At 40.6% G+C, this 253,159-nt stretch overlaps 4 protein-coding genes and 2 long non-coding RNA genes across 12 annotated transcripts in view; 4 read left to right on the top strand and 2 right to left on the bottom strand.

Annotated features, from left to right (window-relative positions):
• The window catches only part of PDK4 (pyruvate dehydrogenase kinase 4), a 10,439-nt gene extending 6,329 nt beyond the window's left edge, over window positions 1-4,110 (top strand). Inside the window, exons 10-11 of the mRNA XM_069859689.1 lie at window positions 361-474; window positions 1,520-4,110. Coding sequence (XP_069715790.1) covers window positions 361-474; window positions 1,520-1,663 — 258 coding nt within the window. The 3' untranslated portion in view covers window positions 1,664-4,110. The remainder of the gene's footprint in view (window positions 1-360; window positions 475-1,519) is intronic.
• Window positions 4,111-10,171: 6,061 nt separating this feature from the next.
• ASB4 (ankyrin repeat and SOCS box containing 4) lies at window positions 10,172-31,617 on the bottom strand. 4 transcript variants are annotated; one of them, XR_011337646.1, is made up of 7 exons: window positions 31,072-31,615; window positions 27,148-27,447; window positions 23,900-24,390; window positions 22,257-22,370; window positions 19,544-20,680; window positions 17,623-17,684; window positions 16,985-17,002 (listed from the first exon to the last, which is right to left on the bottom strand). XR_011337646.1 is itself a non-coding variant. In XM_069859663.1 (6 exons), exons 1-6 carry the CDS (start codon window positions 31,283-31,285, stop codon window positions 10,216-10,218), a joined length of 1,194 nt encoding a protein of 397 aa, XP_069715764.1. In that variant the 5' UTR covers window positions 31,286-31,617; the 3' UTR covers window positions 10,172-10,215. The 4 variants fall into 4 exon arrangements, 3 of the variants coding, with proteins under 3 accessions (XP_069715764.1, XP_069715763.1, XP_069715762.1); XM_069859663.1 differs by lacking the exons at window positions 16,985-17,002; window positions 19,544-20,680 and adding an exon at window positions 10,172-10,228 and having other exon boundaries at window positions 31,072-31,617; XM_069859662.1 differs by lacking the exon at window positions 19,544-20,680 and having other exon boundaries at window positions 13,924-17,002; window positions 31,072-31,617.
• LOC138721998 (uncharacterized) lies at window positions 15,430-23,271 on the top strand. Its single transcript, XR_011337648.1, has 3 exons — window positions 15,430-15,511; window positions 22,196-22,273; window positions 22,965-23,271. It is a non-coding gene; the product is annotated as an uncharacterized lncRNA (long non-coding RNA).
• LOC138721997 (uncharacterized) lies at window positions 30,004-37,552 on the top strand. The gene is made up of 3 exons (XR_011337647.1): window positions 30,004-30,624; window positions 31,280-31,373; window positions 37,363-37,552. It is a non-coding gene; the product is annotated as an uncharacterized lncRNA (long non-coding RNA).
• Window positions 37,553-50,071: 12,519 nt separating this feature from the next.
• LOC138721996 (serum paraoxonase/arylesterase 2) lies at window positions 50,072-69,951 on the top strand. Its single transcript, XM_069859664.1, has 10 exons — window positions 50,072-50,166; window positions 54,278-54,348; window positions 59,023-59,078; window positions 60,305-60,470; window positions 61,553-61,679; window positions 62,460-62,660; window positions 63,305-63,386; window positions 63,909-64,037; window positions 64,943-65,113; window positions 69,470-69,951. Exons 1-9 carry the CDS (start codon window positions 50,093-50,095, stop codon window positions 65,099-65,101), a joined length of 1,065 nt encoding a protein of 354 aa, XP_069715765.1. The 5' UTR covers window positions 50,072-50,092; the 3' UTR covers window positions 65,102-65,113; window positions 69,470-69,951.
• A 1,796-nt stretch (window positions 69,952-71,747) lies between these two features.
• PPP1R9A (protein phosphatase 1 regulatory subunit 9A) lies at window positions 71,748-225,180 on the bottom strand. Of its 4 annotated transcripts, XM_069859648.1 has the most exons (20): window positions 225,044-225,180; window positions 222,538-224,223; window positions 140,638-140,770; window positions 140,038-140,158; window positions 134,174-134,278; window positions 117,937-118,072; window positions 108,939-109,094; window positions 103,126-103,179; window positions 100,495-100,724; window positions 98,973-99,069; window positions 98,696-98,867; window positions 92,357-92,514; window positions 91,504-91,804; window positions 87,182-87,269; window positions 87,006-87,083; window positions 83,065-83,263; window positions 80,363-80,482; window positions 78,548-78,571; window positions 77,228-77,410; window positions 71,748-76,241 (listed from the first exon to the last, which is right to left on the bottom strand). In XM_069859648.1, exons 2-20 carry the CDS (start codon window positions 223,999-224,001, stop codon window positions 76,029-76,031), a joined length of 4,032 nt encoding a protein of 1,343 aa, XP_069715749.1. In that variant the 5' UTR covers window positions 224,002-224,223; window positions 225,044-225,180; the 3' UTR covers window positions 71,748-76,028. The 4 variants fall into 4 exon arrangements, with proteins under 4 accessions (XP_069715749.1, XP_069715750.1, XP_069715751.1 ...); XM_069859649.1 differs by lacking the exon at window positions 78,548-78,571; XM_069859650.1 differs by lacking the exons at window positions 83,065-83,263; window positions 87,006-87,083; window positions 87,182-87,269; window positions 91,504-91,804 and having other exon boundaries at window positions 225,044-225,179.
• Between the last annotated feature and the right edge of the window lie 27,979 nt (window positions 225,181-253,159).

Below are 253,159 nucleotides of genomic sequence, written 5' to 3'. Positions count from 1 at the left end.
CCCAACTGGAATGGGCTTGGACTTTTGTTTGTGTACTAGTAGCAAACTCTGTTTACTAATTAGGCTGTAGCAGCAAAAATAGGGCACTCAAAATACAGAAACATAAAGCGTGAAATTAAGATGTGTATACATAAACCTTCCCTTTTCCATGGAGGTTTGTTTTTTTTTAATTTTCTTTTGGTTTTGGTCTTTAATGGTCATTTTCAATATTCTGTATGAAACTGATCAGACGTTTGTTTTCTTTAAGAGAAGAGGAAATGCAAAGGACTTTAACAGTTTAAAACCTCTGAAGACATTCTAGCTATTTAATGTTAAGTCATGAGAGCTAATAAAATATTTTGTTTTGTGCTTTATTTTTAGGCTGGCTTTGGGTATGGCTTGCCAATTTCTCGTCTGTACGCTAAATACTTCCAAGGAGATCTAAATCTCTACTCCATATGTGGTTATGGAACAGATGCTATTATCTACTTGAAGGTATGTATTTTGATTTGGTTAAATAAAAGATAACTACCATTAATGCAGTGAGGTAACTACTCAGTATCACTTTAAGGTAAACATTCTGTGCTCATCAGTAGAAAAGTTTTCGTTTTTATTGAGAAATACCAGTAAGAATCTGAACTGGTATCTAGAATTAGAAAGGCCAGTTGGCTTTAAGCAGTCTACTTGAATGACTAGTGAAAGCCTCATTAGTTTCTAGATTGAATGAAGACTGGTTATCTACTGGTTCATGGAATAAAAAGTGCTGGGAGAAAATGAAGTAGCAAAGGTGTGTGCAACAGATCTGGTTTCTTTACTGCTGTGTTTTTATTCTTACAACCGAAAAGCCTGTGTAAACTAATCTTTTTTGAAGAGTCTAATACCTGGTCCTGTTCCATCTCTTCCATATGGCCCATATATCGGATTTCCATATCAGTAATCTTGAATACCTGGCATACAACATGCAGTGCTGTTTCCATAAGTAACCTGGAAAAAAGGACTAGGCATTCTTTTCTACTTTTTGCACTTAGCAATGAACCAAAACTACAGTTCCAAGCATGCTGAAGCACAACCAGAGAAGCAGTACAAAAGGAAGGGATGGTTCAGCCATCTACACATACCTGTTGCATTTTTATTTGTTTCCCAATAGAATATATATATAGGGGGGTTTTGTTTGGTTGGGGTTTCTTTCTGCAAAGCATAGAAATAGGAAAGGAATGTTCCTTTGGAATTTTATAAATGGAAGTTCTTTTCCATGGCTTTCAGGACTATCTCAAAAAGAGGTTATGAAGTAACTCTTACAGCCTATAAAAATGTATAAATATGATTTGATGTTATTGCATTTGTCCTGTCAAATTATCCAAAGCAAACATAGATGCTGAAGATCATGAACTACTGCATCTGTTACAGAAAATTTTGTGTAAATAACTTTGTTTTGTAGTGTCACTGGATTATCACTTGAAATATTTTTGCATGAATTTTTGGGAGCTGGCATTATTGAGAGATAGAAACAAAGTAACTTGTTTTCTTTCTTGATTCTTAGGCTCTATCAACAGACTCAGTAGAAAAACTTCCAGTTTTTAACAAATCTGCTTCCAAGCATTACCAGGCTACCTCAGAGGCGGATGACTGGTGTGTCCCAAGTAAAGGCCCAAAGGATGTATCAAAGCAGAGTGCAGCTCTCTGAAGAGAAGCTGGTATCCAGGCACCCCAGGGGATCAAGCTGGCTTCTCAAAGGACTAGTGTTTGGAAGTATTCATCTACCTCCAAACAAGCAAATTCTCCAGTTTCAGGACTGTCAGAAGAGAAAGAAGATAAGGATGTTATATCCTAGGCTGTATGCACTGAAGGTGAAATCTTGCTGTGGACTTCAGAATGAGGAAAATAGGAGCACATATGTCTTTAAAGAAGAGATGTGTATAGAGGAAAATAAGACTTATTTTCTTATGATCAAAGACTTGATGTGGTAGAGGTGTGCAATTTAAGTCCTGTTTAATGCTTGAATTCTGAATACTGATAAAAATCAGTTATGCTGGTGTACATTTTTCTCCTAGAATAGTTATCAGTGGATCATCTTATTGCGGAACTTCTCAGGTAGATAGTTAACACCTGTATTTTAAAGCTGTGTTTATTACATTTGGAAAAGATCCACCTGACATGGCAGTCTTATAGCAAGATACTAACAGCATTCAAATACGGCCTGACTGGGAGGCAGGGAGGCTTGAGAGGTAGGGAGAAAGTCTTTTCCATATATAAGGAAGTCTTGTTTGTTTTTTAAAAAAACCCACCTATTTCAGTAATAATTCCTGTGATGCCTTGCTCTGTGGGTTATATGGCTAGATTTTTTTTTAAGTTGAGCTGTTCATGTAAAAACTAGCCAAGTAAGGCTCCTATTAATAAGGCAACTAAGAAGGAAATTGGAATATTTTAGAAAGTTACTGGAAAGGAATTTAAAGCTACTTGTTTATAGTAGTTGCAAGGTTAGGTTCCATCTAACCTACATCCTTGCAATCCAGAAAGCACACGCCAAGTAGTAGGTTAGAATTTTCCAAGAACTGAAGTCAGACATGCAAGTTGAACAGAAAGATTTTGGTGATCTGTATTATGTAAGCATGATGTGGGAAACAACAGCATGTTTAAAATGTGGTCTTTGGTTTCCTTTTTGTCCATGCTCTTAGAAGATTAGTGGCTCAGTGCACTAAACCAAAATCTGCCTATCATCTTTGTCAAATCTGTATTGGGCCACACTAGTTCAAAGAGGTACATTGGGGTTCTACACCTTGAAAGCTGTGATGAGCACTGATGGTCTGTTTGAAAGGTTTGCAGGAAGAGTAGTGTTGGAACTAGAATTTTATTCTAAGAACTGTTAATTGCAATGGAAAAGACTTCATATTTTGAAACTTCTAACTTCCTAACAGCACTGAAAACTATGGAATAACTTCTGTCAACAGTAAAATAATGGGGAACTGTCACAGGAACGGTGCCAGTGTGAGAGAGAGTTTTTGGGAAAGTATTTCATTCTCAATAAGCTTCTTCCTTTCCCATCATCTTTGTGCATTTTCCCCCTTGTAAGCAAGGCAAACTTAATGACAGAGTTGAAGTTAAACTATTGAATACTGCCAGACTGGCCAGTCAAAGTTCATCAGGGCTGTATAATATGACTTGATTTTTTTTTTTTTCCATATGAGCCTTTGCAAGAAGCTGCAGGTACAGTATTTAAAGCACCTTTCTCAGTTGTATGACAGTTTTCTAAAACAGATTTGTATTTGTTGTTGGACAGAAAGCCACTCCATACTTTACTGTGAACACCAAGTATTTTTTTTTTAATAGGAAGGAGAGAAAGCTGGAATTACCTTTGTGTTCTAGAAGTCTTGTTGGGACAGATTTCTCAATCAAAAATAAAATAGTATTCTGATATGCATAATTTCTTTTAAAAACTAAATATAGAGTTATTGGTGATAACTGTTGAGCATAATGACTTCAGTACTGCATCAAGGCTGTTTTAATGCCAGTGAATAAGCTGCAGCCACCAAAGCTCATCAGGCCATATATCTGAGCATAGCTCAATGAATTAAATGGATAATAAAAATATACTATATTGGCATAGAATATACAGGTGTGAAAAAGCTGCCTTCACTGCCATAATATACTTGAATATTTGTTGGCTTTTTTTGTACTAAATACAAGATCACAAAAACATACCTAGGTATAGTCATTGTTGTCAAGTAAACGTTAATTACACTTCTCTGTCTGCACCTGGTAATGCTTGAACATGAGTCATGATCTCATGGTATATTGTGCAGCTGCAACATAGCTGCAGCTACTCCAGGTAGGAGCTTTAGCTTTGCTTCAAAGCAGCTGAAACACGTGGATGCTGTGAACAACTGTAATGTTGCTTGCAGAGAGAAGCTGCAGAACATGTTCATGATACAGACAGAGTTGTGTATAGCACTTAAGGAACCCATGTGGAACCTCTGTAGTATTAACAGTTACTGAAGGGCTATCTACCTAGATAATGCAGTACCTCTTTTAACATTTACTGAATTTTTATTCCTCAAAGCAGAGCTGTAGTTTTAAGCCTTTTCCTTGGATTTAGATGTTGAAATAGTTTTATAATAAAATCTTCCAAATTATTGTCTAGTATCTTTATTTTCTTTTTTTTCTATGAAGTCTAGTGCAAGCTGTTGCCTTTTGCAAGGGCAATGGAACGACTGGCTTTCAATAGCTGGTTTGTGAGAGAATGGTGATTATGAGACAGAAGAGCCTATGCCATGCTAAAACAGTCCTGTACAACTGGTGCTTTAGTGGACTCATGTTCCTGTTGGCAATGTCCTGCGTCTCCCTTAAGAAGAGAAAGCAACTGTGAAAGTGCATGTACATACTTTACCTGGAAGAGAAGAAGTAAAAACCAGCCAGACGCAGAGTGTCTGGCAGTAAATCTACCAGTGACAGCCTTACATGCTGACTTTCCCCTTCTTAACAGTGTTTTTTTCACCTGTAATGCCAGGGAAGCAGGTTGGATGGTATAAATTGGAAGTGTTCTGCACTTGCAGAAATGTATTGCTCTGACATACTTCAGTATGTCATGTGTGTTGGGAGAAATAACCCAGAACTAAAGTACACTAGGCCCTCTAATAAGCTGCTACAGAAAACAAAAGAAAACCAACAGCAATAGCACCCCTGGTTTTCTTTTCCCTATCCACCTTCACTGTCTTGCAGGCCCTAGATACAGGACTAGCCCATTTCCTCTCAGGTTTTCCAAGCAGAAATACATACAAATACATTCTGTACCTTGTCCATAGCAGGCCTGGGAGACATACATGCTGCCTGTGAGAGCCAAGCATGCTGTGGATGCATCGGGGGCTTAATCCCCTTGCTGTGCAGCTCCATGCAGAGCGCAAGGTTCCAGCATGTAACATGCAGTCTCCCCCCAGCAGGGAGATGGCTCACAGGCCATCGGTTCCAGCCAACCTCCTGCATCCCAGAAGGTGCCAGAGGTTGAATTTTCTTTATTATTTTTCCTTCTCTCACACAAACCCAGTGACTGACAGAGGCTGTGCACCAGGGTCCTGATTCAGCAAAGCACTGGCGGTACTGGGCCAGGCTTGCTTCTAGCACGTCAGAGGTTCAGATATCAGACATCAGCAAGTTTACTCATGGCTGCAGGGTGTACTCATTTCACAGGAGATAAGCAGATGTTGCACTTCCCCCTTTTGCCCTACTGATCAGGACTTTACAAAGCCAGGTTCCTGATGTCAACAGAAACCATGCCAAGCACTCTGTTTTCTCTTCCAGATCGTTAGCTAAAACGCCTACACTGATCTTGTTACTACTGCCCACATCCAGATTAATCTCCTTGGAACCTTGATGAGTGGTTGTTCATTATCATCTTTTTCCTATCACTTAACCAAGCTTTCAAATCCACCAGACTTTGCCCTTAGCGTGCAATAATGTTCTTCCCATAGCATTATTACAAAACAAGCTTTGCTACCTTTGATAAGAAACACTACACAACTGGAAAAATAGATTGGTTATTTTTCCCCTTGCAGTAATGATGATGATTTGAGAGGATCAAGTTCTAACCCACAAGAACTGTCTGCCTTTAAGTTCTTGAGTAATATTGGCAAACAGCAGGTAGAGGTTGGCTGTTTATGATCCCTCAGCTCAGCTGATTTGGGGGATTGGAGATGATGAAGAGGAAGGGGCACACTTCTAGGTGAACGTTTTGGATTTGCATTCCTCAAAAGCTGACAATGTAATTTTAGGTGCTTGTATCCCAATACTGTATTACAGGCCGTAATGTGGCTTTGCAAGTCTGTATTGGCAAGCACATTCAAGACAGAATGACTGACTCAGTACCTGGCCAGATGCTGTTCCTCCTCGCAGTTAGAAAAAAAGAATGCAGGGCACACTGGTGGGCAGTCTCAGTCGGTCCTGCTCCACTCCACTTACCTCATAGGGTGGAAAGGGCAGAAAATCCCCACAGGCAGTCTGAATTCTTCCTTGCTGTCTCAAACAGTGGGTGGCATGGCAAGAGGCTAGAATGCAACCCTGTGCCTTCAGAATATTTTGAGGCCTCTTAATAATGTAATTTTTTAATGTAAATAGAAAAACATGTATGGGTTATCAGGAGCCACTCCTCACCAACCCTCCTCAAAATTCCTTCTGCGGAGCTGAAAGAAAACCAAAACAGAGTGCAACAAGTTGGCCTGCATAGAATTAGCACAGATTTTCCCGTATCACTCCCTTGCTTTGCAGTTCATAGCAGGAAAAGGCAAGAAAAGAAAGGACTTACCTGATTTCCTGCTGTGTGAGGGAGACAGCCTCGAGGAACAAGCCTCAAGCTGCCTTCCTGGAGTCATGTCCAGTGGAAAACCTGGACCTGCAATGTGGGAAACACAGCAAGAGCAATGTCCACCATTCCCACCATTTGGACCTGCAGAGGATCCTCCTGGAAGGAGACTGACAATTTCTAGTTTAGAATGGCCATACTTTGAGTTACATTAATATGATACAACCAGATATGCCCTGTCTGAAAGGCTCAAGTAAGAAAATCAAGTAAAAAAATTGTTTTCGCTGTTGTTTATAGGTTGGGCTTTCTGTATTATGTCACCTTAGGGGTCTGGGTCTGAAAACTGAGAATCTTGGCATGGGATTTGGCACACCAGGTACAAGACATTACCATGACACTACGTATATATCTTTATGTATGTGCCAAGGTGTGAGTTGGATATCTAAGCTCCCTCTCTAGTGACCAGAGTCAATATACCCAGAGGACCTCTGGAAGGCTATCTGCTCCTTCTGAATCAGACACCAACTTCTGGCCAGCTGAATAGCTCCCGTGTCTTCAGTGGCAGAGTTCAACTGACTCTAATGGGACCCTAGACACCTGGGGCACAAGTAAGCACAGGCATTTGGACAGTTTCAGCTGTGAGCTGGCTCCCAGCTAAATCACAAGTGTCTAAAAATAGACACTTGATGCTGTACGAGGAATCCTGGAGTACTCTGCCAGTCTCTCATCTGTCATTCCAGAAGAACAGAGATCTTTCACAGGTCCTTTGTCACATCTGTCAGTCCCTTGCAAATACCTTGTATGGATGCCCTTGGCTTTCTCAAGTATCAGTGAAGGTTTATGTTTAGGCAAATGACTCAGGTGCGCATACTAATTCTGGGTGGTTGTGGGAGGCTGGAGATGCACAGCTCAGAACATCACCACTCTGTCATTGCTGGACAGGGAGGGTGGGGGGTGGTGGGGAGGGTGCACGGGTAGGATAGGTAATGGAAAATCCCAGACAGTATTTGTCCTGCAACAGCCACCAATGTGATCATAGCAAAGGAACCCCCTTGGTTGCTGGCACAAGCTGTATCAGGCTGGAGCTGCCCCTGTGCATCTCGTCACCACTGGCTGCATTGCCCAGCATTGCAGGCAGGGCTGACTGGGCTTGGGGCTTGCCACGGTGCCACACAACTGCAGGAGACACTATGGGCCTTATCACTTGGGGCTTCACACCTCACAGGGCAGCACAAGCACCCGAGTTCTGTCTGAGCCATGCTTACTCCTCCTAGGATGCCCAAATACCACTTTCCTTGCTTCAAAGGGCAGACCTTTAACAGAAAATTAGGAGCTAACTGTAAGTGTTGCTGATCGTTAAATACCATGAGGTGTATTGAGAAACCAGGCATATTGAAAACTCTTTTCTGATTGTTTGTGTTTGTGGCTTTCTCTTTTCTATTGGCTTTGCTATCCACAACACTCCTGGTTGATTTTTAACAAATTAGCTGGGAAACAGGGTAGAATACCTGGCAGGTATACTTGTCCTTTCCTCCAATCACTGTAGTGTGAAGCCCAACAAGTAACAAGCATTGCAAAGCCTATTGGTGAGCCAGAGTCACTCCCCTGCTTACAAAGGATATTACTGGAGGAATTCAACCTTCATGAAGGGGTGGATCAGACGGTTTATACCACTCTGGATATTAATAGGTATGTGTTGTTGCTTCACAGACCATAAGAAGCTGTTTGCTCAGGCATAAAACTTCATTTGTGTTGACACAAGCACTTTTTTGTGCTTAGTTAGGGCTGGTTGTGAGCCCCTCAGAACTCACTGGACAAGCCTCCTTTGTTTCTAATCAACTTCGCCTCAGATTTTACATAAATACATGATGAAGAAAGCTTCATTTTCAAACTCTGACTGAGGATGCTCTTAAGTTTTCATTGTTCGTGTCTTTTGTGGAAATGTCCAGAAACCTTCTGCTGGTCCAGTTCACTTCATGACCTTTGTCTCTGTGGCCTTGCCCTTCTGTTCCTCTGTTTTTTCTACCTTTGCTGCTGGTGCCAGGCTGTGCATACCCTGAGCATATTTTCTGTAGTTCAAGGATGTCTCATTTTATGTTCAGAGGCATGTCTCACTTCCAAAAGCTTTTGATGTTTTCTTTCAAGGCCACTGGATGATCAGTTCACTTGAGGGGGGGGAAAAAATCATAGCACCTGCTCCATATTCCCAGACTTCTGTCTCTTGAATGATAATATCCATGTTAGAACAGCTGGAGAAATGATAAAACTACTCACTGGAGTACCATAAATTGATGTAGGCAGATCTTCGAAATAATGTTACAGAGATTAAAATTCTGGGCTGACCTAAAGTAATGTTTTTGTCCTTATCCAAAAAGTTGTCCTTGCCTTCTCCTTTGCTCTGCAGCAGAATGATATTCTCCACCTGAGATTATTGATGTTAAAGGAGAGGATGTGTCTTGACTTTAAATCTGCACCATTGCAGTCAAAAAGAACAAGAGAAGGACTGCAGACCCTCCCATTTTTTCCCAGGGACAAACACACTCACTCCTATAGAAAATGAGAGTTTTGGGGGAGGTGAGTCCTCAAAAGCATGTTCTTGCAGAAAGGAGATTCCAGCAAAACTATTGACAACGAATGGCTAAAATAAATGCTATTCAACATTTCCTTGAAGTGTATTAACAGTGGAAGGTTTGTTTTGGGTTGTTTTTTTTTTTTTAAATGCAAACATTTTTAGCAGAATTAGACTGCTGCACATTATCATAGAATTATAGAATAGTTAGGTTTGGAAGGGACCTTAAAGATCATCCAGTTCCAAACCCCCTGCCATAGGCAGAGACATGCAGTTAGATCAGGTTACCCAAGGCCCATCCAACCTGGCCTTGAACACCTCCAGGGTTGGGGCAGCCACAACTTCCCTTGGCAAACCTGTTCCAGTGTCTCACCACTCTCATGGTGAAGAAATTCTTCCTAATGTCTAGTTTAAATCTACCCTTCTCCAGTTTATATCTATTCCCCCTAGTCCTATTACCACAAGCCTTTACGAATAGTCCCTCTCCAGCTTTCTTGTAGGCTCCTTTCAGGTACTGGAAGGTTGCTATAAGATCTCCTCATAGCCTTCTCTTCTCCAGGCTGAACAAGCCTAACTCTCTCAGCCTGTCCTCATATGAAAAGTGCTCCAGGCCTCGCACCATTCTTCTAGCTTACCTGTGGACCCACTCCAACAGCTCCATATCCTTCTTATACTGAGGATTCCAGAACAGGACACAATAGTCCAGATGATGTCTCACAAGAGAGGAACAGAGGGGCAGAATCACCTTCCTTGACCTGCTGGCCACATTTCTTTTGATGCAGCCCAGGATATGGTTGGCATTCTGGGCTGCAAGTGCTCATGTTGCCAGCTCATATATTAAGCTTTCACTTATAAAAGCTTTTTAAGATAATAGTTCTCCAGAAGGAGTTACTCAAATGTTCTAATTTTAATAGAATGTGGATATAGAATGCAGAATATAAGTAATGAATCAATATACTGTCCGTAAGCTTGTCTGAGAACTTCTGCCGATGCTCTTTTCTGTAACATGGTTCTAACATATACTGACCCTTTATTTTCTTTTTCAAGCAATTAAAAAGTGTATTATAGTGTGTGATCAACATATTAATCAATGTAAATTATAAATATTAGAGTAGTAAGAATTCATTTTTAGACCTCACACAATGCTCACTGAAATTTATGACAAGTTTCCTGTTGACACCAGTGTACTGTGGACAAAGCCAAAATGTTTTTTGCTGCTGGTCAGTAGAAGTGACAGATACACTCCTGAAGGTCTCTGGAAGATAAGTAAATTAATTATTCACCTCTGCAGAGTGCAAGACCAGGCAAGAGGATGTCCTTACTGTGCTACCTGCCACGCAGCCTCAAGATGGCATGTGTTGTGCTGGAGGAATTACGATCAAGTGACGCACCTAGGGAAGGAAGAGGAGTATGTGATATATATTTAGACACTGAAAATATGTTGAACAGAAACATGTACATATGCACTTAAGATCAATTTAAAAGTACTGAACTGGCTGGCAGCTCTTGCTTCAGCCCCATCGCCCTTATCCAAAGCAGGGCAACCGGTATAGCAGAATATTTTGAGCTCTAAACACCACAGACCAGAGGGAGATCAGCTCTCAGCCTCGGTGAGACCAAAAGCCCAGGTCCATGCTGAGTAAGCCTGAGTGCAGAACTGCTGTTGGTTTTGAGGAGCAAGACTCTCCCTGTCCAGCAAAGAGAGCAGTTTGTCCTTGTGTCCCCGGCCACTGAGAGTTTGGCTGTGATAAAGAGGCTTTGCCCATACCTGGAGACAGAAGGACGGGACTTTTAAATGGCACACAACAGTGACCAGCCACTGCTTGTGCTCATTTCACAAAGCTGAGGCTTTTTAAGAAACAGGATTAAGAGTGTCCAAACCTTGAACAATGTGAGGACCTGCTTCAATACAGCTGGAAGATTATTCCAGCTGTTTGGGGCTGGGAGCTTAAAAAAGCTAAGCTTGCCTCCCGTAGTCAGTGGAGCTCCAGACACTTGGATGTGAATAGCTTGGTTTAAGCAGAGGGCAGACTGGCAGGTAGTGCCAGATAAAAGGACATAAAACAGCACTGTAATTAAGGAGCGAACGATTATAAACCTCAAAAATACCCTTCAAGAAATGCATGGCTGCTGTTCAGTTGCTAGCTTTTTTTTTCTTTTGTTCTGCTTACAGCTTTCCATCATTTTCCAATTTTTTTAAGGGCAAACACTGGCTCACTATACAGAACAGTCCTCTCCAGTCAGGGCTGGGGGCACGGGAAGCAGCAATGCCTCGTAGCGTTGATCTGGCAGCCTCCCAGGCAAGAGGCAGGGAACCCACGGGGACAGCATGTTCCCCGCTGGCTGCACCAGGAGCTTAAAAACATGTTTATTTTGAGTCAGCAAGAGCTGCCTAGGCTGGTCACATCACTGCTCTCTCTCCCTTTCAAGGCTGCTGCAAGAAGCAGTGTCAAAGTTCAAGCCCACATTCAAGTCTGTTCCAGGCGCTGCCTGCAGTTTGCTCCTGCTCGCGCAGAACCGCTTACCCCCAGTGTCACCACTGCACCTAGGTCACCTGAAAAATGAAGGGGAACCAGCATTGCCTGTCTCCTTGTCTTCGTGCCCTGTGTCAGAAACGGCAGCTCTCCCTGTGCTTCATAGGGTGCTACCTGACACCAAACACTCCCACACTCACGGCCCAGCCAGGTGACAGCAGACTCTGTGTCCCAGTCAGCTGAAAAAGCAGTCCTCCATCTTTGTCTTCTCCAAGCAGAACCAACCTTTCATTGGAGCTCTTGAAAGGATGGAAAAGGGACAAGGACATTAAGGGGACAGCGAGTGTGCAGTTCGGGTACGCCCCTGAGGCACAGAAGTGTGTGGGTGCTGTGTGAGATGCTGCGAGAGGGGACCGCGCTGCAGCACAGCACAACAGGTATTGGTGGAGTTCCAGTCAGCTGGAAATAAAAGCAGGAGAGTTGGTTTGCAGAGGTATCCGGCTCCCCACAGCCGTTTCCAGGTGTCTGTCTAAGGCTTGCTAAAGGCCATGTGTCTGCCTGGGATAAGGTTGTGTATTTGCCTGTTTGTTTGCCAGTTGTTAAGTTCCCTCTGAAAGTCAGCAGCCCCTGGGGACAAGTACGGGAGAAACTGTTCAGGTTTGCCTTGAACTTGCAGCTGCTTTTCGTTGAAGGGGCTGCAGCCTCCATCTCACGAGTCCTTTATGCAAGGAATAAGCCTGTGGGTGTGCCTGGGTGGGGGAGGAGCACACAGAAATGTTGGCTGTGACTAAGTGGAGAATCTTGTGTTCAAAATTAACATTGTCACCTTCAAGTATTACAAGTCACAATTCACAGATCTTAAAATGCTGATCCTCTTTGTTAAATAAACAATGATTAATTTTTTTCTTTCATTTGATTTATTTTTTTCTTCTTCTAGTTTGCTGTTGGACTTGTCTCTGTGAGCGTGACCACTCTGCCTTGTTTATTGATACATTTAGTTTTCACCATGTGAAAATCCACATCACTTCTAATGTCAACTTTCCCCTTCCACTCTCAGTTCTCCACCCGCTCACCCACCCTCACCCCCCTCAGATCATCTGAGTTCCTCCATCTTGCCTGCTCTGCTCCCTGCCGTATCTGCTCATTTCTACCCACCCAGACTGAAGTGGCTGGGCCAGGGCAGGATGCAACCACCGCTCCAGTGGTGCGGAAAGTAGCTGCCAGAGGTAAATAGCTTCATGAACAGGGGATTTGCTGATAAATCTCAGATCTCTAGAGGGTCCTGGTGTCATCAGAAGACAAGGTAGCTGGTCTGTACTTGTTTCCACACCATTGGAGGATGCAACATTCAATTTTGAGTAAAGCTGGCAGCATGAAGAATCTCTATCACGTTTCTGATTCTAGGGTAGGAACCTCCCACTGCGTTAGCAGATGAAATGTGTGAGTACAGCTTACCTCAGCTGGTGCTGAGCCAAGCAAAGCACTCTGCCTGCTCCCCAAAACCCATCCAGCATTTGGGTTTCATCCACCTGCCATATGAGCTAGGGGCATTTGACTGAAGACTTTGTTTCAGCAGGCTGGGTAAACAGATTCCTGTGGGTTAGGAAATACAGAGTCCATGAAGAGAGGCACAAACCCACAGGATTACAGGGGAGCAGAAAGGGGCAGCAACTCTGTATCCCAGCAGGGCCTTCCCACTGCACTTGCTAGAAGAGGCTGCAGTGATGGGGTAGCACTGGTGATCAGGCACCGTCTCACGTGCCAGAGGCTACATGGCCAGAGAGGGGAGGGCACACAACTCTATCCTATCCATATCCTTGGGATAATCCAGCTGCCCAAGCGCCGCAGCTGGTGCTTGCCAACTTTGCCGCCTACTGTACCCACACTTCAAAATGAGCACCAGAGCACACGGTCAGAGAAACACTGCAATAATATACAATTATTATAAATTATTGCAGGAATGAAAGATTCCTGTGTTAAATTCTCCAAATAATTTCTAAAGTAATCCAACAAAAATAGTAAGGCAATTGGATCTCAATTTTAGGCTGGAATGCTGCATATTCTGCAGGTCACACTGGGCTTGACTGCATTAGAGAGCTTTAAGATCAAAGTAATGTTGTGGTACATACTGTGCTCCATCTACCCAACAACTGCAAATTACACCATCAGTGTATTGACATATAAAATCCCAAAAGTTACAGATAAAAATGTATTGCATCTTTTCTTTCCAGCTGGCTGCAGCTCCCTTAGCTGAGCATAATTTGGCTTTGTTCATGTCTTGTTGCAACACATGGGAACAAACTCCCTTCACAGTGTCATGAAAACTGTCCCAAAGAAAAGCTATGAAAACTTGCTAGAAGGTGGGAAAAGAAGAAATAAATCACTGAAATTCTATGGGTTTATGGTGAAGGAAAGGGCACAACTATGGGAGAAATGGATCTAGATGACAGTCTGGGGTCCAGATTTCCAGCAAGGTCTGGTTCAGAGCTGCTGGCACCAATAGGTGTGCTCACCATGGACACAGGCAGACAGTGTGCCCTTGAGTTCAGGGCACTTTTCCCCCCAGCAATGAACCTGGAAACAGCAGGATAAACTCACCAAAGGTCTGGCTCAGCTTTGGGAGATAGATGTAATTCATTGGACTTCACTGCAACTTGGTCTTTAGGGTCACTTTTACTTTGAATGGATGTTAAAATACCTGTATTGTTTTTTGTCATGAAATAACTTTGCCCTCACTGCAGTGATGTCTCCTCACCTGTGTTCTCCAGCATGCGATGTGCTTGTAGTCAGTCCAGGCACTGCCTTGCCCTTCGGCAATGCCTGCATTTTCATACTGTGTGAACCAGTGCCTATGTATTTATAGGGCATAAAATTCTGCCCCCTCCTTTATAGTGCATTATTACAAAGTGGACTTTCTGTGAGTGTTGCTGGTCTTTTGTTCCTGTACCTTCTTCCTCAGATCTTAGCAGTTATTTATTCTTAGTTCCTGACCAACTAGTGGGATTTTTTTTTTAGGGTTATCAGGAATAGGTCACCAGAGGAGGTCTAGATTGGATATTAGAAAAAAGTTCTTTACTGAAAAGGTGGTGAAGCATTGGAATAGTCTGCTCAGGGAAGCAGTTGGGTCTCCTTCCCTAGAGGTGTTTGAAAAACATGTAGATGTGGCCCTTTGGGATATGGTTTAGCAGGCAGGGTGATGTTGGGCTGGTAGTTGGACTTGATGATCTTAGAGGTCTTTTCCAAGCTAAACGATTCTATGATTCTAGGCAAAGTTCCCTATTCTTACCAAAGTCTGGAATAATTCCTCTTTTTTCCCTAGCAAATAGCCAGTAAGTTTATGGCTATACACAGGCAGTACAATTCCCCACTGACAGTTAATATTGACTTAAATTAACGCAGTGCTAATTGCAATACAAATAGCCTAAGCAGCCATATCAATTGCACTGTTACAGAGCTAAAATACGGTGTGATTATGGAACTAGGCAAAAGGCTGATACAAGCATCCCTAGCCCCAGTTTGAAAGAACAGAACTGAATGGTTCATCAGTGGTGTAAAAATCATCATGTCCCCTACTGTCCTTGTTTCAAACCCCTTAATTGTAATTTAGCAGCACTCCATAGGGTGCCAATGCAACATAAAGGGCAACACACAGCTGCCATGTGATAAGAAAATGTTAACAGCGTATTAAAATCAGACAGATCATTGGAATGCATAATATCCATAGTCACTTTTCCACATGGTGTCTCATGAAGCTTAAGATATATTTGGAGAAATAGTCAGAAACAAATTTCTGAGCAGCCAACCAATTTTATCTGACAGTTGCTGTATATAGCAATCTTTTCTGACCCACTCATGTGCTGTACCAGAGGTCCCTGCCGTTCTACAAATAGAGACTGTGGTAGATCTTTCCACTACTTTAATATAATTCTTGGGGAGGTCAAGGTGTCAGACGCTAGGTAGGCTTTGGCATCTCTCCTAATAGTACATTCTGCACTGTCATTTAGTAGAAGAGAAAACCCTAGGGAGTACAGGGAAATTCTACTGCCATATCCTGAAAGTAAATGGAAATATTGCTGTGTTCGACCCATCTGTATCTTGTAGCATTTCAGAAAAGCAGCAGCAGCCCTTCAAAAGCCCTGCAAATCCTCCAGTGCACTGAAAAGCTGGTATGCCTTTTTGGCGTCTGAGAGTTTAATAAAGGTATGTAATAGCATAGGCTACCCCAGACCGTTTCAATTTTCCTTTTAATCTTAAAGACTGATCTCTTGTACGTTTAATTTAAAGGCACTTGTCCCATGAGCAAAATCTGCTGCCAAAAACATTAGCACACTTTCAAAGGACGTTCCTCAAATACGAATGAGCCAAGCCTCTGTGATCATTTTAAATGGTCCAGCGGTGCTTGTTGCTAAAAGTAAAGCTGCCACCTTTGATGACAGACCATACCTTTTCCACTATCCCCTAATATTTGTGTTTCTGACATTTTACAAAAGTAGTTGTCAGTCTTACTCAGTCTGGGAGATTTATATAAATTCACAATCACAGCAGTTAACTTAATTCTGTCAAATCTGATGTATAGGCTGTAGGATACTGCACCATGGAAAGAAGAGGAAGCATTTCAAGATGCTTAGTGGTTTTGAAGAAGTAAAATTTCCTTGATGCCAAAACATTTATAGCAACTTACAGGCTTCAGCTCTGATATCTTGATTTGGGTTGAATTTTGACGGGGATCTCTCTGCAAGTCTCCTTATCCATGCCCATGCACACACATAGTGATGCACACACAGACCTGTGCAGAGCTGCCAGAATTCAAATGGACATTTCAACACTATTCTCCTTTCAAGTAGTCAGAAGTTTTGTTCTGAAATCTTTCAAGACATACCACAGCCTCACCATCCTCCATATATCCTTGAGCGACAATGCCAAGTAAGAGCATGAAAAGGGGTACAGACAACCTGTTCCCTTCCCCTGCTAGCTTTTCAAATGCTAAGGGTAAAAAGACCTGGAGATCCTAACTGCCTGTGCCAGGTAGCCCTGAGGGGCCATATCTGTGGTCTGGGCTTCGAGTCTTTTCTGCTTTATAATGCAAATTCTTCTTAGTGCGGTCATTATGACAGGAGTGAAGGATGTGGAACCTACACCCTTTGTGCAGAAGGTCCTGAGGCTGAGTATTGCTGCCATTTGGCCAAACAATAGGCTCCCATTAGGTAGCTTGGTTTTGAGTACAGGTATGTGACATTGACTCTTGAGTATGGTCTTAAAGTACCAGTAAGGAGCACATGAACAAAATATGTATCAACTCTGGGACCAGCCTGTAGGCACACAGTTGTCAATACATGTCTGAAACCACCTTTCTGGAGAAAAGACATGCTTATCACTTCTTTAGGCTTTGTGCAACCAGTGTGGTCTTGATACCACTGCACACATTAAAATGCAGCTGAAGACACGTCCTTCCCCTCCTGCCACCAGCAGCACTGGAAAAGTAGCCTGTCTCAGGGAGGAATGGTGAAGGTTTTAAGAACATGTTGGCTGAACGCTGAGCAGGAACTGGTCAAGATTACTGCTTCCACTTCTGATGTCCTGAGTTTCTGTTTTGCAGTCTCTGTCTTCTCTTCTTGGCATTAGGCTAGCAGGAAAGCAGCAGTGTTTGAGAGGTGACCCAGCTATGCTGTTCTGGGCTCATTGTTCTTGTACCTAAAGACCAAATATGAACTGACTTTAAAGTTCTTGAAGGAAAATACATTCCTGAGCACTATTAGCTTGACTCAGATTTGTGTTTCACCTACATGCTCTCCATGGAGAAACCAGTGGAGGTGTGAGCCAAGCTAGATCCAATCGGACATCAGGGGCTAGATTTAAAATTATTGCAGGAGCAGTTTACAAAGAAGGTGCCTGTATTTCCTTGAACAGCTGAATGGTAGCTTTGCACTGACCCACAAAAACATATCTAGTGCCTCTGTGTTTATAGATGGAATAACTTTCTTTGTTAACTGTGCATGTGGCTTAAGAACATCTCTTCATGTACACCTCTTAAAAAGCATGAGGATCAAAAAATGTAATCTCATTGCTGTCCATTGAGAAATCATTAAGGGAGCTGTGGGAAAGGCTTGCCAATGGGAAAGGATAGTTTATTCTTTGTGCCAATCTGTGCTTTAAATATTCTAATAGGCTGTGAAATGCAGTAGAAATGTCTCAAACATGGCTGCATCTCTACGAAAAGCCAAAGGGCAAAAAGATACTCATTTCACAGAAGACATCAAACAACCCTGAAAACACTTTCTGTTGTTTTACGTCATGACTAGATTCAAACTTACAGCATAGGGGTGACAACTTGGTCTCTTATCCTTTCCACCTGCAGCCATCCAATCTGTTGCAGCTTTGAAAACACAAAAGCATGATCAGGAATTAAACAACAGTACAAAATTTAAAAGCATCGGCACTAAGTGAGAATAAGGAGACTCTGTATCCAATAAATCTAATAAATGATGGGCTTATTATCAGGTACCCCCATGCCTCGCATGAGCAATTCCATCCTTTATGTGGGGATAGAGTACAGAAAGGGTAAAAAAAGAAAGAAATGCTGAAAAGATAACAAACAATAAGGTTTGCTTACTGTTGGTCTTTCTAACTCTAACAACAGAAGCAATTAAAGTGCATGAATCAGGTCTTTTTTATGTGATAAGGATGTTCTCCAGTGTTTTTAACAGCTTGCAAATTCCTATGACTATAATCAGCCTGATCCCACTGTGCTCCCTGTCAGACACGACAATGGCTATAATCTGGCACCTGCTTGGTACAAAGCTTGGAAGTGAGGCTGGGTGCCCACAGAATAAAAATTAAGTGTGTTCACTGCAGAGGGGGAGGATCAGAGGGAATTTAGTAACACTGATGACAGCCTTTTTTCTTCTTTCTCAGCAAGAGAGACCTGACTACGACAGGTCAAAAAATATTGCTATTGTTCTGACTTAAACCTCGCTCTTCCAGATGCAGAATTTCACTTCCAGAAACAGCCAGCACGGGGATGTGTTCCAAATAAAATCAACTACCTCGATCTGTCTCTTCTGAACTACTCAGCTTGCCCCAATGTCAGACTGTTCAGGAAACAACATTTTCTTGCCTTGACCAGTTTGCAAATCTTCTTCCTCATGCCTGACTTACACACATTGCCTGGAAAAACATTGGGTTTAGATAACCTAAGCTTTCTCCATCGTTCCAAATTCACAGGTTTCCCTCAGTGCAAAAGTCAGTAAGTGGATTTTTCTACCAACAATCTAACCCAGACTCTGATCGTTCTTCCCTGTAAATGACTGTAGTGTCTCTGATAGAGAGGCCAGGTTGGATGGAGCCTGGGGGCTTGGAACTAGGTGATCTTTAAGGTCCTTTCCAACCCAAATCATTCTATGATAACTCTGCAAATCTGTAGAGATATTTCATTGGTTTATTAAACTGCAGGGATATGTATTACAACTTCAGATGAGAGAGCATTTTCTCATGGTGTTGTCTTTGAAATTCTCTATTGGAACTGGAAACTATTAAATAGGAATCTAATTTGTTGTCTATCTAAACATAAACAGACTAATGAATTAGATTCTCTACTAACACAGTGAACAAGCTTTGATTTACGAAAACTGAGATGAAAAGAAAGAGAAGTGATTCATAACACCAAATAATCTGTACATTTTTCAAGTGCTGTTATTGTCAGTTTGTGAGACACAGAAACAGCAAACAGCCTGAGTGCTCCTGTCCAGCTGGGAAGAGCCCAACATGTTGTGGGTTCTCTTGCAAAGAGATAATAATAATGATAAGGATCGACAGCTTCGCTGTCAGAGATGCAATGAGAAGTCAGGAGTTACTGGCTCCCAGCGGTGGTCACAACTCACCTCCCTTTCAGCAGAACATGGAATTGTCAGTGTCTTAAAAAAGTGGAACAGCCCAAATAGATTGCATCAAACTCAAAAAAAGGAAGAAAAATGTTTGGTTTTTTTTCTGTAGGTCAGATCACACACTTGCTGTGGGACACTTGGGATCTGAACTGCCTCTTCCCTGCTTTTCATCCTGCTGAACTGGAGTCAACAGCTTGGTCAGGATAAAGGTTTCCTGCAAGCAGGGAAACCAGCACTGACAGATCCAAAAGCACAGGGTCTGCAAATCAGAGGGATGGGCAGGTCTGTAACAGCACAGCCAACACATCATCATCTTGGAAACGCCTTTCAATTAAGGTGAGAATCCTCTCACCTGCACTTAGCTGCCAAAAAATGAGATGTATAGTCCATGTTAGCAGACTAGGTTCCAAGCATAATCAATGAAAAGAAGGCCTCTTATTCTTCCCAGATCCCACTCAACATCATCCTGAGGGATGTATGTATGAGTGTAAGTCCAGTTGTGAAGGTTACAGGGGCAAGTCCATTCTACCTGCATTTCTCATCATGGGGACGTGAAATTATTGTCAGTCACAGTGAAAGCAGAAACAGAGACATTTGCTAAAAGCTACCTGGGCATGAATAGCAATGTACAGAAATATAGGTGCTGTAAATTTCAATGCTGTGATTGGTAATAGAAAAAATTCTTACAATTAAAAAGGACAAAGCTTTATAAGATACAGACAGGTGTAGTGAACAGCAAACTAATGTTGAATTGAGAGTCAGTCCACAGGAAACTATGGAAAATACTGAAATCCTGTCTGTGGTCATGATTCAAAGCAGTTTGCCCATTTCTTTCTGGGAAAGCATTTCTATGACACTAATAAATGTCCTATTTTTTGATGGTATCCTTTCTTTTACTCTCAAAGTGACAGCTGAAGAAAATTACAGTGAAACAGTATTGAAGGCTGTTCAGGTTGAATCTAATCCTATTTAGCAAGCACCAAAATAAATACCAGAGGCAGCAGAAGCATCGTTTAAACTGGGAGAACAAAGCACGGAATTATGTGCTTCTGTGTTTGTTTGCTGGGGGCTGTGTGTCCAGATCTGCCTCCCCAAGTGGGACCTGTAGCCTGCAGCTGCGATTCCTCAGTGCAGGGAAAAACAGCGGCTCAGAGGAGATGGTAAATCCCAGCCAAGCTTCAGGCTGGCCCGATACTGTACACAAGAGAAGGGCTATATCAGAATTGTGCCTGGATCTCTAGCACCGCACAGAGGCACGCGAATCCAGGAAGGGAGACTCCAGTGCCGGCGCTACTGTTGCTCAGTAGATGATTCCTTCTGGTTGCAGCAGCAAGTACTTCTTCATGGACAGGGGGATGGATAGCAAGGGGACACCTCGGTGGCACCTTTCTGACAGTATCGCTCGAATAGCACATCTGCATAAATGCATGAGTGAGCGGGGTGAATTGCTGCACACAGTGAACAAAGAGTCATAGAAATCCTGGTGCCGCTGGAAAAAAACACAGTCATGTTTAAGGGCAATAAGGTTGTTTTCCCTCCCTCCCACACCCAGCACCAGGTTTAGTGAAATGCCTGCACAAAATTCATATGCCTGCCTCAAATATTTAGCATTAAGCAAAAGACTATGATGAAATCTTTAGGATTGGCATGTCTTATATGCATCAGTTTGAGGTGGGAGTTCTGTGGTATTAACCTTGATCTGAATAGATGCTGCAGCCAGCTCAGGGCCGGTGAACGTGGGTGAGCTGATTCCCTAAACTTCACCACGGGGCAGCGAGGCTGCTTGGCTGGGGCTGCAAATGGCAAAGTACATTTGCTCTTGCTCATTGCCCCAGTGGCCTTTTAGAATAAATAAAATTGCATCCCCACAAGAAGAAAGTGCAAATGCTTACAAATGATTTTGAAATAAAAGAAGCAAATGGTAAATACGTGCTACAGCGCATGACTTGATCTTGCTTTATATTCTTGCTACTTGACAGATCTGGTTACACTTCTTTTCAGGCACACTTTATGTATTAAAAAGTACAGATTTGTGTCAACAAAATTTTTTTCCTTTGATTTCATGTCAGATTTGGCAAAGAGCTTTAACAACAAAAATGGCAATCTCAACAAAGAAACAGAACAACTTTAGAGTTTTCCAAATAAGAATGTTTCAAGGTTTCAGATTAAATTATTTGTTTGGAGAAAAAAATTACTTATTACCTTTCTAAATACACTCGTAGCACAGCAAAGTTGCTATTATTACTATTGCTATTACTATTATTACTACTATTATATTTAGGTGAAAAAGGCCTTTTAACATTTCGTCTTATGTTCATCTAAAATGGTTTGTTAGATTTTTTTTTCTGAACAAAGCTGATGTGAAAAAAGCAATTAGTTTCACAGTTCCTTTGGCTGTATAACTGCATTATAATATAGATGGGGTTCCTTAAACAGCATTGATAATGCATAGCAGCTATTGCTGCACTTAACTCCAGCACTGATTTGAAAATACTGAAAAATTCCAGGATTAATGAAAATCTAGTTTGAAGTGGAATATTGGGACTATGCAGATTTATGAAGTAAAGTCAAAGCATGTAGTTTGTGCTGCTATTTTGCCTTTTGACATCTTTTCCCTCTTTGATCTCTTATTTTTCATTTAAATTCTCCTGTATATTTGCAACTAAACAGTCCTGCTCACAGAAACCCAACCTGTGCAACAGAACCTAAAAATGTAGTTATTCACATGTAACACAGTTCTTTTAAAACATTTGCTGACCTAAAAAAAATATAAATATACCCATTGACAGATCTGACGAGACACTGATCACAGCCAGAAACTTTGCACTTGCTGAGTGCAGGGACATCTGAGCTCCTGCAGCATCCCTGACAGGGAGTGCTTCAAAGGATAGAGTTGCAATGAAAATTTCTCAAAATATGTCAGTGAGCAATATGCTTTTGTCACAACAGTGGTATAAATGAGGAAGCCCCAAATCCTCTGAGATTCTCACTTTTCTTTGCTCAGATATAGAAAATGCAAATAATGAGCTTGGATTTTTGGCAGTTGCAACTCATGAAGAGCTTACCTCGAAGACATCATCAGGTATGGCTGCTTTCCACTTAGATGTTGATTTGATGTGTTGATAGGTATTGACAACAACCTCCACAGCTCTGGGGTGGGAATGACAGGCTTGTAGCACCTGCATGCAGGATGCATAGAGACAATGAGTACCACCAAAAAGCTGGGGCTAACCTAGATGCTTGGCCCTGGGCAGTAGCATACTGAGACAGACACAGCCAAAGCATTATGAGAGGATAAAGTTGGAAGTGCAAAAGACAAGCCCTGTACACATTGCTCAGCGTGAGTAGAGCAAGAAGCCCCAGGCCAGCTCCCAGTGGAGCTGTGCACACCGAAGCCTAACACCATACAGAAACACTGTCCTACATCTCCAGAGCAGCAGAGCTTGCTGACAGGGTAGCTTTTTTACCTGAACCTGGAAATAACTTGTTCATAGCTAGGTTGAGTGTCTTGACACCAGGCAAAGCCATGCACAAAGTCCTTGCTCCAGTTCATGTAGCACAGGAACAGAAACAATGCCCCGGAAACAATTGGCCTACCCAGTAACTTAAGCTCAGTAGGAAAAAACCCAGTCAGCTGTCACTCTCACTCATGGAATAACACTTTGCATTCACACCGTCTGATGCACAATTCTGTCCCACACATTAGACAGGCTTTCACAAACAAAACAGCAGGACATCCCTCTGGGATGAATATCATCTTGCATATTTTACAGATGGTAAATGATGGTTTGGAAGGAAAACCCACTTCAAGCAACAGTGGAGGCAGGAAGAGGAGAACCCAGATCTGGCTCTCAAGCATGCTCTAATGGACTAACTGTTGTTCTGTTACAGACAGAGCCAGCTCATCCTCAGCCTGAGAGGGCAAAGTCAAAACTTTGTCATTTTATTTAAAGACTTCTGGTTGCTTGGCATGTTCAAACTTTTTTTATACAGTGGAAGACCTGCAAAATGTTGCCCAGGGCACTGGGTGAGACAGTAGAAGTCCTGACTGCAGCAAGCTTACTTAGTTGACTGATATAATAAGCTAGTGCCCTGGGCTTTGCAGACCTAGAAAGGCATCCTGCAATTTTATTTATTTTTTTTTTCTCATCAACTATGAACCCAGGACCACCATTTCCCCTTAATTTCTCACATTTACTAGGAAGGAGCCAAAGTTTTACTGAGATCCACTTCACTTGGAATAGATTTGAATAGTGTTTTAAAGGTGTTTAAAAGAAGTGACAAATTGAATCAACTCGTCTGATTTCCAGTCTTTGGTAGATGCCATGAAATATGCATTTCGCAGAAGCAAGCTAAGCCTGTATGGAGATAGGTTTGACAAAGGCATGTAGGTTTTCTGAAAAGGGAAAGTGAAACGGCTCAGAAAAAATAGGCTTGAACTAGCATTTAGAGTCTGGGATTTCAAGCTGGTTAAGAACAAAAATGGGATCTGGGTCTGGTTTCTGGCATTAACAACCATAATTTCACTTCAGTTGAATGATACCATTCTTACAGCAGGTTGGCTCACAAGGATTTGGGCATTCTGGGTCTATACCTTACAAGACACCAAAAAAAGATACTGCCAAACCCCAACGTTTGGATCTCTCACCCCATTCCTGTTCAAGCCACCACCTCTCTCCATTCCCCTACTGTAGAAACCACTCTTAACCTTGTGGAACTGCAGTGGATATATCCTAGCTGCTCCGTGGTTCAGTAGCAGCTGGTAGCAGATGTCAGGCTGGGCAGCCGGTCGCACAGACGTCACTTTTATGATGTACTGTAGGGGTGCACAGCCATTGACATCCATGATGTTTGCTTCTGCTCCTGCCTCCAGCAGCATGTGCAGCAGGACATGATCACAGTTCCATGCAGCTTTGTGGAGAGGTGTTTTGAAATCCTCATCACGTGCATTCACTTCGGCTTTATAGTCTAAGAGCATCCGACAGATGAGGTGGTGATCTGGGCTGTATATCTGATCCTTATAGTGGAGGGCCCAATAAGCTGCACAGGCCAGGGGAGTCTCCATGTAGGCATTGAGAGCATCAACGTGTGCTCCTTGTTCCACATAAAAGGCCACAAGCTCAGGGACACCCAAACGTGCAACGGTGTGCAGAGGAGTCTCTTCGTCTTGGTTGTTTGTTTTTATGTTCACATTTGCTCCTGCCAAAAAAAAGTGATGAGAAAACATGAAGGTGATGAAATTCTGGTTTGCCCATCTCTCTGCTTGAGCTGTGCTGCCCAAGGGGAAGGTAAGGGTGGCACAAAAGACATGCAGAGAAATGCAAATAAAAAGGGACATGGATTCGGCATTTCTTAAGCCTCCAGGAAACTGCTGGAAAATGCCGGTTCTGAGATCCAGCTGCAGAAGCGATAGCTTGGCCCAAGCTAGCAGAAGAGTGTAGCTGAATGCTCTGTTTTGGAGAGGCGGGCAGGTCCAATCTCTGTGTAAAATGCTTTTTTCTATAGATTAAGAACTGAAGGAAAAAGGAGAGCTTTACCGTCACTTGGGAGAATAGCTCTGCTCTAAACTATGTCCTGGGAACGCTTCCTGCAGCTCCTCATTAATAGGGAGCCGGGAAGAAAGGACATTTTATGACAGATCCGTAGGTGATATATATAAAAAAATACAAAACAAAAACCACCGCCAAAGTGCCCAGCCGAGGGTCTGGATCTGTATCCAAGGGGCTGGGGGTGGGACTGCTCTGCGCCGAGCGGCTGCTCCGCTGGAGCAACAGCTCCACCTGTCGAGGCTGCGGGGCTCGAGACCCACCCGCTCCTGCCCCTGTCCGTGCCCCCGTCCCTGTTCCTGTCCGTGTGCCATTCCCTGTCTCTGCCTCTGTCCCTGTCCCAGTCCCAGTCCCAGTCCCAGTCCCAGTCCCAGTCCCTGCCCCTGTCCCTGTCCCTGTCCCTGTCCGTGTCCCTGCCCCAGTCCCTGCCCCTCTCCCTGTCACTGACCTTGCCCCTCTCCCTGTCCCTGCCTCAGTCCCTGCCCCTGCCCCAGCCCCTGTCCCAGTCCCTGTCCCTGTCCCTGTCCCTGTCCCTGTCCCTGTCCCTGTCCCTGTCCCTGTCTGTCTCCCTCTCCCTCTCCCTCTCCCTCTCCCTCTCCCTGCCTCTGCCCCTGCCCCTGCCCCAGCTCCTTGAACCTGGGGTGATGGAAAACTTTCAATGAAGTACTTGTGCAAGGGTAGGCTTACACTGCGTGGCCACCTCCCTCTTCTCTCCCATCTCATGAAAGCCTTTACGTGGCCAAACATTCACTAACACTGAGGTGTCAGTACAGGGAGGGAGGAAGAGGAGTCAGAAATTACCTCTGGGCTGGAAAACCTGGGTGCTGAAGCCAGTAAGCCAAGTTGAGTGTTAGTCACGTTAGATGTCGATGAGAGTATCAGCAATCTAACCTTGAAAGCGGCAAATGAACATGGGATCAGTTTTGCTCAGCTGGCTAGTTGCCCAAACCAGGAGTGGTTAAACTGCATTTACCCGAATTGACCCGGTGTGATCCCACTGAGTAGAGATGGCAGGGTAGGAGATGAGTCTTGGAAACCTTGGTACGAGGGCATGAACCAAACTCCTGGCTTCAGCTGCCCAGTGGTGCTGTGATGTGCATATGCACACCTGCTACGCTTTGCTTCAGACCTTTCCATTTTGTTTGGAGCCTTGACATTTAGTTCATACAGAGATTTGAGTTTACCAGGTCCTTTGGGATGAAGGGTGGCTTGTAAATTATTATTATTTTGTTGCTGATGAGTGGGTGGAGAAACCCTACAGAATACATCCTTTCATTTGCATTCATCCTCTGCTACATTTCACAAGACTACATTTGACTTTTAAGCTTTTCCACGTTAGCAAATTCAACTCCTGCTGTCAGGACTGTTTTCTTTGGGCAGGATACAACTGGCAGCATTTATTTTCCTTTCTACCAAACAAAATAATAAGTATCTTTTCAGCAGAAGAAAAGTGATGTGGTTATCCATTCAGGGCTGCAGCTTACCTTGCCCACAAAGCATACTTCGGCTCTGCACCTCAGGAAAAGCCTCCCATAACATCAAAAATATATGTAGCAAAAAGAAAAAAAACAACAACCAAACCCTAAAAGCATTAGTATTTGCCATGGCACAGAATGATAAATAGGGGAAATCTGTCTGTAACTTAAGACTTGAACTGCCTGACTTTGCTATACCTTTTATGGCTGTCTTTTACTGTGCCCTGAGTCAGCATCCTTGTGTTAAGGAAACAGTGTGTGACAACAATATCTTGATCCAGAATTACATCTATTCATAGCTTCACTTTTTACAGATGACTAGCAGCGTTACATGATTATCTTACTTCGTGAAAACAGATATCTTATATCAAGAGCCTCTTTTTTCCCCCAAGTATCTACATGGATGCAGGAGTTTGACTGCTGACAAATGAAGAGACGGTATGAAAAACTGCATCCAATTTTTCAAAACCAAGTCTCAAAAAACAAATGATTGGAAGAATTTTCCTGAGATCAAGGAAATATGAACAAGGAAGAAGAGGAAGGGGGTGCACTTTCATGTGAGAACATCACAATGGGAAACATGGAGGAAGAAGATAGGGAATAACAGAAGAAATAGGAACTCTCTGTTTCAGAGGAGCCCATCTGCTGAGGGACAGACTGGGCAGTGGGATGGAGGCACTGAAATGGAAAATGACTCTGGAGTAAGGGTGGGTGGCCAGGGAGAGAGGAGCAGGTGGGGTGAGGAATTAGGATGAGAGAAACTTCCTCTGTTCAAAGAGATCGGAAAAATGTGTTTAAGATGAAGATATGAGTTGGCTCTGCATAGAAGGGATAAATACACCCGTACTTTGACAAATTGACTCCTAAGAGAAAACACAAACCATACCCTCTATCCCCAAGCATGTCATGAGTGACCCTCCAGAGCTTTACCTTACCTCTCCAAATCAGCTGCTGGGCACAAGGCATGGAGGTTCGTGTCGTGCAGAAGTGCAAAGGTGCTTGCCCACTCATTGAAAAGCAGTTCAGCTTGGCTCCATGGTTACAAAGGATCTTTAGGCACTCAACATTTGCCATTTCACATGCTATATGGATTGCTGCTTTTCCATTGGGCCGACAGTTGATAGTAGCCTTGTGATTGAGCAAGACTGAAAGACTCTCCAGATGTCCATACATAACAGCTAGATGAAGTCCAGTTGCCCAGGATATTTTTAATTTGTAGCTAGGCAGCCAGTACCCTGTACAAAGTGAAAATGTGTTACCATGTTTGACAAAGACTTTTCTTAAGCTGTCCACCTACTGAGAATAATTGACGGGGAAAGAAGGGTTAGAGTTTTGATTTAATTTACTATAATTTCACCAGATACAGCTTAGTGGGTATAACTTCATTTTCATTAAGCGCTTTTACAATGTGTGCTGAATAGCCTGACTTTTGGAGGCATATTTCCTACGTAGATGTACTCTAAAGGCAGCTTTTGTTTTTCTTGTGACCTGTGTAGACTAAATAAAATAATATGCTTAGAGCCATCAGCTCTAAGCTACCAGCTAAAAAATAAGGGGGAAATGGGATCTTCAGCCCACTAGTAGCTGAAGAAAGGTGGCATTGGAATAAGCAGGCAGCGTTTACTTAGGCCAGTGACTCAAGAAATAGCTCAAACTGCTGTCCCTGTGTAGGAGATCACATGTTCTCACACGTCAGGAGCTGGATTCAGACCTCCAGTGATGCATTGCACACACATAACCACTGGCAATGTGGCTGCAGCTGTATTACAGACCTCCTGCCAACTACAGCTCCTGATGAAGATGGATTGAGGAGTTAATTAATGATGTAAATTAAGTGAAAAATAGAAGCAGTAAGACTTTAGCATGAATTTTGTCTATAAAATGCTTGTATTTTTCTCTGAAAATTTCACAATGGTTTGTGAGTTGGGGGTTTTTTTGGTTTTTTTTTTACTTACAAACAGGTGTAAAACCAAATAGCACTTAAATATTTGTTCCCAAAATAGGAAAATAGGAGGACTACATTCTTAATGGCTGCACAGAGACAATCTCACAAATAATTACTATAATCATTTGTTTAAAAAAAGTAAAATGCAATAATAACATCTAGAGGGGCAGAAGAGGTCTGAAACTTCTTTTGTCTCTCCTTTTAGACACCGCAGCTGCATCTTAGCTAGATTGTGCCTATAAAATTTTCTAGGTTTGATTTATCTGTTTCTCCTTGGATGAATGCCTGGTTGAATGCTGTTATCATGTAAAAGACATAAAAAATACTAAAGATGTATAATGAGGTCAAATTAATTCAAACTTTTGGTTTTTAATCTCTAGTTGTATATAGTTTTTCAAACTTAATGTCATATTGATACAGTTTTCCCATCATGTGTGTTGTATTAGACAGAAAGAAAATGGAGAGGAAGGAGAGAGGTAGAAACAAAGTGCTGGTGGCAGGGTAAACCTTGAAATAAAGTTTTTCTTCCCTCCTTGTAAAATTGCAAGGATATTCTGAGGTGCCCGTAATGCAGTTCTCGTATGCCTCTGAAAAATGCTAATTTCCACTGAAAGGTTATAGAATGGGCAGTCATGACAGAGGTTGCATCTCTTGCTCTGGCATGGCTGTAGTGACTTGTTTCTGGCCAATATAAGCATTTATTAGTGAGAGTGTATGAGAATGGGAGTGAGAAGCAGTCTACAAGGTCTGTGAGAAAATGTCTACAGACCATGGCACCCACTCTAGGACTAAATTGTGGAAACTACTAAACCCAGTCCTGAAGGAACCCACACAGCAAATGGCAACAGCAGGGAGCCCAAGGGCAGCTGAGTGCCCAAGCAGGGCAACAGTCTCCTCTGCAGCTACTCAACCCTCTCACAACCCACTGACTTTCCAGGTTCTGTTAGCAGCTTTGGTAAGACAATCTTTTCATCAGATATCCCCAGACTGGGTACATAGTAGGTGGGCTATACCCCGAAGTCTATGTATATAATAGCAGAGCAGATTTCTTACATCAGGTCCGTATTTGAATTCACATGAAGTATCCCCCCGCCTTCTTACCAGCAAGATGTGGAGCACTGCTGAACACCACATGGGGATGGGCCTCATGTCTGTGGCTAGACGTGAGCCATAAATGATACATAATAGCAAGAAAATAGTCGTTAAAGCCAGGATATCACTTTATATAGCCACAATTTCCCTGAGATCACCACCTATTTTGTTTGCCTGTGCTGCTGTGGGTGAGCATCTCCCACATCCTCTGATCAAACTTGCAAATGTGTCTAAGACCAGAGGGATGGGGACTGGGCACTGCACAGAAAGCAGACGTGGGCCCCAGGGCAGGCCTTGTTCATTTTGTCTGTTTGGTTGATTGGTTAAAAGCATTAAAAAGTCATGATGCGTGCAAGGTCAGTGTCCTTGTGCAGTCTCAGCCTCTTTGGAAGAGAGGAAGCAAAGCCACTCTGACACTCATAGCATCTCCTTTCCACTTCATTGCTTAGGGCTTTGGCAGAGCTCAGGCTGTCTGAGTGATGGGATGGTGGAGCTCAGTTCTTCTCCCCTCTCCCTCTTCAAGAAGATCCTTCTCTCATATCTCAGTTACATGGGACTCAGAATAAAAGTAAATTTTGCATGAGAGTTGATAGAGTGCCTCCTGCCTTTCACACAAATGAATACACCACTGTGATTTAGGCCATATGGTGCTTTTATCTCTTTACTTTTGGAGAAAGGAGAGACTTCTCTACAAGGAACAGGTTAATGTTTGCAGTCAAATTATCTACAACTGAAAATCTATGCTTTAATGCATTAATCCTGTAGTCTGAAAGCACAATCAGAATGCATCTCAGCCTACCGAGGACAGAAGAAAAGATATTTTAAGATACATTCATCATCATGTAGGTTAGTTTAGACACTGTCCCCAAGGGAAGGATGTCATGATTGCATCATCCTCCCTAATGAAATCAAAAGAACAGAATGATCATTAAATTGGAGGTAAACACAGAAAAGTATAGTAAGTGGGATGTCCCCTCTTTATGTCTCAGAAAAAAAAGAGCATTTGCTGTGTTGCTAGGACTGGATGTGTTTATCTCCACACATGATGAACTTCTGGCAAAGGCTAGTCATTACTGTTTTGTAGATACACACACAGAGTCTGTTAGCAAGTAGGTAATGAAATATGTTGATTTTAGCAGAGAGCAAACTTGTTTTATTGCTTTAAGCTATGAGTTTTTGGAAACTCAGTGTCTGGCTGAGAACTGGTTTGGGTTTTCTACACTCCAAAGTAGATGTCTTTCCTGCTTGTGTTTTTCCAGATGATTTTTTCTGTTCTGATAAACTAGCACATCCTGACTTCCTGTCTGTTTGAAAAAGAAATCTCCTCCCATCCAGCAATGTCCAAGGTCTGCAGTATTTCCTTAGCTCTCATGAGGTAGGGAGAATTCACTGTACTTCTACTGTAAATTTTAAATGAAAGAGATATAATATTTTATGTTTCTAAATGATCTGTATATGTGACTGAGTACGTGCAAGGACTGTATACATCACACTTAGTCTGCACGTGTCTATTCTGGGCTTTGCACCCAAAATCTCTGTGAGGAAATGGCAAAGGATTCCTCTTTCTGGACTTGCCTGAAGCTGCAGCAGCTGCCTCAGCAGCACAGAGGCTCAGGCTGATCTCTGGCTTGCCCTCCACCAAGCCCAGTGGGTACAGCTGATAAGCTCCCCTCCTATAGTGGCTGGGGCTCTCTGAACTACTGAGGTGTTACTGCCTATGAATCACCTTACACTACAGCTTCAGAAGAGACAGAAGGCCACAGTTTCTTGAAAATCACTCAAGCCCATCTACTACCTGGCTGGTGAATGCTGCCACATTTACCTTGTTTGTAGGATGCCAGAATCAGATTTTCATCTTCCACTTCGAACACGGTGTCCACATCTATTTTCTTTTGGTTCAATAGCTCTTCCAGTGTTTCAAAGTCATTGGACTTCAGAGCTTCAAGAAAATTCCTTTTCACCAACTTGGCAGCTACAGCTCGAGTCATTTTCCCCTCCATATTCTCTCCTTCTTTGTATGTCTCTTCCAGATCCATTTCCAAATGTATTTGTTTCTGCTGTGAAGAGGGGTACACTGAGGTCCCTATAGCACAGTTGCATGCTGAAGTTCCTGAAGACCAGAAGGTAATTTTATCACGTAGTCATGCTGATCTGCTTGTTCTATTTATATGATGAGCATTTCAGGCATTGAAATGCCACTCTTAGATATCACCACACTCTTTTTATGGAAGTAAGGATAGACACACTAGCGATTATACCGAAGTAAAAGATATGTTCATGGACTTTATAAACATTAAGCTTCATTAACTACATGGTTACCCTCTGCTTCTGCCGTACATTCACATTAAAAGACACTAGTCCCAGGTGCTGTTTCTCAGTTGGAGAAGCGCTCACATTTCCTTTCATAGTTACCATTGCTGATTTCTTGACTGCAATGGGATACGATGCTCTGCCTGTAGATGCCTTTTAATGAATGCGTTTCAGAAAAAAAAAGATAAACATCTTTAAGGAACTGTTGCTGTGGGAGGTAGTTCACTCTTCCTCAGGAAAGCATTCAGCATGTTGGTCCTGGTTTCATTCCTCCAGGCCACACAAGAGCCCCCAGATGTGCAGGTTTCATAGGTACCTTGATCTATAAAGCCCCAAGGGATCATTGTGTTGGTTTAGCTCAGTCTCCTGTGCAATACCCTGAGAAGCAGGATTTCCAGAGCTTGCTCAGGGGCCACAAGTAGTCCTTCTAGGAAGGAAAAATGCTGGGATGAGGTGGCTGCAGAACTGTACGGCCGTGTTATGGGGTAGGGAGATCTCACACACTGTAGGGGGCTTACATGTGAATTAACTCATTTGCAATCACAGGAGGCTGCATGAGTCCATAGGCGCTTCTCCTTTCCCTGCCTACCCTTCATCTAAATTCAGGTCTTCTTCCTCACCACCTTGTCACCCACTGAACACTTCCCCCTCCCTCCCTTTTTGTCCTGTCCCTGTGTTGACAGCAGTCTGTGAAGAGGCAAACTCTGACAAACATGGCTAGCATGAGCTCCTGCCATGTATCACCCATTTGGGCTACTGGTTGAGACTATAGCTAGAAGGAGACTATCCATCCTTGATTCAAATCACCCAGCAAAACTGACTCCACCACAACCATTAGGAAGAACTTTTCATGTCGATTCTTCCTGGGAGTTTGGCTGCCAGGTGGGCTGATAGGGAAATGTGAACCAGGTGATACTGGAAATCAGAGCAGCCAGGGGGATTTCCAGGGGTCAGGTTCCTCAAGCAGTCCCATGAGGACCTGCAGGACCCCAGTCCATGGGAGCACTTACTAGCTCTCTCCTAGAGCCAGTGCTCAGCAAAGATGTTACAGGACAGCAGTTCACGGAGAACTGTGAAATTTGTGAGTTTCTTCTACCCATATACTTTTGGATGAAGAATACTTTATAAAAACTGCTTTCCTTAGGTACTGCGCTTTGTACTAGACACAATGAGAAGGAAAATGGCTTGCTCTGGTGCTGTAGGTCCCAGGCAGCTCACCTAGGTCTTTCAAGACTGACTTAAGAGAAGACTCAGCATCAGACTCTTGATACTTCTATACTGCCTCCTTCTAACTTTGTTACTTTCAGTAGTGGATTACTCCATTTCACACTTTAAAAAAAGTGTTAATGGTTGTCTGGCACAAGCAGAGGGACAAGATGTGAACTTAACTTCTTACGGACTTCTTGTTACCCACACATTTTTTTTTAAACCACCATATTCCTGATAAGTCACAAATGCACAAAGCACTGGTATGTGGCTGCAATCAGTTGTTCATCTCAGCTACCCTTTTTGATTTGAAATGGACTAGCTTTTCATCTGTCATCTTTCATAAATAATATTAGATGACACAAGGACATTCAATCTAGCTGAAAGGATTGTGCCAGTGCAACTCCAAGTTGGTCTGCTCCTCGAAGGCTGACACACACGAGTATGTTGCTGTAACAGATTACTGCACATCTGCTGATCCATTGTGCTTCCTCATGGTTGACAAGCAAGGCTAAGTAATTTGTGATGGCTTGGCCCACAGTGAAAGAGAAAGCCGATTAAAATTACCTTACATCCATCATGGTCCAAGAGCACGCGTAGGAACAGCAGCTGAAACCAGATGATGCATTATGATTTGTTCACCTTCAGCACTTTGTGTGGCCCTGCTCTGACTCTCATAAAAATTTTTCTTAACATTAATGATCTTAAAAGAGGAAAGGAAACAATTATAGAAACCTATAGCCTTCATAGTTAGTGTTTCCCTGTAAGTTATGTTTGGGTCTAATCTTGAAAAACCTTCTCATATGAGTGCACTGGTGGTTTTGGTATAATTACATACAAGAGCGAGGATATGATTTTATGTTTTTCATTAACAAAAAACCACAAAAAGTTAAATTGACTTTTTAAAGTATGATATAAGAATATTTATTAATTTAGCTGAAGTATAGTCAAGATATATTTAAGAATACATAAATACTGAAAATCATTAGTGGGGCAAAGGGACTATTTTTTACTACTTATCTACATTTTTTTCTGTGTGATTTCCTACAGCCATCTACCCCACCATACCACAAGGTGGCAGTTTGATTTTGAAAGTCAAAATTGATGTCATCCAAGCTCCGAGGCTGCCAAATACTCTGAACACCTCACAGTGAAACAATAGCCCATCCCTTGTTTAATATAAATAACAGCACTAGTATTTACAATATTGATAGGCTAGACTGTGATGAGCACTGTGCATTCACAGACTGTATCCCCTAAGAAAGTCTGGTTTCCACACTTAGGAACAACTGTCTAAATTACACTGATAATACAAGGGTATATTTTCACTGGGGAGAGAACCCCTGCCCCTAAGCTTTCCTTTTGCTCCACACAGTGCCACACAACATGATGCTCCTGTTCACAGGACAAGCTGCAGGCATGCAGACACCTGTACTTCATGGGGACAGGCTGGATTTGCTCCTCTGAAGTGCTTACAGCAGGTCAGAAGAACCAGGCATAAAGGGATGTAGCAAGAAAGAGAAGAGCAGACAACATCTTGGGTGCACACTGCTTTCCACTTCACATGCTGGGACTGTTGTCACTGCCTTCAGATGGGATGCTGAGGACCCTCTTTATCGGTGTTATCACAGGCGTGTTCCAAAGCCCACTGAAGTCAAGAGAAGTATTTCCACCGATTTCAGTGGGTTGTGTCCTTTATTAGGTCAGGCACCAAGCAGCATAGCTGAGCCAGTGAAAGCTGCCTGAAGCTGTCATGAACACCACTGGGGTGGTATGATGAGAAGGGTGATTGGTATCACAGGCATGAGTATGAAAATCAGAGTTGTGAATCCTCACAGATGACAAAGAAAGCCTTAAGCTTCAGCAGAGTTTTGAAGGTGAAAACCAACATCCTGAACTCTAGACTGGGGCAGGCAGAAAGCCAGCAAAAGGCGAAATGTTGTAAAAGAATGGCGGTGATGCAACTGGAGTAGGTGTGGGAATGGGTATGGAGAGCAGTAACAGATGCAGGGTCGCCTACCTGCAGCTTTAGCAGGGTTCCTAGCAGTTTTCTCCCACACTCACTGACAGAGGGGACCTTGAAACATTGCCTGCAACCTCCAGTTCTGAGCCTTGCAGCAGTGTATTGGCACACTTAGCTAGTGAGTTTTCAACTCTGCCCTTTCCTTCCCTCAGCAGCTGCTGGCTGAGGGCTGCTTAAGCAGTAGTAACAGCCTCTGCAAGGAGCAGTCTGCCCTGTTCTGAAGCTTTATGGGTGAAGGAGGAAAATGCACTGAATATCAGATCTGTGGGCCTGAAGCAAAAACCAGATCCTTAAGTTCATCCCATTCTTTCACCTCTTCTGAACAGCACATGTTTAGAAAAATATTGTTACTCTAGTGCACACAATCCCCTAGCTTTGCTGTGGCCCTTACAGCATCTTGCAGCATGAGGCCAGGTCTGCCATGCTGCTGCCCACACTGTGTATTGCCTCGTATATCCTTTGTGTTGCCAGGTATATCCCTTGTTTTCTTTTGACAGCTCTCAGTTCCCAAGCTGGGTTCAGCACAACCTTCTTGCTTATTCATATCACACATCCTTTTGCTAATATTGAAATTGATTTTTTTTTCCACTGTTGTACATCTTTCTGCCTGCTTTAGCCATTGCTATATTTTATCTGATTTTCTTCTTCCAGGATGCTGACTCTGAGTGTGAAGATTACATAAATCTTTTCCATGCATCTTGCTTTATTCCTTAGTAGGAAAAAAGCTCTTTAGCTGTGCCAGGTGCAAAATACTTTCCTCCAGGTGCTCAACTGTAAATCATCTTCTGAGAGAAGTTCTCTCTGTGAATGCATCCATGTGACTGGTTAACCGAAACCTTCATAGTACCAGGAGTTTGGAATTCTCCTCTTGTTCTTTGTTGTATTACTTCAGTTTTGTGCTCATTTTGTAGGGATGGGGCAGATAAATGCTAGAGGCTTAAAGGAATTTCGACATAAAACTCCCAACTCCCTGGACATCAAATTTCTGGAAGCTGGGAACCTATGTATGTTTGAGAGTCTTGGTCTTCTCTTTTTGTTTTCAGTAAAGCAAGTATAAATCAGAAATGTGGATCAAGTGAGGTGCTTGAGCCTTAAGGTGCAAGCATGTTACAAAACCAAAGATTGATGCCAACAATGCTGAATTTTGTTCTCAAGGGACTTTATATCTGAAAACTTCAGGGCAAAACCTTCCATGGTTTTTATCAGCTCCAGGGATCTATTTCCTTTGTTTCTCCACATTGTTTCAACTTCTGCTATCACTGTATTTATTAGGACATCCAGAAGCTCAGGGCTGGATTAGCTGTTGATGTTAGGGTGTTAGCTATTGAATTTAGAATGTTTTAAAATGCAGAATGATCTCTCAAAAATTACTACTAAGAACATATAATTAATAGTTTGTTGTCCTATAAAAGTGTACAAAAAATGCACTTATCTTGAAAAAAAGTTGAAAAAATACTATCTTTACCCAGATAGAATACTTGTAGGTTCTCTTTGATATGAAGTGTATGTGTTGTAAACAGGATGCATGGATGCAGACAGAAATTAAAATCAGGTGGACAGTACTTTCAAGGCATTGGAAAAATGAATCTTCCCTATTTATGCTTAGTGCAAAATCCTTTTCATATTTAATGCAGCTTGATTTTGAAGTGTCTGACAGTATTTAAAACAGTGGGATTTTGCAAACAGACTTAAAATATTAATCTCTTCCACTTCTTCCGTCTTGAGGAAGTGAGGCACAGACTTTGGGTTTAAACAAAGCATGTGGAAAGCAGTTCTTGGAAGACAAGTGTTCCTTCACAACAGTGAGACAAAAATAATTCATTGCCCAGAGAAGGAGCCCTGCAGGTGGCTGTGTCTCTCCTACCCTGTCTCATGCCTGGCTGCCTGGTGCTTGGCCATGCTCCCTGGCAAGGCTGGCTGGGGCTGAACTCCAATAGTGGTTCTCCAGTTTTGCAACTGCTCTAAAGTGCCAGTCTTTGGGGATCAAAATACCAATGCATGAAAGAATATGAACACATTCTGCTGAAGCTGCACTGGTATTATTTCAACAGCCATCAAGCAGCCTAGAAGTAAGATCACTCCTGCTCTGAAGGACTAAATTTGAAGCAATGCCGAAACAAAGCATGTGGAAAAATCTGCTGAAAGGGTGGAACATGTGGAGAGGGAAGATGAGCTATCACGAGACAAGCAGGACATCACAAACAAGGCTGGGTGCAGCGGTGAGGCAGACAGGGACAGGGACAGTCTGTGGTGGCTTCACAGTCACCCTGTGCTTGCCAGCGATTTTGATGCATGTTTTCAATCTCTGCTGTTGCCTGTGCTTCCTGCCCTTTCCTGATAAATCAGCCACTAAAACACAGTGGCTGTTTGTTACATTTCTAAGCAACATAAATTGCTAAGGTTACTCCTTCAGAGTATTGCCGTCTCCCTCCCCCAAATGCAACAGACCAACTTCTTAGTGACAATGTGGTTGTTTTAGACTAAATCAGAATGTGCATATTAGATGCTGGTTTTATTGGTGCGATACTGGATAAATCTTCCCCTGACAGCAGAAATTCCATTTCTTATTGACAGATATCCAAAATTTGTGTGAATGATGCAAGTCTGTCTTGGCCTTGATGCATTTGTGATGGCTGCAAAGCAAACCAGGTGAGGAGGGAATTGCCTGTCAGAGTGGAGGCTGTATGAGCAACTTCTCATGTTGTGGAATAAAGCTCAGTATGTTAATTGACTAACTTGAGCCCATTCGTATAAAAACCAAGAAAATAAAAGCAAATATTTCTCATTTAAGCTTACAGTTGCCTAAATTTACACCTAATATTAAAAGACTTCCTGAGGGAAGGAAATAACTAATGTTACAACTTAACTCCTGAACCTCTGAATGACTGAAGCAATAATATGGTAAAAACATGCACATCTTATAGCTATTTATATTTTGATTCTCTGTGCTGTGGTGTTTCTAACACCATATAGAATATTTATTGTAAAATTGCACTCACTTCAATGAGGTGTGAGTTCATTTAGTAGAACCATGTAGAAAAATGTGCAGTATTAAAAATATTTTATTTCAAGTTAAAAATCTGTTGCCACAGTGACCAATCACAACTTTCTCAGAAGCTTTGTCTAGGATTTGGATGTAGGATTTATTTTTGCTCTATTTTTTTTATTCCTTCTGTGTTCTCTAGGCCAAGTCCTCTTTTAACTCATTTTTATTCTTTTTATAGTCTGTCCTTTTCCAACAACATCCTCAATTAAGTCAGTAAGAGTTCTGACTGAATTTAAAACAAAGATCATGACCTGGGCTTTTCCTTTTAAATAATTATGTAAGAAACAGGAAAATACCATTCTGCACACTGTGGGCTTCCTCCATCATCAACAGTTCACCCAGAGAGAGTCCTGAAGGATTTAAAGCCCTGAGAGTCTGATACATTTTAGTATCAATATAATAGTCATATCAAATATATGGTGAATCACATCTAATCCTGAAAAGCTCTTGGAGAAATGCCTTGATATTTCAAGATGATTCTTTATAACCAAACCTTTAGAAAAGTTAACTCAGTTATCACTCTGTTGCTCCCCAAATCTTGTAAAAACCGTACATCCTTCTGAGAAATGGGAACCTCAAGTGGTGTTTTAATTCTTGCTTGAAATATAGATCTTCTCCAAGAGAAGAACAGGCTAAAAAGCCTGCACACCACTCTATCCTCTACTCCTGAGGATGGTGGAAGATTTTAGCATGAGGAAAGGCAGTGAGAACATTTCTGAAGCAAGGCTAAGTACATACGGCAATATCCAGTTGTTCATTTTTGCCATCCCCTTACTCAAGACTGAACTCCTGTTTCCTTGATAGGCACAGAGAAGCCAAAAAAACCTGTGCAAAGATAGATACCAGCTGGAGTGAGACAGCTGGAAGGTTTATGTGGCTCTTGCAGGGTGACAATGCTCAGATTAGGCAAGAAAACTTTCTTCCTCCTTTATCCAAACATGGATACCTACAGTGTAGACATCTGACCCTTGAGCTTGTCAGATCATCTCCTGAGAGAGTCTACGAAGACAGCTGTAAAGTGCAACTTCAGTTATCTGGAGATGGAAATTGAAAACAGATCAGACGTACTCTAGAAATATAAATTTTCCTCCATTAAGTACCAAGTAAGACAAATATAATCTGGTTCTGTAGGAGGATACTTTAAAAATTAAGGTATAGATGTTTGTGAAAGGTGGTAGTTTATTCAATATTTAGTTTAGCTGGTTGATTTTTGGAATGTGTTTAGTAAACCTATGCAGAAATAAAAGTTGATTAATTAATAAGGTATGTGCCATGGTGATACTAGAAACTGCTTCCAAATACTACAAATAAATAGCACATAATTGTTTTTTTATTATTTTAATTTATTATTTAGCTAACATTCAAATCAAATGCGTGATACAAGCTTCAATTGTGCTATTCAACAGAGGAAAATGTTTTTCTTAATCTATCTAAATGCTCATCACTGAGTGAATAGAAAGTGCTCTGAAGGAATTACTCATCTTGCAAATATGCCTGATTCTTGGAGGACAGGGCTGCAGAAGAAATCAGAGAACTCCTTTTTAAAAAAAAATATGGCCGCTTTTCTTTCTAAGGACATTTATTTTTTTTGTCCCTTTTAAAATGTCACAGTAAGTGGCAAATTTACCCAAACTCTAATGATATGAGTCTGAATTATTATTTCCCTATAACAGTTATTTACTGTTCACTTGTTAACAACACTGAGAAACATTTGCTCCCTGCAAAAACTGGAAATAAAAAAACAAAGTTCTTGCAATTTAATTAATTCCAGAGAAAATATTTTGGGGAAGATTTCTGTGATAACGCATAGTTCTGGGAATGCTGCTGTGTAACTGAAGCAGAGTAGTTCAATGAGCAAAAACTAAACTGGGGTGGAGGGGCCCAAATGTTTGTTTTTTCCCTCAGTTTGACCATTGATGCCCATGGGACTGAGTACAGGGGATCTCTGGGGTGGGTGAGGGATGGAAGGAGGCTTGAGCAATGAACCCCCTGCCCAAATCCTTCCTTTCTAGCACTCAAAGCCTACCTAAGACCAGCACCTCAGATGACATACATAGCACTGTGTTGGCAGTCTAGTGGCATCTGCATCAAAAAGTGCTCAGTGTACTCCTAGAGTAAGAAGATCAGTAGGAACGGAGCCCGGTTTTCCTGAGACAAATCCCTGAAGCACCTCCGTAAAGCACAAGAGACTTTATGACTCAGAACAAAATCAGATTCTTGACACAAAATTTCCAGGAAACAGCAAGCAAGAGCGAGTTGGGTGCATCTCCAACTCAGGGTGTCAGAGATGATAGGTCTCCTTTTCTGTGCTATGGCTGAGACAGCCTAAGTGTCTATTGTTGCATCTGACCTGAGAAGCCCCATGACCAGCCTGATGCCAGAAGATTCATCTGTGCTTGTTTTCTTTTAAGCTTTGCAAAACACTTACTGTTATCAGTGAAGACACTTTACGTAACTCTTGAAGCCCCAGTCCCACCTAGGCTTTAAGGAAAACTCCTGGAAGTTTCAACCACGTGCAATTTTATCAGATTACAAAATTGTGGCACTGGGTTATAAGAAAACATTAAATCAACAAATTTTGAAGCTACTAGTATGAAAGAAACTCCTCTATTTCTATGGATAATATGATTTTAAAAAATCAGAATGTACATATCAGGATAAGACCTTAGTAGTAGACCACAAGAAGATTTTAACAGGTGGTACTGGAGTCCTCTACAGCCTTCTGATCATAGTATGTAAGGTTTCTGAAAGATGAGGGTAAACAAACTGATTTCTTGTTCATTGTGCTGAAATTTATAGGTCAAACTAACACAGTCAAAACCTAGAATGCACCATGGTCTGCATTGTGTATGCCTCCACACAATGATCAGAAAGTTTAAGTTTTCCTCATAGATGCTAATTGAAGATTTAAAATATAATCATTGCTCCTTTCTTATTATAATAGAAAAATTTGCCTTTGCTTTTAGAGTTCAAATGTATGTTCTTGTTAGAACAAAAGGTGAACCACAGCTGTTGGCAGCCTAATTCTAATATTTTTGATACCACATAGCTCAAGCTATCTACTGGCTGGAGGGCCGCTGGGACCAGCCCCTCCCAGGGTATGACAAGAAGATGAAGAAAAATATCAATGTTTCTGGGTGTCAAGTGTGGTATGTTCCCCTCTGCACCTTTTAGCCCTTCTTTGTGTTTTTGTTGTGATTATTTGAGTGAGAAAAGACAAAATCTATCTTTTCTAGAAGACCCATTGACCTAATGGTATTCATAGGCAACCTGTTCTTGGGTTGAGAGTATGGTGGATGTCCAAATCTGTTAGTTCTCTATAGCATCCCATGGCAGCATTCTTTATCTGCCACTCGCATGCCACCTCCTCCACAAAAACAGAGTGCTTAAGGGGTGGTTTGGATGCTATAAAGGCTCTGACTCAACCAAAGCCACATTCTTTGCTCCTTGGCACATATTTGCAGAAGAGAGGCTATGATGTAGCAACCCTCAATTATTGCAGCGAGTGTCGGATTAGGTCTTAGAGTCTTTTTCCTATTATATGTTCACAGTTTATGCTCAAAAAAAAAAGAAAGTAAAATAGCTTATTAAGCCACATCAATTATACCTTTATATGGTCATATACTGTTGTAACAGTGTACATCCATATGCACACATCTACTTTTATACTTGAAGGAAAGTACTCTTTAAAGCTAAACATTAAGAATTCAACTGCAAAAATGTAAACTCTCTGTATTTAACTGTGTAACTGCAGGGGTTTTTTTGCTTTTTCACACTTCATCAAGTATAATTTAGACGTCCTCAATCTTAAGATCTTACCTGGAAGATTTTACACTTTATTTTAATCTTAATTTCAGAATCACAGAATCACAGAATCACAGAATCACAGAATAACCAGGTTGGAAGAGACCCACCGGATCACCGAGTCCAACCGTGGAGAATGTGTAATCATACTCTGTGTAGGAAACAGACATTAGGTGCATACTCTATATTTTTTAGTAGTCTGTCCCACCCTATATACCTAGGTGAGTATTCTATAATTTTATGTTAAAAAATAAAGTTATGTCATAATTTCATTTTCACATAATTTTACCAGAAGGGTTTGAATATTCAGAAAACAAATCCAGACACAGACAAAAGCAATCAGCAATACCTATGTGAAGTTCTTTCCACTGAAAATAATGATAAGGCTATGCCGTTCCTCTTTCTTGTGCTTAGCGCAGGCTCACGGTCTGGGTTTGCAATAACCCAGTCTAACTGCCAAATATTTTTTTTTAAGACTGCAATTACTCAAAGCTGCTGAAAACTCTAAGCATAGTTGATTCTGTTACTTCTCATGCACTGACTCTTGCTGTCTCGGCCTCTAAACTACCTCTCCTGCTGGGTTACTTCGTGTGCTAAAGGAAATGGCTGCTAGGTGCAAGACTGTTCTCAGGTTTGTGAACACTTTTGCTCTGTATCCTGGTACTAGGATGTGTGTGTTTTTATCAATGTGTATAATCTCCCACCCATAGCAGCTCTGGCTTTTCTCTGCATCTGTGATTCCCTTGCTGGTAAGGGAGAGACCTCAGTTCATCCTCCCTGAGCCCCGGCACACTGTCCCTTCTTGTCGTGGCTGCACCTGAACATGAAGCTGAACATGAAGTAACCGAGATAGTAAGAGTGTGGCTCAGTGCACAGAGGGCAATCAGGCCAACAAGATCCACCAAACTCCCAATGACATCTTACCTAGGGGCGAGGAAGTTAATTCGTGTCTTTCTGCTGCTTCTGGTTGTCTGAAACCCCAAGTCTCCTAGCCAGATATTATATATAGTCCAAATCCACTTGTACAGCCATTGTGCCCACCATCCCTCCGATCAAGAAGCACAAAGTGCTTTCCACAGCATTAGAACTGATCGCTCAACTAGAACAGTCTGGTTTGAAGGTTTCCTTACGAGAGCCTCTACAGCAAACATCTACGCTAGTGTATTTGAAGCAACTCCACTAATGCCAGTGCCAGGACCTAGAGCTGTGAGATAATGTGAAATTATTTTTGGTGGTGTTATACTGGATTTATGCTGATGTAAATCTGAAAGTAAGCTGGGGTGTATGTGCAGGGTAGTCCAGAACACAAGAAATCATATTTAGGAATCATAGTTCATGAAGAAATGTGCACTTCTGTGCTCATTCAACACTTCTATTTCTTCCTGTTTTCTTTATGCTTCATGGTGCCAACACAACTTAGAATAAAAATCCTGCATTTTATAAATAGACTTTGTATACTGAAACTCGTAATCATGCTTGTATTTTGGTGTAGCACAAAACGTCATAACATACTGTGTATGGTAATTTTCCTTGTTTGATACCATACTCATAGTCAAGGCTATTTCTCCCTTTCTTTGTGTTAAAGTATTTTGGAAGCTGTTAAATTTCTAAATCTCGCTTTCAATCTTTTTACTGAGGTATTGTATCCTGAATATTCAGCTTTTGCGGTCTCATCTCTGAGAAAATTCCCTGACGTTTACAATACATAAACGAATAGAGGTAGCATGGAATTAATGCTTAATTAGGCATTTCCCCTGTCATTCATCTTCTGTTTCTTTGGGTTGTTATACTTTAGTGAGAGGCTGCAATGGCATTAGTGCATCATTCCCAACACAGCACCCAGCAGTGAGCTTCATGTGCTGTGAAACTAATGCTACAATTGAAAACCAGTGTTGGATGCTTGCTTGCAAGGTTGCGTTGGTCTGTACTTCACCTTCTACCCAAGAAGAACACAACTATGTGCAACACTTTGCCTGATACATGCATCAATGCTCACGCCAGTGTAGCTAAGCCCACAAGAGTCTTTGGCAGCGGTTAATATTTGACAGTGGTCCAAATCTCAGTGTATGGGATGCTGTCATTCTTACTTTTTATCTCCAAAGGCATGAAAGTAAACTCGGGTGAGACTCGAGGCAATTGTTGCGTACTGCCTGGGAGTCCTGCTGTACACGAGGATGATGATGACAGGAACATGTCTCTCCTTTACTTGTGTTTGGAGTCAGGAGCCTCTTTCATTTCACATACAGCTTTAATCTTTCAAAAACCACATGGGCCTCTCCCTCCTTTTCACAACTGTTATCAGTGATGGCGCTTGGGAAGCTTGCTGCCAAGATAGCAGAATCTCACCTGCAAGACTTAAGCATCGTATTGCCGAGACACATTACTGACTCGGCATGCTTCTGCCTGGAAAAAGACAGCATTATTTGCTTTATGCTTGTGACAAGGCTGAGCCATGGCAGTGCTGTCAAAGACATCAGTAATATTCTGCACACCTAGCGCACTGTCAGCAGCAAAGAGCAGATTGCCCAGGAGGACCTCTCTGACTTTTGATTTAGCCTGGCACATCTCCAGTTTAGCAGTTTTGCCACCTATAAAATAACTCCCTTTGCTGCTGTTTCCAGATCCAGCAAGAAGCACTGCTGCATAAAAGACAGTAAACAAGAGTTGGGCTAGGACATAGCCTTGCTCGGGGCTGGTTTTGACAGTGACATGTTCTGACATCTTGTCATCATTGAGAACCTTCGCATTACCTCACACCATCATGAAACAGAAAAATATGCTCACAAACTTATTTGGACATCTAAATTTATGCAGATGCCTCTGGGCTGCTTGTGGCTGACAGTGCTGGAGTCTTTGGTTAGAAGCCAGGTAGAGACCGTTGCTCGCTTTGAAGAAGGACATGGCTGAATGCCAGGTTGTTTCTGCGAGAGACTTTTCAGCACCCTCACCGACAAATACACTGATGTCATTCTGACATAAATTTTATTCAGCAGTTGAGAAAACCAATATACATTCATGTCACTGCAGGTATGTTTTTACCTTTTTCTTTGCAAAAGGCATTATGCATTTGTATTCTTGAACCCCTTAGGATACCATCTCTTTCTTAGGTAATTACAGTGGACTCCAGAGTTCTAACTAGCTGGTGACACTGTATTTATGTATAGCGGTAGGGTGTGAGCAGGGAATTTGCCTAGCCCTGTGGCAGCTGCTCAGCAGCTGTAGGAATCTCTGCTCCCAACTTTGGAATGGGGAGCTGAGAGTTCTTTAACTCTAACAGAACTGAAGCACGCCGGGTTTAAGAAATTGCTGAGATCTTTGAGCACGCCATCTGCCATTTCCCCTTGATCAGCAAACATGGTTAAAGTGATTTTAGGCTATAGCCTTTGTAGAGAACCTTGTAAATTCTATGATCGGCAGCTTTTGAATCTTTTCCCTTCATCTTTCAGCAAGCTTTGCTCATGATTGCTGCCCATTTTGGGGGTAAGCATCTTTCTTGCCTGCCAGTTTATATTTTTACCTGAAGCTGGTGCAGCACCTGCAGTGATCTGATGGATGTGCCGTTTTCATTAACCTGCCCCTAAGATCTGCATTCAGCAGAACTGATAAGTTCAGTTTGAGTTCTCATTAGTCTCTCCTTGAAGCTTTCCATGGCATCGACATCTGCTTTTTTCTGCAGTTAAATGACTGCAACACTGAGGTTGGTCTCTAGCTGCTTCTTCCTATCTGCCTTGTCTTCATGCCATGCGTTATTTTCTTAATGTGATTCAGTATTTGTAAACCAGATCCGGGTCATTGAGTGCTGTCTGACTCCTCACTAGCTGTCAGTCAGAATTACCCTCAAAGACCTCCATAGCTTGGGGCCCTCACAGCCCTCCATACTCTGAAGGGTCTAGTTAATACTATCATGGCTACATTGCAGGCTTCTATACTTAGTCAGATTAGCCCCCCAAAAGTGCTCCAGAATGATAATTTAATCTTTAATCTTTAGTGTAAATTCATTGTAAATGTTTTGGCAATGCAGATATCAGTGAATTTCCTTTAGATTAACGTCAGTATAAGAGAGAATGAAATCTGGATAAAAGAGAGCTTCTTTAAACATCATTTGGCAACACACATTGCATTTCATTAATGACTCAAGCATGATGCATTTTGAAATAGTTTGTTGTGAAATCCAGATCTGTTTGTGCATAGTTTCTGTACCTTATCTCTTAAAAGATAATGATATGTAATAGAGAAGCACATGTAAGGGGCATATCTGTAATAAGTCAAAATTCTGAGATTTCTGAAGTGTTTGATAGAAATTATTCCCTTTATCTTCAGCCTTGTAAATGCTACCTTTTATTTTCTTAGCAAGTGGTGAGACCGCACCTCGAATACTGTGTTCAGTTCTGGGTCCCTCACCACAAGAAGCATGTTGAGGCTCTGGAGCAAGTCCAGAGAAGAGTGATGAAGCTGGCGAAGGGGCTGGAGAACAAGTCTTATGAGGAGCAGCAGAGAGAGTTGGGGTTGTTTAGCCTGGAGAAGAGGAGGCTGAGTGGAGACCTCATTGCTCTCTACAACTACCTGAAGAGGAGCTGGCCTCTTCTCCCAAGTGACAGAGGACAGGACAAGAGGGAATGGCCTCAAGCTCCAACAGGGGAGGCTCAGGCTGCACATTAGGAAAAAAATTTTCATGGAAAAGGTCATTGGGCATTGGCAAAGGCTGCCCAGGGAGGTGATTGAGTCACCTTCCCTGGAGATGTTTAAAAGACGGGTGGATGAGGTGCTGAGGGGCATGGTTTAGTGATTGATGGGAATGGTTGGACTTGATGATCTAGTGGGTCCTTTCCAACCTCCTGATTCTATGATTCTGTGATTCTGTGATTCTATGATTCTGGTGGTAAAAGATCATCAAGCTCAACTGTCAGCCCAACACCACACTGTGTACTATGTCTACAAGCTTTTTGAACACGTCAAGGAATGGTGACTCTATCACTTTCCCCGGCAGCGTATTCCAATGCTTTCAGTAAAGAAACTTTTTGTAAAAAAACTCTTACCCCTTCAGTAAAGAAACTTTTCCTTATATCTAATCTGACCACCACCGCTTCTCACCACTTCCCCCCACCCTCCCACCCCAGTGCAGCTCGAGGCCATTTCCTCTTGTCTTAACACTGAGAAGAAGAGACCAACACCCACCTCTTTACGACCTCCTGTCAGGTAGTTGTAGAGGGCAGTAAGGTCTCCTTTCAGCCTCTTCTTCTCCAGACTAAACAATCCCATTTCAATCAGCTGCTTCTCATAAAACTTGTGCTCCAGACCCTTAACTTTGCTGCCTTTCTTTGCATGTGTTCCAGCACCTCAGTGTCTTTCTTGCAGTGAGAGGGACCAAACTCAACACAATGTTCGAAATGCAGTCTCACCTGTGCCGAGTACAGGGGGATGATCACTCCCCTAGTCCTGCTGGCCGCACTATTTCTGATACAAGCCAGGATGCTTTTAGCGTTCTTGGACACTTGAGCTTACTGCTGGCTCATGTCCAGCTGCCTGCTCACCAGCACCCCCAGGTCCTTTTCTGCCAGGTAGTTTTCCAGCCACATTTCCCCAAGCCTGAAACATTGCATGAGGTTGTTGTGACCAAAGCGCAGGACCTGGCACTTGGCCTTGTTGAACCTCATCAGTTTCCCTGGGGCCATTGATCCAGCCTGTCCAGATCCTTCTGTAGAGCATTCCTACCCTCAAAGCAGATCAACATTCCCAACACTCCCACCTTTGGTTTCATCTGCAAACTTACTCAATCCTCCCATCCAGATCATTGATAAAGATAATAAGCAGAACCAGCCCCAACACTGAGCCCTGGGGAACACCCCTTGTGACCAATTGGATTTATCTCCATTCACAACAACTCTCTGGACTCAGCCATCCAGCCAGTGTTTTACCCAGCAAAGAGTACATCTGTCTAAGCCATGAGCAGCCAGCTTCTCTAGGAGAATGCTGTGGGAAACAATGTCAAAGGCTTTACTGAAGTTGAGGTAAACAATATCCACAGCCTTTCATGAGCCCATGCTGGCTGCCCCTGAAACCTTAGGTGTCGTGCACATGCCTGGTGAGCTCACTCAAGATGATTCACTCCACAATTTTCTCCATGCTTTCCCAGCTACACTTATGCCTCCCCCAGTGGGATAAATACACGCTTGGACAAGTTTACAGAGGAATATTTTTCTTTCCTTGTCTGTTAAGGAGCCTAAATGAGTAAAAGAGAATAAGACTTATCCTGCCTCCCTGCTCTGCTCACATCCTCCATTCCTAGACTTGGTACATATCCTTCTTCAGCTGATCACACAAGCACTCATTCCTGCTTTTAGTGATTATACTATGTGGCAGGAGATCACTCCAGGTGTCTCCTAAGTGCCACAGACGCAAAGAGCTCAGGGGAATTTGTAACAGACTGAATTACAGCCATATATTTTCTAGCATTGCTGCAGCCACTAGCCCAGTTGGTGGGGTGCTGGGGCAGGGAAGCTGCCACAGATGCTGATAGCGCCAGTGTAGAGACTCCAGGCTGGCTGGGATCATGCTGAAGAGCTAAAGCTGCTGAGAAAACCAGGATTTTTCTTCAATCAAGAGTGACTTGATGAATAGAAACTTCAAGGGAGATTCAGTCCATCCGCCTTCAGGCATATACAGAGCAGATTTCTGCACTTGAGTTAGTCACTGTAGCTGCCTTTTGTAAGGAGTGCAGAGAAATGTCCACTTCTTAGGGAATATTTCTTGATCTGTTTTACACACCCTTCACATAAATTGCTACCTGAAAGCAACGGTTTTCCTGCCCTGATTATACAGGTTGCCTAGATGGCTTGACAGGAATTGGGGAATACATTGTTCTATTAGTGCATGTGTATTAACATGTACATAGAATCATAGAATAGTTTGGGTTGTAAGGGACCTTAAAGATCACCCAGTTCCAACCCCTCTGCCAAGGGCAGGGATACCTTCCACTGGATCAGGCTGCCCAAGGCCCCGTGCAGCCTGGCCTTGAACACCTCCAGGGACAGGGCAGCCACAGCTTCCCTGGGCAACCTGTGCCAGTGCCTCACCGCTCTCATAGTGAAGAAATTCCTCCTTATGTCTAGCCTAAATCTGCCCCTCTCCAGTTTATATCCATTGCTCCTAGTCCTAACACTACAAGCCTCTGTGAACAGTCCCTCCCCAGCTTTCTTGTAGACTCCTTTCAGAAGCTTGACATGAGCTGGCAACATGTGCTCACAGCCCAGAAGGCCAACTGTATCTTGGGCTGCATCAAAAGAAGCATGGCCAGCAGGGTGAGGGACGGGATTCTGCCCCTCTATTTGTCTCTTGTGAGACCTCATCTGGTGTATTGTGTCCAGTTCTGGAATCCTCAACGTAAGAAGAATATGGAACTGTTGGAATGGGCCCAGAGGAGGGCTACAAGGATGATAAGAAGGCTGGAGCACCTCTGCTATGAGGACAGGCTGAGAGAGTTGGGATTGTTTAGACTGGAAAAGAGAAGGCTCCAAGGAGACCTTATAGCAACATTCCAGTACCTGAAGGGGCTACAAGAAATCTGGGGAGGGACCGTTTACAGAGGCTTGTTGTGGTAGGACGAGGGGCAACCCAAACTATTCTATGATTCTATCATTCTATGATTCTATCATTCTATGATTCTATCATTCTATCATGCTATTGTTCTATCATTCTGTGATTCTCACCAATGATCACCCCTTCTCCACAGGGCAGCTCTCAATCACATCATCCTCCATCCTTTACTGAAACCACGGATCGCCCCAACCTGGATGTAGGACCTTGCACTTGGCCTTGTAGAACCTCCTGAGACTCACACAGACCCACTTCTCCAGTTTGCCTAGGTCCCTCTGGATGACACCTCATCTCAGAACAGAGGTCTACACATACATTCCGCATCATCCAGTCTTTGCCTAACAGATGCATTTTCTTATCTGTACAACAGAACGTGGTGCCCATTGCTCTCTGCAGGGATGCTGTGACCCATCCCACCCCACAGGGATAATGTGACCCATCGCACTTGGCAGGGATGCTGTGACCCTCGCACCCATAGGGATGCTGTGAGCCCTCCGACATCGCAGGGATGCTGTGAGCCTTGCACTCATAGGGATGCTGTGACCCTCACAACCCACAGGTATGCTGTGACCCTCGCCCCTGTGGGGATGCTGTGCCACTCGCAGGGATGCTGTGACCCTCGTACCACAGGGATGCTATGACTCTTGCACCCGCACGGATGCTGCGCCCCCCGCAGGGATGCTGTACCCCTCGCGGGGATGCTGTGTCCCTCGGATGCTGTGCCCCCCTCAGAGATGCTGTGTCCCTCTTACCCACAGGGATGCTGGGCCCCCCCGCCCCGCCGGGCGCTCCCCGCCGCTCTCCCCGCCCCGTCCCTCGCTGTGCGGACTCCCGGGGGCGGGCCGGGATCGCGGAGCGGCCATGGGGAAGGTCCTCGCGGCGGTTGTGGTCGGGGTGGCGGCAGCCTTGGCGGCGGAGCGGCTGCTGGCCTTTCGGTGAGACCCGGGAGCGGAGGGGCTGGGGGGCAGCCGGTCCCCATCCATCCTCATCTCCGCCGTCGGGAACCGGCTTTGCGCGGGGGAAAACTGGGCGCCGGCTTGGTCCGTGGCGTTCGCCCCGTCCTGGGGCAGAGGAGCTGCCGTCGAGAGCGATTCTGCCCTCGGCAGGGAGGCGAGAGGGAGCCCTGGGGCGGGGGTGGGGGGTGGGGGTTGCTGCCTTTGGTTTTCCAGGGACTGCGGTGCACAGGGACGCGCTAGAACTAGGCCCCTCACCACAAGAAGGATGTTGAGGCTCTGGAGCGAGTCCAGAGAAGAGCAATGAAGCTGGTGAAGGGGCTGGAGAACAGGTCTTACGAGGAGCGGCTGAAAGAGCTGGGGTTGTTTAGCCTGGAGAAGAGGAGGCTGAGGGGAGACCTCATTGCTCTCTACAACTACCTGAAAAGAGGTGGTGGAGAGGAGGGTGCTGGCCTCTTCTTCCAAGTGACAGGGGACAGGACAAGAGGGAATGGCCTCAAGCTCCAACATGGTAGGCTCAGGCTGCACATTAGGAAAAAATTTTTCATGGAAAGGGTCATTGGGCACTGGAACAGGCTGCCCAGAGAGGTGGTTGATTCACCATCACTGGAGGTGTTTAAGGGACGGGTGGATGAGGTGTTGAGGGGCATAGTTTAGTGTTTGATAGGAATGGTTGGACTCAATGATCTGGTGGGTCTTTTCCTACCCGATGCGTCTATGATTCTATGATTATCTGTGAATTTGCCTCAGCTCCTGTTTATCAGCCGAACAGCAAGTGGAAATGCTTTGCCAGAAACTTGTGTTATTTTCTACCAAAGCCTCTGGGTACCAATTACCCTCTGTGTACATGAGGTTTGCGGTCGTCTGTGATCGTAAGTTGGGAGCTTGCTCGCTGTGAGCTAAACTACCCACTCCATATCGTACACCTCATATTGCGAGGTGTGAATGTACCAAACCCATAACTGGCTGTTTCAGGCCAGAAAAGTGATGGTGAATTACTGTGCTGCAAAGCAGTTATGTCATTATAATTTTGCTGACATCCACAAGGACTCCAAATGCCAGACTTTAAAGCAATGACATCCAGGTAGTTCATCTTTGCATAAATAGTAATTGCAGCTAATTACAGGAGGGCTATACTCCGTGTACCTCTCATGGATGTATTCACGCATTGTATCAAATCCACTGCAAGCTTTAGTTACAACCACGGTTGTAACAGGAGTCTCCTTCCCTGAAGTTGCATGAGCTAGATGGCAGAGCTGGAAAACATTCTGGGCTTTAGTGTGGTGAGATGTTTCAAAACACTCCCCCACGTCCTGTCCAAATTGAATGAACAAGTGCAGTATTCGGCATCTGGTGAAGCAGAATCTCCTGGTGGAAGCAGGATCCCCCCAATCTCTGTAGTTCTCTGTGCTCCAGCAAGCTGCAGCGTAGCAATGGTCTTAAGGGAGTTGCAAAGTTTGGTAAGACACAACTTCAGATAACAAAATACTCTAAAATCATTTAACACAGCCTTGATAGGAGAAACTGGGAGCAGTGTTAACTCTTTCCAAGCCTCTCTGTTATACACTCCCCATCCAGAAGGTAGGAATACAGCAAAGACTTTTTGCAGTTCTGGATATGGTATATTTTGTCTAGCTATTGTGACACAGGAATCCACAAAATACTTAAAGGCTTGTAGAGTTATTACAAATCTCTTACGAACTTAATTCTTCTTAAATCAGTTTTTTATGCATCTGTTACACTATTGATAGCTACCAAATGGAGTTGGGTAGGGCTTGTGCATCAGAAAACCAGCAGTCTTGTGTTACCACCTGAAATTATACCAGTTCCCCTATTAACCTCTTAAATTGTGAATTCTTCCCTGAAGAAGGGCCTGACCTACTTTGTAAAACTTGAATGTGAATTATACTTTTACTGTTTTTCTTAGAACAATCTGTGTATGTTATTGTTCATGTATAAATTCATGTGTACACACACACAATGTTATAATTTCATAACACTCTGTACTGGTATCATCCTCAGCTTGCATACTGAATTGAAAACAGCAATGTGCTTCCAGAAAGATGCTGACAGTTTGAAGAGAATTGGGAACAAAAACAAAAAAGAGAAGTGATTTTCAGTTCTGTGAGGAAACAAACAAACCAATAAACAAACCAACCAACAAAGATCTAGGTCTGGTTAGTCTAGAGAAGAGGAAAATTGAAAGAGAGAGAGAGGTCTTTGAATATGCAGCAGGTTACTGCTGAAGTTAATGGGATGCCTGGGGTCTGTATCCGTGAAGTGGGGCAAGGGGTGCAGGACTGAAACTGGAAAGAGGAACTGGGTGGGAAACATGCTGGGCACTGGGATTGCACCAAGTAGCAGAATTCCTCTGTTTTTTTATTGCATCCTGCACAGTTTGCAGGTTCACTGTGTAAGGCCAGTTAGTTATCTAGGCCATCTGGCTCAGTACCCAAGGCTGGCTGAGTTAAATAAACTGTCACATTTTGGAAAAGACACTATATATCCTGCAGGCTTCTGACCAGTGTCTTTTTGAATTACTCTCATCCTAGCCCATGAAGTGTTTCCCTGGGAATGCTGTCGGGATATCATCATCCCTCACTGGCTGCTGACTGAGTTCCTGCTGTACTTTCGGCACTGGGTGGCTTGCAGTCTGCTTAGAAAAAGCTGATGCAAATAGGAAAGGGAAAGCGCTAAGCTGGCAGCAGTGCAAACTTTGGGCATGATGGCCCCACGCCAGCCTCGGGCGCCCAGAGGGCTTGGCCATGCAGGGGCCTGAGGGAGAAGCTGATACTCCTCCTGTGCTGCTTGTGGGCTTGTAGCTGCTCTAATTTGCTCGCAGGACCCTTGAGATAGGGAGAGGGCTTGGGAGAGTTTAGTTTGGCTCCTTTCCCTTGCTGTCCTCTGCTGGTTTTGATCTTTTTTCTTTTTCTTTTTTTTCTGGCCTTATGTTAACAAGCTGTGTCAATGATACAACATTGAAGAAATATGAAGAAATCATGATTAAGTGATTAAACAAAATAAAGGACTGACTTACCACACAGTCTTCAGCTGTATTGCATACATTTCATTCCGCAGACTGATAGTGATGTTTAGTTTACGCTTAAAACTATAGCATAAACATAGCTAGGTTTTGCTATGGGATCTTTGCATTCAGAATTTCCTTTGGTTGGAGCAATTACAGCCTCAACATGTGTATAATAGGCATGCAAAGGAGTAACTATGTTAGTTTAAAAGCTTTATTTTGGGAAAAAAAAGATAAAAAGAACATTCCAGTACATTATCTTGACACTTCTACATAGAAACGCAGCATATTTGCTTATGGCACTGTGGACCAGCAAGGTCAAACAGCAGTCGAGTTAGTGAGTTGCCTTTCATATAGATCTGTTAACGATTTGAAGTGGACGAGATGGAGAAATAGAAACTCAAATGTAGGTACCTGTGTGTGTCTGCTTGTCCAATAACATGTGAGCCGGAAACTGAATTTTGTGGGTATTCAAGAATGAAATAAGCAGTGCTGAAGGGTAATGCCATGGGTGGAGGCACAGGGTGATTGATGAAAATTGTACTACCAAGTCCTACATTTTGTTAGGAAGTGGGTAGTCCTGCCTTGCAATAACTTTATTGCTACTTTGGGATGTGGACTAAGAAATGAAGAAAGTGTGACTGCTGGTGGTCAAAAATAGCCAGTGGGTTGGGGTAGAAGGTCGCCCTCTCCTTACCTGAACCGCTGGTCCTAAGGGTACAGTGCTACTATATTTAGGTGGCTGAAACCTGAAGAAAGTGTGGGGATGTTATTTTGTTGTTTGAGCTGTGGTGGGTTATGAAAGCTTATTCCTGAAGCTCATGAACAAAATCAGGTTCCTAAGATACTCAGCGTAGGAGAATCACTTAAGCCCTAGATGTGTGTAACACATCACAGTGATTTGGAGCAATTGCTGTTGTCAGTTCTGAGTTTCACTTATTCAGTATTTTATCACTGATCTGTTGCTGTGATATGGCAGACAATAAAACCAAGATGAAGCTATGCTAGGAATTTTTGCCTGTTTTAAAACTGGCTGTATGCTGTTAACCCTCATCTTTCCTCTTGCAGGAACAGACTCAATGCTTCACGGGAAATAGCCCCAGTAACACTCCCGAACTGCCATCTCATTAAAGGGATTGGTAAGTGCTGGATAGAGCTGAGAGCATTGCTTCTGTCCAGCCTTATCTTGCAACTGCTTCTTAAAGCCAGCTTCCAAGCCTGCACCTAAAAACAAAGTGCTAATTTGATTTTCATTTATTACTTGCATTTCAAGGTAGGGAGAAGCTGCAGGAAGTAAATTATACTGGAAAACTAGCTATTTTGATGTAATACTTTGGTATTTTGCATTCCTGTTCCTTTCTTGAAAATGAGTACATTGCAAGCACTGCACCTGTTCCCTGCCACTAAGGAAATTACGTGGCTTTCAGGTGATGGTGTGCTGGCTCTTCAGGCAGGCACCTACAGGTGGCTGTCACCTGGTGGCAGATGAAGAGAGGACATGCTGCAAGGGTGGAAGCTTTGGGAAAAGTGCACAGGCATGTGGTGAAGGAGGCTGCTGAATGCCAGCCAGGATCATCCACCTTAGTGCCTCATTCTGTGGAGATTTAGGTGCAGGCTGGTACTGCCATGCATAGAGCGGGCAGGAGCTCAATGCGGTTGCACAATTCATCTGTATGGTTTCAAAGAGCAAGGGGTCATATTTGTCATCCTGGTCTGGTTTCAGCCACAGAGTGGCTGAAATGTTGACTTTGTACTTTGGGTCATGTGTTTAGCACATGGCAATGTTTCTCTTGCTTTTTGTCTCCCTTTAGGATAAGTGGAGTATAAAATGAATTATTTTATAATTGATTGCTTATTTTGTATCTCACTTTCTCCCAATTTACAATTTTTAAACTTAATTCAGGCTTAATGATTGGGGGTTTTATCCTCCACAGTATTTTCAGAAATGCCTTCTGTACAAATTTGCCTGGATTTTCCGTGTGTAAGAAGTAATTGAATGAACTTTGACAGTGTAGTCTTTGAGCTTGCTGAGTCACTGCGTTGTTTTCATGAATCTCGCTTCTTCTTGTGTGAGCAATCAAACATCGTTGTCAAGTCAGGTTAATGCCATGAATGAGTGAGTGCAGAGTTCCTCTGCCTGAGGTTATGTGCAGAAGAAATTGTGTTTGAAAAAACTTTCCAGGTCTTCTAGATTGAGCTGTAATTTACTCATACAAGACTCTGAATAATGCTTGTTTGATGCTGATTAATATAAAGTAATTTCTGAGTAATTCTTTTAAGCATGTCACGATTGCAATCTTTACAAGTCTTTCTGCAACCTGATTGCTCTGGTGAGGAAGAAGAGCTGGGAATCACAAATACAGTGGTGTTTAATTTCCAAATGAAATCTCATTTTTGGTGCCTGACATTTACATGGAGATTAGGTGAATTCTGAGAACCCGGCTGTGCTCAGTGGTGGCAGCAGATTAATTTACAGAGCTTCATTTCAGCTTCTCCTCTCCTCCTATAACACTCCCTTCACATGGAGCTTTGCACCTTGCCTTGCCTTTGCTTTGTCGTTTGCTGCTCTTTAGAAAAATTAAAATGCCAAATTTAATTCAGCAGGTTCATTGTGGCAGTTATAGAAGTAGCAAAGGATTTGCGAAAACTTAAAAGTTGGTGTGTTCATGCAAAAGTCTTCAAAAATTCATTTAATAGGGCTAGGGAGGTTATCTTTCTTGGGGAGACCAATGAGCCCTAACATCTAGATGCTGCCTAGGTTGCACTGTTCAGACTGGGGGTTTTGCTGTACTCAGATCTGTAAGGTTGCTTCTGTATGAGACTTTATGTAAAGCTACCTTTCTACATGGACTTCTTGTTCCTCCTGGGCTTTTTTCCTTTACAATGCTATGATAAATTTGAATAAACAGTCTGTCTTTATTTTAGTCTTTAAAACAGTCCCTCTGATATCTTAAGTGGGGCATGGGTAATAAGCTGGATCATCTCTGAAGAAGATCTTAAACTAGCCATTCTACACACAGAAGAACAGGCACCTGGTACAGCCTATTGTAATTATGCTCAAAGCAATACATCCATAGTTAAGGAAGCAAACCCATAGTAAATGGAAAAATTCTCTAGTGGACCTTTTTCTTTCTACAGAGTTTCATCCTTTTTCAATCTCTCTCTTTTTTTTTAAAGACTTTGATCTTTTCTGCTTTTCTAATATTGTGCAATGTGAGCACATATGCAAATATTGAACAAACCAACAAAAAAACGCACCTTGTCCTAAAGGTCATTCGCAGATATGTAGAAAAGGCTGCATTTGTAGAATAAACAGTGTCTTCTGATATATAGGTGTGTCCATGTTATTGGTTTGTAGAAAACTAATCATATGTCCTGAACTAATTCCTGAAGTTCAAGAAGCTGCTATTCAAGAAATTGCTAGAAATACCTTGGGAAAATTCAGGGGATATGGGTGAAATAGTCACTTGCTTTTGGACATGAAATCCAGGTGGGTTTCTTTTTTTTTTGTTGGATGCATCTGCAGAAGGTATCATAATAAGATAAAATAAAGAAAAAACCACATAACATATTTAGGCTACATATAATTTTTCTCGGTTTGTAATTTTTTTTAAACACTACTTATTCAGATAATTCCACAGGCAAGCTAGGCTCAGTGACACAATTAACTCATGTAGTGGATGCATCTGATACCCAATAAATCATTTCCTGACTCTCCTGCCCCATTCAGCGCCTGCAATAGCAGTCCAGAGTCCTCCAAAAAAGGGGTCCCACAGGAGAACCTGGGGCCTCCCTGCATGCAGCTGTGTGTCTCCATCCCCTCCTCACCGTCTTGGCGGTGCCAGCTTGGCAGGATAGTGCGGAATCAGCATTTTGCTGCTCATCCAGCAGCGCTCACTCTCTTCCACGCATATCAGGACCTGGCCGAGAAACAGCCAAAATGTGCTTTGCTTTGCTTTTGAGGTGTTTATTATGCTCTTCCCACCAGAAACTTTTTTGCTTCCAATTAGCCTGCCTGCTTGGCAGCCTCACTAATTCAGTAGCAATAAGTGATTATATCTCTGTTTATTCACTCACCGATATGCTCTGGCAGTAGAAGCTGTCTGTCCAGCTCGTGTCACCATTGTAATTGTGCCTCTCAGCATTTATTTATGTTGTTATCTTTGCAGCAGTCCTTGGGAACCGTGGAATCACTGCTAACCCCATCTTATAAATTAACCCAGACTTGGAGAGCTGGAACAAAGAAAATAAGTTTGTTGCTTAAACCAGGGCATGAGCCAAGCTGAAAAACCACCCAAAATTAGAAGTTGTAATTGGAAGATACAGGCTTTAAATGTGCTCTCATGCACATCAGTGCAGATGTCTGCCTCCTACCTGAGCTCAGTCAAAATTCAGAAACAAAACCCAGGAAGTGAGTTAACAGGCTGGCTCCCCACAAAATGCATCCTCAGACTTTTGCTCTTCAGAAGGTAGGGATGCTCTTCTCATTACTGCGGTCAGGTGGAGCAGGGGTTTGCTGAGGCTGAGGAGGAGCTGGCCTTGTCCATCTCCCCTGTCCCTCCTAGCGAATTCATACTACCACATCTCCCCAGGGCTGAGCTAGAGAGGAACTTGCCTAGACAGGTAGTTTGGGGATTTGGTTGATCCTGACAAGAGCTGGTCAGCAGCCCCAGGATAAATTACAGCCTGGCCAAATGAGTGCCAGGATAAACAGGAGTCATATCAAAGTAAACAATAATCACAGCTTGAATTTTTAGGCTTGTCCTCAGGAGGAGTTGCTGGGGTGCCAAGGATGGTGTGACCCACACAGGGTCACACAGGTGGTCTACAGCCAAGCAGGATGGAGTGTGGAGAGATGAGCTGGGTGGGAAACCTTTATGTTGGTGGCTCTGTTAAAGAAAACCTGTGAACCCATTTCCTCATTTAAGCAATTGCTCCTGAGTGGATTTAATCCAGCCATCGTGTGGAAAGTACTGTTTGTGCTGGTGATCTGGAGAAGAGAGGGGAGGCTTCTCAGGGGAGCAGTGAAAATGTGGGATGAAATGTGCTTCAGCATTGGATTAAAAACTCTGTGGAGAGTGCTTGATCAAAGCTTGAAATTGCTCTAGTGTTCTTAGAAAAGGAATTTTATTTTATTTTATTTTATTTTATTTTATTTTATTTTATTTTATTTTATTTTATTTTATTTTATTTTATTTTATTTTATTTTATATTTTTCCTAGCAGGGAAAAATACTACAGGAACTAGCAGTATTGGAAATGATTACCCACAGTTAAAAGTCTGGTCTAACTATTAAAGCTCTTAACTGTTAGAGATACAGTAGGTTCTCTGTCACTTGAGAACTTTAACTAAATATTTGGCAATCCATTTTAGTGAGGTGTCCCAGCTTAACCAGAAGAATTAGTGTGCATAATTCCCTAAGATGCCTTATGTAGCTGTGTGTGCTGAGTGATGGTGTGGGCCTGCCCCAAAAAGCTTGGGTTCTGTGCTAATTGCTTGCCCTAGGACATTAAGTGAGATTCATCCTGCTTGACCCAGGGCACACAGAACTGGACCAGAGACTGCCTGGCCACTGCAGGGGCACCTCTAAGCTATCAGAAATAGGTGAAATCCAGTGCCATTTTCTAACTTGTGTGCTGCTGCCTTCTGCTGCCCCTTTTATTGCAATGTGAACTTTTCCGCTGAATTTTATCTCTTGTGCAGTCATATCAGAAAGTGAAATTCATGAGAGCTGGAATTGTACTGAAAAGGAGCTTTTTTCCATGGGAAATATTTAGTATTATCTGAAAAAAACATTTATCTCTGTCTTGCAGAAACTGGTTCAGAAGACATTGACATCCTTCCCAATGGATTGGCTTTCATCAGCTCAGTAAGTGCCCACGCCTCCTCCCTGTGCAGGGCCTCGCCTGCTTCCTTATCTACAGAAGTCATAGGTGAAAATTGCAGTATAGACTTTTTTTCTAGAACTAGGGCTGACTAGGAATGGCCCAGGCCTGTGTCGATTCACCTGGTGTTTCCTTCTGCATGAGCAAGTGCACTTCTTGCTGATGATGTGGTGGTGGTGGCTCTGACACATGTATCGCATTGTGCTGCCTTATCTGCTCAGTTAACCTTGACCTTCGTTCTTGGTGTTTCCTTGAAATGTTGAAATGTCAAACCACTCACTTGTGTTAATTCCCTGCCTTTTTAAAAAAAAAAATCATATTTGTATGTTGATTTTGTTGCTTTTTTTTTTTCAGCCCTTAGGACATAGATTTCTAAGCTTTTCCTTGCTATTTCAGTTTTCTAAAACAAAAGCTGGTGCTTTCATCTGCATGCTCTAGGGACACCCAGGGAATGATAATGTTGCAAAATTCATGCCAGAATCATAGAATCATAGAATAGTTTGAGTTGGAAGGGACCTTAAAGATCATCTAGTTCCAACCCCGCTGCCATGGGCAGGGACGCTTCCCACTAGATCAGGCTGTCCAAGGCTCCATCCAACCTGGCCTTGAGCACCTCCAGGGATGGGGCAGCCACAGCTTCCCTGGACAACCTGTGCCAATGCCTCACCACCCTCATAGTAAAGAAATTCTTCTTTATGTCTAGCCTAAATCTACCCCTCTCAATTTTATACCCATTGCCCCCAGGCCTATCACACAAGCCTTTGTGAATGGCCCCTCCCCAGCTTTCTTGTAGCCCCTTCAAGTATTGGAAGGTCGCTAGAAGATCTTCTCAGAGCCTTCTCTTCTCCAGGCTGAAATTGTGAACTGTTGCACTGCTACTGTTCCCTGTGGCTTCACTCCATGGGATGCATTAGGTGGTGCCGTACTTCTAGTTTGTCTCCCCCAGCATGTCTGAAATACCTGAAGCACCCACCCAGGTGATGGCTGCAGTGGGTAGTAGTAGTGCCACTGCCTTGCCTTGGGCATTGCTCCTCGTGGCCTCCGCACAGCATGCACTGCGATTAAGGGTTCACTAGGGAGAGCAGAGCTGGTCAGAGGGGCATCTTGATGTGTGCTCGCAAGTCTGAACGAGGTTGCCACATTTTCAGCCCTGTGATGCTTCCCTTTACCATTTATCCAAAAATGATTTCCATATGTTTTGATTTTACAGGGCTTGAAATATCCAGGAATAAAGAGCCTCGCACCAGAGAAGCCAGGTGAAATATTTTTGATGGATTTGAATGAAGACAATCCCAGAGCAGTGGAACTGAGAATCAGACGAGGGTTTGATCTGTCATCATTTAACCCGCATGGAATCAGCACCTATATAGACAGAGGTAATGAGACCTTTAACCTAAGGTGGTGGCAAATCCCAGCCTAAAGACCACAAATGGAAATCTCTTTGTGGACTTGCATTGCAACGCCAATAGCTTGCACTTGCTGGGAGAGAAAAAGGTTTTCAGACTTCTTATCTTTGTTGGTCCCTTTTCTAGATCTTCGCTGCTAAAGCAAACACATAACCTGAGGCTCTCTGACATAGAAAGGTGTCCTGTATATTGAAAGGAAAGAAATCATGTGGATGTTCAAGTTGAAAATTAGAAAGCTTATTTTACCATTTTACATCTGTCTTACTCCAAGGTCAAGGGTTTTGAGGAGACACATGCTTCACCTACTAGCAGTGACCAGAAGTAAGACTTCTGCAGCTAAACACTAAATTATCAAATTGCTGTAAATTACCGAAATCCCTAGTACTCTGTGGCCGAGGCATGTTCTCCTATGGCAGTGTTTGACTACCAATAAAATAGCCTCCATGCTCCCTTCCTGTCTTTTTCCCTGTCCTTTCACTGGTGACTTTAGCAGGGCAATTGGAAGTCTGCAGATACTAAGAGAAGGAGAACCACTGCTGTGGCTTGACCTGCATCCCCATCCCGTCACCCTTTAAGGGTGTTAGGGAAATCTGTGGTGGCTGATTTGCAGTCTCACTGGGCAGGACTTTAGCCTTACACAGAGTACAGGAGGAGGAGGAAAGGATGCAGTAAATAAAGCAAAGAGCCCAAGCTGGCTGGTTACAAGCCTTTCTTCCCATCTGACTGTGGCAATAGAGCATCACATTGCAAAACCCAGTGGCTTGGGCACAAGGGTGAAGCCATGGTCTCTTCCTTGGTAGAAATAGTAAAGATGTAGTTTACACAGCAGTTCCCTGCAGACCGACCTCAGGAGAACAGTAGCTGGAGACCTGGATCCTGTTGCAGTGGCATCTTGCATTACTTTGGCACTTGTCCTTCTGCCTCTGAGGAGTCGTGAGACAAATGCTCCAAAACCAACATGTATTCTGTACTAGAGGCCACATCAGAGCTGTGGGTGCTCAGCCACACAAACTGTTGCAGAGAATTCAGCTATTGCCATTTCTTTTTTCAAGATGACACCGTGTACCTCTTTGTTGTGAACCATCCCCATCAGAAGAGCACAGTAGAATTGTTTAAATTTGTAGAAGATGACAATTCTCTTGTACACCTGAAAACCATTCAACACGACCTTCTGACAAGGTATTGGAGACAAATACTGTCTTCCTCCAGAAGAACAGGCTACTTCGGTAAAATCCAAAGTAGGATGATTGGGGGGTTAGGTTATTATTAATACAAGATACTTTCTCTTTAACCAGCTTTCCTCTTTTTCTTATTGATTACTTCTTATCTGTGTAATCAAAACCTGTGTTTCTCCAGTCTCTTCTGTAAATGAGATATTTAGTAGTTGTATCACTAAAGCACTTCAGCATCACTGTGACTGATGGCAATGAATTAGTTTAGCATCCATTTTCCTCTCATGTCACCCACTCTCAGGTCATTGCAGTTCTGATTCTTCAGCTAATCTATTATTCTGAATTTGCTGCACTGCAAAAATAAACCTACTTTCAGCTTTTTCTTTTTCTTAGTTGCATACAAAATTTGGTCTGTCCTACGGCAAAATGATTGTAAGATAGTAACAGCCTGATAGATAAAGTTGTCACAACTCCTGCCTGTTCTCTGGCTTCCAGTTGAATGTAATCAAAAGAGAAAGAAACATTCCCATAGACCTGTGGACAGATAGCCCCATCCCAAGCTGATGCCCTATGGTCCTGCTCACGTCTCAGCACTGTACAGTCCTGGCTCATGTGAAAAAAAAAAAATAGAAGGAAAAAGGATCTGAATAATTCAGTGTCTATCTGAAGCCTCTTAATGTCTATGAGATGACCATGTCCTAGTTGGATTCTGAGTAGTCCAAAAATGCTCCTTCATACCTCTCATTTAATTCTTTCATTTTTCTTCCTCTCTTTTTATTTTCTTTAGTGTGAATGATATAGTAGCTATGGGACCAGACAGCTTCTATGCTACGAATGACCACTACTTCTCTGACTTCATCTTGATGTTCTTGGAGATGTTCTTGGGTTTGACTTGGTCAAATGTTGTTTACTACAGTCCAAAAGAAGTTAAAGAAGTAGCAGCTGGGTTTTATTCAGCCAATGGAATTAACATTTCCCCTGACAGAAAGTAAGTTTCTCCTTGCCTTAGATTTTGTTTGATCACACGAAAGACTCCCCAGATCCTAATTGGTGCATGTGGTTAAGTGTCTGAACTGGCTTATGTAAGGCAAGGTGCTGCCTGTACAGTGTAAGTGATAGAGGGATTGTAGGACAGAATTCTTTCTAGAATGGAAGTCGTGTGTTTCAGTGTTAACTAGAGGCAATGTTTGCTGCGTTTTGTGGTAGTTTATATGCAATAAGATCAAAGGTTGCTGCATTTTAACCAGCCGATGCAGAAGTTTATATGTATTACTTGCAAGGATTTGTACAAGAGGAGAATGCTCTATAGTCTTAAAGTCTGTCTGACTGAATGAATCAGCCTTGTGGTGTGGGCAGATGATCTTAAATTTAAATTAAAACCGAAAAAAGCATATTTGTGTTTGTTACAATCCAAGGCCTGACTCAGTGTTGCAATGGAAGATCTGGCTACATTAGTGTTTCAGCAGGTTGGCTTCCATTCAGTGCCCTGTGGCCTGCTTGCAACGTCTGTTGCTGTGTGAGAACTGTGAGCTGGTGTTCCTCACGGGAAAAGCTGGGCTTGCACAGGAGGAACTGGCTTTTTTTGGTGTCTGCTTATTCATACACACTGCTGAGAGGTGCTTTCTTTTGAAGGTACGTCTATGTCGCAGATGTACTTGATCATAATGTCCATGTTATGGAAAAACATGCTAATTGGAGTTTAACCCATGTGAAGGTAAGGTGCTGCTGTTCCATAAAAAAAAAGAGGTGTATATGGATGTTGGACTGATTTCTCCCCGTGAGTGCTTGTTGAGATTTCAGCCTGATCACGTGTGAAGCTGCTGCGGCTTTGCAGAGCTGCTGTGTGCCCTGTTACAGAGCAGGTCTTCCACGCTCACACCAGCAGACAGAGAGGGATGCTCAGGTGTGCTGTGGAGCCTCAGAGGAAGATCTGCCTCAGTTGATGTGAGTCAGTCCACAAAGCTCTGAAGTAATCAGTGTGACCGTGGGTGTGAATGCAGCCGATGGGGCAAGCTTAGCGCAGCAAGGATGTTTCTCACAGCACAGAGGAAGGGATGAAGCATACTGGAGGAAAGGAAAAACAGCACAAGGGGAAAAAAAATTTTTTTAAAAATCAGTCTAAGTTATGTCAGATGAGAGTCTTGGACAGGTCTGTTGATTGTGTTATAGTTTGCACCCAGGACTTCCAATTGCTTTAACTTCTCTCCTTTTCTTTATTTTCCTTTGTGATGGACAGATGCTACAGCTGGACACTCTGGTTGATAATTTGTCTATTGACCCCCACACTGGAGACATCTGGACAGGATGTCATCCTAATGGGATGAAGCTGTTCCTCCATGATCCTGAAAATCTGCCTGCCTCTGAGGTGCCTTTTGGGAAACATAACTGGTCTCTTGGCTATGTCTGTGCTCTGGTATAACTTAACTCTGCATTACACAGAGAAGAGATTGGCCAGCCTCTGTGAAAACAAAGACGGAGCTGGCCTCCGGCTTACCACCTTCTTCTCCCATGTGGAAAGCCTCAACAGTGTATGCTCACTAACAAACACCTATTCAGATCCTTAGGAGTAATTTCCACCTAGTAGCTCAGTCATTCTGCTCTCCTCAGACTGCTTTCTGTGTAGCTGTGCAATCAGATTTTGATGAACTGTCTTAATTACTGAGCCAGCACCTCTTTGCCAAACAGAAAATAATTGCCTGAGTGCAAAGCATGACCAGAAACATTCACACTGGAATGATTTATCCGTGCAAGTGTGGATCATCAGTAGGTGACACTGCAATTCTTCTTTCCATCTGAGATCAATGAGGCACTGGCACCAGCATGCTAGCAGCCGGGAGTGAAGATGGCTGGTTTGATTTCAGCCTTGTCTGAAGCTTCCCATATGACACCTTTCATAATTATCATGTTCAATAGCAGTAGATTTCTGATACTAGGCAGTTGTTTACTCTGTCAGGATAAAGTAAGAAAATAAGATAGTAAGTAACTCTTAGGCTAGAAAGCTATGCACCTGCCTGGTGCTGGGGATGGCTGCCTGCTTACTCATTGAGGTGATGTCTCTTTTACACACCCACTTAACAAAAATCAGTCTTCAGGGACTGTGCTTCACAGAAGCAGAAATCGTGGCCCTATCACAGGAATCACTTGGTTGCAGTTACCAGCAGCTGATAAACGTGACTAATTTGTTTATATTAACATACTGATGTTCCCTCCATCCATGGAGGATTTTCACCCATGACCATTTCAGCAGATGTATCCCCACTCCTCTGGTAGGTCCTGCACATCCAGAACATCCTCTCCGAGAAGCCTGTGGTGACACGTGTCTACGCTGACGATGGCTCTGTGCTGCAGGGAAGCTCGGTGGCATCCATCTATGAGGGAAAACTGCTCATTGGCACAGTCTTCCATAGAGCTCTCTACTGTGAGCTCTAGCTCATCTTGTGGGTAAGCTCTGCTGCTGTGGAAAGGATTTAATTCTGCTAGATTTGCTAACAAGACCATTCCAAAAAGGTTAACTGAAGTCACAGAAATGTATTCTAGCCTTCCTCTCCAAATTGAGAGGTTTATGTAATAGTAAAGGAAGCAGAATTGGAAGTAAGCAATTGGAGTTTACTTGTATAATGGGGAGGACCCCATGTCAGTACAAAGGGTAACCTCGAAGTTCAGATTCAAATTACAAGTGACTAAAATGTCAGACATAGAATTATCTGTCGTGACTGGATTTCTGTGTTCTCCCCCAGAGAAAACTGATTTGTAAATGGGAATTGCTAACTACCAGACTTGTGTGTTTTCTTGTCACCAACCCTTGGGCTTTCCCAGGGACTGTGCTAATGGTTCTTCTTCTGAAGCATCCTGTTCACATTCCCTAGTGCTTCTGAAATAACTGGAAGGAGAATAAATGTTATTTCAGTTTCATTTCTTCCTTCTTCCCTTTAAGCCATTTCCTAGCATTACTTCACTTTCATAAATTTGTCTTAATCCTACTGAGAAAAGAGGGGGACATCGGAGTGGTTTCTTAATAAGTCTTCCAAAGGGAGTTTCAAAAAAAACCTTTTTTTTTTCCCCCCCCTAAAGAGTGAGGAACATCTCCCACTCACCTTCAGTGAATCACTCTTGTCTGTCACAGCAAAGGGAGCCTTTCTGGGTGCTTTGCCACAGCGAGTGCCTGCAGCTGTGGTTCCTGCATGGTCTGTGTTTAACTTGCAGTCTGTATGGAGCCGATTCCCGCTGTGCTGCTGTGCAGCAGGCACCCGCTTCACTTCACATTTATCCAGCAGCAGTTACTGATAACATTTTGCACTGCTACAAGACCTCTCTAGGTTTCTATTGAATGATATTTTTAGAAGGGTGTTAGTTAGCAATCACTTGGAATGAACTGAATTGAGGGCCCTTTGAAGTTGGGAATCAACTTCACAGTGTGCACAGTGTACGTGTGCGAGCCTCGCAGAAGCCCCTGTTTGAACCACCATTTGGTTTCCTGCCTGTGGTGCGACCTCTTCTTTCATTAGCATAAATGTCCCAACTCACAGAGCAGCTCCTGCTGCTCTATTTGTCCTATAAGTTCCCACTTCTGATCACCACTCTGATTTTGTGAGAGATGCTGACATCCAGCTAAAGGCTCTGTTACTGGTGGCAGCTCCCCGTGGAGGTCGGGGTCGCTGCTGTGCTGCCTGTGCCTGCCCGGCTGTCGCGTCTCAGTGGTTTGATTGAGTGGTATCACCAGGCAGACCTGCCCAGGGTCACCAGCTACTCGGCGTCCTTTAGCTGTTGCGGTAGCATTTCCTCGCTACTGTCCTTCCACCACGGTGTGAAGAAAAAAAGGCAGGCAGCTCGTGAAGTGTGAACTTAGGAGGAGAAAAAAGCCAGTTCCTGGGCGCTATCTGCTATTCTGGCATTGCTGTTTCCTGCTGCAATTTGTTTCACCACCAGCCACAACTCCCTCTAATCTGGAGAGTGGAATGCTCAGTACCTTGAAAACACAGGAGTGCTTCTTACTACAAGATAGAGCACATAACCCTCTTTGTAGCGCCTTGAACACTGAGACAGGGACCAGAGGAATTGCAAACCTTCATCTGTCTTTGGGCTTTGCAGTTCTGGCTGAGAGGAATCATTACTGCGGGCCAAGGTTTGGATGAGCAGAGGCCCTGAAGAGCAAATGTGTGCTAGCACCTCTTGGCTCCTCTGCCTTTCCATTCTAAACCAAATAAGCCTAATGGCTTTCATCCACTGGTGTAAAGGAGTTACTGCTCTGAGGGAAGAGGGGCAGTTCTAACTAGAGTGAGGAGGAGGTGCCAGGGCTCGCAGCTGGGGCTGCATCCATGCACAGGAGGGATGGTGCTATCCCCCTTCCTTTGCCCAGCTGCATGGGCTGTGGGTCTTGCCACGTCACCTCTTGCCTCCTGAGAGCATCTGCTCCATCCTGAGCCTCCCTGCTCCAGCTGGCAGACCGTGTGGTGTGAAGCCCCTCCCTGGGCACAAGTAGTTGTGGAAGGGTTGAGAACTGAGGTGGCAGCGTGCTGGCTCCAGTGCCAGCTGTTTCCCACTGCTGCTGTGCCAGACAACTCTTTCATCCCAGTGTAGCAATAGTGGATGCTGGTATTTGAATACAAATAGCACAGGCTGCAGGGGTGCAACAACACTAGAGGGGGAGACTTGAGCTTTAGGCTTTAACCATGTGGTTAATTGACCTTGTCTCTTGGGCACAGACCTGCACGAGTCCGTCTGTGCACACACTGTGTTCATAGCTTCTCTCCAAAATGCCCACAGTTGGTCTGGGGACTTGAGTGCTGCCCAGGGTTTATAGTTTGCTATGAAGGACTCGGTCACTGGGGACTCATTCATTTGTATCACGGTTTCAAGTCTTTTGCTGACCACAGGATGAGAATGTCCTTCCACAGAGCAGAGCCAGCCCTGAATGAGGGTGGCTTTTGTGTTATCCCTTTGCTGGACTTGCCTTTGGCATCAGGTGACTGCACCAAGCACTCAGGAACATAATTTATGCTAACTCTGGCTTTGCTGCTCCTTACTTAGCGAGTTCTCTGTGTACAGGACATTTTCAGCTTCCTTGGGATGTAGGATGCTTTCCTACAGGAACTCAAACCCAATTTCAGCCTTGAGGAAGAGGCGTTATTCCCAGAGCCCAGGCAGATGAAACTGCTCTGAAGGAAGTTCTCATGATATGGAGAGGCCAGAGTATTAATTTGTTCATACTTGGCCATCAACGTCCTGCACTAGCATTTTAAAATGATTATGTTAGCCTTGAGCCACCATTTTTTCTCAAGTAAATTAAGTGCCATTTTTGGAAGAGTTAATTGTTTGGCAGCAGTGGAATTAACACAGCTGAGATACTGACCAGTCACTCTGCTGCTCCTGGATTTACTCTGAGGTTGCAGAAGTGTAACAGCCAGGATTTCCCTCAGTTGAAGTAACCTATCAAACATTAATTTCCCATTTTCCACTAGCGTAGAACATTTTCAAATGAGTAGATGTACAAGTTGTTGATCTTTCTAACAACAACTATGTTTTTGGTTGGTTTTGGGCCTTTCAGAAAATAAAGAATGTGTTCACTTGTCACTGGATTTTTTTTTCTCTTTAACTACTCCTATAGTAAAGGTTCCCCAGCATCTGCCTGCAGCCAGGAGCACATACAAGTGACAGGCCTTAGCTTTTCCTAAAGGGTCTGAGAGGAGAGAGATCATAGATAGGATTTAGTACCTGCTGTTAATAATAGTAAAATTTGGAGTTTTAACCCAAGGCAAGACGGGTTGGGAGCCCGTTGCCAAGCTCCCCTGAGGGTGCCCTGGCATCCTAGGGTGGAGGTAGGAATTGAAGCTGGGGCCACCATGCATTGAAGTGGTGCTGGGCAGGACAGATACAGCCAGCACGTGTTCTGCAGCAGCAGTGCTGGGTTGCAGCTTCGGCCCCTCATGAAACCACCACTTGACAGGACATACTGACAGCTTCTGTGCAGAAGCAGCAATGGGAGAAGATGCACCTCAAGCCTGGCCTCCCCATTACAAGGTAAACTGCATAGGGAAAATCCGGGCTTGTGACCCAGAGGAGGGCATAGTCCATCATCTTTTTCAAGCTGTAGCGTGCAGCAGTTCTGGGCATTTCAGAAACCAAACTGCAGGCATCTGTCTAGCTGAGACAACTTGCACGAACAACAAGTACATACATATAGATGGCTCCAGGCACAGGAAGCTGTCGAGCAGACATTTTCCATGTCAGTCGTGGACTTACGACCCTTTAAATATACCTATTTTAATTAAGATAATAATTTTATGGATTGAGGAGTCTTTTACCTTCTCACAGGCGGTGGGCACATTAGTGGTGAATGAGCTTTACAACTCAGCCGCTGGGAAGCACAAGCTGGGCTGGACAGATTTAAGTACAGACCATTTGGCCTAGATTATGCCAGATGCAAATCCACTTAAATGACGACACAGATTGGTCAGTCTGTGCCCTCTGCCTTTCTCTAATGTCTTACTAACAGTGAATAAATAAAGACATATTAAACATGTTCAGCAGAAGAACTGCTGTACATGAACATATAAAATGCCCATTATAATTAACCTACACTTGAGTATAAAATGGTAAAAATTTTATGTACCAAAACTATCCAGGTCTTTCAATCACTGATCAGCATCAGCGTGAAGGCAGCTTATTTTACATGAACCTGCAGCAAAACACTGCAGGCTACGTTTCATCTGAATATGAAGAAAAAAGGCCATTCTCCTTCCTTATTTCATTTGGGTTTTTTGTTGTTTTTTTTTTTAACTTCTTTTTACATAATTGCAGACTGTAGATGAGATCCACTTGGAGACCTGTCAATCATCCCAATCTGACCAACAGCTGGGATTAAAATTATCTTTAGCCCTGAGCAGAAGGAAAGAGAGAACAAGCAGGGGAAGGTTCATGCCACCGGCCCCCAAGTCTAACCCACATAGCAACAGCTGTCCAGCTGTGCTCACCATTTATTATTTTTTCTGGAATGAGCAACAAATGGGCAGGAAAGGGAGGACTCGATACAAATTCTAATAAAGATTCAGGATTTCTCATTTTATTGCATTCGTTGTCTAACAACAATAATACTCATCGGCAATAAATTTATTTACACTAACAAATTAACTTTAAACCACAAGGCTTTGTTGTTTGTATTTAAACTGTAAGAAAACAAAGGGCCACCATGATGTTTTCTTTCGATGTCTCCCAATAACTAAATATTAACCAAAGTTATTTTGGGGAAAACTCAACAATCTAGAGAAGTTCATATCAACCAAGCACAAGAGAACAAGCTCAGACATGGCACTACTGTGTCTTTCATGCAGATGATCAGACATCAAGATGTACGAACAAAAAGTTCAGGATTACATGCACTTCATATACATTTGATCTCTTTAAAAAAAAAAAAGAAAAGGAAAAGAAAAAACTCTGAAGCGCAAACAACTCTTCAACCATATAAAAAGAAACAATGTAAGAAGCCAATTTTTACAGTGACCACAGTGCATTTTAGTCTTTTAGCTGCCTGGTCTTCTAGCAATGTGTCTAACACTTGTCAGTGACCAGTGAGTTATGGTTGCAATGTGACTGAAAATACAAAAGCAGTTGTTCGACAGTCAATGTGTAGGGGAAAGTATAGAGGCAGGAGGTTCACTGTACACTCTCCACTTCCAAATGGGCTGGTTACTCCTTATGACTGGTGCTCTGGGATCCCCCTTTCCTCTGGATGCTTCTACACCAGGCCCTGAACCCACTTCCACTGATGACAAAACTCCAACTGAAAACCCTGCTTAGGCTCTGGGGTTCTGCAGGTTGGACACGATCTCACAAGCTGCAAGCCCACCTCGCTGGGAGAAGAAACCCACCCAAGTCAGCACACCAGGTTTCAGAAACCCTAGAGCTCATTCCTAATACAGTCCAAACTTGCCAAAGAAACAGACAGCTCAAGGCTCTACTGCCAAACCTTCCAGTTCTTACTGTTCGTGCATCTTTTAAGTCAATACTTAATGCTGACAGCAAAAGTACCACAGTTTGTATTGCCAGTTAGTAGCAGAAATCTCATTTTATCATGAGGAACCAGAAGGCTCAAAGTCATGACTAAGGCATCACAGCTTCAAAAAGCCAGTTCTACAGGTGAAATAAACATAGTAAAATCCACACAAGGCTAACTAAAGGGACTGCACAGTCTGCAGATGATCCACACTCCACTGTGGTGAGTGGGTAAGCCACCGCAGGTGTCACAATCCTGCTCAAAAACAAGCTGCTGAGAGCACTCCAACAGATATCAAAGGGTCAAAATATAAAAAAAGGTTTCCTTTCTGGAATACTGACACTCTGAAAAAAGCAATCCTGCCAACCTTCCATCCCCCCAAAACCAACCTGAGGACAATATGTGCATGTTCTACAGAGGACCATTCTGTAGATGAGTTTAACAAAACATTAAAATCTTCTGATCTGCAAAAATCAATTAAACCCCAAAAGGAAAGACTGAGCAAAGTCACCAGCGCAACCAAAGGTGAACATGCTGGTGAGAACAAGGTGTAGCAGGTTGCTGCGCTGAGCTTGCAGGCTGTCCTGGGGCTCTCTGCCTACTGCGCACCCTGCAACACATGGTCACCTGTGTGCTGACTGCTGCTAGTGCTCTGCAAATCTCAATGGAGATGCATGTATGTATGTGCAAAACCATACACATTTATTTATAGAGCAATCGAGCCACAAATCACTTAAAAATGACTGATTTAATTATTTTCAACCATTAATTCAACAAACCTAAACCTAAACCATATAGCAGTTCTGTGTGCTCTGCCCATTTTGACTGTTAAAGACTTAGAACTTAATTAACTATGTGCTGCTATTTTCAAACATTTTTTTTCAGTGTTTTGGACCACAACATAGATTTACTAATGTTTTTAAGTGAGGGAGAGCATGGAACGACAGAGGTGTTACTAAAAAAGGTCTGGCTCCGCTATCACTTAGTTTGATGATAGTGCAAAGGACAAGACCACACCTAAAAAGAGCAAGAACGGGTTTGCTTTTGCCTTGAAAATATTTTCTCTCTGTAATCATTCCACTAAATCAATGTTCCCCTAAATTTCAGCACCAAGAAACAGTACAGACTGCACTGCAGAGTCTGTAAAGAACTATAGCTGAATCTGTGCAAACCCTTCCTTTTGATTTTCAGTACTATGATGGTACTTGGAATGGTCCTTCTTGGTCAGACACAACTAAATGATGATCCTCTTCCTTCCTACTGTGGAACTGGATTCTGTGCTATTAACAAGAGTGGCATTTCTTTCTCTGACTTAAAAGCGTAACACAATTTGTTCTCAAATATCACACCCTTTCTCACCAGCGCATGAGCCAGGAGGTAAAGGTGGAGCAGCTGAGGAGGACAGGAGGCTTTGATGGAAGCAATGAAGTATGATAAAACAATGCTCAGTGTCAAGTACCTCTGAATGTCAATGAGAGCTGATGACGGGCAAGCTTCAAAGGAAAGCTGCTCAGCGATTCCAGTAAGAGCTCGATTCTTGTGGTATCCCTGCAGAATCACAACAGATGCCTTTGCAAAAAAATTTTAAAAGTTAAAAGAATGCAGAAGCATTTGCATAAACTGCAATAGAAACATCCCCTAGCTCTGTTCAGCTTTTTATTACTGGCTTCTGTTCCGCTGTGCAATCCGAACTGACAACAAAGAACAGGCTCTACTTCTAGTCACCACCACCAGACCTGCTCCGAGCGGTGGGTGAAATACGAACAGCAGGGGGCAATCTCTGTGCGTTACAACAAACAAGTTGGGCAATTCTTGCCTCACCTCCTGGTCCTGATCCGCCTGGACAGACTGAAACTGATTTGGGAGTTTTATCATTAAGTCACGTAGGTGCAGCACCCCACACGGGAAAATACTACCTGAAAGTGAGTAACATCACTATGTCTGGCTGATTTGCACAGAGCAAGGAGGCACCACTCTCTCCACAATCTCAGTATAAACACTAGGCTTTTTTGGACCAAAGTAACCTGTAGCATTGTATCTTTTATCTTCTGTTTTCCAGAGTTCCATGGTTTTAGTTGAGACTCCCTTCTCAGCCTTTCAGAGGCTCAATATATTCACAACCTGGCAATACCGCAGCAATAAGCAGAACTAGCATTTACCAAATTGGCCTACATCATAATCAGGGAGAAGTTAACTTCACCAGCTTGCGGTGGTCATCTAGGTGTAAAGATGACACAGCCTCAGGGCTAGTGGAAACATCGTGCTTCCTGCATAGCTATTTACAGGTGGCCAGGCAACTCAGCATAATCAAAATTGCTTTAGTTCCACAAATCAATATGCAAAAGTAAGTGACAGTTACATTTACGGGTGAACCAAAAGAGAAAGTCTTTCCAGCCATTTAGCATGGAATATTTGTTTCATCTTATTACACAAAACCCCACATTAGTCTGACTTAGCATTGGTTTATAGGACGTTTTCAGTAAGAATTATGAGACACCCATATCTCGTTTTATACATATGTCATTATGCAGTACAAGTGGAAAAAATGCAACACAACTTTAAAGGTCTTATAGAACAGTAACAAAAGTTTCAGACTGCACTGGTCTTTACACCAGTTGTCAGTGACATTTCTGCACACCCCAAAAATGAGTTACCATATTTAATAAAATGATAAATCTCTTTTATCACAGAAAGAGGAGCAAAACTCTTGACATTGCTTGGTTTGCTTAGACTTCATGTGTTGATCAAAATCCATTTTATGGTATTAATTTCAATTTAAGCTACTGTGTTTTTTTTTAAGCTAGTTTTTTGTTGGTTTGGTAATTTTTTTGTAGTCCCAAGAATAGCAAAATCATATTACTGCAAAGCAATAAAAAAAATCTGAATACTTAAAGGTCTTAAGTTGCACTGGTTATTCTGTAGAATAAGAATCTGATTTACAAAGAGATTAATGAGGCACTGTTCTAAGCGGGGGAATGAAAACTCAATGTATAATGCCAAGCAGTCTGCTCAGGTTTCTAAGAAAACAAAGAACATAAAACACGGACACCACCTTAAATTACCATCTAAAACCACTTAAATGTTACTACAATGTAAACATAATTTAAAAGGAAAATAATCATTGAATGCATTTATCAACATTGTACTTAAAATATTAATTTTCCAGTTTCTTCCAGACTACTTCTTATTCAAATTGATAACCTCCTAAGTAACAGAACACTAGGTAACAGAACGCTAGGTTTATGAGGCTGTTAAAGACTTGGATAATTTTTCTCCTACAAAGAGCACAGAAGGACTCATTGCAATGTGGGATTCTTGTTAGCAGGCGCATTTTTTGCTGGTGGTCTATCTGAAGAAAAAATATTGCAAGCAAATATCAGGAAGTATCTTTTACGGCAATTTCATTTTTAGATCTGAATAAAGTATACAGCAGAAAATTGCAGAAATTGGATTTGGAAGGAAAAATAAAACTAAGTAGATCTGTTGTGTATTACTTTTGGATGAACTATTTTATCATTTTAGAGACCATTTCACATGTCAAAGAAATTATTAGGATCAAAAGTAATTTAACTACAAACATTGCACCCCAACTGTTTCAAATATGATCTTCAGAGAACTTTACAGACGCAAATCTGAATGCCATAAAGTACAGAGCAGAAAAGAAGCCAAGCCTAACTAAAACAAACATTTTCTTCAAAAGAATTCAATATTTCTATTTTTTAGGCTGGCAGATTTTTAAGTTCAAGATTCTAAATTCTCATCCACATGTTAATTATGGGTTGGCATCACCAGATGACAACTGCAACTTCCAGGATGCATGAATGGGAAGTGTAGTTTCTCAATTATAAACACTGCTACATAGTTAACTTTGACTATAAGGCAGTAAGCTAATACCTCCAGCTTCTCTTTGTGGGTATTTGCCAGTTGTCTGTCCATTCTTTTGAAGAAATACCACACACGTTAACACTGCTCTTAAGAGCCAGTAACACTGTGCAAGCTGTGCACTGCTTCTGACATAGTAAAACTACACAAAGAGCTTTGCTGATGGCTTCATATACCAGGAAAACAGAAATCTCTGAAGGATGTAATACAGCCTCTGCTAAGCCATAAAAACATTCTACAGCCTATGCCCAAAAATTCAGGTTTTGGTGGGAAAATTCCTTAAATACATCAATCAAAACAGTTAATATATGGCAGCCTTGGATTTAGTAACCGACACCTCCATGGCAGCATTGATCTTAACAGCAATGTACTGAATTTAATTGTAACCAGAATCCCTCATCTTCCTCTTCTTAAAGTGCACTTCTGCAAAAACTGAAAATCTTCAGCAGACTCGTTTGATAATCCTTTCCACCAACAGCTTCACTAACGGCACAGCACAAAGCTTATTCTCCCAATGCTTGTTGGAGAATGAATCTGAAGATGTGGTGTTTTTCTTGGAACAAAAACCCCAAAGAAAACAAAATAAACTCAGATTTCTGGTCAAAACACATGAAAAAGAAAGTGGAGTGTGCTATTAAGAAAGTTGCCTACACACTGGGAGCACAATGAAATTTATACAGATCTATACTCTGTGCTCTAGTTAGAAATTCATCCTTGCTCAGATATCTAAAGGATAAATGTTATCCTCAGATTTCTGTGTAAACCCACATAATCATTTAAGGCTTTGCCTCCTTCCTTGATTAACTATTGTACAGTTAAAAGAAAGAGTTTCACCTCCTGTCTTTCACCCAGGGAGAGTATTGACTCTCCTGTCTTTATCTCCAGTGTATAATAAGAAGTCATTGAACGGTTGTGTTTCCAGAGCAGTGTCGCTTCAAACACTGACACAAGATGAAACTTACTCCAGTAGACAGATATCCAAACACCAAAAAGAAGCTGAACTTCCAGTTAGAAAGTTAAGTCAACTCTCATTGGGTAGAGCACAAGTCCTTTTACCCATCTGAAGAAATGTCCACCAACTGTTTTAACTGGCCATCCTATTCAGAAGAGGTGAAGCAGTGGACCATGCTCCTCAGCATCATGCTGGTTACTGAAGTGACCAAACACATAGAGCTCAATAGAGAAGAGTAGTTTGGAAGGAAACACCGCCACAGAAATATGAAATCTGTTAGCTGTCAACAACAACAAAACAAACTGAGGAGCTGGGGTTGTTTCATATGGCAACAACAACGAGCGTGAACTGGATATGCAGGAAAATAAAACTACACAATACAAATTTTCCTAGTCATTCTATGTATAGCCCCATTTCTCTGTACACATTCTTGTGTAATGAATGCAAGAAAGCTGAAGGGGCACCAGGGTGAATATGAGTTTCTCTTCCCTTGAAGTGCCTCCACTTTCCTAACACAGCAGCACTTCTGCTTATCACTGCTCATGAGTGCCCTCTGTTGCATCTGATGAAAACTTGTCTGTTTTCTTCGATTTTCTCTGTAGTTGCTCTTGTTCCTTCTTCCGAAGCTTTTCCCTTTGCTTCTCCATTTTCTCTTGAGCTTTGCGAGCTTTCTCCAAAGATGCTTTCATTTCCTTTAGCTTTTTTTTAATGATTGCTCTGTCCTGGGAAGATGTCATACCAAGAGCCTGAGGTGGTGAAAATAAAATTAAAAAGAAATTCATATGTTTTAACCTATCACCATATTTTTTGTATTCTAGTAATAACTCTTCATAGTTAGAAGACCACCACAACTCAGCAAATCTGAGACAAGCTCAGATATACTACTTACAGCTTAAGTAATAACGTTTTATGCTTCTACTTTTCATGCTTTCCTCTTCTAGAATATTAAAAAATTAGATCTCATTGCAACCATTGTTTGACTATGTTGATTTCATTGATCAAATGAGCCAAAGAAAGATTAAACTATTTGCCTGAAGTCATCTAAGTCTGCACAGAGCAAGACTTCCCAATTCTCACTGCTATGCCTTAGTCAGAGGTTCCCTTGCTCTCTTCTACACCCCCAAAAGTCAGTGAAATGCCAGCAAATAAATTCAGAAAGGAAACACCAAACTTTGACTTTCAGATACGCAGAGCCTCCTGCAACTCCCTCCGGCAATTATTTTTCACAAAAGTGGGCTCATATCTTCGCTACAAGAAACAATGCATACTTTATACATCAAATTGTATTTAGTAGTAAGATAGTACAGTTCGTGTACAGCTTATGCCTCCAGTATCCCAGTAATCCATTTTTCAGTTGCTACTTCTAATGTGTTTCTATTTAATGTCCCCTCTGAATCACTGTTTTGCAAAACAAGCTGGATGAGAAATATGCGCATGCAAATACCACTTATACAGATTCCTATATGATTCACGCATGCAAATATGGGTACATTATATACACCCAGAGCTTTCACAAAGCAAATGCTCTCTATTTCTGAAGCTTCTGAGTACAAGACGGTATGGGAACCTCTTACTGCATTGTTGTAGCTTTATACTCTATGCTTATTATTTTTGCCTATGACCTCTCCCCACAGAGGGATTCACTGCTTTCTAGCCTAATTCTTACTTCCTTTAAGATCACCTAAAGTGACAATAAACACTACAGTTAGTCTTGAAGCCATCAGTGAATTACCTTGAGCTTACTCCCATCGAGCTGAAGGAGATGCTCCCCATTAATATTTTGGGCACTGAATTCGGAAACATACTGTTCAAGGTTCAGGCTCATTAACCAGTGGGAAACCTGCTGCACGCTCCACTCCTGAACAGCACGACTCTGACACTGACTGTGTTTAGGAGACTGTCCGTCGTCAAGGATCTGTGACAAAAGCATGCTGCGTTATTATTAAAAGGGTAACACGGATGAGTAGTAACAACATTTTTCTGTTCAAACTGCCAGCATCAGAGCAGAGGTATCAGTACTATCTTTACACTACAATGATAACAATTTCACACTTCTATATTACATCTATATCTAACCAGATATCTCAGAATTGATACAAGGTACTCAAAAAGTCTTCTATCTATAAAGAGAAGAAGGAACTGGCATTCCTTTTAATCCAAAGAGGGACTGAAAAGGACAGGTGGCATAATTTAAAGCAGGCATACTCCCACTCTCTCGCAAGACTTTTATCCTTCTAATTAGAATGTTTCTAAAGGATGCAATGAATTCTGCATTCCACTTCCCAGGCTCATTCACATATCTTTATGATGTTTTTAAGGTACAAACCAAGAAATTCAGGGGGGGAAACCCTCAGAAAACCACTCTAAATTTCAAAGTAATGACATCAAACAGCCAGTGAGAGTAATACTGTCTATGGAGGACTATGAGATGACACAGGTATGGTAACGAACACACAGCAACCCCACATCCCTGGCCCAGCTCTCATCATGTTGTGCTGCTGTGGAGGAGAGCACAAACACAGCACCAGGAGGGGCAGGTGGAGAGTCAGCTGTTGAGGGCAGCCCCATGTCTCCGCTCTGCCACTTTATTCCACCCAGGGGTACACCAGTAGGGCCTGAAACAAAAGCTACTCAGTCCCAGCTCTGGTCAGCAAAGCAGCTGCTACAGTCTGCAGCAGCTGTCTGACATTAGAGCAGCTCTTACACTGGGTTAGCCAGGAGCTCTCCCAGCTTCTGGGAAGGGGAAAAGACAGATTAAGCACTATCTTTTCCTTCTTCTATCGCCAGCAGGAGCTCAGTGCAGCTGATGCTTGGCCTGGTGAATTTGCTCTGACACCTACCCTCCTCCCCCTTCCAGCATACTGCAAAAACTGCCTTGAAAACTGTTAGCAGAAAGGAGAGGAGAATGGAAGACAAAGAGAGAGAAGCCAGTGACATCTGTGTGTTCTGCTCAAACAACACCATAAAACAAGAAATGTGAATCTGCAAATGAGACAATACATTGCCACATAATGGCCACACAGTTCACCACAACAGCAGGCTAGTATCTCACCTCATCATCAATCATATCCAGGCTCTGAGTGAGGGAGCAACAAAGAAATGGGAAAGAAAAGCATTATAGAAACAAAATACAGAACATGTAACAGCATGTAAAAGTTCGAGCAAAGGCAGCACCAAGATTTGCAAACACATATCGCTACTCAAAACCAAAGGGATTTCATTTAAAAAAATTATTTCCAGAAGCAGAGAGATTATGTTGAAAGCTCAGCACACACATGATTTGGCAGCTAAACCTGAGACTATGTCAATGAAACCCCCTTGGAGTTCCTGGTCTTGAAACCCTAGAGCTCATGGGAACCTTTCTGATGGCTCCAATTGCAAGAGCAAAAGCTCCTCAATTAGAGGAACAATCTGCAGGAACTGGGTTCCCTCCCCGACCATTTCATTTTTCTAATCTTCAAATAGTCATTTCAGATGTGCCAGAGAAGCCTAAGGAATGGAGCGCTTGCAGCAATATGCAGTGGAAGACTGAAGAGCAACACTGGCCTAAATCAACTGCCAGAGTAGCTGTGAAGGTTTCCACTGCAGCTCTTGCTGAACACAGTGCCCGATTCGGAGGTTGCAATTTGGCACACAGCAGCGGTTGGAGAAAACACATTCATTTTTATAGATCTGTTCAGGCTTGATATTTTAGAAGAGCTAAAGTAGAGAGCTGAACAAGCAAAATGAAAGCATTTTCAAGCTTTTAATTCAATACCACTGGGAACGGGGCATTGTCACAATAAAATACATAATATAAAGAGAATGAAACATAGTAAGAGAATGAAAGGTACTTTCATGAGACTATTAATATTAAATAAAGTATAAAAGATTACTTTGTTGTTTTCAGCAATGGACAGAATATAGGCTCCTTTCTACACTGTCTTACTAATTTTTGCCCTTTACTACCTCTAGTAAGTAGCCTCTAAAGAACAGCTAGTTTTGTAGACTTGTATGGAATGGCTCTCATTAGTTAAACCCATACAATGTATGCAAACAGTAACAGTACAAACCTAACTATCATTAAAACAAAAAAAGACATAAATACTTCAAGTTCCTCCTCTCTAGGAAAAAACCTGTCCCACACCTCACACAAAAAATGTGACATTCTTACTGAGTGTATTTCGGAGAACAAAGGCATGGGTTTCTTGAGTTCACAGGACACGTTGTCAGCTACTGTCAAATTGTCCAGCTTCACTGACAATTGAGTTACAAAATCAGTATCTTAAGAAATATATTTTCAATATATTTACTCAATTATGTCACCAATTTACAGGGTTAGGAAAGCTTTTTTGCATTATCATTTTTCAAAAAATCTCTGGTTTGAGGTAACTGAATTCAAATCCAGCACAAAGAGAACGCAAAGTGGTGTAACACATACCTTCTAATCAATTTATATATTCTCAGGTACAGCAATACATAACTACTGCATGCACAGGTCCTACCATTTTAATGTATTAGGGCAAAATTAGTCCAGGTGAAGATGCCGTACATCTCAACTATATTTATCAAACAATGCTGTATTTTTTTAATCTCAAAATTGTCTCAATTATGTCTAGTTTACTGTATATGTGTGTATATATACATACTGGCCCACACGTATACACTTAGAATGTAGGAAAAATGAATTGAAATGTGTGAGAATACAGCCACTCTTAGGAAACCAACTGAAAACAAGAAAAAATATAATCTAGAAACTGAGATTAACTTTCTTCTCCCAGTCTACTGCCTAAAAAATATCCCTTTGTTACCTGAGCAGTTATCAAGCAAAATGACATGGGAGAAAGAAAACAGCTATTTCCCACCTTAAACAATTTCATCAGCGTACCTCATCTGATGACAGTGCTAAGGTGTGCGAGAAACCTGGGGTTTTAGGTTCCACTCCTAAACCACTCAAATCAGCTGAGCTTGTGCTGCTGGGACTGAAATCATCGTTGAACGTGAAGTTCTATGAAGAAAAAGATAAGTCAGAATGAATAAATGATCTCACATGTGCATCTGAAAGGGAAATTGGCTTTTTGTCTTCCAGGCTGGCATAGTTCAGGAGTGATTTCAACAATTTACAAAACCAGTTGCAATACACACGAAGAAGCCTAATTTTCGGTATTGCTAATACTGAATACACAGTATTTGTACCACTGTGTACTTCAAGAGACAGCTTTGCCATCTTAATGCCTCAGTGAATAGCAAAGGGGTCTGAAAACAATTTCCAGACTCCCCCTTTAAGATGCTCTCTCTCATCCTGGATCTAAATTACAGGTTCCGCAGGTTAATCACTAGCATATTACTGTCCTCCAGATATTTAGGACAAGCGTAGCACAGGCAGTAGCACAAAGAATAGGACACAGGATTAATGAACACAGAGAAGTGAAAACTGCTATTGAAAGAACAAGGAGAATATCCTGTGAATCCATCTCTGAGTCCCAAATAATATCCTAGAAAAGCAAAAGGATCTTCCCTCTTTCCCTATACCTTTAGAAAAAAACTAAAATTGAACATAAAAGAGATCTTTGGATATTGAATGTTATTTACTGAAATAATAACCATTAAACAAACACTGTTTTTTCTTAATAATGTAATGACAGACATCACACTGTAGAACAAGGAACAGCAAAAGCGGGCACATATTTTCCAGGAATACAGCAAAATTACCATCAGAAGAAGACAAAAATTAACAACTATTTCATATTAGAGTGAGAACCATAAAAAAAAAGCTAAGAAAAATTAAAGACACCGTGATATTCCATTTAAATTGAATGTGTAGTTGATATAGAGACCACAAATTTCTAATCTAGCATCTAAATGAATATCAAATTAAAATGAATTTCAATTCAATTTACATTCAATTGAACAAAACGGATCCAAATATGAAAATAACACTAAAAAAAGTTATCCTTTTATTCCCTCCCAAAGATATTTGACCCATTTCTCCTTAAAATGTGAAGTCCTCAAAAAACATTAAGTGTTAGTCCTCTAAGTTTTGTTGGATTGTTGGTACTGTGCTGTGCTTTAAAATCCTGAATAGCGGTATAGGAACTGTTAATTTAAGAGCTTGCAAACTTTGCAGAAAACATTAAAATGTTTTTGTGATCAGTTTTCTCACACCTACATTTAGAATTCTGTTCTGCTTTTCCTATCTCTTTATAGAGAAGAAAATTCGAGCAGCTTCCTTAATATGCAAACTTTTAGCCCTCCTAGTGTTCTAGGCCAGGAGTTCAATGGCTCTACCTTCTGTTGTGTGAAGAACATTTTCCTTTTTTAAGTACTCTGATTTTTTTCCCACCTCTATCTTGTGCAAGCTTTTGCCTTACTATGAATTTAACTCTTTAAAATTTAATTTTCTATAGGAATACCACAACATAGTCAAGGCCTGCTAATAATTACGATAGCAGGACAAAAAAAAACCCAACAACCCCAAATCTCAACCTAATACTAACTGTAAATGGCGGAGCTTTTTTCCCCATTTGAAAATTATTTTCACACAGTGTTGTTTAAAGGCACAAATACGATTTACATGTCTAACCCTTATTTTTCTTTTCAAAATAAACCAGGTAACTGATTAGTTTCTTTTTTGTCTTCAGAGATTTCATCTGTGGCCTTCTCTACCAATCTGATTTGGACTGGTCAGTCTGATGTCGCTGCCCCTACTCACAACTAGCACCTGGCATAGCTTGGTCCACAGCAGAAGCAAGATACCACCAGCTTTGGCACCAGAAGAGTAAGCAATGCCTGTGGGAACTGCTATTATGTACACGTACATGTTTGTAGAAGACAAAGACATCAAATTTCTGATTTATTCTTGTAGATAAAGTCAAAAACTGTATCTGTTTCTTTTTACCAGATCAATATAAGAAGTAAACTCCTACAAGTTATAAGAAATTCCAGCAGAGGAATATTTTTCAGAAGTGAAAATAAACATACAAAAGTTATGTATAATACTATAGATAAGGGTTACTTAAGGAGCTATCATGCTGAAACATTCATGCACATAGAAATCACACAGACGTATTAAATTGCAATAGTTCATATTTACAGTTCAAGCATCTTCACATATAGAATTAAATCCAACATCCAGCATGCATGACAAACAGATTTCATTACTAGGGGGGAAAAAAGGCAGATGGCTGATGGCATATAGTATCTCTTCACTTGCATACACTGCATTTGAACATGGTAGGTATTCCCACAACCAGTCCTGAAGAATGCAGAAATTATCTATAATTGAATACACAAATCTAGCATTTGTTTAGTGGATCCAAATGCTAATTTCTGCTGGCACCATTTGTTTTTGTAACAGTACAGCACACTACAGTTGGTTTACTGAATTCATGTACATTGAGACAGAGTATAAAGGCAGAGTCTGGGATGGCACAATGACAGAGATGTTCTGTTGGTATGAACTTTTACTGTACAATGAACACCATGCACTGTTTATTGTAGTATTAACATATTGGCCTGTTCTTTTTTGAGGAACATGAAGCCAATTATGCCACTCAACACAGTGGGAATAAGGTAGTTTTTATTTTCTACCTTTGACCCTTTTTTAGCTGGACTTATATTTTCAGAGGAAGGTTCAGTTGAGCTGGTAGGCGATGGCAGGTTGCTAGAAGAATTGGATCCCTTGCCACTCTCTCCATACCATGTGAATGGTACACAGTGTGGGAGAGAGGAGGATCGCTCTGCTAAAGATTTAGTATTTGCTGATCTCTGCAGTGTCTCCCTGGCAGTCCTGTTTAAGAGAAAGGAGCAGGAGCACGTGTTAGTTTCTAAAATAAGACAAAACTAAATGCTACACAGGCAGTAAAGAGTGACATTCCCAGTAACAGTGACTAAAGAACTGAGTGGCATGCAGCTGGTAGGAGCATGCCTGAAACCTGTCTTTTGTCAAGAGAAAAAAATGGGTTGTTATGATTCTTCTTCTAACTCAAGCTCTCTTAGACAACATACACCCAGCAGAGACAGACACTCACTGAAAATGCCTGTACTGCCGCCATTCAGATGAGAACCAGCTTCAGTCAAGAAGCCACATGTTGTGTTGGTGCACTTCTGAGCACCAGTGGCATCTCAGCATGATTAAATACATTAGACTCAGCACTGACTCAAGCATGTTCTGGTTCCTAAAGATGGTCTAGCTTAGACTTCAAGCACAGGCAAAATGCTTCAGGTGTGTCAGTATCTGTCTATGGAGACGTGCCTTTGTTACAACAGCTAAACGTTACTAGAGTATTATTATGTTGAATTTAAAGTTACTAAATATTAACAATATTAATACAGGAAAAGTGAAGAATCACCTGTAAGATATTGTCAGCTTCTTTCTTTGTAGTAACAAAGATTGCAGGAGATAATGTGATCAAGCTGCCCAGGTGGCCAAGAAGGCCAATGGCATCTTGGCTTGGATCAGAAACGGCGTGACCAGCAGGTCCAGGGAGGTTATTCTCCCTCTGTACTCGGCACTGGTGAGACCGCTCCTCGAATACTGTGTTCACTTCTGGGCCCCTCACCACAGGAAGGATGTTGAGGCTCTGGAGCGAGTCCAGAGAAGAGCAACGAAGCTGGTGAAGGGGCTGGAGAACAGGCCTTATGAGGAGCAGCTGAGAGAGCTGGGGTTGTTTAGCCTGGAGAAGAGGAGGCTGAGGGGAGACCTCATTGCTCTCTACAACTACCTAAAAGGAAGTTGTGGAGAGGAGGGTGCTGGCCTCTTCTCCCAAGTGACAGAGCACAGGACGAGAGGGAATGGCCTCAAGCTCCACCAGGGGAGGTTCATGCTGGACATTAGGAAAAAATTTTTCACGGAAGGGGTCACTAGGCACTGGCAGAGGCTGCCCAGGGAGATGGTTGTGTCACGTTCCCTGGAGATGTTTAAGGGAGGGGTGGACGAGGTGCTGAGGGGCATGATTTAGTATTTGATAGGAATGGTTGGACTCAATGATCTGGTGGGTCTCTTCCAACCTGGTTATTCTATGAGTCTATGATTCTAAAATAAAATGCTTAAATTATTGGCTAAATATATCATTTGTCAACAGTATAGTATGTAAACTAAAAATAACAATGCAAAGTGTCTGCCTCAAAGAACCTATGCATATTTGTATGCATATGCCACAATCTCATATTATTTCTATCAATGTACACATCATTGTTTCAGAGCATTAAACATCTGCTGCTCCTAGCAGACTTAGAATTTGCACGTATGTAAATTTCCCCTCAAATTCTACATCCTGGACAGCTTCTACATTATTATTAACATAATCACTAGAGCTTTGTATATTGTGAAGCCTCTTCTCTGTATGGCTGATACTGAGGTTGTAAAATTATGCCCACCCATGGAAGTAGAAGAATCCTCTTCCTTCCCTTTGGTTACAGAGAGAAAGGCGGATATACCTGTCCCAGTCCTGTACTTCTCCCTCGTCCTCTAATCTTGCTTGAAAGTAGAAGGAAAAAATGAATGATTCTGCCCGGACTACCTAGCTTCAGGCAGAAGGGATATATGCTGCTAACTTAAATGGGGAATTTTTTATATATGTTACATTAGTGGTAGTCTTAGGAAGTAATTCAGGATTTTATTTACACATCCTGAGTGCAATTTTTTGGCAGTGGCAAAATAATGCATGCAACATCGACCTGACAGCATTAATTCTACACTAATAAGTTGCTGTAATGGACATAATTATAACAGGATGCTGTCTTTTGATGACCATCTTCCTTTTTTCAAAGACTTTATACAGCTTTGGACTGTAGAGAAAACCTTCTCACATTTTTTCTGAGGCAAATTCTTTGCAGTTAGTAACAAGGAAGTGACAAGAAGTATTTAAAAAGTTATACTGAAATAATTACATCCCGGTTTACAGAGGCTCATTACAAATGCTTATGAATTTTGACTTTGAAAGTAGCATTAAACTTTTAGTAACTGTATCCAAACTCAGATACATTGACAAACAAGACAAATAACTGATTTGTCAAATGGTCTAGTAAGCACTGATCTCTCTACGCTGAGATCTCCTTTCTCTAAGGAAGATACCTATGGGATCTCACAAACATTTGTAACATATTATGTTGGTATACAGAACGTATCAAGTTCTTACAAACAAGTATACCTTCATCCCAACCACCCTACAGTTTAGTATTTAAATGCTAGGTTATGTTTAATACCCCGCTGAGGGCACTTAGCTGTCTTACAGCCATACAGAGGTGCAGAGAACTCACTTTAACAAATCTCTTACCTGTCACTAGGGGAATTTAGCAGTGACTATGACTAACTCCAAGGCACACCGCAAGCAGGTATACCAGTGGAACCAACTGGAACAGGTTTCCTGACACCAATGTAGAGGTGATGACTGCTGCCTCAGATCTCTCAAGATCCTGTCAGATATTTGCAGGATACAAAGATACAAATGTATCCTGAGACAGAACATCGCATTTTAGTGCAGGGTGCCTGAAAGAGTAAGTCAGAAGTCTAAGGTTTCTTTTGCTTTTCTGATGTTACAGAATTACACAATATGCTTGTCCCTGGGGCTCTGTATATTAGACTGTCAGCAAAACTCCATGAACAGTTACATACTGTTTTTCCACCACAAAGATCTTCTGAGCAGCATTGAAAGTTGGCTTCCTTTAGATAGATCTTTTATCACGTGACATTCTTTTGCATCACTTTATGTGCAGAGAGGTTTTGAGTTGCTATGTCCTTTCTAGACTTTTGGAATGTTTTAGCTTAGCACTCCTGACATAAAACTGAATGCATGTCTTCCACACCTGGAATCAGGAATAAACCCCTTTAGCCGGGGGCTTGTCAGACTCATCAGTATGAGAGGCCTTCAGTAAAAACCTACACTAGCTTCTGCAGAGAAGATTGTTTCCTGCTGTTTTGAACATCTATTTATTTATTCTGAATCCAGATGCTGGCGATGTGGTCAGACCTCATTAGGAATTCATGACTCCTTCCCAAACAGTTTGTGATGTGACCAATGCAATCAGCATTTTATGTGACCAACACAGTTAGCATTTTTCCTATCTGCTTTCAACATATGTCCATCTTCAGAAACAAACCCTTCTGAAGGCATTCCTGACATGAGTGTTGTGAAGCTGCAGTGAACAGCTACTGCTCATCCTCACTCTGGGTGCTTTTTCAAAAAAAATATGTGGAATTGTGTCAAGATTTCTGGATCACAGTAACGGACTATGTGTGCCTCTTGTAGGCCAGTCTGTTAACCTGTTAACCTATTTTTGCAAACTCCGTGAGTGGATGCAACAGTGGAAATGATGCCACAATATTATAAACCTCCAAGTATTTTTAGATTATTTGCTAGTCTTTAATTAGTTAAGAAATCTAGGTTTGTAAGCTCAGAGGGTCAACTCAAAGCTTAACACTTATTCATATGAAATCAGCGGGACTGTTAATCTTCCCATCTGCTGGGATGATTAAGTTTTTCCAATGTTTCTGGCATATCATTTCTTGCATCATCAATCTTTACCCATACCTACTGCCACAGGTCACCCTAAGAGCTTCTTTCTCTTTCCGCTTCTTGCCCTTGTTTGAACTCCTCCTCAAGGGAGCCCTACAACAATATTAGAAAAGTTCAGGAAACATCTTTGAAATTTTACTTTTCATTATTTTAATTAGAAGAATAAGTATTTTAAATAACAAAATGCTTACCCAAGATCTGCAAGTTTTCGCTTTAGTTTTTCTGCATGCCCTATCGTAGGGCTAGTTGTTCTTGCTGCCTGAGCACATGTGGCACCATCTAGGATACATTTGTACATGGAAGAATGTACATTATTATTATTATTATTATTTGTAATTGTTACTGATGGCTATTCCACTTTCCATTCAGAACAGTTTGTATATCTTTTCATAATTAGATACCCATATGTGTACATGTGTGTGAGCATACACTTTAATTAGGTGATTTTTTTCTCATTTCCAAGAAGACAGTGTGAAAAGGAATAAAAATAGATACATACTTTCAGAATTTGAAAATACACATGGAGAAAACTTATTTTAATTGAAGGAAATGAAAAGTTAATTTTGGTTGAGTTTTAATGAATATGTAGTAAGTCGAACACAACAAGAGATTCAAAAGTAAACACTACAGCGAATCCTTTTTTAAACTCAGCAGTGGCTGCTTAAGTTTCCTTTTACAGAATTAATTTGGCATGTATGCTTTACTTCTAAAATGACCCCTGAAAATACATTCTTGAACTCTAGAGCCAAAGGTATTTTTTATGATGGGCATGCTAGCTAATAACTATGTTTAGCTTTAACATCTTTGTTAAAATAAACATTTAACTTCATATTCAACCATTCCAAATTAAAAGCCAAAAAAAAAGAATTAAAAGTAGTTTAATTAATAAATTTGCTCTGAGATTTCTACCAGTTTTTGATCTCTTCTACAAACACTGTTGAAGCCTGAAGAGGAAATAGCCTGCGGTACCTATAAAGCCAAAACAATAAATCTGAGTCTGCCAAACATCCTGTGAAATCTATATGGAAACAAAAAGAAAACACAAAGCAGATGAAAAAATCAGACACAGTTTCTGTGATGCTTAAACATAAAGAATGTCCTCAAATACTCTAGAGGAAGCAAATGAAGGTCAGTCATTTGTGTCACTTGTGGTTTGGCGACTTTTACAATGTGACCTTAGCCGTACAGTGACTTTTAACTGAAAGCACTGCTGGATTTGTGGATTTCTCCTACATAAATTAACTAAAAAAACCACAGCCCTATTACAGGACAGTCCACTGTGGGTATAGAAGAACTTTGTATGTTTCTTTGTGGATAATATTCGGCCAGGTTTTATTCAAGCATAGAGTTCAGTGTTCAAGTGGTTCACAAATCCTGGAAAAAGTAGGAAAACAAGTCTTTTGTAATATACCCCTCTAAAATCTGTATTTTTTGTTCTAAAATAAGTCTGTATGTTGAAAAAAAAACTCATGAACCAGGAACAAGTAACCTCGTGCCAAAAAAAAGAAAACAAAGACCAGCAACAGGAAGAACAACAAAACAAAGTCTCCTGTGAAGAAATCCATCCCCCAGGGATGCCAAGGAGAACTTTAGGCAGCCCACACTTTGCATCAGCCCTACAGTGTGCATACTCCTCTCTGTTCTCTTATGGTTCCTCTTTTAGCTTTAATGCATTCTTCTCATGCAACATCTGTCAAAATTGCCACTGTAAAGAATAAAAGACTGTAATGTTTTATTTTCACACCAGCTATTTGCAGGCAAGTGGGGCTTGGGTCCTGGGGGGTGGTGGGCTTTTTTGAGAAACTTCTTAATAAATGTAAATGAAACAGCAAGATGCGCTACTTTTGAGGTGAGCAAATAATTAAAAGTATTAGTAACTAAAGGTTTTGCTGGTATAGTAGAAAAAAAATCGGAGAGCCCAGCAGGGAGACACAGCAGCTACCTGGTATGGCTAATTTCTGTTCAGACTCTTATCTGTGTGCTCCCACTCCCATGCAGCTAGACCCAGCCAGAGCCCTCCTAATAATGACAGTTTGCTGGGGGAAGCATTCACACTGGCTATAGGACACAGTGCAAGATGGATGGGCTAGGTCCTTAAACCAGCTTCAGTAGTGGACCGGATTTGGAGGGTGCTGGCCTCTTCTCCCAAGTGACAGGGGACACGATGAGAGAGAATGGCCTCAAGCTCCGCCAGGGGAGGTTTAGTCTGGACATTAGGAAAAAAATTTTCACAGAAAGGGTCATCGGGCACTGGAACAGGCTGCCCAGGTAGGTGGCTGAGTCACCTTCCCTGGAGGTGTTTAAGGGATGGGTGGACGAGGTGCTGAGGGGCATGGTTTAGTATTTGATAGGAATGGTCGGACTCGATGATCCGATGGGTCTTTTCCAACCTGGTGATTCTATGATTCTATGATTCTAATTCATCACTTTCAGCCTCAAGGAGCTGGTGCAAGTAATCTGCGGCTGATGGATGTGAAAGGAGACTAGACCAAACTTTCTTCCTCAAGGTCACAACACAGTTGCAGCCAGCCTCTTACATCAATGGAGGATTGCCCACAGGGGTCACCTCAGCTGCCTTGTCAAAGAATGCTGCTGCATGAAATGGCAGAACTGAAGAAAAGCAATTAATTGTACACATACACAAAAACGATGCGCTTAAAAGACAAACAAGGAAAATGCCTCATCATCTTGCAACAATGAGGAGACCGATCTCATGCCACTGCAGGCTCATAATAAAGGAAAAAAAAGACAAGTGTGAACTTGCTAATGCTCACTTTTGTTAATCATGGACTAATCAATAGATACACACATCCATAAATGCGTTTTCTTTCCATCTCTAAAAAAATCCCACGTGAACAAACAGAACAAATACAACGGCCTTTATTGTCTGACCTGTAAGAGTTTGACATGCAAATTAATATTCAATTCAAACAGTATCGCTACACTTCCTGCCAAACAACAACTGCTTTAGGATATTTCTTTTTCATACAACTGATTAAGAGGAAATTTTCCATCTGAAACTAAATTGCTCTGGTTTAATTTTCATGTACTCATCAAAATCTGGATACACCCGAAAGAAAGCACACCTGAAAGAAAGCAGTTTGCTTAACAGACGCAGTAAGGAAAGCATGACACCAATATTTATACAGATTATTTTTCAAACCTAAACTAGGAAGGAAAGTGCAACACAGTGAGTGGAATAGACTACCCTATTCCTTACACTACAAGGCCAGTCTGCACCAAATTTTTATCAAGATATTTTTCATGCACTGGATGAAAACGCAGTATCTATGACTTCACTGATAAACCAGTCAAACATACAAGCTGAAGTAAGAGTCTAAAGTCACATTCTTATGTCCACACCCTTATTTCTACTTGCCAAACTCAAGCTTTGAATTTAACTTTGGATGAATAACAATTACACAAGCAGCAACTATACAATTAGACTAGCAATTTTAGAACCTATGTAAAAATGGTAGCGTACAGTAGCTGAGCCTAAATTAAAAAAAACTTCATTAATCTGTCTTTCAAGAATATATGAAGGTCCTGTGTGAAGATTAAGAAAAAACAGATTGTGAATGAATGGCAAGTCTTTCCAGCTACACAGGCAAACAAAAATACTCAAGAAATTTTTTTTTCCATTAATTTAAGCAAGCTAAACTTTGTTATGAACCTGCCCCCACCTGTTCCTGCAGTCCTCACTTACTAACAATTTTATAATGTATTTTAGCTTATCTCACAGGTAAAGAATGCAAGATGCACAGCTAAGAATGCTAAAGTTGTGTAAAATGCTAATTTTGACAAGGTATCTGAATAAGAGGATTCTGAATTCTGTGACATATTATACTGTTAATGCACTGAAAAAATTAGTATCTGAGAAATGTACCCGAGCTAGGTATGACTGCATCATGTTTTATCCAGCTTACATTTAAAGAATCTGAATTAAATAAATAACAATCTGGCCCACTCCCTCATCAAATTACTTGATTTTTTATCTGTAAATGAAGACTCCCCAGACATTGACTTCCTGTTAAATCTAGACTATGCTGCCTCTCAGCAATTAAAAGCTACAATCTGTTATTCTTGCTTTACACTCCTGTCCACACCCTCCAAAAAAGCATCTATCAGTGCCAAAATCACATAATTTGACTAAGTACACTGTGTTAAGCATGTTTCTAATAAAGAAATGTCCTAAGGTCCATTAATTTGGTGTTTTTTAAAACAAAGGATAAGATTTTCTTAAAGGCAACTTCCCCATGTCTTTTTCACAGAGCTCTAAGAACGGAGAAAAAGAAAGCAAGCAGTTCCTGATCTCAGTTTAAACTTTGCCCTTGTCTTATAACATCACACAAGGCCAGCTGCATTTTTTTTTACTTCCAAGTAGACAAAAGAAGTTATGAGATGATGGCCTTCTAGCTGCTAAGGGCTAAGGTCCTACTGTACAACAGAATGTTATAAAGTAGATGTAAGTGAGCAAAATGATGCATCAATTTATAGTAAAAAATTGTAATACCTTTATCTTGTAAAATACTCCTGCCAGCTGGATGATGCAAAGGAGATGCTTCAGAGCTGTGCCCAGATTTTGAAGGAGAGGAAAGTGGAGTGTCTCCCTGAGCATGTGGGGAAAGGACACCTCCTTTGTGGTGCTGTCCTTCTTCTTGGTTTTCAGTTAGGTTGTCAAGTGAGATTGCTGCACTGCTAGCCACAGGGGAGAGGGAGGAAGCACCAGAATCTGATGCTGGTGAGGATACTCTCATGCATAAGGGCAGTGGTGATTTTGAAATGTGCATGGGACTACTGTAACTGTTTGACGGCTGTTGGTATAAGAGATTATAAAGCAGGTTATACCATTTAGAAACCAATCAGAGCAAGGTTTACTTTGAACATGCAATTATTTTATTCATTATTTAGCCTTCTATTTGTAAGAAACACTTTAGCAATTCATGCCATTATCTTCTGATACCACACACAGTGTTGTTTATTGATATCTGCTTTCAGATGGAATTCAGAATCAGACAAAACAAGTAAGCATCATATCAATTGTGTTAACAGAAATGCAAGATTCAAGTTCCTTTCACCTCCTGCATAAATGAAAGGACTCACTGTGCATTATAAAGCACACATGTATCAGAAAGCCCAGGATTCCTGTTAAAAAAAAACGAACAACAAAACCAAAAAAATAGGTGTGCTGACTCAAAGGAGACCGGACTCGCACATCAGTCAAGGCCATTCACAGCATACTGGACACAGAGGAATAAATACTGCCTGTGCTACAATGAAAGGACAAAGACAGAGAGTGGAATGACTTAAATGGGCAATCTAATACTCCATAGGAAGCCTGAGAGAGAGGGTAGAGTCCTTCTCACCTTTCGTTCTAGGCTGTCCTCCCCATCAGTTGAACTGATGCTATCGTACAGCCTTGTTCTGGAAGGCCTCTGCCGCTTGTTCTTCACTGAAAGCTGAGCTCGAGTCTTCAGAGCTTTGGAGTCCAGTCTGTCTGTTTCTGGCACTGCTTCATTGAAATCTGTATGGAAATATGATTTGAAGTTATTTAGCAGAAGAATCTTTCATTCTTTTCCTCAGACAGAACCTGTGATTGTGGGCATATGAACTTTGCATGTTTTACATGTACTTGTATCTTATTCACTGTTAAAGTACACATGCAAAAAAATGGTTATTTGCATAAACCATTAAAAAGTTTATCTGCACTCATCCAGTAGCTGCATAATGACACATCAACTGCAAATATTTAAAAATTCAGTGGATGATTCACACTGTTACATCAAGGACCACACACACACGCGCGCACGCGCACACACACAAAACCCTGGCAAACATAGCTGTATTATCCCAGAGAGCTGGTCCACTTAGACTCCCTCAAAAGGACTTGCATGTGCTTGGCCTACAAAGAGTTCTCCATCAGGACACAAAGGATTCGTCACCTCACTGCTTATCGACAGATATTTCCTAGAATCTGCATGAATATGCCAATTTAGACCCAGGGAACCAATTCATTTATCCTAAATCCTGCCCTTTAAAGGCACTTGAGAAGGCGGTACTGGACTGCCATTTTTTCCCATAGCTGACCCATTACATGCTATTTCATCAGTTTTGCAGGCTGCTCATCAATTTACAGAATGATCTCAAGCAGTCCTCAGGCTGCTCTGTTTTTGATGATAACCAGAATGGCTTGTGAGTGTAAACAACATGAGTTGTTCTCTCCTGTACTGAGCGTCCCCAAAACAACCTTGTAAAATATGTACAAATTATGCACAAGTGATGTGTGTAGTCACACCAAGAGCGATACAGGTACTATCCAAATAATCAGATAACCCTGTGTGATTGAATTACCTGACAAGCAGTCTTTCAAATGACTATGAAACAAGCATTAGACTCATTCCTCTGGGCTTACAGTGAAACAAACTGCTTGCTTTGTAATATTATCCCCTTGGGGGGACAGCAGAGTGGAATCCCAAACCCCCTCCAGATTATGAGGTCATCTGTTTGAAGTTATATGTGACAATACAAATATGATGCCTTGGTTGTTTGCCCCAATCCTTCTGCAAGTAAAAACATCTTTTTATTAGTACTTGGCAATCTTGCCAAAACATGTTACTGCTTCCCTTGCTGCACAGTCAGAACAACTACCTCCTCTTGTAGGTCCTTCTTTCTTTTATTCAGAGCTCCTTCAAACCCCAAAAGCTTATATAAACTCACTAAGACTTCACTAAAACATCCCTGTCTTCACCAACCATTGTGATCCCTCATACAAACAGATAAATATGAGCAGCCTAACTCTAATACAGCCTTGCCTCACTTGCACTTGGATCACATCAGAAGACACTCTGCCAAGCCCCCTTCCTTAAACAGGAGTCTAAAGGACATGACTGTTACTGTGATTATCACCATCAACTGCAGTTGTCTGGTTTCAGCTTTCCAACAGCAACTTGTTTGGGCAGAAACATTACAATGGTGGTCTGCAGGAAGAACGCAAGAGTGCTGAAATAAATTTTCACTGCAACCTTCAGTGATGTTGTATAAAGTTTAGCATGACAGAAGAAACCCAGAAGGTCCATGAAAGGCATCCAGTATGACAGCCATTCAAAGCAGGAATGGGAAAGCCATGATCTGCACAAGACAGAAAGAACTCTAATTGTCCTTGATTAATTGGAGAAACAACTATACTGGGTGGAGCAGGACATGGACTGTTAGATCAGTCATTATAGGCTGATCAAACAGCTCAAAAACTCCCTGAGACATTTACAAGACACCATTAATTATCGCAACAGTACCCATCAAAGAGTCACAAGAAGACCTGTTTGAAAGTTGGGAGATGTACTCTACTCTCCCACTTCTTCGCTCTTTACAAAGTTGCTGTACTTCTCAGTATTTCAGCAAATTTAACATTTGCAAAGCAGCAGTAAGACCAAACAGAGTTTAAAAGGTGTTTTCACGTCTTACACCAGAAAAGAAATAAATATTCTTTACAGTTTCTATTTTTTTTTTGAGTCCTCACAGCAAATGATTGACCCTGCAAAAACTATCCGGTTTTAGTCTGACACTCCAGTCTTCCTCTCTTAGGCCATTCTTCTGTTATTTCACTGAATCAGTGTGTACACAGAAACGTCAAAGTGCTAGCACAGGGCAATGGAAGAAGCAGAATGATGGAATCTGGACAAAGGCAGGGATGGCATGGAGTCTTCCATTTCAGCAGCAACTGTGCCAGTGCAGCTCAAACTGCTTCTCAAAACTATGGCCACATGTTGAGTTTGGATGCCAGCAGATAACTGAGGGCGAAGACTCACTCAAACTAATTTTTTTTTTTTGCAGATCTGTGTTTTCTTAAAGCACTGCTAAGACTTTCATACCATGTTTTGCTTCTGTAAGAGTTAAACTACATTCTGGTGACACTATGAAATCATTAGCATTTTCTGACCTGTAATTATGCTTGTGCTGTAAGAAGTCAGGATAACTGCATGTTGTCACTCCTTGAACTGCTTATATTTATTCTTACAGGTGCACACACTTCCATATATCACTTCCTTTCACAGGTCATATTATGCAAACTATCGACACAGCACTGCAAACGCCTTTTCACAGAAGTGTTCATACTGGTCATGTTTAAGCAAAATACCACCTGGTCCTGGAGCTTACTGCTCCCTCCACTGCAGAGCGGGGCTGTTCACACTCAAATGGCAGCTCTCTGTTGTGCACAGGTTCAGCACGCTGCAAAGAAAGAGCTCAGGTAGCATCAGTGGGGGCTCATTCCTCTACAGAAGCTGCCTTTAAGCTGGGCTCTTGCCCTCAAGCCATGGAGACTGTGGATTTGGATCTGAGCCACAGTCCACAGACATACCTCCCGGCTCGTCCTTGGACCTGCCTCACCACCATGAACTTGCCTGGGCTCCTGGCTGACTTCTGTTTCCATCACCTGCCCTGCCTGCCACCCTTGTGTGCAGTGGGACTGGGCTGTTGTTGGGTGGTATCTACCCTGGCCACACACATGCTGTCACCCTCAGTCCCTTCCCTCTTCTGCAGAGAGCCACTGGCCCTCGCTGCTCCCTGGCACAAATATGCACCCCACCTGTTTGTCTAGGAAGCTCCCAGCCCACGAGGGAGCTCGAGAAATAAAAGTCATATAAAAGTCATAACAGATTTTATTTTGTTCTTGGACACGATGTAATTAGAGTGTCTTTCAGCAGGCGTTGAATCTCTTGACTCCAGTCGGCTTCCTTCTGAATTATTTCAGTACCACTGCAGAGCAGGAAAGAGCTCGCCTGTCCTCCCACTGTTTTTCATTATACAGGCTGATAGATTTCAAAATCTCCTTCTGTGAACGAAGGCATCCCTGGGTATCCAATGGCACCCAGAAAGTACAGCCATCAAAGTAGCTTGAACAGGCATTTGCACAGAGATGAGCAAATACTGTCAAAGTCGGCATTGGCACTGAACTGTTTAGATTTCAAATCACTGACTCCTTCCAATAAATAGCTTGATTCTCTACTGCAGACACAGTTCACGACCACTAAACCTGAAAGTTACAATGCACTTCTTCTATTTTCCTGGACTTTAAGAATAAATCATATTATTTGTAAGAGAAACACAATCCTCAGGGTTTTAATATTGCTCGGCAATAATATATATATAAAAATAAATATATATATATATAAAAATATATAAATATAAATAACTGGATTTTTTTGAGGGAAGCCAGACCTGCAAACTTCAGAGTCAAAATTACAGTATGTGGCTGTGTACATGCAGTGCTCCTATAAACTTGATGCCGAGGCTTCATAAAGAAGCATGTGCTATGCCCACCAAAAAAAAGCCAGAAAAGAGACTGGAGCGCTTGCAGGAATGTCACAAATATGGCATGCACAACACTGCACCTGCAGGAACTCTGCTCACCCTCCAGAGACATCATAGACATCTAGTGGGACGTGTCCTTGCCCATTGCAGGGGGGTTGGAACTGGATGATCTTTAAGGTCCCTTCCAACCCAAACTATTCTATGATTCTATGATCTCCCCTATCCTTTATTACTCCTCTGCAACATCCACACGTTGATCAGTAAATACACTAATTATTAGCAATTACTATTACTCGACAATGGCAAGTCCTTTCCTTAAAAGGAACATTTACACAATCGTGATATGGACACATAGGCTCTTTATCTGCAGAGCAAGTATCACAACATTACCACCTGATACAGACTTCAGAGACTCTGATACAGGATTTAGTAGAAAAGTATATGGAAGGCAAACACAGTTACAGTATGTTTAGAGTACTCTTAATTTAAAATCAGGACTTTTCTTTTTCTGTTGTCAAAAACACAAACTCAGCCCAGATTCAAGGTCTAACTATGATTTTTTTTGCTTTCAAAAAAAATCACTGCTGTCTGTCTATTTTTCCTAGCAAATAATTTGTATTTAAATTCAGTGGTTAAATTCAGGCACTGACCACTGGTACCATTTCTCCAGGGGAGCATTTTTGCAACGACAAACAGCAGTTCTTGGAAAATGAAAAATTTCATGCAAATATATCAATTGAAAAATATGATTTGAAAATATCGACAGGCTGAGTTTTAATGCCATACCAAGAATTTTCAGTTTTCTAGAAGTAATTTGACGAAGAACTCTTTTCTTAAATGTAAAATTCCTGGATTTCAAGACAGATGGATTTTTGATCATAGATGTGTGTTAACACTGTTACAACATTAAGTATAAACATCAATTGTGAGTCAGGTAATGAAAACACACTTTGTTGATGCAAACTGCCAAAAGGGTTTCTGTTAACAGAGTGGCTAAGTATTAAATATTTTGTAACACTTACTGAGTCTCTCTGAAAGAAATACAGACTTGTCATCCTGAGTGCTTTTTTGTACTTCAGAGATTTCAGTAGAAATTATTCTGTACTTCAGAGATTTCCGTCTCACTTGCTAGGAAGAAACTGCTCTGGGAAGATTTGTGGAAATTAATTCCACAAGGTCTGCATATCACCTAAATACCATTTCAGCAGGACTAGCTCTTTTTTCACACATACTATGTTAAAAATGAAATTCCTATTGATTTGTTTGTGGGTCCACATATGAAGTAACTGCTAAAAATACCAATTCTAATAAAACATCCATGTGCCTGCTAGAAATGAATTCATTTGGTAATGTAATGCATCCTTCTTTTCATCAGAGAAATAAATAATATTATAGCTCATTTAATATGGCAACCTATGTAGGAACAGAGTCTGGTGCTCCCTTGTCAGAATCCCAACACCTCAGATACCTGATTTCAGAGATGTAACTAATAAGTATTGCTCCTGCACCAAACAGTTTTGCTCCAAGGCCTTGGACCTAAAATTGGCTTTAATTCTGCATATAATTCACCAGTGAGGAGCCACGTGCAATTACAGAAATTTAAAGTTGTGGAAATTATCTCTACATTTGTGCTGGCGTAAACTTAAAAATGTGAATTATCTTCTCTATGCAAAACAAGGAAAGGTTACAGTCATCCTGCTTACAGCACCTATCCAGGTCTAAGTGTTGCCACAAATAATTTTGGCTTTTTGGTAATGTAGAACAAACTCTTACAAGTCTTATATTGCAAATCAGGCTGTGCTACAGCTGAATAAGATTTTTAATTAACGTGTCAGTAAAGAATTTACATTTTATTCACAAAAGACTACATCCTGAGAAACTGTAAGTGCCACCTGCATGGTTCCTTTTGATGTCTGTATTAATGTGGGATCAGAACCTACAGAGATCCATTCAATGGCAGACTTAGCATTTTTTTTTCCTCTTTCTGGTAACTTGTTCTTGTCTGATCTTTGGTGGTTGGGTAATTAAGGGCAGATTTAGGAACACAGAGAAACCACAATTTTCTCCTAATTTATTAAAATAACAGAAGCATCACATTAAACCTAAATGATTATGGCATCCCACTGAAAGCTTTAAGAATTCAATAATGATCTTTGCTTTATTAGCACATAGTCACTTCCATTTCTTTAAGAGTATACATTGTATAACTATTCTGGGAGTCTATGCTGGCATTATTTGGTTTTGGCATACCTGATACAGTTGTCATTAGATACTGAATATCAGAAAAACAGCAACATCCCTGTATTGCTGTTTCTTTTAAATCCTAAATCATAACCATGGTTTTTTTGCATAAATATTACTAGGGTAATAGGAGTTTTGGTTTGGTTCAAACAAACCTTTACTTAAGCCATCCAGACAAGACACTTGCTTAGTATCTAGGTTTTCCACTGGATCTCCTCTAGAAACTTCTCCAAAAGATGTCTGCCTTTCAAAAATGTTGTTGTTATTGTTAACCTGGCTCCCATTTTGTTTCATTAGCCTGAAAACTTCAGCTTCCAAGTCTCGTATCTGAAAGAGATACAGCACAGTGTTACCCATAACACACACACATATCTATTTCATATGAAGACAGAATTGTGTCATTCTTCAAATACGAAAGTAAATACTACTCACACGAGCTTGTAAGCCTTGAACTTCTACGAGGTGTGCTTTCTCCAAATCTTCTATTTTCTTTCGTTCAGCTTCCTGACGTTTGATGAAGTCAAGTTCTCTTAGGAAAAAAAAAAGGATGCATTTGATGTCATCAAAGCAATCAAATTCAAATAGAAAATAAAATGTTCTGATATATCTTAATCTACACATCAGAAAAATCTGTCCTTAACCAATATTTTATTACTAACCTAGTAAGAAGTATGAAATTGCAATTAGAACAAAACCCTAAACACATAGTCAGTCTAAGTGAGTATGCTGGGGAAAGATACAAAAATAGTAAGAGGAATTTATCTGAAAAAAACCCCCCAAAACCTCAGTTGTTCTAACTGATAATAAAAGAAGTTAAATCAAGCTGGTTTTTGAATAATCCATTTTTACAACAAAAATAACATTAGCTTAGTTTATACTGTGTTCTGTTGTAGGAAACCGAGAAAAATATCTGTTTTATTAGAGTACGGCTGCACTCCATCACAGAAAGGACGTCCCTAAGTTTCCAGGCACAAATCTAGTTTTCCAGTTAAACTACAAGGAGACCTGTTAGACGATTTAAGGGGGCTGAGACAGTTAGAACCAACTGACTAGACCTTCTACTAATATAATGCAGAACAACAACAGAAAGGCTATCCAGGCTTATTCTAGCAATTTTCCCTATTTCTTTTTATTTTGAAAAACCAAGATATTTGTGACAGAAAGCACACAAGATGCTAGCTAGTTCTGGAATAATAACAGAATTCCAAGATGGGTACTGACAATTTGACTAGCTAACCCCCTTTTTAATGTGACAGGATATTCACTTCTGTACTTCCAGTTGTCATTTGACATTGCTGTATGGTTTTGACTTTTCTTCTTTAAGTGACTATATTTCGCTAGGAAATGAAAACGTTGCTGCAGAAAAAGAAATCTGGGGGAAAGGAAGCTGTTATAGAAATGTAAGATGTTATTATTCTTGCTAGCCATCAGGGAGAGGGGACCACATGATACAGAGGGGGCCAGGTAATCATCAGTTAGCTCAACTCAGCTCAAACATTCTTGGCATCTACGAGAAGAAGAAAAATAAAATGTAAAATGTAACAAAACCATTTTCCTTTTGATGTTACATTAGTATGCAGCAGGAGTGAATCCAGTCGACACAATACTAATACAAATTGCTGTAAACCTTGCTAATCAAATGCTTTATTATGATTATACTTGGTTGTTTGCAATCATATTGAGTTACCTAGTAATTCTGGAACATTCCAACCTGGAATACTACAGATCAAATCTTTATTTTGTTATAGTATTATTTATCAACAATATCGAATTAATACTTGAATATTACTAACAGTTTTCCATAATAAAGAGCTTGTGTTTTTCATGAAAAAAAGTGAAAAACAGTGTTTACCTTACAGGTTCTTAATAGTGGGTTTCATATTTCAAAATATATCACATATATGTTTCCTATCTGGCCACTAATTCATTTGCTGAGCCTGGTGTAGCTGCTTACTTTTGTTGAAAATCCTTGATTAATTTCTTTGCCTTGTTATATTTCTTCTCCAGAGCCTGATACTGGCTTTGCGTCTCCTTGAGGTGCTCATTCACTGTGTGACACAGGGTTTGTGCCTCAATCCAATAACTCTCTAATTTCATCATCCTTTCCTTATTCTCCTCAATGTTCTGCTGGAGTTGGGTCTTCTCCAATTCCCACCTCACCTTCTCATTCTCAGCAGCCTGCAGCTGAAAAAGAGTGGAGATGTAGTCAGTAAAAAGCTGCAAGGTGAAGCCTAATTGTTCAGGATTAATTCCAACAACAGGGCTAGTGAAAATCAGTGAATTATAACTATTTTAGTAATACACTGGCAGTGAAAAGAGCATTCCAGGACAAAGAAAATAGGCTGATACATATATTGTTCTTCCTCATAAAAAACAGAGGCTTTGTTCTGTGTTCCAGAGCAGGCTGTATGCGTCTCTGGGTTACAATAAACACGCTTTAAAAATGTTAATAGTCGAGTATTCGGGCAAAGTGCAGGGTTAATCAGCACTGGGGATGAATTTTGCTCCATACATGTGGCTCAGGGGTTACAAAGCATTCATACACTTTCATAAAACAAGGAAATTTCTTATTTTGGGGAGGAATATGATTTCTGGGTTCTATATGATTTCTGGGTTCTATAGTTGATTTAAGAACAATTTAGAAAACAACAGGAGAAAAGCCATTTGCATCCTATCTGTCTGGTTTTTTACCTAAATTAGAAATTCTACAGAATTCTTACAAGGAATGCTTTCATGTCATGCTCTTGCTTAATCTAGAAAGCCAAAGAAAAGAGGCTAGAGCATAATTCAACCTGTAGCATTAGGTCATAACCTAGAATCTTTTTTAATGGAAGCAAGCACAGAGTTTTGCATCCAATATTGAAATACTGCCAGAACTATTAAAAGGATAAAGAGAACCTGTTAGAAATAAATTACTATTGTTCTCTTTAAAATTGTTAACCAAGTTGAAAGAATATAGCATGAAAAGGAAAATATGCCAATGCCGTGGAAGATTTCAGGTGCTAATTCTGCCAAACACATCAGTGCTGCTTAGCTCCATGACCAGTGCAAGTTCCACTGCTAGCTCTACTTTTTGGCACCAATGAAGTCCAATGACTTTTTCCAGGTGTCCTCAAAGAAGTCTGAATTTTACTGCTGAATTTTACTGCTGAATTTATAATAAACCTTAGCTCTTCTGCTCCTTTTTTTAAGATACGTGTTAGTGTGTGTGTGTGTTATGCTTCTCATTTCCCAGCTGAAGACAGCTGCAGGTTTGAATGTGTGGTGCTGGGTAAGGGCAGGATTGTTCAGCAGCTTGTATATTTTAGCTCCCAGAATTTACAGAAAACAAATGCGTTAACATCCCTGTTTACTTATCAAGATAATTTAATTTGCTCCATACAGTTCTGCTAGCATCAAGTATGATGAACACAAAAAGAAAATAATTTGTTTGCAGTTTTAGTAGTAATATACCTAACCCTGCAACGTTTTCTCCATCTCTATTCAAAATACTAGGTAAAGGAGTCCAACACAAAAAGACACATTAATCCTCATATCGTAAATAGATTTGCACTGACGAGTGTTTACACCCACGCATCATTGCCATGAAGTCAGTGGGGCTCGGCACAGTCCCAAGGGATTGACTGTGCAGCTCTGACTCCTAGATTGGAACTGGAAAGCAAAGGAAGAAAAAGATTTCTCTTTCTGAACTAGAACAGTACAACAGACACTGTCGTTACATAAAATAGTTGCATTCTGAATTTCTTTTTAACAATGATTTATGCATATTTTATAAGCATTATACAAAATACATAACGAGTGCAAATGGTTGCTAGAAATAATCTAAAATCTTTTTCTGAAGTAAAATTTTCTCATTTTTAATTTCCTTCATAATGTAGTCAAGGAGAAGGACATCATTATAAAACCTAATATTATTCAACAACTGAATTATCAGTTGCCTTCCCATCAAGGTTATCTTAGCACAAAAAATACAATTTCTTTTTATTGCTACAGCATTTTAAATCTAATAACTAGCAACCAATTGTAAGATTATGTTTTCTGTTAAACTAATAAGCTTTTTCCTTTCTAAAGTATCTTTTAAAGAAAACTGCAACAGTACAAACCAGCTTATTTTCTTCTATATATAAAAACTAATTTCTATTCAATATCTTTAAATAAATTAAGTTTTTTACAATGTCAAGAAAAGAAACTAGCATATGCAGGATACTTTAACATCACCAGTAAATAAAAAACTTACTAACTTAGACTTGAATATTCAATACAAATACATTTAAAAACCTGAGAAAATGCATTAGAACTGTAAAACTAGCAAACTGCCATTTAGTCATTATGGTACCCCTTAAAATGTATGTTTAATTGAAGCTACACAAGTTGGCAATTTCTCTTAATAGCAGTACTTAAGATTTTACTAGAAACTTTGAATAGAAAATATATACCAAGACAAGATTTAGCTGAGCCACTGTGCTTCTTAATCAGGCTTTAATTTAAAGAAGGTTGACTTCTCCACCCACATAAAGATACATGTCTTCAGATGCGCATGAGAGAGGAAAAAACCAGCGTGTATTAACCTTATATTGAATCTTACCTTCGTCTTCAGCTTCTGAATTTCAGCTTCTGTAACTGCATGTTTGATTTGCAACTAAAATTGAAAATATAAAATAAACAAGTGAAGTCACACAGAGTAGTCCAGTATTTTTAAAGCCTGTGCTGCAAGTTGAATATCTTATTGCATAGCAGAAGGCCTTGAAGAGTGCTGCAGTGCAGTAGATTGTAAATTAAAATGTCTAGCTTGCAAAATGACTCAGTCTATGCAACCTAATTAAAGATAGGATGCCGCCTAACCACTCATAATTTTAAATCAGAACATCCAATCTGTTTAGCAAAACCAAATGTCTTATGCTTTAAGAAAAAAAGATGTTATCCTGCTGGGCTTTGCTCTCCTTTGATGTGAATATGAAATATGTCCCAGTGCTGTCAGAAAGTCCTACTGCATTGATTACAGCAGGCATGTTACAAAAAATATATGGAAGCAAGTGCCTGATTTAACAACTTGAGAAGTCAGGAAAACCTTGAGGGAAGACTCCACACATTTATTTCATGCAAGAAAAAAGGTAAACAGATGCTCTCCTTCTCCACTATTAGCTGGAGTTACTCTGCTTAAACTATCAAATCTCAGTTGAGAGCAGTTAGACGGGAAAACTGTAAAAACCAGGAAATTGCACGCAAGCACACAAAATGATTGCAAGTAGATTAACAGCCTGAGCAGTGTGTTAAAGGTTGTAGCAACATTACGAAACAGCGTGCCACAATAACAGCGGATCTGTACAGTGAAAGGGTTGGCACTGAGAACTTGGCATCCACCTGCACACTTTCTGGGGCAATTTCTTTTCGACTAACCTCCATTAGTCTAATCCTGTGGAGTGAATACTCATTAGCTCTTTGAGTGTATTAGGCAATGTCTTGAAATATCTTTAGTTTCACCCAAAAGTTCTCACACTTACAGACTCCAAGAACACCCTGAAGTATGAACTGAACCACAGCTTCAACAGCACTGTCCTAATGCAAATGGAAATGATCACCCAATACTGTTCGGCACCTGAATCCCTGCCACTTTGTTATTTAGAGCAGGCAACATGGACAAACTTCTGACAAGCCCCAAAACCTTAAATCTAAAGCAGTGCTTAATTTGAATTAATGATGTGTATTGAGCTGAGGGCACGGGCAAAACCTGAACTACAGCTTGAGCTGGCACTGGAGTGGAGACAAAGACCTCGTCCATTATTTATGAATACCAGGAATAGTTACGGAAAAGCATGTTTTACATAGGGGTTAGTTCTCTTACAAGAATAACAGAAGCCTTTGGGAATAGCTTATGTTGAGCTAATGGAGTGTGTGAGGCCATGGTACTGAACCAGAAGTTATCATTTTTGGTAAAGCAACAGCTACATTCTTGAAGACCAGGCTGCTAGCAAAAAATGTACAAATAATTCAAAAGAGAAGTTCTTCTGGAGGAGAGGAGTAATTTTGAAAATAACAGGAGCCATCACAAAGCTGATTGGTACAATTAACTTTGAAAAAAGGCTTAGCTACTTTTGAAATTCAATTTAGGCTGGGAGGAATAAAGGAAACATTGATGCAAGCAATTCCACCTGAGGAATAGTTTAGGAAACTTCTTTCCTTTGCTTGTGGCTTGGTCACTGTCTCCAGCGAAGATTCTATGAACTCCTCTTCCTGTCATTTGTGCTCACTTTTGGACTTTGCACTAAATCTTCCTGTGCTCAGTGAAAGCAGACATAAGATCTCATTTCGAATGAAAGCAGTCACTGACCATAACTGCCTGCAGAAACATGTGAAATGTAGAGGCACAGCAGGTGCACTAGCAGGTGGAACGCCCATGGGTCCAGACCAAACCTGCTCTGAGCACACAGCTAACCTGCAGATCACACGAGGTTCCTGAGGCAGTGCCAGAGAGCAGGTCTAATGGTTCAGGATGGAGGGTTGCCAGTGCATCCTGGCATCCCTGGAGCTGGTGCTAGCAGCAAGAATGAGTAGTGATGCTACTCCACCCAGTAGACCAGGAAACCGACATGGATGTGTATCTTTCTGTAATCTTTCATAGCAGAGGCAACTAAGGAAATATTTCAATTACTATTTGCAAGAGGTTTCTTACACGCTTTGAGCCCACTCAATCCAACTTGTGATCTGCAGTTTTCAGAGACCTAAAACTGCTTTATCTCATCATTCAATTACTGTTGGTAGTGAAAAATTGTGGAAGAACCACCTCAAAATGTCATGGTGTTTACGAAGTACCCAGGCCTTTGCTTAGTTCTGATACCTCATTTTTTTGGAGTGAGATAAAATCAGTGGGAGGATGGATGAGTTATGCTTTGCCCTTTGCAGAGTTAACAATGAAATCCAAAGGCCAAGACTCAAAGCCCTAGGCTACCTGCTTAACGTTCACTGCTATCTCTTCTAAAAACCCACATACCAATAAGCAGTACTTAAACAGCTTATTACTACATACAAATAAACTCGAAATTGTTGCATAAAGGACAATCTGCTCAGGTACAGATGGATTTAACAGTTATTTTTATACTCTGTTATTAAGTTAACAAAAATGAATATTGAGCACCCGGTCAGATCATTGAATCAGTACATGGTACAGTAGATCCCACCGAGGCAGAAGAAAAAAGACACTTTCCTACTAACAGACTCTGTACTCTGCACTGGTGAGACTGCTCCTCGAATACTGTATTCAGTTCTGGGCCCCTCACCACAAGAAGGATGTTGAGGCTCTGGAGCGAGTCCAGGGAAGAGCAACAAAGCTGGTGAAGGGGCTGGAGAACAAGTCTTACAAGGAGCGACTGAGAGAGCTGGGGTTGTTTAGCCTGGAGAAGAGGAGGCTGAGGGGAGACCTCATTGCTCTCTACAACTACCTGAAAGGAGCCTCAAGCTCCGCCAGGGGAGGTTCAGGCTGGACATAAGGAAAAAATTTTTCACAGAAAGGGTCATTAGGCAATGGAACGGTCTGCCCAGGGAGGTGGTTGACTCGCCTTCCCTGGAGGTGTTTAAGGTGCGGGTGGATGAGGTACTGAGGGGCATGGTTTAGAGACTGGTGGGAATGGTTGGACTCGATGATCCAGTGGGTCTCTTCCAACCTGGTGATTCTATGATTCTAAATGTGTAGCTGGACATCGACTTTTTTCTGTTTTTTCTAACAGTCCTAATTATGCTTGCAGACTAGACGAGTAACACTAACATATTTATGGGTTAGACTGAACAACAGGCAAGGTCAATTCTTTGGCAAGCAAATCTGGCCTCCATAGTTAAAAACTTTAAAGCAAGTTTTCTAATAGGGGAACAGAAATACCTTATTCCAAGTCCCACATAATGCCAGACAAATTCTTGGCAGATAATATTATGTATTTTCTAAGTCAATATAAAACTGTTCAGGCTTCATTTAAACAAAAGATATTTTGAATAATTTTTTGGCACATTTCCTTTCAAAGATGTCTCGGAGAACTGATTAATTTTCTTCAAAACTATAAAACTTTTTTTAAAAAATAAGGTTTATAGAGAAAGTACTTCGAATTCATCGAAGACTGCAAAAGGCAGAATGGGATGAAAAGCTGGTAAATGTTAAATACCTAGAGTACAGTAGGAAAGAAAGTATGCAATGTAATCTTGTAATCTCTATGAAATTTTTGTAGAAACATTATATTTCTTGCATATAATAATAATAATCCATTTTTCATAGATTTCATTAAGATGTGAAATATAATAGCTAATTCTTACATAAGATATCCCTTCTCCCTATAGATCTTGTCTCTCTACAACCATCACAGCTAAAATAAAGTTTATAGTTCTCTCTCAAAGCAGTTAAGGAAAATCAGTCTCATTTTTCCTGTTTTACAGCCAGGGAAAGAACACTGGCAGAATGACACTGATTCACCCAGGAATGCCCATCTCTCTTCTAATTTCCATTCCAAAACCAAGGCATTTCAAATGAAATTGCTCTCAAAGTACTTGAGTACAGTTTTCATTGCAAACACTGAATTCAACTAATTAGGTCAACCTATTATGCTTAAAGATTATGCCCAACCTACTTGTTTAATACTTTCATTAATCTCTGCAGTAAGATCAAGAAAGAACAGTTATTCTTTAAATACAATTCCAGAAAACACTGTGTGGGCTTGTGCAGCATGATCATGAACAAGTCGTCTAGTGTTGAAAGAATTCAAGGCAAATACCAAGAAAAGTACATGTACTCACACTGCAGCAGCTAATAAAATGCAGCTGTGTACTGTTAAATACAACCAGTGAAAGAAAAGTGGCATGCTCGTAACAGCAGTCAACTGTGTGGGTTAGTGAAAAAGAGTCCTCTCATGCAGCAGCATTTAATATTTTCTTCTCAGGCTCTCATCTGCACCTAAACTGTAGGATCCCGAAGTCCCTTAATCTGATCTCCTCTACAGCAGTATTTTGAGGGCATTAGATCAGAAAGGACTGCAAACAGCCTCAAAAGAGTACAGCAACAGACTGAGTTGATGGAAACTGTATTCAAGCATAGTTTTCTGGGTAATTTACTCAAAGGCCAGTGTGTTGCCCATCACTGCATCTGTGCTTTACATAGCCTTGGTACACCAGCACCACTCCGTGAAAGTTCGATGCAAAGGATTAAAAAATGAAGTAAACTGTTCTGCTAATTTGCATAAGAGCCCGGAACTTGAAATATGGAGGAAATTATCATCTGAGTAAACAAAAAAACTTTTGGGAAACAATGAGGACTACTGGTAGGCCTTCAGAGGCTGAAAATGGTAACAGCAGAAAAGGGAAAGACAGGTTGCTCAGTGACTGATTACTTTCCCTACATTATTCTCAGTAGAGAGTAATAACATATATTTATAGAAGATTAAATATCTACCTCGCGTGGAGGGAAAGGCAGGGGAGAGGACAGGGGAAGAAGGATAAAAAGGGAGCCTCTCTATTTTAAAATTCCGCTCTGGGCCTGGAATGGATCAGCTGCTTGAATCTCCAATGAGGTTCTGGCTACTTTCACCTCTTCCATCTTCACAGCATTTAAAAAGAACAATGTTCTTTGTTGTCATCACTCAGCACATTACTGTGGCTTAGATAAAACCAATTGTTTCACATCTTTATTTGCAGCAGAATTTATTAAAGTTCAGAAATACAACATAACAAAGGACAGTCTAAAGCAGAAATTTTTCTCAGTAGTTTGGTAAGTGAAGTTACATGAATTCAACGACCCCAAAAAGTATCACTGATTCAATCCTCAGTACCAGTAGATGCTACACAAACTCCACAACCACAGAGGTTTGGAAATCATCAGTTTGAAATGTGTCTACTTCCCTGATAGAGCATCTTTCTGTACACATGGCCAAACATATGATACCACTGTACACTGATGAGTCACTGTGTAATGCTATAGGAAGAGCTCCACATATCCCTTTTCACTGAAGTTTAGTATTTGCTTTTTCATTTTCCTGATTACTTTTGACTGGAAACATACAAAAACAAAAGAAAAAAGAGGAAAAAAAAAGGGAAAAAAGAGAAAAAAAGAAAAAGTAATCTGCTAGTAATGAATTAACTTGTACCTGGTCAACAACGGAAACTAAGTACCACCAACTTCCGTGCTGAAAACTTGCACATCACTCTCCGTCAATGTAACAGACACCTAAAAGCTGACGTTAAAACAATTCTGAAGAATAGTTCTACTTGTCCTAAGCAGAATCTTTTGAGTCATTCAACAATACCAAGTATAAAAACAGCTAGATATCACCTCTAGTATTCAAGAGAAAACAAGCACTGAGCAACAAGATGACTAGAAATCTAATTCCAGTGGTATTTTTCAGAAGTATTTTCTGAGCTATAACTTACCTCTTTGAATTTGTGAGCAAGCTTGCTGGTGTCCACATCACCGGGGGAGAACATATCATCATTTTCAGGGAGATCAAATACTTCAATAGCTATGTCACCTCCTGGAAGGGCAGGTCCCATGTCTTCATCATCTTCATCTGTGGCATATTCCCCTGTCTTAATTTTACAGCATTTAAAAAATTCGAGTTATCCTCTTATGAACCAGAAGCTGTTCAAAGTGTAATTAAGCTACTATGCAAATAGAGCATACTGCACACAAAAAAGCCTATCTTTTTCTATAGCTATAATTCTAGCAGTTACGAATTCTACTAGAAGAAGAAAAATACAATTCTAGCATTGCATTTCAGAACATTAAGAGAGAGGAGAAAACAGTAACTAAGAATTTTGTGGTTAAGCACTACTGGCTGTAAAGTTCAATGGTTTTCATCCTTTTCCAAATGAGGCCCTCTTTTCCATAGGAAGATGTCTCCAATATCTCAAATTTAACAAGAAATCTCTTCCAAATTGAAACAAAAGCATAATAGGACTGACAAGACCTTGATTAATCTTTTGTAAGCCATCTGGATGTTGTAATACTCCAGTGATATTCCATGCTGAATTTGAAATTACACTGGTTTGTTCTTTATTAACGACAGAAAAGTTATACCCACACAGAAAGAAAACAGCAGGAAAAAGAAACTAAGTGTCAGAGACAAGTTCAGAGACTGAAGTCAGAGTTTACTCAATTTTAACCTTGACAAAGGAGCTGCTTCTAGCTAGTTTTAAAGAGAAAAATGCAGGTGTTTCTTGGGCTGGTAAGTCGTGAGATGTGAACAATTTGCTGTCAAAACAAAATTTAAAAGAATCATAAGCTACAATCAGTATCTCAAGGTTTAACAAAATAAACCAATAATATTATAAGGAAGAACTTGCAATATTAAACCCCAAGTTGCCTAGAAAATCATTTGCATGTACACTCGTGCTCACTTCTCTCCATCCCTGAGGTGGCTGGGTACCACTTTGCTTCAGCAGGACTCCCTCTAGAAGCTGGAGTACATTGCATACAGATCACCAGCAGCCTTCAGGCTATGCAAACGACTATGCAACAAATTCCCTCAGGGCCACATCTGGCTTTTTAAAGCTTGGGACTCAATAAATACATTGAAAAGGAAGGGTGAGCAAAGGGGGTGCAGTCCTTCTCACATTAATACAGTAATAACACCAAAATCTTGACAGAACTACTCAAAGTTTTGTTCATGAGCTTTCAGTTCCTGAGATGAAGACCCATAATTATTACCAGAAGTATATTCCCTGTAGTGCTAGGATTATCTATTCATGTCACTTTTTGTCAAAAGAACTTCTCAAAACAAGATGTAAAGACTCAGATGTCCGAAGAACAGCAGCTTGAATCCCAACTTTGTACTTTAAATCAGTTTCCCAGCTGTTGTTTAGGCTTATGTAAATCTCTCTCAATTAAAAAGCAGTGCATGGAAGAATGTTAAGTCTAAGCGCACAAGTACATACAGACAGAAAAGATTTACATATGCATCCAAAACTAAGGTGATATAATTGCAATAAAACACCACCATTTCCTGGATATAGAACACATAGAATCATAAAATGGTTTGGGTTGGAAGGGGCTTTTAAGGATCATGTAAAATTTACTTTCTCCTTTTTTAAAACCACTGACATTTTAAAAAACAAAATCCAAACACACAGAAAGCACAGAACAATTTGGTAAAATATTTTCATATTATAGGCACTATCAAAAAAAAAAGGAAAGTCACCAATGTGCATGACCCACCCCTATTTAAAATGTCACTGTTAACACAAGTCACTTCTTAGAAGAGCTATCTCTGTCTCTAAAAACAGTTACATATTCCTCAATGAAATAAACAGTAACCATTTTTAAACATATTTTATATGTACTAAGACTAAGAATCTCAGTAGTCTTAAACAAACAAAAAAACCTTAACAGCTAATTTTGCTTATTTTTTTCCTTATTTAAAACAAAAGCAAAATACACAGCATTCACCTCACTGGAGTTTTCAGGCATGTCAGCATTACAGCTAAAAAAACCCCAACACTCAAAATTAAATTTACCAGTCTGTTATGCTATCCTTGTAGTAACGTCTCTTTTTATTTTGTTCCCCACGGCTATGTGCAGTTACTACCTAAACAGAAAATTAGGCTGCTAACTCTCCTGGCTTTCCCAGGAGCCTGTAATGCTACCTTCACACACCATGAGAGTGGTGAGAAGCAGAACAACTAACTCTAAACTCCCAGCAAGATTTCAATGAAATTAACTATTATGGGTACAAATTACTAACGCAATCCTGGTACTGTCCATTTTGCAGTCATTATCCCTGAAAAATCTATAAGGTGATACGCAACTTTAATTTCTACATGAAAAAAACTCATCTTGGCAGGTCCATCAGAAGGTGTACAGAACTGTATGAAGCATGTTAAGAGGAGGCAGAAATGGGGTCATTAACTACCAAAGTCATGTCCAGTTCAAGTAAAAAAGTAGATCTGTCTCAGCTACACGTGCTTTTTAAAGGAATCCATTAAATTAATGCAAAATCCTAATTATATTGACCAATTTTAGTAAAAGAATAAAACAGACTAGTTTAGTTAAAACTGATTCTGCCAAAGACTTAAACTAAACAGAAATACTTCACACAAAAAGAAAAGCAAATGCATATAAAAGACTAAGTTATATTAGGGAAAAATTCAAAAGGAGGCAGTATTCTAGAAGCCTCAGGAGTCAGAGTGTTTGAAGACAGACATCAGGTAGCTTAAAAGGAACACAAAGGAAAACTTTCTTTCAAACTATATATAGTGAGTGTCGGTGGGCACAGTCACTTTGGATCCAATTAATGCAAAAATGTAGTTATCAAAGCAAAGCACAGCAGTTTGCTTGTGTAAACAAGACAGTAGGATGACACAAACACATTACAGACCACTGAAATAAATGGGACTTTGGCTTTCCTCTTCAAAAAGCAAGTGATCCAACCTTAGAATCACATGAAACACAAATTACTGGTTCAAAAGAACCAACGCGTGCTTTAAGGAAACGTGTATCATAAACTACATGAAACATACTTTCCCTAAAAAACATTCTTTCTGCTGACTTTTACTTCACATGACTACCAGAAGGCTGTTCTGACCCTGCACCAGTAGAACAGCAAATGCCATTTTCTACTAGCATCAGCAAGGCACAGACAAAAGTTATTTTACTTCAAAATACCAAAGGCTTGTAAGGTAACAGTTGTTATTGTAGCTGCCTGAGGTTCCCTGCAATTCATTTCACATTCTTAGTTGACAACACAATATTACTTTACTCAATAGCCAATGAAAACTTACATAGTCTAGACAGAAAATCTCAAGTCTCTTCAATCTGTATTGGTGATTAAAACTGATCCATGCAAAAGACCTATTTCTCATTTCTGTAGCACCTACAGTTTAAGCCTATTCTACTGACAGTAACAGTTTCTGATATTAGCCACTCAGTTTTGCTATAGGGTATCAGAGCTATTAGCATGAAATTATCTTTAGAAACATGAACTGCAATTTCCCCTTTCAGAAGGGAAAATTCGTTAACTCACATTGCTTAACTGCCTTGCAAAATCTTGAAATGGGCCTAATAATCCCAAGAAGAAAGAAGAAGCAGCAGCACCAGCCAGGATAATGCAGACAGACCTTCCCCAAATCACCATAACAAAGGCTGCATCAAGCTAAATCTTTCGTTTGTGCTGAAACTTTCCCACAATCAGGGAATGTGATTTGAAGAACTACAGAAATAACTCAAACCCACCTCTTCATCTGACTTTTTGATAGTTTATACTTAAGTCTTTCAAAAGAGTAAAGACAAATATAATGGTATAGTGTCAATCATTGCTTTTACAGGAATGCTTTATATTAACAATCCTGGTAAAAACTGTACACTCAGTCTGAAAGATCTTTAACAAATGTATTCTTTGGGTGTTACACACTCAAGTACACTGCAGCATTTTTCTTTTTGTGTGTCCTAGGCTTTTCTTGAATGGTTCTAATGTTGCTTTGCTCTCAGAATGTCCTAATAAATGAGAATTAAAACCAAAAAAATATTCAAATTACTACTCGTGATATTAGAATACATTAAAACATTACATGCATATAACTATTTGTCTGTGGCCACAGAAGAAATAGAATTCTGCAATACACGATCAGTTGCTCATCCTGCATCACTACATGCAGCCTTCACGGGAACAGGCCATCTGCTCTATGTCACTTTTGACAATCACTGTAGAACATGAAGAAGTTAGTATCACATTCAAATAAAAATTCTGAGAAATGGCAGAATTTGACTAAAATGTGTACAGTACGTTGTGTTAACATAGCAAAATCAAAAGATTTCAGTCAAGGATACAGATTCAGGTCGTATTTAAGACACTAAATAGGAAATATAAGCACAATGCCTACTTCAAAGCCTTTGCGTTTTGTTTTCTGTGGATACAACAAATTAAAAGGATGTGGAATTTTTAGGAAGCTAGACAAACTGAAGATGAGTAAACAACTTCCTACATAAAAGGAAGTTGTGGAGAGGAAGGTGCTGGTCTCTTCTCCCAAGTGACAGGGGACTGGACGAGAGGGAATGGCCTCAAGCTCTGCCAGGGGAGGTTTAGGCTGAACATTAGGAAAAAAATTTTTTACAGAAATGGTCATTGGGCACTGGAACAGGCTGCCCAGGTAGGTGGTTGAGTCACCTTCCCTGGAGGTGTTTAAGGCACGGGTGGACGAGGTGCTGAGGGGCATGGTTTGATAGGAATGGTTGGACTCGATGATCCGGTGGGTCTTTTCCAACCTGGTGATTCTATGATTCTATGATTCAGACTAGACATCAGAAAGAAATTTTTCACAGAAAGGGTCACCGGGCACTGGCAGAGGCTGCTCAGGGAGGTGCTTGAGTCATCACCCCTGGAGGTGTTTAAAAGAGGAGTAGATGAGGTGCTCAGGGACATGGTTTAGTGGGAGACAGAAATGGTTGGACTCGATGATCCAAGAGGTCTTTTCCAACCTAGTGATTCTATGATTCTATAAAACTCTGCAGCAGCCTATCTAGAGGCAGTACCTGAAACAATATACTCTCCCAGCTTTACTGTAGCTAGCACAGGATGATCAGGAAATGCTAACACTGGATATTGTTAAATAGTAGTTGAGAAATAACTGATTCTGCTGGCTCTGCTGGGTTCATCAGAGCTTAAGGTTGCGAGCTGATGCATTTGTATCCTAGTTGTCTTCACTGTGGGCATCCTTCTTCTAAAGACTTAAATGAAGGGGCATCTGAAAGCATCCCGCAACCCTGGGATAAACTACAGCCCATGATAACAGCAAATTTTGAAGTGCAGGGATGCAGGGCATTTATACAGAAAACGATGTTTCTTTTTGGATTACTTACATAGTAAATGATGTGTCTTTTGGAAACATGCATTAGCTTGAACCTTCACCAACAAGTTACCTGTCATGTAACACTCTTGCAAGGCAATGGAATGAGAAGGTACAGCAGGCTAACAAGTGTCTCTCTAATTTAGCATTTGATTGAAGTCCAGTGCACACTGGCTGTCAGAAGTCAAAGCTGTCTCAATAATAGTGCTACTCCAATGAATTCAGATCTTCTAAAATAGCTGGATGCTGCTTGGGCTATGATGAAGACTGTCCAAAGTTTCAAAACAGAGGAAATCCAGCCAGCTGGTGTCACAGCAAGATAAACCACTGGGACCTGCACATGCCTGGCATGCATTCTCTTCCTGTGCTTTGACCAGTTTTACCAAGCACAGCAACGTGCAGTGAATCCAGGACTCAAACACAGACCACTGATTTCCTGCTCCAGAAACCTGATATGTTATTGCTGTCTCTGTGGTAAAGTCTCTGAGGCCCAGAATTGACAGCTTCAATGGACGGTTGAATAAAGATAATTTTCTTGTTTATTTATGCAGCACTGTAGCTGGATATCCATGTTACCATATTTTAAGATCTGAATGAAAATAAATAGGACAGTTTGACAGCTCTGAGACATAGCAACACCAGTATAATTCAATGCCACTTCAGCTTTAAAAGCCTTCAGGAATCCAAATATTCCTGAATTTCTTACAGACAGAATCACTATAATTTTGAGGAAGTGGACTTGAAATGGGTAGGGTTTTTGTACTTCTGTGGATATTCATTCAGAAAGAGTAAATCTTCTCACCTGAAAGATGCCCTGCTTACCAGAGCCAAAGAATGCAGGCTGGCGGTGGTGTTTGGTGTATAGCTACATAAACCCAGCCACATTTGCCCTTAGAAAGTAAGGTGAGTCTGAAGTAGTAATGCTCATATTTGATAGTAAATGGAGCAGAAGCGCTTGTGGTGACCAACAATGTCTCTGAACCATGTCTAATGTGCATTAGATCACAGCTTCCATCATGTCAACTGCCTGAGAATGGTGTAAGTTACATGAGTTTACGTGGATGGCAGTCAGGTGCCAAAAAAAATAATATCAGGATTGCTGCTGGCTCCCAATGAGGTTCCAAATAAAATCTACTTCCGATAAGTCTGTTACGTAAGAAAGGAAACATGCCAAACGCATACTTCGGTAACTGTACCCCAGACATGTATTCTAAGAATAAAGTTTACCACCCCCTCCCACATGTAAGTATGGCATCATACAGGAGATGGGTATGATCTTCAGTGACCTCCATGGTTTTGAGAACTGAAGTACTGCATTTGTTCTGAAGCCTAATACCTTCTCCTTCCACAAAGAGATCTTCAGTGATACTCTGGATGTCCCCTGGTAGATGCCTTTCCTTTCTTCTTTTTCCTCTCACATATTACATCAAAGTCCCCTTTGCACTGCTGATGATCAAAGCACGTGCCATTGTCAGAGAGTTGGCCATCATCCTCAACGTAGTGGTGCAATAAGAAAGAACACCTTTAAATCTGTTCTTTACTTGCCCTACCTTAACTTCTCAATATCATTCAAAGGTACTACCGATAGAAAATGCTTTCTGCTTTTAGTATTTTTTGTGTTAAAAATTTATGTGGGGGCTTAAGAGTTTGTAACCACTGAATTGCACATAGAACAAGAAGACACATGACAAAAAGCATCCGATATCTACTCATCCCTGTCCTCTTTCATTATTGTGCTAAGAAACACTTGCATGGTCAGCAGTACAAAAGTGTCACTATCAGCATCAACACAGGAACAATCCCTACTGAAGGCTGAGGTACTACTGGGATCAGTATTGATCTATGTGGTTCAAACGTTTTCTTTACTGTCAGATCTTGAGTTATGACATCTGTGTGGTGCATGCACAAACCTCTGAGAGTTTTTGCAGGTGCATGCGCCCTCTTGGTAAAGGCTGTAATGCACCAATTACTCACACAGGTCTGCCTTCAGCCACATATTCCTCTGTGTGACAGTACACAGTGAGAAGGATTTGAACATCAGGCATTTAAGACACACCCTCCTGCCAATATGGAAGTTATTGGACTATGTTTACTACAAAATGATGTCATAAGTCTTGAAGCCCTGATGTCTACAGCACACTGTGAAGAGTAATGAGAGGGAGTGTTTCTTTTTTTTGTTTTGGATAGAGTTCCTTCAAGAAATTAGTCAAGATTTTGAATTTTAATTCTAGACTAAACAGCAGTTAGAAGACTTACATTTTCTAGAGTGTGAGGAGAGAACAAAGAAGATAGGGATTATCTAGCTTTCAAGGTCTCACACAGGCACAAATACATACGCATCCCCAGTACAGACAAGAACAACTTGAATCAGTTAAAAATGCACCTATGATAGGATTTATTCTAAAACTTGTTAAAATATTCTTATTTTGAATATTAGCAGAAATTACAGTGAAGTTTCACTGGGGCTAGATAGGATTTTTACTTAGGCTTCTGGACATTTATGATTGTTCTGATGCACTGCTGGTTAAACAGTGTGTTTCTAAATCTGAGTGTATCCTGATTTTACCTCAGGGTATTTTTTTTCCCTACTCCACTGTTTAGAAGCCTTGTCTTCGTTCCTAAAGAAACCATAACTGAAATAAATGCATAGCATGAATTCTGCATCTCCCTCTTTCTATTGCCTCTTTCTGCAAATGAAAGAAAAAGTCTGGCCTGGGATGAGAACATACTAATACGTGGAGTCTAGCATTTCAAACAATACTATTCAAGACAATGTGAGATGATGGTGGCATCTTTGGACTATGTGGAGGCGGTTTGTTACAGCACTTGCCTTTTCCCCTAACCCAGCAGCTAATCAGTAGAGACAGACAGCAGTCTCTTTAAAAGCTCTCTCATTAATTTTTCTAGGTTTCATGGTATTAAGGCATATTAGGAATTCTAAAACAATGGGGAAAAAATGTGGTAAATTTACTGCATAAAGCTAATAGTTTCAAAATGTTCATGTAGGGACACCAGGCACTATTTACAAACATTAAAATGTGCTTCAGACAAGGTAGATCAATTCTCCATCCCATGGAATATCTGTTCATACAGAAACAAAAAGCAATGTGTGGAAAGAGGAGTCTTACCTGCAATTTTCAGAAAATTTCTTAATGTTCTGAATTAAGAAGAACATCAGCTCTTCTAGGAGAAAAAAAAGTCTAAAACTACCTCAACCTCCTAAAAGTTAGAAAGTGACTTTTACCAGTTTTAACAAAAAACTAATCTTTCAGTGCACAAGTAAACCAATTACATTCTTTTGTTTCAGATACAGATTACACCTTCACAAAACCAGCAGTGATTACAGAAGTAGTTACTTATTTGAAATTTTACTCTTCTGGAATAAAACAAATATTTTAAATCCATGCTGAGAAGCTTTTCAGTAACTTTGTTCTTCAAGTAAGTTTCATGACCAAAACATGTAAAAATCAGGAGCAGAGGTAATGGAGAGGGCCAGAAGTTGACCTCTGAGTGACTATTAAAAACCAGGAACTGGGAATACAAAACCAGAACATTAAAAAACATCCAACAGTGAAATGCTAGACAGTGTTACCTCATCATCATCTGCATCGTACTGTGCATAATGCTGCTCCAGCAGCTCTCTCTGGCGGCGTTCTTGTTCTAGAGTTTGGCTAATCAGCTGTGCAACCTCACTCACTTGTCCTGGTTTTTCTCGCCCAATTACAAACCTATACAAAACATTAGTGAAACAATATTACTCCTATTGTTTTATACATTTTCATTATTTTTAACTGTGTCTTTTATAGAGGGTAGACTCCTTCTCCAGTGTGATCACTAAAGCCTTCACTCCAATGTTCAATAAAAAAGATTCTCTGAGTTTCAACTTTACGGACAGAGACATGGAGCAGGGTAATTGTTGAAAAATGTATCATCACTTCCATTCCCTTTAGAGCAATGTATTCCGAGAAGCTACAGAAGACCAGATGCACAGTAACAGCATAGACACACTTCTGGCAGCTCACAATAAAAGGAACATGGACCAGAGTAACTTCTTTCTCCATCTCAACTTATAAGATATTTCTGACCTTTTATATTTGCCTTCCTCCTGTCTATAAGAGAGGATCTATTTCCACATTTTTAAATTTGACAGACACTATTTCCCTAATTTTAAGCCGCATTTATATCATCCTTTCATTACATGAACTTCTGTTACTAAGGAGTATTTTTCTCCACTGCTAGCTACTGCTGAAGACTGGTAGCACATTTCTTTGGCTTAACAAAAGACAAGGGAAGTACTTCTTTCTTGGTTGAGACTTACAAGACTTCTTCCCAATCTCGCTGTCAGCAACTGAAATTCAGAATTGGCTTGGATTGTAACACTTCTTTTCATCACAATGGCATAACCACAATTAAATATTTTGCTATTAGTATTAATGATAAACATCCATTATACGCTATGAAAACACTGTAAACTACTGAACAAAAGCACAATTTAAAGATGTCAAATGAAAGGAGTATTTTCTTAGCAGGCTAGAAAGACAATTTGGTAATTAGAGGTGAAAAATTATTACCCAGAGACGAAAAACACAATCAGGTGACACAGATACTGCATATGATAAATTATTTGTTTCCACAACATTTGGCTCAAATGATGAATTTAACTTATTTTTGGAATGAGTGGTAGAGATGTGTGTTATAACCCTTGTAAGGAAATTATTTTGATTGCTACTACCTATCACTGTTATAGTCATTTAGGAGTATATCCAGCTTCCCATAAGTGGATGGACCTTACTCCATTGCCTATGCCCAAAAATTTGTCAGACTCCATGAAGTCAGGCCCTACAGAGAGGAATATAATTTTGAGATGATTTCCACATCACCAAAAAATCCAAGTCAGTTACTTCCAAAAAGATAAGAAAAGTGAGCATGACTGACTCCACTTGAAATAATGACACAAGACGCTCTAAAAATTATTTGCAAGCAAGTCTCTTAGTTTAAAAACATGTATAGAAAATACAGCAACTAGAACAAAATCAAGGAACAAAATCAGCATTTTAATCCTGATCAAAACAGATCACAGTCTGGCACTCCTATCCTACTATTACAAAATATGACACTGGTTCTCAGTAATGATAAAGACCTTGGACTGAAAGAAAAAGAATGTTTCTTCATGACCCCTGTACTTCATCTGTTCTCCATACTGACTCATAGTGGGATTCTGTTTCCTATGAATTTAAATTTTGCTGCCAAGTATTACAAAGACTAAACTAGTCATGTTTTCAGTCTCAACTGGGAGGAACAATGAAGTTTTGATATTACAACATGAAGTAAAAAACGATTCAAACCATATTTGCTAAGTACGTCTCCTCTAAAGTAAAAACAAATAGAAGAAAATACAAAAAACCCCCTTCATTTTAACCAAACATTTTAGTGACATTATGCATGAGTCTATTACTTAGACACCGTAGAAAGCATCACATTTGTAAACACATGAGGGAGATCACTAATGAGGTAAATTACAGAACCACACGAAGGGATGTAAATATCATACTCCTTCCTGTCCTCTGCCTGGAATTCATCTCACTTGGAAAATAAGACTCAAAATACTTCATACAATCATTTTTTGTACACTGAAAACCTAGAACAGACAATACCTAATGTATCTGAAGTCTGGTAACTCTTGATTATTTAGGAATGGTTTTGATGCATTAGGCTGTAATGCAATAATATTTTCAAACAGGCAAATAAGTTTAGGTAGCACATAAAAATGTAAAAGCTTATTAATTGAATTTTTCTTCTCATGCCAAAGTCACCCAGTTTACAGTCATGTGATTTTTAAGGCTTGAATCATGTCAAAATGAAGTTCCTCAATGATACCTGAAGCTGTTAGGCATGAATAAAAGCCTCAAAGCAATGACAAATTTTAAAGCAAATTATTTGCCAAACAGAAACATGTAAGGAATATATAATTCCCTTAAAATTTACTGCTTTAAAGTGAGACACGTGCAAAGTGTCTGAAATTAAATATTCAGAAGTATTCAATCTGTGACTGATGTCATTTCTAGATAAAGAACTGTAAATCTGAAAAATGGAATACTACATTGCCAACAATTACAGATTTTACCAACTAAACCAAACATTTGTCGTGTGACATTCCATGACCTTAAGAATACCATGCTGCATATAACTGTTTAACTTGTAACTACAATAAACCATAATTTATAAATTTTTAATTTAAAGATGAATAAATATTTCTCTCTAATGAAACTGTAAAGCAGAAGCAGTTATTAAAATGCTAAGCATTAAATAGATCTTTATGCCTAGAATGGCTTTCAATACAAGCACTATCATAATCTGAAGTGTTTAAATATGAAAAAGAGACATAAGGTTGTGATTCAATGACCATAAAATTAGTCACTGAACCATAATATGCACACTTCAACAAAGTGGCTAATTATGTATTTCACATCATTCTAGCTCACCAAAATTAAGCATATGCATTTCAGACTTGATTAGTTAGTCTTAAGGGCCAAAAGTATTACAACAAAGAACTATAAATTCTATCAGTAATAATATATTTAAGAAACTTCTTATGCTTCTGGATACAAGACAAATGAAGGTTTTAAAGCCTTTAAACCTCCTCATGATAATGTTCCCCTTAATTATTAAAGCCAGAAACTGTAAAATAAAACCCAGTGAATCTGTGATGCTGTATTACAAGTCATCACTAAATCTCAGCCCCATTACTTATTATTTTGGATGTCCATAAAAGAAGGAAAAGAAAGGAGGTTCACTGGAGTGAATTGGGACTAAATTGTGACAACATCACCAGAGTAGCAGGGCATGAACTGACCTTGATATTCAGAGTAACGTACATTCAAGCTGAATTATCAGATGTGAAATATTCTCTTTGGTTTTGGTTAAAATAAGCAAAGACAGCTAGGAATACAATTAATATTTGACTCTATCTTAGATTCAAGAAGATCTAAAAGAATAGTCTATCTCGAGAAATCAAAAATTAAACTACAGCAATGCTGGTTAAGAATTCTACTGAATTCCGCTGAAATAGGTAGCGACTCCTAGATCTCCTACAGTGCAGTCATGATTTAATGATTTTAAAGCACATCTGATATAGGGCTTTCTGCCCATTTCAAGCTTTTATTAAATGAAGATCTGCAGACTTGTGCTTCTTGAAATTACAAAAAATAATTTATCGAGGTTTTTTAACAAACATAGGAACCAGGAACATTATAATAAGAATTGATTAAACCTAAAAATATTTCCATTTTGAAAAGAACTTTGTTAGTAGAAAAAAGGGTGAAGGCATCAACTCTGTGACACAGAACTGAAGTTCTGCAGCATGGAGTTTTAGTGACATGAGCTGATGATTCTTCCTAAAAATACTTCAGTCATTAAGTGCTCAGTTAAAAATAATTTAACATGGATTCCTTAAACCTCAACAAAATTCAAGTAAGAATATAGCAAACACATTCTCAGAAACAAAAAAAGGGGGGTTTGCTGCAATAGGATTCATAATTTTTGCTTCTAGCCTTCTCTAAAGTATAGTTTGGCCAATAAAAATGTACAGTATATTTTATTGTATTCGAGGAAGTTTTACAGCTGGATTTCAAAAATGTTTTTCCTCTGAGCTTTAAATCACAAAGCTGCTTCTGCTACCATTTATCTCATTTATTTCAAGATGTCTTCATTTACCCACTCTGGCTGCTTCCATTAGGATAATAGTCATATAATTAATTCAAAGTGCGAAAAATTGTGTGAATGCTTTAAGAACACAGTTTTATTAAGCTGCAGCAGTGTGAGCTGGAACTTTTCAGGTTTTTATGAACAAAATCAAGCTCTCTTCAAAGACAGCAGCCTCAAATGGAAAGGTCACTGACAATAGATAAGGAATTCACAAACTATGAGCTTCCATTACACTTTTTTAGATGAAATTATCTGAAACTTAAAGAGTCATAAAGAATGAATCATTGAATACTTTAGGCTGGAAAGGAGTTCTGGTCCACCTCAAAGACAGGCCAATTTTGTCATGGCCTTGATCAGATTTGAATCTCTTTAATGATGGAATGCAACCTGTTGCAGTGTTTGGGAAACCTCATAGCACCTTTTTTATGGTGAAAATAGGTAGTCAGTATTTCCATTTCTGCATTTTCTGTTCATTGCCTGTTAACCTTGTCCCTGTACAGAGAGTACAAAGAATCTGGGTTCACCCTTTCTACCTCCTGGGAGGTACCTGACATAGCGGTAAGATGCCTGACACTCCATTCTTTTCTTCAGACTGAAGATTTTCTTTCCACCTCTTCCCAGGCTGTATCCAGCACAGCTTCTGTCTAGTTCAGTGTAACACAGGGAAATGCTGCTTCAGATTGAGGTCTCCTATTTCCCCTTGTTTCATAAGGTTTCTGCCAGCGCATTTCTCCAGTTTGCTGAGGTCCCTCTTAATAGCAGACACATCTGTTAGCCTATGGGACCTCAACTGCAAACTTGCTAACAGCGCCTTCTGTCTTGTGCCTGTAAACCCACACAGCCCTTGCACCAGAGACAAGCACGTGCATAGCAATCTTTAAAGCTATTAGCTGTGACTAAGAGAAACTGAGGGTGATTGGTAAAAAGAAGTAAAGAAGGTTTGCCTGGAGATTAGTGATGGTAGTGACCCAAAACTAACAAAACCAAGTGAACAACTCTGCCTGGAGACTAGCACCCAAAGTAACATGAGGAAGTAACCACCACTAGAAGATGCAAAGGGCAATAAGTGCATGAAGGTATCTAAGGTCACGTAAGAAACATTTGACGTGGCAACCCCTACAATGTTTAGTGCAGGATGGTTGCTATGTAAAGCTACAACAGAAAAGCAAACTTTGGGAAGTACCTCCAAAGACCCCAGAGACAGAGTTGCAAGTAAACTGAACTATTGTGCAGAACTTCTGCAGCCTCCGTCCTTTGTCCCCAAACCCAGGATGAAGTAACACAAGTGTTGTACTTTGAATTTGACCACAGACGGCAGGACTCCAGCTTTTCATTGATTTGAGCCAACATGGGTATCATTTTGCCCAGTCAGCAGCCAGGATGGATGTACAGGAATGTGACTTCCATGATGTGGCTGTGGCATGAGCTGTGGGTAACATGTAACAGTAATGTGCCAAAAATGAAACGCATGCTCAGTGTGTGCTGTGTGATTTGTTGTTGTTGAAATAGCAGTTTGGTAAGTATTATTTTTTAATGAATCTTAAATTTAATAATTAAGTCTTTGAATTAAACAAGGGCTCATCTACTTCACTTGTATAACCATACTCATACTGAATGAACTCTTTCAGCACACTTTGATAAAGTCTGGCATACGGTGCATGGGCATCAGGCACAGGTATCGAGAGCCATAAATGAAGCCTTGCACTCCAGTGCCATTTCTGCCCTGAGGCAAATGGCTAGAGAATGCAGGAAACATGAAGATGTCCTCGCAAAAATATCCAAGACAATAGCAAATCTGTGGAAAAACTGAGGCAAAGACTTTTCCCTATCCTTTGCAACAAGGTCTCTCACTCCACTGAGCAGCAAGTGGCTCCATGGAGGAGCTCCGTGGAGCAGCAGCTCCATGGAGGAGAGGAAAGCAGTAGATGTTGCTTAAACTAACTTATGCAAGGCTTTTGGTATGGTCTACTATGTATCCTTACATCCTCAAAGATCAGCAGATCTTCTATCCTTCAGGGTGGTCGTTCCATAGTATCTTGTCAAGCAGACCCCTGAAAGCCAAAATTTGCTCACCTGAAGTCCAGGGTTGTAGTTCTAATGTTGATCTTCATCACCATCTCTCTCCAGTTCTTAAACTCCACCATTTCATGGTTAATTGTTCTAAAGCTGCCATCAACATTCACTAAAGAACTGAACAGCTCCCAAGTGGTTTGTGAGTAACAGATTTAGCAGACTGCCTCCTTTTTAGTTGGCTCACTGAATACTTGGGTCAGTAAGATATTTTTGACACATACCAGAAATCTCCTGGATTACTTGCACCAAACCATACTACCCTTTCAGTAGATGCTTGAGTGGTGTAAGCCCTCTCTAAGGCCTTAACCACAACCTCTGAACTTGCTTGTCACTTGTTCCAAATAAAAGGCAAGGTTACCTTCCCTCCCAACTAGATTATGAGACCTGTTGGTAAACATGCTCTTGTCCTACTTTGTCAGGTGGATCCCTTCTCTCCTCAACAATTTTCATTCCTCCAAGAAGGTCTATAAAAAAACCAGTGATCCCCTTTGCAACATCAGGTGCATAACGAGGGGTTGTTCTGCTTCAAACCCTACCTGACTGGCATGACCAAGAAGTTACCCCTTATGCCCCCCAAGTCCCATAACACAGAATCACAGAGCCACAGAATCACAGATTAATTTGGGTTGGAAGGGACCTTTAAAGGTCATCTAGTCCAACAACCATGCAGTAATTAAGGAAATCTTCAACTGGATCAGGTTGCTCAGAGCCCCATCCAACTTGACCTTGAATGTCTCCTCTTCTCCAGGCTGAATAATCAGCCTTTCTTCACAAGAGAGGCGCTCTACCCCTCTGATCATTTTTGTGGTCCTCCTCTGGACCTGCTCTAACAGGCCCATGTCTTCTTTCCTGTGCTGATGGCTCCAGAGCCACAGTGCTCCACGTGGGATCTCACCAGAGTTAAGTAGAAAGGCAATCAAAAGTTTTAGGCTCCCCTTGATCAGGCGGCCTGTAGTAGACCGCAACCACAAGATTCCCTTTGTTGCCTCAGTCTCTAATTCTTACCCATAAGCTTTCAACCTGCTTATTGTTAATCCTCAGAGACATACTCAAGGTCTCCCTCAGCAGCATCAATGGTGCTGACAGACAAGCAGCTAAGTATAACTTAAGCACCAGAAAAGCCTCAGCAGTCCCTCCACAGCATCTTGGATACAAGCCCTGACAAGTGATGCTACTATCAACACTAAATGGATATAGAGCCAGACAATTAGGAAGTCACATAAAAAAGTACACACCAATATTAATGCACTTAGATTAATTATTCTCACTGAAATAAATTGTAGTCTAGGGCCTCACTGACACATTAGCTTTATTCAAGAGTACTTCAAAATAAGCCAAGGGTTTCAATGCTCTGGCATCTCTCCATGTTCTGGTCCTTACATTACTCTGCTCTTCTGAGAGTGCAGGTAAAGAATGTCCTCCATCTCTTCCAGACAGACCGACAGTACCCTATCACTACGCTTGCATAAAAGGTTTCATTGAATACACAACGGTCATTTAATCAGCATTCCCTGTAGTACCACACAATTCTTATGGAAATGGCCAACTCAAAGAAACACATTTGTAAATCTATGTTTTAACATATCTGGATGCAAGTGAAGTACATACATCAGCTCTGTTCAAAAGGTACAAGTGCTACCTGGGAATGTTTCTAAAACGTTAAGGTATTTTGAGGTGTGATCTGCATTCCCTCATCCCTGCTGGTATCCATGGGAAAGAAATCCAGGAAGGAAATATAGATGGGTCACAAGTAAACTGCTCAGTTCATGTCCTTAATCTGGATGATGAAATGATCCAGATTCTAGGCAAGCTGGACCACCCTTATAGCACAGCCCAGGGGTAGCTAGAAGTTCCTACAACATCATCCCTGTGGCTTGGTGAGTTATGCCACAAGAATTTGTGGCGGTTATTGTTGCACAGCTGACACAATTGTAGTATCACATTAATCAAGATGCACCAAAACTGGGTGGGAGCTTCCACAACATAGTATCTTGGACTTTGAAAGAATAAAAAGATTAGCTACATAAACGTTTATTATGATATTGCAGTTGCAGGTGTAGGAATTTATGTCTAGAACCAACCACCTTGAGGATGAAGCAACTCTAAACCTGTCAAGTTGTTCCTTTTTCCAAGGAAAGTAAAGAAAAGCCATTCCTAATGAAACCCAGCCCTGTTGTATCTTACTAATTCATGTTACACTTAATTTTAAAAATATTGCCCTACATATCTAGTAAAATGGTTTCTAATTCAGCCAAAGTCTTTTAAATGAACATGTCTTTATATATTTCACACTGAAACTTATAATTACTTGCCCAACTGTGCAAATACTTCAAGAAATAACATGCTATAAAATTCAGATTAGCAAGGGGCTATGCTTATGCCAGTAAATTAAACAGTACCAGGTAACGCTCCCAAGCACCAGTAATTGATCATCTACACTATTAAACCATTGAAATGGTATCTGGATGGTTTGACCCAAGTTAACTAATATTCTACCAAATAATGCCCAGAAACTGCCCAGCATTTAGCTTGGATGCTTCTAATGGAGAATTTGGATACAGTTGCCCTGTTCTCAAGGTAAGAAAGTTTAATGGTATGAAAACTGACCACTAGTGCCAGCTGGCCTCCGTGCTGAAGAACAGTGTGAAGCATAGTTCATGTACTACAACAGGCACAGCCAAGGAATATAAAATAGTAAAGCAGTGATGAATGCACTCTTACCTCACCACTTACCTCAGTGCTAAGTGGCCACACTGCTCACGAGTAATTTTTCAAATTAAGTTCAGCATGCTACGCCTGGTAGTTTTACATAACAACTAATAGCGTTTGTAGGAGTTCTTTGCAGAGATCAGAAAGAAGAAACCAGCTCATGCTACACAATCTTCAGCATAATCATAGTGGAAAGAACAGAAGAAATTCACAGTAGTTTGGTACATGGCATCACAAATCAGGTTTCTGCTGGGTCCATGGTTCAAGTTTGTCAAAGAAGCAAAACGTGCATCCAGCACACACGTTTTTTTTAAGCAGCTCTTCATCAAGTCCAAGCTTGGCAATTAGCAACGCAGCACTTGTTTTTCTTTCTTCTTCTTTTTCTCTCCTGGGTTCCAGCACTTGGATTCAAGGAGTAAGAAAAAGACAAGGAAAGCGAGAACAAAACTGACACCCTCAGCCAGAAAAAAAGACAATATAATCTAATTCTCTGAATCAGACGTGGAAGTGTGGTGCCTTTTCCATTTGGGTCCTGTCTAGTTCCTCAAGAAGCAGAAGTAGAAATCTCTCCTGCCTCTTCCACAACATGAATCTGCAGTATGGAGAATGCCTGCAAATGTTTAAAGGACACACCCATTTCATAGGATAAGAGCAGGGGTAGGGAAAGTAAGAAAGAGCAGGACAAAATCTGCACAGGTATGCACCCTGGAAGAAGAGAAGATGATTATCTAGGGGAAGGAGTCACAAAAATAGTGATGCTGTTCACTGTTACTGTGCCCAAACAGAATTCACACTGGGGTATACTGCTGCTTACTAGATCCTGCACTTGTCTTCATCTGTCCTCTATACTGTCTTAGTGTTTCCATAGACATGACTGTATAAATTACCTTTCCAGATGTTGTGACACTAAATGAAACTAATATTAGGCATGAAAACACTGATTTCTGGGACAGTATCTTTTCAAGAAAAAAATCAGCTCAAAATGGGGTGAGGAATTATCTGAAGAAACAAGAAATGACTTATCAAGTTAGTGTAATTAAGAAGCTAATATTTTCACTTCTCACCCTTTAACTGTATCCTGTGTAAGAGTTACCTAAAAAAATTGTACAAACTTCATTTTAATCTGAAAGATTGCATTTGCAGCACAGTAAGAGAGAAAGAAATTAGTCTGTGAACTGGTAGTGGGAATTGAGACAAAACCCTTCTTGGAATTAAACTTTATAGGTAAGAAAAAACACAAAATAGTAATAAACGATTCTTAATTAGAAAGAGAACAGTTAATAGTGGAAAGCCCCAGGGTCTGACAGTTACACTGCTATTGTTAGAATCTACTCATCAATGATCTTGAAGATTAATTAAACATGGCAAAATTTGCTAACTAATTATTTAGATTCTTCATTAAGGTGGGAAGACTTTGAGGCATTTCAGCAGAATTTAATGAAACAAAAAACAGTAAACTCACTGATAGGGTAGAACTAACGTGATTACTTACAAGGTGGTGCAAATCATGAGAAATTAAACAGGTTTTGCACAGGTTCTGTGTGTTTCACCGAAAACTCAAGAACTGACTCAGAAAGCACCATGAGAGCATCTGCTCAGCGCCTAGCAACAGTCTGGAAAGCTGAGAAAATGCTTAGTCACATTCAGAAGACAGGATACAGGAGGAGGACACAGAATGTAAAATTTGCCTCTTCATTAGAGCACTGAACTTGGCTAACTTCCTTAAAAGACACCTTTCAGAGAAAAGCAATTATGATTGATAAAAGCATACAATCAGCAATTGAATGACTGGGATTGTCCAATGACTCTCGTATGCAAGATCCCTTCTACTTATCAGTGCAGCAAGTCTTCCTCTCCTGAGGGCCTGCGCCACCCAAGGCATTCATAGGCATGAATCTTTATATCCAGTCAGGCAGAGAAGTGCAGTTCCCACTGAAAGCTCCCCTATTTCTCCTAGGATGGACAGAAACTAGGTGAGTACAGTAAAAGGATAAAGTTTTGTCTGTAAAAGTAAAATTTCCTGGAAGGCCACTCCCCGAGTGAGCTTTCTCTGGTGAAGACATTAGGGTCCCCTAAGACTCTTTTAAAATGATGAAGAACAGGGGGAAAGTGGGGTCACAGAAGCTCCACACTACTGAAGCAAATTCAAAGAACTTCAGGTCTGCTAGTCAGCACCACACTCTATGAGACTGCAAGCTATAATGCAGAATAACCTAGGAGATGCTCTATGAAAGGGTTGGATTCCCACTGTCAGGCTGCCTCCTTATCCTATTTTTTTACAATTGTAGGGATCACTTGCAAACTTCAAGATGATGGATTACATCCTATATGCAGTCAGAATAGCACTAAATAATTAGTGATATTAGTCTGGCAGTGCCCTCTGACTGATCCATTAATTTTCAATCAGGAGCAACACTCAACAAAATTAAAAAACCACACATATTTCAGTGGAAAATCCCTCCTTATATAATCAAATTCAGAAATCCACTAATGAAAGATACTGGTAAATTAAAGAGTTAACCAAAATTACGAAGAAGACTTGATCTTTACGTCAATTTAAATAATGCTCATAGTTGTATACACCAGATTAGAGTCACGAGGACACTAATTCTCATCCCTAAAACCAGAAATTGATTACCAGCTGGGATTATAAATGAATTCCCACTTCTTCCTTTGTTTCATAGCTTACCAGAGTACATCTGGTGGATGCTGATTATATTCATAAAAAACATTGTAAAAAAGAACAATTGAATTTCCTATCATTGGACAAGCCAAATTGGTTGGGTAAATAATCTTCCCTTACAGCACGACGACTTTTCTGAATAGTCCAATACTTCAAAGAATAGATAAAATAATCACAGATACTTCTATTTATTCTTCTTTTCTCTCTTCTCCCTTCTCACTCTCACCTAGAACAGTTCAAAAGGTAAAAGCCATGTCTTTATTTTCCAAGATTTCTTACTGTGTCAGTTGCAGACAGTCTGGACGCATTTTTCTGGCAGAAATGTTGCAAAAATCTATTCTAGGTCAACGACTTCCACTGTCAGGATCATTCAAAGTGTTCAGAAGGCTCAAAGGGGAAAAATATATCACTAAGTATTGGTATTATGAAAGCTCCCTGAAGAGGTATTGACTGCATTTATTGCAAAGAATTAAAAAGTGGCTTGAATGTCATCCTCTTCATGAATTGCTCTTTCTTTGCAACTGATCACACATAATAAACCCTGCTACAAAGTATGTACTTTGACTAGATTAAGGAAAAAATGACTGTGCATATGTAATGCTGTGGGTTATAAACATGAAGTAATGTCAATGAAACATCCACAAATCTCTGTGTATGGGACATCAGGCAGAAGAAAGGTATGCATAGTTTATGCTATGATCACAGAGATGCTTATTAAAGCAATTCTATAAAATCCATTAAACTGACACTGTTAACCAGCAGACACGTAATTATGTATGCGATTTCTCCTTTGAAAGGATTCATGAATTTTCCTTGCCTCAAATTAGGCAGGGTGTGAGACTGTACCTTGCCTACTCACTTGTAGTTCAGCTGGGGAACCCGCAGCAGGAATGGCAGAAGGTATTTATAGAGCAGCAACCTTTTCCACCACTCCAGCCTCCCACAGTGATATGGATCGTTAATGGTTGCTGCCATGGGAATGGTGCATTCAAAGGTCAGAAGCACCACTCTCCGCACTGCCAACAGTCAGGAGCTGACTGCCAGGGGCAAGTAAGGGATTTTGCCCCAGAAGACTCTCTCATGCTGTCCCCAAGGGTTCTGGAGCAGTTCAGGTGCAGAGGTGAACACTGTCTGCCAAGCAGAGTGGAGACAAGGGATTTCTCCATCCCAGCTCTAATACAGGTGTAACTGGAAAAGAGGACTTGACAGAAAATAATCATTCTCTCCAACAAACAAGCAGCAGCCACCCTTGTGTCATACACGGAAAAAACAATCAGTGAGATATAAACACGTTATTTTCTTTCATACCTAAACTTGTCAATATTAGCTCTTGCTTGCTTTACAAGCAAATGTTTAAACCTACAGCGAAGCCAAAACTTCAAACATCATAAAATAACTCTCTCCATTAAAAAAAAAAAAAAGCTCACTGGAACCATTTCTGATTTTGAGTAAAAACACCGAGTACAGTTCATCAGTGCCAGCACAGCTCCAAACAGCCCAATGGTCCAGGACCTGCGCAGAAGCTGGGCAGGAGCCTGCACCACACAATGCTTGGCCATCTCAAGTCACACTCCCAGCTCACCACAAACCAGGAAAAGAATTACTGGGTCATTTTTCATGTGAAAGCTCAATATCTTAAGTTTACTTACAAGGCAAAATGTAGAAGCTCATACATCTCTCCTTGATAAATGAGACCTGTCAGAAGGCAATGATCCCTGTGCATGCGATACAGAGTACACTCGTCAATGTGAGCTCAACAACAATGAATAAATAATTTTTACAGTCTACTATTTTATGATGAAAGGGTCTAGATTGCAACTGGTCTGACTGTAATTTACTTCCTAAGAGAAGATTCTAGGAGCATTCAGTGTGAAAATCATATTATGTTTCTTCCTTCCTGAAAACGCATTATTTTTTCATGGAAGAAAGTATTCTGTTCTGTAACTCATACAATAATAATTACACAAACTAAGATGGTTATAAGTTGTATATAATACATATGTGAGCACTTTCTTTTTTCTTTTTTTTTCTTGTTTTGGGGTAAAACATTAAACACAAAATATACGTGGCATTTGCTTTGTGTACTGAAACACAGAAAGACATTATTCTTTGTATTAAGGATTTTATGCTTGAAGGTCTCAACTCTGCAGAAAACCCAATAAAGTATATAGTCATTTTTATTGTTAACTCAGCAGGGACACTCACAGTATGTGTGAGTCTTTGCAGAAATAATACTGATGTAACTAAAACTGTAAATGTTCCACAGAAATATATTCACTTGTAACTGCACTACAATTTCTAACAACTTTTTCCTAATAACTTCTTCCAAATAAAAACCTGATCAGCCATCCCCAAGATTCTTTGCAGAATCTACATCCCAGTATTATTCCTTACTGTTGTGCAGGAATAGCTAAAGAATTACTACAGAAATGTGCACACCAGCATATAACATCACTGTCTGAGGGGGACTGCATATATTACCACTAGTAGTTTCATCATGTTTGAAAAGAAGTCAGCCCTGAATTCATTAATTAAAGAATTCAGCTGTATTCACTAGGGAGGATTTTGAGAGAAATCCGAAGGGTGACTACAGAATGGCTGTGCTTTGCAATATGAACTAATAAAAAAGAGTTAAATTTTTGCTGAACTTAATAAGCTATTAAACAGAAAAGCTATGTGACTGCATAGGCTTTTAAGTAGCAAAACAGTTCATTTTGAAGGAAACACAGATCTTACTGATTTACAAACATTTACAGCCTTGTATCTATTATACACTAGTTTAGAATTTTACTTGCAGTACATGTTACATTTTCTAGGTAATTAATTATTTTATGTATTTTTACACGGCTGCCTATCAATGAACCACCACATAGGAACAGACAGAATCCTAGAGATGTTTCAGGGACTCAGGTAGCTCAATGAATTAATAGTGGGATGTTACTCTCCTCAATTCAGAAGCTGTTAACACTACTGCATCCATGTGATGGAGGCACTCAACTGCTCCTTAACCAAACTAGCAGTAGTTTGGTTCAGGCTCCAGGAGAGGTAAAGGCCTGCCTGCAGTCAGGCCACGAACTCCTACAGGAAACCCATGAGGAGAAGAGGGATACAGCAAAGACTGTTAAGCTGTGGGTATCAGTTTTGTGCATACATCTATGTAGTTGACTACAAATCAACCACTTTTATCCCATAAACACGAGAGGCTAAATGAGCCTTCTTTGAGCTTGCCCTGCTAGGCAGTGTGCAAGGCAGTGATATTCCCTTGTGCCAGGATGCCTCTCAAGGGTGCCCCTCAAAGCAATGAGATCTTTGACCAACAACGGATCACTGGTGAGCCCCATTTGAATTCTCCCTTGATGGCAGCTGGACTGCATGCCAGGCAATTCTCCTCTTTAACAGGGATTAGTTGTCTAGCTTAAATACGTAACATTTTAAGTAGAATAAATAACTTAGAATAATATTGTGTGACTTGGTATACTGTTTGCTTAGCTTTCTTAGCATGAGTAGTGAGACTTGATCCAAAGCACGAGGCCACAAGCTGGGAATTTCCAGTTAAAAACTTTCCCACCGCATACAACCTGTGCACTCAAAACATGGCCTCCAGGATCAAACAGCAGCAGGAAAATACAGAGGCTTCGGGTATAAAGACCAGATGCACTGAGACAAGAAAACAACTTGTCTGAAAGACAGTTAAAGAATCTAATGAGGAACAGGAAGACCCCAGACCCAAATATTACTACTGGATGGAACCACCATGTGACATGCAGTGAAACATTGCACAGAGATTTCTTTGTTTATGTTGGCCTCTCTCCCTGAAGTTGACCATGCTGTTGCATTAAATTATATATTTTATAAAATTCATTGCCTGAGAATTTCTGAAACCTCAGATTCAAACTGCAGCACAAACAGATTTGGACATGCACATAGAAGGATCTGATGCCTGAGAGACTTGGATCTGAACTCTGGAGTGAACCCATACCAGATGACCGGATGGGAGGTAGATCAATTGGGAATCAGCATGATGAAACTTTGAAACCTTAGCTAAGCAACATAGGGAATTGTGTGCCCAAATACAATCTTTTGGCTATAAACACATATAACCCCCTTTTCCCTCTGTATGTGTCCTCTTTGCAGTAAGTAATAGCATGACCTTATCATCAAACTCTATTCAGTCGCGCTTTTATAAGAGTTTTATTTGGAGAAAGTCACTCATGACAATCCCATACACTTTTTTCCTCTGTGCTTAGGAGCATCTTCAGCAGCATAGTGCTCACTGCCTTACTCTCCCAACCCTGAAGCAGTTACACTGCTCCGCAGTGGAAGAACAGGAAGAAGACCAGTAGCAACAGTTTCCATCTGACCAACACCCAAGGTCTTATTAATTCCAGCGGATACAAGCAGTTCAAGGTCCATGGAGATCCATACAAGAGACATCTTCTGTGTGCAACTATAGCTTCATTGAGTAGTCATATTTTAAAACTTTAAGTCAAAAGAGAAATAATTATCCCTGTAAGTTCATCGCTGTTCTGGGATAAAAGCAAAGAAGGCACAAAGTGGCCAAAAAGCTCTGCTTCCAGATGGGCACACTGAGACTCCTATGGAAGAAGTCAGGTAATTTTAAGCATTCCATCACTTTTTTTTTTCCTTCTGAAATACTCACCTGACTTTCCCTTTGGTGTTTCTAAGAACAGTTGCTGCAAAATTTTGGGTAACACCAACCAGACTTATGCCATCAACTTCCACAATTTGGTCATTCACTTGGATCCTATCAGAGGAAAACCACAAATAGATAAATAATTGTGTGAATTCATAGCGAATTTTCATCAAAACTTAGCATACAGAGATTATTTTAGTTTAATTAAAAAAAAAACTTTGAACAGAAATTCAGACTTAAAATGATTGAGGTAAATTGGAGAAATGCATCATTACTTACACACAGACATCTAGTAAATCCAGCATCGAAGGTACTGTTACAATTAATTGCATTGATCGTCCAGCCACTTTACTTGTATATAAATACAGCAACATAAACTCTTGAATCTATCATATGACTTAAATTAAATGAGGTACTTGAGTTCTTATATCATTTTTTCCTAAGTCTGTCTTGAAAAACAGCATAAGACATAGCTCTGGTATTTCATACTAATGGAAAAAAAAATGTTATATTTAACTAAAACAACCTGCTCATCTGTGGATAAAAGGGCTTGTACGTCAGACTTAATTGTGACCTACTCTCTTAAAGTATTTCATCTAACTTGCTCCAAAAAGATGAATTCCCAGTGTAAGAGTGATCCTGCAGCACACAATAAGGTGGCCTTGGACCACTGCAATGAGGACTCACTTTGAAACCAAACACCTACACACAGTCAATATGCTGCTCAGTGCAAGAAAAGTTAGGCAGAATAAAACACATGACACTTTTTTCTAAAGTGAGCATTGCTAAAAAATCCCTGGAGTAGGCATTAGACTCATTCGGATTAGAAATGCTTGGAAAGAGGACTGCTATACTAAAATGTCCTCTAGAAATGCATGAGCTCCTATAGTTTCAAAAATGAAAAAACTAAACCAAATATTCAGAACCAGCCAAAAGGAGCAAATTTCAAATCCTTACATGGATGCCACTGATCAAAACTACAGTCTACAAAGGAACCAAGAAACAACTGTGAAAAAATCCCATTTAAATTACATGAAAATAGCTAAAGTAAGGTATTTAATATCTTAGTACCTTAGTGAAAATGATTTCTTTTCAAAGAACAACAAAGGTTAAAGAGAGGGTTGAAGTACTTTAAATTGGGGACACTAATTTCACTGTCAAGTCTGAGGCAATGCTATGCAGTCCTATACGCCTTCAAGAATTAGTTTTAGCTCTTTGGACTCCACTGATTAGTAAGAAATACAATATTTATTCTTTGGCAGCCTCACACTACAGAATGTCACTGTGCTCTGGGCAGGATCTCCCTTTTGTATGCAAGAAACCTTTTTTTAAAAATTACCTTTGGGATAGCCTATAAATTTGTATCTTGAAAATCATACCAGGCATTTTAATCTCAGAATTTTATTTCAGTTTTCACTTAAGCATGTAATAAACACACCAATTACATCAATATTTTGTATTTCTATACATGTTTTTTTTTAACTTCAGCATTTGGGAGGTGCACTCAGATGGCCACAGAAGTTCCAAGAAAAAAAGCTTAAGAAAATGATGCCTACTGAGTGGGCTTCTGTCACCCTCTTGGCTGAAAACTAAATGGTGTAAGAACAGATTCCTTTCTGATGGCAGTTTAGCTACTGCATTTTACATACTTGACTATGCAGTGGACTAGCAGTGCTCATATTGATACACAGTTATAGAATTTCAGGTGATTAAACATCATGTTAGAGAACTGTTGCCTGCAACTTCACAAGTGGCTCTATCTTGATCTACTGTAATGCAGTCTGATTCCATGTGCTCTCCAGGCATATTTAGTACCTGCTTATTTCTTGTTTGTACAGCTCCTGCATTCTCAAACGTTCTCTCTTTCTATACTTACCTATATTTTAATTATATATAAACATACATACATATCAAAAAACACTGAATTAACATAACTGTTATTCAAATTATATACGTACAGTTAATTAAAAAAAGAAGTTTTCTGTCTGTTGCCATGTACATCCTATGCTGCCCAGACTGAAATACTCTCACAGCCATATTCTCCTGGCCACCTTTCTCTTCCTTGGGCATCCCCTCTTTGTCCCCATTCCCACCACAGCTCTGGACCTGTATCCTAGCTCTAACCCCTCAGAGAAGCCACCCCAGGCACCATCTACACCAAACGCTTGTTACAGCCACGTTCTCTGGGCAGCCTTCCTTTTAGAGCCCCCTCCACTAGGAGCTCTAGGCTTCCTCTCCCATGTACAATTTCAAACATGAACGAAAAGCTAGGCTCAGGTTGGCAAAGCCTGAATTATAGAGATTTAACTGCTTTTGCTATTAATGAAATGAGTAATTCCTCTGAGACATTATTTTCTAATGGTCAGGACATAAATCTTTGCCTTTGTAAAGCAGCACTTCAATGAAGTAGCAACGACAGAAGTGAACCAACTAAAGCTGAAAAAATTACTTGTATAATTACTTCTCTGTATGATGACCTGAAAAATTTAACCCTTGCAGAGCCAAAGTTCAGAGTCTTTTTCAAGTTAAGAATTATGTTTCAAAAGTGTTGTTCCCAATGTTATCAAAATATTTTAAAATGTGAATGATTCATAAACAGAATGATCTGAAAGACGACAGGAATTCATCCACAAAAAGATTTTAATTTTCATATTCAGTCTAATGATTGATTTCATGTTTTACACACTATTAACAAACTCTGTTATTACTTATGCACTTATATCACGATTTGATGGATCTTTCAATAAAAGACAGGAGTTAACCTCTAGATATTGTAATGTTCCAAATTGTAGTTTCAGAAGAGCCTGTTTGAAGATTGCTATGCAGTTATTCAGAGTATCTGATGCAACTGCTGAAATATAGTTTTATTTTCTGTTAGAAGACTTTGTTTTGCTATCAGTGATTATGATTAACTAGTTTTTTTCACAAAGATGAAGTTAACAGGACACTTTACAGTTCACAGAATAATCAGGTTGGAAGAGACCCACCGGATCATCGAGTCCAACCATTCCTATCAAACACTAAACCATGCCCCTTAGCACCTCGTCCAGCCGTGCCTTAAACACCTCCAGGGAAGGTGAATCAACCACCTCCCTGGGCAGCCTGTTCCAGTGCCCAATGACCTTTTCTGTGAAGAATTTTTTCCTAATGTCCAGCCTAAATCTCCCCTGGTGGAGCTTGAGGCCATTCCCTCTTGTCCTGTTCCCCGTCACTTGGGAGAAGAGGCCAGCACCCACCTCTCCACAACCTCCTTTCAGGTAGTTGTAGAGAGCAATGAGGTCTCCCCTCAGCCTCCTCTTCTCCAGGCTAAACAACCCCAGCGCTCTCAGCCGCTCCTCGTAAGACTTGTTATCCAGCCCCCTCACCAGCTTTGTTGCTCTTCTCCGGACTCGCTCCAGAGCCTCAACATCCTTCTTGTGATGAGGGGCCCAGAACTGAACACAGGATTCAAGGAGCGGTCTCACCAGTGCCGAGTACAGAGGGAGAATAACCTCCCTGGACCTGCTGGTCACACCGTTTCTGATACAAGCCAAGATGCCATTGGCCTTCTTGGCCACCTGGGCACACTGCTGGCCCATGTTCAGTCGGCTGTCAACCAACACCCCCAGGTCCCTCTCCTCCAGGCAGCTTTCTAGACAGACTTCTCCTAGTCTGTAGCACTGCATAGGGTTGTTGTGCCCCAAGTGCAGGACCCGGCATTTGGCCTTGTTAAACCTCATCCCATTGGACTCTGCCCAGCGGTCCAGCCTGTTCAGATCCCTTTGCAGAGCCCCCCTACCCTCCAGCAGATCCACACTTCCACCCAGCTTAGTGTCATCTGCAAACTTGCTAAGGGTGCACTCGATGCCTTCATCCAGGTCATTGATAAAGACATGGAACAGGGCTGGACCCAGCACTGAGCCCTGGGGAACCCCACTTGTCACTGGCCTCCAGCTGGATTTCACACCATCTACCACCACTCTCTGGGCCCGGCCATCCAACCAGTTTTCCACCCAGGAGAGTGTGCGCCTGTCCAGGCCACAGGCTGACAGTTTCTGAAGCAGAATGCTGTGAGAAACTGTGTCAAAGGCTTTACTGAAGTCCAGATTGATGCACTTAAGTACAGAACACTCTGCCTCTGACTGAGAGGATTACATATTCTTTGCCCAAGTGAGTCAGGCTCTCAAAGAGAAAATCAGAGGGTATTTCTCAGCTGACTGAACATTCACCCAGTTGAAAACCAACAAAAATATTAGAATGGCCAAAGAAAGATATCATTCCTCCTCAGCTGCCAAGTGCTTTTCATATGCCATCTAGGGAAACGAGAGAGACTTGTGTTTGAACATTAACTTCTGTAGCCCACTCAAACATGTGAATAATGAGAGGAAGAGAAAATAAAGATCATCATAGAGCAGTAGTGAGTGACTCTAATTTTCAACTACAGAATTTCGCACAGAATGCCAGTTGTGAGCTTAATGCCTTCTGGCATTTAAATTTCAAGTAATGGATGAAGTCATGACATCTTGAGGCATCATCGTCTTCATTTCCATTCATAATTTTTAAGCCTATCATAAATCAGTACTTGGCCTTCAACCTAGTACCTGTAAATATCTGATTTGCAAAGATACCTGCAAGCCCAGTGCATACTAGTAGTATACTTCGCTAGTTTCAGAGCAATGTTAACAAACTTTTCAACCACCCTGCTATGTAAAGCCTTCTGATTCAATTTGTGTCGAGTTTTCACAGCAAAACAACCTCTTGCCTGGCTGAAAAGCTATAGGTGTTCCTCAATAAGGACCATGTTACTGCAATACAGTTTTTAGAAAGCTGTATCAACTTTTTAGAGTTTATTCTTAGTCTACTTACCTGTGTTTGGGTTTGGTATTATTTATAACTAATATAACAAATCATTAATGGTTAAAAATAGAAGTTGAGCATACATGTAATTAGACTTAATTGATGTTATATCAGATGGGTAATATTTTATTTGTATGCAAATTTACAAAGGGTATGCACTGGGACAAAACAACAAATTATACGGTTTGGAAGATGTTTATGAATATTTTTCATTATTAAATGATTACAGAGTAAAGTGTTTTTTTAAATGAGAAACATTGGCCTGATTGTGGCAGGTATTGTGTAACACACAGATCACTGTCCCATATGGTAGGAGATACTGTATGTTCAAAAGGAATTCTTTAATCTGCACATACCAAGTAAGCCATTCCAGAAGCAACCAGGTTTTATTTGTGAATCACATAAGACTACAAACACCAATTCATTTCTTTAGTGGGCAAGACCTATGGTGCAGTTTCCTATTCCAGTTGATTAACGTACTTTCAGTGCTGCAGGGGGAAAAATTGAACTCTAGAGCAGACGACTAGGCATAATAAGAAATACAAATAACAGCCTGTGTCAGTAAAGTTGGAAGGAGGTGTTTTTAGTAAGGTAAAGCATTCAGGTAACACTAATATTTCTCCTAATAAAATGATAAGCAGAACTCATTCTCCTAAGTACTGCTTGCGTAAAAGTTGGTTTGAAGCCAAAAGCACACGGGGGAGCTCAACACATTCAAAATCTGAACTACCTTCAAAGGTGATACACAATGACTGGAACCTCCAGCTTTACTAATGCTAAAGCATCCAGGTTTTCAGCTACTCACGAACACACTTCTTTGGCAAATCTGTCCTCCTGTATTGGTTTAAACTCGATACACCAAACTGCTGTCTTCTCATAATCACATCCGGCAAATGTACCTTAACAATTACATGTTCAAATTTTGCAGCTTTGAGTTATCATGACACACATTAAGCAACCAACTCTTTCCTATGAAAATCATAATTCATAGTAATCGTTGCCAGGAAAATTTCCAAATACTGAGTGTAGTTTACCTGCCATCTCTTTCTGCTGCCCCACCTTCTGTTACTGTTTTGACAAATATTCCTAGTTTTTCAAGGCCTGCATCTGCACCAACTCCCATTCCAATAATGCTTATGCCAAGTCCATCTTCATCTGTGAAAAAGGGAAAGCAAAAGCAGAATCTTCTTACATTTTATTTATACAGTTATTTGGTAAATAAACAATTATACTTTGGTTCTTCTTGGTCTGTAACATTAATATCAGTTTGCTTCTTTTTAAAAACTTTATTGTTCTACTATTTAATTACACGCAAAAAAAATCACACTCACCCTTACAAGGAGTTTAGAATAACAATCAAGATTTTTTAAGAGGAGAATGAAAATAAGGCATCAAAACTGTGTAAAATCATGTGTTAATGGAGTGACAAAAACAATTCCCTCTGTGAAATAAAGAACTGCCTATCTCTGAACTGCTTATTTAATTCCTCATCAAACAGTAATTGAAATCCAGAAACCCAAGCTGACTATAAGAGTTTTGTGGAAATCCAAGATAGGCTCCATAGGCATGTGCAGACTTCCTCAGACTTGCAGATCAATGTCACAGGAACTGGAATCAGCAAACAGACTGCGTACCTTTTTCTAGCTCAACTGGGAAGAGCTCCAGCTTTTCTACACGCTTCTCGAGTTCATATTCAGCTGATGCAGCCACTGGGTCAACTTCATCATTTCTCCTGTCATAGTCTTCATTCGAATATGTATTGAAAACCTGCAGAAACAGACCAAAAATCACTCAACTACCATCAACTTATGAAAATAGCTACTGCTCTTGTCCTGTCATGTTGCAGAGTCTGAAAAGGCTTTTAAAAGACAAATTTCTACTGTTCAATCAAACTTCAGTGTTTTTGCATTCATATAAAGCACAAGTATGGTTGCAAAAGTCATTTGAGTATAAATGATTGATTTTTATTGCTTATGGTTATAAGTGCAGAAGGTGATCTTGAATGACTAAGTTGGCCTGTACATTTCAATATTTAAAATACTTATTTCAACTAATTAAGAGTGCATTATTAGTAAAGAGTCCAACCAAAGCTAGACCTGAAGGATATTAATCTACATTTATGTTGCCTATGGGCACCATTAGAGATAATGCTTCACGTCATGTATTAACTTTTTAGAAGAGTAAAAGGCACAGTCACTGATATTTTTTAAACTAACCAGGTTTACGGGTTTATTTCAGGTCTAAAGCGGTAATTTAACATTGACTCCATTAACCCGGTTACATTATCTATACTACTTTCCATCATACTTTCAACGTGAACATAGCCTTCAACCAGAGATTACTCAGACATTCAAGAACTTCAAACAGTCAGGGAAAGCACGTTTTCATATTTTAGAAGTCAGAGTTTGTCAGCCTAATTCACTTAACTGGCCCCTCACCACAAGAAGGATGTTGAGGCTCTGGAGCGAGTCCAGAGAAGAGCAACAAAGCTGGTGAAGGGGCTGGAGAACAGGCCTTATGAGGAACGGCTGAGAGCGCTGGGGTTGTTTAGCCTGGAGAAGAGGAGGCTGAGGGGAGACCTCATTGCTTTCTATAACTACCTGAAAGGAGATTGTAGAGAGGAGGGTGCTGGCCTCTTCTCCCAAGTGACAGGGGACAGGACAAGAGGGAATGGCCTCAAGCTCCACCAGGGGAGGTTTAGGCTGGACATTAGGAAAAAATTCTTCACAGAAAGGGTCATTGGGCACTGGAACAGGCTGCCCAGGGAGGTGGTTGATTCACCTTCCCTGGAGGTGTTTAAGGCACGGCTGGACGAGGTGCTAAGGGGCATGGTTTAGTGTTTGATAGGAATGGTTGGACTCGATGATCCGGTGGGTCTCTTCCAACCTGGTTATTCTGTGATTCTATGATTCTATTTGGCAGTAATGAAGGAATGCATATGATTTGTGGTAAAAGTTTTACTGAATTTTAGTCCCATGCATGTATCAAGTCCGTTACTTCAAATAAAGGAAAGCAATTTCCCGTATCCCTTCTTCCTCTTTTATAGGCACCCTACAGAAGATACAATTATGTAGACCTATTTTTATATATCACTGTTTCTCTTACATCATAAAATACTGCACCATGCTACATAGCTACATGTGTATTCAGGAAGTCTCAAGAAAACTGCTCTCTTATAGCCTTGTTGGAGGTTCCTTAACAACTGCCCCTGGAGCAAGCATGCCAGCTTGCTGCACAGTGCAATGCAATAGTCCAGGAAACTATTAGTGTAGATTAATTTCTTTTAAATAGTATATATGTAAAGGCTGCAATGCAAAAATACTATCAAATACTATCCTACTTGTGTTATGGCTACTATAAAGCCACTGCAAAAAACCTCATATACAAAAAACCTTTACACAAAGTAATGGTTGTAACCGAAGTGTGTCTCTATGGAAATTTTAATTCCTGTATTTTACACCAATACAAAACACTTTGTAAATTGCCCCCTGCAAGAAGACTGAGATGATAAATGTTTTACAAGAATGCACAAACCTATCTCACATTGATTTTTAGTGATAGTGATGCAGGAAAAAGGCTATTTTGACTAAATCATGTCCCTAAGAAGCCTTCATAAACATATGCAGAAGATAGGTAAAATATGTCACATACTAAACTTTGTCTAATGCTGCTGAATATGTTATGTTACCTTTGTATGAATAAGACTGAAGAAAAGACACTGATGCAGCAATAAGCGTAAGACAACGTTACAATGTACTTGGTCTAATATTACCTGCAAAATCTATGTGCAAGTTCCGAACAAACAGAGAAACCATGCAAACAGCCAACCACTTTGAAAAGTAAATAATTAACTTTAACTCTTTCCTCAAGCTTCTGTTTGTGGATGTAATAACAGCACCTGCATCTAGTATTTTGTGAAAGCCTTGAATGATGCATTAATTTCTGCTCCTGTTGTTAACTCCATTGGGTGTTTGAACTCCCAGTTAAAATGGAAAACAAAATTGAAGGTGTCCACACCTCCTTAACAGCCTGAAGGAGGAGTTTTGAGAAATCTTTTGTTACTACATGTCTTTTACAGACTTCTAATACACAAGATAAATCCTCCTTCATGTTATGTACCCCTGCCTGCTCCTTCTCAGAACACTTGAAGGCAGGGAGAATCGCAATCGTGGTTTTTTATGCAGGCCATATCAAGCTAGAAAACAACCCACAGATCTAATGATACTGGCCTGCATGTAGTGAAAAATGAACAGATATGGTTCAGAAGGCTATCCTACTTATCTTTTGATTGAGATGTACAAGTCATGGCAACCACCTCTACTGTGATGCAAGAACAGATTAAACCAGTCAGAAGAGCCCAGTCAACAGCCATGCAAAGTCCTGCTGCAGGCCAGTGGGTAACCAGCCAAGCAGATTCCCTTCTCTGTGATTTTCTGTCAAAGTTGACTATTCCCACAAAGCACTCCATATCCAAACTCAACCTCATTCATGCTGACACCAACCAAAACAAGGACCACTCAGTAGAGCTGGACCCAACTAAAGCACTACTGAGCTCAGATTTGACCACAAACCTTAAAGTCTGAGATGCAGCAGCCATGCAAGCAAGTACAGGTTAAAAACCACAGCTGTGAGTTTAGCCTGGATTGTCTCATTTGTCAACACGATGAGAGAGACCTGTTTCAAACGTGGAACAGAGATGAAGGTTACAATGGAAAATGGAGATACAGTCACTAGCTGTTGAAGGATGTCGAGAGGGGCAGATAAATATTGCTTGCTGAAGACAAAGAACAGATGAGGGTGAGGTACAGGGGAAAACTATGTCACAAAATGAGTGTATTTATTTCTGGATTCCTTTTCATCATATTAACCGGCCCCATTCTTTTCCTTCTATTCAATGACTGGCATCAGTATACTGTGGCAGCAGCTTCGGATTTGTTGCAAAATGACTGGATGTGCTTTCTTTCAACGCACATCAAATCATATATCAACTTCTTGTTTGGGATGATCTTTCTTGAACCAGATTAGATAGAAGAGGTGACTTTTGTTTATTGCTCACTGTTTCAGAATATTTAGATTTACACATAAGAAGGGGACTGAAGTACTGTTGGTGGTGAATACAGTTATGATTATGGCTCCAAATACATCAAACCACTCTTATCTAGTATCTTACCTAGCCATTTAGTCTGAGATTGTAGGATCCCTGAGAGCATCAAGGTAAAAAAAAGCATATGCTTCCTACCTAGCATTAACTCACCATCTTTTGTACACTGGTCACATCATCTTGCCCTCTGCCTTCAGTGTGTGTTTTGACTAAGGGAAGAAGGAGGATATTCTTGTATGTCATTTACCTCATTTTGCATGATCACATTTAATGGTTGACTGATTCCATTAAATGAATGTCTCGTTATTCAAATGAAGAAAAGAAAATTTGTGCTTGGAAAACTTCTTTCTTTGTGAAACAGTCTATCTACCACAGGAACAAACTGCTTGCTCAGTACAGTCATGAGAACTGTCACTCAAGGTTTAACTTTGCTAAAAATAAACAGTTATAACTTTCCTCAAAGTATGCTTAACTTTAGTTAATTAGACCTACTTCACCAAGTCTGTTGCCCCTGCATTTCCCACAGCATGTGTGGGATTGCAGACTTGGGATTCTCCTATTCTCTATGATTTAACAGATTCGGTTTTGCCCTCACACTGGCTAAGTACCCATTAAAATAAAGTCTTCTGAGCCATTACTTAAAGAAAGCTTTCTGTCAGAAAAATACAATATATCATCTGAATCTCTGGTTGTACCACTCCTTTACAAAACAAAAAAGTTTCCATGGAATTCATCTGTAATATTAACAAGGATTACAATGGCACTCCTAATCCAGCAACAGAGGAAATGAATGGATACCAAAGCTAGATGCGCACATCAAAACCAACCAACAAACTGATGCGCTCACCCCAGAGCTGTTGTCAACAAAGCATACTTCTATGTTCTCAGAGGTGATAGAAAAAGGGTCATCAGTGATTCAGCCAGCACCAAGTTAATGACAAACTGTGTGACCAAAGAAGCAGGTATGATTGTTAGGCACCTGGATGGCACCTCTGGGGAAACCACACGTACACACAGAGGAGTACTTGCTTCTCTTTCAGAAAGCAGTGACAAGAGTGCAATCTAGACACATCAACAATAGCTAAATACGTTGCAAACTCTAGTTCAGAACACCCCTCCCCACATCCTAGTTGTAATATTCCATTTTATTAATACAACTAGAAAAGTACAGCAGTAGATGCAAACTTATTATTCCTGGAAAAAAGGAAAACTTATATATGTTTGGGGCATTTTCTCATAGCTCTTAACTACCACAAATCTTCACAGAATTTTGCTGGCAATAACCAGTAGACAGGGACAATTCTTTTTTTGTCAAGAAAGTCAGAAAGGAGATAACTATGAAGAATCACATGGGCTATCCTCCTCCACAGGCTGGTGAGCTTGGTGCTGCATTAACCATGTTATTAGTATCGCATACTATAAACAGCAACATAAAAACTGTCACACCTGATGTGCTAAGAAGGTCCCAGACATAACGAGTACACCTTGGATATGTCTATATCTTTGCTAGTTGTGCCAAGGAACATGACCTCATTCCAGGTCCAACTACTACTGACTGCCTTGCCACCTGTGCTTTTTACCCCTCCAATGACTGGTGCCTGCTACAGGGAACAAATCCTGCAGGAACTGCATATTGGTGGAGGACACCTTGTTACAACAGCTGTTCCAACACACTTTCGGTTACCCAAGCGTCTCTACCACACTCTTAAATAGTCTCACGCACAACACTTAATTACACCAAGCCATTCCAGGCCAGGGGCCACAGCCAACACATACTGTGATCGCTGTGTAATGCCTCTCCTGAAACCATGCTTTCCACCCACTTTTCCTAATGCTCTCATAAAGCCTGCTCCTCATACTTCTGTTCAGAAAGTGCAAACAACACCTAAGATCTGACCCTGTCATCTGGGTGAGATATTTCCATGTGGGTGGATCACCACGCATAGGAAAGCAGTACTGCAGAAAATGGCACTAACATTTACAGGGAATGTTTGCCAGCAAGTAATGCCTCTGGCATTCATTCTAGGCAGGGGAGTAGGCATCACAGCCACTAACTCACTGTAACGATGCCAGGAGATACCAATAAACTGCTGCTTTTCCCCAGCAGTTTCTTATTCCTGAAAATTCAAAGTAAAGGTTTTGCAACTCTGATGTGCAAGAGGCCACTTTGAAAGTGATGCCAGGACATGGGGTAATTATGTAGTGATAGGATTAGGTGGAATGGCTACAAATTGGAGGGGGGAAGATTTAGACTAGACATTAGGAAGAAATTCTTCACGATGAGGGTGGTGAGACACTGGCACAAGTTGTCCAGGGAAGCTGTGGAAGCCCCCTCCCTGGAAGTGTTCAAGGCCAGGTTGGATGGGGCCTTGGGCAGCCTGATCTAGTGGGAGGTGTCCATGCCCATAGCAAGGAGGCTGTAATTAGATGAGGCCCCCTCCAACCCAAACCAGTCTAATTGTTCCATGATTCTATGACAGCAAAGAGCAAGGCCAGAATTTGGGTTTCCCAAATCCTGCATGGAGCCATGTTTCCAGAAACAGCAGTCACATACTGCCAAGAGACTAAATGTGGCTTCCCAGAGGAACACGCGATATTCATTGCTTTAGTACTTGATACACGCTTTAGTACATTCTGCAAACTCAGAGTGATGACTGGTATTATCACCATTCTTGTATGCCATTTTTAAAGCCTTAAACATTTGGAACACCTTTGCTCCCCACCTTCTTTGCAGACAGCACCAGCAATCAAATGGGTCACCACTCCATGTATCCTGTTGAGAAGCCCTGAGAACAAATAGGTCTTCTGGACATACATCATTACTGTGCAGACATCCAATGCAGGAAGGTAAATAATTGCAGAACTACCTTCTATTTTTATCTGTTTTAACCCACCTCCAGGGTATGCCATGTGTTTGGTGGGGGAGATTCACAGAGGACTTGGCGCTGACAGTGTTTGCATTTGGAGAGTGTGGACCTTAAAGCACAAACACTAATCTTTCACTCGTTTTCTTCCCCAAGTGAATAAACTTGTTTGTCCTGCATTGAAACTGGGAGAAAAAAAAAAAGTCCAGACACTAAAGGGAACTAATCAACTTGACACTATGGATGCATCCTTTGGCAATCTTAATTATAATGACAGTAGTAACAATTTCCTTTGGCTGGTTCTGCCATATACATTCACCCTGTTAACTTTGTGAAAGATGAAAACCCGGAGGTTGTCTTTAATAGAGAAATGGATGGAAATCATAAATAATTTGTACCAGAAGCATTATTATTAATTACAGTAACAGCTGGAATTTCAGACAAGTTTTGTTATGTTTGTTAGCAAGAATCCAAGTAAGGAAACACAGTGGCTAAGTCATTTTGACATAAGGCACTGAGAAAAACATTACAAGTTGTAGACGATGCTTTCAGTACTTTCTCAGGTCTTTCAATCTAGAAAAGCACACAATAGCATCTCCTTGCCCTCTGTAAGGAAGAACAGATATGTTCCCAGGGCAGCTGCCTATTTCTTCAGAACAGTTTTACAATCATCTGTTGGTTTGAATAGATGAATAGATTCTCTCTCTTGCAGGGAGAGAATTGAGGAAGAGCCTTAAGAGTGCCATAGGAAGAATTAGACATGTTTATGGACATAACACTGACCACCAGTGCGATATGTGGTGGTTCTGCCACAGTCAAATGCATGGAATCAGTGAGGAGAAGCCCCCAAAAGCTCCCACCAGATTTCCTGGCTTTGTGCTCCCCTAAAGCCTGTGTGGGCATCAGCTGTCACTAACGCATCAGCAGTGAAGCACCAAGGGGACAAATCTCCCCAAGAAGCAACTTCAGGGACAAGGTACAGATGGGAATCAAGACAGTTGCAATACTGGAAGAAACTTATCATCTAACACTAAAACTAAGCTCGGGGCTTCCCTCTGAAAGCTCAGTAGGATGAAGATCTGATTGAAGCAGCCTGAAACTGTGGCAAAAAGAAATGCACAGCAGATTTCAGTTTCTAAAATCCTATAAGTATCTGGGCCCTAGACTTCTCCATCCTACAGAGACCTCTTCTGACACACAGCAGAGAGCCAGGAGCTGCCATGCATAACCAAACTGTTCAATTTTCTGATATGAACTGGAAAGTATTATCTCATGACACATTATCTAGCACACATTATCATGTCTTCTGTCTCTTGGCACAGTCATAAAGACCATGTGCAGTAAAACCCCAGAGTATCACCATCCTGCAGCAGGGCCAGCTCAGCTCACATCCTTATAGCCCTGTCCACTACAGCATGTCCTGCACCTGGCCTGCTTACCAGGAGAGGCACCCAACCAATGCCAACCCCAAATCATGCCACATACATTCATCAGGCCTGAGACATGACTGTGATTTTGCTTTCCAGAATAAGCAGTTAAACAACCAGGCTCACTTCACTTTTAAGCTCATTTCAACTGAAAGCAGGATCTTAATTTTTATACAGTGCAGTTTCAGGCCCAAACGTGAAATCAGAACTGCTTTGGTGGTACATGGATTATCTGGCCTCAACAATGAGAGGACAGACCTGCTTACTTTCTTTGACCTCTCTTCTGAATTCACTACTGTTAAATCAGAAGGTCCTACTGTTTCAGCTTGGAGGAGCTGCAGAGACTGGAAGTAACCAAGCTAAAATAGAATCACAGAATCACTAGGCTGGAAAAGACCCACAAGATGATCAAGTCCAACCATCCCTATCAAATACTAAACCATGCCCCTCAGCACCTCATCCACCGTCTTTTAAACACCCCCAGGGATGGTGACTCAACCACCTCCCTGGGCAGCCTGTTCCAGTGCCCAATGACCCTTTCTGTGAAAAATTTTTTTCTGATGTCCAGCCTGAACCTCCCCTCGCAGAGCTTGAGGCCATTCCCTCTTGTCCTGTCCCCTGTCACTTGGGAGAAGAGGCCAGCACCCTCCTCTCTACAATCTCCCTTCAGGTAGTTGTATAAAGCAATGAGGTCTCCTCTCAGCTTCCCCTTCTCCAGGCTAAACAACCCCAGCTCTCTCAGCCGTTCCTTATAAGGCCTGTTCTCCAGCCCCTACACCAGCTTTGTCGCTCTTCTCTGGACACGCTCCAGAACCTCAACGTCCTTCTTGTGGTGACGGGCCCAGAACTGAACACAGGATTCAAGAAGCGGTTTCACCAGTGCCAAGTCCCTGCAGTCCACCCAAGACGCCTGTCCCTTCTTCCAAGGTTCAAAACATTCCTCTTGTTTTTGATGTCCCTCAGGATCTCCCTGCTCAACCAAGCTGGGTTTTTTCCCTGTCAGCTCCTTTTCCAGAACATGGGGATGGCTTTCTCCTGAGCTGCTAGGATTTCCTTTTTGAAGAGCACCCAGCCCTCGTGGGCTCTCTTGCCCCTAAGGACTGTCTCCCATGGGACTTTGCCAACCAGCCTTCTGAGCAGTCCAACGTCTGCCCTCTGGAAGTTTAATGTGACTGTTCTGTTAATCCTCCTCTTCACCTCACCTAGAACTGAAAATTCTACCATCTCATGATCGCTTTGTCCCAGGTGTCCTCTAACCATCACATCCCCCACAAGGCCTTCTCTGTTCACGAACAGCAGGTCCAGGAGGGCGCCTCCCCTTGTTGGTTCACTCACCAGTTGTGTGAGGAAGTTGTCTTCCACACACTCCAGGAACGTCCTGGACTGCTTCCTTTCTGCTGTATTGTGCTTCCAGCAGACATCCTGAAGATTGAAGTCTCCCACAAGTACAAGAGCTAGCGATCTTGAGACTACTCCCAGTTGTTTATTGAAGAGCTCATCAGCTGCTTCGTCTTGTCTGGGTGATCTGTAACAGACTCCCATCACAATATCCGCCTTTTTGTGGGCTCCTCTGATTTTAACCCACAGGCACTCAATCCCATCATCACCATAATCGAGCTCAAGGTTATCAAAGCACTCTCTAACACAGAGGGCTACCCCACCACCTCTCCTACCCTTCCTGTCCTGCCCGAAGAGTTTATGCCCCACAATATCTGCACTCCAGTTACACGAGCCGTCCCACCCTATTCCCGTGATGGCAACTACATCGTAGTCTCCCTGCCCTACAATAACTTCCAATTCCTCTTGCTTCTTGCCCATGCTGTATGCATTTGTGTAAATGCACTTCAGCTGGGCTGGTGAACCCTCTGCTCTCATAAAGGGAACAGTGTTCATTGTGTGGTCCTTGGAATATATAACCCATCAGTGCCTGTTTCATCCTTTCTGTCACCAGATGCACTCGCCCCAAGTACACTCGAGTACTTCCAAGAAGGGTGCACCAATGTAGCAGTGCATCAAAGTCCTTCTCCACTACAAATCCCTTACCTGAGCATTTTAAATTCTGTGCAGCTCAACATTGACAAGTTTGTATAAAATGTGGCCTTCTTGGAACTTTAACTCAAGCAGAAGGCCAAATTTTCAGATTTCTCTATCTGTCATCTCAAATTTTCTGTGTAGAAATATAATTTTTACCCCATCTTTCTGCTACTTGTCTCAGTTTCAGGTGTGACTTCTTTAAAACACCTGTTTTCATCAAGTAATGTCCTAGAATAAGTAAAGTTATATACCCTAGCATTTATTATTTATTCAGTTTGTACTTCTATTATTGCTGATGTACTAGTTTCGTTACAATTTATGTTTACATATATTCCGCTACCTGTCTACATAGTGGAAAAATACAAAATCACTGTAGCTGAAGAAGAGATTTGTGCCACATGTGAAAATTTCATGCTTTTACTCTTATTTAAGACAGTTTAGCAAGCAAAAGCAAGCAATGATGCTAAAGAGTAAAATAAAAGCTAATACAGATCAAGCCTTACAGAGTAATTTCTAAGAATGTAAAATATTTTCCTGATCATTATTTAGTTAATATTGTGTCATTACAGATATCATATGACAAAGGAGATTAAGATCTCCTGAAAATACTAAGTTTACATATTAGAGTTATCGAAAACCTTGCTCCTTGAAGGTAAGTTAAATTTTAACTTAGATAAGTGAAGAAGGTAAGTAAAAATTTTTATAGCAGTTAAGTAACTCTCTCAGCTGAAAACATCCTATATCACATGTGCTACTCTGAGGAGGATCAATGAGGAGATTAAAGATCCCCTCTTCTTAGGGTTAATTTTCCTCACTCTTTCTGAAAGGACCCTTTCCCTTCTGAAAACATTCAATCTAAAAAAAAAAAAGAAATCCCGTAGTTCAAGTCTCTCAAAAACCAGATGAGTTCTGAGAAACTCCTGTTCTCCAGGCAGTGGCTCTCATTTTGACCCCATTCATGGGGAGGAACAGACACCTCTCTGACTTCACCTGTGCTTTTTCAATGTAGTGTATTTCTCAAAGCCTCCACCTCCTTCCTCCATATCAGTGTATATCACTGACCCAGGCTATAGCTACCCTGACACAGATGATCTCCAGTCAGCTGCTAATTACACTCAAAGGAATTGCCAAGCAACACTCCTCTTTCAGAGACTTTGGAACATGAGATCTCTGCAAAGCAACAAGTGCTGGGACAATAATTCAATAAAGCATTTAACAAAACAATACCATCCAAGATGCAGTCTGCCCCACCACTACTGCCAACAGCAGTTCAAAACCAGGGAGAGAGAGCGCTTGTCCTGCTGTTCAAGAATGAGTTACTGCATTTGCTTTCAGTGACAGCAAACTCCTGCTAAAAGGGAATTAACTTTGACTAAAATAAACCTTGCTGTGGCAGAACGTAAACTTTCCCATTCTGCAGGCATTCAGGGTGGACTTAGGGTCCAAAGCCTGTTGGAAACAAGTGGGACCATAGCCCTGCACCACCATTTCTTCACACTTCTCAAGGGACCTGAGAACAAGATAAGTTCCTTTGAAAACAAATTAATACTTAAACACTTAAGAAGCCATACAAAATGCAGTGCTGGTCTCTTCATTATACAACACCCAGTGTCCTTGTTCACAATCTTGATCTAGCGCACAGTGAAAAATGAGAAGTAGAGATGAACTGTCTCCCATGGGCACAAGTCCTCATAGACCAGGCTTGACCTTTGGAGCAGCAATCCTACTCACATGAAACTTTAGGAACATGGTGTCACGAGAAACACAGTTGGCACAAATAATTCCTTTCTTTTCTACACAGACAACAAATTATGGTCTTTAGGTTGTTGAGGGCAAATATGCCTCTAAACCAATCCTGGAAAAACTTCAGCTATTTTCCCATGGCAACCCTAAAAACCCAAATAGTTCACTCACTGGCAAATATCGAATTACTTCAACTCAAAAAGTTTGAGAATATTTCTTTGATCTGTTTTTATTAAACTCATTTTCCACGCTTTCAACATGCGACCCTTTGTAGAGTAGCTGAACATCAGACTTAGCTTTTGCGAGAAGGCAATCTAAATAACTCAACTTGCTTATTGTGAAAGGGTCACCTTGGTCAGACTGAAAAAGATTCACTGGTGTTGTAACATGGCTTGCATAGAATTTGCAACTTGCCACTAGGGCTGCTGTGTCTCAGTTTTGTTTTAGTGAGTAAAACAGCCTGGTGCACTGAAACTCAGAATTGAGAAAGGTATCTATACAGTCTTATCTGAATATTCCTGCTTTTTTTTGCATACAGTGATGGGTTATAATTCCGTGAGGTTTTCTTCCTTCTATCCTCACCATATTTTTTTGTCATACCCATTACTACAAATAGGAAATTCCAATACTGTCCTGTTTTTCTCTTACTTTTATGGTACACACGGAATGATTTTCACTGAATTCTGCATGATGAGTTTCGCAGACCTAAGCCTAAATCTTCTTGGGCAGTGGGTCGTTTTTTGTAATAGAGCAGCTAGGAAGCAGCAGTATAATGGGATGAATAAATGACTCCTGAGGCGATTCCCCTGAGCCTTACTGATCACATATGAATTCCAAGAAGACTTTTTAAGTTTTAAGTACTTCGCATGCAATCCATTCCTTTGCCCAGACCTTGCCTTTTTTTTAACTCAAGGTTGTATTACTGGAAGTTACTGACAAATTTACTTTGCAGTTGTTTACATATACTGCTGTCTATTTTTGGTGAAATCAACAATTTAGAAACAGAGAATACAAATCCAGAGGAAAAAAAAACCCTCATATTTTTCATGACAGTAGCTTGACAATTGCAGGGAAAAGAGCCAAGAGCCAAGTTCCATTGTACTGCATTCCCCAAAAGCTCAGGGTTCCTCAGAAAGTCTCTCTTGCCAGACTTTTTTCACAGATCCTGGACAGATTAGAGATCTGGGTACAGCAATTTAACACCTTGCTGCTTACAGCAGTGCTGAACTGACTTTTAAACCTGAATGGCTCTGACCGACTCTAGCTTCACTCCTGTTTCGTGGCAAAGTAAAAACATTTGCCTACGCCTTGAGTGTGTCCCCATCCACAACAAAGAAGCAATTGCAACAAGAGCACATTGATAGCCACACTATAAAAAAAAAAAATCAACAAGAATATTTAAGAAGAAAATTCTTTTCCAGTGAGACAGCAGATATATTTTGTCACTCTTCTGGCAAGCCCCTCTATTGCCAAGGTAACAAACTAGCATGCTTGAGAACTCATTCTATCTTTGAACGTGAAAATAAGCACGCAAACGAGAATGTCGACAGCGAGCCGAGTTTGACAAATTAATGATAATATAGTATAGCCTATAGTCTGGACCTTTAATGTCTAAACAACAGACCACCCAGCCAAGGAGAAGCAGCTGATGAGCTCTTCTATAAACAGCTGGGAGTAGTCTCAAGATCAATGCCTCTCATTCTTGTGGGAGACTTCAATCTTCCTGATATCTGCTGGAAGTACAATAGAGCAGAAAGGAAGCAGCCTAGGAGGTTCCTGGAGTGCGTGGAAGACAACTTCCTTGCACAGCTGGTGAGTGAACCAACAAGGGAGGGTGCCCTCCTGGACCTGCTGTTTGCGAACAGAGAAAGCCTTGTGGGGGATGTGGCAGTAGGTGGACGCCTAGGACAAAGTGATCATGAGATGATAGGGTTTTCTGTTCTAGGTGAAGTGAAGAGGGTGGTTAGCAGGACAGTAGCATTAAATTTCCAGAGGGCAGACTTTGAACTCTCTGAAAAAAAAGCTGGCAGGGGAGAAAACCAGCTTGGTTGAACAGAGAGATCTTGAGTGATATCAAGAAGAAGAGAAATGTTTATGGGCTCTGGAAGAGGGGACAGGCCTCTTGGGTGGACTACAGGAGGGAAGTGAGACTGTGTAGAGAAAAAATCAGAAGGGCTAAGCCTCAGCTAGAAATCAGATTGGCAAAGTCTGTGAAAGATAACAAAAAATCCTTCTATAAATATATAAATAATAAAAGGAGGACTAGGGAGACCATACAGTCCCTATTGGACGCAGAAGGAACAACAGTGACAGGGGATGAGGAAAAGGCTGAGGTACTTAATGCCTTCTTTGCCTCAGTCTTTAATTGTAAAGAAAGTCATTCTGCCTGTGTACAAACCCAGGACCTAGAGGAGCAAAATGAGGCTCCCGTGATCCAAGAGGAGGTGGTCAGAGCCTTGCTAGCCCGACTAGACACTCACAAGTCTATGGGGCCAGATGGGATTCATCCAAGGGTATTGAAGGAGCTGGCGGATGTGCTGGCCAAACCCCTTTCCATCATCTTCCAACAGTCCTGGAAGACTGGGGAAGTCCCACTGGACTGGAGGCTGGCTGATGTTGTGCCCCTCTACAAGAAGGGTCGCAGGGAGGACTCAGGAAACTACAGGCCTGTCAGTCTGACCTCAGTGCCAGGGAAAGTCATGGAACAGGTGATCTTGAGTGCTATCATGAATCATATGAAAGAGAACCAGGTGATCAGGCCCAGTCAACAAGGGTTCACAAGAGGCAGGTCTTGCCAAACTGACCTGATCGCCTTCTATGACAAAGTGACTCGGCTGCTGGATGAGGGAAAGGCTGTGGATGTGGTCTTCCTGGACTTCAGTAAAGCCTTTGACACAGTTTCTCACAGCATTCTGCTTCAGAAACTGTCAGCCTCTGGCCTGGACAGGTACACACTCTCGTGGGTGGAAAACTGGTTGGATGGCCGGGCCCAGAGAGTGGTGGTAAATGGTGTGAAATCCAGCTGGAGGCCAGTGACAAGTGGGGTTCCCCAGGGCTCAGTGCTGGGTCCAGCCCTGTTCCATGTCTTTATCAATGACCTGGATGAAGGCATCGAGTGCACCCTTAGCAAGTTTGCAGATGACACTAAGCTGGGTGGAAGTGTGGATCTGCTGGAGGGTCGGGAGGCTCTGCAAAGGGATCTGAACAGGCTGGACCGCTGGGCAGAGTCCAATGGGATGAGGTTTAACAAGGCCAAATGCCGGGTCCTGCACTTGGGGCACAACAACCCTATGCAGTGCTACAGACTAGGAGAAGTCTGTCTAGAAAGCTGCCTGGAGGAGAGGGACCTGGGGGTGTTGGTTGACAGCCGACTGAACATGAGCCAGCAGTGTGTCCAGGTGGCCAAGAAGGCCAATGGCATCTTGGCTTGTATCAGAAACGGTGTGACCAGCAGGTCCAGGGAGGTTATTCTCCCTCTGTACTCAGCACTGGGGTGACCGCTCCTTGAATCCTGTGTTCAGTTCTGGGCCCCTCACCACAAGAAGGATGTTGAGGCTCTGGAGCAAGTCCAGAGAAGAGCAACGAAGCTGGTGAAGGGGCTGGAGAACAGGCCTTATGAGGAACGGCTGAGAGAGCTGGGGTTGTTTAGCCTGGAGAAGAGGAGGCTGAGGGGAGACCTCATTGCTCTCTACAACTACCTAAAAGGAGGTTGTAGAGAGGAGGGAGCTGGCCTCTTCTTCCAAGTCACGGGGAACAGGACAAGAGGGAATGGCCTCAAGCTCCACCAGGGGAGGTTTAGGCTGGACATTAGGAAAAAATTTTTCACAGAAAGGGTCAGTGGGCACTGGAACAGGCTACCCAGGGAGGTGGTTGATTCACCTTCCCTGGAGGTGTTTAAGGCACGGCTGGATGAGGTGCTAAGGGGTATGGCTTAGTGTTTGATAGGAATGGTTGGACTCGATGATCCGGTGGGTCTCTTCCAACCTGGTTATTTTATGATTCTGTGATTCTATGAAATTTAACCTGATAGAAGAGCACAAAGTAAAGTTGCAGTTTCTGTCCGTAGACATTTATTCCTGAATGTGCTGCAGTATTTCTTCCAGATCCTTGCATCACTGCCAATCTACATTGCTACTGAGGGTGCTGTTTTGTTTCTGCCTGCAACTGAGGGTGCTGTTTTTCTTCTGCCTTCAAGAGGGTGACACGTGAGCTTGCCAAGAGTAAATGCTGCTTCTGGTACCAATTAGTACAGCCTGCCATACAGTAGCAATGTCATCATGAATCAAAACGTCAGTGTTTCTTCTCCCAGCAATCTCACTCTCCCTCAGCCTACGAGTCAAGATGCCCACACAGAGTAAAAATGTCACAAATGTTCTCAGAGTAAAGCACTTGAAATACCGACTATTCATAAAACATTCTTATTTCTATTTATAATAAATTGCAGCAGATTTTAACTGTACAACCTAAATATTCACTAAAAATTAATCTACAAAAAAATTCACAATCAATTCCTTTTTTTCAGAACTGTTAAGAAAATAAATCAAAGGAGAAAAGGTCACAGAAAAGTGATCACAGACATTAATTTAGAAGATTTGCTGAATAACTTACAGAGATATAGTTCATCCAACTCATTTTATTGTAGACTTATGACTTTTTATAAATGGAACTAAAACTAATACAATGCTTTTATGAAGAGAGACATACATTCAAAATGCACTAGAAATAGTACACATTGCTATCTATCCCTTTACTTAAGGCAGAATAGAGAGAGAGAAACGAGATAGGTGCAAACATTTTGATTTGGTATCCAATTTTCTCAGTATTACATCAATACAAATCCTGTTCTGCTGTTTTGGCATGCAAAGCTGCAACTGCCCCTAAGGTTTCTTTTGACTCTCTCATATACTTTGTCTCATTCCTAGCAGCTGCTGCATTGAGTACTAGTTGGTCATCTTGCTGATACTGCTGCAGATGCAGCAAAGACTGAGTGAGCCAGGGAGAAGGATTTCTAGTGCTGGAAGATTTCACAGACTTGCCTCTGAGGAAGGGACGGTAAGCAAATACGCTTCCACACCAGACCATAGCAGGAGCCCTTCTGAATCTCCAAAGCTGTCCCTCCATCACCTTTCACAGCTAAGTTCATATAAAAATCTTAAACAAAGAGATGCTTGCATTTTTTTAAAATGAGATTTTTTTTCCTCAATGAATTCTTTAACTGAGCTTGGATTACTAAACATAGTTGCATGGTCTAAGACAACTGTGGGAAATTCTATTATATTTTATTAAGAAAAATGTAGAGACATGTTAAACTCTTCCCTTGCAGAGTGCCAGAGCACAGCCTACTCATAACTTAAATACATGGCTTAGGAGTTGAAGCATAGCTTAAGTATGACACTAGAACCCTTGAACCGCCCTTCTGTACAGGGTAAACACAACCCCCAGTTTAAGGCAGCACGTTACAGACGGTATTTATTTAGTTTCTAGTATAAGCAGGTGTTTTTCTGCATCAACTAAAATGCTTGTGATTCTAAGGAATCTAAAGCCCTTAGTAGCCTTGCTATATTCACATTAAAATCACCATGCAGCGACCAATTAATGGGGTGTTGCATTAATTCAGTAGGAGTGTGGCACCCGCTCCCACCAAAACCCAGCCATTCAGCCTGTTAATACCATTGCTTGTATATAAAAATGGACAAACAGGCAGAGGCTAAGAGGATTAACGGCAAAGCTTCTGTAATACAGCAAAGGGTTTGCTGTAAACATCTTTCAAATGGAAAGTGCAATGCAGCATTCTCAGTGCCAGGTCACTACTCAATTACTTCATATTGTAGACTTACCAATCCCTTAATTGCACCTGCAGGCGGAATTCATTTTGGCTGACTGCATTTTTTCTAATGATAGTTTCACATTCATACTGTTTAGCACAATGAATTGCATCCTAGTAAGATGTAAAACTGCCTAGAGTAAGCAAAAGAATGTTGATACATTAAGCATTCATACCAAGTGTATTACATTACACTAAACCACATCAATGCTTCAAAAATCAGACAGTCTGAATTTCCAGAGGAATTTATTCTTCCTAATGCCTCCTAATATGGTACCCGGGGTAACAGAAACTCTAACAGAAGCCAAGAATAGAGGTTCCCTGGTCTGACTGTGTAACTGGTTTAACCGCACCAGCTCTAAGGGAAATTTACAATATGGTATTAATGGAGCAAGAAACAGAAGGTCACAAATGTGTGCACACAGTATATTCGACTGCATAGGCAAAGACAAAGAAGGATCATGGGGATAAGCTGGTATTAATGAATAACGCTAGCTTGGGATGAGACTACAGCAATAATGTTACAAAGCAGGGATTCAAGACAAATACATTTAAAGTGATTCTATTCAACGTTATTTCTGGACATTTTTCAACTTCAGCATATGCTGTGACATCAGGCACAAGGTCTGACATTACTGCCTTGAAACTCAACAGCAAAATTTACCTCATCAGCCCCAAGAGGTAAAGAATATATTATGATTATTTTTCATTCTACCCCTTATACAGTAGAAAAACTAAATAGATATAGAAACTTCAATGAGTTTTGCTCACATGAAGTATTCACACAATTCTACTTCTTTGTGCCCAAATTTACTATATAAATTTAGATTTTATAGATGATAGCTACATACTAATCCGTGATGGATTTGAAATACTGGAGAATCAAATGCAAATTCTAGCACCCAGTGCTGTCAATACTGACAAAATGCTAGGGAACTCCATGAAGCCCAGGCTGGGGCACCCCTGCTGTTGGTGTGACTCCCTCATTCTTCCACCAGGCTTCCAGAGTCTGTGGCATGGGATGCCAAAGACATGGCAGTAAGGCTCAGTGATGCTGCTTGCAAGGCTGTTGTTGCTGTGCCTCCAAAAACCAAAGCAGAAGACCTTTGGTGGCCCCATCAACACCACCTCCTTCTGTTGAAGAGTTAACCTTCTCCACTGATATCTCATAGAAGAGTCCCGATTCTTGTTTTGCTGCAGTCATTCACCATGCAGAAATACAACTTACAGAAGCTACAGGAGTAAAATCAATTAAGGCTGTTAAAATACATCCTTTTCATTCTCTATCTTTTCTAGAAAGACAATGGTTTCAGTCTGGCTGCTGCAGGACAATGGGGGGAGGGGGGGCAGGGCGCACTTCTGTGCATGTGGTTTATTTCCCCTCCCACTCCCAAAAGAATTTTGGTGTAGTTTTTCCCCCACAGGAACATCTTGCTTTAGGGTTGACCAAGCATCTTCCTGTGCATGTCCTTCATAGCCGTGGCATGCATGGCTACGTTTAGGCTACAGGTGGGGCCCCAGGTCCGTTACTGGTTATGAAGACAAGCATGGGGCTAAATGTCAACACACTGCTGCCTGCAGTGGAGGTGGCCATGGAAGCAGACATATGGCCAACAAACTCTGGGACCTTTAGAGCCTTTTTGAGTCCTCTGAGCTGTCTGTCTTCCAGATGTAACTTCTTGACCTGCTTCAGACAGAAATAACCAAAGCTCAAGACAAATATTCCACATTTGTGAGAGAAACTAAAATACGAGGCTTCGCTTTCTGTCCAGATTTGCCCAAGCAGAGGAGGAGAAATCTCTCTTTATCATGTGCAGAGACAGGAAACTATAAAAGCTATGGAAGAATGTCTCTATATGTTGTGTCAACAGAGTGAATAGAGCGAAGGCATCTACAAAAGCCCTGTTTGGTTACAGCACCAATTGAAGCATGCAGCCCACAGCTGGCATCACTGCTACTCACAGTAACTGGATTCTGCTTACAAACAGCTGCACATTTCTTTTAAAAGTTAAACAGACACCATTTAGCAAAAGCTGGCCATACTCCAGATATCAAATGAAAATGGGTATAATCTGTGCATGACAGGCGATAAACCCAATACAGTAAGCCTTTCAATAATTTTAGCATGATTTTAATGGCTACTTATGTCAAATAGAATAAATAAAGAGAACCTATCACAAAATGTCAAAAAATCCTGACATTCAAATATTTTTAAGTCAGCTAGTGTTCACTGTCTAAAAAAATCATCAAGGCTGTGATTCCTGCCTGAACTAAGGGCTATGAATAAAGAGAGGAAGACAGCGAAGCAATCTTAAAGAACTTTGCTAAAATACACTGACCCATATAACCTGAACTATTTTTAAGAATCCCTAAGAATAGAAGAAGTACATATCCACATTTTTTCAGAAGTACATCTTCTAAAATATTATTTGATAGTTACAATTTCAAGGATATGCATCAATGCCAAGAGGTTGCTTTTTTGACATTACTACTATTCTTAATTGAACCTTTGTAGATCAAGCATAAGGAAAAATACAAAACAATTCATAGACTCATAGAATCACTAGGTTGGAGAAGACCCACAGGATCATCGAGTCTAACCATTCCTATCTGCCACTAAACCATGTCCTTGAACACCTTATCTATCCATCTTTTAAATATCTCCAGGGATGGTGACTCAAACACCCCCCTGGGCAGCCTCTGCCAGTCCCTAGTGACCCTCTCTGTGAAATTTTTTTTCCTGATATCCAGTCTGAACCTCCCCTGGTGCAGCTTGAGGCCAGTCCCCCTTGTCCTGTCCCCTGTCACTTGGGATAAGAGGCCAGCTCCCTCCTCTCTACAATCTGCTTTCAGGTAGTTGTAGAGAGCAATAAGGTCTCCCCTCAGCCTCCTCCTCTCAAGGCTAACCAACCCAAATTCCCTCAGCTGCTCCTCATAAGACTTGTTCTCCAGCCTCTTCACCAGCTTCAAAGCAATCTTAGCAAATCCTTCTTTAGTATTAGTAACAAAAGTTAGAAATAGCTCAAGGAAACCACAAGCAGTAATGTTAATGCTCATTGGGGAGTGTGAACAAGAGACAACTGGTACAAGGTGTACCTAACTCCTGGAGGCTTTCTACCCCTAAAAAACCAATTGTGAATAAAACCACTGTCTTGGATGACAGAGTTTGTTAGATACAGGTAGTGTGGGAAAATAAATACGTGGTTGGACATCTAACCAGTCTGCCAAGCTGGTAAAACTTTAATGTTGAAAACTGCAATTTTAACCTTACTGTTATTGATTAAACACTTCAAGAATCTAAAAAAAAAAAAAAGTAACAAAAGAACACCTTTTGCTTGCAAATAAAATATTTGGAAATCATGGCATTGAATAACATGGAATGACTATTTAAAAAAGCCTTTTCTATTGTTCTAGTAAACTGAATAATCACAAACACAGGTCTGTCTGTCAGTCAGCTCAAGTTTTAGCTTTCAATTCCTTGCAGTAAAGTAAGAATAGAAGCCACAGTGTTTAAAAGGAAGCTATCAACCATTTAGTCTTGAAAGAAATAAATGTTTTCACAGATTATTCAAGAGTAAAACTAATAAAAGTTCATGCCAGAAGGTAAAAAATTACCCAAACGTATTTATTGCTCAAGATCAACAGGATTAGCCACAGATTTAAAGCAGCTGCATGAACTCAATCTTTCTGCTTCAGCACAGGAGTCCATCCACCGTGGGGTGAGAAAGCTGAGCACAGCAGTCACATGCAAGTCCTGCAGGTACACCTCCCGGGCCTGCATAGTTTTGACAGAATGATTCTGCAAACATAAAATGGATTCCCTCCACTTTTTTTTCAAAGAAAAAGGAAATCTTGTCTCCTTAGAATTCAAAAATCTCCAGATTCATGGGCATCCCCACTGCACAGAGTTAACTTAAAAAAGAAAAGCTTAAAATCAAATATTAAATTACAACTGCAACACCAGACATTGTAGGGAGCTTATACTTTCACTTAACTTTCCAAATGACATTTTAACCCAAATAGCTAAACAGTTTAGGTACAGAACATCAACAGTAGGTGATGGTCACAGAAAATGATGCATCGAACTGTTAATTAAAAACTGACAGTACTTCGAATTAAAAGTGACTTGAATATATCATGCATGTTTTTGACTACTTATCCTGAAAGGTACGAGAGAGCGCTGCAACTCAGGTTTTAAAAATTATCTAATTGGACATGTCTCATAAAAGCAGTGTTAAAGTAATCTTACTTTACCTACCTTTAGGTTAAAAGCCTGTCTGTCTTGCCAAAAGGGAAACTGTCACTATCTGCCTTAAATGCAACCTTTCAAATGGTGAATATACACTGTCTTCCATTCCCTAAGCTTAATTTTATTTCTGATAAATGTCATACTGTAACTCAATAAAGCAGGCACAATAAAAGTACAAACTGTAATTGTTATGTCCTTTTAGGTTATGACTCCTAGCTAACAAGAGGCAGATATATGGAAAAGCCATCATGTCTCTCCTTAGGAAAGAACTTGTATTTTATTAACCCAGCAGACTTTTCTAAGCTTGATACAGGAGAGGTGCTTAAAAAAAATATGCAAAAAATAGATTTCATCACATGCATACAAAATGACTTATAGATACAAAAGTGGTTCTTCATACTCAAACTTTTTCCTTTTTCTTCCAAAATTTTAGCTTTCTTATTGTTTGTATTGATTTCTGCCAAAACATCAGAACAAAAATCCTTCCACTGAGTAGTAAGAACAATTTAAAGCTGTCACTTTGCCTTTCAAAAAAATGCTTGATTAACTGAGGACTTATGTAGGGAACCAGAAATCAGTCAGCAAGAGACTACTGCTACATGATAAGCAAAATGTTCCCACAATGGTCTTGGAAACGCTGAAAACCCTATAGCATGACTTTACAGTTTTGAACACCTTTTTAGACTGCAGTTTGGGTCTTCTGATGGGATGAGGTGTCCCAGCAGTAAAGCAACATGCTGTTGTGAAACACTTGGTGAGGAGAGATCCAGTATAAGTATCTGAGTTACCAGCTAACAGCAAGACTGAAGCCATACAGCTAGTACAGGTAACACCTTGCATATTGCTCAGGACCAGAGAAAAGTAAAGATCATGGCTACAGAAGTTGATTTTGGCCAGAGGGGATGTAGCAGCTCAATCTGGCGCACAAAGCTTACAGTATGAAAACCAAAGTCATAACTTCAAAAGAAGAACAGCAGTGGTGTTTTTCAGGGGTGAGACTTAGCAGTAATTCTAAGAGAAATTAAATACGAGAAAAAATAGTACATTGATTTAGCTAACTTAAGTCTGGTAGATAAAAACGCTGAGTATTATCAAAGAGCAAAATGACTGGAAGATACAGAGAAGTTTTCATACAAAGCCGCAAAGTTATCAATCATATTTTGTATTTTAGGTCAAAACTGTATAGTTCAAATAAAAGTAAGTAGCTCCAGAAATGTAATATATAGATATTGTTTCCCAAATAAATACTTTATTAACAATGTTCTCCATTACTTAAAATCTAGTCAAGGTGCCACGTTCTACCCTGCCCACAAAAAGGTATTCATTGGTTACAGAAGGTACAACAAACAGCCCTGATTTAACTAAGGCACAGCTCAAGTACATACAGAGTCCAAGGACACTCTTCAACTTGCTTGAGGGCCCTTGCTGAGGGAAAGGGCTGGCAGGCTGTGAGCAGGGAGAGGAAAGCAATGCTCCCAGGAAAGTTCATCTCAGCCACTGGCTGCCCACCTCTCCTGCAGGCAAAAGACAAGCTCTCAGAGCTCACCATATGCAGAGCAGGAAGGAACACTTCACCTCCTAACACCCAGGAAACAAAATCAAAACTATGCTTCTGGGCAACCTGAAATAGAAGGCAAAGAAATCCATTGAATTTTTTCAAATAAGTGTCAAAAAGTTAACTCTGTTATCCAAGGAGGTCTGTCAACCTGAAATATTATCCCCATTTTAAGACTGTAAAAGTTTTACATTGTGAAATAAAAGTATTTCAAAGGAACGTCTGGTGTGCAGTGCAATATAAGAAATCAATTACATTTATCCATGTCTGAAAAAAGATTTGTTTCTGCTTCGAATAGGTGAGTGAATGAGACTACCTGGAGAGCTAGATCTCAAAAGGCAGGCAGGTATAAAGGTTCATCCTACCTAACCATCATTTTGGCTGTATGACCTATGATGGAGAGTTTCACAGGATCACAGAATCACTAGGTTGGAAAAGACGCACTGAATCATTGAGTCCAACCATTCCTATCAATCACTAAACCATGTCCCTTAGCACCTCGTCCACCCGTGCCTTAAACACCTCCAGGGAAGGTGAATCAACCACCTCCCTGGGCAGCCTGTTCCAGTGCCCAATGACCCTTCCCGTGAAAAATTTTTTCCTAATGTCCAGCCTAAACCTCCCCTGGCGGAGCTTGAGGCCATTCCCTCTTGTCCTGTTCCCCGTCACTTGGGAGAAGAGGCCAGCTCCCTCCTCTCTACAACCTCCTTTTAGGTAGTTGTAGAGAGCAATGAGGTCTCCCCTCAGCCTCCTCTTCTCCAGGCTAAACAACCCCAGCTCTCTCAGCCGCTCCTCGTAAGACTTGTTCTCCAGCCCCCTCACCAGCTTTGTTGCTCTTCTCTGGACTTGCTCCAGAGCCTCAACATCCTACTTGTGGTGAGGGGCCCAGACCTGAACACAGGATTCAAGGAGCGGTCTCACCAGTGCCGAGTACAGAGGGAGAATAAACTCCCTGGACCTGCTGGTCACGCCGTTTCTGATACAAGCCAAGATGCCATTGGCCTTCTTGGCTGCCTGGGCACACTGCTGTGCTAAAGCAGCTGCATGTTATACTATAATCCCATGCCTCTGTGATGAAATGATCAGCATCAATTTCTAATTTAAAAGTTATACATATTAAGTTTATCTTCTGACAGAAGGAAAAAAAGGATGAAAGATTTATTATATTCCTTCTGGTCCTCTCTCTCAAACTGGATTTAACAGGTCAGAAGTTTACTGTATTTCATCACGTGTGCTTATCATGGATGAGATCAGAATTGATTTTGATGCTTTTTTTTCCTTTAGAACAGTCAAATGAACCTGCCTTAAAACATTTTTGTAGATAGCCTCTGACAGGATATCTAAGAAGGAAAAATATACCAGTGTTTCTTCATAAGAACACGACTTTTAAAGCCTATAATGTGTCCTCTGGTTAAACAGTCTACTAGAAAAAGGAATTACACCTTTGGCTCTGTAAAATGAAGGCATATCTCTAGTCTTTTAAAAAACAATATTTTAAAAGATTTTTTTTGTTTGAGAAAGGAATTATTTTCAGAGAAAACACATTATTTCAAATCTGATTGCCCCTGAGGAAGTCAAGAACTTGGCAATCTCCTTTACTCTGCAGGGTCATCACTGTAAGTACTGAAATATGTAAAAGGGTATCAGAAAGCCTTAGAAAGAATATAATATTCTTATATGTATAAGAATATAGTTGATATAAGTTCATCTTTGATAAAAACAAAATTAAAAGTGCCAGACAACCCTGCAACAGAAGTTTTGGTGTGAACTATGACTGTCTAAAAAGTTCTTTGAAAAGAAAGACAACTGAAGAACAATAGGCTGTAGGGAAAAGAGATTTTGGAAGCCACCCAGGCAAATTGAGCTAATTGGTTTCAACATACTCATCTATGTTCCAGGGTAAACCCAACTACTGCTTAAACTACGCACAAACATACACATAAATTACCTAGCATTTCATTTTGATCTACGGACCCACCGGAACATCAAAAAGACTGCAAAGTGAACACTTCTTCAAATGCCTCTGAAGAAATATAAACAGCCTGAAAATGCAAGGTGTAGGTCAAGTGTCCAGGAAGGAGAGACCATTGGAAGTACAAGTCAAAAGAATTAATTAGCAGAAACAGGCAAAATCCAAATGTAAATTAAAAGCAAATTGTCAGTGGTATACATTTAAGTTCAAAAAATTTATATTCATCAGACAAAAAACTGACAAACTGGCAGTTACCAAAGAGCTCCAGGCTTAGCTGGAGATGTCCAGAGTGAGTGTCCTCCAGAGATTCTCCTCAGAGCCCTAACTAGTATGGATATGGACAAACACATGTTAGTAGAAAAGGAAAAAACAGGCAAGAATTCACAGATCTGAATTCTCTGTTTGCTGCCTTTTTGCTGCTTCTCAATTCATTTTGCTTACCATGCAGGAAGTATAAAAACCACTGAAACAAAATGAATGAGACTTTTCATTAGCTAACCTAAACAGATCTATGTTAAGGAAGTGAAACGACTGGAGAAGAAACAAGAGATCAGGCAGATAAGATACTACCAAGCAACTGGTTTAAAAAAATCCAATTCAGCCCATATGGAACTTCCACCAGGGCAATCCCAGGCCCACTCCTCTGTAGATGTGAAATTTAAATGAGAATCAGATACTTGACTGAACATCACTCAGTCACTGCTATTTACAGCCCTTGGGGCTCTCAATAGCTGAGATACAGAAACCAGTCCCAATATAGTAAAGAGAGTGCAAGAAGAGAGTCGAACTATCACTTTTTTTCCCCCCCACAGACTGCCCTGTACTGAGGTACTAACGCAAGCACTGTGACAATCTCAATACCCTGAAAACCCATTAACACCATAGCAAGTTTAAAGGCACTCAGAGCTGCTTTCCAAACAAGTCACAGAGACATTCCCAATTAATTTCAACACAATCAATATCAGACCAATACCCAGTGGCTGAAAATGCCTACGACCCTAGCCTAAAAAGGTTCCTATTCAGGAATCACAGATGTACACTGGACTGTAAAATGCTGAGGCTCTTCCAAAGGTTCATCAACTTTTATTTCATGAAAACTATCCCAAAGGTTCCCAGGTAAGGTATAGCTGTACCTCTTCTAAGGGCTTGTCTCTCCTGAAGTGTAATCAGCCTTTGATGTCTCACAAACTTCCCAATTACTATTACATGAAGTGCAAAATAAGGTAACAGGCAACCAATGCTCAGGAAAGGTAAGAATGTTGATGCACAAACAGGAGTAGCATAAGGATCTTGACAAACTCCTTTTTGCTCTGCTTGCTACCTGACCCAAACATGCAAAGGGACCACACCAAAGAACATACTCCTGAAACCATTAGCGATTTCTAATTCCAAATTATTTTCTGTATTTTTTAATGCAAAGAATCCTTAAGCAAGGCTATGCCCCTGTTCATTCTCTCTGTCAACAAACAGGGGGGGAAACCTAGTCTTTTATAAAGCCCCATGCCATTTCCTCTTCTAGAGCCTGACACAGGAACATTTCCTTAATTCCTTATTTTTTTAATTCTTCTCTCTTAAACATTTAAGAAGCATAAGTTAGTATTCATTTTATGCACTTTGGAACAGATGTTACTTCTGTTCTTCCGTTATCCAGATAATCCCTTAATTAAATATCTGCATACAGCACCCTGAGTATTGGATTTCTACTTTAACAACATATTCTTCTACTTTGTTATTTTGCTTTTTCTTACTCTGGTGTGTGGGAATACTGCACATAAAAACCTGCACGGCTAAATTCTGCAATGCAGACTTTTGAAATTAATGAAAGAATGACTTAAATATGAACAGTACTGACTCTCAAAAACATTGAAATGCGAAGCCGTCTTACAAGATCATAATTTAAGTCACTGTGCTTGCATATTATATAGAAGATGTATGTATTGATATATTACAGGTGAAATAAACTTTATTTCTCAACTATTTAAACAGTAGTAGTCTCACAGTCATAAGCAGAAACTAATTCCCAAATGTTCCTCAGAAAGCAAAATGCTGACCAGCAAATAACCCTCATACTCTGAGCACTGTACTCCCACTCCTTATTCAAGAACTTCTAGGGAACAGGCAAGAACCTGGTGGGTGAGGCAATCCTTAAGTGAAAACACATCACGTATGTGCACAGCAAACTGAATGCTGAGATGATCTCTTATCACACAAGCATTCTTCATGACATATTCCCAGTATCTTACCACTCACATTTTTTTCTCTGCAAACTTTTAAGGAAAGCATTTTTTTCCGAGACATAACTACACACGTATACATTATAGAAAAATAACCTCAGCATTTCCTGTTAAGGATAGGAGATTTATTTAGCAAAATAAATGATAATTCCAGTTACCCATCCCTCAACATGCTTCTCTACTGTAAAGCATTGGACAAACTTCCCACGACACTCATTTTTATTGAAGGAAAAGGGGCTGCAGAATTAAGGTAAAATTGCGTATCTGTACCCTTTGCTAGCGTATCAAATATTAGCTAATCCTGTTATTTCCTACTGCATCAATGAATTTATTTGGTATGTTAAAAATGCCAGCAAGTCACCTTTACTCAGAGAGGATCCTACAGTAAACTGTGTGACTCTTTCACAGAATCTAACAATTTTTGACTGTGCTTTTATGTTCAACTGTTAGCTACCTCACATTAAATACATGAGGTTGCACATCTATGAAGTGGAAGAATGAAAACAACATTCAACAAGCTAAATTGATAAAATAACCTTCCCCTTCAGCAAATGATTCATACCAAACCTATGTAAATACGATACATGTTTACTCTATTATCTAGTTCAATATTTTATATATGTGTGTTTATTTTCCATGTTTGATTTCAATGTTATGTATTCATATATTATGTATAAATATTTAACATTTGTATATTTATATTTTACTATTAATACACAAGATGTCTACAGTAATATAATAAATATTTAAGTACATACATAAAATACAACTAACTTCCAAAGTGAATGAAAATTTGGATAACACACTAATAGATAAGTAATGTATGAAAAATAAAAGATGTTATACGCCTTCTCAGTGGAAAGTTTGGATCATTCAAAGCATCTCCCACAATGACCATGAAGCATCCTAGACGGAAAAGAATCATAGAATCATAGAATAACCAGGTTGAAAGAGACCCATCGGATCATCGAGTCCAACCATTCCTATCAAACACTAAACCATGCCCCTCAGCACCTCGTCCAACCGTGCCTGAAACACCTCCAGGGAAGGTGAATCAACCACCTCCCTGGGCAGCCTGTTCCAGTGCCCAATGACCCTTCCCGTGAAAAATTTTTTCCTAATGTCCAGCCTAAATCTCCCCTGGCGGAGCTTGAGGCCATTTCCTCTTGTCCTGTTCCCCGTCACTTGGGAGAAGAGGCCAGCACCCTCCTCTCTACAATCTCCTTTCAGGTACTTGTAGAGAGCAATGAGGTCTCCCCTCAGCCTCCTCTTCTCCAGGCTAAACAACCCCAGCTCTCTCAGCTGCTCCTCGTAAGACCTGTTCTCCAGCCCCCTCACCAGCTTTGTTGCTCTTCTCTGGACTCGCTCCAGAGCCTCAACATCCTTCTTGTGGTGAGGGGCCCAGAACTGAACACAGCATGATCCCTTGCAAACAGGAAGATGCACACCCATCAGGTCAGAGGCCTACAGCTATGCTGAAAGGACCTTGGCTGGTGGCACCCAGCACCTTGTCACTCCTACGTGTGGGATTTACATCAGAACCACACGATGGTTGAGAGCAGGTGAGGGCAGCTCTCGCCACTGTCTTCAGCTGCCTTGCGGGAGGGATTAAAGAGGGATTGGAGCTCTCAAGGGAAAGGATGAGGGGCCAGAGATACAATCCTGCAGGTGGGAAACTTCTGTTAAAGGCGAAAAAAGATTTCTCCTCATGAAGATGCTCAAACACAGGAACAGCCTGTCTAGAAAGACAGCAAAGTTTCTCTTCATACTTAATTATATTTTCTCTTCCTGTTACTGTGCACCAACTACCATGCACAGTTCTTGCATTATACTTGATGAAAAAGAGTATGTTCCAAAACCAATAAAAATGCACACCTATCAACAATATTTAATGCTATGATGAGTGAAACTTATCAACTACTGTAGGGTTTTCTTATTTGACCCACTTTTCCATGTGTGAGCTCTCTTGGGCAATCCTTTATTGTGATATTACGTTTTTAATAGAATATGATGAGGGATTCCTAATCACAGATAAACTATATTTTAGCTGTTGATAAACTGCAATCTGTAAGACACAAATGGTTCCTGAACCACAAGAATCAAGCACAACTCTTTAACATCATGCATCAGGAATTGCTTCTTAAACATTTGAAGCCTGTATAAAAAATTCAGCTTCCCATCCCTAAGTTCATGGTGGGAGAAACAGGATTATTGATAAAAAGACAATCTTCCAATAACTTTGCTTTTGTATTTCTCTTTTTGCTGGGAATTCTGTTTCAGAAAGTAGTATTTGAACTATGTTTTTATGTTTTTTATTTTTGCATAGGTATTGCTGAAGTTAAAATATACTAAATTTAGAGAGTGGCATAAAGATTTAAATTTATCTAAAAATGACAATGAAAAAAGGGAGAGGAACAATCTTGTATTTAAAAAAACCCAAACAAACACATTAATGCTTTACTCAACATTACAGACAACATATTGCCCAAGTCGGAAGACTGAATAGATTAGCACTATAAAAATTTGTATTTGTATCCTGGAGGTTACTGTAACCTAATCAGACACATAATAAACAGAAGCCTATCTTTAGCCCAAAGTGCATCCTCTGCATTCAGTGAAAGGCTACAATATATCAGTAAAGGCTTGACCTAGTCCCCCTGACCTGCTGAGTACCTAAGTGGCTTAGCAACTTCGTTGTTCCCAGAAGGGCAGTATTAAAACTTATCGTGTCTGTATGCAGTTCTCATTGCACTTCCTTATACACAGGAATCTAAAGATTGCTAATTATCTGTAATCTGGCTAAAACCAGAAAGAAGTGGATAATCTCTTTGGGAGGAAGTCTCCTAAACATTAACAGATGACTAGACTGCAAGAATATTAAGACCAAAAGATTGATGCCAGTAAATGACTAAAGTTATTGTCTGCTTTGCCTTCCTCTCCTAAACAGAGGGCAGTGTTACATTGCCTATCATCAATTAGCACTACTTCTTCATGATAATTCCAAGTAAGAAGTTGTTCAAGCTCTAGATCAAGTTTTGCCAGCAAATGGAAAGGAGGAGTTTCTCCCATTTGTTCTTGCTCTTTAGATTCAGAGAGGATGAGAATTCAGGACATTGTTATTCTTAAATTAACCACTGCAGGTATTCCTTCACTCCTCTCTTCCCCGGGCTGTTTGGAAGACCAGGGATATGTGAGGTTGTAGGTGATGACAGTATTCTCTCTCACCCTTCTGCAGTCTCCTAGTCGGCATTTTACATTATCACTACTCACAGAAACACTGTCCCTTTTCACATGTCATCACAGCTGGCCACTACCATCCCAGCTTGATGTCACAGACACTGAGGGGTCAAGTGTTTCACATAAAACTTTAAGTTGCTTCCAAAAGCATTTATTTTGCATCATCATTGATTCACTTTCTCCAAGAAGCAGAGAAGAAAAACATGAGCTTTAATCTGCTTCACTGGTTTATTCAGAAAATGGTTCACAAGCAAAGCAAAATGCTAGCAATACCCTATCCACACTGAGTAAGATACTCACAGTGGATAGTGGGATAAACAGTGAGAGGGGCATTTTCCTTGAGAAGTAGAAGGGAAAGCAAAAACTATAAAATAAAAACTGGATATTGAATCAAGAGACACACTAAAACACTCCACAGCATTTCTAAAACAGATGTAGAATCTCCTCTTGGTAATGTAAAGATTGCTACTGAAAGACACTTGCATCCTGCAGACAGACCTTTCTGCTTAAAAAAATCTAGAAAAGCCCAAAGGCAACTTTTTCAATCTGTCCAACATCTGCATATATTTCACCAGGAAAAGTCTTCTGCACTACACACACTGGTTAAGTGCCCCTACAAATCCCCACACAGGTCCCTTGAGCCCCTCAGCACAGGGCTTCTGCTCCTTGCATCATTACAGCTTTTTCACCCACTACTTCTCAGAGCAAAACCTCCCCTTGTGCAGAACCTGCAGAAGTGACTTCTCTAAATATGCATGGAAAGCATAAACCATTAAGCTCTTAAAAAAAACCCCAAGTCCTCACACTGTATCTGTCAATTCTCCCATTTACTGTGTTCCTAGCTATTTTTGCCAAGCTATAAAAAGTATCTATTTCAAACAACTTCTTGTACAAAGAAAAAGCAAGTCAAAGTTTATCATCTGCCTAAAATTAATTTCAGAAGAATAAAACAAGCCTCTTTCTTTATAGAAAGAACTATCTACTGTTTCATGCAGATAATAAGCAACATAAATAACACAGATTACAGTTAATTGCAGTTGCTACTCCAGAGCTTCTGCCCACCAATACAAGCCACATCACTAGACCAGAGTGTGGTGGAAGTCCTTGGACTGTAATTAAGATTCTGATCCATTACTGGAAATTCTGTATTTTATTCAAAATTCACTGTACTTATGATGCTATTCGTTTCTTGCTAAAGTAATACCAGAAGAGTAGAAGCAGACCTGCAACCCCACAATGAGATTCCTACAGCAGCATGGTTACAACTGGTCTCAGCAACGGTCCCCGAAGTGTTTTGTATCCTGGTGGTTTGAATGCTGACTGCAAGCACCAATCTCCTGAAGAACTCTATCCTAAAACAAGATGGTCCGAAAGCACTAAATCAGACTACCTCTGTCTTTAAAAACTTCTGCCCACTCTAAAATCTGGATGTATTTGTGGCTACGTGACTTGTGGCTAGTCCAGGTTTGCTGTTTAAATCAACACTGAAGTTGCAGACAGCATGGCCATCACTGTGTTCCTACACCACCACCAGCTCAAGGCATGGCTGGGAGACAGAAGGTGAAGAGAGGAAGAGGTTCCTCTCCTGTCTGAACACAAGACTGCCAGAAAGGGATGTAGACACACTCAGTGATGGGTTAAAGGATCTTTGGGTAAAGGACAGCACTGGTTCATTCTTATCTCATGAGTTGATACAAGAACTCCCCTTCTTTAAGATAACTCCCAGAATGCTTTCTTTGTATCCTCTATCTGCAATCCTTTCTGGGCCAGACACAAGAAGCACATTCCCCTTTCCCTAAAGCTCTCCAAAACCACTGCAGATCTAGGCTGGTGACCTGAGATGCCACCATGGATTGCCCCACTCACACTAGAGCCAGTACTCACAAAAGGGCTGAGATTTCAGCCCTCTGCACTCTATTAGGGTGTAACTAACACTAGCAATTTAACAGTACGGATATGCCAGCCCCACTCTGTTTCAAAGGGCAGATACAGCTTTGCAGAGAAATGTTCCTACAGATAAATAATAGGTCATGGCCATTTAGAGGAAACAAAGAGACACTAGAAGTCTACTTAAGGCTTGTTCTAGTAAAGCGATGAGTCAAATAAAAAGTCAAATCAAACACAATTAACTTTCATAAAAGCTATCACTGTAAGATTAAACAAGAGTTGAACGTATGCAGAAGGAAGAGGTGCCATAAAACATAACCTGGAACTGAATATTACCAATAAACTAAAAGCAACTTCCAGTACATTATTATATGCTTCAGTATCTCAAAAGGCCTTTTCACCCTCTACAATAGTCTACTGTAATTGTCACATGGTAATCAGATCTGGTGAGTATGCAGGAACTCGCTCCCTTTCAAAATGTTATGGTGCTTACAAAGGATTTTATTCATTAGACAGATTAATAGCTGTTCTTTGAACTCTGTCTCCTTCACACAAGTCTGTGCTGAGTGCCAGCCCAGTGCTGCCTGGAGGACAGTGAAGAAGGGCTTCAGAAACTAGTCTGAGAGAATAAAAGTAAGCCTACACGAAAAATCTTGCTGGGAATCATAACTGAAAATAAATTTTCAGGAAACACGATCCCCTTAATTATTACAATAGAGAAACCATATAAATAAATTCCCAGTAATAATGCAAGAGAAATCTGGTGATGATCTTACTCCTTCTCCGTTTCCCCCATGTCAGAATCAGATCACCCTGGTTTTCAAGTCTATCTTTAGCAAACTTTTTAGGTACCATGAGAAAAACATTACAGAAGCTTCTGCCACAAGTATGTAAATACTTTGTCGTGTTATACAAATATAACCCAACTACAGGTAACCCGCAAGAAAGCAAGCAGCAGTGCACTTGTACCCTGTTGGTACTTCCTCATCATGTTGCTTTTTGGAAAGGGTTGTTAATGTAGGTTTTGTGTACAGATGTAAGATAGTAATTGTTAAAAATCACACAGAAATGCTTTGTTGTTTTTATGTTTTATATTTATGTGTTTTATTTGCACAACTTCTTAAATGACATTTTAAAATCACATTTAAAACCTACTGGAGGAGGCAAATATAATAATATTGTATTGTATTAAGTATATAATTTTATGTGCATTCTTATCTTCATATTGTTACAAAAAAAAAGTGTGAAACAGAATTTAGAAGCTGTAGATAACTATTCCTCATTGCAGCAGACCACTCTTTGAAGTCTGAATTGTTATATGCATATTTAAATAATTCAAGAAAATAACATTTGGAATTTCCTCAATGTTCTTCGTGCTCAATTAATTTATTCTAAATTCAATCACAAATAAATGATTGCTAGTGTTAGAACAAGCTTAAAAAATGTCATTCTAAGACAGTATTTTCCCAGGGACACTTTAATATCTGAAAATGGTAGCTCATTGCAGGACTAATTTTCTTCCCCTTCTTACATCTGTAGTATTGTTACTCTGATTTTGCTTCATGAAATAACATTTAGGGAAGCCTAGGACTCTTCTTCTAAATAAAATAAGGCATTTTCCAGTCTTGAAAGATGAAAAGGCAACAGCAGCAAAAAAAACCCCCAAAACATTACTGTGAACTGGTGGCTTCCAATTTAATGGAACGCCATCTGGAGTTTTAATCAATTAATCTTTCCTGTAGCTCCCATTACAGATGATGAAACTGATACTGTGTACATCACCCTGGCACAACATCATTGACTGACATCAGCACAACCATGCTAAAGACTTGGCTCAATACTTACAACAGGAGCTACCGTCTAAATGATGCCAATTCGTCTAAAATGAATACAGTCCTAATTAAGTACGGACAGAAATATCTATCTGATTTGCAACTGAACCGCATATGACAAAGTAAAAGCAGCTGCCACAGCGCCAACAAATATGTTAATGAATGTGAAAGCAAAACTGCAAGCCTAACATTGTAAAACTTGAATGGGAGGTTTGCATTTCTTCATCATTTCTTTGATAACTTCGCTAAACCCATTTACACAGTTTATGCCACAACAAGAAAAAAGTAGTTAATAATTGCAACAAAAAGTGAAAAGAAAAATAATACAGACTTCTAAGATGTTTTGCTCAAATGTAAGGATCCTTCCCAGCAAAGCAAAAGGAGAGTATCCTGAGGTGTTATGTTGCCCCCAACCGCTTCTACGACCATTTGAACATAAGGAGTGCAAAGAAGAGCCTGCATGGTCTCATTTCCTCTCCTCAAGGGACAATAGCAAGCTCTGCACATAAGAACTAACACTCAAAGTCCAGAAGTAAACAGCATTCAAGGTATTTTAAATGGATAAACCACACCACATTCAAATCTAAGACAATGGTCATTTATGACTTCCAGAATAATTAGAGTAATAAGCAACAAAAATCAGGGCATTGCTTTTGCTTTACACAACATAAAACAACAGCAAAACCTTACTGAAAATTTCCCAAATGCATCATGTGTCCTTTAACACAGTAGGAAGCCTACCCTTACAGACTGCCACGGGAGAAATAGCGCTCACATTCCTGGGCAGGGAGGAAATGGAAGGAGAAGGGCTGCTGGCTACAGGAGGCAGAAAACCTCCTCATGAAAGAGACTTCGGGAAGACTGAGACAGACAAAACACCTGTAAAGTACATTTTCTCCCCTGGTAAGAATTCAATTCAGCTTCCATTCCAAGTCAATGGGAGACTTCCCAGGAACAGAAAGGTTGCTTAATTTCTGCTTTTTGTTTTTAATCTGTTTATTCTAAATTAGACACTGACTTCAGAATGTTTTTCTCCCTTTAGCACAAAGAAGTAATGGAAGTTCATTGATTCCTCTTCAAGTACAGCAACAGATATTACATCTGAAAGATGTAATGAAAGATAGTTGGGTATTTTTTAAAAAATAGACACTTAAAAGGAACTCTCTCTCATGTACTGAACCACTAAACCCTGCAAACAGTATTTTCTTGCCATACACATTAATTGCACTTCATCGAGGATTTCACTTTATACGAAAACAACCAAGGAGTGGTATCCAGCAAATTAGAAATCATGTCACAAGGCTGGGAGGGTCCTGCCAGTCTCTCAGTACAGTGTAAGGAGGACCACAATTATCAAGAAATACAAGAGTTTCAGCAGGACAACTGCCATTTTCCCATCGTTTCACCTTATGCTACATCCTCTCTTTATTCCTTCCACACAGTCCAGTTTTTTGCTGCCTTTACTCTTTTAATGCTTTTCTCCACCCTGAAGCAACAGACCAAATGCTGTGTTGCAGGAAACTTCTAGTAGTGACACTTGTGCAATGGAAGATGATCAGCCATGCTGATGTGGAACAAATCTGGACACCGCACTTCTGCTGCATCCTAGTGATGGACTTGGGATACATTTCCTCAAGTATCGGCCAGACTGACCCATATTCCAGTGGGCTGTAATTGGTTTTAAATCAAAAGTCTGCAAAAATGTGTTGTTCAACCTTAGCAGCGGCAACAGAGCATAAGGCTGAAATGAAATGATTTTGTAGGTATCATATCAAAACCCCATATCAAGGTGGTCACCCTGACCACGCTTTCCACTCCAGTGAGCCAATGATAGCACCATGAAGGGCTTTCTACAATCAGTAATAGCTTAACTTAGTCTTATGAGGAGCAGCTGAGGGAACTGGGGTTGTTTAGTCTGGAGAAGAGAAGGCTGAGGCGAGACTTTATCACTCTCTACAACTACCAGAAAGGAGGTTGTGGTGAGGTGGGTTTTGGTCTCTTCTCTCAAGGAACAAGTGATAGGATGAGAAGACATGGCCTCAAGTTGCACTAGGGGAGGTTTAGATGGAATACTAGGAAGAATTTCTTTACTGAAAGAGGGGTTGAGCATTGGAATAGGCTGCCCAGGGAAGTGGTGGAATCCCCATCCCTGGAGGTGTTCAAAAAGCGCATAAACACAGCACTTCAGGACATGGTTGAACAGGCAGGGTGGTGTTGGGCTGACAGTTGGACTTGATGATCTTAGAGATCTCTTTCAACCTTAATGATCTATGAAACAGGCTATTATGTTCCATAAAAGTTGCTTTACAGGCTCTACTTTTCTATCAGCAGTTCAGAATCTCAGCAGAGTGCTCCCGCTTATCATAGTCTGATGACTCTCATGAACATAATAATCCTCAAGCAGCAGAAATGCCCTAGCTCTAGTCATCGTTTCCCCTACCTATCCTTCTTCCAGAATCTTTGCTGTTTAGAGCCAGTATAGTCACTCAGTAAACATCCCACTAGCCAGGCTGACAGACGCATTTAAAATGTCTAGAAGCAGCCCACGTTCAGACTACTGTAACTTCTGCAAAAGTGCTGAAGGGTCATCTGGCAGAGGCTGCACACCCTTTTCTTTCCTTCTATTATAAGCCATTAAATAAGTCACAAAACCAGAAACACGTGCCAGAGAAGGATAAGGGATGTAACTGGTCTTTTAAGGTAAATAAAAAAAGCGCAAGGAAGTATAAGACACAACAGAAGGAAGCAAAGCAGCAAAGACATCTCAAAACCTTTAACAATGAATTATACTTGTATTTAAGGAGATTATATGACAACCAAGCCAACAGGTACAAACTTAGATGCAGAAAAGTGAAAGATCCAAGATACTATTTCCAAAACAAAATATGTCACTAAACCTTTGGCAGGAAGGCAAGTGGAATTATAAACAGAAGCAATTATACTAACAAGCAACTTACACACTATAAATACTGAATAAAGACAAATAATAATTAATTCTTTCTGACAGCTGTCGCTAGATTATAGCAATCACACTAGTACTCGGAAGCAACACTACAAAAACAGTCACCAAAACGGCTTTTATTTTTCAAATGTTTTAATTAAAGTACCAATTTTGGGTGCTGCTTAAGCCCATTCCTAAATTAATTACAATTCTGAGCTATGTGTACTTCAGTGCAGGCCAATCTCACACCTCTCATTACATCAGTGATATAACAACGGCACACTTGAAAGCTAATTTAGAAAATCAGTTTTCAGTACAAAATAGATTTAACCATTTTGGGGAGTTAACTTCCCATACAATATACCGTCAAGATCTTATGCATCTGGCTTTGGCTATCCACATGATCTCTGGATTTTCCCAAGAAGACAGGGTTCTTTTTTCCTAATTTGAAAATATTAAATGGATTTCACACATATTTGAGTGTTCTTCCTTAACACACACAGAAAAGGAATGTGTCATGACCTCTGCTATTTTTGAAAGGCATTTTTACAAGCTAATTGCCATTAAATACACTGAAACTTCATGTTTAAGAGTCTTACTGATCGGTCAAACTTCATAGCAAAAGCAAATGGAAAAACTGTGACAATTTAGTAATGGCAATCACATCTCTAGCAAAAATAAATTGTTTTCTTAAGCTTCCTGCAAACCTTGTATTTCGCTTCTGCTCTGATGTTTATGAAAAGTGGAGTTACTGCAGAAAAGTAAATCAAAACAGGTAACAGTTCATGTTATATAGGTAACAGATCAATAGACATGCTCAACATGCCTCTTCTCTAATAGCTTCACAAAATCAACAGGTCTCATGGACAGGCTATAAAGAAAACAACTAAAGCCACAGCTGGCTCCAGAGGCAGAAGAGGCTTGGTTAGATAGAATGAAATTCTACAGAGGAATTACCTTAACATATGCAGTTATCCTAACATCTCTTCTACCTTTTGAGCACTTAATCCCTGATATCAATACAGGCTGGGGATGAAGGGATTGAGAATAGCCTGCAGAGCAGGACCTGTGAGTACTGGCAGATGAAAAGCTGAACATGACCCAGCAACGTGTGCTCACAGCCCAGAAGGCCAAACATATCCTGGGCTGCATCAAAAGCAGAGTGGCCAGAAGGTTGAGAGAGGTAATTCTGCCCCTCTGCTCTGCTCCACTCCCATGAGACCCCGTCTGGAGAACTACATCCAACTCTGGGGTCCTCAGCACAAGGCAGACATGGACGTGATGGAGTGGGTACAAAGGGCCACAAAAATAATCAGAGGGATAGGTGGCCTGAGGCAACTGGGGTTGTTCAGCCTGGAGAAGACCAGGCTCCAGAGAGACTTTATTGTGGCCTTTACCTACTTAAAGGGGGCTTACAAGAAAATGGGGACAGACATTTTAGCAGGGACTGTTGTGGTAAGACAAGCGGTAATAGTTTTAAACTAAGAGAGATGCAGACTAGGTATAAGGAAGAAATGCTTTACAGTGAGGGTGGTGAAATACTAGTACAGGTTGCCCAGAGAGGTGGTAGATATCCCATCCCTGGAAACATTTACAGTAAGGTTGGACGGGGCTCTGAGCAATCTGATCTAGTCAAAGATGTCTCTGTTTATTGCAGGGGGCTGGACTAGATAATCTTTAAAGGTCCCTTTCAACCCAAACTATTCTATGACTCTGTGATTCTATGAATTAATAAAAAAACGTAAAGCTGCAGAGGTGTCTTATTAGAAATAAAACATCCATTGTAAGAAATCCACACAAATGTCTTGAGGGAATGAATTCCAGCACAGCGTTTAAAAATCACTGTTTTACTTTCAAGGGAACAACCCTGAAGCTTGCTAGCTTTGCATTTAACTCAGGATGTTTTCCTTCATTTCTGTAGTATTTTGATTTCTTTCCTGCCTGCTTGTGCTTTAAATAGCATTTGGTGGCCTGGAAAGATACCAAGTCAGATTTCCTGAGAAGGGACTGTGATTTTAATATCAGCAGCATCTGATTCTGTGTGTTTCCGGCAGATAGAGCAGAAACACCACCTGATTTCTGCAGTTGTGCTCTGCATGCTCAGAACCATCCAAAAGCCTGAGAGATTAGGAATTTGCTTCTTCCTGCCAGGTAAACTGACCTTTAAGCCTCTGTAATAACTAACTCCCTTTTTTGCAGGGTTACTTTTTATCCAGATCAATCCTGTGGGAGGTTGGGGACACACAGCAGCAGCCCCACAAAGGTGGACTGAAATGACTGCCAGAGTGGAGGCAGAGAAGCTCCTTCTTACCACACCAGCTACATGGCATCCATGAGAGCAACCCGAGCAATGTCTGCAGCGCTCCGGGCTCCCACTGGCAAGACCTACCTCCATTAAAAGAATTGCTATTTCTGGTATACTTACCGAAGTCTTACACAACACTCTATCAGCTGCTTTATCTGCTTCAGAGATGATAGCAGTGTGGGCTACAACATGCTTGGAAATGCAGGGAAAGTGCTTTTTACAGCACAAACTAAGCCTTACAGGCCATGCTGCAGCTGGGACTACATTCCTGAATCAACATAGTGCCTGATTTCTAAAAAACAGTGAGAATGATAATGCGGAGATCATGATTGGTTTACCCAAACCCTTGTGTAAACAGAACTTGGAGGAATAATGTTAAATTAACTTATGTGACTTGATACAATCAACACCACCCAAAATCTAAATCACAATAAACCACTGCAGCACGTATTGAAATTACTGAGTTCACGCACAAGTCATCCCCCCATCTTTAGTCAAAATATAAGTTCCTTTGAAAGGTATTAATTTCTTTGCCTGTTTAACCCTGACATTTATGAACAACTGAGTATTCAACTCAGTTGGTCTTTCAAAAATCCCAATTGTGAACCAGCGTCACAGCTGACTATTTTTGATAAAGCTGCACCTACGATTGCTAAGACATGTTTGGATGTGTGTGACGGGATGCCACAGAGACCCTTGTGAAAACCGTTTTACTTCTCTTTTACTACCTTCTTCCCTCATTCATTTTCATATGCACTACTTGTATTGAATCCGCAGTCCTCCACCAGTCACCGCCCTTGACGTCCTCATGACTCTCCTTTATTACCCTATATTTTTCTGTTCTCCTTATATGACATTACAGGGGAAGAGTGTTCATACCAAGTAATTTCAGGTTAGGAAGCTAGCTTTCCTATTTAAACAATGGCTGTAGCATCTGCATCCCACAGTTGAAGAGAGAAACCTCATTAGGAGCAGAAATGGAAACCCACGCCCTAAGGTGGCTGTCACACAGCCTCAGTCCTGCAGGCAGACGAGCCCACTCTCTGATATCCAAAGGAAGGCAGGCAGGCAGGCAACCTCCCACGCTTCAAGCCTACTTTTGGAGCAGTATTTAAATCTTCTTGAACAAATAAAACCTAAAAAGGGAAATACTGTTGGAACATAAATTTTACTAACTACTATATAACCCTTCAGAAAAAGGACTTACTGAACAGTCTCACCACCTTCTACTGCCCAGAAGCAGGGGCGGGCTGAGTGACCGCTTGCTTTCCTTGCAGCATGAGAACTGCATACGGATTAACACAGGAAGGACACTAAGCTAGTTCATCACCAGGTACACTAAGCCTTACAGGCAAAACTCAGCCAGATGCAACAGCAAGGGAGAGCTATGGGACAAGGAGGGGTAAAGGGGTATGAGGGGCTGCAGGGGGCTGTGCTACAGGCAAGAGCTGGAACAAGATGAGGGATTTCTAGGCAGACACAGAAACTGTGTGTTGAACATACTCCCATTTCTTCCACAGGGCAACAGGAGGAAATCCTACTATTCAATAAATAATTCAAGGCAGGATAAAGTGTACATTGTTGCTTACCACCACAGCTAAACAAAGTAGAAATTTTCTGCTCAGAATGAAAGGCACTGACACAGAATGAGTCTAAACAAAACATTCTTTTTTTTTCAAGAGGGAAAAGAAGAAAAGTTCTGATAAACATGTATGCTCCTCCAAGATCAGAAATTTATTCAGAACAAGTTAAAAGGCTGCTTCAAAGCCTTAATTATAAAGCAATCATAAGAAAGAAAACAGCTCATATTCAGCCAAGCCCATAACAAACTGCTGAGACTCTTACAAAGTCTTTCCAAACCAGCTTATCAAAGCACACTGGAAGAGTTTACCTGGGCTCTTGGACTACTAGTTTTAAAGGTAATTACTCTTTCCTACTTGTCTCCCTCTTAGAACATGCTGAACAAGCAGCAAAACACCTCACACTGACCTTAGAATGATTTTTTTGTATGTGGCATGTGCTCCAAGGATTTAGCTAAAATAATAAATAATATATTACCTAGTTTTTAATAACAAATAATTTTCCTCTGTTCATTTGTATAGTAATAGGTCTGACCTGAAATCCATTTAATCTCTGGTTCTACTGAGTTTCAGCCAGACCTTTAGAGATTTCCTGGTCTCTGTGGCTTTTCCAAGATTCCTGGAACTCAAAACCTGATGAACCAATTTCTGCTGGTTTTCTACCTTGACATACTGTATTAAAAATTGCAGCTTGCAGCAAGTTTTCATACCTAAAGTAATAGCTCCCAGACAGAGCTTAAAATGGAAAAATCAGACACGAACTAAAGCATAAATATCAAGTTAAGTTCTAATAACATCTGATGAACCTTTCCACAAGGCTTTTGCTCACAAGTGGTTGACTCTATTCTCAATGTCCAGTTATTTCCAAACCCCATTTGGCCGCATGTGCTGCTTTTACAGTTACCATCACATGAAAGCTGTTCTTAGACTAATGTTACCATTTGTCCACCACCAGTAACGTGCTTCAGATTTAAAGGCAAATTTGCTTGCAATTAAAAATAAGAGAGAAAGCACATTGTTTCATACAGCTATTTCTGTGTTCATTAACAAAGACAAGTATTTTGCAAGAGAATGCAAGATTTACATTTCAAAACATAAATGCCTTAAGTAAAAATGTAAAATACATTCCTCCATATGATTAGCTTTTCTCCTGTGCTGAACAATATAAAAATTAATAGAAATAGAGGGAAAAGGAAAATCCTTCTCTGTAGACCCTCTCACACAAAAAGCAATAAATTACCCTGTGGTATATATAATTATTCATCTGATGTATACAGGACACATTTAATTTAAACACGATCACATTATTTAAGCATTAATAGCTACTGGGTTTCCCCAAAGACATTTTCTATCCATGCACTCCCATGCAAAGTCATTAAGGGAGAATGGTCAGGAGCTTTTACAGGATATTCATCATTGTTGAATACTATAAAAAGCAGTAAATATTCGTGCTTGAGTTTAACACAGAGAATTCTATAGGAGATTCTGGAAAGGTCCTGTTATCACTTTTCCACCTGTTTAAAAGCATAAGCTGCATATAGTTCTCTAATTGCAGACATGTTTGCCCAAAGGATGTAATCACAATTTGTTCTCTCAGTGAAGTTTCGCCTAATGCTTAAATAAATTTATGTATATTTACTTATTCCATGGTGCCTTCCAGGTATTTATGTGTAATATACAACTATGTGTGGCCATGAGCATGTACACACTTCCTATACTTAATTTCCCAATACAACTCTTAGCGCTCCAACTAAGGTCTTTCAGCATTAAAGAGGAAACTTTTATTGCCTCATGCAATATTCTTCCAAATAGTCTTAAAGAGTTATTTAAGTTTTTGTTTGGGTTTTTTTTTTTCCTAAACAACTGTGATTATTTCTTGAAATGTACTCCTGGAAGTTTTCCAGTATTAAATTCCTCTTATCTCTCTTTTCAAGGACTGCACTATTATTTTGCTTTGATACTAGTTTCTCTAATACAGGCTCTTTGTGTTAATTTCTCTGTCTTCAAATAAAATATACCAGCGAATAGAACAAATCTGAAATCTTCTTGGAGAGAATACTTCACATGTCCACTCACTTGATCCAAGTCCCTCACCACTTGAATGCAGCTGCCCACATCACAGGATAGCACTGCCACGGCTCTGATGACCTCCCTCAGGCCTCAGCTCATCTGTGGGTGCCAAGGGGCCCTAACGCTGCCTCGTAACATGGAAAGCCTTTTGTAGGTTTTCTTTGTCAGCAGGAGGTTTAGAAGAGTTTTTCCAACAGAGTACGCAGAGAAACTGGTACCGTGTTAGTCCTTATTTGGAAAAATGCCAGTGAAGGAGTATCTTCTGCTTCCCACTGTGCCATCCACTGCATTTAAAGTGTTCTTCCTTTTGAAACAATTAAGATATCAAGATAATAGTACATCATTACAGTGTCTACCAGGAGCTATTAAGAAGCAGTCAAATAGCAAATCCAGGAAAATACATCTGATTCCTATCAAGAGTCACTCCAGTATTCAAAAATAGTTTGGGTATACTTGCAAAAAAAATTGAAAGTTCAGAATTTTTCCTTCTTTTGATATATGTTTTGAAGAAATAATCCAAATTTTTTCTAGAGAAAGAGCAGATGATGTCAATTTTTCATTTTGAAATAAAAGAGCAACTCTGGACAAAAATAGGTGGCCCTATCTATTTTCACATTTTCAAAAACTAGGAGAAGAATTACTATAAAAAGGCCGTGTTTCCTAAACGGTTAAAGAACATTGCAGAACTTATTTAGTTGAATCAGCATTTATAAACCCAGCTGTAAAACATTTAAAATGATGAATAGATACGCTCCACTCTTTGAGATTAGGTTTGCATTCTACACAGCACCTCACATCTTTTTTTCATCTCCCGAAAGCCACAGTGACACCGAGCAAGCCAAAATGTTCTAGTCAAGCACATGCCTTTTTTTAATTGAAAGTTTGATTTTGAGCTACTTTCTTCCTTTTAAAACAATACACAATTCCTCTACAGCTAGCAGAAGGCAGTTTTGAAGAAAAAAAAATTAATAAAACTGTGTTGTGTTTTTGCTCTTTTTTTCATCAAACTCCATGAGGAACTTCTTATAAGAAATTCTTCATCTCTCCAAAATTATCTTCCCTTTTACAAAAATAACCTTTCTTCAGAACTTAAGACAAACTCAACAAACAAAGTAAATGCAAAACTCTCTCTCCTTCTGCCTAGGAATTAAGCTGAAGCTTTGGTGATGCTTCCAGACAAGGTTGATGAAGGTCTGCTGAAATGCGCATCCTGCTGCCAAGAGGATGCTGATCCTTCCTGCTAGAGCTGCGTACTTCTTACCGTCCCCTTAGCACTCAAACTGTTAACTATGCAATCATGTGATCAGATATCAACAATTCAAAAGTAGCATGAGTTTACAAGGGAATAAATTACAGTACTTCACAAATAGCTAGTTCTCTTTGAAGGTCCTGATCTGTTGCAGGTTAGGAAGCTGAGCTGGTTTTAGGAACTCCAGTTACTTCCTCTCACTAAGCTGTAAGAAAGAGGTAATCAATCTGGAGCTGGACATACTGAATATACTTCTCCTTTTCTCAGTTACTCTTTCTGTGTTTTCCAGAAATTTCCTTCTTGCAAGCCTGCTTCATTTAACGCCTCTAGGAGACAAGTAGCTTGTCTGCTATCACCTCTGCAAATGACAGCTGCACTGTTAATATCACAGGTTATTGCTAACCTGCCTTATCACTCATATTATTATCTCAAGTTTAGGGGAGGTCCAAGACAAATCACAGCGTTGCATGCAACTTTTATCAAGATTCTCATAACAATGCATTCTCAAATAAAACAAAGAACTGGAAAAGCTGTTAGGCATATGCGGCCGTTCAAATACAAATCAACAAGCATTTAGTCATCTACCGACAGCATTTTTAAAATTATTCCAAATAATTAGCAAGACATCCAGAAAGAACAAAGTACCCCAAACAAAATAGAAACCTTCTCATCAAATAAACTCATTCTATTGGAATGGCTCTGAATTGCAAATAAACTTCAAGACATCCAAACGGATATGTTAACAAGAATCTTAACAAAACATATTAAATTTTCTCAAGACAAATTCAGGAATATTGTAGAAGTTTACTTCTATTCTGCTCTTTCTAGCAGTATCTGGGAGTTGCAACATATAACTTGACAAGAATATGCCACTGCAAATAGTGGAAGGTGTACCCACTTTCTACTAACATAAATTCGCAGTACCTGTCCTGTGACTGGAATAAATTGCTGCTATCATTGCCCTCTGCAGCTATGAGAGCAGGCATTTCACATGGTATACGACAGATATTGAAAAATACTTACACACAACCTGGGGCTACATAGTTGCTTCTTTCAGCATTTCCTTCAGCAAGACGTGAATTAAACTTCAGGTTTTTATAGTAATAATGAACTTAATGAACTTTTTGCTCATTTTACCCTTGAGACAAGGCTGAGACAGCAGCAGGCTGCAGTTACACACTCCATTTCTCAAAGGCTTTTTAATATAGCAGTTGTTTTGAATGCCTTGAAACAACCAAAATGCAACATTTTAGAGCCATTATTTTACTTACATATACTCCTAATTCAAGAATTGCTGATTATTCTACAGAGACAGCGTGTGAGCATGCTAGCCTAATGAGACAAAGGCACTACTAAACTGGGTCTATAGAACCATGGAGATTCAGTAACCATCATCAGAGACTCCTCACCTATAACGCACAATAATACGTTTATAATGGCCACAGTAAATGTATTTATCTTGCACAAGCTTAAGGGAATCCCCATCTCCCTATCAACAGAATAGCCAGTCTGAAGTTCAATAAATCAATTACAGTTTTTGACATACACAGTGAAGAACAGAGACTCTGAGGTAAAATACATGCAAAACCAAACTAAAACCAACTGAATACTCCAAACCAGGATGTCCCAATAAGACGCTTTCCAAAATAATGCTGTTTGTTTAGAAAAAAACGCCCTCATAATTCTGTTCTATTTTAAGACCTTCCATTTAAATACACACGGAATTTTCTAAATTCTATCCTTCTCTTTTGTTTCAGACTTTAAATATGTCTTTAGCACTGCAGTCATTACAGTTAAAGGGAGGGAGCTTAAAACCCTTTCCTTCATGCCAGTGCTATTATGCCAGTTTGGTACTAACATCTACTTTGGACCCCGTTTATTACCAGTAGTCATGAAAAGGGCTTTTCCCTGTGTAGATGAGAAAAGCCTTTACTTCTGTTCTGCTTCATCTTATGAGTTTTGTACCTGCTGCTTTCTACTGAAAAACACATCCGTATAGTACATTCTGCTTTATATGAATTTGCAAATATTCAAGATACAATTACATGAATAGGAGATTACTAACATCGTTCTTTTTATAAAATACTGAAACTGCATTCCCCTCTGCCATTTGAGATTTTATATTCAGTGAATTCCTGCTTTCCTAAATTACATTTTCTCATGATACAAGCACATAACTTCACTGTGTAGGCTGCAAATCTGGTGGGAAAAAAACCATTTTTTAGAAATGTCGAGTACTATCCGATTATCATTTTGTGGCAAGTTTTCCGCCTACACTAAAACCCACAGATAGTAAAAGTCAAAAGGAGCTGTGTTACACACCAGCTTGGCTCCAGAGGAAATGTAATTACTGCTTTTGTACTGAATTTAGCGGCTTTTTTTAACCACTTTACAATTCCAAAACTGAACCTGGAAACAACTGCATCTTAAATTATTTGCGCTACATTAAAATACAGGTTTCACAGCAGCCGTGTTTTGAATTTTCCCAGTTACTTTGGATTCTGAATATTCCAAACTGCTCTACAAATGCAATACTAATTTTGGTTGAAGATTAGTGCCTAAAGATAGCTAAAGAACTCTCTTTTTGTTTGTTTATTACATGTGTTGCTCCCTGAAATAAAGTATAAATGCTACAAAATGCACAAGTTCCCAGTCATGCAGCTGAGTTCAAAGTACCCATGAACTTGCCCCTCAGGGCGTTATATTTAGGCGATCTGGGCTAATCTGCCTCTGCGAGAGCCAGCTTCAGGGCAGATTCTTGCTTTGACTTCTATTATACAATGTGTTCTCCTGCAAATAATTGCAGTTTTTCCTTCAAGGCAATGATACATTTTAAAAAGAAACCCTTATATAAGCTTTTCACAATTGAGGAAAGAGTAATTAATTAGCATATTTGTGAGCCATGACCTGCAGTTTCAGTAATGCAGTTCAGCAGGCCTTTATAATGGTCAGACACAGGCTGTTAAATAGTATTCACCTAGAAAGGATGCAGTCACAGAGCTTCACTCTCCTTTTTACACATACACGCTCCCATCGCTGCAGTAGACAGAGGGCAGATGTAAGCACAGATGACCTTCAAGAACAGATCTTAGATATCAATTTTATTTCCATAAATTTTATTCCTGCCCTCAAGACAGAACATTTCTCCATGGTATTATGGTTGACTGAGCAGAGCAGGAGAAAAAGCAAATTAAAAATCCCATTACAGGGATTTCCCTTATAGGAATTTCCATAAGATGTATGACTAAACAAGCATCAAGAAAGGTTACAAATGCAAGTTAAAAGGCATACATTAAACCTAGAAAAAGAATAGAAAATTTGAATGAAAAAAATTATATTTGAAGTAAGATATCCATGTAAATCCTTTTGGTAAAAACTCCCGTCCCATTATTTCAAAATTTACAGATGTTTAGCGCTTCAGTTTATGACTCAGAAACGCTCTGAGGGAAAAACTGCAGTGATGCTGTGTAGCCATATTACCTCCTCTCCACTGCACCTTTAAGAAGGAAGGAAGGCAAGTACGCTGGACTAACTGCTGGGGCATCGACTTGATCCCTAACCTAACATTTTTCAGTTCTACATTCAGTACTCTTCCTTTTGTTCCTTTACTTTTCAGCACTTAAAAGTTGCTTTATTTCAAATGACATCTAAATGTATTATTTAAGTACCAAAGTAATGGCATTTGCAGGCATACGCTCTTGCTCAGTAGCAATTCTGTACAATTAATTATTGAAAATGTAGTAAGTAAAAGCAGAAAAACCTGAATGTCAGCTGCATACCTACCTTCCTTAGAGAAAGGTGCAGCCCTGTCTCCATTACCAAAACTCTCCTTTTGATAACTAAAGGAACTACCTTAAAAGATCATCTCATGTAGGCATACTATAGCAATGCCAGGCAGGATTTCAAAGCTGTAATTGCTCTCGTTCACAATTACCTGGTTCAGATAGTCCTAATAGACACAGGGCCTCTGATCAGTACAATTTACCAAGAAATCCAGGGCCACCTCAAATTTGAACCTCTCTCACCCCTGCACATGAATATATTAAAATATGGGATCTTAAATGGAGGTTCTTCATGCTCATCTCTGTTGGATGCAAGACCAGTGTTAAAACTTGTCTGTGCTGCACCAGCCCAAGCAGACACAGCCACAGAGTGCTGTGAGGGCACACAGTCATGCAGGGAACATCAAACCAAATAGTTATGGCCTTGGGTGTCAGTCCTGGGCTTCCATCCTTCCCACATCCTCCATGTCTCCCTTGGTGCATCCATGCCTGGAATCCACCCCCCACACCAACTCCAGTTCTCTCAGAGAAGCGTATTCAGAATCAAACTAAAATGGAGAAAACTAATGCAGAAGAAAACCACTTCAAATATAAGCCTGTATTTTAAAAGGTAGCCTGCCATTTTTGGAGCAACAGCTTTTTAGTCCTTTGCTTGAGACATCTTGAGTGCTATTTCCATGAAAGTTGAACACTTCCAGTTCCTGTGGAAATTAGCAAGTGAGGTGGGAGCTCAGCAACCCGGCAAGCCATGGCAGTGCTTTTGCAAAGGGAAATGTTAAAGCTGAATCACTTACAATTAGGAGGTGCCATTCAATTTTAGAAACTATGTAAAATAAATAAGGTCTTGGAATTAAAAAAAAAAAAGATAATTTAACTCAAAAGAAGATGGAGGAGGAGGGAAAGAAGCATTTGGAAATACATTTAATTCCTATATCCCCAGTCTCTTGATTTTTCATAGCCTTGGGGATGTGCCAGCATGTTGAAAAGATGAAAGATAACATTCTTCCAAAGAGGTCACACAGATGACATGCTACTAACCATCAATAAAATAGTAATTACAACAGTTTTGCGTTTATTTGAGAACATGTTTGATTAATAGAGCTCCTTAAAAGATTGTTAGATATTTTGTTATGGTGACATTTCTACATAGTGCGCAATTTGTACTCTACATAACATCTATTTTAACACACCAAAAGGCTCCACTAGAACTGGGTATTTAGGTCATTTATATTACTGCAGTGAAGCGTCATTTATTTCGTCTGATACTCCTAGCCCTTTCGTAATTTGCCAAGAGTAATGTTTTCTGTTAGTAAACTCTGGCAAGTCAATAAACGCAGGCTTGATTTGACTTGAACTGGCATCAAGGTTAGAAATGGAGAGGGCAAATGTGAATCTTCATTGTAAAAGAAAATGCCCTGTTTTGTGGATGGTTAGCCATGCTTCCAGGATCATCTCTTTACAGATGGAAGGAAAAAAAAGTATGTAAAGAAATTTCTGGACAGGTAGTAAAGGCGTTAAAGGAACAGTAGTGACCACTGAGGCAAAGTCTGAATACAAGCAGAAAGACAAAAAATATTTGGTTTACAAGCACAAAGCATAAACCACAACTGCTTATACTCACCCCTTTCTTCTCAGACGGCCAGCTCGGCCCCTGTAAGCTCCTAGGTCCCCTTGATCTTCCCCAGTTCTCCCTGCTGTAGCTGTCAGACAGTTGCCTAAAACCTGTTAACGATACTGTTCACAACAAATATCTCTAACTGCTGCTTCCTTTGGACCCAGGAAAAAAAAAAAAGACGAAGACATCACTGACAGGATCCTCTTCATGATAATTTAAAGACAGGCAGAATTCAGTCATTGCAGGATGGACTAGCAATATTTAACCTTTCTTTGCCCCTGTGGTGCAAGCACTCAGAAGCAGGGAGCTTTGGGAAAGAGGGGCAGGTTCCAACATTCAACATCTTTTGCAGTCTTTCAGTGATAATAGCAAATAGAAACAAAACCAGGAGTTCACACATATAAACCATTAGATGTCAATGCATAGGTAGAACTATAATATTTATTCTAAAAGCTAGTAAACTGTGTATTGCATAATTTAAGCATCTGCAACAAGATTTGCTTCTGTCTGCTTTTCTGGGGTACAATTTAATGTGCCAAACCACAAATCCTATCCATGCAGGACACAAAGTCTAGAAAAACAACAACAAAAAACATAAAAGAAGCAAATGCAGTAAATGGTTATAACAGTTGGCCTACAAAGTCTTCATCTGCACTACCCTCTGCACTTCATGGTGTGTAGAGGGCTGCCATTTTGCTTCTTGTTTCTTCTGTCAGTATGAAAAAAATGGCATCATCATTATCTGCCTGTATTTCTGTCACTCTCAGCTACCAATCAGACCCATCTATACTGACATTTCAGCTAGCAAAATTACTCCAAAGCCCTTTCATTAATAGACAACTAAATAATGATTTCTCTCCGGTAGTAATGTTTCTTGTCATTTGCCAAGAACCCTGCATCCATGTACCGATAGGGGAAAACAATGATACATTCTAAACTATAACAGCATTGACAGTAGCAGAGCAATACCCTTAATAGTCTTCAAACTGCTTTCTTTTGAACACGACAAACAAAAGAAAACGATTTGCTTAGACCTTTCATGAACGGCACATTTTGAAACTTCAAGTCAAAATAAGGGGCACAGATGCTATGATCAAAGAGCAGCTGCTTGCTTAATCCATCAGGAAGAGGATCCAAACAAAAGCTTAAACAAGCAAAATGACAGGGATTCAAATGTTGAAGTTAGAATTTTCAATCACTGAAAAGAAGAGTGTGCCTTTCAAATAACTGCAGAGAGGTAAAATAATATGCAGACACTGCAATGTTTATGAATTCCCAGCTTCAAAATATTTAATTGACAAAGCCATTAGAATCTACTATAGCCAACGAGGTGTCTTCCTGGTGCTTCAAGCTATTTTCACTGTACTGCTGCTACACAAACCATCAGAATGTTTGGGTTATGGAATTGGGAGAGGGTGCAAATTTTTTTATTAACAGGTTTATGCATTTAATTAGTTATTTAATACAACCAACGGTGCATGCAGCCAAGTAGAACAGGTCTTATTTAGTAAATTTAATGAGATAATCTGTTAGGAGAAGATACTGTGAAATACCTGAACCAAGAATGAACTAAAATTACAGTCTGAGAAACACAGGTCAATGTTCTGCTCTGACATACAGTATTAACCAGACTCTCCCCAGGCTAGGAGCTGAATACAAGAGCTGGGTCCACAGCTAAAGACTATTTTTGCCCCAAGAGACTGAAAAAAAAAATACTTGTAGCAATTAAAAGATGATATTTGAATTCCTGCAACTACAGCTACATCAGCAAGCACATGACACACTGAATTTATAGAGCAGGGTCATTTCTGCCAGCTGTGTCAATCCTCTTATGTTGTCAGTCCAATGTAAAGTACCTGCCAAAATGAAGAAAGAATCCAACTCAAACTAATGTTTTAAAAACTCTTGAATCTTACAAAATTGGCAGTAGAACATGAAAGAACCCTAGACAGTGGGAGACACAAGTCTCTTGCACTGGAGGCATTAAACACTGATACTCGGCATGTTGATGTATGCTGCACTGCAAGAGTTTCAGATGTTATAGTCAAAACTACAGGCAAGAAAGCACCATCAGGAAGGTCTCCTAAAAGACATCTTGTGCTAGACATTTTGTCTTCCCAGTGTCCATTCCTGAAATACAAGTAACATGTCCAGCAAAAGCTCAGTTTAACACCAATACCATAACGGAGGTCAAGAAACAACATTTTAGCTATTAGACAATGTTTGGGTTTTGGACACTAGGAAAAAGAATGAATATAAACATTTCCTTAGTGAAGAATATGCAAAATGTACCTAAAAAATATTGATTTTTCACCTATATACAATAATGCAAATGAAAAAATCAAAACCACAATGTGCAGTTTAATATTCACAAAAGGCAGGTCTTGCCAAACTAACCTGATCGCCTTCCATGATAAAGTGACTTGGCTACTGGATGAGGGAAAGGCTGTGGATGTGGTCTTCCTGGACTTCAGTAAAGCCTTTGACACAGTTTCTCACAGCATTCTGCTTCAGAAACTGTCAGCCTGTGGCCTGGACAGGCGCACACTCTCGTGGGTGGAAAACTGGTTGGATGGCCGGGCCCAGAGAGTGGTGGGAAATGGTGTGAAATCCAGCTGGAGGCCAGTGACAAGTGGGGTTCCCCAGGGCTCAGTGCTGGGTCCAGCCCTGTTCAATGTCTTTATCAATGACCTGGATGAAGGCATTGAGTGCACCCTTAGCAAGTTTGCGGATGACACTAAGCTGGGTGGAAGTGTGGATCTGCTGGAGGGTAGGGAGGCTCTGCAAAGGGATCTGAACAGGCTGGACCGCTGGGCAGAGTCCAATGGCATGAGGTTTAACAAGGCCAAATGCCGGGTCCTGCACTTGGGGCACAACAACCCTATGCAGTGCTACAGACTAGAAGTCTGTCTAGAAAGCTGCCTGGAGGAGAGGGACCTGGGGGCGTTGGTTGACAGCCGACTGAACATGAGCCAGCAGTGTGTCCAGGTGGCCAAGAAGGCCAATGGCATCTTGGCTTATATCAGAAACGGCGTGACCAGCAGGTCCAGGGAGGTTATTCTCCCTCTGTACTCGGCACTGGTGAGACCGCTCCTTGAATACTGTGTTCACTTCTGGGCCCCTCACCACAAGAAGGATGTCGAGGCTCTCGAGTGAGTCCAGAGAAGAGCAACGAAGCTGGTGAAGGGGCTGGAGAACAGGCCTTATAAGGAATGGCTGAGACAGTTGGGGTTGTTTAGCCTGGAGAAGAGGAGGCTGAGGGAAGACCTCATTGCTCTCTACAACTACTTGAAGGGAGGTTGTGGAGAGGAGGATGCTGGCCTCCTCTTCCAAGTGACAGGGGACAGGACAAGAGGGAATGGCCTCAAGCTCCACCAGGGGAGGTTTAGGCTGGACATTAGGAAAAAATTTTTCACGGAAAGGGTCATTGGGCACTGGAACAGGCTGCCCAGGGAGGTGGTTGAGTCATCTTCCCTGGAGGTGTTTAAGGCACAGGTGGACGAGGTGCTAAGGGGCATGGTTTAGTGTTTGACAGGAATGGTTGGACTCGATGATCCGGTGGGTCTCTTCCAACCTGGTTATTCTATGATTCTATGATTTCTTGGCAGAAGATCTCCTATGACACTTGGTCTTCCCACTTCCGGACTCACCACGACCAAACGAGGAATCACTCGGCAGCGGTGAATTATTATACATATAGTCCAGCTGTGTAGCCTTAGCCATAAGGGAATAGGAAGATATGAAGCATCTAACTGTAGCTCTTTAGGACACTAAAAAGGCTGATTTAATGTCAAATTAATCCAAAACATTTTTAACTAGAACTAATACAACATTCTGATATTTTAATTCAAGACTGAATTTTTCAGTGTCTCCCAGACTATTCTTTTCAGCTATACACTGTTTTCACCAAAACTAAGTAACTGCAAATTATTTTTTGTGAAGGAGAAGCAGTTTCCATTTTCCAAAGGAAGGAAATACTGCTGACCAAAAAATTTACCATTTTCATAAAAACTATAATTAGGCCTAGTTCACAACGCAAAATTATGAATTCTTTGATGCACAATAAATAGTTGTGTTTATGTCACCATTTAGAAGTAGATTAGCACACTTCTAAAGATGGACTTCCAAAATCATTCACCTTTCTGAGATTAATGCTCCATCATTTTAAAACCAGCACTGATTAAGTTTATCAATAAACAAAGGTGCACTTTGTCAGAAGAAATCTGTTGTCCACTAGAAGAAATGGTTGAAGACACACAATCTGGACACTTTACAAACCAACCATCAATTTACAGCCCATTCCACTCTGCCTCTAGACTGATTATAGTCTTCGTAGCTGTGAACAGTCTTGGGAAGTGTTACCGGCTTTTACCATTCGATATGCAGAACCTGTAGCTTTTTGGAGCACACATACAAAAAAAAAAAAAAAGGATTTCTACTGTATCTGTTTTATATTTTCATTTTATTTTTCCATTTTCTTACAATGCTTGTGTCTGTCTACATTGAGTGGAAACCTCAGAGCCACCTATAAGTGAGGAAGTCATTATCCCACTCTACTTGACACTTGTCAGCCCACACCTGGACAACTGTGTTCATTTTTAGTCACCGCTATACAAAAGAGATGTGGACAGGCTGGAGTGTTCAGAGAAGGTCAACAAAGATGATCAAAGGACTGGGAAACCTGTTGTATGAGGAAAGGGCGAGAGGCTGAAAGAACAGAGTTTATTCAGCCTTGAGAAAAGAGGGCTTGGGGACACCTTATCACTGTGTTCCAGTATATAAAAGGTGGCTACAAAGAAGATGGAGATTCCCTTTTTAAAAGGAGTCACAAGGAAAAATGTGTAATGGATACAAGTTACTCCCTTCCAACCTGGGATTCTGTGATTCTATAATAATTCAGTACATCATTTATTGAGACACATAGCACTTAGAAAAAGAAGTAAAATAAATGCAAGTATGTGGCAATGTAATAGAGCATACTAATTTCAGAAAAAACTCTGTCCCACTCTTGAAACACAGTAAAATAATTTTAACTTACTGCAGGCTGAAGAACTGAAAAGCTTGTCAAACACGAGAGAAAAATCTTCCCAAATTATTAACACTAATTTAACACTAGATTTTTTCTGTTTGTTACATCCTCTTCAATGCCATTACTAAATTTTAGAATGTACATCTAAACCTGTTCACCTACTTTGGTGTTTTACTGAAATAAAAACAATGAATGTTTCCAGTTTCCCTGAAGTTGTGCAGAAGCACGCCATTAAATACTATGTGTAATAATCCCACTGTTGTGAGTGCTCTGGTAAACAATCAGCATTTAGAAAGTCCAGCACAACATGACTTCCATTTCCTTGTGCATATCTGAGATAATCAATGAGATGGTCATATACTAAAAGACACTTTTCCAACAAGAACCTTTTCAATAGAACTGTGATGTGATACACAAATCCAAGGCTCAGAGCTGTCAATGACATAATTTGAAAAAGTCCACGTTAAATTTGAGTTCTTACGTATCCAGATACTGAATCTAATAACCCAACAGAAAGGTGTTTCTACAATCCACAATTTAATTTCAGTTACAAATGCTGTTAAAAACAGAGCCCTAACGCATCAGAAGTCCGGCTTACAGAATAGTACAAACTATCAAGTCACGGCAGAGTTTGTCTCAGGTGACCTGTCCCATTGCAGTTCAGTTTTCTTTAATTTTCAGTATTTTAATAGCTAAGACCAACTTCACAGTCAGTGTAGAGAAGAAACAGGCCCATTTGCAAACTAATTAATCCATCTGTTTCAGACATCTCTTCTAGGATTATACTAATTACACTGACTATACTAGCTAGATTGTCATTGACCATAAACTTTAAGGTGACTACGGCACATCAGCTTTCAGCTACTTTTCTACTGTACTTATTCTTAGTGAGCAGTAGCACTCAGATAGATTGTTTAACAATCTGGAGGATTTTGTTCTGTACTTCAGTACTGCGTGGCTTAGAACTACCTCAAACAAAAATGGAGGTATGACACCCAGATGAACTTCAGAGATGGTTTACTCATCTCTGCCCACAAATCCATGAAAACCTTGAAATATCAATGAAGAAAACTTCTTTCCTTCTTCACTAACAGGGTTTCTTTTTCTCATTTTTCAGGCTTGTCTGTGACCTGGAGAGACTGTGAATCAGCTGTTCACAACGGAAAGCTGGCTCACAATGTGTTTGCCTAGAAATGCATACAGGGAAGAGTGCAGCAAGAGAAGGCAAAGGCCCTAGCTGCACACTGAAGTATTTAGCTCTGTATTTTGAGACAGCATCTACTGGTGTCATCACATAAGAAATACTGAGTTCAACATTTCTCAGCTAAATTTAATTAATTCCTCTGACAGAAAGCAGGACAGCTCTACTGTATTTTTTTTTTCATAGAGAATGAGCCTCACTATGCAAAGAGAACTATACTTCATATCAGTGGTATTTTACAGCTGACAAATTTTTCAGTTCTAACACGTTAGAAAAATCCGTAATTCTTGTGTGATAAACCTGCCAAAATGAAGTGGAAAAGCATGCTTCTGCAAGCATTAATGTCTTCTGTCAATGGCTTGATACAGCACAGAGAGAGAAGCTAAGACATTTCATTTAAGACATTGTAACATGAACAGAAACCAGGAGGCGCCTTCTAATTCTCAAATGAAGCCCTGCTCCTGTGGAGTACTTTATCACCTCCCTCATTAATTTACTAAAGTCTGCCTTAATATTACTTCCATGACTTTTACATATGACATTTCCACGACATATGAAGATTTAAGGCGCATCAGTCTGATATTAACAACTGTGCTCTACTTTCTATCCTAAATTCACTCACAGCTTTCTTGGATCCCATTACTGTCACTTCTTTCCAGCCATTCATTCCAGTGTAAAGTCAGGTTTCTTAAATGCATGACACTGGAACTGTGAACAGTCACTAAGGGTAGGTTTTCCGAGTGCTTCACTATCTGTAATAGAAACACCTCACCATATCTTGCTGCATATACACTAGCTTTGAACATGGCTGTATAGCCTCAACCGTACTAGTCCTGTTATTAACAGAGAATCCAGGTATTCCCTCCTTTCTCCTGAATTTCTAGGCGTGAGTCATGAACTCAAAAGTGCACGACTTCATTGCCCTTCTGGCTGCCTGTAATCTTACATCTATTACACCAGTCTTCAAGGTCAACTGGTTGTTCTTTTTCTACATTGTTTACATCTCCAACATATACACAATCAGCTATCTCTGACAGTAGTTACTTTTATGGTCAGTATCACTAACAAAAACATTTTTCAATGCTTGAGAATGTCTATCCAGGAACTTCTCGCTAGCCTGACTGCTCTGCTTTCAATCTACTCACTGATGTGACCTCTTTGCCCTATTTTCTACCTATCTTACAATTATACAGCATGGGCAGGAAAAAATGCAGTCATCTATTTAGACTGAAGTTATAGAGGTGCTCCAACTAAGTTTCACAGAATGGTTTGTGTTGGTAGCAACCTCTGCATGCTGCCTGGTCCAACGCCTTCTGCTGAAGCATGGTCACCTAAAACCGGTTGCCCAGGACAATGCCAGGTGGCTTTTGAATATCTGTAAGGACAAGGACTTCACAATCTCTCTGGGCAACCTGTACCAGTGCTCAGTGACTCTCACAGTAAAACAGTTTTTCCCTGTGTACACAAATCACAGAATCATAGAAAAATTTGGGTTGGAAGGGACCTTAAGGATCACCCAGGGCAGGGACACCTCCCACTAAATCAGGCTGCCCATGCAGCCTGGCCTTGAACACCTCCAGGGATGGGGCAGCCACAGCTTCCCTGGGCAACCTGTGCCAGTGCCTCACCACCCTCATGGTGAAGAAATTCTTCCTTATGTCTAGACTAAATCTGACCCTCTCCAGTTTACATCCATTGCCCCTCATCCTATCACTACAAGCCTTTGTAAGCAGTCCCTCCCCAGCTTTCTTGCAGCCCCTTCAGGTATTGGAAGGTCGCTGTAAGGTCTCCTCGGAGCCTTCTCTTCTCCAGGCTGAACAAGCCCAACTCTCTCAGCCTGTCCTCCTATGGGAGGTGCTCCAGCCTTCTCATCTTTGTAGCCCTCCTCTGAACCTGTTCCAACAGCTCCATATCATTCTTATGCTCAGAATTCCAGAACTGAATACAACACTCCAGATGAGGTCTCACAAGAGAGGAATAGAGGGGCAGAATCCCCTCCCTCGACCTGCTGGCCATGCTTATCTTGATGTGGCCCAGGATATGGTTGGCCTTCTGGGCTGCGAGCGCATATTGCTGGCTCATGTTGAGCTTCTCATTGACCAGCACCCTCAAGTCCTTCGCAGGGCAGCTCTCAATCACATAATCCTCCATCCTGTACTGAAATCGGGGATTGCCCCAACCCAGGTGTAGGATCTTGCACGTGGCCTTTTTGAACCTCATGAGGTTTCATAGATCAACTTCTCCAGCCTGTCCAGGTCCCTCTGGATGACATCCCATCCTTCCAGTGTGGCAACTGCACCACTCAACTTGGTGACATATGCAAACTTGCTGAGAATGCACTCAATCTCACTGTCTATATAATTAATGGAGATACTAAACAACACCAGTCTCAGTACAGTCCCCTGAGGGACACCACTTGTCACAGATCTCCATCTGGAGACTGAGCCATTGACCACTACTTTCTGAATACAACCATCCAACCATTTTCTTATCCACCATACTGTCCACCCATCAAATCTGTATCTCTCCAATTTAGAGAGAAGGATGTTATGGGGACAGTATCAAAGGCTTTACAGAAGTCCAGATAGTTCAGATCCACTGGTTTTCCCATGTCCACTACTGCAGTTACCTCATCATAGAAAGCCCCTAAGTTGGTCATACAGGATTTGCCCCTGGTGAAGCCATGCTGGCTGCCATTAATCACCTCTCCATCCTCCATGTGCTTTAGCATAGCTTCTAGGAGGATCTGTTCCATGATCTTCCCAGCCACAGAGGTGAGGCTGACAGGTCAGTAGTTCCCAAGGTCATCTTTCCTACCCTTTTTAAAAACGGGGACAATGTTACCCTTCTTCCAGTCACCAGGGACTTCTCCTGATTACCATGACTTTTCAAATATCATGGAGAGTGGCTTGGCAACTACATTGGCCAATTCCCTCAAGACTCTGGGATGCATCTCATGAGGTCCCATAGACTTATGTACATTCAGGTTCCTCAGGTGGTCATGAACCTGATCATCCTCTACAGTGGGGTGGGGGGGTTACCCCCTGGTCACCATCTTGTTGTCCCATGACCCAGGGCACACAGCACTGGCTTATGTTAAAGTTGGTGTTCCCCAGGACCCTCAGCTCCTTTTCTGTAAAGCTGCTTTCCAGCTGGGCAGCCCCCAGCACATACTAGTGCATGGGGTTGTTTCTCCCTGGATGTGGGACTTCACATGTTTCCTTGTTGAGCTTCATGAGGTCAATGTCATGCGTTTCTCCTGCTGAAGTTCCTCTGAATGGCGGCACAATCTTCTGGCACAGTCTCCACCTTGATTTGTGTTGTTAGCAAATTTGCTGAGAGTGCACTCTGCCCCATCATTCAGATCATAAATGAATATGTTCAACAAGACTGGACCCAGTAGGGGCACATCACTAGTTTCTGTACTCAAATTAGATTTTGAATGTCTGAGCTCAGCCACTCAGCCAGTTTTTAGCCCTCCCTGTCTGCTCATCCAGCCCACACCTTATCAGCTTCTCTGTGAAGATGCCACGGGCAATAGTGTTGAAAGCCTCAATGAAATCAAGAAAGACAAGAAGCACTGCTCTCATTTCATCTACCAGGCCAGTCACTTCATAATAAGGTTGTATGAGGCTGGTCAAGCACAGTTTCCTCTAGATGAATGTACGGTAACTACTCTTGATGAATTTCTTCTTTATTTTAAATGCTTTTAAAGTACTGGAAAATACCACCTCTGTAATCGGGATTTTAGTAGATAAATGTTACCATAAATAAAATCTGCTTTAGTGTAAATTTGCACCAAGTGAGAATCCATTATTTTAGTCTGTTTTCTCCTGATTTCAGGCATCCGATTTTTTTTTCCAAGTAACAAAGTATAAGTCATGCAATTCACTCACTTAAACAGTGACAGAAGTGATTCAACACAAGAGATTCTATACACATTTTCCATCAACATCTTCATTTTTCAAGAGATTTTCTATGAACTCTAACAAAATTCCCTCTTTAATCCTGTCCCCAAATCTTTGGTCTCTAATTATCAGAATCTTAGCGGGTAACCGTAAGTAGACTAATCAAACAAGAAAAATCACATTTCTTTCCAGCTGAGTATATAAATCCTGCTCTCTATTTTTTTCCCTTCAAATTAAGCAATTTGTAAACTTAATGAAGCTTTTTTGGGGAAAAAATCTTACTAAAAATTCTAGAAACTCTTTGACTCTACTTAAGTTTTCAGGATGAATCTTCGTTACCTGAATTTTGGAATACATATCTAACAATATATGAAAACCCTGATTACCCTCAGGAAATGCTTCAATGACCTGAATGTGTCAAAAAGAGGGAGAAGCAGACGGCCATACTGAAAAAAACACAAATGAGAAAACAGTAGATCAGTTATCTATTGTACCACTGCAAAGAGAATATTTTTTTACACAATTCAGCATATGCATAAAATGGTTAAAATTATTTCTAAAAAATCATTTGTGTCACACAGCTTATGATTTCGCTATATAAACTGTCAAAAAGCATCATCCCTAATACACTGCAAGACAAAAGCATAGATAGTTCTGCTTAGAAAGCCAGATACCGCAATGAGGTCTGGTGGGAGACAGAGCTTTCTCCTATCAATAGTTTAATTTATAGGAAAGATCCCTGGAAATAACAGATAAATAAGTTTACATTGAAAATAAAATATTATTCTGATTTTCAGAATAACACTATTCAACTTCCAAGTTGCAAATAACACCTGAAAAAAATAGCTTAATAAATCTTGATATCATTAGAATAAACTACTAGAGGATAATGAGGAAAATCAGTGTTTCTATGATGTGCTCACAAAATTGGATGCAGCTTTTAGTGCTCATTTGTTATGTAAGTTAAACAATGGAATTGCAATAGTGTGAAGGTGAACATAAGACCCGCACGTTCACAGTGAAAACTAAAGGAGAAGCTAAAAGGGGGAGTGGGGAAAGAGGAGTATCTTTTTGTCCCTTTTTTTTTTCCTATCACACTGAAGACAAGAAAAATACTACTTTCAGGATAATCTGTTCCAAGGAAGCCTGGAATGATGTGGATAATGAAGCACAGGCACTCCCAGTGCTCTTCAGCAGCACCAGGGCAGGAGCAAACTCCTCTTAGTGACTGTGCAACAGCTATGCCACAATTGTTCACAGAGACATTTCTGAACTACCAGTATGCAGTTAAATTCTGCTGCTATGCTGATTCAACAGCTGCACAATGTCGCCTCAATCATTAGTAAACGGCTTTGTGCCTCTCCGTATTTTTTACTTTTTATTTCCAACCAGTTGCTCATAACAGAAATTTATATCTTTTCAAAATATACGATAAGGTTAATCCTCTTTGCCATGTTTTCAAGGACTAAAATGAAAAATGAGCACAATGTTTTGCTTGAACCTAAAAAAATCCCTCTAAAATTCTGATAATTCTGGAACAAAGAGATTAACATTCTTCAATTAAGACAGGAGAAAGCTTTCTCCAAATTGATTTGCAGGCAGTACGTATTATTTCATCAGTTCAGAGATTAGATGTGCAGGTAAACTGGTTTCCAGGGTAACTGGCCTAACCATGGGAAAGTCATCAGGGTGATAAGTAACTCAAAAAATTTAGAATGTACCATGCGGAAATACAAGTTGCTGAACTGTAGCTATTCAGATAAGCCTAAGATTTACTTATTTTACACAAAGACAGATAGGATTATTTAGAACAGTGTTTCTAATGTTTAAGCTGCCAGGTCATGATCAGTGCCTGAAAACCTGACATGGGGCCAGGGGAGATGAACTTCTCACTGAACACTAGAAGCCTGAGTACGAGATCAAGCCCTTCAGTGCTCGTGCGATTCAAACGGCTTCCCGGGTTTCTGCTGCATTGCCATCGGCTATGGCAAATCAGGGATACAGACTGTAGCAGCAACAGGAAATCTGAATATTGTTTAAAACAAGGGAGATGGCCGAAGCATGAGTTCTAGGCTTTCAAAGATCCCCAGTTAAGTTTCACTACAAATGCCTCTGAAAATAGGTGAGCGCAACAACACTGAATTTCTGAAGCCAAATTAATTTGTTTCCAGGTTTTAGTGCTTTAGGCAATGCAATCTCTAGAAATAGGCAGTAACGCTTATTTTATATTCATGTGTGCAGATTTAAGTATCACTAAATACAGTAATTGACACCTGCAATTTTTTATTTGGATGCCATGATTCAACAAATGTTTAAACTACCTGCGCAAACTAGAAGGTGCAAGTGTTTCAGCCACAGAGAAACCTTTCATATGGAGCCAATTAAAACATTAGAGAGAAATAAGAATGGCTGGCCTTAGATTATTACTTCTAGGTGGTGTATATCACTACACAAATTACACAACACATACCTATTTGCAGAATAAATCCACACTGCAGCGTGCAGAAGCAAAACACGAACAATGTACGTTTACAGACAAGGTTTTAATTGAAGGCATACATATACGCACACATGCAATCTGAGGAGAAAAAAAGATGATTTTGTATGCAAAACAGGAAAGTTCCTCCCAGTCTGCTGCTACCAGCAGCACAGGGAAGAGAGGACCATTTCCTTCTGCAGAGGTTGAAGAGGTGCTTTCCAATGTGATGAGCTGCTGCCAAGCATCTTGTTTCCCAGATGGGGCAGAAACTCTGACATGCAGCCAGGGCCTAAGACATCAACACGGATGGCATATAAGGAACAAAGTCTGTCTTTGTGTTAAGGCCTAAATTGGGTAGTTCACTTTATTTATGTTAAATACATCACCATGGCATAGTATATGCAATGGATTCACTTTTGTTACCCTACACCGTGGGAAACTATGTTACTCCTTATTTTCCCCCAAGTGGTCCAAATAGCACTTCTGAAAGCTTTTGAAATGACCTGGGAGAAAAAAGACCAGCTCGTAATACATAAAATACTTCTCAGAGCGCAATCCTGTAAGCTGCTTCTCAATTAGAAGCACCATCACCTATTGCAAAAATTCAGGGTCTTCTGTAAGAGTGTAAACTGTAATAGCTTTGCACAGCTGTGCACTCAGTGTAAATAGTCCTAAATCACATCAAATTCTCACATGCTGCTACATGCTTCATATGTACTGACTTCTTAATTTGCAGTACCAGGAAAAAGTTTAATACAGCAGCAAGATAATCCCTCATAATGACAAAAATATATTCTGCAGATTCAAATGCAAAATCCTTCACATTACATAATGACTCTGAAAACTACTTAAAGAACATAATAAGGAATACATTTTCTTAAGATAACCATGGGAGGGGACCCCAAACCCAACCTTTTAGCTTGGCTGAGGAGAACTCATTGCACTGGGAGGAGGCATTAATTTGCATCTCACTTACAGCAGGATTCTACTGTCCTTCTACACTTGTCCACAATTTACCAAAACAGAAACAAAAAAAAAATCAAATCACAGTCTGTGGCACAGAGTAGTAGAAAAAAAAACCTCCAGGTTTTATCATCCTGTAATATACTTAAAAGATTGGAAGTCCAGGGATCTTCTCAGTGTGATGGAAAAATGTTTGTTATCTTAACAGTTTTGCATCAAGCTCCCCAGCACCTTCAGTTGTAGGTTAGCACAGGAAGAGTCACCATACTTGCTGTGTAAAGATGCTTTAAAACACCACAGAAAAAAAGAAAAAAAGGCCACCACCTATAAAAGACACATATATCTGCCTCTACAGAATGACGTAAAGATGTCCCCCCCAACTGCAAGAGAAAGATTTCTGATACCTCAAATGCTGCATTCTGATAAAAAAAAGCTTACCAAAAGTCTGTGCCAGCATCCTCTGGAATATGGAGAACAGCAGACATTTATTTAATTGCATGGAGGATCCTAGGTGCTTATTTCAATCATGAAAGGAATTCTGTGTTCAAATTGGAAGCTTTCTAAACTACATCCTTGAATTACCATAAATAAAATTCTGTGAAAGCATCAAACAAGTTCACAGTCTCTTGTTGTGAGAAATATATAATTATTAGCAAATTCCATAACCATTCATCAGCAATCAGCATTTGGAGATACACGCTCAGTAAGGAGAATTTGCTTGGCTTTTTTATATAACACATAAAATAAGACAAAGTATATGACTACATAGCAAAATAAATTAGTATTTTAGTGAGCGCCTAACAGCTACAACTAGATGCATTTAGTACCAACCCATCCAGTTTCATTTTAATTCAGGTACACCTAATTTCAAATGCTGCCTGCAGCAATGTATACAAATATTCCCCATGACCATACCCTGACTCTTAAATCTCTTGTTTCCTGAACACAGCTTGATACTGTTACGCAAAGGAAAGGAGCGCGGATTCTGGGAACTGTAATTTGTTTCTGATTTCTACTGGCCAAGCATATCATTACATCCATGACAGATAATATTTTCTAACAAGTATCAAGTCACATTGGACTGCTGCAGACAAGAAAGTTAGCACCATCATAAAACCACTAAGAACTCAGAGCACAGGCTGAAGCTGCTTTCTTTCACTTCCTCTATATTAGTTTCAGTTTCAGTTCTGCTGAAAATATCATTGATAACAAACCCACTCTTGTCAGCCAAAGTTACCACATGAGATACAATTCTGTCCACAGTACATCACCCACCATTTTTTAATTTCTGAAACCTGGTTTCACAGTTAGTAAAGAGCTACGACAATGCAGGAGGTGTGCTTTGGAGATGCTGAAGACTGCACAGAACTTCTTTCAAATCTAAGTGGTGAGGGACAGAGCTCCAACGCAGGTAGCTGCAGCTCCTGGCTCTTTCCCCAGATTTCACCTGTACCTCCTTTACCTGTGGGTCAGTAAGCACACAACGTAAACAGCAAATTATATTTTCTTTCTGAACTGCAATATTATTATATCAATTCATCACTATCACGGGATTCCTCAAAAGAAGTTATTTTACAAATTTTTATTGTCCATTAAAATGTGACGGTCTCAGCTCTACTCCTCTCTCTTCCATTATCCCAGTTGCATAACTGAGTATTATTTCATCTTCCTCTGCCCATTTCTCTCCCTATTATGCTATCTGTTGGGCTTATTTATATTCATTATTCAAACAAAGAGATATTCTAGCCACAAAGTGAATACCTCAATAAGGGCCTGGCTGTGTATCAAAACCAGGGCAGCTTCAAGACATGAATAAAAGAGCCTACCCTGGTTATCCTGGGTTTAAAATTATTCTACCGTATTTATACACTGATGTTTTATTTATCTTTTTTTCCCCCTTGGGATTATGCTCCACATTCAAATGAATTCAAAGTGAAGTTAAATGTTAGTCTTTTGTCACTTCCCAGCCACCACTTTCAAATAGGATAATATGAGAGGCAACCTAAAGGGGAAAAGTCAGTTTTCAACTGATACTGTGACTGAAGAAAACAGGGTGGAAAAGCATCCAGAAAAGGAGTCTGGTTTGAAAAACAAACACTATTCATTATCACTAGCTAGGGACTACAATCCAGTGAAGTATTTATGGTCTTATCAGTTGGTCAAAGGAAAACACAACATTTATGTATCAACTAAATTACAAATCTGGACTTGAGCACTTAAAACCCTCACAAAATCCAAAGGGAAATTAAGTTGCATTTGGGGTGATGCTACACAAACTAAGCACAAATACCAACCAAGGCCCTGTCTAGAGTCAAGAATCAATTTATTGAGTACTGCCGTCTCTCTGACTTCTTACAGCCCTAATAAGAGCTGCAAACGATGCCTCCCTTTACTCAGGGCTCAAAGCCTACAACTGCCTCATGAAGGCAGGCAACTGTCACATTTGATTAAAAAAACCCCAAAACCTAACTCTCTTTGTGAAAGCCTATCCAGGAGAGGAAGAGAAGGCAGTGGTACACTGTATAAAAGGCCAAATGGTTATACCACTCTTCAGCTACCTATTTCAATTCCCTTTACGTCAAAGAATCTCACTTTATATCTAATAGCTCCTTATCCATTTCATTTTAACAAGTCTTTCAGCACAGCTCAGATCCCAAAGCTGCCCTCAGTGCAGAAGGGGAATAGGCTAAATATTAACCTACACAATTCTGTTTCCACATTTCCAGTGCCAGGACCTGCAAATTCTTTCTGTATAGATTGTTCTTTTAGTCCCATGTTCAACAGAAAGAGTGGAAGGGCACACAATGTAACCTACAGCATAATGTTTAGGTAGACACTGTACCAGAAAATGACGGAGGGAGGTCTGAGTCCCCTTCCTAGGCACATGTTCCAATGACGGTTATCCTTTCTCCAAGTTCATTTATTAACTGCATGGACAAGCCAAAGGTGTTCATAAAATCTGATTATTGATTCACAACACATCTGAAAGAGCTGCCAGTCTCCATGAGATGGTGTACATGAACTCCAAGATCAGCAAGTAAGATACCCCCTTAAGAGGTAGCAAAAGTTTTCTGAGCATCTCCTAGATCAGCTTACAGAGTTGTGATGGGATCACACAATGGAGTCTAAATGACTAGTAATTAGTCTCAAGAACTGCTCTCAACCCAAGGAACTACACTCCCTTTCACGAAGCTGATGCCGTTTGCTAGAAATTGTCACCCAAAAAGTAGCTTTGCATTTCTTTAAATACCACCAAATACTGAAACTGTTTCCAGAAAAGCATCAGTTCATGTTTCTGTTATGACATCTACCTCAAGCAATTTTTTTCTGACACAGTTCTTGTAACTGGATGAAGGGGCCATACCAACAGCACTTAGCATAACTAGACAGCAGACTACATGTTCAGCACACTTTCAGGCTCCTTGCAGAACAGATGGCAATTCCCAGGGCTGGCTGCTTTGCTAAAACAGTCAGAGGAAAAGGTAGAGGCCAGTACTCCCCACAATTCTCGTATTTGGGGTTTTTTTATCACAGACAGTTTGCTGTAGCTCCCACTTTTTTGTTCACTCTCTTCTAGCTGATGAACTGTTGAACCTTTCTCTTGCAGCCAACTGCAGGCCAAGCTATACTTTTTTCCCTGAACCATGATGTGAAATTAAGAAATGTCTTTGTAGTGCAGACCAGCACCAGTAAGGCAAGACTGTAACACTGGTAAGTCGTTCTGTAGATGTGTTCACGTGAAACTTCCACATTGCTGTGACAACACAGAAAAAACAAAATCACTTGAAAATCCGCTATTCCATAATACCAATGTTGTTATGATCTCAGGCAGAGAATACCCTACAATCTCACTGCTAGGCTTTTAGCACAGGTGGCAAATGCACTGGCAAGTCACCTAAAAGTTCCCCTTTACTCTTAATGGTCATAACAATGCCTCCATCTTTAATGAAAACTCCCTAAGTTATCTTCATTTGACAAGTTTTTTAACGTTAAGCGCCATCTTATTTTGCTATACTACAACCCTCTCAAGTTTTGTACATTTCAAACCTTCCCATTCACATTTGGTTCACTGGAGTTCACTTGCTGCCTCACGCCCAGGAGAAAAGGGAGCACTGCCTGTCAGTTTTGCAGTTTTCCTGACGCCCACTCCATTCAGTACTGCCAAATGCAGCGTAAGAGCAGAAAAATTAATATCTGCATTCTTCTTTAGGTAACTGCCATCATCATGTCTGCCCATTTGCCCTGTTATCAGTGCATGCTGATACCTTATTTTCTATTCCCTGTGTGCTAACCAAATGGTGCATAAGATGACACGCAACTCGTGGTGTTGTAATGACAGTTTCCAGCACGGTCATCTGCCTATCTAGCACAGTATAGTCTGCATGGTATAGTACAGTGCAGGTCAGTTTGATATTCCATTATATGCCATCAGGAATTCACGCATGCAAGCTCCATGAACTGAATCAGAGCCAGTGTTGTAACTCATGCAAATCTGCTATTAGTACTGATATGCTAATTTACTGACCAAGTTCACCACGGTAGCATGAAAAAAGGCTGCACAGCGTCACGGAGTCCCAAAAACATCATATTTCTGATTGTAACACTGATGTCTGCACTGAATACATGGATACAGGTATTAGCAGATGACTCAAAGATATTTAAAACATATCCTTTATTCTACATCTGTACTTTTTTCACTTCAGAAACTTAATCAAATCTGAGTTGCTAAAGGGGGATGAGGGACAGTCCTCCTTTTCCTCTTCTGCTGGCATTTTATTCAGGTAAGTGAGAAAAAAGAGAAAATTTTGATCTTCACATTCAGAGTAAAGTAATCCAAGCCAGTCATTAAAAGACAACTGTTATTCAACTGGTTGGATGGCCGGGCCCAGAGAGTGGTGGGAAATGGTGTTAAATTCAGCTGGAGGCCAGTTACAAGTGGGGTTCCCCAGGGCTCAGTGCTGGGTCCAGCCCTGTTCAATGTCTTTATCAATGACCTGGATGGAGGCATTAAGTGCACCCTTAGCAAGTCTGCGGATGACACTAAGCTGGGTGGAAGTGTGGATCTGATGGAGGGTAGTGAGGTTCTCCAAAAGGATCTGAACAGGCTGGACCAATGGGCTGACACCAATGGGATGAGGTTTAACAAGGCCAAATGCCGGGTCCTGCACTTGGGGCACAACAACCCTATGCAGTGCTACAGACTAGGAGAAGTCTGTCTAGAAAGCTGCCTGGAGGAGAAAGACCTGGGGATGCTGGTTGACAGCCGACTGAACGTGAGCCAGCAGTGTGCCCAGGTGGCCAAGAAGGCCAATGGCATCTTGGCTTGTATCAGAAACGGCGTGACCAGCAGGTCCAGGGAGGTTATTCTCCCTCTGTACTTGGCACTGGTGAGACTGCTTCTCGAATCCTGTGTTCAGTTCTGGGCCCCTCATCACAAGAAGGATGTTGAGGCTCTAGAGCGAGTCCAGAGAAGAGCAACGAAGCTGGTGAAGGGGCTGGAGAACAGGCCTTATGAGGAGCAGCTGAGAGCGCTGGGGTTGTTTAGCCTGGAGAAGAGGAGGCTGAGGGAAGACCTCATTGCTCTCTACAACTACCTGAAAGGAAGTTGTGGAGAGGAGGGTGCTGGCCTCTTCTCCCAAGTGACAGAGCACAGGACGAGAGGGAATGGCCTCAAGCTCCACCAGGGGAGGTTCAGGCTGAACATTAGGAAAAAATTTTTCACGGAAGGGGTCACTAGGCACTGGCAGAGGCTGCCCAGGGAGATGGTTGAGTCAAGTTCCCTGGAGGATTAAGGGACGGGTGGACGAGGTGCTGAGGGGCATGATTTAGTATTTGATAGGAATGGTTGGACTTGATGATCCAATGGGTTTTTTCCAACCTGGTGATTCTATGATTCAGAAAGTCACCAAGTGATGCTTTATCTGGCAATTCCAGTGCTAATAAAACACAAAGAATTTGATCTAGTGCTTCATGCCTATTGTACCACTTCAAAGAGAACAAAAAATATCTCATGCCAGAGAGAAGTACTGCCATGCTTACACTTAACAGACATTTTGGCTACACCCTCCTGGAGGTTTACCTTGCACTGCAAAAAATCTTGCAGCTGAAGCAAGCCCTGCACCCCTGGGAGAACGTTTATCATCAAAGAATAAATTAGTTTGTAAGACAAAAATTTCTCTTTCAAAGCCTTTTGATGAATTACTACTACAACATTTTATTAGCCAAATAGCTGCCTACACAAATAAGTTTGCTCTTTTAATTCTTACTTTTCTAGCTATAAAAGTGTGTCTTCTAAAAAGGGGTGGCAGTAGATCCACCCGTAAGTATGCCAGGTGAAGTAGATACTCCACGTGACATAGCCCAGAGAAGATTCTTCCTTTCCTCTCAGGAGTCAGACACAGTTTCATGGAATATTGTAGTGGAACATATGGCCCATCTAGATTTTGTTGTCCCCCACAATAAAGAACCAGGCTATCGAAAGAGTGATATCAGATAGAAAGATCTGTGAAGACAGCAACCAGAGAATGAAGAATATTTACAGAGCCTCTATGGATAAACATTTCACACATTATTTATTACAAATAATAAAACAAACAAAATCCACAGATAATGCTGTAACAAAATAAACTCAATGGAAAAAAAAAACAAACCACACAGTAAATTCTTCAGTTTTTCAAGTGATGAATATATATGCTCTACGTAAAACAATGAAAAAAAATTATATGGGGGGGAAGGGGTAGAAGATAAGCAAAAACTACATTTAAAAAAAAATCCATGAGGTAAACTAAACCACTTAGATAACATCAGGAAGTCAACTGAGGCAAAACAGTGAAGAATGGGTTCAATTGCTTATTTCAGCTAATACCATACTGTGGGACTACTGAAGCAGTGCTAAGTGGTTAGCTCTTTAAAAAAAGACCACAAACCTGCCCTCTGGCTTCTTTGAGCCCTAAATGCTGCAAATGCAGTGCTACTATGTACCAGCTGCATTGGTTTACGACAGGCAGGACCCAGTCAGGGCAGGGTCCTGGATGAGGCTCTAGCTCAGCCCATGCTCCAATCCAAATGCCCAGCTGGGGAAAGAGACCCTCACCACTCCACCTCTGACCAAGCCCCATCATTCTTATCCCTGGGTTGCTGGAAGCTAAATCCAGCTTTCTCAAGCTCAGAAATGTGCAGTTCTTAATGGCATGGATTAACTACAGGGCTTCTCCAGGGCTTAGAGACACAAGCAAGCCTCTGGACTAGGAAAATAAAATAAATAAAAATCATATGTGGTCACAGGATTTATTTCAATAAATCCACTTTTAAGTCAAAAAAGTGAAGAACCATTTACTTCATACTACTCTCTGTCTTTCTGTTTTAATTCATTTATTCAAAGTGCTACTCAAAAACATTCCCACTAATCTCTCTCATGCTTTATAAATTGCTGTTGGGTCACTTTCAGCAATAAGCGTTGGCTTCTCTTCTGGGAGATCTTGAGCTTTACAAAATCAGCAAAATGCCTCTCGTACCATTATCAGAAGGATTTCATGGATAAACTAGAGAATGATAGCAGTTCAGTACATTTTATGCAGCGAATAATTCTGAGATAGCACAGAATGTGTAAAGCAGTGTGGAATTATTTACAGGTTTGAACACAGCATTTGAATATTTTGCCTCAATCAAGAGCTCGGCTCACATTCCCATTCCAAGCAAAGCTCACCCAGCTTTGGGACAGCCATAGCCAGGCAGACTTCAACTACTGCTATAGGCAAAATGTTACTAGGTTTTGCTTCTGCTGCAAATGAACACCATCCCTCTACAGTTTTATTTTTGCACAGGATGTTTTTAGTTTCTCCTCTTAATCATAAATATTTAACTAACAATATTTGTTTATATCTTTCTCCAAAATTGTTTTGCATTGTTAAATGTTGCTTATAAAGTGAGGTCATCCTGTTCATCCTGCACTACAGCAAAAACACATAAAAAACTCTGTCACCCTTACAATTCTTCCTTAGACAGCTATTGTAATTGACAGTAGTGGGTTCAGGTTTTCATTAACAGGAAACATTAAAAGGCTACTTTCAATCCTTAAACTAAACTTCGCTATTTGTAACTACTGATAAAAATTCAAGCTGTATTTTTTAAGCTTTTGTTAAAATACTTACATATATTTAAACAATATTAACTACTACAATGAGAGAAAATCTACTGAAGCAGCTGCACCACCTCTGAATTTGCAAAACTCTTATAATTTGACAAATAAAGTGAAAGGTTACTTAGTATACTTTACAAATAACAAAAGAATTTGTCTTAGACACAATTTAGTTGCCTCCCTTACCAAAGTTCACTATCAGGATTTTTTTTTTTTTTCTGATTTAAATGAAGCTACACAACCACAGGATGGTTGAAGTTGGAAGGGACCTCTGGAGATCATCCAGTCTAGTCCCCCTGCTCAAGCAGGGCCATCGCCAGACAGTTTTTGAGGATCTCCAAAGATGGGAGTTTCAAAAACGTCTCTGGGCAACCTGTGCCAGTGCTCAGTCACCCTCACAGAGAAAAAGTGCTTCCTGCTATTCAGAGAGAAGCTCCCATGCTTCCACTGAATCATGCTTCCACTGAATCTGGTTCCGTCACTGGGTACCACAGAAAAAAGCTGGTTCCGTCACTGGGTACCACAGAAAAAAGCTGGCTCCATCCTCTTTGCACCCTCTCTTCATGTTTTCATATGCATTAATAACATACCCCTGAGCCTTCTCTTCTCTAAACTAAACAGTCTGAGCTCCTTCAGCCTTTCCTCACAGAAGAGATGCTCCAGACCCTTCATTGCCTTCATTAGACTCTCCAGTCTCTTGCAAAGGGGAGTCCCAAACAGGACCCAGCACTTCAGGTGCAGCTTCACCAGCAATGAGAAGAAAAGAAGGATCACCTTCCTTGACCTCCCTGGCAACACTCCTCCTAATGCAACCCAGGATGTCACAAGCTTTCCTTGCTACAAGGGGATATTGTTGGCTCATGTTTAGCTTGGCATTCTCCAGGACCCCAACTCCTCTCCTGCAAAGCTGGTTTCCAGCTGTGTGGCCCCCAGCATGTACTGGTGCATGGAATTGTTTCTCCCCAAGTGCAGGACTTGGCACTCCTCCCTGTTTTACTTCATGAGGTTCCTGCCTGCCCACTTCTTTGTTCAGCCAGTTTTCAATCCACCTCACTGACAGATCATCCAGCCCCTACTCTGTCTGCTTCTGTATGAGGCTGTAACGTCAAACCCCTGCTGAAGTGAATGTAGACAAGATCCATCGCTCTCCCCTCACCTGTCAAACCAGTCACTTCATTGTAGAAGGTTATGAGGTTGGTCAAGCATAACTTCCCCTTTCTAACAGCCAAGACTTACTGGTGATGACCATGTCATGCACTTGTAGTAAACTACAGTAAGTCTTCGCAGTTATTTTGGATCAGCAGCTAGTAGGTCAGAAATTGCTTTACTGCCCATACAGAAAAGGGGGAAAAAAAAAAAGAAAAAGAATGAAAGAAGAAAAAACTGTTTAATGGTATTTCCCTCGCCTCATCTTAAATCAACAAGAATTAAATTTGTAAAACATCCAAGGCGGCAGCTCTCTGTCAACTTATGAGATTAAGAGAGGGGAAATAAAACTCGGCAACTGTTTCAGAGAAAAAGACTAAGCAAAGAGGAATAAAGAGCTACCTGGTCTGGTGGCCTCAAGCTCCTGAACACTGCATTGAAACATTCTCATTTGTCTCTACTGCACTTCTAAATTACCACCTTTTTCAAGGGTGCTCTAAATCTCTAGATTCATGACTTCTCTCTGTCTTGCCCTTGCAAAAAACAGTATTAAAATATTCAGAGTATTCTGTTTAAGCAGTCAGTGTACAATAAAATGTACTGGATAATCACCAGAGTCAACATCCATAGAGGTATCTTTTGGCTTCTAAGGCAGCAGAGCTAATAGTTAAATATTTAAATATGCTAGAGTCTACATAATCTAAAGATGTCATTATCTAACTATATCAGAGTCTGTCTTAAAGAAAAATGCAAGCTTATAAAGATGTAAAGACTATTACAAGCTGGATAAATTTGGGGATTCTTTTTTATCATAAAGGCCGTGATCTAGATGAATTAGACACGAGTTTGATAGCATGACTTTTAAAAGTCTCTGTAGCTTATTGCTTTTAAACAAATAACGTGAATAGTAGATTTGAAATACAGGTATTTTATCAAATAAAAGGCATAAGGTCCACATGCAGCACAGCCTGAACATTAAAAGATATCCTTTCAATGCGAACCAGCATCTTATGCCCTTGACATTATGCACTGAATACTGAGGCAGATGGAAACTGCAGAGAGGAACATAAAAAGTTACAGATGTGCACAGACTATGAAGTGCAGCTGCATGTGTAATAACACACAGCAAACGGGTCTCGATAATAAATACTGCACTCATTTCTTCCACTCACTTTATCATATGGAAATATCTGAGTGATCTGACAAGTCTCTTGAATCAGCTCTATTGATTGAAATTATCTTCTGCTCTCCCTAGAATACTTTCTGTATAAAAAGGGACACCACAGAGTAACAGCTATCACTCGGTACCATTTAACTACAGGAATGTAAGGTACTTTTTTAATAGATTATTTGTGTCCTGCAAGTTCAACAGTGCTGAAGTAAACTCCAGCCCTTAACAGAATTAATAGACATTGTTAGACAATGCAGCAATCTACTAGAAACATAGGAAAAGAGAAGGAAATTGCCTGTGCCATTGCCTGCTATTGGAATTCTTTAATCTTAGTTGGAAAATGCTCAATTCCACCTTAAAAGTGGAATGCTACCTCTTAGTCTTCAGGTGCTTTTTTCTTTGTGACTATACCAGAGATGCAATTATGCTCTTTTTCAGGCTTCGTCACCCCTCACTGAGCAAGACAGATTTCTTAAATCCACTGTGTTATCACAGAATTAACCAAGAAAAAGATAGATTAAGAGCAGCAAGTTGCCACAGCGTTTCCTGCAAACCCACTTGCCTTAAGCAGAATTCACCAGACACGTTCCAGATGAAGTCTCCTTAGCGAGCTATAAAATGACACAGTTCCCTATTGCTACCAAAATATTTTTCTTCGTGCATCTAGAATACCATTTCCCTTCCTCACAGCTGCATCACACTGCAGGTTACTGCTGTCATTCTATGCGAGCCAGTCAAAGCAGCTCTCTCCTTAGCTGCCATCCCCTACAAATGAGTCACTAGTTTACCGTGAAACTTCCTGGCTCATAAATCCATCCTCACTATTCAAGTCCTCCCAGTCACCCATACTTTACTGTAATCCTATGCAATGATAAGGCTTCCCCACTTCCCGTCAAAAGCAAGTGTCATTAGCGTGCTCCAACTTTCTGAGACAGAGCTACTGAAATTTTTAACAAGGTCTCCTATCTTATCAAAGGCAGACACTAATTTAGCCTGACATATGCTAGCTCTCATAAATCCATTTACATGTATTCCACTTTTCCATTTGCCTCCCTGCCTCTGATTCTTTTAAAAGTTTTTTCTATTGCTTTGCTAGAGAAAAAAATAAAAATATCAGTAATTTCCAAGCTGCCAGAACCACCTCTTCCCCATTTTCTGAAAAATACCTACTGCACTCGCTCTTCTGCATTTAAATACTGCCTACTTTGATAGTGTTCTGTTTGTTTTTAAATGTTTGCTACAAGAGTTACTAAAATACTTCTTTCACCCAGCCTCCTGCAAACCTGAGCACAAGGAACTCTAGAGTGAAATGAAGATAAAACTTATAAGTTTCACTGTAAGAGTTTCCACCTGTATGAATTTATTTCACTCAATATAAATTCCATGTTCAACGTGACCAACTGCACCAAAAATGAAGGCAAAATATTAATATAAACTGGGGGTGATAGCTCTAACCAAAATCTCATGCTTACTGTGTAACGCCCAACTTCCTTTCTTGTTTCATTTTTAATGGATAAATAGCTTTTCAGTATTTGGATTATTTTCCTTTACAGGGTCAAACTCAGCTTGACTTCTGGCAATACCTTATTCACACTTTAAGACTTCTGAACTCCATGACAGTCTTCATTTTTCCAACAACCTCTTTTGCTACTCCTTGCTAGTTCTTGGCTAGCTTCTGATGTTCTCTTTGGCTGGCTTTTCTTCTGATTAAATCTGCAATTATTCTGTTTTTTCTTGCGATGCAAATCCTACACACTTTTTCTAATTCTGAATCAAAGAGGTTGCAAGAATCCCACCGTTAGCTCCCTTAGCTCTTTGGTTCAACTACTTTCAAACCATTTCCCTACAGTTTCTCAGGCTGCAGATTTGAAATTCAAAACCTTTAATTGGAAACTCCTTTCAATTTAAACCACATAAACCTCTGATGCCAATTATTCAATTCAAACTTGGTTTCTACAAGCGGCTGTTCTAGAATATTCTCAATGCTCTTAAAATCCAATTAAAGTGACATTACTTCTTTTTAGCTCAATAACTCTGTGTGAACATTGCATCCAGGAATAACTTGTTCCTAGAATTAGCAGTGAAAGCATGACCTATACAAGAGTCGAAGTCTCCACAGCATATTGTGTCAGGCAAATAACTTTACTCCATCTAATGTATTCCAATATTATCATGTCTACTTTATGCAAGAAAACTCTTTTGCATCTGTAATTAATTACTGCATGTTAAAGACACAACTCCAACTCAGTAATACATTTCACAAATGAGATAACCACATAGAACACTCTTACCTTTTAATAATCAAAATAGCAACTTCTGGAATGCTTCATCCCTTCACTATTTTTCTTTATCTAAAAGCACCCAGGTTTTGAATCCTTAATATTTACTTCTTGTTCCTTTCTGTGACAAATATGTATAAAGGTTCCTCCTTTCATAACAAATGTAACTGAAATAAAAGACCAGGTCTCAGAAATGCTTCATATATCCTACCACCAGAAAAATGAATCGGTTTTACACTGTTAGCTTTTACAAATAACCGAAGTTAGCACCCAAATCCTTGCAGTACAACATAATTTATTACTACTTAAGTCTGTACAACTTACCATACTTTACAATTCCTGAAAAAAAGTGTAAGATTATTTTATGTAGAGAATACACGTTTTAAGCTACCCAAGAAGTATCTCAGTATGTCAAATGCAAGTGAAGATTAATGGAATTAATTACCAATTTGCTGCCCCTTTTAGAGAATTCAAATACCAGCATAAAATTCAGGGATTTATTAACACAACAGGAGACAGAACCTAAGCCCACTTTATACCTAGTTTCACGCTTCAGCCTAAACTACCATCCACTTCTAACATAAACATGCATGGACACAGAACCTGGAGTAGAGAAACAAATTTAAGGAAAGGTAAACAATTCCTTCAGTGACTTCAGAAGGAAGATATACATCTTTCTTTAGCTGTGAGGTTTCTTAATTAACCCACTCAAAGTACATTAATTTATCAGATTCCATAATAATTTTAAATCTCAGAGAGCCTCAGGATCTTCCTGCAAGTCCTGACTTCCACATTTGCCTTCAACAAGCGTCCTAACATCCACTGAGACTAGTTTAGTTATAGAATCATAGGCTTGCTGAGGTTGGAAGGGAGAGGTGGAGATCTTCTAAATCCAACTCCGTATTCACTTAAGTAAAACTTCAGAGCCAGGCACCGTATATGGGTAATCTTCACTTATGACATCTATGATCAAAAATAGTTCATCAGCATTTTAACAGCAACAGGTAAACACCATGATAAATATTGAATCATGCAAAGAAATACTTTTTTTAAAAACCTAAACCTGAAAATGTTTCCAGCATACTTTATTTTGATGCTTACCAGACAAAGAATAATATTATTTTAGAGAGTAAAAATTTCCAAAGTAATTCCATTGTCAGAGTCTATGCTCAACAATACTTACACACCCAAATATATTTTAGCGAAAGAAATTAGGAATAACTAAAAGAAAGACTTGCTCTGTGAACTGATTTTTAGTAAGAAAAATCACCATATAGTTCATAAGAAATCTGAAAACAACTTTTAAATACAAATGTCATTTATATTTTACACTAAGCTACAGTCACAGCACTTCTTGTAAAACCTCTTCAAAGCTCACTTTTAAAAAAAGAGAAAGAAAGAGAAGCATGAATTCAGATTCCTGAAGAGCATCTGAACAAAACAATCTGGAAAACTGAAATGTTGTAGATTACAAGATTCAGTCATGCTACATGACAAAAGAGAGGAAGAATATATGAGGCATGGACATGAGCGACCATAATGCTTTGATATGCAATTAGCTGAGGCATGGAAGAGCCATTTGCCATATCCCTTCTACTCCTGCTACTCTCTCACCCATCTAAGCTACCTACCATCTGCCTGATCACATACTACCCAACCCTCTCCAACTCCTCAGCCACACTGGGCCAAGTCAGCAGAGCAGAAAGTGGCAAAATGAAGCTCAGCAGGAGCTACCGACTGCTATTAACAGCTCTAAATGGTTTAACACATACCTGGTGCCAGAAATAGGGCACCAGGCACATGTTAGTGCTGAAGATGCAGCCATCAGCTACCAAGATAACAGACATCCTAGATTTGGAGAGAGTAGAAGAGGTGAACTTTACTTCTAATTCTATCCAGGATGTTGAAAGAGTGGGTCAAAAAGACCATGACTTGGACAATCAATACATTTCCATTTGATAGAATGTGGAAAGCCATGAGCTTATGAATTTTGCACTACTGGCAAACCTGGTCCAATTAGCCCAGAAAGTTTGGCAAGTGGCATATAACCCAAACTGCAGGAAACACTGCAAATCTCAACAAAAGGCCAATAAACCACAGAGTTTCTGCTTTTTTGTGTATAATAGAAAATCAGACCTGGCAAAACCAGGGCATGTTTCTTCTCATCACATTTACTTATTTTTTTCACCTCTTACATTTGCCTTATAGAGTTTAGTTCTCCCTCTGAGCAGAAACACAACACCCCAACAACAGAATGGGGCAGTGCTGATGAAGGCCTCTATATCACTACACAAACACTTTTATCAACTGCCATATCAATGTGCACATCCCTTATTTACCTACACACTCATGCCCGTTCTCACTCCCAGCACTGTCTCTTGCGCCCTTCATGGCTATTTTTTACTGAACAGCACCAGGTTGACTTAAGCTACCACAGACACACACAACTGCTCATGTCAGTGATGCCACTCGCCAAATACCTAGAAATTATCCAAGCCTGCAACGGCCCCTGGGCAGCCCACTACTCCTAAGGAGATTTTCAACAGAGATGACATCAGTAAATGTATCCCATAATCCTAAAGTAGAGTAAATGTTCCATGGAGCATGGGAACTGTGATAGTGGAATCACAGACCATAAAAGCGTAAGATTTCCTGTATCTGTTGACTTGAGTCTTTCTCTTTATAGCAAGTTTCTCGATAACTGGGTCTTTTTCCGGCTTGGGATATGAGTAGAATTCACTCTTTATCAGTTTGATGAGTAAGACTTTATTCATTCATCCTTCTGCTTATACTTCATTACTTTTCATAGCATTTCCCCTAAAGGGACAGAAAGGATTCCCCTTGGTGGTAATAGAAATCACTTTGCTCTTCAGTCTCAGCACTCTTCTCATTTACTTTTCACACATCTTGGAAAAACAGTTCAAAGATGTTTATCTAAACCTGCTGGTAACAAGTTTACGGCAATAAATACTGACTTATTTCACAGGCTACACACTCAAATGCCAATTTTGTTAATTATTTCAGAGCTCACCCATAGGAAGAGAGTGGAGGTACAGTATTGTGAAATTAGCACTAAATCTAGAGTTTGGGTTGGACTTTTCATACCACTGTCTAGCACAGCAGTTAAACACAAATTGTTTCACTTGATAAAGACAAATCAGAAAATACTCCTATATAACTTTCTATTTTCCTCTCTCTTGGTTAAGCTATGCATTAGATGGCATTCAGAAATGAAATTAACGAAATCAGTTATGCCCCCTAACACACAAAATTGCCTAGAACAGAAAAAGCTTAAATAGTTGCTGTCTATTCAATGAGCAAGCATCATCGCCACTTAATGGATGGGTACAAGGAGCAACCAGGTAAGTTCATCCACTAGCACTGTGCGAGGGAACAGAATATGATCCCCCTTGTCCTCTGGGCTGCTCATTGGCACCTACCTGTTGGGCAGAAACAGCTTGTCAGAACTGATTCACAACCTCCTGGTTGTGTGCCAAACTGGCAGCATTGTCAGGGGCAGCACAGGAGCCCAAGAGATCCCTGTAACCCTCTGAGGACCCAGTGTGGGATGCTCCAGCTGCCCTTCTTGGGTCTTTGCTCACAGCAGCATGGCTAGACAACGACCTGATGCCACTGGCAGCCCACAAGGGCTTACACTGCTTAGGGCATTACTGAGCACTGTGGAAAAAATAGGAGGAAGACTTGAGAAGCAGCTTTAAATTTTCCACAACTTTCACTGCACTTCTTCCTCCTGCTGCAAGCCTTCCACATGGTCTCACTTCTGTTTCCCCACATGACTAACAGATTGCATGCATTGGAGGCACCCAGGACAAAAAGCAGGGGATCTCCCAGTCCCTCCTACACTGTTCTCTCTCAATGCAGCTTTTATTGTGTTTTCTTCCTATCTACAATAACAATGCTAAAACAATTAAAGCAATGAATCTTTTACTTTGGATAAGCTTGTTAAGAGTGCTTTATGCTTAAAACCATGACAAATGTACTCTTCTAGAGGATTTTCCTGATGGACTGTTATTATTACTTGATAATGAGTAATTTGAAATGAACATAGCATGAAAAACTTGAGAAGAAAAGAAAAATTGTATAACTAAATAACTGAGAGAATACTGTTATAGCACTTGGCCTGACAGCATGATTCAGGCAGATGAAAGCATCAAGTATCCTGAAGTAAGGATGTCAGTCAGGTCTTTCAAAACAGAAACCTGATGATCTCAAGAATAAATCAGGGGAATCAGTTTCTGAATTGTTTTCTTTTGGAACCATAACAAATATGGTAAGAGAGACCATCTTGTCTGTTAGTACAGCTTGAAAGGGAAGGTGGTGGAGGGACAATGTTCATAATCCTTTGGAATAAAAGTTTTCCTATTTCACCTCGAAAAAAATGAAAGAAAAGCAGCTAGTTTAATTATGCGAATAATCTAGAGGAAGGATAAACACTGTTATAATTTTTGATCCATGATGCATGCTTGAATAAAATACAAACAAAACAAAACAAAAATCCATTATCTTGGCTCAGAATATTTTGTTTCAGTGCAAAAATCAGTCTTTTATAAGCATGAAAAACACAAGGCTGTTTCCCTCCCTCCACCCCCCAATAAACAGTTGTGAAAACCTGGTTGCTTTATTCAGATTAAAATGTCCCAATACAAATACACATCTTTTCCTAACTCAAAGCGCAGGTGGTGTAAATGCGGATTTTGTAGATCACATTACTTCAATAGTGAAACTTGTTTGTTAATTTCACATTTTTCATCACTAAACTCACACAATGAAAATACTACAGATTGTTAATCTACAATAAGTACTCCACCATATATGCCTCTTTCAAGAGCCACTGCTTGAAAAAAATGACTACAATTTTGAACTATCCTTTTCAGACCATGTACATTAAAAACAACTTTGAAGCAAAATAGTTACACTTAACTCTAAGACTTAGAAGGGAAAAGCTGGCACAACAAAACATGACCAGTTATTCCTTCCTGAACTGAAAATACTTGAAACAACATTCTTAGCTGTAATTTCAAGGTGGTTGCACCAAAAAGAAGCTCTGCAGGAAACCCACCCTTCATTAGATATTTCAATCCACTAACTTTGGCCTTTCTGTAGCAAGGATATATACTAGATATATGTATAATAATGTTTAATAAAGTTTTAAAGAAGTAAAGATGCTACTAGAAAAGATTATACTAATTCAGCCACAGAGTATTAACAGCCCTCTACTACTGAGACAGAACCACGTTGTATTTCATGACACAGTGTTTAAATACAGGGACCTTAAAGAACATCTGATGAGAAGTGAAGAAAAGCCATCCGCTCTAAAGAAGCTGTGATTTCAAATGAAAAAAATGAACAGCACAAAGGCCACCAAAACCCCACTTCTACATTTCACAACATGGTTACAGTTCAGTCATGAAGTCAAAACATGCATGTTAAAATTCTCAAACTTCACAAACCCAGCTGTCATTCTCAATTTCTGCTGGCTTAGTCAGTCATCAAGTAGTCTAGTAATGACACAAGCTCATCAGAGCTCAGCTTCCTTAATTCATTTAAGATTACGCTCGCTGCCTGACTGTAATAAAAATGTGTATTGAAAGATCCTCTGCGACCTCTTTAGCGCTGGGATCAGCTGTCAAAATCTACTTCAAATAAAGTTGCTTTTAAAAATGAACCATACTGCAGAAAAAGAACACAGGAAACTTTACCTTAATTGGTGCACGGCTAAACTGTATTTTTCTGTTGGCTGGGATTTCATCTTCATCTGGCAATCCATTAATTTCAGAATATTCCATATCAGGTTCATAACAGTTATTTTCATCACTGTCATCTTGATCATCCTGTTCGGTACCCGTCTCTCCCCAGTCAGAATTATATCTCGACCGTACCCGATACACATTGTAGTCAGAGTGCATGTACACATGGGAACTCTGAAAGTTATTCACATGTTCCTGCACTTCTTTTTCACTTGCCTCATCATAATGGGACTCGGTAGCATCTGAAACCGCATCTGTGGCAAAATCACCACCTGAAGCTACATTTCTTGGTACTTCTGCAGTTTCGGGCCTATCAAAGATACTGTCAGCATGCTCTGACCGTTCCTTTTGTTGCAACAGAACTTCTGCCTCCGTTTTTGACTTACTCCTAGCACAGCTGTCCACAGATGTTTCACTGTCAGGTGTGTTGACCAAATCCTGTTGACTCACTGCAGAATCAACAGAATCAGCACCTGCCTCTGCACTCTTCTTTATTTCTTCAATTGGTTTTGAACCTGCTGAGGTGCCTGTGGACGTTTTCTGTCTCGGTGCTGAAGGTGTGCTATTCTGCTGAGAGTTCTCAGCAGGCGTCAGGCTGGTACTCTGTTTGGCTGGTGGAGACCACGTGCCAGCTTCTTTCAAAGGACTGAAACCTTCAAGGTTTGCAACTGGGGAGGCGATATTTGTAACAGTAGACGAGAGGTTTAGCGGATAGTGACCAGTTACAGAGTACTCTTCACTGTTCTCCGATTTTTCTACAATGATTACGTTGTGTGAGTCAGTGTTCTCAAAAACTGCGCTGAGCTGACTCACTGTTGGAGAGACGGTCTCTGTCCTTGGGCTAAGACTGTCCAGTGAATCAGTGCTGCCTCTGTGAGACTTAGAGCTGCACCAGTCATCTGGAAGCTCATTGGAAATTACTTTCTCTTTCTTTGGAGAATAGCGATTTGAATGTCCTGTTTCATGAGCATTTCGCTCAAACATCTTTCGAGTCTCAGTAAACTTGGAATAAGAAGGACCATCATGGATAGTATCAAATCTACTAATTCTTTCTGAGACGGATGACTCCAATTTTACGATTGAACCGTCCGCTTTTTCTACAAATTCTTTGGGTCTAATTCGTCTTTGAGGTGATGGAGGGCCACCCTTCCCCCTGATTTTTGGGGTAACTCCAGCACTTTCAGTGGGCTCCATGCCCATCTGCATAAATAAGTTCTTAATCCTATTGACATTTGAGCCATATTTCCTTCCCCTGCTCTGCGAGGCCTCTCCTTCCTCTTTCGTTTTTGGGTCTCCATCTGATTTCGGTTTGTCAAAGGTGCTTTTCAGCGCCTGGAACTCAGTTCTGTAAGCATTCCTGTGAGGAGAGGCACTTCGGAGGGTTGATCTTTCTCCTGAAGACTCAGTTTTCATCATGTTTATGCCAGAAGCAACAAAACCACCTTACATAGTTTCCACGGTACCGCTCTCCACAGTCTGTCACAGCTGCGATTCTGCTTAAGGAGTGTTTTTCTCAGGGGACACTGCCCTTCAGCAGAGCCATATTCAACAGATCTGGAGGCAAATACCTAAACACATGAGGTCAATTCTGACAAAGCAGCACAACTGAGGACTCTCAAGAACAACGGCTGATTTGACCTGCAATAGAAAGGAGGGGATTTTCTGAATCATGCCAGGTACTTGTACTTTTTAAATCTACGACGCAATTTCCATTTACATCCATCTGATTTTTACATAGAATCACAGAATCACAGAACCACTAGGTTGGAAAAGACCTCTTTGATCATGCAGTCCAACCATTCCTATGCCACTAAACCATGTCCCTGAGCAAATCTGATCCATCTGATCATCCATCTGATTCTACATCCATCTGATTTGCTTACAGACTAATAGTAGGGAAAAAAAAACAACCTAACACTGCACAGACACATGAGAACTTGTCATTACAAACTTTTTCAAATGGATTTGTGCACGATTCACAATCTACAGTATCATTCCATAGTGAAAGAACCAAATCCCCACGTATCCCCAAATCAAACCTCCGCGTTACTGACAGTACAAAGTAATCCCTGCAGACTGACAGTTCTGCTTCCCTAAGGCACAGCGAGACAATCCTTGCTCTCTCAGAGAAACGGAGCGGCGGAGACACCATCAAACGCAACACGCTCAGAACGGGGAAATCCAACAGCAGCTCCGGGGAATACGAAGCACGGCACCCAAAGTTAACACCCCCGGCCGACGCGGCACAGAAAGCGGGATCCAGGGTGAGAAAGTTGCCCGCGGCCGCGGGCGGTGCCTTTCGCACCTGGCAGAGCCCGAGGCGGGCGAGACCCGCGGGGCTCCCCGAGCGCCGCCGCCCGGCCCCGCGCAGCCCCCGGCGCGGGCGGCGCCTCCTCGCCGCGCTCCGCGGCCGAACAAAAGCCCGGTGAGGGCGCCGAGCCTGCCCCCGCCGCCTTACCCGGCCTCCGCGCCGCTCTCCCGCCGCCGCGGCGGAGAAGGACGGGCGGCAGCGAGCGCCCCGACGCCATGGCGGGCGGCGCGGCCCCGCGCGCGATCCCTCGGCGAGGTGGTGGTGGGGGAGACGGGGATGGGAGGGAGAGGAGCCGCGCGCCCGCCACGCCGAGCCGAGCCGAGCCGAGCTGAGCCGAGCCGCGGGTGACAGGTGCCTCGCCTCCCCCCGCGTGCGCCGCAGTGGTTCGCTCCGCCCGGTGGATGGGGGGGGGGGGCGGGGGAGGCGCCGAGCCGAGCGAGCCCCTCCCGCGGGGGAGCGGGGAGCGCGCGCTTGAGAGGGGGGGTATGTACGGTCGGGAGGGAACGTGGGTGACTTGTGAGAGGGGCAGGGACAGAGCCGGGGGCTGCCCACCACGGGGCAGCACCGCGGGCGAGTTCATGGAACTAATTGCATAAACATCCACAAAAATGGCCTGGGAGCGCGCTGCGGATTCTGGAAACTGTTGTGGGAGGTGCCCCTGCCCGTAGCGGGGGTGGAACTGGGTGATCTTTAAGGTCCCTTCCAGCCCAAACCGTTCTATGATTCTCTGATGTATAAGCTCCCTTCCAACACAAACTGCTCTATGATTCTATGATCTTTAAGGTCCCTTCCAATGCAAACTATTCTATGATTCTATTATATATAAGGTCCCTTCCAACCCAAACCATTCTATGATGCTATGATCTTTAAGGTCCCTTCCAGCCCAAAATATTCTATGATTCTATGATATATAAGATCCCTTCCAATACAAACTATTCTGTGATTCCATGGTTCTGTGATATATAAGGTGCCTTCCAGCCCAAACCGCTCTATGATTCTATGATCTTTAAGGTCCCTTCCAACCCAAACCATTCTGTGATTCTGTTTATTACATGTACAGAATCGAGACGGCAGTGACTGGAAATAAAGACATGAGGTATAGGGGTCCACCGACTTAATTTGTTGGCTTTAATGGGAGTGAAGCACCGGTGCTGTGCATGGCTCTGAGCGGTCACAGGTGTCTGTCTCGGCTTCATCTCATTTGCACCAAGGGTATGCGGCTCAAAAGGTTCGCATTGGTGAGGTTTAAATAAACAGCACGTTAGTATTGACAGGCAAACAGCAAATCATGGAATGGTTTGGGATGGAAGGGACCTTAAAGATCATCCACTTCCAACCCTCCTGCCATGGGCAACGACACCTCCCACTGCACCAGGCTGCTCAAGTCTCCATCCTGCAAAATCCTGCAAAACAGACTGAAAAGCAGCAGGTTGAGGGAGGTGATTCTGCCCCTTTGTTTCTCTCTTGTGAGACCTCGTCCAAAGTATAGTGTCCAGTTATGGAATCCTCAATGTAAGAAGGATATGGAGCTGTTGGAACAGGTCCAGAGGAGGCTGCATGGATGATCAGAGGGCTGGAGCACCTCCCATAGGAGGACAGTCTGGGAGAGTTGGGCTTGTTCGGCCTGGAGAAGAGAAGGCTCCAGGGACACCTTATAGCAACCTTCCAGTATCTGAAGGAGCTACAAGAAAGCTGGGGAGGGACTGTTTACAAAGGCTTGTAGTGATAGGGCTAGGGGCAATGGGTATAAACTGGAGAGGGGCAGATCTAGACTAGACGTAAAGAGGAATTTCTTCACCATGAGGGTGGTGAGGCACTGGCACAGGTTGCCCAGGGAAGTTGTGGATGTCCCATCCCTGGAGGTGTTCAAGGCCAGGCTGCACGGGCCTTGGGCAGCCTGATCTAGTGGGAGGTGTCCCTGCCCACGGCAGGGGTCTGGAACTGGTGATCTTTAAGGTCCCTTCCAATCCAATCTATTCTATGATTCTATGTTTTTGATACACAGGTAGGCGAGTGGTTGGGACAGGAGGGAGCTGGTGCGGGCAGCACGGGAGGAGGTCAGGGAATTCTAGATGCCCCGTAGGTGCTGAGCACGGCTGTGCTGACCCTGCCAGTGCCCAGGGTGCGAGGGTCTGGGGTGGTATGGGGTGAGGGAGGATGCAGGCAGCACCTGAGCTTCAAAAGCAGCTACAGAAAGCTCTCCTCCTGAGACTGCTTCCCAAAGCAGAGGAATGAGGGAACAACTGTTCCACAGGTACTGCGGTGAGGAGTCCTACAGGTGATTCCCACACAGGCACTGAAAATATTGCAACTAACCAAGACATTCTCTATTAAATCCTAAACATCAGATAACACAACCAGATCTGAGGCCCAACCTCTCCAACAGAGCCTTTCTACAAGTATGGTTTTGTAGGTGTGAAGCTGTAAGACCTCTTAGAGAGCTGCTTGAGTTTTGAAGATAAAACTATATTAACAAACTATCAAGTGTCATTGAAGAAGAATAGCGAGATCAAGCAGAAATTTAAGCATTTTATTTCCTTTGTTTTAGTCTAAGCCTGCAGAGTGGTTGAAGAGCTTAAGGCGTACCAGAAATGTACATGGAAGAGCTTTATAATTCACATGCATAAGCAAAAAAAAGGAAAAAGTAATCATTAAACAATCTATGAAACAACTAAAGACATTTTAAGTGCAATTAATTCACATCTAATTATGTAAAAATAACTAGGAAAGTATCCACCACCATATCTACATAACCAGAGCCATAAATATTAATAAATACTATTCCTAACAGAAGTTTTGCAAACAAAACTGCCACTTCTGACCCCTAATATATATTTTAAGCATTGCACCCAAGGAAACATTTGTATTATTTCATGGCAGAATGGTACAAACTATCTGTATTGTACTTTAGTAGAAAGTAAGGAAATGAGATGACTTGGTGATGCTGTTGGAATAAGCAGACAAGAAATCTCAAGTTTTCCACAATGAGTGAGGTAATATGTCTGTTCTCCCTAAATGTGTTGTAGGTAGACAGCATAGACATACAAGTGGACAATACCCAGCTTTAACACAGAATCTAACACAAACTTATTTTAAGTAATTTCACATTTCTTTGGTAATACCTCGGGTTCAGAACAGCCAAGACCTGTAGAAGAAACTACTGGCAATTTTGGATGCTCAAGCAAAGGCAATTTGGACCTTACTTAGCAGTTCAGCTTTGGTCACTGACGTTTAAGGTATTTAAACTTACTAATCACTTACAAAAAAAATTCAATCTACTTCCTTATTTAGACCATGCCTATGTTAAGGAATATTATTATAGTCTCTAGGATAAGAAATTGTCTTTCGTTTCAATTGGTGTGGCACTTTTTAAGACAAACTCTACATATCTAAGCATGGCCATGGAGCTAACTATAAAAATCCAAATTGTGTGCCCTTCTACATTTTCAGTATTTCTGTGACAATCAATTTGACTAGAAACTGTTTTTAGGCTCTACTAAATCATGACTGACATTTCTGTTAATTCCTGAGCAACACTAAAATGCTGCACACCATACTTCAGGGAAGATAAGAGACCAAGGGCCTCCTTATTATGTTAGTATAAATTCAGAGTGAGTTCACTGAAGTTACAGGATTACTCTGCTTCCCAGCCAATGGGATTTTAAAATCTGTTCAGCTTAATATTTACATATAATAGAGTATGACTGTTATTTTACTTGTACCGGAGTAGCAACTCCATTCAAATGATTCTGAATTTGCACATATGACAGGGAGAGAGATCCAAGCTGTTTAACCTGACAGCATCACTTTAAATTATACTCAGTGTCTTTTAAAACCAGTTTTGATGCAGTCCTCCAACACTGAAAATAACTGATTTTCTGAGTATTCTAGATGTGTGAATTATATTTACTTACTAACATGGCTATGTGGATGTCAATGATGGGTTGTTTGAGTCACTTCTGTACTTTTAAGCCACTCAGATTTTGAGATAGCAATTGATTTGCGCAGCAGAGCAGCAGTGCTAGTTTTTCCACATGGCTCAGGCAAAAGAAGGAAGTCATTCCATCATCTGTTTCCCTGTCAGTGCCTTTCAAGTCTTGCAAGATAATATCTGTGTGTACATGTACAAATGGAAACTATTTACCTGTTCTGATTTTTGGCTAAGAAATCCTCTGTCTGTTATTCTGCCAAACCACTGGTGGGGAGGAGGTTTTTCCTCCTTATTCATATCGCAGAATAAACAGAATTGCGTTATTTTTTTCAACACTCAGCCGTGAATTCTTATTACATAATCCAGTTTAAAGAAAAAAGATCTTGTCTGAACAAGATACATGCATTTTGGCAGATAAGGAATGTTGAACTTAGGGTTCCCCGGTACCAGAGTAGCGGGAGACTAAAACAAACAGCAAACAGCCATAATAATGAATCGATAACCTTTCCTTTCAAACATTAGCAATCTGCAATTGCTGTAAGTGTAATTGTTCTCTATAGGAAGCCATTAATAGTTAAAAAGGGGACCTCATTAATATCACTAATTTGGCAACTTCAGAAGATTGTGCTTTTTTTACAAAGAACATGTCAACCTACTTGAAAGCTCAAGAATAGTGTCAAAAAAAAGAACTTTGTCCTGAAAGAGCTGAAGAAAATCTCTGCTAATGATAACAAACCCACATGTTCTAGCAGTTTATCAGAAAGGCAAATATTAGCATTATGAAGGCCTAAACTCAGACTAGTAATACCCTTTTCTCAGTTACAGTGAAGAGACTACCATGTCCATTCTCAAACATTCTGCTTTTAAACTGTTCAAGAAATGCACAGTTATGGCTAGAACAAAATCGAGTTTTCAAAAGGGAATGATATTAATTATACACTGCACACAACTACTTATACTGAAATAGCAGTTTTGCCCATATTAAAAGCAAGAAATCTTAAGACGGGTCAAAAGAGCTGTATTTCACACAGCTTTCTCTCATAGGCCCTCCACACTACACTCTGAATTTACAGCACAGACAACTATTAGTTACCAGCCTAGCTAGAACGATGCCAGCTAGTTGCAGAAAATGTATGATCTCACGGGAAATGAAAAGAGTAAATGTTTGATCTGTTAAGAATTTACTAAGAATCAAATTCTGGCAAAACTCATATTTCATGTTAAGCTGTTCAGATGGGGAAATTATTAGGAAACATTCTAGAAAACAGATTAGTTGACAAAACGAGTAGTATACTCTAAGGTGAATGGTACCTGTCACGTACCTTGATTCATCAGAGAGGTATCAGATGTAGTAGATACATGGTATAGAAAATCTCCTTTCCAACACCAATGAAAAAATTGAGACATGTAAATGTTACTAATACAACTATTCCAAACCAGAAAAGCAGAAATAAAAGATAGTTGGGATCCTCATAATAATTTAATAATTAATATGATTTCTTAATGGAAATACTTTCTTATTATAACAAAATCCATTTTCTATTAAAAGATTTTTTTTTCTTAATGGTTGGAATCTAGAATACAGAAAATAATGGGGTTTGCCAGTCTGTACTCAGAGTGCTCCTTCTGCAGTAAATATCCATTATCATTCTTGAAGAACACTAAGTGAGCCAGAGGAAAAACTGGGAGAAGAGGCAGAAGTGCACTTGATGCTCAGAGCTTACTAGTGCACTTGATGCTGTCCACTTACAACACACAAGCAAATCTGATTACTAAGTTCAGTTTTCATTACCTTGCAGAATCAAGTAATATTTTGTGCCACGAAGAAGACAGCAAGTTTGACTTCAACTTTTTCTAGCTGGCTGACTATTCAAATTCAGTGGCTCTTTGGAGCCTATGTTACCATCCTGGGAACTGCAACAGATGACTTTTTGGAGACACAAACAGAGTCTGGACTTCACGAAGCAGAGCACTCTGCTGCCTTGCAGCATGCAGTTTATTGGCAAGTGAGAAAAATACGTCTGGATTGCTCCACCCTGAAGCTGATGCATATGCCTTTATTTGAGCTCACATCATAGCAGTCTGTGTCCCAAGCCCTGCTGGTAATATGAACGTGAGCTGGTTACAGTTGCATTAGTATAATTTATTTCTTCTTTTTCCTTTAAAAAAAGCTAGTAATTAGAATAAATACAAGTGAGTAAACAGCTGTTTAGCTCGAAACAGTAATCTGTCACTCATAGAACATAACTTTCCCATGCCTTGGTTGCTTGCCGTGAACTGTGATTACACTTCCCCCTACCTTACACATATCGTCTTGCTAATGCACTCTCAGCAAAAATTCTCTCTTAAAGCTAGATTTGGTAGTAAGTTTAATTTAGTGCAGAAGAGCATTAAATACTTAATTCCTGTGTTCTATATGGCATCAGATAATGAGTATAAGCCAGCTAGAAATATTCAGTTATTCTGGAAAAGTTGTTCTCTTTGCCAAAGCATAGAAACCATATCACTGTGCTGCAATCACTGTAGAAATGCAAGTTACCATTTAGAGTTGTCTATAAATAAGAGTTGTGTGCTAACAATAAAGCACCTGTGTAAAGAGAAAGAGAAATCAAGAAGGGTGACCACTTCATCAGCCCATTGAAAAGGAAAATGAGAGCACTGCCATCATGTTGAAAGACGAAGCATAAAAATTAATGAATCAAAGTCCACAAATTTACAACAACATCTTTAAGAAAGGGAAGAAACACTCACATAAATCAGTACAGAATTATAGAGGACCAGGATTACATAAATATTTGCATAAAACAGAAAAAGCAATTGCATGAGTCAGAAGAGACAAGCTTTTGAAGGATCTAGGCCATTGCCCAAGACAAAAATACCCAGAAATAGCTGCTATAAGGTAGCCAGCTTTGCACAAGCAAAACCATCGAGCTGCCAGGAAAACAGAGGAAAGAAATATCACAACTCTACATGCCAAATAACAGGTCTAATCTTAAACTTTGGGTGTGTAATATATTAAAAAAATTAAATGGGATGGCCGAGGTCAGTGACCAGAAGCTCTTCAGCTCTCCCTGTGGGATGAAAGGGGCAATAGCCTCGCTTGTGGCAGGCAGGTGTCAGTGCCTTTTTGAGCAACACTTTCAAGTGAAAAACCCCTGGGTTTCCTTATTGCTCTGAAAAGTTATGTTCCATTAGCTCTGTAAATACAAATGAAAAGGGGAACCTCTTGCCATTCCCCTGTTAAGTCAGTAGCTAAATACAAAAGTTAGACCAATGACAAAAGGACTTTGCTTCTTTAATAAAAATTCAATTGACATGCTGAGTAGGTGCAAGCAAGGTGGAACACCAGATAGATGGAAAATGAAAACTTCCATTATTTGGAGCTCCACATCCCATCCTTCAAGAAAAGGATCACATTCTGGAAAGCTTCATTATGTTACTATTTGTATTTGTTACTATAGTACTTGATAGGAATGGTTGGACTCAATGATCCGATGGGTCTTTTCCAACCTGGTGATACTATGATTCTATTACTCTGATGCAATACATATTTCTGGCAATAACAAAGTAGATGCATGCTGTCTCAGAACGGCAGTGACCCACCTCTAGAAGAACATGAGAAGGTGTAACTTTTATCAGCAAGTGTTGGAATAGGCCTGCACAATGAGTTTAGGCAATGGACCCTTGGTTCTTCAGGAGAAGCTTCTGTCTGAGGAAAGGTATATTTACATACAAAATGCCCATCTGTTTTCACCAAAGAAGTTATGTCTGTTCTGGTTATTAGTAACTTTACCGTGAAATGATGAAGAGATTGAAGAGCTCCAGGATGTGTTTGATGAATGGCACTCAGGTCTGAGAGGGCCATTGATGATACTCAAGTGCCTCCTCTTAAGGCTGACCATTTTCATTCTTTCAGGTACGGGCTCATGCATGCTTTAGCACAATAACAAGATCACTTAGTAAATAAGCCAATAGTAGTGCTTGGACCTAAATATTTGTATGTGCTATTGTATGAGCAACAAAAGTGGGTACTGCAAGCAGGCTGTCTGATAGCCCAACAGAAGCAAGCATACCAAAATCAAGAGACTACAACAGTCAATGGAAGGGGATGCAGAACAAAGAAGAAACAGAAAGCAGAATTTTAACTGTTTTACCAAGGGCTTGGCATAAATTCAACAGTTTGGGTAAAATTCCTTATACACAGTCATAAAAGTAATTTTTCCTCTGTGTTGCTGGATGTAAAAGACCTCTTACAAACTACCACCCTTTCTTCCAGGCACTATCTTGTCACCTAAAAAATATGGCTGTGAAGAAGTGGGTAAGAGAGACGAACAGAAGGGTGAAGGAAGCAAAGTGAGATTACAGGGGTCTAAGCTACTACCCAACAGTCTGCATTAGTTTCGTACTGTGCCGTGTGAAAGAGAAAACAGTGTTTAGGAATAGATGGTGAGGAGGTGGAGGCAGAAGGGAAATACAGATGGGTACAAAACTGCCAACAACCTGTCAGATCTGAGATGAGGGAAGTTGTAAGGAGTGCATGAGGAGCAGAAGAACTTGACCTTTTGTAATCTGTTGTGGCAGTAGTGGAATTTTCAGATAGGGAATAGATGACTCAAACAAATGAAGATAAGGTAGCTGTCTGGGTCCATGCTTTTACACAGGCAGCTTCAAGAGTCCCACCAATGCCTTGACTATGATGATGAAAACCAGGATAGCATGCAATGGCACATGAACAACATAATACTGGAATGCATCACATACTAGCTTGATATTACATAAATTCCAATAAAAAGAAAAAATGGAGTTACATATATTTATATCTCTACTGAAGTTCTTTCTAGACCACTAACATTCTCTCCAGTGTCTTACTTTCCTATCAGGCATGAAATCACCAGCTCTGGCTGGGGTAGATTGTTTGGTAGAAACACCATCTAATCAGTCCCCCAAAATCCTAGCTGTAAGTAAAAAGTACAATGTACTTCAGCAGCTCTAGCTTCTCTAATAATTGGAACAGGGAAATAAGTTTTTAAAAAGAAAAAGGAAGGAAGCAGCCCAGGCAGAGCAACGAGGGAATGATTAGCTTGCATGGCAGTGCTCCTCCCAGATTGCACAGAGGACTGACTAAAGGGCAAACCCCCAGAAACAACAGGCAAGTAATGGGGGCTGGAGAGGGGAAGGAAAAAAGATCATTTTCCTAGTCTCCTGTATTTGAGAGCCTACTCAATCAGCTTTGCACAACTGTTCTACGTGAGCATATACCAGCAGCAAAGAGACTAATCCTGTCAGGTAAATAAGTTATTTCATTATTTCATTGCAAGGAAAAAAGTAAATCGTTATTCAACATAGTATGAAGTAGTAGTAATTCACGGTGCTACTACTAGTAAAGCACAGCACCATTCAGAGAAGGAAAAAGAACACAGTGCACCAAGTCTTCAGAAGCAGCTGAGAGAGTGGGAGTTTAGATCAAACCTAAATTCACTACCACTACAGTTCGCCCATGCAGGATGTTCTAGGCAGTTTGTTAGTGCTTTGGAGGGGCCATCTAAAGCTATACATAGATGCATGCCTGAAACCGGGTACCACGTTACTATTCTACTGTCTTTGTCAAAAATAAGAGAATGCAAGGCATACGTTTAGCTACGATCATTTTTCACTTCCCACAACTGCAAAGCTGCCAAGTCCCTGCCAGATGCCTGAATGAGATTTTTGCATTGCTGGAGGGAATCTGCACCAAGTAAGGGAGTTTGAGATTTTGCTTTTTCTGCTTTTCATTGCTCTGCCTCCTCCCTGGACACCAGATGGAGGCATTATCATGGATGGATTGTTTGTTAACAAGGATCTTCTCATGAATTCTCACTATAAAAATCATTTAAGTGTCAAAACACAGGTTGGCACACCAGGTTGGCCCAGTGTATTAATTGTTTTCAATTTAAAAGGACAACTGAGGTACTTACCAGAAAATAATGGAAAAAGTACTTCCCATTGAAAAAAGAAAGCACTGAATTAAGTTCTACTGTGTTAACTACTCTAAATTTACATTGTACCAAGGCACCAAATTCTGTTTTTTATCAGGGTGAAGATTATTAAGTCATCAAATTATTCTATAGCTTTTTTGATTTTTTTATGTTTAAAATTTATGGGACATTCAGTAACATTGTGGACCAGCAAACAGAATGGGGAATGTCATTCTGACTATATTGAAGCATGCTGATCACTAGAAAAGGAAATGGCTGTAAACCTCCTACACTGCAGGGAGCACTGGACTGCTTGAAAGTTAAATTCAGGGCTCTGAACCTATACTGTAAAGGTAGAAATACGAACAATACATGCATAACACTACACTACTAATTTTTAGGCAGGCTTTCTGATTGCTGCCTTGAGCATTTCCTGTTGCTCTTAAATACTCAAAATGCTTCTTACATTTCTTTTAAACAGATTTCTGAAGCTCGCATTCAGAGCTGCTATAATAGCAAAATCACTAAGAAGCCAGGAGAACTATCTGTTGGCAATAGAATAAATAAAAAAGAGAAAGAATATTGAATAGTACGGGAGCAAAGCAGAACAAGGAGGAGGTATTTTAGGGAAATTATCTATTACCACTCAGACATTTCTTTTAATATGCTGAGTAAAACTGGGGTTCCGTGGCAGTGCATAGGTTTAAGTGAAGCATCCTTCAAAGGACAGTATATATCTCATGTTATCAAAAAACTATTATGATCAAAAGACAGGCTGGACAAGGCATTTTAGGATCTCTAAATGCAAGCAATCCCATTTCTCCTTCCACCCCTTAATTTCTATGGGTCTGTTCATACATTTATGTTTTAGAAAAAAATGCTTAATTTGAACATAAACAAGCTTACACTGTTTTCCACCATATTTATACATGCCAGTTATCCTTTCTGCCCTTGTAGGCTGAGTCTGGCAACCAATGCTAGCACGAATTTCAAGGATTCAGACTCACTCTCAAGAGTGAGGCCTTTTTTTCTTCCTTCTTTCACTAAAACCTTTGCTTTATCAAACCATCTTATTGCCAGGAATGATTGCTGCTACATTGTACTTGAAGATCAGCCTTCTGCCAACCTCGATTCTTTCGCCTTCCCCCTCAAACTGTCTTGGTAGATGCAAACCATTTGATTCAACACTGAATGGAAATCACTGACCAAAACTTGTTTAACTTTTTGCCTTGTTCATTTCATTTGAAGTGAGCTGGAAACCTATAAAATTGAAATCAAATATCCAACCATCTGTAATTAATACCATTACCAAGATACACAGTATTTTTCAGATTAAAACTACCTGTAATACTTGTACTACAGAATATATGATTACCCATCATACATACCATCCATCCTCATAGTCAGAGATTGTAATGCTAGAATCTTGAGTTTGATCATGCCTTCAACAATAAGTCAATAATGAGGTCCTCATAGATGCAGTATCAAAAAGAAAATGAAGAACTTCTTGCTGAAGAAACAAGAAAGTTCAGTAGGAGGTAACTCAGTAGGGGTATGGTCCTGAGGCCACATAGGTGGGGAAGTTCAAAAAATTTTTTTGTAGGAATGAGTCATGAATTCTTCCCTAACTGATTCATCTGTAACAGCAGCAATTTTAAAGAGGACACATACAGAACAGCCTGTGTTCTTCAAGGAAGGCTCAAAACTAGAGAAGAAAAATCGATGGTACAGAGTAGAATTAGATTTTTTTTAATTAGCATGCTAATCTTGGGCATGATTAAGAGAATGTTTATTTAACTTTTGCCTTCTGAGAGCAAACCATAACTCACCACAAAACAGAGACTGTAAAGTAATTGTTGCAGACTACACTGCCTTAAAATATTCTAAAAGTAGAGATTCATATTAATTAGAAAGCTGTTCACGTCTCATGCACTACTGTTTTACTTTTGGAGAAGGGAATTGATTTTGTATTTATTTATTTATTTTACATACTTGATGTAGCTGTAATTGATTCTAACTTCAAACTTGTGCAAAATTAAGTGTAAAAAGTCAAGGTGATAGAATATACTATTTTCTTTATAAGTCTTAAATATTGGGCTACACCATAATTACTTCTGAGTACACTTTGAAAGCTGATTTTATATATTTAAGAAATGGCAAGCAGTAGGAAATTAAAGAGATGGTCCTAACTTTTATGCGCTTACTACTTTTCTTAACTAAGGCCATACAAAAAAATTCAGGGAAGTCCAAACCTGAATCCTATGTGAACTTCTAACTTTTTATAAATTTCCTCTATGGAAAAAGACATAGACGAGAATCAGGAGTTCTGATGGAGGGCTGTAGGTAGCTACAGTAGAGTGTCAAAACCCCCATCAACAACAACAAAAAAAAGACATAACCTTCTTCACAGTAGGTAAGTGTAGGAACTCTCCTTTTCCCCTGCTACTTCTTAATTGAGCTAATCACTGCTCATAGTTAAACCCACAGGAGAAAGCTAGCAACTAAGCACCTCCTATGACACAATCTTATTGCCCCTGCACACAGAGCAGTTACAGAGCGGAGAGCAGCATGAGAAAAGTTTCTGTAACTCCCACATCGTAATGCCATGTTTATACAGAGAAAAACAAGATCATCTCTGTGCCCCTTGACTACACAGCCTATAGCTTTACTTGCCCATACAAGGTGGAGCAGAGCTCCCAGTATTGTTCTCTTCTCTCTACCTGTGCACACAGGTACATAGGGCCACTGAGGCATAAGCAGACAAGGAGGGGAAGGGCACAGAGCATTTTCCCCTGGTGCCTTTGTTTTGAGAGGTCAAGAAGACCTGACACAGAGTGGTACAAGTCTCCTAAAACAAGAGTCATAGACTCAGTATTCCTACAGCTCGTGTGGGACTGCTTGTGGGAACATTTTGCCCCTTGAAAAGAGCACAGTATAAATCCCTGGCAGTCTGCTGTGTAAGTCACAGCCATGTTACTAATGACAAAAATGTAACCCCACTATATGTAGATCCTCTCTTAGCCTGTGTCAGCATTGCTTGAGTCATTCTGCAACAGCTTAACCAGCACATCACCAGGGTATCTATCTGGCGAGTTCCTGTGAGCCTAACTCCTCTGCTACAAAAACCAAACAGAAGACAACCTTTTATTGCAGTGAATTTGGGAACAGATCAGTCCTGGGAAAGGTTGTGTTTCCAACATACCAAATCACAGTTGTTATTTGGGTATTTGGGTGCTGCTTTTACTTGGTCCTGAACAAATTCCTTGCCAGTTGCTCTAAGATCTTCTAGTCTAGAAGTCCTTTCTTCCCTTAGAAAAAGAGACTTCAACAAGTTTAACTTGGGAAGTGGTATGGTAAAGGGAGGACCTAATTTTTTTTTTTCCAGGTACAAACAATGTGATGCTTGTATAGTAAAAATAATCTTGGGACATGTCATATGCATTATAATATCTACCTAAGATTAAAAAAAGGGAATGAAACAGTTCAAGCAGTAGCTGGAATAATGATAAATGGGTTGTAACTCTTGAGCTGCTTCCCACCATTGTAAAAGTCGAAGTCAGACTATTTCAACACTAAGTCTACTCTTTTACCCTTCTTACCTGACCTTACTTAGAATTTTAGGTTTACATTTCACAGATTCAACAAATTCCAGAAATAGAGACATATTGTATGAAGGAGTAACTTAGTGGTTATTAAGTTACTTATTGCCAAATTCTTGAACAGTTGCCTGAAAGGTTTCTGTGAAGTTAAATATATTGGGCATGCATAACTGGAAGAGATAACATAAAACACACATAGCATCCTTTACCTAAACAATTAAAATATTATTGGTTTACACAAAACTACATAAACAAGTGTGCAAGACCGTGCTGGCAGACCTGGCTGGCTGGGTCATTTAATTCTGTAATACTTCCACGCTCCTATCCTTCACTGGGAATTAGACTTGTTTTTTTTTAAATGACTACTGTTTTTCTTACTGATAAAAACTTGCCCCAGCATATTGTTGTTAGACATGAATGTCACTGTAACAAGCTTTTTCTAAATTACTCTTTTCAACATTCTCTACAGACCCTTTTCTAAGCTAGTCTACATTTTAAAAGCTCCTTCAAGCTTTTCATCTCATAATGAACTTCAAATAGTAAAACACAATAAAACAAAGATGACTGACAATTGAGCTTCAGAGAGTTAGCACACAGTAAATAGATTTTTAGTGATTCTAGATTAGTTTATGCTTGAATTTCTTCAAAGAATCCTAGATCATGGTTTTCTTTCTATGAGAAAACATTGCCTCCTTGGATGGGTAGGAAAAAATGTATATCTGATAGTTTTGCCTTCTGCTGGGATAATACGCTTTACAAAAGCATGATTTTTCCATTAGTATCGTACTACAGAAATTTTCAGCAATAAAAAGAGTTGTGTCATTTACTCTGACGTGTACCATATCAAAGTAAGATGAATTCCAGCAGTGAATTCCACATGCAGTTTGAGAAGAGTGTGTCTGCACATTCAGCAGCCAGGACTGCACAAGTCCTTCTCTAACGTAGTAGAAATATAGGCTCTCTTTGGGAGAAAATGGTGCCTGCTGCTTCAGTGAAAGCTTTCCAAAAGCACCTATATTTGTATAATAAACAGTGGGAACTAAGGGTCCAGTGTAAAGAAAACCACAGCACATAACCATAGCTACTAGAGAAAGTCACTGGAAATTTCAGATGTGATTTCGGACCAGTTTAGTTTAGCAGTACAGTAACCTGTACAGAACATTTATTTCAGTGAACATGACAGCAACATTGACAGAAAAATGAGTGTTGTGCAGGTCTGAAGATTAGTCTAATTAAAATTAATTAACCAACCTAAAGTTTCATTTCAAACACAATTTTTGCGTGAAGACAAGCCCACTTTGTTGGAGCATTGCCCGCATTTATCACATTTGGACATTTTGTTCAAAGCAGACATAACATTTTTGATAATATACAGTATGTAGGATAAAGCCGCAGCAGTTCGTCATGGGTGGGCTGCTCCTCGCCCACTTGAGTTAGACAGGTTTCGGAGGACTTGTAAGAACGACAGAGAGCTTCTCTCATGATTAATAAGCATGCAGCATTGTTTGATCTCCCAGGAAACGATGCTGTTTGATTTGGGCATGCTGTGATGAAATGGCAGTTGTATCAGCCCTGTCCTTTGTTCCACTGTCTCCTATCAGATGTTTAGGAACCACCACCATCTCTGCTGTTCCTATATGATTATTATTACCTTCTCTCTCACTGCACCACCCAGGCCTTCAAGATAAGCAGCTGCTTCGATGCCTTTTTCTCCAGAAGAGTAAGTGCTTGAGATTTATGATTCATCAGTGGTAATAGTCTTCAGTTTTGCCTCGTAACAGTCATCTTGCCTAGTGTCTGTGGTCAGCAATTAGGGATCTAGCTCAGAGAACAGCAGGGAATACAGTGTTAAGCAGCCTACCAATATTAGCATTTGGTGGCTTGTTATACTCCACATCCAGAGTGAGATTGCTTTAGAGTTTAGGAAAGAAAAGAAGCAGACTCATTCCCAGCATAAATTCAGTGAGGTCAGCTGGTCACAGGAATGAAGAATTTTGGTGATGACTTTCACTCCTGGAAGCTGAGGAGGGTGTACTGTACAGGGCCAGTAGCAAATTTACGGACTGGCTAAACACTTGTCTCAGTCAAGCAGTAAGAAGTGAATTCACTCTTCTAGGCATTAAAAACACAAAAATATGTTCACTTGTGTTTACCTTTGATCACCAGACCTGTTCAGGGCAGTAATTTAAAACATTCCATAGGAAATCCGATATTAGAATTCGGGAACAAAACAGTCACTATTTTGCACTTAAACTGCACACCTCTTGCTTGCAGGGTCTTTTTGCACATGGCTAAGGATGCCCAAATAAAGTGACTCAAAGACAGCATGTAACAGTTCACCAGCTTCATGTACCCTCTGGCTGTGCCACCCCATCCTCCTGCATTAGATATTCCTTGATAGCGCTAGTAATACAACTGGGTTTTTAATCTCATAAGGCCACCAAAATACTTCTTCAATGCAGAAAAATCCTTCCTATATTTTTTTAATGCAAGCAACTCATTGTATTTTAACTTCATCCAAAAGGTAAGAAAAAATGTTTTTAAATTTCAGTCTTGATTTTTAAATATAGTAATAGCCTTGCATGTTTATAACATACTAATTACTGGTAAGAGACAGAAATGCAACTTCTTAATTTAATCACTGGATTAAATCATCACTCTCATCTCTGTTTGATATATTATACAATGCAGAAATAGCTATTTTCCCTCAGGACCTATTATTTCAACTAATTGCAAAAAATCCCACCAGCTTTTCTAAACACTGTAATAATGCTCTATGTGTGCATTTTTCTTTTTTCTCTCCTTATGAAATAGAGATCAAAATCATTACAGAAAAGTGTATATGAAATAACTTAAGCTCAAAACAACTGAAAATCAGATGATGGCAAAGAATATAAAAATGAAGAGAAAAAATTACGCTTTTTAAAACATAGTTTGTCATTTACCTTCTCATAATTTAGGTTTGAGTTGTGCTACATTAACACTACATGGTATTGTTCAAATAAGACTCCGTAAGACATACAGTTCTGGTCTTTTCTATGTTTTGGCATTTACAGAGAACTGGAACTTTTTGCTGCAAGATTCACGAAACCTGCTTTCTTCTCCTTTTGGAGGCCATCTCTTGTAATAGATATAACAGATCTGAAAGAAGGACATGTATTTCTCTATTCTTTCCATATTTTTTCTGTACAAGAGTGAAAAACTGTTCCCATCTTGGTGATCCTTCACAGGTATTCTCAGTATTTCAGGAAAATAACCCAAACGACTTATGACTACGGCAACCAAATAATGGGCAACTTAGCAGAGCATCTCACTGGACTTCAGTGCGACTTTATTCATTACCTGGTATCACTCTGGAGGGAGCTTGCTCCGTTGCATGGAACCACAGGAAACAGCCTTCACTGTGGCTACTTGTCTGTAATGCTAATATGCACTTAACATTGGGCAAAAACCTGGACATTCATTTTTGAGGACACATCAGTGCTAGTCCTAGGGACATCTTTCCAGGTGCTGTTTTCTGCAGGATCATTCAATAGCCCCTAAAGTGCTGCATTCATGAAGTGGATCTGTACCTCTGCTACACAAGTAATAAACTCACCTCCTACTGACCGCTGCTTTCTCATCTTCACTGGACTATGAATGTTTGGATTTAAGATAGACGTTCTCTTTCTAACGTTCAGGAAGTCTAAAAGCAAAGAAGAGGAGAGTGGCTTTCCATTTTAATACAGCTAGTATGAACCTACAGGTATACAAAGCAGACTTGGCCTCCTTCCAGATGTCTTTTTTTCCCTCTCCTTCAAAACATAATAAGCTCTAGTGCCTTCCATTAAATGCTGGAGAAGTAAATCTTTGCCCACTGGTAAAAAGCAAGATTATTATTTGACTGTTTCAAGCTCATCAGTTCTCATTCTCTGGTTCCCATGGAAACTATCCCCAGTGAAGTTTGAGAGGGGCTATGTGTGCAGCAGAAATGCTGATAATAATGGAGAGAATTAAGTTTCTGCAAGGGAAAATCTTAAGTCCTTTTCAAATTCTGTCCAGGCCTTTGATGGCAAATCATCTGCTATTTTTTCATTTTTTTCCAAGCTAAAAAAAGTAGAAATAAGTATTTTGCTGTGTCGATTTTTAGTTTGTGAGATTTTTAGGGGGAAAGGCATTGGAATAAGGAAGTGTATTTTCTCTGAACAATGTAATCAGCATAAAATAAAGAGTACACTATTAGGCTGAAATTTGTCAAGTAACAGTGTTTTCTGAGAGATTTTGTACCTAAATTAATGGATAAAATTCTGTCAGCAGAAGTACAACTGCAGTCTCCCTTGAAACAGTGAGACTGTTTCACTGAACCTGTACTATAAATCAATTTGATGGAGCAAGAAGTAATACATTACAGTGGAACTGGCCCAGCATCCTTAACAGAAAAATACAGAGGTAGAGAAGCAAAAAAGCATCCACTTAAATATAAAATTTTGTAAAATGCATGAGAGCTTTATTAAATTCTGATCCTTGATGAATGAAAAGCAGTAGGTTCAATAATGACAGTACTGCATAAAAAAGTCCTGTGCTTAAAATTAATTCCACTTATCTTCTGTAGAAAGAAGTTATACAGATTTAAAACAAGCTGTATGATTGAAAGAAATCGTTATAATGATGAGCAACATTACAGAGACATGATTATCAAGTAAAGTATTACAGAAATTATGACTAGTAACTGTTTTATATCTTTTTTTTACAGGTTTGGAAATAGAAGAGGCAAAGAGACAGGAAAAGGATCAAGGGCACTAACAAGGGGCCTACTCAGTTAAGGCTACATTCAACACGAAACTTAAACACCTATGTGATGCTATAGCAATTCCGAAACCATAAACCAATAAGCTGCAAGGGGCACCTCCCACTTAAACCTGAAAATTTGTAAAAAATCAGCTTCTGTGCAAGCAGAAAATTAAGCTTCTTGGCATCTGTGTCACTCGCCTATTCTAACTGATGTCCTGAAACCCCCAGGTGTCACTCTGGCCCCCAAGGAGGAGCACATACCCAGCCTGCATCAGGAGCCCAAAGTGCTTTGTAAAATGAAGAGGTGAACATTTTCTTTTAAAACACAGGTAGAGAGGAAGAAATTGTTGCAAGTGTTCATTTTCACACAGTATCCTGCTGGTTGGAATACTCACTGCAAAAAACAGGAGACACCTGTGTTAAAGGTCTTTTCAGCAAGAGAAGGTTCCTCTCCTGCCTCCTCTCAGTCTCCTTCCTCAACAACATGGTTGAACACTAGGCTGGAAGATAGACTGAGCACGGGGTAGGGATCAGAAGATGTGAAGGAGAGTATGTTTACCTCTGAGTAGTTAGGGCTGTCACCTGAATGACGAAAGTACAGACTGCACCCCTTGGACTAGTTTTGGAGTTGTGTTTAAAATGCACAAACAAGTTGGGATGCTGGCAGGGGAGTCCAGAAGTTACCCCTCCCTGCCTGAAAAGCCAGGCCAGGAATCATTCTCCTCCCAGCCCCAGGACTCCTGCATTCCTCCAAGCCTACTCACACAGCCTTGGCAACATCACTTCCTCCCTAGCTCCAGCCTCCTGGGGCGCCGGCTTGGTTGGGCTCTCCCCCAGGACCTGGGAGATGCAACTTGAACAGATACAAGTGAGCAGCAAGCCCTCATAAACTCCTCAGGTTAATGCTCAAGCCACTGATTCATGTATAAGGGGAGCAAGGAGGAGGGAAGACACCACAAGTTTGGTGTTTGGGGTTTTTTTTTCTAAATAAAAGACATAGAAAGATAAAAGAATCCAGAGCTCAGAGAACAAGCTTTGCATGCACTGGTAGGAGAGGCAGTGTGCCAAAGGAAGGAGGTGCCTATTGCCCACACAAATCTAAATGCCAAAGCTGCAGAAGGAGGCAGGGTGTCAGAGACATCCCCGTTCTCATTAATTGGCTCAGAGTGGCTTCCTGCAGAGAATGCTGACTCTTTCAGGTCACCCTTCCCCAAATGCAACATCTGTTCAAACGTCAACTGTTTTACAGGGGTAGTTAGGGTGCCAAACACCTGAAAGTTGTGCACGGGAGCCTGTTTTCCATTTTTCACGCTATTTCATCTAGCCATCAACCTCTACGGGCCTGTTTTCCATTCATTAAAAGCAGACAGAAAATAAGTTTTTTATTCTACAGGGGTGGCAAGGGTAAACGTACTGAAGATTGGGATGCTCAGACACTACAGTAATGAGGGTTGTGGGACAGGATAAACCTCATAGAGATAGGTCCCCTGTCTGAAATCTTACCTATGCAGACAACAAACCTAACCAAGAAGAAAAGAGCAATACAAAGTAATAAAAAACGATTAGCATACTGAGTTGGTTAAAAAAGACTGACCAGCCAATACTGTGGGACGGAAATATCCCTGCAGGCTAATATCACAAGCTTTCTGCACAAAAGCAAAAAGCAGCAAAACCACCCTCAAAATTTCTTCCCGGTTGTGCTGCCTACATGAAGGAAAGACAGTAATAGCCTAGGCTAGTACTTATCCCTCTACAGGCATGCAGCATATATAAGGAAGGGGAAATCACAAGGAACTGGCACAACCAAAGTGAGGTATAAATTTTCGTCTCTGGATTGGGGAGGGGAAGAAGATGATGAACAACTGCAAAAGTGAAAAGCTTTGGCATAAAACAGAGCAGGGCCCAGACTTTGACCCTGCTGCTAGGGCTGCCCAGAGAAAGACATTTCTGCTTCACAAAAGCTGAGATTTCAAAATCTGGCTTGAAGCCAAACCAAGATGTAATTTTCCAAGCTAATGGTTTCCAAGCATGACTTTTGGAAAATAAGCAAGATGCTTGATTTTCCATCGAGAAATGATCTTGTACAACAAAAGCAGCATTTGTTACAAAAACACAGGATTTTTTATTTTTGTCACTGCAGCTTCAGTTAAATCTATGTGATTTGATAAAACATTCTCAAATAACTGCTTTTTTTTTTCGGTTTGTGAAGTTTCTTTCCTTACCTACTCAGCAGTAAAATTCATGATGAAAACAAAACCACAAAAAAAAGCAGAACTGCACACAAAGATCAAATCAGAAAATAATTACTAACCAAGAAAAAAGATGTATTTTTGATGACATGAGAACGAATGCAGTATGAAGAAACTATGTACACTATCATGGCATGAGAGAGTATATCTATCCATCCAGAGTTACACAGGGTTTCAGAATGGCAGTGATTGCCATTTCAAGTACACGGATATGGGCAAGACTAGTGGACTGTGCAGATAAAGCCTTAATAATTCAGTGAGACAACAGCAAATATACTGCAGTTCATCAAATTAAATAGTTATTTTCTCATGTTTTGGCTGAACTGTCTCTACTTTATCACTGTGCCACAGGAGCATCTTTTCAGTGCAGACTGACAGCAGAACCTCACTCCTGAAGATAAGAGAAGTCACAGTCTGAAACCCAGAGATAGTAGATCTAAGGTTTCCTCTCCTCCCCTTCCTTCAGGCACAGAAATACATTTGGGAAGTTGCCCATTTTTTAACTGAGTCATATAAATTATGTCTTATATGCAGAAAATATGGAAAATAGGACAGATGGATAAAAACAAGCTAAATCTGGGAGAACCCAGAATTTTCTAACATTTACCACTGTGAACTGTTAAGGGCTGCAGAGCTGTACAGCAGAGGCCCAAGTTTGGAAGCCTAAGGTTGCCATCTTTTGGAATTGCATGTGAAGTGTGTAGCTCCCAACCAGTGCCATTTCATGAGGTCAGGAAACAGCAGTAGCTTACTGAAAGAAATTTTGGATCAGACAAATTGTGTATATTGCTAAAAAGTCTTTACCTCAAAGTGGTTTAATTAGTTGTAGCATCAGGCTTCACAAGAAATTTCCATGGTTTTGTTGTCTTCAGTAGGACATCACTTAGGCAGGTTCAATAATGGTTGTATAGGTCAGTGTGAAGGACCCCAAATCAGTCTCTACCTTACGTGGAAATGCCACATCATCTTCTTTTTGAAAGGAGCATACAGACAGGCTTTCCATTTTAACTGCCATCCAGTTCCCCACCTTATCCCCATGGTCCTTTAAAGTCTCCTCCTCGTCATCTTGGAGGCAACCTGGCCCAGTGCTTACTCAGCAGCTTTTCTGTCTCCTCCCTGTCTCCTCCTTCGTGCTACCACCCTTACTCTTTCCATTGCATGTCCTACCCCATGTTCCAGCCTCTCCTAATTGTGCAACTTGTACTGCTCTCACAGAAGGTGCCGTCTTCATTCTCTCTCGTCCAGCACGCAGCAGATGGGACAGCAGCCAGCCTGTCTTCCTCTCCTGGCCAAGGTATCCCCTTTCCAATTCAGGATCCACATACTGTGTACAGGGTCCTATTCATCTGCGCACACACCTTGCAAAGAACCACACAGAGTCAGCCTGTTGTACTGCTTGCCAGGTTCTTTTACTTTACTTTTACTTTACAGGCATTCATTAAAAGGTCAGAGCTAGGACAGTCCTGACAAAAAAGCTCTCCCCTTCCCAAGATGATGGCACAATAACAAGCCTAAGAGACTCCAGTCTTGCTGGGAAATCTTGATGCAGCAAGATAGTTTGGTTATCTCTAAGAGGAAGGGAGAGGAGGTCCAAGAGCAAAAGAAAAAAAAAAAAACAACCCACAAGCTTTTAAAAGCATCCTGGAGTGGATGGCCATTCACAGATAGGAAAGGCAAGCTAGGGTATCAGACTGCAGTCTGGGAAACATTTTACAGAGAAATAAAAGCAGCTCCTGCTTTTCTTCTCTGCCTTTGGATTTCTGAAAACCAGAGGCAGTTATGCTATCGTCCATTCAAAGTCATCTGAGCTGGCCTCTGAAGCATGGTGAGAGAGGGAGACAGTCTGAGTCACGTCCTGATTACAATTAAATAACTGCGAAACAACAATGAAATAACCTCATTTAAGATCCAGATTAGTTAACAATGCAAAAACTATGGAAATGACAGATCACAATCACAATTTGACTTAAAAATCTGTAATAATGCTCTGCTCAAGTTCAATCTCCTGCAAATTACTTCAAATCAAAAGACAGCTGGGGTCTATTAGAAAATATTATGAAGATGCTTGAAAGATTTTTTATAAAAACCTGACGAATCCATTAAAGATCTTATTTGGAACTATTACACAACAACATTTGTGAAACTCTTGGGTACTAATGATGTTTAGTGAAGTTTTAATGATGTTTATATTTTATTACTCTGATGTTGTCATAAGAATTTATGATATCCAGCCTTTTGCATAAAAAAAATCCAGAAAGGTGATGTATAAATAATGCAGGTTCACAAAATCCAAAACCATTGCATGTGTATAAAGGCAAAACCAGTGGGCTGCCAAGAAGCTGTAGCTTATTTCCATGTGACAGTAATAGGAGCAAACCTAGAAGAGTCAGAGAACACCTTCCTTTCCCAATTGCAGAAGCTGAAAAGATGAATTTTAAGTCATAGAGATCTGAAGCAGAACACACCAGCATCATGTATGGAAAGGATTAGATCCACAAATATGGCTATTAAGAAAAACGTTGCCAACGTTATCATCATCAGATATGAAAATCTTATCCAAAGAAAGCAAACAACCTGTCCAAGATTTGCCAAGTGAAAATCTTGAAACATGAATGCCCAGAAAAAGTCTAATGCATTCATTGTTTGGGCCTTCAAGTTTGAAATCATCTGATTTTCCTGGGTTCCAAATTCTGAGTTCCTACTTAAGTCAATGAGAGTGGTAAAGAAGAAGACCCAGTATAGTCTGTTCCTTCTTCTATTAATTCTAGTTTCTCTGATCAGTTGCCTTTAGCTAGCCAGTTCCCTCCTCTCCAGATGCAATCCTGCATTTCAATAACTCTTTATGTTCCATTTTCCTGCCTCATGATCTGTGATATTTCTTAAGCTGAGAGGTTTGGCAACTGCTAGTTATTTACTTAGCCAGTCAGACAAAACCACAACACAGTGACATATGATTAGTTTCTCCTCAATAAAATATGATTTACTTACCAGAAGACTGGTAAGTAAATGTGTGGAGACATGGCAGTTAAACAACACAGTTACTTGAGAACAATCTTGTTTACATGTGGCATTTTTCCTGAAGATTAAACACATTTGGCTCCTTTTAAGGTTTGCTGCTCTCAGTCAATATACATCTCACAAAGACACATCTATGAAAGACAGAAAATTAGACTAAGATCCACACTACTCAAAGCTAGTTCAGATATGTTTAGATAAGGCACACCTTTGGATCTCAGTTCAGACAGAACCACATTCAAGAATCCTGAAACTAACATTCCACCCTTCCACCCTCCATGTTCTCCTTGCTGCAAACCTGATTATTGTACTCAGTGGCATACTCTTTGTTTGTTTAGCCTTTCCTAACTGCTGCCCTTTAATGACCAAACCTGGTGCTCTCCTCTTAACGTAATACCTCACACAAACACACTGGAGAGAACATGATACTCATTTAAAAGAAAATATACAAGTATTTCACTGTTTCTCCCAGCAAAGCTTGTTCTGGAACAGAAAGAAAACTTGTTCTTTGTTCCGTGAAAACATTGGCCCTTCTTCCTGTCATCACTTTCAAATTTCTTGCCCTCAGGCTGAAAACATTCCATTTTTCACTGAAGCATTTTCTTAAATCTGTACATAACATTCATATCTGTCACAAGCTTTTGCTCTGCTTCTTTGAGGTGTTTCTGCAACTCCCACACTCTTGGCAAGAAATGACTCCAGGTACAAACCTAACACCCTCCTTTATTCATCATATAGGATGTACGATTAACTTGCTTTTACAAAGCTGTTGCCTTAAGCTCTGGGTGTTGACTACCCCGATATAAGGAACTACACTTTGTTCTGAGTTGGCCTATGTTTCCACTTCTCTGGACTGAGAATTCATAATGAAGCTGGATCTGTGTGTTTCATAACCTGGCCAACATGATACTGACATCCAAAGTTTGGCACATGCAAGAAATTCTGCTAGGTGTGTTACATGTGGCAATTCATTCATAGACTCCATCTTGACATGGAAACTACTTCGCCAGAGCACCACTGTTTTATTGCAGCAAACATAATAAAGGATTTAAGTTTGTGGACACCTATGTACAGTAATGCGCATGAAACCCATACATAGAATGTGCAACATTGAGACTAGATTGTGTTTCACAAGTGCCAAGTTACATTGGCTATGAATTCTCGTTCTAGGATGTTATCTTTTCCCAGTAAATTTTGTAATAAATTATTTGGTCATGGCAGAAGAAAATGACATTAATACACAGGAAAAAAACCCCAAACACATTAAAAATCTTACTGCCAGAGTCGAAGATTTACTTACTAAGCTTGCATTTGCAGTTGTGCTCATCTAGCCCATTGTTTTCTCTAGTAATTCCTTTTGAGCTACTTCTGTGCATTGAGGGAGTGTATATCATCATGCAGCTGCACTCCAAGGCCTATATTCTGCTAAAAATAAAAAAAACAAACATTAATTCAAAGTATAACTATTATCCTGCTTCCATAAGCAAGTACAGAGGACCTCACTTACTCGCATTATCCACAAAAGGTGCATAGCTTTAGGCAGCCACGTTAGCGAAATGTAGAAGTTCTCATTTTTCAGCCATTAACTCTAATAATTGTATTTCACATACGCTTTTGAACAGACACCCACTCTTACCTTCCCAGGTAGGGGAGGTTTGCCTTGACATGGATTACAAAAATGGCTGAAGCATGGAATTTTTTGGAGAGAACTTAAAAACTGAAGAACAATGAAGACACAAGAATTAGTTTAGCATTTCTAACTAATTTAGCCACCAGACTAACTTATCTATGCAGAATTTACAATAAATAAAGTAAAATTAAAACCTAGAGATTTAGGAAGGGCAGAGCTTGTAGAAAGATGAGGAAAATATTAATTTACAGATACTTAAACTAGACTAAGTAACCTACTAATTGGAGTACTACCGACAGACATTTTAAGAGATTCATAGAATGGTTTTGGTACTCATTTTGCCCCCATAATAAATCAGTGTATGTGTAGTATTTATTATCTGTGTCAGTCCACAAGACACAGCCTTTCCCAATACAGAGCAAGCTGAGAAAAGTCTTACCACTGTCTAGAAACTTTTGTATATTTCTAGAACAGCAGTTAGAAACACAGATCAAAATGTTAATTCTTTGAACCAACATGCTCACTAAAGCTTTGACCACAGGAAAAAATTGTGTGATGGAAATCACAGTCGGTATTTTCTTTCTTTTAAACTAAGTTATCAGGGAGCACTCAGCTGCAAGTGTCCTTGAAATGGAAGTCTCTCATAAAAGAAACACACTCAATATTGTTTCACTCACTGCTGCTCAGCAGAGGGAGAGAGGGGCAACCATGGGCCATATAAAGAGAGTAAAAACTCTCCTGTAATGTTGACAAGAACCAATATTTCAGGTGCGATACAGCATGTCTGAAAAGCTACAGGAACTACTCAGACGTGAAACTATATCTCTATAATAAGACAAAAATCACTGACACACAGAGCTACTGGCTATACAAATGCTGGTTCAGTAAACTGAAATTGTCTGTGGGCTGGTTTAACTTAGAGTGCACTTCTTGTTTCTTCCAAGTACTTTTTTTTTCATTTGTTCTTGTTTATCACTTCCATATTTGGACATATACAACCTTTTTTTTCCAAACACATGCTATTTTCCAAAATAGGTGCCAAATTTTAGAGAAACCGAATACATTACATAATCTTTTGAGCTCCTCTTAACCATTTAAAATTCCAGAAGATAAAATACACAGGCTAAATCAGCTAAAAACAAGGTTTGTATAAATCTATTTCTGTTCAACTCTGGAAGTGAATTTTGAATAATGTGCTTTGTTTTCATAAGCATCTTTTCAGTGTATTTCATATAATATTAAAACTCCTAAACCCTAAATTTTTGGAGATTTTTTGTTGTATTCAGTGTCCTGTAGCACTGCTACACATAAAACATTCAGTTAAACACTGCACGAAAACTAGTAGTACACTGCAGTCACAAATTACCACATTATATGCCAAAACATATTTCAGTAAACATTAGAAAGACAGATATACAAAAGAAATAAGAATCCTTGGAGTGTAATGAAAGGTGGCATGATAAACTCCTCAGGAATTGCAAATCAGAACAAGACTTGTAGTTGTTATTTTTATGTCTTACATAATAACTTGGTACGATAGTTGCTAACCTTACTAAAATCTGCATACAGATAAAAAATATTTTCCCCACAAGAGTGCCTTAAAAAAAAGGAAGGAAAACAAAAAAAGTCTACACTTCCTTATTTTTCCTTTTAGGTGGGATGATCTTCAGAAGCACTGAACACTTCCAAGTGTTTAGTATCTATAAAGATCAAGCTGGAAGCACCTGCACTCTAAAAGACAAAGAGGCAAATGGATTAAGTGGTATTTCTTCTGCATTTTTGCCAAATATGTCTAATTAAACCTTTGAAATAAGTCTGCAGAATGCATGGGGCAACAGTCATTGCCACCATTGCATCCCTAAAAAATGAGGATTTTATACTCTGGAATTAAAAAGTTTCAGCTAAAACCTACTGTAGTAAGCATTAGAAGCCAGCTCTTCTACTCGCCAAAGGAAGTGCACTATATATGGAATACGAAGCAATTTCTGTAAAAATGTCTCACTGATGCATCCCTTTCCATTAATTTCTGTTACCATCTGTTAAATGACAGTAATTGGAGAAAGAAGTACTTACAGAGGTATTCTGGTTTGAGCTAAAGTAGAATCAGTTTTCTAACTTCAGCTAAGTCTCGTCTGAGTAACTACATTTTCTGAAAGTTAACTGCATGGTTTTTCAGACAGTGTTTCCCTCTAGAAGTGATAACACGGGGCATTGGTATGCAGAAAGGAAATTGCTTATACTTATTCCTATGGAAACCAAGGCCATCCTTGAGCTGGTGAAATGCCGTAAGTCAAAGAAGTGAAAAAGGGTTGCATCAGCAGGGAGAAGTGGACAGGACAGAAGACCCCAAACTGATCAATGTATTCCATCCCATATATGTCACACTTGGTATAAAGATGAGGGATCGCAAGGGTCACTCTTTCTTCTTTAATGGCTAACTTCTAGTGAGGACCTCATCTGTCTTTTTGCCCCTCATCCTCGATCCGTGCATTTCTGAATCCAGTTCCTGAGTCCAGCTCCCTGCTAGCCCAGGACCTTTCCTCGTACCTGCTTTGCAGTCATCAGTGGAGAGGGGGCAGCCTTGTATACTTGTGTATATTTTATTATTTTCTTATTAATAGTATTTTATTATTCTTACTATTATTTAATTAAACCTGTCTTAGTTATCGTTTCCAGACCACAAGTTCTTTTCCTCACTTTCCCTGGGAAGAGGGAATTGGAAGCCAAACCACTTGCATTTTAGCTGCCGAATTTGGCCAGGCTAGGACTAGACCGTGACAAAAGGGAGTATTTCTAAACCATAATTGGTGGCTGATTTAACCAGGCTGTTTTGTCCCTATCACTTCATTTTATGAATAGGAAGCATACAGCATTACCCAAAGTTTCTCAGGCAAGTCAAAGGAAGTCTTGCAGGGCTTGGTTGGTACTGTATGCTTTGGAATCCCAGCCTCAAGATATGACTAACAAAAAAGACAGAGATACTCACCCCTGCACGAGGGCTGCTATGAAGGGCGCAGAGAGACAAGGCAAGACCTCACGGCACTTCTTACCTATCAATGACACATCACTATTTCTTCTCAGGCAGAGACTCTCACAAAAACATTATAGATAAACG

This window comes from Phaenicophaeus curvirostris, chromosome 6, assembly GCF_032191515.1.
Source record: "Phaenicophaeus curvirostris isolate KB17595 chromosome 6, BPBGC_Pcur_1.0, whole genome shotgun sequence".
In the NCBI taxonomy this organism is placed as follows: domain Eukaryota; kingdom Metazoa; phylum Chordata; class Aves; order Cuculiformes; family Cuculidae; genus Phaenicophaeus; species Phaenicophaeus curvirostris.
This window is presented reverse-complemented; position numbering and strand designations above follow the sequence as displayed.

What these genes read in the sequence shown, in the direction of transcription:
- LOC138721996 (XM_069859664.1), top strand. Translation starts at nt 50,093, where the DNA reads ATGGGGAAGGTCCTCGCGGCGGTTGTGGTCGGGGTGGCGGCAGCCTTG. An exon ending in GAGCGGCTGCTGGCCTTTCG is followed by an intron (nt 50,167 to 54,277) that starts GTGAGACCCGGG and finishes TTCCTCTTGCAG; the next exon opens with GAACAGACTCAATGCTTCAC. An exon ending in CAGCACCTATATAGACAGAG is followed by an intron (nt 60,471 to 61,552) that starts GTAATGAGACCT and finishes TCTTTTTTCAAG; the next exon opens with ATGACACCGTGTACCTCTTT.
- ASB4 (XM_069859661.1), bottom strand. Translation starts at nt 31,285, where the DNA reads ATGGATCTGGAAGAGACATACAAAGAAGGAGAGAATATGGAGGGGAAA. An exon ending in CCAGCAGCTGATTTGGAGAG is followed by an intron (nt 24,391 to 27,147) that starts GTAAGGTAAAGC and finishes TTTTTTTGGCAG; the next exon opens with GAGCAAATGTGAACATAAAA. An exon ending in TACCTGATGATGTCTTCGAG is followed by an intron (nt 20,681 to 22,256) that starts GTAAGCTCTTCA and finishes GTTTTTTTCCAG; the next exon opens with CGGCACCAGGATTTCTATGA.
- PPP1R9A (XM_069859648.1), bottom strand. Translation starts at nt 224,001, where the DNA reads ATGATGAAAACTGAGTCTTCAGGAGAAAGATCAACCCTCCGAAGTGCC. An exon ending in CCCAGTTGAGCTAGAAAAAG is followed by an intron (nt 140,159 to 140,637) that starts GTACGCAGTCTG and finishes CCTTTTTCACAG; the next exon opens with ATGAAGATGGACTTGGCATA. An exon ending in ATCAAGGATTTTCAACAAAA is followed by an intron (nt 99,070 to 100,494) that starts GTAAGCAGCTAC and finishes TTTTTTCCTAAG; the next exon opens with AGAACTTGACTTCATCAAAC.